This window comes from Maniola hyperantus, chromosome 21 (genome assembly GCF_902806685.2).
Source record: "Maniola hyperantus chromosome 21, iAphHyp1.2, whole genome shotgun sequence".
Lineage (NCBI taxonomy): Eukaryota > Metazoa > Arthropoda > Insecta > Lepidoptera > Nymphalidae > Maniola > Maniola hyperantus.
In genome coordinates, this window is record NC_048556.1 from 11,181,236 (window position 1) to 11,469,593 (window position 288,358).

General features: G+C 38.5%; 4 protein-coding genes across 5 annotated transcripts; 2 read left to right on the forward strand and 2 right to left on the reverse strand.

Annotated features, from left to right (window-relative positions):
* Nucleotides 1-10,212: 10,212 nt before the first annotated feature.
* LOC117992349 (B-cell receptor CD22-like) lies at nt 10,213-150,474 on the forward strand. Of its 2 annotated transcripts, none has more exons than XM_034980028.2 (18): nt 10,213-10,424; nt 25,801-25,980; nt 75,837-75,984; nt 99,244-99,452; nt 105,141-105,251; nt 125,421-125,627; nt 126,160-126,305; nt 127,004-127,151; nt 128,665-128,795; nt 129,378-129,537; nt 132,696-132,857; nt 133,429-133,566; nt 138,723-138,896; nt 139,441-139,590; nt 144,975-145,080; nt 146,020-146,162; nt 146,657-146,772; nt 149,495-150,474. In XM_034980028.2, exons 2-18 carry the CDS (start codon nt 25,884-25,886, stop codon nt 149,507-149,509), a joined length of 2,361 nt encoding a protein of 786 aa, XP_034835919.2. In that variant the 5' UTR covers nt 10,213-10,424; nt 25,801-25,883; the 3' UTR covers nt 149,510-150,474. The 2 variants fall into 2 exon arrangements, with proteins under 2 accessions (XP_034835919.2, XP_069361905.1); XM_069505804.1 differs by lacking the exon at nt 10,213-10,424 and adding an exon at nt 25,417-25,538.
* A 34,152-nt stretch (nt 150,475-184,626) lies between these two features.
* Nucleotides 184,627-223,883, reverse strand: LOC117992181 (DNA ligase 1-like). The gene is made up of 3 exons (XM_069505821.1): nt 223,683-223,883; nt 220,011-221,641; nt 184,627-185,098 (listed from the first exon to the last, which is right to left on the reverse strand). The coding sequence occupies exons 1-3, from the start codon at nt 223,780-223,782 to the stop codon at nt 185,066-185,068; spliced, it is 1,764 nt and encodes a 587-aa protein (XP_069361922.1). The 5' UTR covers nt 223,783-223,883; the 3' UTR covers nt 184,627-185,065.
* Nucleotides 212,810-215,532, reverse strand: LOC117992179 (uncharacterized). The gene is made up of 2 exons (XM_034979838.2): nt 215,374-215,532; nt 212,810-214,521 (listed from the first exon to the last, which is right to left on the reverse strand). The coding sequence occupies exons 1-2, from the start codon at nt 215,471-215,473 to the stop codon at nt 214,238-214,240; spliced, it is 384 nt and encodes a 127-aa protein (XP_034835729.1). The 5' UTR covers nt 215,474-215,532; the 3' UTR covers nt 212,810-214,237.
* Nucleotides 223,884-278,308: 54,425 nt separating the features above from the next.
* On the forward strand, nt 278,309-282,079 carry LOC138403841 (uncharacterized). Its single transcript, XM_069505857.1, has 4 exons — nt 278,309-278,404; nt 279,764-279,922; nt 280,752-280,934; nt 281,882-282,079. The coding sequence occupies exons 1-4, from the start codon at nt 278,315-278,317 to the stop codon at nt 282,044-282,046; spliced, it is 597 nt and encodes a 198-aa protein (XP_069361958.1). The 5' UTR covers nt 278,309-278,314; the 3' UTR covers nt 282,047-282,079.
* Nucleotides 282,080-288,358: the final 6,279 nt, after the last annotated feature.

The window sequence follows — 288,358 nt, forward strand, 5'->3', positions numbered from 1 at the left end:
TAATGATCAACCCATTGACGGCCCACTACTAAACACGTGTCTCTAGAATGAGAAGGGTCTAGATCATAGTCAGCCACGCTGGCCCAGCGTGAATTCGCCGACTTCACACACTTTTAAGATCATTATATTGAGAACTCTCAGACATGCTTCCTCTTCAACGTTAAAGCAAGTGGTATTAAATTGCTTGAATCGCACATAACTCCGAAAAATTTGAGGTGCGTCCCCGGCATCGAACCCCCGACCTCCCCAATAGAAGGCCTTTGTCTTAACCACAAAATTATCCATCACTAGCTTATGGTCGCGACTTCGTCCGCGTGGACTAAACAAATTTTAAACCCCTATTTCACCCCCTTAGAGGTTGAATTTTCAAAAATCCTTTCTTAGCAGATGCCTTCGTCATAATAGCTATCTGCATGCCAAATTTCAGCCCGATCGTTTGCCCATGCGTTTATAGATCAGTAAGTCAATCAGTCAGTCAGTCAGTCACCTTTTCCTTTTATATATTTAAACTACTCTCAAGTAGCGCATAAAATGCTAAGTATATCTACCATTGACTCATATATTACTTCGTATGGACAGGGTTATTAACCAAACAAAATGGCACCGACTCATTGGTGCTTTAGCACCAATGAGTCGGTGCCTCGGTGTCGGTGCAACCTCAGTGACGTCTGGATTTCAAACGGGTCGTTCATTAGTATCTATGAGGTGGCGCTGATTTATTTGGCTCCTAAACCGTGAAAATTTTGTGAGCTTGACCATATCTTGTCATTTATATCGACGATACATACCTACTTACTTCTAAACTTCAGCGATATTTTTTGCCCATTTGCCATTTCGAATTTTGATTGCGAACCACCGAAGCGCAAGCTTTGTTAAATTAATAATTCAATATTAATTATAATGAATGTTACACGTTATTACAATTATTGTATTCAATAACACGCGACGGCAAAAGGGATCGAAATATAATTAAAATAATCGGTTTCATATTATTATCATATACGTCAATATACAGCGTGCTTCAGACAAACACAGAATGTTTTTCCATTATTTTACTGTGCAATTCATAAGCGATGAGCGGGCAGACTTTTGTGAGTTTGACAGAGTCAATTAGAGTTAAGTGCCCCGTAAACGGTCAAATATGTTTGTCAAACACGCTGTCCATCAAATTTGCAAACACGTAGTTTGTTTAACGAACGCAGCCGTGCACCTGCAAGCATGTTTGACAAACATGCCGTCAATCCAATTTTCCAAACACGTAGTTTGTTGGCAAACGCATCAAACACGACCGCAGACGACTGAATAATTTGACAAACACGTAATATTTGACAAACATGTTTGACCGTTTACGGGGCACTTTAGGGAATATCGGTTTGATCTTGAATCGACGATCTGTCAAATATTGGGTAGGCTAAGGGTTTAGAATACATACAGCGTGACAAGGTTCTCATGGTGCATTGTGCTCGGTGTGGCACTACTGAAGGCCATAAAGCAAATTAAGAAGAAGAAGGTTCTCTTGGCACTTGAATGACATTGACAGGGGGGCGCTGCCGATTTTTGCCACGCGCCAAATTAGCCTTGTCGCACTGTGATAGTACAGGCACAGAAGGTTCGGTTCGCAAAATCATTTAAATAAATAGCAACTCTTGCCACGACACAATAAAGTGCAACTCAGGTCGCACAGCGCTTTATAACCTACCGCTATATTTACCTAAAACATTTATTATAATTTACAGAACATAAACTTTTGTTTTTATATTTTAAATACGAAATCATTTTTGAATCAACCTTTCTTTACATAAGAATAATAGCTACAGTTAGTCCTTGGTACAGTATAAGTCCGCGACAAGTTGAAATGGCTATCAGGGTATGAGGCGGGGGACGCCCCGATTACCATTAACGTTATGGTGGTAAAATAGGGGTTAGGGGTGAAACGGGGGTAAATTAGTGTAGTCCAAGCGGACGAAGTCGCGGGCATAAACTAGTTTTTATACAGAAACAAAACACAATGTAACAAATCCGCTTCCGCGTATGCGCCGGGCCACGGCCCGTGCAACTGGAGCGTGTAATCACGATCGCTCGTCGATCATTTAGCGTCCCTCGCGAGTACACGCCTGTTTGGGAAATCACTACTAATTGACACATTTAACATTTTATTTCCACTGCATCCCTATCCTATCATAATGTTTTTATTGCCAATTTTAGGGATCCGCATGTCACATATCCCAACGACCTAGTTCAAATCATTTGTGCAGCAAACTAACCTCGAAGGTGGACTCGATGAGTCCAGAAATTACCGCGTTGCCATACGTGACTCCAACTAACTAGGACTTATCTAGGTACATTTAAATATTAGCTGCTAGTTAAGGTACTTATTTAAACTAAGGGAGAGATGTGAAGATTCTATCGTCACACCTCGACGCAGTCTCTTAGTTAGGTTAGATTAGATTTAGGTAGTCATAATGTGAAACTCCACATCTGACATAGATGCGGACGTTAGGTTAGGTTAAAATGTAAGGATTTTAGAATAAATTTAGTAAAAGTCTATCTTCGTTTCCTTCAAAAATCCTTCTGGTTGCCGCGTAGGTACGTAACTCGTAGTAATCAAGGAACTCTTGTAGTTTGACCATATTGTCCATCTGTCCTTCCGTCTGTTGCTTAGCTCAGAGATTATAATGGTACCTACTAGAAAGATGTATTCGGTATGGGTATACATAGTCAATAGTCATACAGACAAAGTGGTTAAATAAAATTTAAAAAAAATTTAGGGTACCTCCCCTACTGAAAATCACCGCTTTTTACTGACTGAAAATCAGCGCTGTATGTTCTTGTGTCTAGGCATACAGCATAATGCTGAGCTGGGACCCTTTTTCGGGTTGTGCCACACATGACAGTTTGTTCCGACGCTTCTTTTGCTTGAAGCGCGTTGGGCTTATGCTCAAGTGGAAGTATCGCCGGAATAACCAGCTCTTAGTTATAAGATGTGATGTGTGGCACAGTTTGGAAAATAAACGTCTTTTCTTTTTTCCCTACACGTAAAATAGAGACGATTTTTTTCCGTATATCTCATGTTGTGGGTTGACGTTGGACGGTTGGAGAGGTCTTTCAAAAATATTGCGGATGTTTTAAAAACCTTTTTTCATTCGCGGATCTGTTTGCGAAATATCTGTTTGTTCGAGTCAAATTGAATGGTCGCTGCTAGCTGTAATGATTGTTTTTGTATAAAGTAGTACATACATATTATTACGAAGTTAAAAAAGATTGTTACAGCTAAGTAGGCTTTACAATAATAACAGCTAACAGTCGACCAACTTCAAACGATCTTGGAGTCCTATTTGAAAATTACTTAATTATCTATGAAGTTTTTAATTGTGTAAAACAGCTAGTATAATACTGTGACGGTCAACTACGGAACCATACACGGCGCGTGGCCCGACACGCACCTGGCCGATTTTTATTTTATTATTAAGCGAGTATCGACTGTCGATAAAAATGATTAGCTTCGATGAAATTGATGTCGCTTGGGATCACGGAGGAGAAATGCTTGGGATAGTGGTCTCGATGGCAAAATGTGGTTAAATTGTACACAATCTTTAAACTAAACCTTAACTTAAGTTCTTACTTAAGTAGGGGTTGCCTGGAAGAGATCACTTTAGTGATAAGGTCGCCCTTTTATTTTTTTAAAGTATCCTCTATTCTTACTCTCTGTAATAATGTTTAAATAAATAAACCATACTTAAAGACAGGTTTAAAATTTATTCATCATCATCCTCATCATCCTTATCATCAATCGATAGACGTCTATCGGTTGATGATGATAGGTCCCTTGTAGAGACATCTACAATTCCACGCACCACGGTCTTGCGACGCCGGCATCCAGCGGCTGTGTGCGATTAGTTTGATGTCGTCTGTCCACCTAATGGGGGGTCCTCTAACGCTTCGCTTTCCGGTGCAAGGTCGCCATTCAAGCGCCTTGGGATCCCAACGTCTATCGGTTTTTCAAACTATGTGCCCTGCCAATTATTGCCACTTCAGCTTCGCAACCTGTTGAGCTATGTCGATCACTCTGGTTCTCTTAATAATACGGCCATACCCCTTCCTAGTTATATATAGCTATGTTATATATAAATAGCTTAGCTAGTAGGTACAACAGAATCAGCAAAAATATCTGTTAAAGTTAAAATTAAACTTAAATACTTATTTTTTTTTATTTTTAAAAACACGTATTTTATTTCTTTTTATCAAAGAAGTAATTAAACTATTAATAAACTTAAATCTAAAAAAAAACAACATTAAATTAAAACTAAAAAAAATAAATTAAATCTAAAACCTCGTCGAATACTTATTTAAATTAAAAACCCTAAAGCATTTTTTTTTGCGTTTTTATGTTAAAACCTAAATTTATTACCAGCGCAGCGGTCTGTATATTTTAACAATTTTATTTTATATATTTTAACCGACGTTAAAACGGGAGCATAAATTAAGGCGGGTATCAATGTGTGTTTGCGAAATGAGAGCATGTTCGCATAAATCTCACGAACATCGGGGTATTAGTTGAGGTTTTTCGCATGAAAATTATAAATTTCCGCCATTTAAAAAGGTTATTTTGTAAACGAGCTTAAAACATAATACTAGTTTTTTCCCGCCATTTGTACACGTGGATTTAGGTTGTAAAAATCTCGTAGGAACCCTTTGTTTTCCAGGATTAAATTCCTCCTTATGGTTTCCAGGTTTTTCTATTCAAGTAGAATCTGATCTCAGTAAAATTTGCTTTCTGAACAGGAGTCTTGTCTTATACCCACGACTTCACCTTCCAACCCCTGATTTACCCCTTAGGGATTGAATTTTCAAAAACCCTCAGCGGATTCTTCTTCTTGAAATGCCGTCTCCTATCGGAGGTTGGCAATCATTAGGGCTATCTGCACCTTGGACACTGCTGCGCGGAAAAGAGATCGGGTACTCTTCCCGTACCATTGGCGTCAATTCTTCAGCCACGATGTTCTTCTACGGCCGGGTGGTCTTCTGCCGGCTATTTTCCCCTATATAATGAGCTGAAGGAGGTCGTGTTTGCTATAGAAATAGCAAATACGGCCTCCTTCAGCTCATCCATACTAATATTATAAATGAAAAACTGTGTCTGTCTGTCTGTCTGTCCGTCTATCTGTCTGTCTGTACGCTAGCTTTTCACAGCCCATCCGTTTTACCGATTTTGATGAAATTTGGTATAGTGATAGCTTGCATTCCTGGAAAGGACATAGGCTACTTTTGATCCCGGAAAATTAAAGAGTTCCCACGGGATTCTTGAGAACCTAAATCTACGCGGACGAAATAGCGAGCATCGTCTAGTTATTCATATTATTATGAGAACATAATGTGGCCGAAGTACTCCAACTTCCGCACTTTTATGGTTTTCAGGATGTCAAGTTCTTTGCTTAGCCTTTGTAGTACAGTTGCATTTTTGACACGCTGTGCCCAAGAGATTCGCAACATTATTCTGTATGCCCACTTTTCAAAAGCTTCTAAATTTTTACACAAGTTGTCCATAAGTGTCCAGGTTTCTACACCATACAAAAGAACGGAGAAACGGAGGAACGGAGAGCTGTGTGTTGATAGATTAGTCAGTCAGTCAATCAGGCAGCCCGCTGATAGACAGACGGAACCCTAAAAATTAACGTGGTAATCGTTTCTAATATTAAAAGTGATTCTGATTGATAAATGCCTTGCATGTTTACCCCCCAGGTGGTAAAAATAAATAAACGATTGATTTGAACCACCGTTTACTTATATCGGTTCAATTCCCGGTTAGGGCAGCGGTTGGGTTATAAGAAAAATAAACTTACTTGCGTTGTTAGCAATGTGTTTCAGATATTTTCGACTTTATGACTTTCGTATGTAGTCAGATCTAATTTCTTTCAACCGATTTAAAAACATGTTTATTTCACGAATAGTTTTGTTTGTGGCTTTGCTCGCTTAAAATTCGGGAGCTATAGCGCCAATTCTGTTGGCGTCAGATACCTACTCCAAAAGTTTAAATAATAAATTTAATTTGGAGTAGGTATCTGCACCTTTTTTTTTAAATGTTGCTAGAACGGGACGGAACATGAATTTCACATATATAAAGACTTTTAGTGTACTGTGTCTCACTTACTCATATGTGCAACAATATGCACTGCCCAGCCAATAAAATGCGTTTTATCACCGAGTTTGATCGTTTCACTTTTTGCAAGTTAGTCTGGAATCTTCGCTTTAAAAATAAATTTGAAAAGGGGAATTCCCTTCTCTTCTCGATGCACGTTCACGCAAAGGGCAATATAATTAGCAATGCCTAGTATCGTTAATGCTCTCTCTATACGGAATAAGCGTCAACTAAATTCAAATTGAATTTTTTTACCCATATTAATCTATATATATAAAAGGAGAAGATGACTGACTGACTGACTGACTGACTGACTGACTGATCTATCAACGCAAAGCTCAAACTATTGGACGGATCGGGCTGAAATTTGGCAGGCAGATAGCTATTGTGACGTAGGCATCCGCTAAGAAAGGATTTTTGAAAATTCAACTCCTAAGGGGGTTAAATAGGGGTTTGAAATTTTGTAGTCCACGCGGACGAAGTCGCGAGCATAAGCTAGTCATGTCAAAATATAAAATACTTTTCCAAGTTTAATTATCTAGACTTTAGTACCTTCTTTCCAGCACTGGTACTGCAACAGAATTCCTGTAAGGACAGTGTGCAATTGTGCATATTGATACAGAAATAGACATGTCTATCGCAGCAATGCCGGCCGGAGATAGGACAATCGTAGCTTTAGTTTTAAGTTTGCGTAATAATCAGAGGCATCTCCAGAGGCAAGCCCTTGTGGCGCCCGTGTGCAACCAGTACCCTGGCGCCCTCTAGTCTAGTAGGAGCAGGGTCAAAATGGAATATTTTCAAACGGAAAATGGTGCAATTTTTAATGATGATTTTAAATGATGACGGCGGCGTCGGCCATAACACGAGCGCAGGGTCTTTGAGAGCGCCGGCGTCGACGCATCTTTGGAGGTGTCGCATTAGAGGGCGCTCGGCGCCCCCTTAGACCCGGCGCCCGTGTGCGCCGCACACCCTGCACCATAGGTAAAGACGCCTCTGGTAATAATTATCACCACTATATCTTACAAATCCAACATCTGACTATCAAAAAGAGTAATTTATTACCTATTTTGAATAAATCATTTGACTTCGACTTTGACTTCGAGTCTGGCAGCAATCATCTTCAGAATGCTGTTGGAGCTGCCCAGTAGGTAGGTACTCTGCACACTAAAGACTACGACTAACTTAGTACGTATTACGTACTACGACTAACTAGGTAAACGTAGGCACGGGATTTTATTTTTGTAAATAGAGAAAAGGTTTTTACCGTGTCATGTGGTTGGTGAAAAATAGAGCTTTTAACTTGTTCAAAAACCTCGAAAAAATGGCATTTAGCGGCTATTTTAAGGGGGATCCACACATGCCGGAGGCACGCACGGTAGCATGTGTGTATGCACCATAAGTCTCACCTCAGAAAGTTTTACATCAAAAAGTAAATTTGAAAAGGGGAAAGCCCTTCTCTCCTCGACGCACGTTCACGCAAAGGGCAATATAATTAGCGATGCCTAAATAGCATTGCTAATGCTCTTTCTTTCAGGGAAAAGCGTGAGCGTGCACGCTTTAAAGTGCGAAAGTTACCGTAATGTACACTCAGCGTTAAATAAATCGGAATTTTTTAGCTAAACCAAAAAAGCCACAGGTACCAGATTGAAGTGAAAACTTCTTCAGATGCGTTTGTCGATGGATGAGTAAAAACTTCAAGGTCATGCTAATATTAGTAGGAAAATCCATCCATACTAATATTATAAATGCGAAAGTGTGTCTGTCTGTCTGTCTATCTGTCCGTCTGTCTGTCTGCTAGCCTTTCACGGCCCATCCGTTCAACCGATTTTGACGAAGTTTGGTACAGAGATAGCTTGTATCCCGGGGAAGGACATAGGCTACTTTTTGTCCCGGAATATCAAAGAGTTCCCACGGGATTTTTAAAAACCGTAATTCACGCGGACGAAGTCGCGGGCATCATCTAGTATTTTATAAATCTAAATATATAAAAGGGAAAGGTGACTGACTGACTGATCTATCAACGCACAGCTCAATCTACAGAATAGAATATAATAGAATGTTTTTTATTCATGTAAACTTTTTACAAGTCCTTATGAATAGTCAGGTAGTTTTAATTTACCACTGGTTCGGAATGCCGTATACAGGATAAATAGTAGTAATATACAGGACGGATCGGTTTGAAATATGGCATGCAGATAGCTATTATGACGTAGGCATCCACTAAGAAAGGATTTTTGAAAATTCAATCCCTAAGGGGGAGAAATAGGGGTTTACAAATTTGTGTAGTCTTATTAGAACGTGACAAAATGATTATTATCTGGCCTTATCACTGTGCCCACTTTTTTTTGTTTGTCAAGGTGTAATTGTACGTGAGATCTTGACAAACAACATGAAGTGAGGTTATGTTGACTCAAGTATTTTAAAGAAATAATTGATTTGTTTTATTGTTTTTGATGTTATTGTGCAATGGTGGGTTGCAGTATACTAGGCTACAATAGCCGAAGCGAATGTAAAATAGAAGGAATTTGACAAGGATACCTCTGCTTGAGCGAGAGGGTCTGAGGGGGGCACGCTAGTTGCACATAAATATAGTTTAAAGTTATATAGTTTTAAGTAGTAAGAGGGGCGCTGCATAGCCCGGATGTTTTAGGGCAAGTCAGGTTTCTAGTCCCGGATGGATACGTGTGTCGGAGACGCAGGCCGCCGCTGCTGTGGGTGTGCTGGGGCGCACCAGCCTGCTCAGCAAGGCGCCGCGTACGCGCGCGCTTCAACGTCATAACGGGGAAAACTGACCTGTTTTGTTGTGCTCTGAGTGAATTCACAAGAGTTGCATTTTGGACTATCTGCTACGATAGTGGGAGTTTAATATATATTTTTTTTAATTTTTAATTTAATATATTAATTAGATTTAGATAATATTTAAGGCTTAATCTAGTGCATTAGAACTATTTCCTGTAATGCTAGATTTAAGGAGTTGAATAAATATATAAATATCTGTACATATCTGTGTCCCACATGAAACAAATAAATTTGGATCTTGAAACCGCACTATTTGTTGCCGACTGTACGTACACATAGAATATCCTGAAAAGCGCGGCTGAGCAAGATTTTTTCTAGACTTTCCGGCTCATTACTCCTTTGAAAGCGTACCTTGTACGTATAAGTGATTGTAGATCTTTATAGGCGTTAGAAAAAATATAAAGCCGGTTTACATAACGTACTAACGAGCGTTCATAGCAACTCTACATAGAACTGTCTGTCTGTATGTATGAACGCGTAGATCTTCTTAACTACGCAACGGATTTTAATGCGGTTTTCACCAATAGATAGAGTGATTCAAGAGGAAGGTTTATAGGTATAGTTTAATTGTCAAAAAGTTAGAGATCCTTAAGGAAATTGAAATAATGTTAATTAGGTCGGAAAAAATCCTCTCATTTGAGAGTTTCCGAGGCGTGCGCTGCCTAAACGGTCAAAGTTATACGAAAATAATTGTATGGTAAAATTGTTTCTCTTAAAAAGTTTTACAAGAAAGTCCGAGATGGCATACGTGTATCTTTTAAGGTTGGCTCACAGTAATCTATTTTATGGTTTTCAAATGTGATCTGAAACAAAGCCTTACTTTTTTAAAAGTAGGTACATTGCACCCATGCGAAGCCGGGGCGGATCGCTAGTCTATATATATAAAAGGAAAAGGTGACTGACTGACTGACTGACTGACTGACTGACTGACTGACTGACTGACTGACTGATCTATCAACGCACAGCTCAAACTACTGGACGGATCGGGCTGAAATACGGCATGCTGATAGCTATTATGACGTAGGCATCCGCTAAGAAAGGATTTTTGAAAATTCAACTCCTAAGGGGGTGAAATAGGGGCTTGAAATTTTGTAGTCCACGCGGACGAAGTTGCGAGCATAAGCTAGTACTATACATAATACTAACCGCCCGGTTTGAAAGAATCCTTGAAGTTCCTTTTCAGGAAGCCACAGCCTAAAATTTAAACCGGTCGGGTAATACTACGGTATGAAGGTGTAAACTGAAAGGTTTATTTTATTTCAGTGCGCAGCGGACCGCCGTGGGGGTTGGATGTTTCGTTTCGTGAATTTTCCGCGTATTTTTCCCCGATCGCGACGAAACTTTTTTCGCGCTGTGTTTTTGGATTTTGACTGTGTGGTTACTCCTTTTATGTTTTGATTGTTGAACTCAATGAACATAAGTGGGTATTGAATGGTTTTTTGAGTGAATTTGGACGTTTTTGGAGGAGAAATATTGTTTTTTTTACGAGGTAAGCTGTAATGTTTTATTGTTGCGGTTATTTGCGAGGAAAGCGAACTTTTACGACCACCTGGAAGCTTGAATGTTGCCAATTTATCGGAATGTCGCTCATAATGTGGTTTTATAGTTATGATGCTTAATTCAACCTACTTGAACTCTATTAAGTATTGTAATTTTATTCATCACTAGATGATGCCCGCGACTTCATCCGCGTGGATTTAGAATTTTTTGAATCCCAAGAGAACTCTTCGATTTTCCGGTATAATCCTTCCCCGGCCTATATCCTTCCCCGGGATGCAAGCTATCTATATACCAAATTTTGTCAAAATCGGTTGAACGGATGAGCCGTGAAAGGCTAGCAGACAGACAGACACACATTAGCATTTATAATATTAGTATGGGAGTATGGATTATCATCATGATCAACCCATCAACGGCTCACTACAGAGCACGGGTCTCCTCTCAGAGTGATTAGGGTTTTGGCCATAGTCCACCACGCTGGCCAAGACCACATCTTTGAGAACATAATGAAGAACTCTCAGGCATGTAGATCTCCTCACGATGTTTTCCTTCACCGTTAAAGCAAGTGATATTTTACTGCTGAAAACGCACATAACTCCGAAAAGATAGATGTGGTAGAGATTTTTTTTTTATTTTTTTTATTCAGATACAAAGTTAGCCCTTGACTGCAATCTCACCTGGTGGTAAGTGATGATGCAGTCTAAGATGATAGCGGGCTAACCTGGAAGGGGTAGATACACGAAATGATGGTGATTATTTCATAACTAGCTTATGCCCGCGACTTGGTCCGCGTGGACTACACAAATTTCAACTCCCTATATTAATTATCCCCTTCCCTATAGGAAAGGGGGTAAAAAATTTCAAGAATAATTATTATAGTGGATATAGCCTTTAGGTCATCATCATCATCATCATCAACCGATAGACGTCCACTGCTGGACATAGGTCTCTTGTAGGGACTTCCACACGCCACGGTCTTGCACCGCCTGAATCCAGCGGCTCCCTGCGACTCGTCTGATCTCATCCGTCCACCTATTGGGGGGTCTTGCATCACTGCGTCTTCCGGTACGAGGTCGCCATTCAAGCACCTTGAGACCCCAACGTCTATCGGTTTTACGAACTATGTGCCCTGGCCATTGCCACTTCAGCTTCGCAACCCGTTGAGCTATGTTACTCTAGTTCTCCTACGGATCTCCTCATTTCTGATTTGATCACGTAGAGAAACTCCGTGCATAGCTCTCTCCATCGCCCGCTGAGTGACTCTGAGCTTTCTTATGAGGCCCATAGTTAGCGGCCATGTCTCGGATCCATATGTCATCACTGGCAACACGCACTGTTCGAACACTTTGGTCTTCAAGCACTGAGGAATTTTGGACAAGAAGACATCTCGAAGCTTTAGGTACTCGCAATTTCTCTTCCTGTCCCAAACAATAGTAGCATAATTGAGATTTAAAATGAATTTTCTTGCTTTACTTAGGTAGGTACCTACTCGCACAAAAGAATTTTATTCGTTCTTCAAAAGTTGGATTGTAAAGAAAGTGGAATTAATTTTTAAAATGAAGATTTATTACCACTTTTAGAAGAGTTGTAAAATGTTTTATTAAATTCAGGTACTTACTTAGGTAATCTAACTACCAGTGGTTTAGACTTTAAAATATTGACTGAAAGTTAAGAACCGTCAAGATGTTCAAAGATAATAAAGTCCACCATTCCTACTCATTATTATAATTTTAAAGTGTGTTTGTTTGTTGGTTTGTCCTTTAATCACGTCGCAACGGAGCAACAGATTTACGTGATTTTTTGCATGAGTACCTATAGTTGGAGTCCTGGAAAGTGACATAGACTTTTTATCTCGGAAAATTAAAGAGGTCCTAAGGGATTTTTACAAACATAATTCCACGCGAATGAAACCTTTGTACCAAATTTCGTCAAAATCGGTTAAACAGATGGGACGTGAAAGGCTAGCAGACAGACAAACAGACACACTTTCGCATTTATAATATTAGTATGGATTAGAAGTGGGAATAAGTAGAATAATAAATAATAGGTACTATTTGAGTTTAATTTTAAGCTTTTGTTGAGAGTGCAACGAAGGCACAAGCTGTTAGCGAAAATATCAAACTCAAAGTCATACAGTAGGTACCGAAACATCAAAATCAAAATGAACAGGCAATAACCAACAACGTTTTTTCAAAATTGCGATTTTAAGCTTTCTCTACATGGCAGCGTTTTCATAAATCGCCAAAATTAAAAACGAATGAGTACATTTTTTCAAAACCAAAGCAAACCCACTTTTATTGATGAACTAGCGACCCGCCTCGGCTTCGCATGGGTGCAATGTAGATACTAATGGGGTGTCAATGAGATCATGTTAAATGACTAATATTCCCCTTTCGTCTCCAACTAATCGTCAAGCTTGTGCTAGGAGTAGGTACGATAATAGTGCAACGGGCGGGGTTTGAACCGTCGACCTTTCAGTTTTCAGTCCACTCCTTTACCGGTTGAGCTATTGAGGCTCTCAATTAGACAGTAATTAGAACTGCGAAGCAGAGATATAGATGAAAGGTACAATGAAACAGCTTGCAATCGTTTAGAAGTTATATAATATATAGTACATAAAGTGGAATAACTAACTAGAGGTATAACAAACAGAACAGAGTGAATATTTTTAAAGTCCCGCTTTGTTTAGCCTAGCTGAACTAAAACATATACAGCAGTCTTAGCACAAGTTTACACATCTCGATTACGGTGATAGATTTCGAGCATCCTAACACATGTCGAAGGGGTTTTTTTTCTTCAATTTTAGACTAGCGCTTGGCTGCAATCAGACCTGGTGGCAAGTGATGATGCAGCCTAAGATGGAGCGCGCTTGCCTAGAAGATGCCTATTCACTCTTGACTTGAAGGTACCCATATATTAAACACCAAAGTACGGCTGAAATCCATAGACCATACTTTGACTTTGCTCAGACTTAAGATTGAGTTAAAACGAGACAGATTTATGTTAGAGATATAGCTCTGTCTCGTTTTAACTTTATCTTAAGTCTAAGCTAAGGCAGAGTGCGCTCTATAGATCTCACCCTAAGTAGGTAGTAAATGCCTTTCACTCTTGTTTTGTTCTAACTTGAGCGTTAAAACAAGTCGTTAAAGTCCATTTTATTTTGACGTTATCTATTTCGATACTCGAAAACTATCAACGTTGTCGAGATGTACAAAGACGTACTAGCCCTACAGATTTGAGACTCCCAGTGAAATATTGCACGGGCACGGAAATACCTATTTGTTAGCTTCTGTGTGACAAAGTTGGACGTATTGTTTAAATGTTCTCTATTGTACTCTATTGTGTTATACGTGTTGTTCTAGAGCAAAATATACCTGACAGAATAATCTATAGGTAGGTACTAATATTGTACGAGGTATTTAAGATTTAAGTAATAAACATTTATTTTAATCTTAAATGCTGCTATTCAAGAAAACAAATTCAGAACTTTATCGGGTGCGTCCTCACGTAGCACCACACTAACATTACTATCTTTAGTCTGTGGTCATACTAATTACTAAGTATGGCGGCTACGCTAAGCTACGGCTACGGCGTAGCCATGGCCGTAGCATTAGCCGTCATAGTCTAAAGCAGCGTTTCCCAATTGCCGGGTCGCGACCCGGTACCGGGCCATCAAAATAAAATTCCGGGTCGCAACATTCCAGTCTTGTTTTAAAATTATTACCCAAGTAAGTACTATCGATCGACGCATCGTAAATAAGTATTCGTATCACAACACTGCGATGCGACGTCGTAAAAAAATGTTAGCTACATTTTCAACACTAGTTTACTTTAAAAATAAATATAGAAAACCTTACCTATAGAAACCTTAGGATAAAACTGCCATTTTCCGCGAATTTGAATTCTTTAGTAAAAAATAAGAAGCAGCTCCAGAACTTCGCACTAACATTTTGTGACTAAATAGGCAATACCTAAGTATGTAGTACTAATAAAACCTTTTTACTATTAACTACCTAATAAATGTGTATTATTTTACTTAATGGAGCCAGCATGGGTTTAAATGTTAAGTGGGTCACAAAGAGGCAGGAGTGTAAAAATTACCGAGCCATGGCAGAACAAGGTTTGGGAAACACTGGTCTAAATGAATAGCTTAGCTTAGCCGTAGCCGAGGATGCGGATGCGAATACCCGTACCGTAACACCCCTGAACCAAAGCATATAGCCGTAGCCGAGGATGCGGATGCGAATACCCGTACCGTAACACCCCTGAACCAAAGCATATAGCCGTAGCCGAGGATGCGGATGCGAATACCCGTACCGTAACACCCCTGAACCAAAGCATATAGCCGTAGCCGAGGATGCGGATGCGAATACCCGTACCGTAACACCCCTGAACCAAAGCATATAGCCGTAGCCGAGGATGCGGATGCGAATACCCGTACCGTAACACCCCTGAACCAAAGCATATAGCCGTAGCCGAGGATGCGGATGCGAATACCCGTACCGTAACACCCCTGAACCAAAGCACATAGCCGTAGCCGAGGATGCGGATGCGAATACCCGTACCGTAACACCCCTGAACCAAAGCATATAGCCGTAGCCGAGGATGCGGATGCGAATACCCGTACCGTAACACCCCTGAACCAAAGCACATAGCCGTAGCCGAGGATGCGGATGCGAATACCCGTACCGTAACACCCCTGAACCAAAGCATATAGCCGTAGCCGAGGATGCGGATGCGAATACCCGTACCGTAACACCCCTGAACCAAAGCACATAGCCGTAGCCGAGGATGCGGATGCGAATACCCGTACCGTAACACCCCTGAACCAAAGCATATAGCCGTAGCCGAGGATGCGGATGCGAATACCCGTACCGTAACACCCCTGAACCAAAGCACATAGCCGTAGCCGAGGATGCGGATGCGAATACCCGTACCGTAACACCCCTGAACCAAAGCATATAGCCGTAGCCGAGGATGCGGATGCGAATACCCGTACCGTAACACCCCTGAACCAAAGCATAATACTACACTGAGAAATAAAAGAAGTTAACTTGTATAAATCAACGGGAATTTAATTTCTACATTCACAAGATTAATGATTACATTACGTGTATTTTTGAGTAAATCACTCAAAAATACACGTAATGCGTCCTGGCAACCGATTTTACGCGACACCAACACTCCTGCCCTCTTCTCTCCTCGTCTCGCCTCACCTCGCCTCGCCTCCCCACTACTCACTCTCTCCCTCACTCTCCCGCTCCTCGTTCGTTACACACTACTTCCGCCGAATTTTCCAAATTGTAATAAACCGCTGTCACTACGACCGCGGCCTCTCATTCTGGTATTCAATACAATGCAAATAGAGCGCCCCTGTCGAGCAGTGATAGGGCGCATTAACATACATCGCGCGGCTCGCAGTAATGCGCCCCGTGTGGGGACAGCGCCGCCGATGTGTCGGGGACCGCTGTAATAAAAACCGGGGACATTCCACTGAATAAACAGCGGATAACTGTTATAGTAAAGGATTAAATCCTGCTCTACTTTTGATGATCGATCTCCTATCTCACAGAGTAAAAATAACAGAACACCACGCTTCTTTATTATAAGTCGATAGTTTTATACTCAAATTCTTTTACTAGCTTATGCCAGCGACTACGTCCGCGTGGACTACACAAAATTCAAACCCCTGTTTTACCTCTTTAGAGATTGAATTTTCAAAAATCCTTTCTTAGCGAATGTCTATGTCGTAATAGCTATCTGAATGCCAAATTTCAGCCCGATCCGTCCATTAGTTTGAGCTGTGCGTTAATAGATCAGTCAATCAGTCAGGCACTCAGTCTGCAGCTTTTCGTTTTATATATTTTAGATTACTTTAACAGCGACTTTTAATACAATGCAAATAGAGCGCCCCTGTCAAGCAGTGATAGGGCGCATTAACATACATCGTGCGGCTCGCAGTAATCCGCCCCGTGTGGGGACAACGCCGCCGATGTGTCGGGGACGGCTGTAATAAAAACCGGGGACATTGCACTGAATAAACAGCGGATAACTGTTATAGTAAAGGATTAAATCCTGCTCTACTTTTGATGATCGATCTCCTATCTCACAGAGTAAAAAGAACAGAACACCACGCTTCTTTATTATAAGTCAACAGATTTATACTCAAATTCTTTTACTAGCTTATGCCAGCGACTACGTCCGCGTGGACTACACAAAATTCAAACGCCTGTTTTACCTCTTTAGAGATTGAATTTTCAAAAATCCTTTCTTAGAGGATCTCTACGTCGTAATAGCTATCTGCAAGCCAAATTTCAGCCCAATCCGTCGAGTAGTTTGAGCTGTGCGTTGAAAGATCAGTCAATCAGTCAGTCACTCAGTCTGCAGCTTTTCTTTTTATATATTTTAGATTTTAATACAATGCAAATAGAGCGCCCCTGTCGAGCAGTGATAGGGCGCATTAACATACATCGCGCGGCCCGTAGTAATCCGCCCCGTGTGGGGACAGCGCCGCCGCGCCGATGTTGCGGGGCCCGCTGTAATAAAAACTGGGGACATTCCACTGAATAAATAGCGGATAACTGTTATAGTAAAGGATTAAATCCTGCTCTACTTTTGATGATCGGTCCCCTATATCACAGAGTAAAAAGAACACAACTCAGGTTCACCATGCTTCTTTATTATAAGTCGACAGTTTCATAATTATTTCATTTACTAACTTATTATTATTATTATTATTTATTTATTATTTAATTAGAACGGCCATAAAGCCAATTACACTAATTAAACTACGAGTACAAACTAACATAAACATACTTACAAAAATTGTTAAAATTATAAATTTTAAAAAGCAAAATTATAAATTTTCACAAAAGTGCAAGATCTGACCCATGAGGTCAGCCCATTTGTCAGCAAATATGTCACAGCGAGGGGACTCCTTCAGCAGTGCGTTGAGCGCAGCCAAAGTGCGCGGTATGGGTGACCTGGAACGCGCTACCGTGCGACTAAACGGACTTACGAAAAATTTGGAGCGGTGGCGGAGATAGCTGTAATTAGACTTATGCCCGCGACTTCGTCTGCGTGGACTAAACAAAATTCAAACCCTTGTTTTACCCCTTGACCTGTCGCGAACTATACCTGCATCCGTCTGAAAAGAAGTTTTACATTAAGAAAACAATTTTGAAGGCAAATTCTAACAAAAACTATTATTTTAAGGGTCACATGATACACAAAACTTACAGTACCTAACATCAGTGAAATATGATCGTAAAAAGTGCCACGTATCATAGCCCGCCGCCCAAGGGCCGGTTTATGTGACGATAAAACATTAATGTGGCCAAGCGGGAATTATCTGCTTAACCATTTATCTTGTGGCATTGAAATTTTTTTTTTTTTTTTTACTTCAAAAATAATGCCTTTTTATTTTAATTCAATATTACTAAAAAAATTATATTTACAAAAAATATACGCCGTCCAAATGGTCATTTATGGGCATTGTGCCCAAAACACTGGCGCTATTACCTCGCTGAACGGCAAGGCTCAACCGTTGAGCGAAATAAGCACCAGCTCTTGGGTCACCAGACGCGTGGATCAGCTTTTGGGAAACGACGTTAATAAAAGCTTTCGTGTCCGATGACCATGGGCCCAGAGTCTCAAACGCAAGCGCCGCAAATACATAGTCCTTACTAATGACTGAGTATTTACGGCGCTTAAGCTCTTGAGCTGACTCGGCTGCTGCAGCCGCTTTTTGGCACGTGCCCGATAAATGGGACGCTGCCAACGTGTCGACGCAGGTCGCATCCCACACCAGCGCACGCCCCATCGACCATGGTACTATAGTCATCCCATCTGGCCTTTTGCCGTCATCCCTGAACAAGCCGGAAGGTTCTAGCTGAGCTGGGACTGAGGCAGTGGCCAGAGCGCGACGGACTATATCATTAATAGCACCATGTCGATATAAGCGGCCTGCACTCCGAATACAACTGAGTCCATGGTGACCAAACCGATCCACGGCATTGAAATTACATTTATAGCTGACAAATTCACCATTTAGTTTATTTTTAAATGTGCCTACCTATGTTGTGCTGGCAATCCTCCGACATGTTTCAAATTTCTAGGCCATGACAGACCAGATAGAGTTTTACGATCAGCGGGAAAACTCATTCTAGCGCCACCTACACATCGGACAAAATACTTTAAGAATTCCTTCACGGTCACTGCTATCTGTTTATGGAACGAGCTTCCCTCGCAAATCCATCGTGCTGAATCCCTTAACAAATTTAAAATTGACGTCAAAGATCATTACCTATCTCTTTGCTATCATCAGTAACGGCATAGTTTATTATTTAAATCTATATGTGTATATATATCTATGTAGTCTTATGTATGTCTATTATACTTTATTTGTATGTATTAGTGTATTAACAATATGTATTTTATATTCTTATTATATGGTTTAGTTTATTTAGCTATTGGTATTTAGGTTTATTTTACACCACCTCCCATTGTCCATTTGTTCGTTTTTTCCCTAGCGTTAAGGTTGTCTGGAAGAGATCGCTATTTAGCGATAAGACCGCCTTTTTGTACCTGCTTATTAAGATTTCTTTTTGTAACCTGTCATTTGTGTTTCTGTGGTGCAATAAAGTATATACATACATACATACATACATGGTTATCGGAGACTTTGAAGCTATTATAGATATTATTTCAGTACCCCGCTACCACTTCTACCTCGCCCTTTCGCATGCCATATCTCAGACAGTTCGCGCTGCACCGCGGATGCTGGGTGCTTAACAAAAAACGATTAAAACGACCAATTTATTTTATCCACTCGCCAGTTGAAATAAATATTTAAAATCAACACTACCTATATGAAATTATTATTATAATATTGACGTGTGTAACTATTAATTAGCCCAAACTTGACTGTTTTGCTATCATCATCATCATCATCATCATCATCAGCCTGTGGATGTCCACTGGACATAAGGCTTCCCTAAAGAGCGCCACCACACCCGGTTCTGCTATATGCCATCAGAAGTTCCAATGTTCACCTCTAGGTATCGTCAGAGTCGCTTATTGGTTACTAGCTTATGCCCGCGACTTCGTCCGCGTGGACTGCACAAATTTCAAACCTCTATTTTACCCACTTTACCCCTTTAGAGGTTGATTTTTAAAATCTTTAGCGGATGAAAGGATTCTTAGCGGATGTCTACATCATAATAGCTACCTGCATGCCCTTCAGCCCGATCTGCCCAGTAGTTTGAGCTGTGCGTTGATAGATCAGTCAGTCACCTTTTCTTTTTATAAATTTACATTGGACAAACGCACATACAAACATGCATAGACTGCTAAACCCAACCCTTTCACAGTCGGATAAAGAGTTGTTCCCAGTCCGTATTTACTGCGTACAGTAAACGTTTAATTTAATTTTCAGCGTAAAAGACCTCCACACCGTTCGTTTATTTCTTTTTTAGGGTTCCGTACATCAAAAGGAAAAAGGAACCCTTATAGGATTACTACGTTGTCTGTCTTGTCGAGACCTTTTTTATTAGCAGCCCGTGAAGGGTCCAAATTGAAATGAATATCAAAAACTTAGGTTTACGGTCGGTCCATAATAAAATCTAACATCTATCATTAAATCAAGGCAACAATAAAAACTGCCATTTAGGTTGCATGTTTTGACACTTTCAAATGTATTTAAAACCTACAGGGTACCTATTTAAAGGACTCACAGTAAAGAAAAAAAACCCGAAAATTGTTAATTTGTAGTTACTTCACAAAAAAAGTTACATTTACCGTTGGAGATAATTTAAACAACAAAATAATTCAATCAATCAATCAATCAATCAGGCTGTTTGCGTCTGCTGAACATAGGCCTTCCCAAAGGTGCGCCACCACATACGATCCTCCGCCTTCCTCATCCACCCACTTCCTGGACTGACCGTCAGTCCAGCAACAAATACGGAACTATCGGTGCGCTAGTCCGACTCGCACTTGGTTCTTTTTTTACTTTTTAAAAACATCCGGAAGCTATTGCAATTACCGTAATAATTCTCTACTGTGATGTTTATTTAGTGTTAAAATGTGCTGGCGAATTTGTTTATATTCTTTCGTTTCTTAATTTATATAGCTGACCCGCCCTGGTTTTGCTCTTTTTTTAATAAAAATAGCGAGCAAACGAGCAGGCGGACCACCTGATGTTAAGTGATTACCGCCACCCATGAACATTTGCAGCACCAGAGGAACCACCAATGCGTTGCCGGCCTTTCAGGAATTTGTTGGTCCGCCCCTTGAATAACCCCATGTTGTAATCAAGTGGCTGCACCGCCGAAGGGAGTTGGTTCTAACCTTCAAGGGTGTCTGGCAGGGGGTAGCCATGAAACTAAGTGTCTGGCAAATGGCAATGCATGACGTAATTTTCTAATACTATTCCGAAGAAAATCCCATAGCCACCATGATTCAAACAAACATTTAAACTAACTTTCCTCCCAGTGTTGGGGACAACTTTCAGCTTTTATAAAATATCGAAGGTCTGGCACGCGCTGCGTCTCTCTCTAATTAATAGGGCTCCGTTTTATCCTTTAGGTACGGAACCCTAAAAATTGTCTAGATACATTATCATCACAAACATTACGTTCAGAGAAACAAGAAAATAACGTAAATATGGGGTGTAAATACTGTAAATAGGTTGTAATAAGGTGTAAATTGAATAAAACCTTTTCTGCCATCACGATGTAAATTAAAGGTGCGGCGTGCATTAGCCACCTGCGGCGCGGAGAAAATGCCTTGAAATGAGATGAGAAGAGAATAATTTTTTACCCATTTACGAACAAGCAAAATATTGCATCTCGTATTTTTGAATCCCGCCCTATGCTTAAGGCGATATGCGTACCAAAAGCGGTGTTGAGATACATTTCTGATGTCCAAAGAATCAGTTTCGGTCTCAAAAACTACTTTGTTTACCTATTTATTTTTACAATATCTCTAGGTATATATAAAAACTAGCTTCTGCTCGCGGCTTCGCCCGCGTGGCCTACAGGAATTTCTCATAGTCGTTTCTTAGCTGACACCTAACCTCAAGAAAAAACCTATTTTCCAAATTTCAAGTTAATAATATTAATAATTACAACTTTCCCATACAATCTTTCATCCCCTATTTTACCACCCTTATGGGCAAATTTTCCAAAAATACTGAAACACGTATTTCTTCATTTGTGACTGGAAACCCAAATACCAATTTTCATGCAAATAACTTGAAAAATGACCGACTTTCATACAAACTTCCATCCCCCATTTAACCCACTTAGGGGTGGAATTTCGCAAAATCCTTTCTTAATGGATAACTACTCTTTACAAAGAATATACCCTCCAAATTTCATGTCTTTAGGACCAGCGGTTTAGGCTGGGCGTTGATATATATGTCAGACAGTCAGTCAGTCAGGACTTTGAATTTTATATATATAGATAGAAGAAGATAGATGAATCGCTGAATGTGTTGCTGATCGCAAATCTCGAGAACAGCTGAACCGATTTCGCTAATTCTTTTTTTATTTGAAGTACGAGGATGGTTCTTACGGAAAGAAAAATTTAAAAAATTTGAATCGACTGTTAGGCGGAACGAAGTTCGCCGGGGAAGCTAGTAATATTATAAATATGATAGTGTGGATGTTTGGATGTTTGTTACTCAATCACGCAAAAACGGATGAACGGATTTGGATGAAATTTGGAATGGAGATCCGTGGGTGTTCGAACTAAGTATGTGCCCTGCCAATTGCTACTTCACCCGTTGAGTTATGTCGATTTTTTCTGGTGCTTACAGTATTAAAAAGCAGTATTAAAGCTTACGTATAGTATGTATATATTCGTGAGAATAAAATCGTTTCTAGTATTTTTTTACTATCAAATGATAAATGTTGCAGCAGATAATTTTCCGATGGGCACATTAATGTTTTATCGCCAAATAAACCCTTGGGTAGACCACGATCATCGGAGGCAAGTTTTATTGCCATGTTTTAATGTACGTTCGCTATTTTATCGATTTTCATGATTAATGTATCCTACGATAACATTCTTGTCCCAAAAAATCTTAGGCTCGTCAATAGACATACCTACAAATAATGATGTAAGTAATGGTGATAATTACCTAGGATAGTTCCAAACGCGCCCTAGTCTGAGAAGAAGCCCACAACAAACTCTCATCATGATCAACCCATCACTGGCTCACTACAGAGCACGGGTCTTCCTCTCTGAGAGGGATTTTATAGTCTACCACGCTGGCCATGTGCGGATTGGTAGATTTCACACACCTTTGAGAACATTATGGAGTACTCTCAGGCATGCAGGTTTCCTCACGATGTTTTCCTTCACCTTGAATTTGACTCGCTCCAGCAATACACGGGACTGCAATGGCTTGTATAGTACGGTATAATAACATTGTAAATTGAAAAATTAAAAAGAGCAACCGCCGAGTTTTTTGCTGGTTCTTCTCGGTAGGAACGGCATTCCGAACCAGTGGTAAATTAAAACTACCTGACTATTCATAAGCACTTTTAAAAAGTTTACATGAATAAAAAAACATTCTATTCTATTCTATTCTATTTTAAATCAAGTGATATTTAATTAATTAAAACGCACATAACGGCGAAAAGTTAGAGGTGCGTGCCCGGGATCGAACCCCCGACTTCCAATTAGAAGGCAGACGTCCTAACCACTAGGCTATCACAGCTTGATTCCTGCTTGCTATATCTAGAAGATACTATTAGGTTTTGTGAGTGTTAAAGTAACCGTGTCGGTGGGGCGAGTGGCTTGCATATTGACGTGTCACTCGCAGGTACGTGTCATTGCGTTACAGAGATGTGGAATATTTATCTATCTACTAGAGGATGCCCGCGACTTCGTCCGCGTGGATTTAGGTTTTTAAAAATCCCGTGGGAACTCTATGATTTCCCGGGATAAAAAGTATGCCTATGTCCTTCCCCGGGATGCAAGCTATCGCTGTACCAAGTTTCGTCAAAATCGGTTGAACGGATGGGCTGTGAAAGGCTAGCAGACAGACAGACAGACAAACAGACACACTTTCGCATTTATAATATTAGTATGGATTTATCTGTGATATGTAAACATTATATAAGCGAACGGGCAATATAATGAGTACGTTTAGTTCTATACTGGCATTTAATTTTGAGAGCGATCAGTGATGCGAAAATTTTAACTAAAAGTAAATACCGGAGAGTTCTCCATAACGTTCTCAAAGGTGTATAAAGTCTGCCAATCCGCACTTGGCCAGCTTGGTGGACTATGGCCAAGCCCAACTTCATTCTGAGAGAGCCATGCTCAGGTAGTGAATCGGTGATGGGTTGATCATCAACCCATGGTGAATATTTTTAAAGCATTTAAAAAACATATTTATCAACATTTTGCATCTTCTCCACTTTAAGTATATTTTTCATAGTTAATTTTCTTGTATTTCTTTTTTCTGTGTTTTTATAAATTGTATCTTATCAGTTAGTTAGTGCATATATTTATTTAAGCATTATTGTGTACACATATTAAGGGTTACCGCTTAGATCTTAATCTATTGTTTTTTACTTTTTATTTGGTCCATTTATAAGTATTAAGTACTAACATAGTGATTAAGTATTTTGTTACTAACTCCTTAGTGTTTAAGTATTAACATAGTTATTAAGTATTTATTGTTACTAACACATAATGGATCAATTTTTGTCCGATTTAATAAATAAATTGAAATTGAAATTATAGCTGAAACCTGTTTTGTGTGCCTTTATAATAAAATAAAATAAAATAAAGAGGGCAAAGAATTTGGTTGTATACCGTGATACTGTTACCTACAAGTGTTAAAGTAACCGTGTCGGTGGGGCGAGTGGCTTGCATATTGACATGTCACTCGCAGGTACGTGTCATTGCGTTACAGAGATGTGGAATACTATTTATCTGTGATATGTAAACATGATAAGCGAACGGGCGATATGTACATGAGTACCCATATTATAAATGTGAAAGTGTGTTTGTTTGTTGGTTTGTCCTTCAATCACGTCGCAACAGAGCAACGGATCACCTACGGGGCACCTTACTGCCCAAGGGTTGCAAGACTATCTATCTTTATAGTTTTGTTCTCGGAACTTTTCCACTATTTAATGATAATGGGGCTCGAATAACAGACGTCTATAGTTTACTAACTACGAGAGATGACCGTTAAGATAAAAGATAGGACTGGCTAGCTCTTACCTACTTACCACTTTGTACCTACCTTTTTTTTCAGTGACTCTTGATAGTTTTAAGTAGAATATATTGATAATATTATTATGATAAAAAATATTATGATGTAAAGCTAGTTTCGTTCATCTTTCGCCCATGTGTCGCTAAATGTGGAAATTTTGAAGAACTGATGTTTCTTAAACACTGAAGAAAAACTGACTTCAATAACCACAACCACTAAAAAATAAAAATTATTTAAATCTGTTCTAGTCCTAGTTCTAGTTCTAGTTCTATAATGCCAATGAGGTGCTAATGTAGAGTCACAAAACAATATGAATAGTAGACGGTTCGTGCGGCTAATTGGTACCGGCTCCAAAAGATATTAATATAGAACTACATTAATTCACACATTATATACCTACATTATTGCAAAGGCCGGGAAATAGGCAATTGCCATTCCCCGCCAAAGCATATATAGTGCTTTTCTCAAAATAATGCAGGGAAATAAAACACACTTTTTATATTATACATTAAATTTAATTTACCTTTGTCGCTAAATACTTAATATGTGTCATCTGGGGCTTTAATTAAAAATAGATTTATGTTTTCACCAGTAAAAATCGCCGCTCATGTCTGATTTGATCACGTACTCTCCATCGCCCGCTGAGTGACTCTGAGCTTTCTTATGAGGCCCATAGTTAGTGACCATGGATCTTTTTTTTTTTTTTTTTTTAAATTTATTATCAAATCAAAATACATACAAATAAAAGCTTAAACTAAAAAAACCACAGAGGTTTGTCCTCGGTGCCTAGCTGCAACGAAGATACCTATTAACTAATTACTTAAAAGAAATAATCTACAGTAGGTATATAACGCGAAGAATCACGTAAGTATGTAACATATTATAATCGTGAGTAGGTTTATTAAATTTAAGGTTTATTAGGTGAATAGGATTAGCACTAATATAAATAATTATATAATCTACATAGACACAAAAGACTCAGCCATCTAACTTTGCTAAAAAATATTCTTTTAATTTATACTTAATGTTTTTAATATCTATTTTTTTAATCTGTACGTTGTGGTTACACCCTGTATTTTGTAAGCAAGTACCTGGCCAATAATAATATTTCTTTTTATTGTTACAGATAAACATAAAGGATGAGTGTGTAAAGTAGAAACAGTATAATGTCGGAGCGTTTCACGGAATGGCGTCGTTAGTGTGAACAAGATGGCGGATGGTTTTGGCGGGAAAGGCGCGGTTGTGCTCCTGCTGCTGCTTGTGGAGAACGTTCTATGTCAACTGGCGAGGGAGAGCGAGGATCTAGGTTCGATTCTTTTCAGTTATTTTATAGTAGGTATAAGTCAACGAACTTTATAGACTTGTAGCCGGACGCCATGTTTTGAAGCATAGTCGTAGGTGTTGTTTTCGTTTACCCAAAATACCCATAACGACCCCCGTTATGACCACATCCCGATATGACCACTTTGCGATATGTCCACTTTTCGATACGACCACTTTCCGATACGGCCACTTCACGATACGGCCACTTATCGGTGTAATCAATATTGCCTCGTTGGTCTAGTGGTTAATATTTCGACTGCGGATGATGAGGTCCTGGGTTCGATTCCAGAGTCGGGCCAGTCAGGTGGCGGGTTTTTCTGTTAAGAAATTCGCAGTACTAGCCCGGAGTTAGGAAAATGGCGACGTGCCACTTCCGTGCCTAGGAGAGCACGTAAAACCATCGGTCCTGCGCATGATCTCTCTCCGTTACAAAGATGCGTAAACACCGCGCCAGTACCTATGTACAGTACGCGGCCGAAAGTAATGTGTATCGGCCTTTAGAATGTCATTTCAGCTTTGTAGAGCGTTGTCTCTGTCACTCATAACTATATGACGTATTGTCGGTCTCAACGACAGAGACAATGCTCTACAAATCTGCTAACTCCTTCTCAAGGTCGATGCACATAATGTTCTGCCGCGTACTGTTGTTTTCGTTTGAGTCCGTTATGACCACTTCCTGATAAGACCACTCGGATATGATCACTTCCCGATACGACATCTTCGAGTTATGACCACTTCCCGATACGATCACTTCCCGTTATGACCACTTCCCGATATGTCCACTAAATATATGGATTTTGGTATTGCTGGTTCTTCTCGGTAGGAAAGGCATTATTCTCGAAAATTAAACTGAGTAGATATAACAAGCAAATAAGCTCGTATAAAACTTTTGTATACGCAAGTAGAGTAGCAAATCAGAAACGAGGGCGATCTAACAATGCGTTCTTATTTTCTTAAAAATATTGTCAGACGCTAATAATGCCAGGAAAGATAACTTTACGAATGCTAACAGGCTATAAATTTTGTTTGTATTTCTTTGAATAAAAACACACCTACTTTGTATTTTCTCGCTTTTTAGGGTTCCTTACCCAAAGGGTAAAACAAAGTCCTATAAATATAAAAATTAAAATATTTTTTATTCAATTAAACTTTTACTAGTAGGTACTTTTGAATGGTCATATGCATCTTCCACTGGTTCGGAAAGCCTTTCCTACCAAGAAGAACCAGCAAGAAACTCGGCGGTTGCTCTTTTAAAGGTTTGATTCCTATTAATGTTATCCTACTGTACCTAATGAAATACCTATTGCATACATACAAAAATGCCTTTCATTAATTCTAAACTTACGTGCCTGCACAAAACAAAGCTTAAAATAATTATAAACTACGTACATTCAGTGATACAGTATTATTTATTAATTTTACTTTACTTATGCAATATGCATACAGTTAATGATTTTAAGGTTATTTCGTGGTTTAACGACATATTTTAATGTATAAGACGGGTACATACCACGATTAATTTTTGTTTTTATTTGTCGATATTTCAACCCAATTGCACGGGTCGTGGTCACGACGGGACTTGGGCAATTGGGTTGATATATCGACAAATGAAAACAAAAATTAATCGTAGTATGTACCCGTTTTATACATTAAAATATGCATACAGTTATTTTTGTATTTTAATTTTTAATCTTTTATTCTACCCCTTATTAAATCTAGAGATTTAAAAAGGGATATCAACGATTATCTACGGAACCGTAAAAGAGCGAGAGCCCACTCGCATTTGGCCAGTTTTATAACTTTAGTGCCACTCAGAAAGTAGGCCGATCGCGATGTAAGAATGTGTTCCTTTATCCTATTATGTCCACATTATGTGTATATCTAGACTCTAATAATGCCTGGAAAAATAACTTTTCAATGCTAAAAGACTAGGAGTTTGTCTGTTATTCTTTGAATGAAAACTCGTTTTATTTCCTCACTTTTTGCAACAAGATTTTTACATCAACAACAAATAACAAGACTTGGACAAGATTTATACTGAAGACGACGACATCATCCGCGTGGACTAAACAAATTTCAAACCCTTATTTTACCCCCTTAGGGGTTGAATTTTCAAAAATCATAATAGCTATGTATATGTATGCCAAATTTCAGCCCGATCCGTCCAGTAGTTTGAGCTGTGCGTTGATAGATCAGTCAGTCAGTCACCTTTTCCTTTTATGTATTTAGATATTAATTCTTACAGCCAAGTATAAGGCATCCATTTTGAGAAAGGAGTCGCCATTTTTGCTCTGTGTCAAGTGTCAAGACAAAAGTACGCTTTACCCCTAGAGTATGGCGAATTTCAATCACGGGATTTTTAAAAACCTAATTCCAAGCGAACAATTTTTTTTGTGTGATGTAACCACAAATTCACGGTTTTCAGCTTTTCCCCTTATGTCTGCTATAAGATCTACTTACCTGCCAAATTTCATGATTCTAGGTCAACGGGAAGTACCCTGTAGGTTTCTTGACAGACAGACAGACAACAAAGTGACCCTTTAAGGGAACCGTTTTTCCTTTTGAGGTACGGAACCCTAAAAACAACAAAGGAAAGTTTAATATGAAAGTACAAAGACAAATATTTTTATATCAAAACCATGCGCTTGATGTAAATAAATTATGACAATATACAATACTAATAGTTATTTAATTTACTTTTAATCTGTTTTCATTAATAAACAATTACAAAATGGCCGACAACGGGCAATTGTCGAATTAAAAACAAATCAGTATTTTGTTATGCCGCGTACAGACTACCTACTTACAATAAGCACAGTATAAGGAGACTAGGGTTGTTGCGGATGCGGATGCGGATATCTGAATTAATGCGAATGCTCCGCATTTGCGGATGCGGATGCGAATATCCACGGTACCATTGTAAACTTTTTGATGAGTCAGTTAGCGAACGAAGATAATATTAACTAGCAACCACACGCGAGGCACGCGCCCCTCTGGCCCAGCCCATGTCTTGATGCGAATGCGACTAAAAAATTAAATTTATTATATTCTTATTTTTTTAATAAAGATAGCGAGCGAACGAGTAATAACAACATGTTGTAATCTAGTGGAAACACCGCTGATAAGGGAGTTTTTCCACAGTTTCACAACACATTCGATCGCGATTCAAGGCGGTCGAAGTGCACCAGACACCTAGGTGGTGAGGGTGAAATTGCTTACGGTGGCGTGCAGTGCGGTTGTAGAAAAAGGAAATTAAATAAAGTGGCACCTAACGTTAAGAAATTATGACGGAAATTGCAATTTGCAACGTCTATAATATGAAGAGATAACAATAAAACCGCCATTAGAACCACACGGATGGACATGTTCCATTAAAATTTTACCGTAGGTACATAAATTCCCGGAAAATATATGGCACCAAAGTTCCATTTGCATTTCAAATACGCTCCAAATGTCGCTAAAATAATAATGGGCTGTATAAGTTATATTACATGTTATAAAGGCTCCAGCGGCGGCGGTGCTATTTCAGATTACTTGCGGATTCCTCTGAATCAAATATTAATCTTGTAAAAAGACTAGCTTATATCCGCGATTTTGTCCGCGTGGACTACACCGCTAAAATAATAATGGGCTGTAGGTAAGTTATATTACATGTTATATAATATAACATATTTAGTAATATAACTGTCAAAATGAATCAAGGTCATATTTAATACTCTACACGGACGATGTTGTGGGTGAAAACTATAATGTACCTACGCGAGATAATAATATTTTTAGTACGTGCTAAGAAAAATCAAAGTTATGTTTACTGCGAGCTAGGAATTTTCGCTGGCAAGGAAATATTTATTTTATTATGAAATTAACATCTAAGCTTTCTTGTACGGCGATAGAATTTATAATTTATGATTTTTAAAGTTGCTCTGGTAGTTTTAACGCCTTGAAATTGTATTTCTTGTTGTTGCGTACCTACATAATATCGCTTAGTACGATAATATTATCTTACTTTATTATAACTGCTTATATTATTTTATCTTATTTATGTATCAAAGAGTGAGTGCGTGACACATGGATCCGACACATGGTCGCTAACTTGGGCCTTGTAAGAAGCTCAGAGACACTCAGCGGGCGATGGAGAGAGCAATATGCTTGGAGTTTCTCTACATAAATAGTCCACGCGGACGAAGTCGCGAGCATAAGCTAGTTTTTTTATAAAACTAGATAATTTACGCAACGTCGTCCGCGTAGGTTTCGGTTTTTTAAAAATCCCGTGGGATCTCTATGACTATTTTTTCGGGACAAAAAGTAGCCTGTACCTATCCATCTCCGGAGTACAAACTATCTCTGTACCTTTCGTCAAAATCGGTTAAACGGATGAGTCATGAAAAGCCAGCAGACAGACACGCTTTCGCATTAATATAAAATTGGAATTTTCGCCTTGGAAATTAAAAAACCGGCTAAGTGCGAGTCAGACTCGCGCACCGAGGGTTTCGTGCTACAGTCGTATTTTTTGATATTTTGCATGATAAATCAAAATCTATTATACTTAAGTAAAATAAATAAAAATTGGTTTTAGAATATACAGGTAAAGCTAACTTTTTACCTATATGATACTCCATTTGGTATCGTTATCTTACTTTCAAAATTGAAAATACTAATAATTTGTTCATGAACACATTTTAATTTTTTTTGTGATGTAACTACAAACTTACGGTTCTCAGGTTTATTCCTTTACTTGTGCTATAAGACCTACCTACCTGCCCAATTTCATGATTCTAGGTCAACGGGAAGTACCCTGTATGTTTCTTGACAGACCGACAGACAGACAGACGACAGACAGGCAGACAGACAACAAAGTGATCCTATAAAATAAATAAATAAACTTTTATTGCAGGCATAAGTACACCCATAATTGTGTGTTAGTACAGAAACAATTCCTTAACCTATGTTAGTACTTACTTATTACTAGCTTAAACTTAACTTAACAACTAATTCTACTAAAATTAAAACTAATCCTATTTATAATTCCCGCGGGGGTCTCTTTGCACCTATGTGCGCACCACTCCAGCACCTCCAGAGAGGGCTATCCAATTTCGTGGACAATGCGCTGAGAAGAGTGTTGGTACTCCTCAACAGCCTGCTCATCATGGACGCGGCACGCTTGCGCATGATCGCGTAGAAATCATCCACGCGAGCATCCGCAAACATTGCCGACGCACTGCAGTGGCGAGGCTTTCTCAACACCGCCCTCAGCACATTGTTGTATTGGACGCGCAGGGCACTGTAGGTCCGCTGCTTGTAGTTCGTCCACAGACTGCACGTATAGAATGACTGGCAGTAAGCCCTAAATAAGGTCAGCTTTACCTGTCCAGTACATCGCGCAAATCTGCGGGCCAACATATTGCCTCGGACCGACAGAGCCCGGCGCTCACGTTCCATGTCACTGTCGTCCCTCAGGCTGTCGGTTACTACATGTCCGAGATACTTGAACTCAGTCACTTGCTTCAGGGAATTACCACATAGTTGTATTTTTGGTTTAAAAGTAGTTATTTTGTTTTTTCCCCTGAAAACAAGGAACACACTTTTATTAGAGTTGTAACTGAGTCCATTCATCCCGGCATACTCCTCACAGAGTTGCAGCAACTTTCTAAGACCCCCGACCGAGGGGCTCAGCAGAACCATGTCGTCCGCGTAGCTAAGATTGTTCATGCTTACGCCATCAATCGAACACCCGACACCAGCTCCGCTGAGCCTCTCAATCAGCTGGTTCACATATAGATAAGGGTTCCGTTTTTCCTTTTGAGGTACAGAACCCTAAAAAAAAAGGTTTTACTTTAATAGTCTGCACACCTGAATCCTTCCTTATTTTAACTATTTTTAAGTTTAATCCTTAGCAGCAGCAGTAAACCCGACATTAATCTTGTAGATAATAAAATTCAGTTTTAGTTTTCTTTTCTAGTGCGCTTGCCGTTCCCTTGAACAGCGGAGTTGGGACACTTTAGTTTATCTACACTTTAATACCGGCGGGGAATAGAGGCTTATCTCATGGGGAAATTCGATAAACCAAAATGGCTGGAGCGTTGAGGGAATTTCGGCTTAGAAGTAAAGCTCATAGACAGGTCGACGACTCAATAACTTATTCGGATGATAGTTTGATATAGAACGTAAGTCTATTGTGGCGGTTGTAACTGTAACTCAAGTCAGTATCTAGATAGGTGAACAAACTAGTTGTTAATAAGGTCGTGTTCTCTTCTCTTTAATTTGACCGCTCAGTGTGCTCTACATAAAACAATTAATAGATGTTTAAATTTAATTATTTTACATTTTAGCGTATCTGTTTTTGAACAGCGACTTGGGACACTAGCTTATCTACACTTTAATAAACTTACCAGCGGGGAATACAGACTTATAATTATATATTTCTAATATATATATTTCTAATAATTAATTATATAATTGGTAAATTTTTTTTTTTTTTTTTTTTTTTTTTTTCCATATTTTTTTTTTTTTTTTTAATACAATAAAACTTAAAGCTAGCCTTATCTAATTACTATATAAATCATGACCGCGTGGAATGGTGCCAAGAATACTGGCTGCATTTCCGCGCTGGACAGCCAGGCTGATCCGCTGCGCAAAAAATGAGCCAGCCCTTCTGTCACCAGTTGAGGCTATTAATCGCGGTAAATTGGTAAATTAAAACTACCTGACTATTCATAAGCACTTGTAAAAAGTTTACATGAATAAAAAACATTCTATTCTACGGGGAATACAGACTTATCTCATGGGCCAATTCGATAAAGTGAAATACTTAGCTCGAGCGTGGAGCGAATTTCGGCATGGAAAATTTATTATTATTATACATTCGTGTTGGTGTAGCTCATGACAGCATTATATAAACGACGAACGAGAAAAAACAAAAATGTTTAGGTTTCTATTTTCGCTACAAAGTCTACAAACACTTGTATTTGAATAATAAACAAATAAGCAACACCTACCTGTTTTTGTTGCCCATTACGTAGCTTGGGATTCTGTAAGGGACTAGCGTGGGAACTTTTTGATTTTCCGGGATAAAAAGTAGCATTAATTGTTCTTGCCCTTGATGCGAGCTACCTGTGTATTTTCATCAAAATCGATTAAACGGATGGGTTGTGAAAAGGTGTCAGACAGATATACACTTTCGCATTTATCATTAACCAGCCAATGTAGAGAATCTATCGTTTAAGGAAAACTACATCTTGTTTTTGCCTGTCCCATTCGTCCTATAAACAAGTCGTAATTAAAAAACCCGGGCCAGTAAGAGTCGGACTCGAGTACCGAGGGTTCCGTACTACAGTCGTATTTTTTCGACATTTTGCACGATAATTCAAAAACTATGATGCATACAAATAAATAAAAATCTGTTTTAGAATGAAAAGCTAAATCCCTTTCATATGATACCCCACTTGATACAGTTATCTTACTTCGAAAATTTAAATACTAATTATTAGTTCATGAGCACAATTTAATTTTTTTGTGTGATGATGTAACCCTAAATTCATGGTTTTCAGATTTTCCCCTGATGTCTGCTATAAGACCTACCTACCTGCCGAATTTCATGATTCGAAGTCAACGGGAAGTACCCTGTAGGTTTCTTGACAGACCGACAGACAGACAGACAAAAAAGTGATTATACAAGGGTTCCGTTTTTCCTTTTGAGGTATGGAACCCTAAAAAAAGATTAAATAAAAACTAAATGAACTTAATACTCATCGTGTAAAATGAAATTAGCAGACGTTTTCTCGCTAATTGTGAATTTCAAAAAGCAACAAGAAGCAATTTAATTAGTCCACAGTCCACAGCAGCGAGCGATGCTAGTCAACATGGCCTCTGGGCTTGTGCTCTGCTTGCGCGATAAATTAATATTTGCCTTCTACAAGATAAATTTCAAAAAATCTACTTAGTTAGGTACTGTGTTAAATTAAAATTACCACCGAGTAAAAATAGTTCTTATTTTCTTATTTCCGTAACAAAATCTAGTGTATCTTCCACATCCGTAGTATCCATACTACTATTATAAAACTAGCCAAGTGCTAGTTAGACTTGCGTACCGAGGGTTCCGTACTTGGGTATTTTTTTCGACATGTAGTCCGATAATTAAAAAACTATTATGCATAAAAACGGTTTTCGGATTACTCCTTTACTTGTGCTATAAGAAGATGTGCTACCTGCCAAATTTCATGATTCTACGGTCAACGGTAAGTACCCTACAGAGTTTCTTGACAGACACGACAGACGGACAGACAGACAGACAGACAACGAAGTGATCCTATAAGGATTCCTTTTTTTCTTTTGAGGTACGGAACCCTTGTTATAAATTCATAAATGCAAAATAGTGTCTGTGCGTGTGTCTATCTGTTTGTCTGTTACTCTTTTACGACCCATCTTTACCAATTTTGGCGACAGGATCAGAGATAGCTTGCGACACAGAGACGGACATATGCTACTTTTTAGCGTACACGAAGGATGCCAACAGGACCATATTACTAAGCTTCCGCTGTCCGTCCGTCTATCCATCCATCTGTCTGTCCGTCCGTCTGTCTGCCTGTCAGAGGGCTGTATCTCATGATCTCTAATAGGTAGAGTAAAATTTTTCAGTATTTATTTCTATTGCCGATTAAAAAAATATTCAAAGTAGGTATAGAGCGTGACAGGTCGAGATGGCAATCGGGGAGGGAACCAGCACAGCCCCCGTGCTAACCCGGTGCGGGGGAGTGGGTGTGCCTTATATCTTGTACGACGGTACGGAGCCCTTCCTTTTCGAGTCCGACTCTCACTTTACCGGTTTTATTAAATTACACAGGCTACTCACAGTGTGAACAGACCTTTACAGCGGCTGAAACTTGGCAGATGCAACTTTAGATGTTTGATTAATTCTGCTGATTTAAGATTTGCGAGGAAGTCTAGGTAGTTAGGTACCGTCCTTATACTGATATTTGCATTTGCGCTGTAATTTAGGAATATGAATTTTGGATTAAATTTTACTACAATTTTATGGTCATGTCTGGATTTCTTCGCCGTTCTGTAACCAAAAGCGTATCCATATTACTTGAAATCCGTCCAGTAGTGCTGTGCTGTGCGTTGATAGATCAGTCACTCAGTCAGTCAGTCCCGTTTTCCTTTTATATATTTAGATTACTTATACAGAAGATTGTTCCTTTCTTTCTTTTATTAGTAGAAAAAAAAACCCGGGCAAGTACGAGCTGGACTCGCACCAAAGGGCTTACAAGATATAACTCTAAGATGTACTTTTTAGGGTTCCGTACCTTAAAAGAAAAAAACGGAACCCTTATAGGATCACTTTGATGTCTGTCTGTCTGTCTGTCTGTGTGTCTGTCTGTCTAGAAACCTACAGGGTACTTCCCGTTGACCTAGAATCATGAAATTTGGCAGGTAGGTACATGTTATAGCTGACATTTGGGGAAAAATCTGAAAACCGTGAATTTAGGGTTAGATCACACAAAAAAAAAATTGTGGTCATGAACTAATAATTAGTATTTTCAACTTTCGAAGTGAGATAACTATATCAAGTGGGGTATCATATGAAAGGGCTTCACCTGTGCATTCTAAAACAATTTTTTATTTAGTTTTATCCATCATAGTTTTTTAATTATCGTGCAAAATGTCGAAAAAATACGACTGTAGTACGAAACCCTCATTGCACGAGCCTGACTCGCAATTGGCCGGTTTTTAATTTGCATAGCGACCATTTTGAAAAGCGAAGCAAAGCTGTTGTTATAGTGACAATAGAAATACACACTTTGTGAAAATTTCAACTCTACGTATTACGGTTCATGAGATACAGCTGACAGACAGACCGTTTCGCGTCCCGGGTACGGAACCCTAGAACACGCAAAAAAGTTGAACCTCAAAAATTTATGTCAAAAGTAATTCTCCATTCAAAGATTACGATTCAAGGGAAAAGTTAAAATTAAAAGGAAGCATTGTGGGGCGAACAAATAAATTACGAAAAAAATTAATAAAGAAAAGACATAAAAATTGTTTCCTTGTAACCGTTTTTCATTTCAACCCGCCGTTCGCGGGGTTAGAGAATAAATACTCTTTGAGAACACCTTTTTTGCTTGCAATACAATTATTTCTTCACTTCCTCAAACTTATATAAAACTACGAAATTGCAAAACTAGGGGCTTTATAGACAAGAATTCAATTAAGACCAATGTAGAGCAGCACCCTATGTAGTGTGTAGTGAATTTTCAAAATCCTTTCTTAGCGAACGCCTACGTTATAAAAGCTCCAGCATCCATCCAGTAGTTTGAGCTGTGCGTTGATAGATTAGTCAGTCAGTCATTCAGTCAGTCACCTTTTTCTTTTATATATTTAGATAATAATTTTATTTAGTCTTCTCTTTTGTTGTTTCACAGGGTCTCTCCTTCGTTATGTATGTCAAAATCAACTTAGATGTTTCTGTCACCCTCTCGCAACCCGCGTCTCAGTCAAGCGGTATACCATAAAGCGGGCCAAAGGTGCCTCCACCATAGAACTGTACTAAGACATGACGTATGTCACAAGAGAGATCTACATGTCACTCATCAACCCCTTTAAGCGGGGCACGCTCATAATCCCTTTGATTTTCGCCCCAATTCTTATTCCACGTCGGCTTGAGAACGCCTTTTGCGAATTTTTGAGAGCCCTCGGGAATTATCGACAGCTAACCCAATTTGTAAGATTTAGTCGGATTATGAGGTTTATTTCTTGAATCCGGTATTAGATTTTGGAAAACACTATCGCGCTTTGATTTATTTGAAAATTTTAGTTTTTTGTGTGTATTATCTATATATATCGTCAGTGATTTGTAGAAATGAAAAATTGACTGACTGACTGAGGGGTTACTCCCTTTGGAAATAAATTTTCAAAAATGTTTTTTATCTTTTTTAATAGGGGTTTAATAGGGGTTGTGGTCCACGCGGACAAATCCGCGGACACAGGCTAGTTGTAAGATAAACAAAAGTAACAAATTAAATGAGGTTTACCCAATGATATTAGAAGAAAAATAGGTAGATAGGTTACTTATATCAAATTCGATGTTTAGTAATGGCACGCTGCGTCAGCGCCGAAAGACTCAACACACATAAACGCATAGATAGTATTTTAACCTCACACAACAGAGAGTAAAGGACGGTGAACTAATAACCTCAGCTTCAGTTGCGCACGAAAAAGAGACGGTTATATTTTGCACTACCTCGTCCTGCACAGAAGAGTGGAAGAAGGACGGATATATGCCTAATAATGCGAGCGTAAAAGAGACGGGACGAGACGGTAAACTAGAAACTCCAAAGAAAAAAAAAACAGTAAAGTCTATTCGGCTAATGCCGATTTATGCCTACACTGTAGTTGTATAGTAAAATAAAAACCTTATACTGTGGTATTTAATATATTACGAACTAGCTTTTTCCCGCGGTTCCGCTCGTTTTTAGGGTTCCGTGCCCAAGGGGTGCCAACGGGACCCTATTACTAAGCCTCCGCTGTCTGTACGTCCATCTGTCAGCGGGCTGTATCTCGTAAGCCGTAATAGGTAGACAGTTGAAATTTTCACAGAATGTATTTCTATTGCCGCTATAATAAAAATAATAAAAATTAAATTAAATTAAATCAAGGGGGCTCCCATACATGGAAAAGAAGTCGAAATAAAATTACTAAATTTTACGCGGACGAAGCCGCGGGAAGGTAGGTAAAGGAATAAAATGTGAAATGAAAATATTTTTTATTTTTGAAAATATTTACTATTACACAATCTACATACTCATAGCCAAAATTCCCTCATTGTATGAAGAGACCCAGCAGTGGACCGTAAAAAGATGTTAGACCATAGTTAATTTATCCTTCCCTAAAACAGGAAATATGCACACTATTTGAATTGTCAATACTCAGAAGAGACCTATCTGTTTATTTTATATTCTTTGATCGGAAACTTTAAAATACGTACAACGATAACTTGATACGTACTTATGGCATGTGACATAAGGTACAAATTGCAATGAGTTGCATTTTACACGAACGTGCACGAGTTTGTTATTGTTAAATAAGTGAAAAATACGAATTATATAAAAGAAATAGTTTTACTTACGAATGAAATGTGATTCCTTGACTTTTGGAAACCTTGCTTGTGTAGTTTGTGCAGAATCTCATCACACACGACGGCATTTTCGGTTGTTTTGGGAGACGAAAACAAAATACACATTACTATCAACGACGTCATCGATAGCGCGACGACAGCGGGCGACTGAGCTCAGGTTTGCTAATTAGCTTAGTTTTAACGTGCCACTTGCGGTCCGCGTATAACGTATCTACCTATTTTCTTCTAATATCATTGGGTTTACCACACAACATAGCAGTTTCCTTTCGCGATGCATTATTAAATTTCTACTGCGCTTTTAGTCTTAAATTAGCGAGCGAAATGGTCGAGATTTTTCATTTCTAAGTGAAATATACTAACATCGTCTGATTACCTCAGACATTAAATTGAATCAAATTAAAAATCCCGGGAACCGCGATTGTGCTTACCCTGAAGTAAGGCTGCGTTCACAATGAAATTTTTCTTAATAAACGTCTTTTCTTTCTTTTCTTCAATGTATAAAGTATCCACATCCATATTTGCACAGATTAATTCCATCTTCTTTGACATCATGATCTCAGTCTTGTCACGATCTGCCCACTACTGAGCACGGGTCTCCTCTCAGAATGAGAGGGGTTTATGCCACAGTCCACCACGCTGACCTAGTGCACATTGGCAGACACACTCCTTTGCGAACATTATGGAGAACTCTCCGTCAGTAGACATGCAGGTTTCCTTACGATGTTTTCTGTCACTGTTTAAGCAAGTGTCTAATTGCCTAAAACGCACATAAGTCAAATTCAAAATCAAATTATTTATTAAGAATAGGTAACATCTTACGCTTACTGATGGTCAAAATTATAATTTGTAAGATGATATAGTGGTGATAATTAATTACGTACTTAAACCAAAAGCTACGAGGGTTCCAAACGCGCCGAAGTCTGAGAAGAGCCCACAACAAAATCAGCGAAAAACATAATACCGAAAAGTTAGAGGTGCGTTCCCGGATGATCCCGGGCACCTCTCTATCTCTGTCACTTCACTTCAGAGCTTTTTACTGCATTTAGCATTCCCTGGGATACAAGTACAACATTTCGTTAAAATCCGCTTTTTTTAGGAGCATACTTTTAACACATTTTTTAAACTTGCCTTTACACAAGTTTAAAAAATGTGTTAAAAGTATGCTCCTAAAAAAAGCATATTATACAGTCGCAGACTATGTAAACGATAAAAAAGCTTGGATTTGACTCGCTCCAGCAATGCACGGGGCTGCAATGGCTTGTATAGTACGGTATAATAACATTGTAAATTGAAAAATTAAAAAGAGCAACCGCCGAGTTTCTTGCTGGTTCTTCTCGGTAGGAACGGCATTTCGAACCAGTGGTAAATTAAAACTACCTGACTATTCATAAGCACTTTAAAAAAATTTACATGAATAAAAAAACATTCTATTCTATTCTATTCTATTTACGTATGAGTCGTAAAAAGCTAGCAGACAGACAGACACACTTTTGCATTTATAATATTAAGTATGGATATATAGATTTGGTGGGTTTTACTAATTTTGCCATTGTGTATGAACCCTTAGCAGTTATTTAGCAGATTCAACTCTCGCGTTAGATTAGTTCTGCTGAATTCGGATTTTCGTAGAAAGCCACTTTACAGTCAAGCGGAGCTTAACTTCTGTTTATTATGAAATTAGAGCAAAATGTTTATTCTGATAAAATTCTAGCACAAAACTTGTCGATGAGATAAAAAACCGGCCAAGTGCGAGTCAGGCTCGCGCACCGAGGGTTCCGTACTACAGTCGTATTTTTTCGACATTTTGCACGATAAATAAAAAACTATGATGCATAAAAATAAATGAAAATCTGTTTTAGAATGCACAAGTAAAGCCCTATGATACCCCACTTGATATAGTTTTCTTAATTTGAAAATTGAAAATACTAACTATGTATTAGTTCATGACAACAATTTAGTATTTTTTTGGTGTGAATGATGTAACCACAAATTCACGGTTTTCAGATTTTTCCCCTAATGTCTGCTATAAGACCTACCTACCTGCCAAATTTCATCGTTCTAGATCACCGAGAAGTACCCTGTAGGTTTCTTGACAGACAGACAGACAGACAACAAAGTGATCCTATAAGGGTTCCTTTTGTTCTTTTGAGGTACGGAACCCTAAAAACTGGATAGGTGTAAGTACGTATACCTATTAATTCACTACCCATATTATAAATGCGAAAGTGTGTTTGAAGTGGCAAAAACCGTGACGTATGATGTCCCAAAAAGAAACTTATGTCCAGCTGTGGACGTCTATCGGTTGTTGATGATGTTTTTTTGAAAGAATATTAGCCAAGTTAATTGCTGACTCTGCCTATTCTCCTTTCCCCTTCAATTAAGCGTAAAGCTAGGACTAGGTACGACAACAGTGCAAATGGTGGGATTTGAACCGGCGACCTTTCTTTTTTCAGTCCGTTCATTTAACCATTGAGCTATCGAGGCTATCGATGATGATGAGTAATAGTTTCACTGCGGAACCCTAAAAATTGTATTGAATTTCCTGCCGCTCAAATCTGGAATGTATTCCACGATTCGCATTAAATTTACACGACTCAACAGAAATACAACTTATAACACCCTTGTCCCTTCGCAGCCAGAGAGTTGGCATGATACTAGAGGCACTAATCATAATTATTAGAGTACCTACCCGGCAGAAAATAATGTATATCGACCTTTAGATGTAAATAGCAGATTTGTAGAGCATTGTCTCTGTTGTTGAGACCGACGAAACGTATATAGGTATGAGTGATGGAGACAACGCTCTACAAAGCCGAAATGTCATTCTAAAGGCTGATGTAGGTACATTACTTTCTGCCACTGTATAAAGTTTTCTCCTCCTGTTATATTTAACTCAACGCCCCTATCCCTTTGAAGCCAACAGAAAAAATCCACTTACTTTGTTATCAGCGAAATTGATTTGGACAAAAAAGGTTCACCTGGGGACCTGCAGGGGACCCGGCAGCCGGCAGGACAGGCAATACCCACAACTCGTGTAAACCTCGTATAAGATATGTATAAGGTTAGCCAATAGCCAGTGCCGGATTAAGCTAGCGCGGGGCCTGTAGCAAATTTTTATCAAATTTATAGTATTAAAATATATTATGTGTAGAACTAAACTGTTACAAACAAACTTTTCTGGATTTAGTTTGGGCAAATCTTCTAAATATATAAAAGGAAAAGGTGACTGACTGACTGACTGACTGACTGACTGATCTATCAACGTACAGCTCAAACTACTTTTTTTTATTTATTTTTTTATTCAGATACAAGTTAGCCCTTGACTGCAATCTCACCTGATGGTAAGTGATGATGCAGTCTAAGATGATAGCGGGCTAACCTGGAAGGGGTATGGCAGTTTTTATTAAACCCATACCCCTTTGGTTTCTACACGGCATCGTACCGGAACGCTAAATCGCTTGGCGGCACGGCTTTGCCGGTAGGGTGGTAACTAGCCACGGCCGAAGCCTCCCACCAGAAGAAGCTCAAAATACTGGACGGATCGGGCTGAAATTTGGCATGCAGATAGCTATTATGACGTAGGCATCTGCTAAGAATGGATTTATGAAAATTTAAACCCTAAGGGGGTGAAATAGGGGTCTGAAATTTGTGTAGTCCACGCGGATGAAGTCGCGAACATAAGCTAGTTTATAAATAATACTGTTCATATCGACTTCTCTAAGTACATCGTGTTCAATATTAGTCATTAAAATGAGGTGATTGAAACGTTTTTGGCTCATCGTGTTCCTCAACTTCAACAAGTTTTAATGTTATGAAAGACGTACATTGATTTGAAAAATACTTATTATGTTCACGGTTCGATCTAAATACATACTTTTTACGGTCAGAAAACGTTGACGCGCGGGGCCCCCAAATGTGAGGGGCCCGTAGCATTTGCTACTTTTGCTACGTGGCTAATCCGCCACTGCCAATAGCTAATTCTCGGGGGCTCTGCAAAATTTATATCAGGCTCTTCGAGTCCAGGGTTGAATAGAAATATTGTGACATGGCCTTTATAACCATATAAAAATGTATTTATTGTTATAGGATTTTGGTATGTTGCTTGTTTTAGGGTTTCGTACCTCGAAAGGAAACAAGAACCCTTATAGCATCGCTTTTGTCTGTCCGTCGTGTCTGTCAAGAAAACCTATAGGGTACTTCCCGTTGACCTAGAATCCTGAAATTTTGGAAAGGTAGGTAGGTCTTATAGCACAATTAGTAAAGGAACACATTCAAAAACCGTGAATTTGTGGTTACATCACAGAAAAAAAATATGTGAACTATTATTGAATTGGAAATGTGAATTAGTATTTTCAATTTTCAAAGTTAGATATCAAGTGGGATATCATATATTTAGGTACAGAAGTAAAATTCAATTAAAAAAAACACAATTTATTAACACAAAACCAAATACTTTTACAATTATCAAACTTTTAATGATTGGAACAAAATTTAACACGAAAGACACAAAAAGTAAAAGTCAGTAATAAAGAAAAACATAATTCAAACCAGACCACGATGAATACAGCACAAAAATCAGTAGCGAAATGAGCCCAGTGCTCGCGCGCGCTCAGCTTTTATAGCTAAGCTCATTAAGAGAGGTGGCGTGACCTAAGATCACAGTGTTACGGAGACGATAAATATTACACTCGCGTGTAGTTACTACCGAGGTTAAACTATTTTCGACAAGTCTCGACACGTTTTACTATCGCGGAGTATTGAGTGTAACGTTTGGATAAAAACACGACTAAGTGCGTGATCTCGCGACCTATATCTAGGCCCTGCTGTTTCACATCAACGTGGTCTGCTTCGAAAACTTCGAGTTTGATCACGGCACATCACGGCTACGATCGCGGTTACGATACCCGCGATCCGACATTGTACAAGAAAAACAACAAAAATTTAAAGGTTAGAATTTTGTTCCAATTTAAGCAAACTGATTGTCAGTGACTAGATTTTAACTATAGTGGGCTATTGAATAGGAATCCCACTTCTGAATTTAGGTACAGAAGTAAAATTCAATTAAAAAAAACACAATTTATTAACACAAAACCAAATACTTTTACAATTATCAAACTTTTAATGATTGGAACAAAATTTAACACGAAAGACACAAAAAGTAAAAGTCAGTAATAAAGAAAAACATAATTCAAACCAGACCACGATGAATACAGCACAAAAATCAGTAGCGAAATGAGCCCAGTGCTCGCGCGCGCTCAGCTTTTATAGCTAAGCTCATTAAGAGAGGTGGCGTGACCTAAGAATATTATGAAAGCGCTTTCTTTACTTATATTTATGCTTTTATGCATAATAGTTTTTGATTTATCATGCAAAATGTCGAAAAAATACGATTGTAGTTACGGAACTCTCGGTGCGCGAGTCTGACTCGCACGTGGCCGGTTTTTAATTTATAGATTATTGCTTGGCTGCAACTAGGTAATGATGCGCACTTATCTAGAAGATGTTTATTAACTCTTGACTTGAAGGAACATATTATATTAAAAGTGGAGGGATAAACTGATGCTGGAAGGACGTTTCATATCTTAGCGGTTCAATAAGACACGAGTAGCTAAATCGCTTTATACGTGTCTGTGGAATTTCAACTATATACGGCGGGGTGATTACGTAAAACGTTGCAGTAGCGACAGCAACGCGACAGCAGTAGCAATGCGACAGTTCATTTGCTGTCATTCTTCTTCTTTTTCTTATTTTGCTTTGTGGCTATTGCTGTCTCTCTCTAGCCGGACGTTTTTTTTTTTTTTTTAATATTCAGATACAAGTTAGCCCTTGACTGCAATCTCACCTGGTGGTAAGTGATGATGCAGTCTAAGATGATAGCGGGCTAACCTGGAAGGGGTATGGCAGTTTTTATTAAACCCATACCCCTTTGGTTTCTACACGGCATCGTACCGGAACGCTAAATCGCTTGGCGGCACGGCTTTGGCGGTAGGGTGGTAACTAGCCACGGCCGAAGCCTCCCACCAGACCAGACCAGAAATTTAGAAATTATAAAATTCCAAACCCCTGCCTGGAATCGAACCCGGGACCTCCCAATATTAAGACCATAGCGCTCACCACTGCGCCAGGGAGGTTTGACAGCAATGATCGCGAGATTTGCGCCTGTCGCGAGATACGTTATCACCCCGTGGGTGCAGACTGCAGACCTTGAAAATGCCTTGCGGTGCGATAGTTCATAGTACTGTACACGGCCGAAAGTAATGTACATCGGCCTTTACAATGACATTTCAGCTTTGTAGAGCGTCGTCTCTGTCACTCATACCTATATGACGTTTTGTCGGTCTCAACGACAGAGACTGCTCTACTGCTACAGAGGTTTGCTAAAGATCGATGTACATTACTTGCGGCCGAGAGATAAAAATGATCCAATTTATGTTTAAACGGGTTACGAAGCTGAAGTGGCAATGGGCAGGGCACATAGTTCGTACAACCGATAGACGTTGGGGGTCCCAAGGTGCTATGGAAGGGCGACCTCGCACCGGAAGACGCAGCGTTGGAAGACCCCCCCACTAGGTGGACGGACTACATCAGACGAGTCGCAGGGAGCCGCTGGATTCAGGCGGCGTGGAAGATGGTGGCGTGTGGAAGTCCCTACAAGTGACCTAAGTCCAGCCGTGGACGTAGGTAAGTAGGTAGGACGTGGAAAGTTTCTTCCAACAATAGGTACAAAAAAATATACATAACCAAATGTTAAAAATTACAAAATTAAAACTAGGTAGACTTAAAACTACGACCTAGAAAGTACTAAAAACAAAAATGATGTCTTGTTTGAGCTGAAGGGGCAACTGCCTCTGCATGATGCTGCAGTATTTGACCACTGCAGCGCTGATTTTCAGGCTGAAAAGATCAGCGCTTTGCCTGGCTGTCGGTATTCTACAGGACATACTTCGGAGAGTGTGCTAAGGAACTATTTGATCTAGTTTCACTCTCGCCATTTTATTATCAGACCCCGAAGCATAGTAAAGGTCTTTATCCCTATAATAGTCCGCGACAGGTCGAGAGGGCAATCGGGGTATGAAGCGGGGGGACGCCCCGCACACCTACACGAACAGCAGACGCTTAGACTTTTTAGGCTTCGGGTACGGAACCCTAAAAAGTGACCTTTTATAATTAGTCTTCTCTAGTTCTTTACACTTCAAGGACCAATTTTACAATGTTTTCAATAGTGTTTCACTTAAATATTTAAAGTCCAGACAACTTTCGTAATAGAAAACTGATCCGAAAATTCCAAATTTTCGGCAGAATGGAAACATAAAAGAGGCCTCGTTCAGCCTCCAACCTCTTTATACTTATTTTAGGTCCACTCTTGGACCTAGTTTATGCTCGTAAACATTCTAGTTAAAGCCTGGTTCACACCAATAAGTTTTTTAATGCATCGTCATCCGCGAAAATTAATTATCTACCTACATGAAACCACAAACTTAGTCTAATAACAGAAAAAGGTGAGTGACTGACTGACTGATCTATCAACGCACAGCTCAAACTACTGGACGAATTCGGCATGCAAAGACGTAGACATCCGCTAAGAATTAATGATTATTGAAGTCGTTTCAATCCCCGGCACGCACCTCTAACTTTTCGGAGTTATGTGCGTTTTAAGTAATTAAATATCACTTGCTTTAACGGTGTTTATTGGCATGGACCAGGGTTGTTGCGGATGCCAATATATTGAAATCCACGGATGCGGATTATTAGAAGTTCACATCCGTGGATGCGGATGTCTGAATTAATGCGAATGTTCGGTATTTGCTGATGCAGATGCGAATATCCGTAACACCTTTGTTGGGTACCATTGTACACTTTTTGATGTGTCAGCTAGCGAACGAAGATCTATTAACTAGCAAACACGTGCGAGGCACGCACCACTCTGGCCCCGCTTGCTTTCTTTGCAGGTCATCACTTGTTGCAAATATGAATCCGCATCCGTAAAAGCTCCGCATTGATTGACGCGGATACGGATGTCTGCATTAATACGAGTGTTTCGCATTTGCGGATGCGGATGCGAATATCCGTGATACCCGTAGTATGGACGCAGCTTAAGGTATAAAGTTTACAAAGTTAATGTAAAAGGTCTGGAACTTTCTATAAAGCAATGTTAGCTAAGGCTGTCGTAAAGAAAACGAGGAGGTCAAGACTCGTGATTGCCTTTGAGAAAATGTTTGTATTAATGGCATTTAGGTATGGAAAATAATTTTGTGTTGACTTTTACTTGAAAGATTTTTCAATAACCTTGTACACATTGGTCTAATGCACTCGGCGAATGTTTAAAGATGCATGCGCTGGCCGGCATCTTTTCTGTATTCGCCATTAAATTTTTATGGTAATCAAAGTGTTATCGTGCATAAAAGCAGAAACTGTCTAACTGTTATTTGACATAGTTAATAAGGTTTACTGTTACATTAACACTTTATTTCCAATTATCTTCTTTCAATAAGATTGTTTTCCAATTATTTTCTTTCAATAAGAACTTTCGCTTAAAACAATAATTTTTTAAATATTTGTGGTGCACTTGTCGTGCAAGTAGGTATTTTTTTTTAAATTTTTACCTACTTGCACGACTTAAATTAATTATTTGTTTTTTCAGTTTCTTTTAATTTTTTTAAAAGTTTCTTATGGAATTTCTATATGTGAAAGCTAATAGTAATTAGCTATACTTTTCTTTTGTAAGTACTTAATTCCACGCGGACGAAGTCGCGGGCATCAGCTAGTGAAAAATATATTCGCTAAGTGCATTGGCCGAGTGCAAAAGGCCAATGTGTGCGGGGCTTTGTACCCGGCTTTTGACTTCAGGGAATAAGACGTAATAATCATAGCAGTTTAGTGAATGAAATTATAGACGTCGCTACATAAAGTGGTTGATCTGTGATTCTGTATGTGGCTGGGTATTTCCCCCGGGCTTGTATGTCTCAATATAGTAATTACATATTATTGAGTTACCTCAGTTCGAGTCAGCAGATATAAGCACTCAGGTAATGAAACGCAGAGTTATAGATAACTAGCTTATGCTCGCGACTTCGTCCGCGTGGACTACACAAATTTCAAACCCCTATTTCACCCCCTTAGGGGTTGTATTTTCAAAAATCCTTTCTTAGCGGATGTCTACGTCATAGTAGCTATCTGCATGCCAAATTTCAGCCCGATCCGTCCAGTAGTTTGAGCTGTGCGTTGATAGATCAGTCAGTCAGTCAGTCAGTCACCTTTTCCTTTTATATATTTAGATTTCCAGATTTTACTTGTTTATGTGGTAGCCTAGTGGTTAGGACGTCCGCCTTCCAATCCGAGGTCGGGGGTTCGATCCCGGGCCCTCTAACTTTTCGGAGCTATGTGCGTTTTAATTAATTAAATATCACTTGATTTAACGGTGAAGGAAAACATCGTGAGGAAACCTGCGTGCCTGAGAGTTTTCCATGATGTTCTCAAAGGTGTGTGAAGTCTACCAATCCGTAAATGGCCAGCGTGGACTATGGCCAAACTCTTCTCACTCTGAGAGCAGACCCGTGCTCTACAGTGAGCCGGCGAAGGGTTGATCATGATGATGATGGCACATGTCGTCTGAATGGTCCCCTAAAGAAGCCCCTACCTTAACTATGAATTTCAGTGCTAGATACCTATTTTGGATTCTCTAGTAAGAGAGATAGCGCAGTGGCAGACGCTGTGGTCTTATAAGTGGAACACCTTGGGTTCGATTCCCGGCAGGGGTAATTTGGATATTTTTACTTTCTATGGAGACTTTGGCCCTTCTTTTTTTATTCCGGTACAAGTTAGCCCTTGACTTCAATCTTACCTGGTGGTAAGTGATGATATTTAACCTTTATGCAATGTATTAAGGATTCGTATGACACATGTCGTCTGAATGGTCCTCTAAAAAAGCTCATTATCTTGACTATGTATTTCAGTGTTTTTATTTTATTTATTTTGTTTATTTGAAAGTAATCAGCAGCGTAAATACATAATTATTATTTAAATTTAAATCTAGTTATAACAGAAGGCCAAAAGAGATTACTTAAAATTATAATTAAAACTATTTTTAACAGAATAGATTTAGAATAAATGTAGGTATATACAATATAAATGTTAGATACCTATTTCAGATTCTCCAGTTAGTGAGATACCTATTCAACTCAAGTAACGTTGTACCAACATCCGATTTGCATAATAATGGCTGACCGAAGCTTGCGATGATAACTTTCGTCCCTGATTGTAGCCTCTTTGGATATCCCGCCCAAAATGCTTTTACGGAGATTCCCAATTTACCTTTCGTGACTATTTACAGGTAATCGTGTTTGGAGAGTGGTAGGCGGTTATTGAACTTCAGGATGGTTTGCTCAGAATATAGGCTTTCTTGTCAAAATGTTTGCTTGTTACTGAATATTACTAAAATAAATAAATTTTAATCTATACTACCTAACCAGTGGCGTGCAGGTCATAGAGGCATAAATGCACTGCTTACCCCAGTTGTAATAGCTCAATGCATATTTTTCATTATGACCTGCCAGTAAACAGGTTCCTACCTAACTAATGCCTACCCTAGCTTCAAACCCTGTGCAAGCCACTGCTCCCCCAAATCTCTCCAAAGCTAATGCATACTCTGGCTTCAAACCCTGTGCACGCCACTGTACCTAACCCACCTTTAATCTATCTTCTATTACCTATTTGTTTTAAGGATTCCGTACTTCCAAAGAAAAAACGGAGCCCTTATAAGGATTGGCTGTCTGTCTGTCTATTTGTTAAGAAACCTGTAGGGTACTTCCCGTTGACCTAGAATCATGAAATTTGGTTAGTAGGTAGGTCGTATAGGACACGTAAAGGGAAAAATCCGAAAACTGTGATTTTGTGGTTACATCAAAAAAAATATTAAAAGGTCCTATCAGTTATCATAATATTATTGACTAGCTGATCCCCGCGGCTTCGCCCGCGTAGATTTAGGTTTTTAAAGATCCCGTATAGCCTATGTCACTCAGAAATAATGTAGCTTTCTACTGGTGAAAGAATTTTTAAAATCGGTTCAGTAGTTCTAAAGATTACCTCCTACAAACAAACTTAACGACATTACCTCTTTATATAATATTCGCCCGCGTAGATTTAGGTTTTTAAAGATCCCGTATAGCCTATGTCACTCAGGAATAATGTAGCTTTCTACTGGTGAAAGAATTTTTAAAATCGGTTCAGTAGTTCTAAAGATTACCCCCTACAAACAAACTTAACGACATTACCTCTTTATATAATAATACAACGGGCCGTGCAGCAGAAATCGTAATATTTTAATTTCGCCATAACTTCAAAACCAAACGTCCAATTTTAATCATTCAAAGACCAAATATTATCTCCATAAACTGTTCTTAGTGATGAAATCATTTATTTTGATAAGGATTAATAGCATGAGTAAAATAAACGCGTTTAAATGTAGTCCAAAAAAAATTCAAGATTTTTAAATAAAAAAATGGTTGCTGTGCCTCACTCGACATAGATGGGTATAGTGTGTCGCGGACTTTTTTGTAGATATTTATAAGATCTACAATTAATTAGAACATTTTATGGTTCTATCTTTTATAGTTTAGGCAGCGTACGCAAAATAAGTAACTTTTCTGGTTGATTTTTTACACCTTGTGTCCGAAAAACCCAAATATCTTACGGAACCCTATTTTTTTCCAAAATAAAATATAGCCTATGTTACTCGTGGATAATGTAGCTTTCGAATGGTGAAAGAATTTTTAAAATCGGTCCAGTAGTTTTTGAGCCTATTCAGTACAAACAAACAAACAAACAAACAAACAAACAAACAAACAAACAAACAAACAAAGTTTTCCTCTTTATAATATTAGTGTAGATAATAAATCCGCGTGGAATTAAGTTTTTTAAAAATCCCGTGGGAACTCTTTGATTTTCCGGTATAAAAAGTAGCCTATGTCACTCTCCAGGTGGTTATCTATATCCATACAAAAAATCACGTCAATCCATTGCACCGTTGCGACGTGATTAAAGGACAAACCAACAAACGAACAAACCAATAAACCCACAAACAAACACACTTTCGCATTTATAATGGGTACTGATAGTAATTTAACCATACAAACAATATCTCTTATCGTTACTATGTCAGTTAATGAGACATCTATCTCGACTCCAGTATCAAATTCCCATTCTATTCGCCCTATTGATTCGTATACAAGGATTAAGTTCACTGACATGTATTATTGTAAGCCTCTGGCATATTGTAATTGATATTAATGCGGTTCCTATCACATTCCGGTTGCGTTAATCTATTTTAGAGCATATACCTATTACCTACCAGTATACCGGCCAAGTGTGAGTCAGGCTTGCACACCGAAGGTTCCGTACTATAGTCGTATTTTTTTATTTTTTGCACGACAAATCTAAAACTATGATGCATAAAAATAAATAAAAAAGTGTTTTAGAATGTACAGGTAAAGCCCTTTCAAATAATACCCCACTTGATATAGTTATCTTATTTCGAAAATTGAAAATACTAATTTTTGGGTCATGACCACAATTAATTTTTTTTTATGATGAAACCACAAATTCACGGTTTTCAGATTTTCCCCCTAATTTCTGCTATAAGACCTACCTACCTGCCAAATTTCGTGATTCTAGGTCAACGGGAAGTACCCTGTAGGTTTCTTGACAGACCGACAGACAGACAGACAACAAAGTGATCCTATAAGGATTCCGTTTTTTCTTTTGAGGTACCCTAAAAACCCTAAAACCAATCATAACGATACGCACATCTTAAATATACCTATAACTCGAAAAAATGTCAACTTTCATACCCTTTCATAGAGGTGGAATATACAAAAATACTTTAATTAGTTAAAATTACTTTGACGAACCGCGGTTAGCCAAAAAACTTTTGACTGTCTTTTGCAGTTAAAAAGTAGTTTTGATCGTATAAGAATTCTGACTGGAACAGATACAATTAAGGCTTTAAAACTAGTTCTTGTTCGAGTAAAAGTAGTCTATCCAATATTATACAGACCGAACTTGGAAAGAAGAGCAGAAGTCTTTAAAAATAGCTGATACCAATAAAACTTTAACTTGAAGTTGGAATATTCCTGCTCACTCAGCGAGAAAGTGCATCGATTCCCAATCGCGGATTGCACGAGTAATCCTACTAAGGACCTGGACAAATAGAAAGCGGGCATATTCAAAAGTGAGACCACCATCAGTACCAATATTATCAGTACCCATAAATGCGAAAGTGTGTTTGTTAATTGTTTGTTGGTTTGTCCTTCAACGTCGACTTCTGTCTGTCTGTCTGCCAAGAAACCTACAGGGTACTTCCCGTTGACCTAGAATCGTGAGATTTGGCAGGTAGGTAGATCTTATAGCTGACATTTGGGGAGAAACTGAAAACCGTGAATTTAGGGTTAGATCACACAAAAAAAATTAAATTGTAGTCATGAACTAATAATTAGTATTTTCAACTTTCGAAGTGAGAGAGTATATCAAGTGGGGTATCATATGAAAGGTCTTCACTTGTACATTCTTAAACAGATTTTTATTTATTTTTATGCATCATAGTTTTTGAATTATCATGCAAAATGTCGAAAAAATACGACTGTAGCACGGAACCCTCATTGCGCGAGCCTGACTTGCACTTGGCCGGTTTTTTTGCATGGGTATAGGTAAATACCTGGAGAGTGACATAGGCTACTTTTTATCGTGGAAAATCAAAGAGTTCCCACGGGATTTTTAAAAACCTAAATCCACGCGGACGAAGTCGCGGGCATCCTCTAGTCTTATATATAAGGGAAAAAGGTGACTGATTAACTACTGACCGATAAACTGACAACACAGCACAGATCAAACCCACTGGACGGATCGGGCTGGAGCACAATATTGCATATTTACATTTTATTATTTTGTGTAACTAATTTTTATTTTTAAAAGCGCAACTACTGAGTTTCTTGCCTGCTCTTCTTTGTAGAATCTGCTTTCCAAACCGGCGGTAGAGTCTTGACATATCATGAGGAGCAAAGCCTGTTCTACATGAAATCAATAAATCAATTTCATTTCGAAAGCGTGTGGCAAACAGTAAAATGAGCTAAAGGACGCGTCCGCTTCCCGCCCCGCTTATCGCCCCGCTTTCACTTTGACCACAGCCTCAAGCCTTTAATCTTGTATACCGGGTTAGCCTATAATTCTCAGGGGCTTTAAAAATTCATACAAAGCTTCCCGATTCGGGCATAGGATAAAAATTGTGGTAAAACTCAAAGAGATTATAAACTTACTCGCGTACGGCATGAAAGGCCGTTTTTTTGACCGACTTCAAAAAGGAGTTTCAGTTTTACACTCTTTTCGCAGTTATAGAGTGTTTTAAGTTATTAAGTCAAATTCAAAATACTTAGGTACTCACTTCAAAGTACTAAATTACACTTTTTGATGGTCGGTTGTTGCATTTGTAAGATCATGATAAAGTGGTGATAATTTTTACGCGAACTTAATACTAAAGCTACGAGGGTTCCGAACGCGCCCAGGTCTGAGAAGAGCCCACAACAAACTCTTATTAAATATCACTAGCTTTGACGGTGAAGGAAAACATTGTGAGGAAACCTTCATGCCTGAGAATTCTCCATGATGTTCTCAAAGGTGTTTATGCTGTGCATTATATGGTACGGTATTAATATCATGTTATCGCCGTAGGCACATTTGGTGTGAAGTTTGCTAATCTGTACTGCAAACGTGCGACTGTGGGCTAAACCCTTCTCAGTCTGAGAAGAGACCCGTGCTCAGTAGTGGGTCACAACAATTAAGATTGTAAGTAGTGATTGAAGCATCTTTTTCGCAATCGGCTGACATAATTTTTAGGAGACAGTTGACAGATAGCATTAGCAAACTGTAGTCGCAATGGGCAGGTCATGTCTGTCGCAGAACCGACGGCCTATGTAGCAGACGTGTTCTGGAGTGGAGGCTATGTACCGGTAAGCGCAGTGTAGATGACCTTCAGCCCGGTGGACCGATGACCTGAGGCGGGGAGAGGGTGGAAAAGAAACAGCGGACCATGTTTGGTGGCGCGCTCTTGAAAAGACCCTTAACCGTACCCGCACGCCATCGTAAACATTTCCACCCTCACCACCTGGGTGTCTGGTACACTTCTACCACCGGTTGTGCCAGATCCTTATTTCCACGCACATGCAAAATGTGGAATCAACTCTCTTCGGCGGTGTTCCCATTAGATTACAACATGGGGTTATTCAAGGGGCGGGCGGACCAATAAATTCCTGAAATTTCGGCAACGCATTGGTGTTTCCTCTGGTACTGCAAATGTTCATGGGCGGCGGTAATCACTTAACATCAGGTGACCCGCCTTCTCCTTTGCTCGACATATTTTATATAAATAAAAGACCTAAGTATGCACGGGTTGGATTGTATTGGATTCACAAATAGAGATCATTGCCTTTTTAATCTTATTTAGAACGCAATACTTAATCTCGAATAGCGGGTTAGCCTATAACTCTCCGGGGCTTTAAAAAATTCATACAAAGCTTCTTGTTCCGGGTTCGGGATAAAAATGGCGGCAAAAGTCAAAGAGATTAAACCTACTCGCGTACGGCATGAAAGGGTTGATATTTGATTCCATACGCGGATGTGGATCCCGCGGGGCATTGTCTCACTCAACTTTTCTAACATAAATCACATCTGTTTTACTGGATTTTTTTTACAAAATTATTAAAAGTAAAATGAACATTGAACATTGTTATGAAAGAAAGAAAGAAAACTTTTTGCACAAACTTATGCACAAGTGTATGCCTAAATCTATCTATATAATGTACAAAAGCGTTACCACTCACTCACTCACTGACTAATCACGAAATCTCAGGAACTATAAAGCGTTGTATAGAAGCAGGCGTTACAACCAAAAGCTTAATTTGCTATAATCCACTGAAACAGGTCGTATCTGAATGGTGCAACATGCAGCATGCGAAATGCACCGCCCGCCCTCCCACTGCTAAACATGCAGGAAGAAGCAGCCACCAGGCAAGCAATACGCGTGGTGGTGGTGCGTACTATAAAGCGTACAAACTTGACCTTTTGAAGATTTGAGGTTCTTTCTAGGACGGTGTTGGCTAAGAAACGGTTTTCGGAAAATCTCCCCTAAGATGGTGAAATGGGGGGGTGGAAGGCTATATAAAAGTTCTGTGATTTTGAAATTATAGAAGAGAAAAGACGAACTCGCGGCGATAAGCTAGTGAAAGGTATTTAGAGAGGTGATGGTTGGAGCTTTCACAAATTAAGCGTCGATCTGCGTATTAAGGCTCCAGTACAGTGTGCTTAGTGTGAGATTATGATTATTTATTTTTGGCTCACCCGGGAACAAACCTAGGACCTCGTCATCCACTGTCGAACATGCTAACCACTAGACCAACGAGATAATTAAAACAGTTTTACGTTTGGGGTACGGAACTATAAAAACCGTCGCGTTGGTGCTACGCCGTAGTAGCTACGTCGAAGACTACACCGTAGAGACTTATTTTTCGGCACGATTTGATAATAGACATGCAAATCTTTTGATTCTTTTACTGTAGATAAGAATTGTTTAGTTAGAATTCAGAAAGAACAAGTAAGTAATTTAAAAAGTTAAAAAAAATCTTATTGCGGTTTCCACTGCATCATGTTGGCTGAGTTTTTTTTCCAACTCCTTATTGCACACTGGGCTGGACACGTCTCACACTACTTAGATAAAAAGGTGGACAAATGAAAGAACTTGGAGGAGACCTTTACCCGAGAAGGGACCCATATCTCATAAACATACATTTTTAAAAAAAAATATTTTCTTATCACGACCCATATTATATATGCGAAAGTGTGTTTGTTTGTTGGTTTAATGATTTGTTGGTGTGTTGGTTTTCACGGCCCATCCGTTCAACCGATTTTGACAAAATTTGGTATAGATATATTTACATCCCATGGAAAGACATAGACTACTTTTTATCCCGGAAAATTAAAGAGTTCCGATGGGATTCTTCAAAAACCTAAATTCACGCAGACAAAGTCGCGGGCATCATCTAGTTGTAAATAAGTGCAAGATGATTGTAAGTAATTCAATGAAAGACTGTCAATGACGAATGAAATGAATGAATGAAACTTCGTGCAATCAATATTAGCTATTTGTTGCGATTCAAGCAAAATAATCCAATCTATTTTCCAATCCCGGCTCAGCTAGGCAATATATCAGTGCTAGCTGCTAGCAGCCGAGCTAAGACCTAGGTCTCAGCTAACGTCTTGCAATGCCACTGACAGATGAATCGAGGCCGCACGAGGTAAGACCTTCAACTACCTATACTACCATTTTATAAATGCGGATGTGTGTTTGTTTGTTGGTTTGTCCTTCAATCATGCCGCAACGGAGCTATGGGGTGAAGTGATTTTTTCCATGGTATGTCCATGCAAAAAATCACTTCATAAAAAAATAAAAAAGTAGCCTATGTCACTCTCCAGGTCTTTATCTATACCCATGCAAAATCACGTCAATCCGTTGCTCCGTTGCGACGTGATTGAAGGACAAACTAACAAACCAACAAATAAACACACTTTCGCATTTATAATAAGGGTACTAATTACGTAAGGCATTCCATAATAGTATTATCCTTTACAGTTCGTATTAGAAACAAGGAGGCAATATGAGAGTTTCGTACGGTCAAGGCAATTGGGTAGGTATTTAACTACATCAAAAATAAATTATTTCTCCGTGATTATTAAATAGAGGGTCTCCCAAAATACGTAAAATCGTCGTCCTTTGTTAGTTTTAAGTAACCATTTTAAATTATCGATTAAACTAAAAAAGTATGTTATTATAATGTAACGTCACATTCCAGTATTTTATAGAATATCGCATACTAAGTGCGCGTTTTGACGTTTGATAAAAAAAATTACTGTTTTGACTAGTTGTCAAATACCCTATATCGACTACTTATGGGCGCAGACTGCAGACCTTGGCGATACCTTGCGGTAGTAGAAAGGTGAAGGAGGACCCAGGTCTAATATTCTTATATCCTGTAGGATAGTCGCCGTGGGCACGTCCCTTAGTACCAATAAACCAAATAAGCACCAAATTAATAAACTATTCATCAGAAAGCCGAAAGGTTCCGACCCGAACGAAGCTATATCTTATTTACATTCAGACACGACCCTTTTGACTTCAAAGGATCTTTGCTCTTTTAATGTAGCGATAACGCGCTTCGCTGGGTTCTGTACTGAACAAAATAGGGTTGCCAACATCGATATAAATGATAAGATATGCCCAAACGAACACAATTTTTCACGGTTTAGGAACCAAATAAATCAGCGCCACCTCTTATGAACGACCCGTTTGAAATCCAGACGTCACTGAGGTTGCATTGGTGCTAAAGCACCACGAGTCGGTGCCATTTTGTTTGTTCAATAACCTTGTCCATACGAATTAATATATAAGTCAACTAGCTGATGCCCGCGACTTCGTCCGCGTGGAATTAAGTTTTTTAAAAATCCCGTGAGGACTCTTTGATTTTCCGGGATAAAAAATAGCCTATGTCACTCTCCAGGTCTTTATCTATACCCATGCAAAAAACCACGTCAATCCGTTGCACCTTTGCGCCGTGATCGAAGGACAAACCAACAGACAAACACACTTTCGCATTTATAATAAGGGTAGGTACTGATAATAAGGGTACTGACAAGTTAGCCCTTGACTGCAATCTCACCTGATGGTAAGTGACGATGCAGCCTAAGATGGAGCGCGCTTGCCTAGAAGATGTTAGATGCTTATTCACTCTTGACTTGAATACCTCTATCATCATCATCATGATCAACCCATCGCCGGCTCACTGCAGAGAACGGGTCTCCTCTCAGAGTGAGAAGGGTTTTGGCCATAGTCTACCACGCTGGCCATGTGCGGATTGGTAAACTTCACACACCTTTGAGAACATTATGCAGAACTCTCAGGCATGCAGGTTTCCTCACGATGTTTTCCTTCACCGGTAAAACAACCTCTATATTACTTACTAGCTTATGCCCGCGACTTCGTCCGCGTGGACTACAAAATTTCAAACCCCTATTTAACCCCCTTAGGAGTTGAATTTTCAAAAATCCTTTCTTAGCGGATGCCTACGTCATAATAGCTATCTGCATGCCAAATTTCAGCCCGATCCGTCCAGTAGTTTGAGCTGTGCGTTGATAGATCAGTCAGTCAGTCAGTCAGTCAGTCACTTTTTCCTTTTATATATATATATATATATAGATATAGACTAGTAAAACATAGATAGATAGCAACTATTTATGGATAGACCACAAATGGAAATAATGCTCAGGAATGGGTGCCCGATCCCAAAAATCGGTTTAATAACACAACGGTAGATCAATTCGATTTCGCAGTTGAAGAAACCCCATTCAAATAAATATCTAAAGGGCGGTTTTATTAGCAATTTTCGTGTATCAAAGGTAACCCCCAACCCCGGCCGACTGCGGTGGATATAGTTTCCCAATTTGTTAACGTTAGGGAATCCTTTATTGGAACGGTATGTACCTATACTATTTTAGTTTTGTTAGTTGAGAGTCTGCGACTTCGTCCGCGTGAATAAAAGTTTTTTCAGGAGGAAACCTGTGGGTCGATTTCGAAAACCTGCACCTTGATTGCGGGAAAACTGCATCAATCATCATTACAATCGCAATCGTTGTGATTGGCTGAATTTGTGCGATTCTTGTTGCAACAATGCATTGTAGCCAATAGTGAGCGAGCGTCAACCAATGAGGTGTTTGCTATCGTGACATTGTAGCTGTCATTCTACCGCAATCGAGGTGCAGCATCAATCATTATTACAGTCTCAATTGTTGTGATTGGCTGACTTTGTGCGATTCTTGTTGCAAAAATGCATTGTAGCCAATAGTGAACGAGCGTCAACCAATGAGGTGTTTGCTATCGTGACATTGTAGCTGTCATTCTACCGCAATCGCGCAGCAGTATTCATGAGAGTTCTCCAGAATGTTCTCAGAGCAGCGTGGTGGATGGCTTAAGCTCTTCGCTTTTTGAGAGGAGATCAGCTGTGCTCAATAGTTGACCGGCGATGGGTTGATGATCATGAAATTGACTAATCGGAGAATCGAACTCGAAAACACCCATTTCAAGACGACAGCGCTTACCACTGTGCCAGAAAGGTAATCAAAGCACCTTTATTAGAGAATTTTCTAGACTGAATTTCGAATATTAGTCGAAAGCTCCACAAACTTTTCGAATGGGGTCGAGTAATAAAAATTTTGGTAAACCACTCGAGTTCCCTCTTTCTGTAGAAATCGTTTAAGCGTTTTCAGTTAGAATACTTATACCCACTCCAAACTTGAGAGTCAAAAATATTCGTGTTTTCTTTGGCGAAACTGAAGCTTAGGTAATAAACGCTTACTGCAATGTTTGCACTATTTTGTTATTCGACTAGCTGATCCGCCCTGGCTTCGCTCGGAAACTTCTATAAGTCTGCTTTGTGCCTGTTGTAATTGTTGAGAACTTTGTCGGGTCGGGATTTGATGCTGAGCGTTCCAAGTCCGGAGTTCCAGAGTTTCGAAGCTTCATTAAAAAATAATAATGTGATTAAAATAATGCGTTTGATTTGAATATTTCTTGCGCTTTAATAAATGTTCAAGTCTGTGAAGCGTGAAATAAAATAAATCAATGAGAAAAATTAATAGAAAACTTTTTACGACCTGATAAAACTATTATAAAAAGATTTTTCTTCTACATTTTTTTGTTTTGGTTTCTGTAGATAAAATTGGATAAATTTCATCCTATTTCACAAGTACAATTTATGAAGAGTGATACTATATAACTGTGTATATATCAGTAACATACATAGTAACAATAGTAGGTATATATGATTCTATCAGAGATACTATTATGTAAACGGTGAAAAAGCTCGACTTCTTTCTAATACTTAATATGAAAATTTAAACTCCCGTTATGTTCAAGATAACTCCGGTTTCACAAACGAATCTGTAATCTTTCAAAGCTCCGGAGTTACACCAAAACCGGAGTTTCGGAGTTCAAGTCCTGCTCGTCATCCGCAGTCGAATATGCTTACCAACAACGGGGCAGTTAAGAGTCCATAACACAGTTTATTTAAAGTGTATTTCGCAAAAATATCGCTTTTGCTATTAATCAATGCTATCGCTTCAGGCGCTGCGATATATAATGTCCTGAACGTCAGCGCGCAAACATATATTTATATTGTAATGCCCTTGATATACTAAAACAAAGATATAAATTAAACTCATCTGATACTATCTTTCAGCATAAAAATCTGTGCTAACATCAAATACTGGGTTTACCTACCTATACGGATTCTGATTGCCACTGAATTTTATATTTTTGTTACCAATGTAATTAAAAAAAACCGGCCAAATGCGAGTTGGGCTCGCACACGAAGGGTTCCGACTATCGCACAAAATATTTTAACATTTTTATGTGCTCACACAACAGTGCGACGGACCAATATATGTGACTAGCTTTTGCTCGCGACTTCGTCCGCGTGGACTACACAAATTTCAAACCCCTATTTCACCCCCTTAGGGGTTGAATTTTCAAAAATCCTTTCTTAGCGGATGCCTACGTCATAATAGCTATCCGCATGCCAAATTTCAGCCCGATCCGTCCAGTAGTTTAAGCTGTGCGTTGATAGATCAGTCAGTCAGTCAGTCAGTCATTCAGTCAGTCAGTCAGTCAGTCACCTTTTCCTTTTATATATTTAGATTTAAATACGCTGTAATTACACATGCTAATTTTTACTTTGTGATGTAACCACAAATTCACAGTTATTGTAACCAAATTGTAATAATATTTGTTTTGTCAACTCACTGTAATACAGTATTCATTAGTTTGTCACGCGGCCTATTCACATGTTTTTAGTAACTAATAACTACTTATGTAACATTGTTAAGGGCATATATTGTTAAAATTTAAGATTCAAATGAATAAATTTTATTATTACCTACTATTAAATTACTATTGAATTTATTCCTTCACTTGTGCTACAAGAGCTACCTATCTACCAAATTTTTATGCGTAATAATTTTTGATTTATCGTGCAAAATGTCGAAAAATACGACTATAATACGGAATCTTCGGTGCGCGAGTTTTGCCGGCATTTGGCCGGCATTTGGCCGGTTTTCTTCTCCTTGTATGTTACATGCAAACTTACAATAAGTCCTCCGTATATCTAGGTATTTCATATCATGGTATAATACCTAGATATTGTAGTATTTGCATAAATACAGCGCTGCCGATGACCTAGTTCTACTTTCAGTTGATAAACGATTTATGTAATTTATCATGCTTGGATATACGATTTTATTCAAGGGATTTAGCGACAGTTTTCTTGTATGTTGTATAGAAGTAGGCGTTACTTTGCAAAATTCCATGATAATCTAAATATATAAAAGGAAAAGGTGACTGATTGACTGACTGACTGATCTATCAACGCACAGCTCAAACTACTGGACGGATCGGGCTGAAATTTGGCATGCAGATAGCTATTATGACATAGGCATCCGCTAAGAAAAGATTTTTGGAAATTCAACTCCTAAGGGGGTGAAATATGTGGTCCACGCGGACGAAGTCGCGAGCATAAGCTAGTTATATATAAGCTTAATTTGTAAGGTAAATTTAGGAACTTAATTTGAGGTAGTTATTTCGAAAATTCAGACAGACACTTCAATTTAATATAGAAGTATACTTAGACTAGCTTATGCTCGCGACTTTGTCCACGTGGACTATTCAAATTTCAAACCGCTATTTCACCCCCTCAGGTGTTGAATTTTCAAAAATCCTTTCTTAGCGGATGCCTACGTCATAATAGCTATCTGCATGCCAAATTTCAGCCTGAACCGTCCAGTAGTTTGAGCTGTACGTTGATAGGTCAGCCAGTCAGTCAGTCACCTTTTCCTTTTATATTTTTAGATTTTTTTCGCCGAAAAACTTTTTGTAAAAGGTAGAAAATAATGCAAAACGCGATCTAAAAAGTAACAGTCCTCATCACGAAGGCAGGTACAGTCACGCAAAAACACTCAATTCTTTTTATTCACCTCACAGATGTAACGAATGACGACGAGTGTACCGAAGTCTCTATTTTGCCCGAAATAATAAAATTTCCAAGCAAAAAATAACAGCGCAGGTCATGAGGAAGAGAGCATTAAGTATAAAATATATCCTCAAATTTAGCAGACGCCTTCTTTTTTTCGACCAGTCTAGATTGATGTGAGTTACAAGCGACAAGCGAAATTCGCAGATGGACGTTTTCCATACTCCACCGCTTCAGCTCATGAATAATATAAAGAATTTGCTAGAAAATAAGCAATCGTTTTAATTTTTTATTTTAATTGATTTATATTCAATTAATTTTAATTAATATTTTAGTATAAACCTCTTAATCTTAATTAAGAATGTATTATTTTTATAAATTATGTCTTTATTGTGTGTTGTTAATTTTTTTTTGTAGCCTAAGGAGATTAATTGGGCAACTGTAATGTCTCCTCAGGTATTTCTTTGTATCAATAAAGAAAATAGAATAATTAGAGTTTCTCTATGTGATCAAATCACAAAGGAGGAGAACCAACAGTTAAACCAACATAGCTCAGAGTGATGCAAAGCTGAAGTGGCAATGGGCAGAGCACAAAAGTTTGAAACTTGAACACCCTTTGAAACAAGTCTGAAAAGTGTAGAAAGGATGATGGGGTCCAAAGGTGCTAGAACGGCGACCTCGCACCGAAAAAAGCAGCGTTGAAATACCCTAAGTGGATACACGGCACAAGACCAGTGCTTTGTCTTGAACAGTGCTGTATATACACAGTTTTATTCCGACTGTAAATATGCCCAAACACTTGACCTCAAACGCTTGCTTCGATAAAATATCTTCCAAATTAAACCGCTTCAGCTTATGTCCTGGACGGTGGTCCCGGAATAAATAATTGCCACCGGGACGGGCACAGTTATCTTTATGTACGTGATACGTGTCTGTTCATCGTTATGTTGTTCAGCTCGCTTTAATCTCAGAAACCTCATCATAAACTGATTTAAGGCCACGTTTAGGTCACCTATCCTTTCAGTTATTGAATGATTGAAACTTCGTCAAAAAGAAGCAGCAAAATTAAAGTCCATACCTAATACAAAATCAACAGTGAAATTATCTAAATATATAAAAGGAAAAGGTGACTGACTGACTGACTGATTGACTGATCTATCAATGCACAGCTCAAACCAATGGACCGATCGGGCTGAAATTTGGCATGCAGAAAGCTATTATGAAGAAGCTAAGAAGCATCCGCTAAGAAAGGATTTTTGAAAATTCAACACCTAAGGGAGTAAAATAGGGCGTTGAAATTTGTGCAGTCCACGGGGTCCAAGTCGTGGAAATAAGCTAGTATTAAATATTTTAGGCAACACGAAACTAAAGCTACGAAGTTTCCGAACGTATACTAGTATGTAAAGAAGTCCATAACCTTAGTCTAAAACACCTGCTTCTATAAAATAACTTATTAAGCCGCTTCAGCCTATGTCTCTAACGCTACACGAGTATTAATCCGCTTCAGCGTGTGTCCTGGCCGGTGGTCCCGGAATAAATAATTGCCGTCGGGATCCCGGCCCACAGTTATCTTTATGTACGCGATACGTGTCTGTTCGTCATTATGTTGTTCAGTTCGCTTTAATCTCAGAAACCGTCGCGTGGTTCCTCATCATAAACTGTTTTGAGGTCATTTTTGGGTCACCTGAGCCTTGAGTGTTATAACTTGTCTCTTTATATACCACTAACTTTTGCCCGCGACTTCGTCCACGTGGACCACACTAATTTCAAACCCCTATTTTACCCCTTAGGGGTTGATAAAACTAAAATAAAATATATTAAATCTAAAACCTCATCGAGACCACCACAGCGAGGCATTGTACTCAAGATGCTGGCAGCATTACCCCTATGGATGGCCAAACTAATTCTTTGAGCCAGCTCCCAGGGGCCCCGATTGACTCGATAATCCTTTTCGAAATTTCCTCGTGTCCACGGCCCCATTTATACGTCTTGTTTGGAAAAATTCAGGACGATTTTTCCAAAGAAGTACTGTAAATTTATATTCAATTCAGTCTAATAAGAACCTACTACTTAAGTACTTAGAGCCCAATTTGCGTAAAAGCTCGTACGCCAAAAGTTCTTTAAGAAACTGACCTCTCACAACAATCAAAGGAAAACGCTCGCTAAGCAAAAAGGCTGGATTTTTCCTTCAACATCCTTCTTAGTAGAGATGGGTATTATAGCTACTTTCAAATAATTTTCATTCGGTGAAATTTCATGTTTTCACAGCAATTTCACAGGTGATTTTTCACGGAAAATGATTTGTCAATTTTCGCACTTTCATTCGTTTGAGGTTAATTGAATCAGGAAATAATAATCAGGCTCAACAACCGAAAGTCACACACAGTCACAAATGAAACTATGTAGGTATGTTTGCTAATAATTGAATCTCGAATGTTTTTTGAAACAATTTTCTAAAATCAAAAAATCAAAATCAAATAATGTATTCGAAATAGGTAATAAATTACACTTTTTTATTGTCATTCGTTGGATTTGTAAAATATAGTGGTGATCATTTTTACGCGAACAACGCGCCCAGGTCTGAGAGGAGCCCACAACAAACTCAGCCGGGTATTTTTTTTACTATCACCACTTTACAAAAACACTATACTTATTAGAATTACTATCATAAAGCTGTTAATCAACTCATTCCCAAGCCTTCAATTATCATTTAAATAATCTTTTACATTGTAATAGGATTTTTCAATAAGTTTAAAATTGAATTATTCGAATGTTTTTCAAACATGTTTGTGATTGCTTGGTGCCTCAAAATGGTTAACGCCCACTGAGATTTTTGTCTCTATCATTTGTATGGGTTTACGTGACAGAGAGAGCGCTATGCCGATTAACTTCTTTCCGCCAATAGAGCACAGGTATTGCTACTTTTCACATGCTACCTGTAGCCCATCTCTAGATCTTAAAAACGTTCATGCATGTAGATTGTTTTTCAATACTGTTCCAGGGCGGCCGAAATCATTTTCAGGCTGAAAGAACGGGTCGTTGTAGCAGACATTATATAAAAAGGTTTAGAAGGCGAAATTGTGAACCATTCAGCTTTAGTTCCATAGTTTCAGTCTTTTTTAGTCTTTTAAAATACTCAGGTTATTTAGTTACTAGCCTCGTGGTTAGGTCATCCGCCTTCTAATCGGAGGTCGGAGGTTCGATTCGAGTTATGTGCGTTTTAAGTAATTAAATATCACTTGCTTTAACGGTGAAGGAAAACATCGTGAGGAAACCTGCAGGCCTGAGAGTTCTCCATAATGTTCTCAAAGGTGTGTGAAGTCTACCAATCCGCACATGGCCAGTGTGGTAGACTATGGCCAAAACCCTTCTCACTCTGAGAGAAGACCGGTGCTCTGTAGTGAGCCGGCGATGGGTTGATCATGATGATTTAGTTACTGCGCGGTATAGTTGACGTCGTTACTTTATTATAAACTAGAATAAAAATAATGACGTAAACTGAAAAAACTAATTCGATCAAATAACAAAAAAGTTATAAGCATTTAAATATTTCTGATTAGACAGAGATAGCGATATAGCATTTTGACGTCATACCCTACTAATGCCATAGTAGCTTCGTGCGGTTTTATACAAATTTTCGTTTTGCAAGAAAGGGATAGAAGACCCTCCCACTCCAAAATAAAAATGCCTGTAACTTTGTAAATCTTTGTTGGATTTTAATATTTTTTTAGCGTACGTCATTAGTTTTATCTTAGTTAATAAAAAAGTAATAATATTTGTCAAATTCATAAGTAGGAAAATACCCAATTAAAGGAAGAAAGAAAGCCTCAATAGCTCAACGGGTAGAGGAGTGGACTGAAAACCGAAAGGTCGACGGTTCAAACCCCGCCCGTTGCACTATTGTCGTACCTATTCCTAGCACAAGCTTGACGCTTAGTTGGAGAGGAAAGGGGAATATTAGTCATTTGACATGGCTAATATTCTTTTTTTTAAAAAAAAAAAAAAAAAGGTAAAGGTAAAGGTAAAGACGTCGTAGAAAAGGCAAGGAAATGGCAAGAAATAATAGAGGAATAAACAAAAACGGCTCAGTCACCTTGCAGGTGTGATGTGTAATGTCGTAAAGAGCCGTGCGTGGCGCGGTGGGGTGGCGCCCTAATAAAGGTCATAACTCACATTTTTCTCATTTCTGATATAAAGGACAGGCATTCCGCACTTGACACGCCCATAACTCTCCGTTATGCCATATGTTATGGAGAGCCTTATGTACGTACTAGCTGATAGACGACTTTGTCCGCGTGGATTTACGTTTTTCAAAATCCCGCGGGAACTCTTCGATTTTCCGGGATAAAAAGTAGCCTACGTATTAATCCAAAGTGAAATCTATCTCCATTCCAAATTTCAGCCAAATCCGTCTAGTAGTTTTTGCGTGATTGAGTAACAAACATCCAAACATCCACACTTTCACATTTATAATATTACTAGCTGCCCTGGCTCTTTTTCAGGATTTAAAAAAAAAAATTCTCTCCGTAAGAACCATCCTCGGACTTCAAGGAATATTATGAAAAAAGAAATAGCGAAATCGGTTCAGCTGTTCTCGAGATTTGCGATCAGCAACACATTCAGCGATTCATTTTTATATATAGAAAATATTAGGATTAGGATTCATCATCACCATCAGCCTGTGGAAATCCACTGTTGGACATAGGCCTTCCCTAAAGAGCGCCACCACAGAGGATTAGGATTAGGATTTACTAAGTTTTTAGTTAAACACAGAGTACAGACGTCAGGTTTTTTGGCACTAATTATTATAAATACATACTAATATTATAAATATAGTGATAGTCCAGTAGTTAAGACGTTCGCCTCCTATTCGTGAGTTCGTTCCCAGGCACGCGCCTCTATCTTTTCGCAGTTGTGTGTATTTAAATTTTTAAGCAATTAAAATATGCTTTAACGGTGAAGAAAAACATTGTGAGGAAACCGCATGCCTGAGAGTTCTCCATAATGTTCTCAAAGGTGCGTGAAGTCTGTTGTAACTTAGACAACTTTCAAAGTTAGGTATGACTACCTGAAAAGTCGATAAGTTTTTTAAACTTATTTTTAGGTATTTGGCCAAACTTTTTGTGTAGGCTTGTAGACAGGTACTAAACTTTTTAGGGTTCCGTATCTCAAAAGGAAAAACGGAACCCTTATAGGATCACTTTGTTGTCTGTCTGTCTGTCTGTCGGTCTGTCAAGAAACCTACAGGGTACTACCCGTTGACAGGTAGGTAGATCTTATAGCTGACATTTGGGGAAAAATCTGAAAACCGTGAATTTGTGGTTACATCACACAAAAAAAAATTAAATTGTGGTCATGTACTAATAATTAGTATTTTCAATTTTCGAAGTAAGATAACTATATCAAGTGGGGTATCATATGAAAGGTCTTCACCTGTGGATTCTAAAACATATTTTTATTTATTTTTATGTATCATAGTTTTTGAATTATCCTGCAAAATGTTGAAAAAATACGACTGTAGTACGGAACCCTCATTGCGCGAGCCTGACTCGCACTTGGCCGGTTTTTCTATTAGGTATTATTTTGTCTTAAATAGGCACATAAATGGGTACCAATAACACATACCATGTATTACAAAATGATAATAAAATAGAAACCTAACGTAGGCCCCGTAAAGCATCAACCGAAACTTATCAAACACCCAATTACGCTGCAGCGTACAATCGCCCGTATTTCACAGCAATTTATGGCATAAAATTGCTTGCATAAAATTCTATGGTCGGCAGTTGTACAGGCGGTTATCGCCCTTATCGCGTACGGAACACGGGCGGAAGTCGTTCACATCCTCGCGTAAATGCAGTCGATTGGTATATGTTCCCGTTTCGATGCACAGGTCCCCGCGCTACATGGGTATAGAGGCGCCTACTGGAAGCGATTTCCGATTTCAGGTCATATTTTCAGTGCATACTTTAACATTAAAAAGTCGGCACATCCGTACCTACTTGGCACGGATGGTGGACTATGGCCAAGCCCTCAGTAGGACTATGCCGGCAATGAGTTGGTGTTGTTGATGATGACTCGGACATTAAAAAGAAATTTCTAAGTAACCGATTGATCTATGTTACCGCTGGACACTGGTCTTTTGAATGATTTTTACAGCAGGATTTTTTGCCTACCACAGCAGACCTGGTGTTAATTTTGTAGTAGGTACTTAGGTACACAATCTCAAAACTTCTACAAACATTCTAAAAACAGATCCAATTGTTTTGGTTTTCTTTTCACAGTACTCCCTCTGAAAAGGAGTTATTTTCAATATTCATTTATGAATTATGATTGTTTTGTAGAGGACTTTATTTTAAAACGAGCTTCTTATGGACAACACAAATTTCTAACCCCTTTTTAGTTTGAGTTTATTTAATAGTGGCACCGATTCTAAGCACAACCTAATTTTAGAGTATTCGCACCCCCTTCCCACCATTGTAATATGAAAATGACAGAAGCAGTTTGACATTTCTAAATTTATATTTTAAATGGTAAAACCCGTGATTTTAGCACGCACTCGCGAACCTACTGTTTAAATTTGTATTGTGCACTAAAATTTAGAGTCTTTAAATGTGAAAGTCATGTTCCGTTCCTTTTTTAGCATTAGTAAAAAGAAAAGGATGCAGTCACTCCAAATTTAGTTTAGAGAGAGACTAGAGAATCGGGGCCAGTAGGTACCTTCCAAGTACTGAAGGATCACGCCACCAGCAAGACGTTTAAATAAGTGACGACGCAATAAAAAAAAGTAAAAAAATTGCAGTTCTGCTCGCACAGGGCTGCGGTTTAAAATTTAATAAATTTCTCTTTTTCTATCGCATATAATTATATTTTTATATCTCTCTATATTAATTATCTCTCTCATAAGAGTTAGAGTTCGCAAGAATCGTCGAAGGTATATTTCTCGGGTCACGTGACCAAGTGAGCTAGGTCTGTTGACACATCTAGTGAGCTGACATCGTACAAAGGAAACACATCGTGGAACGCCTAAACGCCAACGTTTCCGGCGATAGCACGGCGCTTAATGCCTCCCCGGGGAAACTCACAGCGTGTTAATATTTGTTACTTCGCTATATTAGCTGGCATAAACTGACTGTTACTTATTTCCAATATTCATTTATGAATTAAAATTGTATTGTAGAGGACTTTATTTTAAAACTAGCTTATTCCCGCGACTTCGTTCGCGTGGACTACACAAATTTCTAACCCCTATTTAACCCTCTTAGGGGTTGAATTTTCAAAAACACTTTCTTAGCGGATGCCTACGTCATAATAAATACCTGCATGCCGAATTTCAGCCCGATCCATCCCGAAGTTTAAGCTATGCGTTGATAGATCAGTCAGTCAGTCAATCAGTAAAGTAAAAAGGAGTAGGTATACTCTATTTATTTTTCACCCTTTCGAAAAACATATAACACATAAAAAATTATGCCACAGTAATGCATTCGCGAGGTATATGCCTCTGCAGTAATAATTACTCATTACTGTATGAAATTTCAAGAACTAACGACATCGTAAACCCAGTCAAGAATACTATAATCCCCATCGCATAACGACTATGCGCTACGTTTTATACGATAGACTTTAAAACACTGATGGGCGATTGTGAATGACATTATTCGAATAATTCGATTGTAGAAGTCATTCAAATTATTCGAATAACCTATCAAACCATTCAATTTTGAAGAAAAAAGAAAAATATATAAGGGTACCAGAAGTTAAAAAGTTAGACAGAAAAGCAGGGCATTATAAGCTATTTTTGGATTGGTTATTGGACTGTCTTCTCCTTTAAACTTGCGCGCAGACATTGGTCACACGCGCAGAGCTTACTGAAAGGTTTAATCTTTAAACTAACCTAACTACAACATTAACCTGATCAGGGCACAAAATTACTACTACAACTAATTAAAATGACCTAAACGCAAAGCATTTAATAGTCGAATGAGTCTGCGAGCGAGACGCAGACTAGCTTTAAAACTATCAACCACCCGTATTTATACTTTCTACACAAAATGTTTACGCAACGGATCACGTGACTTCTGTCAGAGATAATCCATACTAATATTATAAATGCGAAAGTGTGTCTGTCTGTCTGTCTGTCTGCTAGCTTTTCACGGCCCAACCGTTCAACCGATTTTGATGAAATTTGGTACAGAGTTAGCTTATATTCCGGGGAAGGACATAGGCTACTTTTTATCCCGGAAAATTAAAGAGTTCCCACAGGATTTTAAAAAACCTAAATCCACGCGGACGAAGTCGCGGGCATTAGCTAGTAAATTATAAGTGCGATAAAAAATATATTAGAACTAGCTTATGCCCGCGACTTCGTCCGCGTGGACTACACAAATTTCAAACCCCTATTTCACCCCCTTAGGGGTTGAATTTTCAAAAATCCTTTCTTAGCGGATGCCTACGTCATAATAGCTATCTGCATGCCAAATTTCAGCCCGATCCGTCCAGTAGTTTGAGCTGTGCGTTGATAGATCAGTCAGTCAGTCAGTCAGTCAGTCAGTCAGTCAGTCAGTCACCCTTTCCTTTTATATATTTATTTATAAGATAAGATAAGATAAGATAAGATAAGATAAGATAAGATAAGATGTATTGCGCCGTCTCATTCCCTCCAATTCTAATTTAAGCTGCTAGTTTACAAATTCGAATATACATATCTCATCTAATCTAAAAGTAAACTCTATGTTCTGAGAAAAAATAGCCCAATTTTGTATGAAAAATCAAATGAATGAACGACTATCAATTAAAAGCCGCATTTATTGTACGAGAAAACAGCCCCACACCGAGCCCCGCGTTCACCATCTGCATTAGTGTGAGTGCTACATCCGTACACAGTACATTGCTATCTGCCAAATTTCATGATTCTAGGTCAACGAGAAGTACCCTATAGGTTTCTTGACAGACCGACAGACAGACAGACGGACAGACAACGAAGTGATCCTATAAGAGTTCCATTTTTCTTTTGAAGTGCGGAACCCTGGAAATCAACTAGAAAGTACATCTTTCATGTATAGCTAGATTTAAACAATAAACAATTGCGGATTTTCCTTCAGCACCACATTCGCGAGGTTTTCAGCAATAATTACTCATTATTGCATGAAATTCCAAGAAGTTACGACGTCGTAAACCCAGTCGCAATACTGTACCCGTAGTATAAGATTTTACGTCACACCAAACGTTGCTAGAATTCGAGAGTCGAAACACTTCTGCGTTATAGTAAACTGGATCTTAAGTGCCTTGTTTTAAAGCTCAAGTTTGTCTAAACATCTACAGCCAGCGCAGCGCTCCAAGCGGAAACCTTGCGAAATTAAAATCAGTGGCATTGAATTTTTGACTTCAATTCAAGGCTCTTTAGGTCCTTAGGTTGATGTTATTGTGTTTCGATTCTCGAATTCTAGCAACGTTTGGTGAGACGTAAAATTTTATACTACGGGTACTGTAATACGTACGGCCTAAACGCTGTGGGCGTACCGCTTTATACGCAGTAAAACGACCAAATGAATTACCGCATTCGGTTGAAAGGCCCTTAATATCATCCCATTTTGTACGTAGGTAGCCTTAGAGCCAGGGCCCACTTGATATCCATACTAACCAAAACGCTAGAAAAAACTTAACCCGCAATGTATAGTGTGCAAAACTTGGGACAATGCCCCTACTAACGTAACGTTCGTTGACCTCTGGCGTCAGTCAGATGTTTTAGGGCAGGGCACATAGTTCGTACAACCGATAGACGTTGGGGTTCCAAGGTGCTAGAATGGCGACCTCGCACCGGAAGACGCAGTGTTGGAAGACCCTCCACTAGGTGGACGGACGACATCAGACGAGTCGCAGGGAGCCGCTGGATCCAGGCGGCGCAAGACCGTGGCGTACAAGAGACCTATGTCCAGCAGTAGACGTCTATTCGTTGATAATGATGATGATGATGATGATATCGTGAACTTTTACAAAATTAAAGGATTTTTTTTCTTTTTCGAGTTTTTTTATGGTAATAATACCATAATAAAACGCGAAAAATAAATATAAATATTTAAAGCATCAGTATTATCACATGTCTTCGTTTTTGCCAGCGTTCTGGTTACAGTCTGTATTATAAATGCGAAAGTGTTTGTCTGCTAGCTTTTCACGACCCAATGACGAATTTTAGGACAGAGAATTTATTATTGTGACAAAATTTTATAAATATTTATACATTTTTTTTTTTTTGTAAAATAAGCAAATTTAAAATAATAATTAAAAATTACGTAAAATAATTTTAACATTATATTGCATGCCTTAGTATATAAGGTATTTGGCTGTACTTACCACAATGTATGACTAAGAACCATTGTAAACCCAAATAAGCAATAAATAATTTGATTTGATTTGATTTGAGATAGCTTGTATGCCGGGGAAGGACATAGGCTACTTTTAATCCCGGAAAATCAAAGACATTCTAAGGGATTTTTAATAAGCTAATTCCACGCTGTCAAGTTAGTGGATATCATCTATGAGTAAAAAGCTGTGATAGCCTAGTTGGTTAGGACGTCCGCCTTCTAATCGGAGGTTGGGAGTTTGATCCTCTTAATTTTCGGAGTTATGTGCGTTTTAATTAATTAAATATCACTTGCTTTAAGGGTGAAGGAAAACGTCGTGAGGAAACCTGCATGCCCGAGAGTTCTCCATAATGTTCTCAAAGGTGTGTGAAGTCTACCAATCCGCACATGGCCAGCATGATAGACTATGGCCAAAACCCGTCTCACTCTGAGAGGAGACCCGTGCTCTGTAGTGAGCCGGTGATGGGTTGATGATGATGATGATACAAATCATTCCTGTGTGGAATGGTGCCAAGAATACTGCATTTCCGCGCTGGACAGCCAAGCTGATCCGCTGCGCAAAAAATGAGCTAGCTCTTCTGTCACCAGATGAGGCTATTAATCGCGGTGAAAATGTTTCATAATTTTTTTTTACTATGAGTAAATTTATAAAATTAAAAACTAAACTACAATATCACAAAAATGAAACGTGTTCAATGCAGTGTTGTAAAAATATCCTACATTTTAAACTCTATTAATATTTTTTAACTAAATTAATTATTGCAATCTAAATTTTTGGAGCATGCATATTTTATTAAAAAGTTTTGTGAAGTAATTTTGTAGTATTCTAGTTAAATACATTTTGCAATTACAAACCTGTGTTGGATTTTTTCCTAGAAATACTTAGTTTATTTTTCTAAGATAATTATTAAAGTGCTCTAAATTTAGTTTTTAGGGTTCCGTACCTCAAAAGGAAAAAAGGAACTCTTATAGGATCACTTTGTTGTCTGTGTCTCTGTCTGTCCGTCTGTCCGTCGTGTCTGTCAAGAAAACCTATAGGGTACTTTCCGTTGACAATGAATAATGAAATTTGGTAGGTAGCTAGGTCTAAACAAGTAAAGGAATAATTTCGAAAACCGTGAATTTGTGGTTACATCACACAAAAAAAATTGTGGTCATGAACTATTTTCAATTTTGAAAGTAAGATAACTATACCAAGTGGGGTATCATGTGAAAGGGCTTTTCTTGTACTTTCTAAAACAGATTTTTCCTTATTTTTATGCATAATACTTATTTATTTCATTAAGTGGTATTGTCCCATACGACACTGGGTTAGTATAATAAATATTAACTGTACCCATTAATGAACTAACAGTACTAACTTACTAATTAAGGAAAAATTGTAACTAACATACTAGCAATCTATGGATGGAAACCTCTGAAATAAACGTTTATTTGTTTGTTATTTATTATTGTTTATCGATGTTTTAATTAGAAAACAACGTCAAGCTGATAGCCGGTTAAACATAAATTAGCTTATTATGATAACAGCCTAGATCGATTAATTAGGTTCCACAAATATGTTAATAAATGAAATAACTATAATACACTATGTGTTTACACGTTTTATTTATTATATCATCATCAACAGATAGACGTCCACTGCTGGACATAGGTCTCCTGTAGGGATTTCGACACGCCACGATCTTAGTTGTGCCGCCTGAATCCAGCGGCTTCCTGCGACTCGTCTGATGTCGTCCGTCCACCTATTGGGGGGTCTTCCAACACTGCGTCTTCCGGTGCGAGGTCGCCATTGACCGGTTTTTTGTCAAGCATACTTATTTTACAAAGAATACTATGACATTTTACAACTCAGCTCATCTTAGGTTTGGTAGAAATGGATTCTATAGATATCGTTTTCATTGCAGGTCAAAAAGTACGAAAAAGTTTTCCTTTTAAAGTAATGATAGATATTTTCAGGTTAACAAAGCCACCTATATATTTTGTAAAACATACTCTGCGATATCGGAAATCCAGTGCTTGCAACAAAAATATACTTCGTACAACGATATGTACCTGTTCTGTTGTATTATTCTTGCAAACACAAACTTAGTTGAATTTGTTCAGGTTAACTGAAAAGTGCAGATAGGAGTAGATATGTCTGAATACACGGTAATACTCTGATAAGAAATAGAAATAGAACGATTTTTCATTCAAATAAACCTTTCCCCTCCATTTTTATGGTTCCGTTTATAGGATCACTTTGTTGTCTGTCTGTTTGTCTGTCAAGAAATCTACAGGGTACTTCCCGTTGACCTAGAATCATGAAATTTGGCAGGTAGGTAGGTCTTATAGCAAACATTCGGGGAAAAATCTGAAAACCGTGAATTTGTGGTTACATCACACAAAATAAATTAGATTGTGGTCATGAACTAATAATTAGTATTTTCAATTTAAGTAAGATAACTATATCAAATGGGACGTATCAAATGAAAGTCCTTTTTTTGTACTTTCTAAAACAGATTTTTACTTATTTTTATGCATAATAGTTTTTGATTTATCGTGCGAAATGTCGAAAAAATACGGCTATAACACGGAACCCTCGGTGCGCGAGCCTGACTCGCACTTGGCCGGTTTTTTATCCCGGAAAATTTATGAGTTCATGGGGTGGGATGGAAGAACTGAAGTTATTATGATATACAAATAAAATTTGAGCTTCCATTTTCGTATTCGTGGTGATTTCAATAAAATATCTGTCGAAGTTGCAAATAATAATTTACTTATGTATGGATAACGATTGATTTCCGAAATGAAGTCGGAATTCAACATAACGATTGACATGTTTGTCCGCTGAATTCGTCATAATATTCAATTTGTCGACTCGTTTGCATTTATTAAATGCTTTATACTATTAGCAAGCTGAAGTGGCAGTGGGCAGGTCGTGCCTGTCATAGAGGCGATGGCCGTTGGAGCCGGAAAGTCCTTGAGTGGAGACCGCGTTTAAGCAAGCGTAGTGTGGGACGCCCTCCAGCACGATGGACCGACGATATAAAGAGGCTGGCGGGAAGTGGCTGGATGAGGAAGGTTGAGGACCGGGTGTGGTGGTGCTCTTTAGGGCTTATGTCCAACAGTGGATGTCCACAGGCTGATGATAAAATGCTTTTTTACATGACTGCCAAAAAAAAGTAGTGTAATGTTTCAAGAGTTCATGTTTGTATGTACATAATAGGTTGTACAACTATATGGGTTTCTTATAACGTTCAAATGCAGAATAAAATGTATGAGGCATCGTAAGATAACATCATTATCCTGAGTGAGACTGGCAATAAATTAAAAAAAAATCATATGGCTGCCGCCATACAGGCGTCATTTTATTAAGAGTTGAGAACCATTTCCATTTTTGAAAGTGGCTAAAAAAATAAAAATGATCACAACCATAGTTCCCACGCACAACAGACGGAAACGTTTAAGTGCGGAAACCAGCCCAGAGCGAAGAAAGAAAAGAACCATAGTTCCATATCCAAACTAGTCCCGGAAAATTTGTTATTTACGGCTGCAGTAATGTGAAAAAGTGCGGCGAAAATGCCGATCCGTAAAATATGAGTCTGTCCGGGGAACGATTCATTGGCGCTCGCCACATAAGTTATTATCTCCGGACATTTGCTAACGCCAGCATGTACTAAATTATTGATAGTAAGTAATTAATAATTACATACTATATATAATTCAGTACAATCATTATCATCATCATCATTGTCAACCGATAGTCCATTGCTGGACATAGTTTGTAGAACTTCGACACGGCACCGGTCTTGCGCCGCCGCCAATTGCCATCCAGCGGTTTTCTGCGACTCGTTTAAGTCCATCTATCGAGTCAGGCTAGTCAGATTTTCCAACACTGCGCTTGCCGGTGCTAGGTCGCCATTCTACTTTAGAAAGGGATAATCGGCAGTTTTCCTTTCATAGAGTGCTGTGTGACAGAGTGCCGCTCTACAAAGCCCAAGCGGCCAATTATCTCTTTCTCGACTATTTTCCACTAGCGATGTTATAAATCGTGATTGCGGCTTTTGGAGCTCATCTCGTAGTTCGCGGACTGTTTAAACGAATACAAAAACATGGCACACACCAATTCTTCTTTCATGACATAACGTCCACGCGATGTAATTGACTAGTGCTGCCATCTATGATCACACGAAACTAAGTTGTTACAAAGCATCTGATACGTAGTGAAGTGGTCATATCAACTCAGATGTAGTGGACTTTGTTCCAGTGTCGACGATGGACGTCGAGGCCGTGGTGGGGAGGACCGCCTCCTTACCCTGCGACATCGAGCCAGATTCCCATGAGGACCGGGTCTACATGGTGCTTTGGTTCCGACATGCTGGTGGAAAACCGCTGTACAGGTGAGTCTAAAAGAATTTAAAAGCTTCTTTACGTTATTACGTACGAAGCGATTCGCTTTCTCGTTTCTAATACGGACTGCTAGAATATGGAAAGCCCTTAAGGTTTCCGTTTCCAGCTACAATATTGAGACCTTCAGAAAAAGAGAGAATAGGCATCGTATAGGCAGGTGCGCAGGCGGCATCAGCAATTACTATTAGGTGTGATTGCAGTCAAGCGCATGCCTATATAGTTAAAAAAAAGTAAGAGGTCTATGTCATTCTTTCTTAAATTGTACAACGTCCGCGTGATGTAATCAACTAGCGCTGCCATCTGTGATCACAGAATGAAACTAAAATTGTTATATAGAGTGTATGTAATATTGCCGGCTAATCTCTGTAAAATCTGCTTTCCGAATCGATTCACAAAATTTTATGTTATGAGAAAAATATGGTGAGGAAAAAAAATATAAAATTTGGGGAAAAACAATCTTTTTTGTAATTTTCTTTATGTTTCTTATTTTGTTTTATTCCGTTACTAGCTGATGCCTGCGACTTCGTCCGCGTAGATTTAAATTTTTCAAAATCCCGCGGGAACTCTTTGATTTTCCGGGATTAAAATAGCTATGTTTTAATCCAGAGTATAATCTATCTCCATTCCAAATTTCATCCAAATCCGTTCAGCCGTTTTTGCGTGAGTTGAGTGGATTGAGTCACACTTTCACATTTAGGTATAATATTAGTAGGATAAGTGAGCCCGTGACTGCGATCTTACCTGATGGTAAGTGATGTTGCACTCTAAGAAGGAAGCGGGCTAACTTGGTATCTCTTATCGGTTTCTATGCGACATCGTACCGGAACGCTAAATCGCTCGGCGGCAAATTTTACCGATATGATGGATTTGCTGAAATCCCTGATACAGTGTTGAGTCTTGACTGCTATATGATATAGCAAATCTGAACCCTAAGTTTTAGCCCTAAGACTGGCAATAGTAGATGGGTGTTACGACTTAAGCCCACTGGCACTGACTTCTCAAAGTTACTCTCGTACTTTGCGATAAAAGTCAAAGTTAATTAGGGATAGGGACAGTAGGTAATGTGATTACAAGTGATTACAGCTAATAACGGGGATTATAATTAGCCAGACGATGTTCTATTAAAAGGTTTTACTAGATAATGAACTTCATATTATTTTTCCGTATGAAATTCATCCTGTAATAGAATATTTGAAAAGAATTCGCGGTAAGGTTTTTGTTTTCACTTCTCACTAGAAAAACCTACAAGAATCTAAATATATAAAAGGAAAAGGTGACTGACTGACTGACTGACCGACTGACTGACTGACTGACTGACTGATCTATCAACGCACAGCTCAAACTACTGGACCGATCGGGCTGAAATTTGGTATGCAGATAGCTATTATGACGTAGGCATCCGCTAAGAAAGGATTTTTGAAAATTCAACTCCTAAAGGGGTGAAGTAGGGGTTTGAAATTTCTGAAGTCCACGCGGACGAAGTCGCGAGCATAAGCTAGTTTGTAAATAAAATAAGAAAATCAAAACCACACCAGTACACCACAGATGTTACGATTTATATAGCTGATCCCCGCGACTTCGCCCGCGTGTATATAATATAGCCTATGCCACTCAGGAATAATGTAACTTTCTACTGGTGAAAGAATTTTTAAAATCGGTTCAGTAGTTCCAGAGATTACCCCCTACAAACAAACTTAACGACATTACCTCTTTATAAAATTAGTATAGATATACATAATAATATTATGCTTGCGACTTCGTCCGCGTAAGGTCCGCCTGGATTTAGGTTTTTAATTAATTTTATCTATGTACAGAATTTCAATTATCAGTTAAACGGAATGGAATTCTAAAAATCCTATGGGAACTTTTTTACTGACCAAAAGTAGTCTATGCCGATGCCGATGGGATGCTAAGATATCTCTGTAGCAAATTTCGACAAAATCAGTTAAATGGATAAGCCGTGTAATGCTGGCAGACCGACAGGCATTGCTCGTGGGTGGCTTCAGCCGTGGCTAGTTACCACCCTACCGGCAAAGCCGTGCCGCCAAGCGATTTAGCGTTCCGGTACGATGGCGTGTTGAAACCAAAGGGGCATGGGTTTAATAAAAACTGCCATACCCCTTCCAGGCTAGCCCGCTTCCATCTTAGACTGCATTATCACTTACCACCAGGTGAGATTGCAGTCAAGGGCTAACTTGTATGTGAATTTTAAAAAATCCACATTTATAATATTAGTATGCGAAGTCGAGAGCATAAGCTAGTGATCCATATGGATCACTAGCTTATGCTCTCGACTTCGTCCGCGTGGACTACACAAATTTCAACCCCTATTTCACCTCCTTAGGGGTTGAATTTTCAAAAATCCTTTCTTAGCGTTTGCCTACGTCATAATAGCTATCTGCATGCCAAATTTCAGCCCGATCCGTCCAGTAGTTTGAGCTGTGCGTTGATAGATCAGTCAGTCAGTCAGTCACCTTTTATAGACGTATTTAGATTGATTACAAAATTCGATAACAAAAACGATTCTTCGCCATCTCATTACAGAACAGCAAAGATTTATTACCCAACTCGACACATAATTCGCCTATTCGTATCTATCAGAAAAAATATGATAGAACAAGAAAAAAGTTGAATAAAACGGTTACCTCGTACAAATGAAATATGAATTCATTCGCAAAACGATTCGTCTGTCCGTATAAATTATTATCTCTCACGCGATATTGCCGATACATATGTTATTGGGGGTTATATAACATATCGACCGTGCTTTAGGCTGCTTTTCCACCAGAGATGTGCTATATACAATGAACCAAAAGCTTAATCTATATATATAAAAGGAAAAGGTGACTGACTGATCTATCAACGCACAGCTCCTAAAAGGCCGGCAACGCAAAGGCGGTTCCTCTGGTGCTGCAAATGTTTATGGGCGGCGGTAATCACTTAACATCAGGTGCCTGCCCGTTTGCTCGCTATCTCTATTAAAAAAAAAAGCTCAAACTACTGGTCGGATCGGGCTAAAATTTGGCATGCAGATAGCGAGCAAAAGGCAGTTTGCTATAATCTGCTGAAACAAATCGAATCTGTATGGTGCAATATGCAGCATGCGACATGCACCGCCCGCCCTCCCACTGCTAAACATGTAGGACAAACACAAGTCACCAGGCAAGCAGTACGCACCACACACATCCCAAAACACACTCGACGCACGTTTCGCTCCGACAATCCACAATTGCACTTTGCAATTATGGATTGTAAGGTCTACATCTGAGGATCATCATCATCATCATCATCATCAGCCTGTGGATGTCCTCTGTTGGACATAGGCCTTCCCTAAAGAGCGCCACCACACCCGGTCCTCAGCCTTCCTCATCCAGCCACTTCCCGCCAGCCTCTTTATATCGTCGGTCCATCGTGCTGGAGGGCGTCCCACACTCGCTTGCTTAAACGCGGTCTCCACTCAAGGACTTTTCGGCTCCAATGGCCATCGCCTCTACGACAGACATGATCTGCCCACTGCCACTTCAGCTTGCTAATAGTTTGGGCTATGTCAGTGACCTTGGTTCTCCTGCGGATCTCCTCATTTCGAATCTTATCCCTCAGGAAAACTGCTAACATAGCCCTCTCCATAGCTCGCTGAGAGACTTTGAATTTGTGAACAAGGCCGTTTGTCAGAATCCACGTTTCAGCACCATAGGTGAGGACGGGAAGAACACACTGGTAAAAGACTTTCTCCTGAGGATGCTCCTTTGTAATTTTATAGTTATTTGAAAGAAAGAAAGAAAGAAATGGCGTTTATTTACAAAACTGTGCCACACATGACATCTTATAGCTAAGAGCTGGTTATTCCGCCGCTGCTTCCACCTGAGCACAAGCCCAACCCGCTTCAAGCAAAAGAAGCTAATATTTCGGTGAAAGTATTTCGGGGTTATTTAAATAAATAAATAAATAAAAAACCTTTTATTCAGCCAAATTTACAAATAGGTACAAACAGGTAGGGTGCCGTAGTCCTTGTATTTCAATAAAGATTATCATGATTTGATTACATTTGAATACCAGTGACAACACCTAAATAAGTCGAACAAATGTAAGCATTGTCCATTAAATTCGATACCTACTAACTTATTACAACAAAACCAATTGATAAATTGTTTTTTTACTCACTATAACAATTAAACTCGGAAATGACTTGTCAATACCAAATAATGGAAGCTAAAGGCTAAAGCTTCTAGGTGTACCCCGGTAACTGGTTCCGATTTATTTAAATAGTGATGTACAATTGAATTGAAAAGTTTAACAGTTTTGTCAAATTTGTCCCATGGTATGGTACCCACACTGGTAGTCCTGTGTCGTGGCCTTTGGTACCTGTACCAACTTACTTTTATGCAAGGCAATAATGTAAATCGATTCTTTGAAGAGTTCGAGTTTCTTGCTGGTTCGTCTCCGTGGGAAAGGCATTCCGAACCAGTGGTAGATTTGTAAATTCAAAAGCAAGTACCTACTTGTGAACGTTTATTTGAATAAAAATATTTCTATTTTATTTCATAAAACCGACTCTTTTTTATGTAATTGTACTTACTCTATTTTCATGGATACTTATATCTTGAAAAATAATGGACTTTCATATTATACGCTTTCCTCCCCCTTGGGGGTAGAAGTTACAGAAATCGTGAAACACATTTTTTATATATTTTTGACATAACTTGAAATATTATGGATTTTCATAATTGACTATTACTTCGTATGTACAGGGCTATTGAACAAACAAAATGGCACCGATTCAGTGGTGCTTTAGCACCAATGCAACCTCAGTGACGTCTGGATTTCAAACGGGTACCATAAACATTAGTATCTAAGACGTGGCGCTGATTTATTTGGTTCCAAAACCGTGAAAAATTTTGTTCGCTTGGGCATATCTTGTCATTTATATCGATGGTGAAACCTGAAAATTCCCGCTTGTAAGGGCTCTCTTTGGGTAATTTACTAGAAAGGTCGTCTTTTTAATTTCAATTCTTTTCACACTTTGAAGTCAAGTGGCGAATCACTAAGCTGTGACCTCGACCTAAGGCTTGAAAGAGTCTTTCTATTCGACTTTAATCGATTCTCAAGTGATTCAGCACATCACTAGTTCGTAGTATTCAATAGGCTTCACTTCCATCTTCCGTATTATAGTCAAAGAGATGATAAAAGCTTCATTACACTTTTTTATGGTTCCGTGGCTGCGTCGTAGCTTCTAATAAGCAAGTAGTTTTTACTGAGAAAAACCGGCAAGAAACTTTTATAAAAACGCAGGCTTTCTCACGATATTATCCTTTCAAAACAAGTGATATTATGTTGCGCGTTTTTCTCGGTATAAATTCGAATCATCTCAAGTTTCAAAATTCCAATAGCTCCTAATCTATAACAGTGGGTATTGAATAGGCTCTAACGGCGATCGATTCAATGTGATCGCTTATAATTAATGCGCGCCGTGCGAATGGGTTTGATTAATTGTTATTGTGCACATTTGCCGAGCAGATTATGGGCCGATGCGTTCTATGGCTAATATACACCATAGCTTTGCTTTACTGTTCATTGTACAGCTTCTCTAGCTGCGCTGTAGCTTCTACTAAGCAAGTAGTTTCTACTGAGATGAGCTGGCAAGAAACTTTTACAAAAGCGCCGGTTTTCTCACGATATCTTCCTTTAAAAACAAATGATACTTAAGTTGCGCGTTTTTCTCGGTATAAATTCGAATCCTCTCAAGTTTCAACAGCTCCTAATCTATAACAGTGGGTATTCAGCAGTACTCAGAGTCGCTTAATCGTTACTTAAGTTTGGTTAAAACGAGACAGAGCTATATCTCTCACATAAATCTGTCTCGTTTTAACTCAAATTTAAGTAACGATTTTAAGTACGGGTGATTGGATAGGTTCTAAAGGCGATCGATTCAATGTGATCGTGTTAATTAATGCGTGCCGTGGGAATGGGTTTGATTAATTGTTATTGTGTGCACTCACTGAGGAGGTTATGGGCCAATGAGTTCTATGGCTAATTTACATTGCTTTGGGCAGCTTAGATTTACTATTCATAATGTATGCTTCGAGAATGTTTGAGTATATAAAACAACAGATGACAAACGCGACTTCGTCCGCGTAGATTTAGATTCTTCTAAAAATCCATTGGGAATTTATAGACATAAAGTAACCTTTGTCTATCTTCGGGATTCCGGATACCTAATCATTTATTCGCGAAAAAAGATATTATTTTTCTTTTTTTAGGTATAAATTAGCAATTAAGGATGTAATATCAAATTCTGCCTAGTTATAGTTTATACTTTAGTCGATTTTAGTTTGTTCCGTCACCTACCTAGTTAGTGATTATATTATACCTACTCTTTGCCTAGTTTTCATACGCGTGCTATGCCCGTGTGTTGTGGACATAATTTTTATTATAAGTATTAATTTCTCATTGGAGACTGCTTAGGTTTAAGTGTTTTTTATACTAACTATTTATCTAATTGTAACTGTTTGTCTTTACAAAATAAATGAATAAAATTAAATTAAATACCTACCTAATTTTGTCAAGTGAAAAAGTAACGGATGGACAGACACATTCTCGCAATTATAATCTCAACCTCCTCCGATTCGGAAAGTAGCTTCTACTAAAAAGAGCCAGCTAGAAACTCTTACATAAGCGATAGCAAAACTTATGGTATAGCTCTAGATTTGCTCGTAATCACATGAAACACGAAATCCAGCGAAATTGCTTCCGATAACTAGATGCGGGCTCATCAAGATGTTGCCGGAACATTACACGCGACCGCACGCGAAATGTGCCGAGCGAATATCTGCCACATAGGCCAGGAGCCGGTGGCAATAGTAAAGTGTGGACTGAAGGGGTTGTTTCAGAAGTGTATGGAGCCTTGGCTTGATATTGTACACCCATTAAAAATGTTCAGGATCCCGACTAAAGTTATTTTTGAAATTATTTTTCTTCTGAAAATGTTCTATACTCGATGTAGAAAAATAATTTTGAAAAATACAAAGGCAATACTACAATGGCGTACCACCTTTATTACAATGACATAATATTGACATATTAGAGTTGACATTGACATATTAGAAAAAAAGCCGAGACTCGAGAGGTGCGTTTTGAATGACATTGACATTTTTTCATAGAGTAAAGAGTCTCAGCATTTTATTGCGTTTTGAAACACTGTATTTTTGTGTTTTCACTTCATTCAGTAATAATATACAGTATACTACTAATAAATCAAACGTACAAAGTATTCTTTCTTGTCTTCCTTTAATAAACGCTTGTCTCTTTATCGCGTAGGCTATTATCTCCTATGTCTTTCTCTCGTAAGAGTTAAGAGCTCGAGCGGAGTCCTTCGAAAAACATCATCACTACCCATATTGTTACTATTCATATTATAAATGCGAAAGTGTATTAATTGTTTGTTGGTTTATTGGTGTGTCCTTCAATCACGGCGCAACGGAGCAACGGATTGACCTGTTTTTTAATAATTATGGGTATTATGGGTATATTTGAAGACCTGGAGTGTGATAAAGGCTATTCTTTATCCCAAAAAATCGATGAGTTCCCACCGAATTTTTGAAAATCTAAATCCAGACTAGGTCGCAGGCATCAGCTAGTAGCAAATAAATTTTAAAACTCTCTCCACACGCTGCCACCAGCTCTTGGTCTACATTTGTTAGTGTATTACGGCAAAACGCGTCATATTTCCGAAGTGTAGTAAGCGGGCTCGCTCGTCATTTGCGGCGAGTGCTAGCGAATATCGCTACCATTATATACCTACTGCGTCACACGAAATTGAGACACATTTTGTGGCCTAGAGTGGATAAGGGCTCGTACACATCGCGCGCTTAACGGTGCATATCGTCGCCTAATCTCCTAGTCGTTGTTCTAATACAACGCATTACGCAATTGGGTATTTGCCAAAAATAAATTATTACTCAGTGATTATTAAATAGAGGATCTTTCAAAATATCTAAAATCCACGTCTTTTGTTAGTTTTAAATTATCGATTAAACTAAAAAAAGTACGTCATTATGATGTGAAGTCACATTCCAGTATTTCATATAATCTCGCATACTAAGCGCTCGTACGACTACACACGCCACGGTCTTGCGCCGCCTGAATCTAGCGGCTCCCTGCGACTCGTCTGATGTCGTCCGTCCACCTATTTAGGGGGTCTTCCAACACTGCGTCTTCCGGTGCGAGGTTGTCATTGCAGCATCTTAGGACCGCAACGTCAATCGGTTGTACGAACTATGTGCCCTGCCCATTGCCACTTCAGCTTCGCAACCCGTTGAGCTATGTCGGTTTCTCCTACGGATTTCCTCATTTCTGATTTGATCACGTAGAGTATTGGATGTAAGCGTTAAAACTCCCAGTGAGCACGCACCCTTAGGAACATCCGTTAATGCATCGAGTGTCAATCATTTGCGGGAGATAATCCACTTTGTGACACGCTTCGTTACACCCAGGGTTGCCACTTGCCTACTACGTAGCATTTTAATATTCTAGCGTTTAAACTATCGTGAGTGATTTCCATTATATGTATATTGGTATATGTATAATATCTGTCCCGGCTTTACTCACGTTTTTACGGCTTTATTCAATTTTACTTTTTTGTGACGCTCACTAATCATCGTTCAACAATTATACGTCAACAATTAAGGATGTAATATCAAATTCTGCCTAGTTATAGTTTATACTTTAGTCGATTTTAGTTTGTTCCGTCACCTACCTAGTTAGTGATTATATTATACTCTTTGCCTAGTTTTCATACGCGTGCTATGCCCGTGTGTTGTGGACATAATTTTTATTATAAGTATTAATTTCTCATTGGAGACTGCTTAGGTTTAAGTGTTTTTTATACTAACTATTTATCTAATTGTAACTGTTTGTCTTTACAAAATAAATGAATAAAATTAAATTAAATACCTACCTAATTTTGTCAAGTGAAAAAGTAACGGATGCACAGACACATTCTCGCAATTATAATCTCAACCTCCTCCGATTCGGAAAGTAGCTTCTACTAAAAAGAGCCAGCTAGAAACTCTTACATAAGCGATAGCAAAACTTATGGTATAGCTCTAGATTTGCTCGTAATCACATGAAACACGAAATCCAGCGAAATTGCGTCAACAAGCTGATGCCCGCGACTTTGTACCCGTGGATTTATATTTTTCCGTGGGAACTCTTTGATTTTCCGGGATAAAAAGTAGCCTATGTCCCTTTCCAGGTCTTAAACTATACCCATCTTGTCGATCCGTTGGTCCGTTGCGACGTGATTGAAGGACAAACCAATAAACAAACACACTTTCACATTTATAATATTGGTAGTGATTCAAAAAACTTACAAAGATTTAAAATAAAACACGAATGCCCTGCTATATTGAATTTTGTGTGGCAAAATGTCTACCGCTTGTTTCGCGCTAAGTGTAGCTTGGACTTTATCGACAGACGTAACTTGCACTTGCTAGTTTGCGCCCTAGTCAAATAAATAATGCAGTCAGGTTATTTAAAAGATTAAAACTCTTGATAAGCCTCTACGCGTTGTGATTTATATCACAATGCTTATGCTTTTAGTTGTTTAAAGAAGATTGGGTTCAGCCTTGATGGTCAACTAAGCAGTGACAGCCCTACAAAATAGCTAACGAGGTGTAGACACGGCGCATCGCGTCGGTTCAGCGCGCCCGCCTCTCAAATTCGTATGTTTTATCCCTTTCATCATCATCATCAACCAATAGACGTCCACTGCTGGACATAGGTCTCTTGTAGGGACTTCCACACTCCACGGTCTTGCGCCGCCTGGATCCAGCGGCTTCCTGTGACTCGTCTGATGTCGTCCGTCCGTTTTATCCCTTCAGAGGTAGAATTTTCAAAAATGCTTTCTTCCTGTAGTTTGAGCTGTGCGTTGATAGGTCAGTCAGTCCGTCAGTCAATCAGTCACGTTTTCCTTTTATATATTTAGAAGAAGATTGTGTTCAGCCTTGATGGTTAACTAAGCAGTGACAGCCCTACAAAATAGCTAACGAGGTGTAGACATGGCGCGTCGGTTCAGCGCGCCCGCCTCGCAAATTCGTATGTTCGCCACATCAAAGAGCTTTTCCTTTTTTTTTCTTTTTCAACTGGCAGCTTGTTCATCGATTCCACACCTCCAAAGTTTGTCTGTGACATGTTCCTGTATTTTTCTACAGGATAGGTATTTTAGGCATGTTTTTAAGGTGCAAGATTCAAGCTACGAGATTCATTCTTGACTTGAAGGTATCTAATATTGAAAATGAAAAACGTAAACCCATTACACTTCTCCTGTCTCAAGATTGTGTAAAACTCTTACCACCACAGCTCTGTCATTGACATTAATTCTGACTCTTTGTATAGGTTTCGGGAAAAGATCTTTGTATAATTGAAGTCTTGAGTCTTATCTGTAATCTTATTGATGTAATGTATTTTTATTTTGTCACATATTTTCGTAAATGTTGTGTTAACTTGTAAATGGCGACTACATTTAGTAAGTTATATTTTCAGAATATGTATTTTTTTAAATGTATTAGTGTAAGTAGCCGAAAGTTAACCTAGTAAAAAAATAAGAAACTTAATAAATATCTTGACAATGCCTTACGATACGATTTACGATTTATTAAAAAACGTTAAGTACAACTAAGTACAAGTACTTACAATCAAAGCATTTGATCCCTAATTAAGCTTTCTTTTCTTCGTTGTAGACTTACCTACTTTCGAAAAAATGTAAACACAATTCTTTATATCTTCCTTATTTACCAAAACAAACATTATCATAAAAGGTATGACGATTACCAAGCAAATAAGATTGAAGTAACTGAGTTGACAAAGTAAAAATAAAAACACAACTGTACCCTTAGTATGAGATTTTATATTATGTCACCAACGTTGATAGTATTCGAGTGTCGCAAAACCTTTCGCATTATAGTAAACTGGATCTTAAGAGCCTTGTTTTAAAGCTCAAGTTTGTCTACATATCTACAGCCAGCGCTCCAAGCGGAAACGTTGCGAAATTAAAATCAGTGGCATTTAATTTTTGACTTCAATTCAAGGCTCTTTAGGTTTTTTTTAAAAATAGATATAGCGAGCAAACGAGCAGGCGGGTCACCTGATGTTAAGTAATTACCGCCGCCCATGAACATTTGCAGCTTCAGAGGAACCGCCGATGCGTTGCCGGCCTTTTAGAAAGTAGGTCCGCCCCTTGAATAACCCCATGTTATAATCTAGTGGGAACACCGCCGATGGGAGTTGGTTCCACAGTTTGCACGTGCGTGGAAAGAAGGATCTGGCGCAGCGGACGGTCGAAGTGCACCAGACACCCAGGTCCATTTTACTTTAACGGTATTGTGTTTCGACTCTCGAATTCTAGCAACGTTTGGTGAGCATCGATATAAATGACAAGATATGGTCAAGCGCACAAAATTTTTCACGGTTTTGGAACCAAATAAATCAGCGCCAACCTCTTAGATACTAATGAACGACCCGTTTGAAATCCAGACGTCACTGAGGTTGCATTGTTGCTAAAGCACCACTGAGTCGGTGCCATTTTGTTTGTTCGATAGCCATACGAAGTAATATATAAGTCAATGTTGGTGAGACGTAAAATCTTATACTAAGCGTACTGATAAAATAAACAGAGATAAGAGGTGGAATTCCGAGGAAAGTTGTGACAAAAGAAATGTTCCCCATAGCCCCGAGGGGTAGATTATAGAAATGTTGTTTTTCTCAGGGCTCCTTTGGGGCAAATCGGGAATATTCTTAGCAGTATGATGTTATCTTCCGCTTTCATTCTTCTATAGAGAGACGAGTGCCCTAGTTGTGACAACGCATATCAATTGATTGCGATTGTTAAGCAACGTTGACTCAAGTCGGTAAATAGATGAGAACCGACTATGGAGGGCCAAAAGGCCTTTTTTTGTCAGAATAGAAGTTAGCTCTTGACTGCCAACTCACCTGGTGGTAAGTGATGATGCAGTCTAAGATGGAAGCGGGCTAACCTGGAAGGGGTTTTTACCAATTTTTATTAAACCCATGCCCTTTGGTTTCTACACGGCAAAGTACCGGAACGCTAAATCACTTGGCGGCACGGGCGGCACGGCTTTGCTGGTAGGTTTGTAACTAGCCACGACCGAAGCCTCCCACCAGACCAGACCAGAAATTTAGAAATTATAAAATTCAAATTCCCTGCCAGGAATCGAACTCGGGACCTCCCACTAATAAGACCACAGCGCTTACCACTGCGCTAGGGAGGCCTTTTCAATAATAACTGTAAAAACCTCGAAATCCTCGCTCTGTTAGTCGAGTTGTGGGTATACGAAAGGATCTGGGAACCTACCGCTTTAGTATTCCAAGAGAACTCCTACCCTTATGTCATCCTTTTCCATTAATGTGTATTACCAGTATTAATGGAAAATGGTCGCAACCCTCAGCAATGAGGCATACGATACACAAAAAGTAAGTAATTGTGTCTTCAGTCACAATGATGCAAAAGTGTAGGAAAATTTGCTTTCTGAAAATCAATCCGTACTTGGTCCGCGTGAGCTATGGCCTAAACCCTTCACATTCTGAGAGGATAATACCAGTGCTCGGTAGTGAGCCGGCGATTGGTAGAAGATACCTTCAATCACAGCGCAAAGTATTTTTGAAAATTAAATTAAAATGCCATCTCGAGCTGTCGTGTACTATAACTACTTCACAGAGCAAAGCAAAGGTTACGCCAAAGACAATGTGTATCGACGCGTATTGTTCCCATATTGAAATGTCGTGAAGCAGAACGACAAGTGACTCGTCTTATCGCTTCGTTACCTTGACGCGTGGCGCAAGTTTTACGCTTCTCTACAAAGTATAAAACAAAATCGTTTCTCGCCGTCTGTCCCTATGTACGCTAAGAGCTTTTATACTACACAACCGATTTTAATGCGGTTTCCATCAATTGATAGGTAGAGTAAATCAAGAGGAACGGTTATACGTATTATGCTTAGTTTAATATTATTTTGTGTTAATTTTTTGAATTATTGCGATAATTTATTGTTCAACATGTCGGAAGAAATCAAGCAAACTGAGTTTTTTTTAATCGAAAATGCTGTCTTATTCTTGTGTGTGATATCATTAATCGCGCGTACGCAGCGGATGGGTTCTCAACGAGTTACACCCAATCGTGTAACAGTGTGACTCATTGGGAATCCATCGGAAAAAATCCGTTCGAGTCACACCCAAGCTACAGTGTGACTCGTTAGGAATTACAATGAATAAAAAAGTTGCAAATAGTAACAGTGTGACTCGAAACAATGAGTTCGCACTTCCCAACGAGTCACAGTGTGACACGATTGGGTGATGACGATAGACAAATTATAAATCAATAACTTCATTAATTCTTCACCTGCTTTCTAATGTAAAGATAAGAGATTGTATGAAAATAAGTATAGAGTTGGAAAAAATAACAATATTTGACGTATCTACTTTTTCACACTTTTGCGTTGTAGAGACGTAAGTTCGAAGAAATATATAAAAACCGCCTCCATCCAATAGATTCATGTGGCCATAAAAACATGAGCCTATACGCTGAAAATAGAAAAATACAAAGTAACAAGGTTTTTATAATTATCTCCATTCTTATTTTTTGGATTTATTCCGTTCTTCCAATTGGTGGGTCTATTATTCATGCTTGATGGCCTGATCATCCTTGTACATGTATCACTTGTAACCTTTAGGTATTTAAAGACTTACTAATTTTCCCTATTTTTATTTTGTTTTAATAAATAATTAATTATTTAAAAAATAAAAAATAAATAGTTTTTTTAAATTATACAATTTAATAATGAATTCTAGCCTCATAAACTACCACTAAACAAAAAATCACGTCAATTTATTACTACAGTCCAAGAGCCTATTGGGATGATGCCTTTGTCAAAATAAAATATAATTTCTTAGGAAATATTAAATATAGGAATTCTATGAATATGAATTCTTATAAAATAGTAAATCTGCCAAAATTCGTAAAATCCACGTCCATTGTTAGTTTTATTTTAAGTTTGCTAATAGAATAGAATAGAATATAATGTTTTTTGCGCAGCGGATCAGCCTGGCTGTCCAGCGCGGAAATGCAGCCAGTATTCTTGGCACCATTCCACGCGGTCATGATTTATATAGTAATTAGATAAGGCTAGCTTTAAGTTTTATTGTATTTAAAAAGATGTTTTTTTATTCATGTAAACTTTTTAAAAGTGCTTATGAATAGTCAGGTTTAATTTACCACTGGTTCGGAATGCCGTTCCTACCGAGAAGAACCAGCAAGAAACTCGGCGGTTGCTCTTTTTAATTTTTCAATTTACAATGTTATTATACCGTACTATACAAGCCATTGCAGCCCCGTGCATTGCTGGAGCGAGTCAAATCCAAGCTTTTTTATCGTTTACATAGTCTGCGACTGTATAATATGCTTTTTTTAGGAGCATACTTTTAACACATTTTTTAAACTTGTGTAAAGGCAAGTCTAAAATTGCTTGTGGAATTTTATTATAAAATATTACACTCATTCCCACAAATGACTTTCGCACCTTCCAGAGGCGGAGCGCAGGAGTAGCTAGCTTATTTCTGTTTCTAGTTTGCCTATCATGGAGATCACTGATTTTTTTGTAACTGTGAATGTTTTGTCGTACAAAAACTTGGACGATTTAACCTATGGACTTGTAACGCGCCTAATATTACGAATAAAAATTTCTGTCACTTTTGGTGCGGGACGAGGAAACACTACATAGACAACTTGACACACTCACTCAACAAAGTTTTGTGTCATTATTAACACACACATATCTAAATCTTCAACACTACTACATTTTACGCACACTAATAAGTTATATACATCAACATACAAAGACATTACGACTGTAAGACAGTCAAATTGATTTGCGATGCTACCGTATCGATATTTTAAAATATATCGATAGTTTTTCAGAAACAAAAGTAGAAGTAAGAATTTATTACTCGTATTTAATTACTTAAAACCAGTGTTTGGTCAGCGTAGCGTATTCATCGTAGTATTCGATCGCACAATTGTGCCCACTTCATTTTAAAGTGGGCGTCTTTAGGAAATCTGTAAAAAATAAAACGATTATGATAAATTATTACCTGATCCTCATCCTTGAGAAAGGTACACCTTTTAGCTACATATTACCCAGTTCAGAGGCACCCTACCCCGTTTCGCGCCTATCACTAAAATTGCGTTGCTTTAATTTTTTTTTTAAATGTATTAAGTACGTGAAATCACAGAAATCGACCAGTTTTATTACAAGTACAGGTAGCGAAAAAATTGTGGTAATTAATAATAACTATTCTTTACTTGACTTGAAGACGGTAATTTAGTCGTTAATAATAAAGAAAATGTTTTCATCGATATCGATAATCGAACCGCAATCACTATCGTACTACTACGTAATTTCATGCTGTTCACGCGTATTCAAATTTTAACCTAATTTGTATATATCGAGGGTTGCAATTGTTTAGAAAAAACAAAATATAGTCGTGAGGAGTGTGACTCGTTTCTACCGAATTGTTACGTACTCAATTACTGAATCGGTAAAGTTCTCGATTGTTATTTTATTATAATAATTTATGTAATTTAATTTATAGAAAGCGTTTATTACACCAAAAATACTTACTTATGAAATGAAATTCCATCTTTTTGTAAATTTGATGTGTTTGATTTGTTCTTGCACTCACTAACGGCACAATCAGGCATTTTTCACCCAGCGTGTAAGACGTCGTCACACATCGAAAACGATTCTGACAATGACAAAATCGATTCCGCAAACAGTGTTTATAAACGCAGTGGATTAAAAATCCATTACTATTGACAGAGGGGAATAATCATGCGAGGCGCGTCCTTAGGTTAAATCGTCCAAGTACAAAAATTATATTATTGTAAATATATTGGGTAGCTACTGTAAGAATACCTATTTCCTTAAATATCTCTCGTAGGGAATCGCGCGGTTTTAAATTTTAACCTAACCATTTTAAATTATCGATTTAACTAAAAAAGTACGTCAAACGTTTATGACGTCACATCAGCTATGTATTTCATACAAGCTTCCTTCCAGCAAGCCTTTGACGTTTGATAAACACTCGCTGATTTGACTAGAAGTCATCATTCCTATTGCAAAGTTAGATTTTGACAGATCTATCCCAAGCTGCACCTTGTACCATACTTTGAGTACGACTCGCACTTGACTGGTTTTAGTTGTATTATATTATTAGGTTAGGTTTAAAGACTTTATTTTCTCAAAAAAGAACAAAAATTCACTTACATGAGAACAATTTTAAGCATAAAAATATAGAAGAAGATACGGTGAATTTATACAATAATAAAACTTATATATATTTTAAAACTATAGTGTTTAACAATATTTTTTTAATTTTTCTTTAATTATTAAATTATTCTATTTTTATGTCATTCATATAGAAGTAAAACACTTAGCGTGTTTAAGCGTCTTTGCTTATCGACATGTGAAGTCAATTAACGCTCAAAGGCGCCGACAAGGCCAATCACGTCAATTCACGTCTGTTACCGCGTGCCAACTCCGCGCTCAAGGTATATATCGACATTTTGGTGCAAAACTTCCCTGTCGCAGCGCTTCGTTACCTATATACCTTATGGTGCAAGATATAAACTTTTAAATATTTTAGGTTTTGTTGATGCATAATTATAATAAACTTTGTCCGCGTGGACTACACGTAACGACTGTACGATAGATAGTGAATTGAAAGTCAGTAACTCTGTCAGTCACCTTTTATTATTATGTTTAGATGTTTGTTATTATGTAATTAAAAAATAAAAATAAAATAAAATTAGACAGCATTTATCTCCGGAGTTCTACAGATACAGGCTCGTGATGGTTTTATTCGTTACTAGCTACTAGCTGATCGATTGATCATGATGATGATGATTCGTTATACTTCATCATCATTATCATCATGATCAACCCATCGCCGTCTCACTACCGAACACGGGTCTCCTCTCAGAGTGAGAACGGTTTTGGCCATAGTCTACCACGCTGGCCATGTGCGGATTGGTAGACTTCACACACCTTTGAGAACATTAATGGAGAACTCTCAGGCATGCAGTTTTCCTCACGATGTTTTCCGTCACCGTTAAAGCAAGTGATATTTAATTAATTAAAACGCACATAACTTCGAAAGTTAGAGGTGCGTGCCCGGGATCGAACCCCCGACCTCCGATTAGAAGGCGGACGTCCTAACCACTAGGCTATCACAGCTTTGCGTTCAGTTTCCTCACCGATCATTATAAAAATACATATTGAAGTATTTATTTTCACAATTTAAATAAGGGGACTTGTAATATTCAGGAGATTGATTCGTGATATCATTTCGAATATTGTCCTCATTATAATTTTACTTCCTTTTAATATTATTTCATCTTACCTGAATGTCTAAAATAAATAATTATTCTAATGAGACAATTTTTACGGCTCTTATGATCAGGGATATGGTTTTTTTTTACTGTGTTTTGTACTGTGAACTGTGCGCTGTGGTCCCAAATAAATGCGTATCATTATTATTATCTAATACAGGAACTCTAATACATGGTCGCTACATATTGCATGCTAATCGGCAGAACATCTCCACTGTTTACCCAGATTCGCAATAAAGAAATTTGTCACTCAGCGGGCGATGTAGAGAGCTATGCTTGGAGTTTCTCTACGTAATCAAATCAGAAATGAGGAGATCCGTAGGAGAACTATAGCAACCGACATAGCTCAACGGGTTGCGAAGCTGAAGTGGCAATGGGCAGGGCACAAAGTTCGGAAAATCGATAGACGTTGGGGTCTTAAGTTGCTGGAATGGCGACCTCTCACCGGAATACGTAGCGTTGAAAGACCCGTGTGGAAGTCCCTACTCCCTACAAAATTTGTTTGCGTAGAAAAGCGCAAACGCCGTGCCGTCTAAAATCGAAAGAACACCAGTGAAATACGGAACTTATTGCTTGACGTTAAGACTTTAAACACAAGAACAACAGAGACTCATTCTATCTCGCTCAAAATTCGCGCGTACAAAACATGGCGCGTAGGCCACAACCAATAGCGAGCGGACGCACGCTGTGATTGGCTGAGCTTTTTTAGCGCCATTCAAAAGTTCGATTTCTGCGTAGGTATATCGCCGTAACCTATAAAAGTGCGGTAGTACTGCAGTATCTAACGGCTCTATGCGATCTCCTTTAGCAATGTCACCCGTGCCAAAGATAAATGTAGTCCTAGTGTGTTGGTACACGTTCGTGACATAAAGCAACGCGAAATGACGTTGTACTAGCGTTTCGTAGACGAGTGTCTTAACGCTTCGTTTGATGCGTGTGGTGCAAGGAGAAAGATGTGGCAGATTAAAATAAAAATTTGTTTGTCAAATTCAGTTGTAAGTACACAATGCATGTGTCGCAGGCAGTTTGGGACGACCTCCAACTAGGCTTGTCGAAAAAATATCGACAAATCAATATATCGATATTATTTGTTCGATATATCGATATATTTGAGCGATGTTTAATGTTCCGATATCTACGTACCCGCGATTCGGCCCATATAACCGAGAGGTTGGTGGGGCCATGGGAGGTGGGGGGTTGAATATAATATCTACGTACCGATATAAAATTCCAACTATCGAAAAGGTGGATTTTTTTTATTTTTTCGGACCAACAAACAAATTACCTACTTAGGTTTTTACTTTCACAATATTTTTTCATTCAATATATCGATGCTTGGTTGGATTAGGCTCAAAAAGGCTAGATAATCAATTGTAAGCTTAAAACTAAAGCTGCTACGAGGTTCTTTTACTAAAAAAGTACATGTCCACCATCTTGGATTTGAAAATAAATATCATCAGTCAACACTTGTTACACACGCAATATGTAGGTGTGACTCAACGGGAAAACAGTGTCAAAAAATTTCCATTGAGTCATAGAGTTACTCAACGGGACAACAATTCCAAAAAACCTCCCTGGCGCAGCGGTTAGCACTGTGGTCTTATTAGTGGGAGGTCCCGGGTTCAATTCCTGGCAGGGGTTCGGAATTTTATAAGTTCTTAATTTCTGGTCTGATCTGGTGGGAGGCTTCGGCCGTGGCTAGTTACCACCCTACCGGCAAAGACGTGCCGCCAAGCAATTTAGCGTTCCGGTACGATGCCGTGTAGAAACCAAAGGGATACCGGTTTAATAAAAACTGCCATACCCCTTCCATGTTAGCCCGCTCCATCTTAGACTGCATCATCACTTACCAGGTGAGATTGCAGTCAAGGGCTTACTTGTATCTGAATTTTAAAAAAAACCCCGTTGAGTCACAGTGATATTCACGGGGGTGTGACTCAACGGGAATAACCCAGGGTTTCACTACGGAACCTCAAAATGGTGCCAACTCACCGTGTATAGTATCAGGTCACGTTTCACGTTGCTACTAGTTTAATCCACAGTCTTATTTTCAGTGTGAGGTAATACGTCTGATATTTCACGATAATATCCCCGGGGGGTTCCGTTTACTCGGGTTCCGTGATAAAAGACGTGCTTAGTGGCGCGGGAAAATATAAAAACCTTTAATACTTGCAGCTATATGCTAGTTTTTAAAATATCTCGTATGGAAAATGCTGCTTGATATTTTTCCAATCGGTTTATTTATGAGGAGATTGAAATAATTTTTAAACGTTGCAGTAGCGATAGCAACGCGACAGCAATAGCAATGCGATAGTTCATTTGGTGTCTCTCTTCTTCTTCTAATTTTGCTTTGTGGCTATTGCTGTCTCTCTCTCTAGCCGAACGTTTGACAGAAATGATCGCGAGTTATACGCCTGTCGCAAGGCTGTCACGAGATACGTAATCACCCCGCGGAATCATTACTCATCACTCCCCATATTATAAATGCGAAAGTGTGTTTGTTTGTTGGCTTGTCCGTTTATTGGTTTGTTGGTTTGTCCTTCAATCATGTCGCAACAGAGCAATGGATCAGCGTCAGTAGAGTTTAAGACCTGGAGAGTGACATAGGCTACTTTTATCCAGGAAAATCAAAGAGTACCCATGGCATTTTTAAAAACCTAATTCCACGCGGAGGAAGTCGCGGGCATCAGGTAATGCCCTTATAATATTATGTTAAATAAAAAGTTCAAAGCGTATATTTACCGTCATTTATGAAGACAAACAGGAAAAAAATTACTGCTCAAAAAAATCAACGAGAAAAACCCCCAAAGTGGATAAACGAATATTATTCAAGGCTTATTTACTTAATTTTCAAAACTCGACGGCACACAACCTGATTGGGCAAACAAAATGTCACAAACAAGATCAAATAAAATTCATTTTTGACTCACTTGCGTAACAAATTATTGACATCAAATACAAACTCGGCTATTTCCTGAAAAAGTCTCGCGCAGATCATGTACCCGTAGTATAATATTTTACGTCTCACCAAACGTTGCTAGAATTCGAGAATCGAAACACAATAACATGAAAGTAAAATGGACCTAAAGAACCTTGAATTGAAGTCAAAAATTCAATGCCACTGATTTTAATTTCGCAACGTTTCCGCTTGGAGCGCTGGCTGTAGACGTGTAGACAAATTTGAGCTTTAAAACAAGGCATTTAAGATCCAGTTTACTATAATGCGGAAGTGTTTCGACTCTCGAATTCTAGCAACGTTTGGTGAGACGTAAAATCTTAAATTGTAAAATAGGTTGGTAAAAAAGGAGTGTAATTATGTGTTCATGTACTTTTCATTATTCCACCATAAATTCTAAATGCCTAAATAAACTTGGATGTATATATGTATAAACGTTAGAATCCTTACATCTTCCCAAGTGACACTAACTATATTTTTTTTTGAAAAAAATAACAATATCGCCCTATTGTTACTGTATTCATTTCAAAACATGTGAATATTTTTACTTTTTAGTTCGTTTTAGGTCTGGCAGACGACTGCCAAAAGAGTCAACATCATAGAGTTATGATATTAAAAAATCCGTATTTTTTTTCTTTTTCTCTTTTAAATTTTCAGAGATAACAAGTAGCTCATTATCCAGGTTTTCAACTATATTCATATAAAAAAAATCACACCTATTCGTCTATAATTTTAGAGATATGGCAGTATTCAATTTTTTTTACAGAATTTGAGTAAGTAGCCCAAAACAATTCAATTCTCTCAAGAGTCTTACCCTTATTATAAATGTGAAAGTTGTAATTCTCGATATTTAAGTGAAGTATTGTGTTCTTTATCAGTACCCTTATTATCAGTATTCAGTACCCTTATTATACATGCCAAAGTGTGTTTGTTTGTTGGTTTGTCCTTCAATCAAGTCGCAACGACTTGACGTGATTTTTTGCATGGGTATAGATAAAAACCTGGAGAGTGACATAGGCTACTTTTTATCCCGGAAAATCAAAGAGTTCCCGTGGGATTTAAAAAAAACCGAATTCCACGCAGACGAAGTTGCGGGCATCAGCTAGTAATATTATATTTCTACAACTCAGAACTACTAACTTCTAATATTCAGCTCCAAATATTATAATGTAGTCCATTAAATGAGACGGTTTTTTTCTTTATTTCCTTTAGCAATTTCTTTTACCTCACCTCCCTAATTACTCTATTAACAATAAACCCTGAAATTTGTTTGCCGCAACAAATTAGGCAGCCATTTTTGGCTTCCGTTGTTAATTATTGTAATAATAATAAATATTCATCTAAATATATAAAAGGAAAAGGTGACTCATTGACTGAAATAACAACGCACAGCTCAAACTACTGGACGGATTGGGCTGAAATTCGACATCCAGATAGTTATTGTGGCGTAGGCAACCGCTAAGAAAGGATTTTTGAAATTTCAACCCCTAAGGGGGTAAAACAGGGGTTAAAAATTTGTGTAGTCCACGCGAACGAAGTCGCGGGCAAAAGCTAGTAATAAATAATACACGCGCCTGCATTAATCTCGACACGCCTTAATACTTATCGAGCCAAGTACCGCGCATGCTACTCTATTTGCTCTTGCTTCATTACGCTACGAAGCCATTAACTGTACCGAAGCACAATTATACAGAAATGTATTATACAATATACAATGTAGCGTATAATACCGAACCGGGGATTTAGGCGCTTCATATTAATTAAATCGCTTAGAGATATTTTGGCCCCGCGCTTCCGTTCCTATTTTCTTAAGCGGTTTAATTGCTTTATTATAAACCGCGGGTAAGCAATCCGAGAGCTTAAGGTACAAGTCGGGGTGATTACGTAAAACGTTGCAGTAGCGACAGCAACGCGACACCAGTAGCAATGCGACAGTTCATTTGCTGTCTCTTTTCTTCTTCTTCTTATTTTGCTTTGTGGCTATTGCGAGATTTAACGCATGTTGCGAGATACGTAATCACGGAACAAACCAAGTGAAATTCTACGAGAAAAATGCTCGCGGAATTTTTCTTTGCCGTTTTTTCCGCGCGGATATGCTGCTCGAAAAACATTTTGATATCACATTGGAGCGCAATTCCACACGCCTTTTTCTGTTTGCGGAAAATAGCAATAACCGTTTGCCTCATTTTGTAGTTTTAGCGATTTAGTATTTTTCAAATCCGCAATGTATAGCGCGCAAAACTCGGGTCAATGGCCCACCCACGACGCGGCATTAACTCCGAGTGGCCGAGGGGGTAAAATAGGGGTTTGAAATTTGAGTAGTCCACGCGGACGAAGTCGTGGGCATAAGCTAATCATACATAATCATTGTGTGACGATAAATAAAACCTAAAACTTTCCAGGAACACAAAGTAAATCTCTCAGTTCGTCCACAGCTTCGACGTCCGCGGTCGCAGTTTCAACAAGGCCCTCCACTGGTCAGACCCCCTCGCCTTCGGGAGACGGGCGTACTTCGTCACCATATCCAGGCCCTCATCCCTCACCGTCAACTCCCATCGGCGGTGTTCCCATTAGATTACAGCATGGGGTTTTTATTGGGGTTTTTTGGGGTTTAGATTACAACAAGGGGTGTACCAACAAATTCCTGAAAGGCCGGCAATACATCGGCGGTTCCTCTGGTGCTGCAAATGTTCATGGGCGGCGGTAATCACTTAACATCAGGTGACTCGCCTGCTCGTTTGCTCGCATAAATCATAATTCATAAAAAAAAAACAGTGTGAACCTAAAACTTTCCAGGAACTTCGCAAAATAAATCTGTTATTAATTCTTCCACAGCTTCGACGTCCGCGGGCGCAGTTTCAACAAGGCTCTCCACTGGTCAGACCCCCTCGCCTTCGGGAGACGGGCGTACTTCGTCACCATGTCCAGGCCCTCGTCCCTCACCGTGGACGCGGTGCAGCTGGACGATGAGGGCGTCTACAGATGCAGGGTGGACTTCAAGAATTCTCCTACCAGGAACTTTCAGATACGGCTCAATGTTGTTGGTGAGTAACTTCCATCAAATCAAATCAAATAATTACATGCAAATACAGGGGTCTAGGCTCCGAATATGAATTTGTCCCATTCGGTGTCGAGACCCTTGGTCCGTGGGGTCCTAGCGCTATTAGACTTTTTAAGGAAATAGCAAAAAGGTTAGTCGACATCACAGGAGACCGAAGAGCTGGCAGCTACCTCGGACAAAGAATTAGCCTAGCTATCCAAAGGGGGAACGCTGCCAGTATCTTCGGAACCTTGCCTAAAGGGACTCCTTTTAATAATATATTTTAGTTATAATGTTATATTTTTTAAGGTTTTAGTTTTAGTTTAAATTATTAATTAGTTTGTAATGTACATTATGTTTTTATAGTTTAATTTATTATGGAGGTATATTATATACTACATAATATAATTGATTAATCAAATAATTTATTCAAATCTAGCTGATGCCTGCGACTTTGTCCGCGTGGAATTAGGTTTCTTTTAAATCCCGTGGGAACTCTTTGATTCCCGGGATAAAAGGTAGCCTATGCCACTCTCCAGGTCTTATCCTTACTTCTATCTCCTCCTTATTATCTATACCTATCCATGCAAAAAATCACGTTGATCCGTTGCACCGTTGCGACGTGATTGAAGGACAAACCAACAAACAACGCACTTTCGCATTTATAATAAGGGTACTGATAGGTAATAGATTACACTTCTTGATTGCCGGTTGTTTTATTTGTAAGAGATATAGTGGTGATAATTTTTACGCGAACTTAAAACTGAAGCTACGAGGGTTCCAAATGCGTCCAAGTCTGAGAAGAGCCCACTACAAACTCAGCTGGCCGGCTTGGCACCTGTACGCTCCGAGCTGCTTCGCCTCTTATGCCAATGATGGAAATGATCCATGACATAAATCTAGTTAAGTGTAAAAGGTAGTTGTTCACCAGCTTTATCATGGTGCTCTATTATTCTAAGCCCCATACACCGAAAATATCTGATCTGTACCCGTAGTACAAGATTTTACGTCTCACCAAACCAAACCAAATTCGAGAGTCGAAATACTTCCGCGTTACAGTAAACTGGATCTTAAATGCCTTGTTTTAAAGCTCAAGTTTGTCTACACTTCTACAGCCAGCGCTCCAAGCGGAAACATTGCGAAATTAAAATCAGTGGCATTGAATATTTGACTTCAATTCAAGGCTGTTTAGGTCCATTTTACTGTAACGCGGAAGTATTTCGACTCTCGAATTTGGTTTGGTTTGGTGCGACGTAAAATCTTGTACTACGGGTACAGTCTGGTACTTTTGGAAATAGGCCTATGAAAGTGCTTCTTAAATACCTCATCCACCCACGTCTTTCCATCCCTTTTGCACTTTCTGGTATGTGGTCTCCACTCCAGAACTTCTGCCTCAGCGACTATCAGTTCTGCTGTAGACAAGATCTGCCTATTGCGAATCTTTTGGACTTATGCCGGTTACTTTGGTAGTAGGCATCGATATAAATGACAAGATATGGCCAAGCGAACAAAATTTTTCACGGTTTAAGAACCAAATAAATCAGCGCCACCTCTTAGATACTAATGAACGACCCGTTTGAAATCCAGACGTCACTCAGATTGCATTAGTGACATTTTATTTGTTAAATAACCCTGTCCACAGTGCCGTGCAGATCATAGAGGCTGCTTACCCCAGTTGTAATAGCTCAATGCATATTTTTCATTATGACCTGCATGTAAACAGGTTCCTACCTAACTAATATGCCTACCCTGGCTTCGAACACTGTGCACGCCACTGCCTGTCCATACGAAGTAATATTATATAAGTCAATGGTAGTAGGTAAGTGAAGTCGATGCAATATTACGTGAAGAAGATTCTCTTACCTCAGAGTAACGTCAATGTTCTTGGAAATGGGTTTTTGATTAGGATTTGAACTCGCGACCCTTGGTAATTACTCACATGACTTAACTGCAAGGACTTCAAAGTCTGGCATGGTACATTAGGTTTCCATACGCTACTCAACTTGTCGGTCGATCAGTCGTCAAACCGGTCGCTAAACAAGTGAATTTCAAATCAAATGTTTGATGTTTTGGTAGCCTTGAACTTGTAGAAGTATTAATTTAACACTTCAATACATTTCAAGGCAACGCTTTGTGCTGCTAAAGGAAAGTAATTAACATAATAAGTATTTGTAAGCCTGTAAATTCACGCTTGAGTTATAATTCGGTTTTATATTTATTCATGTAGACCATTGAAGTAAATTACCTAGTAACTATAAAAGACTACATGTACTAAAGGCTATATCTACCTGTATCTTCTCTATATTATATAAAAACCGGCCAAGTGCGAGTCAGGCTCGCGCGACGAGGGTTCCGTAATACAGTCGTATTTTTTAGACATTTTGCACGATAATTCAAAAACTATGATGCTTAAAAATAAATAAAAATCTGTTTTAGAATGTACAGGTGAAGACCTTTCATATGATACCCCACTTCATATAGTCACTCACTTCGAAAGTTGAAAATACTAATTATTAGTTCATGACCACAATTTAAATTTTTTTTGTGTGATCTAACCCTAAATTCACGGTTTTCAGATTTTTCCCCAAATGTCAGCTATAAGATGTACCTACCTGCCAAATTTCATGATTCTAGGTCCACGGGAAGTACCCTGTAGGTTTCTTGACAGACAGATGGACAGACAGACAGACAGACAGACAGACAGACCGACAACAAAGTGATCCTATAACGGTTCCGTTTTTCCTTTTGAGGTACGGAACCCTAAAAATGAATCGCTGAATGTGTTGCTGATCGCAAATCTCGAGAACAGCTGAACCTATTTCGCTAATTCTTTTTTATAATATTCCTTGAAGTATGCGGATGGGTTCTTACGGAGCGGAAAATTTAAAAAAATTCCTGAAAAAGAATCGACTGTTAGGCGGTACGAAGTTCGCCGGGGCAGCTAGTTTCAAATAAAAATTGTCAGTTGAAAATCTATCTACCATCCATCCAGATTTTTAATCCATTTTCCTTTTGAGGTACGGGACCCCTAAAAATTGCGAGGGAGCTACACTAGGTTTCCGTAAGGAACGTAGGAGTTCTCTATAATTTTAACAAAGTCTGCAAACCTAATTTGGCTACCGTGGTGAACTATGGCCTAAAACTTTTTTATTCTTAGAGGAGAATGAAGACCCGTACCGTATTGAGCCACGATGAATTAAAATGATGAGACTTGTTACTTTGTAGAGCTTTTTAAGGAAATAATTTTAATTAATCGAAAGAAAACCTTCAGACACAAAGTAATTATCCACCTTTGCCATGTTTTCCTTCGAAAAATCTTTGAAAATTATACAAAAATATAAATATATCTAAATATATAAGCTATATTCTTCAAATTTTCGGGCTACGGTTTATTTTTTTATGCAGTTACAAGAGTGTATAAAATTTTGCCGGTTGTTTTGGGATCAAAATTGCCCTAGATATAACCAGACCTAGATATATAACCAAACCCAGAAATCTTAAATATATAAAAGGAAAAGATGACTGACTGACTGATCTATCAACGCACAGCTCAAACTACTGGACGGGTCAGGCTGAAATTTGGCATGCAGATAGCTATTATGACGTAGGCATCCGCTCAAGAAAGGATTTTTGAAAATTCAACCCCTAAGAGGGTGAAATAGGGATTTGAAATTTCTGTAGTCCACGCGGACGTAGTCGCGAGCATAAGCTAGTCTATATATAAAAGGAAAAGCTGACTGACTGAGAGTCAATACTCGAATTTTATCAGTGTTAGTGAGATGTGAAATCTGATACAGTACAGATACACCGACCTTTAGAAGGAGATAGCAAATTTGTAGAGCACTGTCTCTGTCGTTGAGACCGACAAAACGTCATATAGGTATGAGTGACAGAGAAAACGCTCTACAAAGCCGAAATGTCATTTTAAAGGTCGATGTACATTACTTTCGGCCGCGTACTGTACTTAGCAGACTGCACTTATAGTTTAGCTGTGGTAGCCTAGTGGTTAGGACGTCCGCCTTCCAATCGGAGGTCGGGGGTTCGATCCCGGGCACGCACCTCTAACTTTTCGGAGTTATGTGCGTTTTTAAGTAATTAAAATATCACTTGCTTTAACGGTGAAGGAAAACATCGTGAGGAAACCTGCATGCCTGAGAGTTCTCCATAATGTTCTTAAAGGTGTGTGAAGTCTGCCAATCCGCACTTGGCCAGCTTGGTAGACTATGGCCAAAACCTTCTCACTCCGAGAGGACACCCGTGCTCTGTAGTGAACCGGCGATGGGTTGATCATGATGATGACTTATAGCGTGCATTAAGTATTTTGTGATGCCGCGTTTTGCCTAAACCCGTAGCCCTGGGGTACAATTTTCCCGAGCTCGTTTTCGTTATATATTTTAACCGGTAATTTAGGGTAATTTGACCCCCACCGCGAAACCCAGAATATTCATGTGGCGGTAATAGCGTATAGATTACAGCGCCGCCGCAGAACCGCGATAAAATCGAAACAATATAGCTGATAATATCGCGAGATTTGCATACGGCGGCGGTGGCAATACAAGGGGTTTTACACCTTGCAGATACAAAGTGAGACCACAGCCTAAACATAAATAGTAGGTAGGTAGGTAGGAGATTACGCACTGCACTTCTGTCATCCGTGTTCTATCCGTCATCCGTTATTATTTGTTTTTTATTTTAGTTTATTTTGTTTGTTACCTCAGATTGAGGATTGATCTCTAAAGCGTTCAATTCGCTGCAGCGATCAATCCTTAATCTGAGTATAAGTTTATAAGTTAGAATATAAGTTTACATACATAAGTACAATTTAATACGTAGATTCTAGTTATTTTTAAGGAGCGCCAGCTCGCCAACAAACTGGCTCACCAGTTTGGCGAGAAAATAATAATGTAAATATTTGGTGTACCTACGCTTGTTATAAAAAATAAAAAATAAAAAAAAGAATACCAGCGATTATCTACGACATATTATTATGTCATAAGCTCCCATACAAAACAAAAAGCAACGTATTTTCACGGACTCGGATCGGATGAGTGCGTTACCACTGTGAGACGACACAAGTCATCAGGCGTGATCTTCTTCTTTTAAATATACAAAAAGAATAGCTGACTGACTGACTGATCTATCAAAGCACAGCTCAAAGTACTGAACGGATCGGGCTGAAATTTAGCATGCAGATTATTATTATGACGTAGGCATCCGCTAAGAAAGGATTTTTGAAAATTCCGCCCTTTGCAACAGGAGTTTGAAATTTTTGTAGTCCACGCGGACGAAGTCGCGAGCATAAGGTAGTCTATAAAATAAAGTAAAAGGTAAGACAATAGTGCAACGGGTGGTGGGGTGCAATTTGAACCGCACACCTTTAGGATTTTAGTCCGCTCCTTTAATCGTTGAGATATTGAGGCAAAATAGGCTCTAACCACTAGACTATGGCGGTATTAAGAATGTTCGTAAAGTATCATAGTTCTTGCATTTCACGAAGGCCACTGACTCATGCTTGTGTTTAAGTCGTATCGGTATACGTAAGGTACACTAAATGTGTGCGTTTGACAGCGCTTGCTCGCGACTGATTGGTCCGACATGCACGCACACTTACGCAATGACCATGTAAACGACGTTAAAACAAGTAAAGTTCAGTAGCCTTCGTGAATTGCAAGAACTGTATCTTGTTTCGCAGTACCTCCCCACCAACTCCTGCTGTACGACGAGGCAGGTCGCGACGTCGCTGGAGTGGTCGGACCTCTGGAAGAAGGAGGGAATTTCACACTGCTCTGCGAGCTAAGAGGAGGTAAAGTTTTTTCTTTCCTTTTTAAATCTTAATTTTTAGCCGGAGCTTTATTTTTTAATGTTTTTTTTCTTATTTTTTTAAATCTTAATTTTTAGCCGGAGCTTTATTTTTTAATGTTTTTTTTCTTATTTTTTTAAATCTTAATTTTTAGCTGGAGCTTTATTTATTAAATTTTTGTTCTTATTACTGATTGCTAATGAGTTACTCAGTTGAAGTACGATCTAAGTTGTCTAATTTTTAATTACTTATTAATTTAACCTAAGCTTATAAATTATCTTATACAGGATGTAACGAGAACGCTGGCTAAAACGAAGACAGATGATAGTACTGATGATTACTGATATGATACCGTAAAAAAAACCGCGAAAAAATAAATAAAAAAGTCCTACTATTTTGTAAAAATTTACGATATATTGCAAAAAGCTTATATATTACGTATACACACCGCAACTTATTTTGTTAAGGTAAATTAGGCCTTTTTTATACAAAGCGGCCACGCCATGTGTACAGAGCCTAAATAAACATCTTATTTCCCGGAATAAAGTATTCTACAACAAGTTTGGTAGTTTTTGATGGAAAAGATACATTTGTGCGAACGAGGCATCCATCACGCGTACAACCGCACAAAGGTGCAAGTAGGGTTGACACTGACTTAGTTACCTTTGATTTAGGGACAAGTAACTTAGGTAAATGAGGAAGCCAATACTCAACGGTAAAACAAAGATCAGCAAAAAAAAATGTTACTAACAAACTAACTTAGGGTAAATTCTCTTTATAAGGAAACTATAGACAACTAGATAATGCCCGTAGCGTCATCCGCGTTGAAATGTGTTTGAAAAATCCCGCAGGAACCATGGATTTATATGGGATGAAAAGTAGCCTATGTGTTAAATCCAAGGTATTTCTATCTCCATTCCAAATTTCAGCCATATCCGTCGATTAGTTTTTGCGTTAAAAAGTAACAAAGATACACAGACACAAATAAACTTTCGTCTTTATAATATTATTGTGGCTAGTCTGAAATTAGAGATTATTTATTTATTTCAACAAGTTTGGTAGTTTTTGACGGAAAAGATACATTTGTGTAAACGAGGCATCCATCACGCGGACAGCCACACAAAAGGTGCCAGTAGGGTTGACACTGACATAGTTACCTTTGATTTAGGGACAAGTAACATAGGTAAATGAGGAAGAAAATACTCAAGGATCAAACAAAGATCAGCAAGGAAAAATTGTTACTGCCAAACCGGCATGCTAATTCCATTGACTTATATGGACGGGGTTATTGAACAAATAAAATGGCACCGACTCATTTTATTTATTTTTTATTTATTTACTGAAACGTAGTACATTGACTACGACGATATATTATTATTGGATATTATTATATACATATTAAATTACATAAAAGGAAAAAGATACTTATAATACAGATAAAAAACAAGTAATAATTAAGGTCTAGTAGACGTATGAATGGGTAACCCCTGCACTAGTAAACACTGTATTACAGTGGGTTGCCTTCTCCATTTCTAAAAACTTGAATAAATGTTATTACAATTTGGTGCGCTAAGGTCGAACATGTTATACCGGTGTCTATTTCAAGTGATAGTGGTGTGCATGTATGCGAGTGTGTGGGTGCGTGTGTTAAGGTGTGTATGTGTGTGTGTTTGTGTGGGTGCGTGTGTGTGTATGTGTATTATTTGTTGTTTATATTAGCTAGTTTGTTTCAATCATATTATTTTAATCAGAAGATCCTCTGTTTCGTAATAATTGATAATAATATATAATTCATTGGCGCTTATGCACCAATACAACCTCAGTGACGTCTGGATTTCAAACGGGTTCATTAGTATCTAAGAGGTGGCGCTGATTTATTTGGTTTCTATACCGTGAAAAATTTTGTTCGCTTGACCATATCTAGTCATTTATATCGATGGCTAATTCTCAAGTTTTTAAACCCAGCGGTTTAAGCTGCATGTAGATGTGGCAACCCTAAGCACGCGTATAGTAAAAACAGGTGGGATCGAAACTATACGAACTATTAACGTTACAAATAACGTTTCGCGTTCAAGTGGCGGGGTATAACTCATTTTGATGTAACTACCGCTAACGGGGTTTTGTAGGGATAAACGCTTTATGTTGGCTTTTATTTAAATTATATAAAAGGAAAAGGTGACTGACTGACTGACTGACTGACTGACTGACTGACTGATCTATCAACGCACAGCAGTTTTACTGGACGGATCGGGCTGTTGGCATGCAGATATATATGACGTTTTTATCTAAATTATATAAAAGGAAAAGGTGACTGACTGACTGACTGATCTATCAACGCACAGCAGTTTTACTGGACGGATCGGGCTGTTGGCATGCAGATATATATGACGTAGGATTTTTGAAAATTCAATCCCTAAGGGGGTGAAGTATGGGTTTGAAATTTGTGTAGTCCACGCGACCTTTTTTAAAATTATAGACTAGCGCTTGGCTGCAATCAGACCTGGTGGCAAGTGATGATGCAGGCTAAGATGGAGCGCGCTTGCCTAGAAGATTAAATAGACCTATTCACCCTTGACTTCAAGGTACCCATAATAAAATGGAGGGCCTTGAGATGAAGGCAACGACACTTCATTAATCAAAACATTAGAGCCTAGTCAAGTAATCAATTTACATTAATCATTTAAGCGCTTCAAGCGACGCTGGGGCAAAGACCAAGAAACTTGACGTCCGCTTCGTGATTAAGTAAAGAGCAAGAGAATGAATTTTGAATAAAATTGAAATCTCTCGGTGCCGCCATTTTGGAATTATGACGACATCTGCAGTTCGTTAGGTAATAATGGTACAGTAGCCGGAAAGAAATATTGTACATTGTCTTTTAGATTGAGATTTTGGCTTTGTAGAGCGTTGTCTCTGTCACTCATACCTATGTGATGTTTTGTTGGTTTCAACGGCAGAGACAACGCTCTACGAAACCGCTATCTCTTTCTAAAGGACGATGTGCAATATTTTCTGCCGCGTAAACACTAACACATTTTGTCTCGCCTCACTTTTTATATAAAACTAGCTTATGCCGGTGTCTTACGTCCGCTTAGACTACGCAAATTTCAAACCCCTGTTTTTCTCCTTTAGGGGTTGAATTTCCAAAAATCCTGTATTGGAGGATGTCTATGTCATAATAGCTATCTGCATGCCTAAACTTCAGCCCGATCCGTCTAGTAGTTTGAATTGTGCGTTGATAGATCAGTCAGTCAGTTAGTCAGTCACCTCTTCCTATTATGTATTTAGACTAGCTTAGGTAGGTATGCCCGCGCCTTCGTCCGCTTAAACTACGCAAATTTCAAACTCCTATTTTACCCCCTCAATTCCTGTTTGAATTTTCAAAAATCCTTTCTTAGCGGATGTCTACATCGTAATAGTTATCTGCATGCCAAGCTTTAGCCTGATCCGTCTAGTAGTTAGAGCTGTGCGTCGATAGATCAGTCAGTAAGTCACCTCTTTTTACATATTTGGAGTGGTGAATAGTTTTTTTAAGAAAGAGCACAGATTAGAGAAGTCTCTAATCTGTGCTCTTAACTCTGAGTGCACTCAGAGTTAAAAGACTTTTTGTGATACAAACAACTGTAATAAATAACCATTGACTTATATATTACTTCGTATGGACAAGGCTATTGAACAAACAAAATGGCACCGACGCAGTGGTGCTTATGTATTAATGCAACCTCAGTGTCTGGGTTTCAAACGGGTCGTTCATTAGTATCTAAGAGGTGGCGCTGATTTATTTGGTTCCAAAACCGTGAAAAATTTTGTTCGCTCGGGCATATCTTGTCATTTATATCGATGAATATAACTAAAAATTTTGTACACTCTGAAATAGAGGCTATTTTTATATTTTATATTTTATACTATTTAGATACGATGGCTCCCAGATCCTTTCGTATAAAATTAACCAGCATCACCGAAAATAGGATTAAAATGATTAAATGAAACTGTTCCGAATCGTCAAAACGTCTCTAGAGCTCAAACTAAGAACTGAGTGACATCGTGAATAAATAAAGAGGAATGAATACCGAATTGAAATCTCCGTGGCGGCCATTTTGGAATTGGTCTGCCATCTGCAGCTCATTTGGAATTTATGAAGTTAATCTTCGCGGAATAAGTTTTTATTGTCTCTACATTTTGTGCGATTTGCAATTTTTAAAGTGAAAACTTCTTTTTTTAAAACAAAAATGACGTGCAAACATGCCGCCCATGAACATTTGCAGTACCAGAGGAACCGTACCAATGCGTTGCCGGCCTTTCAGGAACTTGTTGGTCCGCCCCTTAAATAACCCCATGTTGTAATCTAATGGGAACACCGACAAAGGGAGTTCCACAGTTTTCATATGCGTGAATTTTTTTCCATCTGACACAACTGAATCTGAAATTTGGAAGAAAGTTAGGTCTTAAAGCAGACATGAGGGGGAAAATCTGAAAACCGTGAATTTGTGGATACATCACAAATGTGTTCATGAACAAATATTGCTATTTTCAACTTTCAAAGTAAGATTACTATATACCAAGTGGGGTATCATATGAAAGGGCTTTATTTGTACATTCTAAAACAGATTTTTATTTATTTTTAGGCATAATAGTTTTTGATTTATCGTGCAAAATGTCGATAAAATACGATTGTAGTACCTACGGAACTCTCAGAAGCGAACGTATAATAGGAGGAATTTCACAAGTAACTACCTCTGCTTCAGCGGGAGGGACTGAGGGGGCCACGCTAGTTGCATATCTGTAGGTAGGTATATATATCTGTGAAAACCTCACCTATATCTGTGAAAAACATAGTGATCGGGTCAATGTCTCCGCAAGAAAGGGGTCAAATGAAAATAAATGGAATGTATGAAATGAAGTAGGTAACATTTTCAGCTATTAGGGCCCGTACACATTATCGCCCTAATCTGGACAAATGACTTAGCGAGAGGAAAAGATACAGAAGTGACAACTAGCGGTGGGATATACCGCCGGTTACTTATGACATAGAATACAAGCGGGCATATATCCATTTAGGTATTCTACGTATTCTGTACCCGTAGTACAAGATTTTACGTCTCACCAAACCAAACCAAATTCGAGAGTCGAAATACTTCCGCGTTACAGTAAACTGGATCTTAAATACCTTGTTTTAAAGCTCAAGTTTGTCTACACTTCTACAGCCAGCGCTCCAAGCGGAAACATTGCGAAATTAAAATCAGTGGCATTGAATATTTGACTTCAATTCAAGGCTGTTTAAGGCCATTTTACTGTAACGCGGACGTATTTCGACTCTCGAATTTGGTTTCGTTTGGTGAGACGTAAAATCTTGTACTACGGGTACTGAGATGCCGTGTCCCTATCACAGGATTTTTTATATACAGGATACAGGCTTTGAAAATCCCGTGGGAACTCTTTGATTTCCCGGGATAAAAATATACCATGATAAGAACAGAAAATAATACCTGCGATCTGTGGCATCTGAAATTAGTTTTTTTAACAATTTCAGTTAGTTGTAATGTAAGTTATTTCCATGTTTTATGTGTACGCTTTATAATGTAACTTTTATTTTATTGTAATTCTGTAGTGTATTATGGGTTTTTATGCCTGTCAATAAAACTATTATTATCTTCTAAAATAAAAGGAAAAGGTGACTGACTGACTGATCTATCAACGCACAGCTCAAACTGCTGGACGGATCAAGCTGAAAGTCAGGCAAATAGCTATTATGACGTAGGCATCCGCTAAGAAAGGATTTTTAAAAATGCAACCCCCTAAGAGGGTGATATAGTGGTTTGAAATTTGTGAAGTCGCGAGCATAAGCTAGTTATTATTACAAACGCACATAACTTCGAAAAGTTACTATAGTTCTATAGTCCTATAGTCAGTTTTCAGATAAAATTTTTGTTATGATGTATTGATAGAACACGCCTGGAAGAGGTATGGTAGAGCCTCAATAGCTCAACTGGTAAAGGAGTGGACTGAAAACCGAAAGGTCGACGGTTCAAACCCCGCCCGTTGCACTATTGTCGTACCTACTCCTAGCACAAGCTTCACGCTTAGTTGGAGAGGAAAGGGGAATTTGATTTTAGTCATTTAATATTAGTTTTATAAATCCACTAGCTTATGCTCGCGACTTCGTCCGCGTGGACTACACAAATTTCAAACCCCTATTTCACCCCCTTAGGGGTTGTATTTTCAAAAATCCTTTCTTAGCGGATGTCTACGTCATAGTAGCTATCTGCATACCAAATTTCAGCCCGATCCGTCTAGTAGTTTGAGCTGTGCGTTGATAGATCAGTCAGTCAGTCAGTCAGTCAGTCACCTTTTCCTTTTATATATATAGATATCCCTAATCTGTTTGTACGCGGCGGCGCGCGGCGTGCGGGAATGATAAATCGCTTAGCGGAACGGCTTTGCCTGTAAGTAGGCTAAGTAAAATGCAGGAGTTTTACAAAAAAATCCTTCACAGGAAAGCTTAAACGCTAAATTGTTGTAGGTATGATTTTAGCTTACGTTCAGGCAAAGAATCATCACCATCATCGACCAATCCTTGAGTTGAAGCCTCAATAGCTCAACCGGTAAAGGAGTGGACTGAAAACCGAAAGGTCGACGGTTCAAACTCCGCCCGTTGCACTATTGTCGTACCTACCTTCTCCTAGCACAAGCCTGACGCTTAGTTGGAGAGGAAAGGGGAATATTAGTCATTTAACATGGCTAATATTCTTTAAAAAAAAATCCCCGGCTCGCTACTGAGCACAGGTCTCCACTCAAAATGAGAAGAGTTTGGGCTGTCCCCGAGACTACCTAGGTGTTTAATTCAACTAGAGATTAGGACCTGTCCACGCTGGCCAAGTGCAGATTGCCAGACTTCACACAACTTTGAGAACATTATGGAGAACTCTCAGGCATGGGATTCCTTGCGATGTTTTTCTATTTAAACGCTTAAAAACGTACATAACTGGACCGTGTAAAGATAGCAGACAGACAGACTGATAGACAGACACATATTCGCATTTATCTAAATATATAATAGGAAAATGTGACTGACTGACTGATTGATCTATCAAAACCCAGCTCAAACTACTGGACAGATCCGGCTGAAATTTGGCATGCAGATAGCTATTATGACGTAGGCATCCGCTAAGAAAGGATTTTTGAAAATTCAACCCCTACGGGGATGAAATAGGGGTTTGAAATTTGTGTAGCCCACGCGGACGAAGTCGCGAGCATAAGCTAGTGTAATATATGGGTAGTGACATGGATAGTGATGGAAGTAGGTAGGTATATAGATTGTATTGACGACTTTTCAAAGTGTAAGAAAAACAAAGCGGCGATGTAATCAGCGGCGAAGCTTCAAATCTCACCTATTCCCGGATTAGCCGGATATTTACGAGCGCTCGTTACAATTTATATCCGGCTATAGGTGCTTCGTGGTATCACATAAAACAAAATAGCTGTTCACACCTACAGCAAGCATTTACAATAAGTAAAAACCGACCAAACAACGAGGGTTCCGTACTCGGAAATTATTTCGACATTTTGCACTATAAATCAAAAACCTCCTAGGTAATTTATTGTATCAACTTCCATTAAATATCAATATTAATTATTATATGATAGTAATAATTTTTTTAGAACATTACAAACTAATTAATAATTTAAACTAAAACTAAAACCTTAAAAAATATAATATTATAACTAAAATATATTATTAAAAGGAGTCCCTTTAGGCAAGGTTCCGAAGATACTGGCAGCGTTCCCCCTTTGGATAGCTAGGCTAATTCTTTGTCCGAGGTAGCTGCCAGCTCTTCGGTCACCTGTGATGTTATGTTAATCAAAAACTGTTATGTATAAAAATAAATAAAAGGCTGTTTTAGAATGTACAGGTAAAGCCCTTTCATATCATACCCCATTTGGTACAGTTAACGGACTTTGAAAATTGAAAATACTAATTATCTAAACACATTTTAATTTTCTTTTGTGATGTAACCACAAATTCACGGTTTACTGATTTATTCCTTTACTTGTGCTATAAGACCTACCTACCTACCAAAATTCATGATTCTAGGTCAACGGGAAGTACCCTATGGTTTTTCTTGACATACACGACGGACAGATGGGCAGACAGACAGACAACAAAGGGATCCTATAAGGATTCCTTTTTTCTTTTAAGGTACGGAACTCTACAAATACCAGATAGGCACTCCTTCCTAGCTAGCTTAGCCACCCCGACTTTGCTCGAGTATCGGGTATATAATTGCTGAATATCCTATCTTTTAATTTTTTAAGGGGTCTTTTTTTGTTTTGTATTGTTAGGAAATGAGTTTACGCATTCCCTCTCCGGAAGCCAGCCAGTCAGGCAGCCCAGCTGTGGAGGGAGGGTATGTGGGACCATAGAGCAGACACAAAGAGGAGATGTTGTATTAAGATTTCCCTATGAAATATCGAGTGACATTTTGCGGGGTGAGGGGTTGTGGAACGCCGCCCACTTCTCAATTTTCCATCTGCGGGTTAGTAGCAAAACTACTCGCTTAGCGACCTAACATCGATATATTGATGTCACTACATAGTTCAGCTATCTCACACTAGATGTCAATAAGTGTAGAAATTACGTATAAAATTACTTACAAATGAAATGTGATACCATTCATAGCATCAGAACGTCTGTCTGAATAACTTTGACACGATAAAACACAACACTTCATCCTTTTGTTCTTAAAAACGCGAAAACACACCGATAATACGAGTCTCAATATATGTGAACCTGACGAACGCAGACAGCATACTAACTAAGGCCCCGCCCACAGTGATGACGTCAGGACCTAGTTGAAAATCACAGTGCACAGTTGCTTAGGCCAACTCCTCTTTGTTTCTGCTCTATGTGTGGGACTCGCCGGTCGAGAGGCGAGCGGAATACCCATGAAAACCCAGCGGCGCTCCTGCGCCTCGCCTGGCGACTGGGTCACGGGAACGCATATAACAATGCCCATAGACGGATAGAGATGTTATCATATTGGAGTAAACCTCGAATTTCGCAATTCCAGGATTAGCCGTATATTTACGACAGCTCGTTAAAATTTATACGCGAGCCGGAGTTTTGTAGTTACGGTACAGAGGAGGGCCGAGTGCACACAAAACTTTCTCCAGTTTGGAAAATTCCGATTAGTTTCCAAACTATTGATAAAATATATTGACACGAAAAAACTTGTGCAAAACGTTCTGTCTACAGAATACATTGTGTATGTACTTGTAGTCTATCGGTTTTATAGTTTTAAATACATATTAAGGTAGGTAAATGCAGGTATGACCGACCCATTTAAGGAATTTTTTGAAGCGATTTAAATAATTAAGAGTATTGAATGCTTTCACATTTACTTTTTAGGGTTCCGTACCTCAAAAGGAAAAACGGAACCCTTATAGGATCACTTTGTTGTCTGTTTGTCTGTCTGTCAATTGTGGTCATGAACTAATAATTAGTATTTTCAATTTTCTAAGTAAGATAACTATATCAAGTGGGGCATATGAAAGGTCTTCACGTGTGCATTCTAAAACAGATTTTTATTTCTTTTTATGGATCATAGTTTTTGAATTATCCTGCAAAGTGTCGAAAAAATACGACTGTAGTACGGAACCCTCATTGCGCGAGCCTGACTCGCACTTGGCCGGTTTTTATTTATATACTAGCTTATGCTCGTGTTCTGACTGCGTGCGCTGACTGACTTTCTCGATTCCTTCGTCAGCGAAACGTGCTCTACAAGAAAACTGCATATATGCGCGTCTTCATTGCCTGTGCGAACAGACGTATCTTTAATTTTAATATACCTATACCATTTTAATGTCAAATCAGTACAATTAAACCAATTTTACAACCCAAAAAGGACTTGTACTTTTAACACCAGCTCTAGGCAGCCGCCCTAATGTAACTCTCGCGACTTCGTCCTCATGAACTACACAAATTTCAAACCCCTATTTTACCCCTTAGGGTTTGAATTTTCAAAAATACTTTCTTAGCGAATGTCTACGTCATAATAGCTATCTATGCAAATAGCCTGATAAATTTCAGCCCGACCCATCCAGTAGTTTGAGCTATGCCAATGCACAGCTCAAACTACTGGATAGATCAGTCAATCAGTCAACTTTTCCTTTTAAATATACATATTATAGATGATAAAAGAGCGTGGATTTGACTGACCAAAGCGTGGGACTGCAATTATTCAGGACATAGGTAGGTACTTAATTATTATTGTAAATCGAATCTTTGAAAAGAGCAACCACCGAGTTTTATGCCGGTTTTTCTCGGTCGAAAAGGCATTTCGAACGAATATCAAGATGTTCTTAAATTTTAAGTTAGGTAGGTATACCGAAACACAGTTTCAGAACGATTTAAAATTTCAATATGGCGGATACCAATACGTGTCTTCAGTGGGAGAAAGAACTAAGAAACTCAGTTGGAAAAAGTAGGGAAACTTTGGGAAAAGTAACTTTTATAGGAATGTAACTTCTACAAAGTGTGATATTTTCCGCATTCTGCACTTATTTCCATAGGAAATAGTTACACAAGTTTTTGAAATATCTCGATGGTTTTCTACAATTCGTAGAAGGTTTCAAATTCAGCGACTGGTTGAGATGGCAATCGGGGTATGAGGCGCCCCGCCCACCCGCACGTCACCCGCGCTATACCGCAGCGGATTAGCACGGGGGCCTGCAGGTGTGCAGGGCCTTCTCTGCCATTGCCATCTCGACGTGTCGCGTGCTATAGGTTTTTTTTTTTTAAATAGAGATAGCGAGCAAACGAGCAGGCAGGTCACCTGATGTTAAGTGATTACCGCCGCCCATGAACATTTGCAGCACCAGAGGAACCGCCCATGCGTTGCCAGCCTTTTAGGAATTTGTTGGTCCCTTGAATAACCCCATGTTGTAATCTAGTGGGAACACCGCCGATGGGAGTTGGTTCCACAGTTTGCACGTGCGTGGAAAGAAGGATCTGGCGCAGCGGACGGTCGAAGTGCACCAGACACCCAGGTGGTGAGATATTTCATTAAATTCTATAAAATAACCCTGTTTCTATCAATCACAAGAATCAAAAACAAGGAGTTCAGGGGTTTTTTTATTTTTATTTTATTTATTCAGATACAAGTTAGCCCTTGACTGCAATCTCACCTGGTGGTAAGTGATGATGCAGTCTAAGATGATAGCGGGCTAACCTGGAAGGGGTATGGCAGTTTTTATTAAACCCATACCCCTTTGGTTTCTACACGGCATCGTACCGGAACGCTAAATCGCTTGGCGGCACCGCTTTGCCGGTAGGGTGGTAACAAGCCACGGCCAAAGCCTCCCACCAGACCAGACCAGAAATTTAGAAATTATAAAATTCCAAACCCCTGCCAGGAATCGAACTCGGGACCTCCCACTATTAAGACCACAGCGCTCACCACTGCGCCAGGGAGGTCGTCCAGATATCATTGATATCATTTTCACTCGCTCCTGTCATTAGTCAGGATTAGAGCGACACTAAGCGCCGCTCGGTAATGGTTTAAATGTAACTCTCATCTTGGCTATTTATTTCCATTATTTTCATTTGAGCTCCATTATCTGCGGCTATATCAAACGCTAGCTATTGCCTGCGAATTCGTCCGCGTGGATTTAAATTTTTCAAAATCCCGTGGAAACTCTTTGATTTTCCCGAATAAAAAGTAGCAAAGGTTACTTTCCGCCCTTTCAACTATCTCTATGCCAAAAATCAAGACGATTGGTTAGTTATTTTTATTTTATTTTTATTTTTCATGTCCCGAAATTGTAGTTATGTAACTACAATTTCGGGACATGAAAAATAAAAATAAAGTACCCTTATCAGTACCCTTATTATAAATGTGAAAGTGTGGTTGTTTGTTGGTTTGTTGAAGGTTTGCTGGTTTGTCCTTCAATCACGTCGCAATGGTGCAACGGATTAACGTGATTTTTTGCATGGGTATAGATAAAGACCTGGAAACATTCTTGCAAATAAATGATTATTTTATTTTATTTTAAAGTGACATAGGCTACTTTTTATCCCAGAAAATCAAAGAGTTCCAACGGGATTTTTAAAAACCTAATTCCACGCGGACAAAGTCGCGGGCATCAGCTAGTAAGTAGTAGTAATAAATTAAGTTACATTGGAAATTCTTATCTCTTAGGGCGTGAAGGAAGGACAAACAAGGTAATAGGTTTTTTACATCCCGTCGAAGCTTTTAGATTTTCTGGGATAAAATGTAGCTTATGTCCGCTCCAGGGATGCAAGCTATCTTTCGTCAAAATCGGCTAAACAAATGACCTGTGAAAATACTTATAACAAATGGACAGACAGACACATTCGCATTTATATAATACTAGCTGATGTCCGCGACTTCGTCTGCGTGGATTTAGGTTTTAAAAATCCCGCGGGAACTCTTTGATTTTCCAGGATAAAAAGTAGTAGGTATATGTCACTCTCGAGGTCTTTAAATATACCCATACAAAAATCACGTTGGTCCGTTGCTCCATTGCGACGTGATTGAAGGACAAACCAATAAACCAACAAACAAACAAACACACTTTCGCATTTATAATATAGCATGGATATCCTTGTTAAATGCTGGATAAGCTGTGAAATAATAGCGCCCAATTATTTTATTCTCTCCAGTTTTTAGGCGAGCGCCATTGTTTTTGGAAACGAGGGCGAAAAATGTTACGTTACGGGCAATAAAGTGGCTACCTACATTGTTTCAAAGTGCTAGTTTTGAAATGAAATTCAGTGAAGTGTTGGAAGTAACGAAATAGAAGTAGGTTAGCTGTTCAAATTAGTTAATGAAAATCGTCTAACCTCTCTTAGACTAGAGATAAATCTACTTTTCTCTATTGTACTCTATAATTTTACCCCCTTAGGTGGTTGAATTTTCAAAAATCCTTTCTTAGCGTATGTCTGCTTCATAACAGCTATCTGCATGCTAAATTTCTTAAAATCCTTTCTTAGTAAGTGTCCACCTTTATAAAAGAAAACCTTTCAAGTTTCTAAACTCAGCGGCTTGGGCTGTGCGTTGATAAATCAGTCAGTCAGTCAGGACTAGTCTTTTTACGTTTAAACCTAGCTTTAATAAGTAGATCTATGCGCATAAAATCGTCAAAACGTTTGCTTAGTAAGGGAGCTTCTGCTTATATGAAATATAGATGTGACGTCATAAACGTTTGACGTACCTACTTTTTTAGTTAAATCTATAACTTAAAATGGTTAGCAAACTTAAAAGTAATATCAGACATGGATTTTACGAATTATCGGACACCTTTTTTTAATCATCATCATCATCATGATCAACCCATCACCGGCTCACTACAAAGCACGGGTCTCCTCTCAGAGTGAGAAGAGTTTTGGCTATAGTCTACCACGCTGGCCATATGCGGATTGGTAGACTTCACACACCTTTGAGAACATGAAGAACTCTCAGGTATGCAGGTTTCCTCACAATGTTTTCCTTCACCGTTAAAGCAAGTGATATTTAATTAGTTAAAACGCACATTACTCCGAAAAGTTAGAGGTGCGTGCCCGGGATCAAACCCCCGACCTCCGATTAGAAGGCGGACGTCCTAACCACTTGGCTATCACAGCTTTTTTAATAGTTCCTAAGAAATAATTTATTTTTGACATACATGCATATTACAATCAAAAGAGTGTTTGAATAAATTATTCGTTTTTATACGATGTCCAAAATCACCGGCCGCCGTTTCAACCGGATATTAATCGACTTCGATATTGGCTGGTGACCGGATATGGATAGCCACTGTTAAAAATTTATGCTCATCCGGTACCAATTGGAAATGAGAATGGATGGCGTGGAATGGAAAATTTCACATTTCCCAGTTTTTAACATAGATTTATATTTATGTTCTATTGCAGCTCTATATGGCTTTATATTCAGCTGGCTGCGATATTGATGTTGTTTCATTAAAATTTTAGTTATTATTTTCTGGTGGGAGGCTTCGGCCGTGGCTGGCCACCCTACTGGCAAAGCCGTGCTGCCAAGCGATTTAGCGTTCCGGTACGATGCTGTACGGGAGCGGTGTGCAGGCTCGACCGTACTAAAGGGGAGATCTCCCACCGAGCGGTTGGTTGTGCTCGGTAGCGCCAGCTGGGCCGACGGTCGTATCTTGAAACTTCTATATATAGTCCAGATTGCAGAACACTCTGTTAGTGCGAGTACTGTCGGCGGTACATTTGTTCGGGACTATGTCATCGATTGAACAGCGCCATCTAGTTTCTATTGTGGCAACCGCCACAATGCCGTGAAGAAACCAAAGAAACAAAGAAAAACCGTGACTGCAATCTCACCTGGTGGTAAGTGATGACGCAGTCTAAGATGGATGCGGGCTAACTTGGAAGGCAGTTTTTATTGAACCAATACCCCTTTAGTTTCTACACGGCATCGTACTGGAACGCTAAATCGCTTGGCGGCACGGCTTTGCCGGTAGGGTGGTGACTAGCCACAGCCAAAGCCTCCTACCTGCCAAATTTCGTGATTCTAGGTTAACGGGAAGTACCCTGTAGGTTTCTTGACAAACAGATAGACAGACAAAAAAGTGATCCTATAAGGGTTCCGGGTTCCGGGTTCCTAAAAAGATCTAAATCAAGTAGTGTAACAAGACCTATAAGCACTTACTTTTTTAATCAGTTCTAGTGAACTGCAAATGCTGCATCATTCGGAAAATGGCCGCCTCAGAGAAGTTTAAATTCCAACTTCATTTCCCTCCCCTTTATTTATTCATGACGTCACTCCGTTTTTTGAGTTTCAGAGACAGAGGATTTTGCGATGTAGGGTTTAATTTCGGTTTGCAGTTTATAAATTACTAGCTTATGCTCGCGACTTCGTCCGCGTGGACAACATAAATTTTAAACCCCTATTTATATAAGGAGGTGCCTTAGGGGTTGAGTTTTCAAAAATTCTTTCTTCACGGATGCCTACGAGTGCATGTGCTTAGTGAGTCAAAAATGAATTTTATTTGATCTTGTTTGTGACATTTTGTTTGCCCAATCAGGTTGTGTGCCGTCGAGTTTTGAAAATTAAGTAAATAAGCCTTGAATAATATTCGTTTATCCACTTTGGGGGTTTTTCTCGTTGATTTTTTTGCGCAGTAATTTTTTTCCTGTTTGTCTTCATAAATGACGGTAAATATACGCTTTGAACTTTTTTATTTAACACTAGCTTATTCTCGCGACTTCGTCCGCGTGGACAACATAAATTTCAAACCCCTATTTATATAAGGAGGTGCCTTAGGGGTTGAGTTTTTAAAAATTCTTTCTTAGCGGAGGCCTACGTCATAATAGCTATCTGCATGCCAAATTTCAGCCCGATCCGTCCTGTAGTTAGAGCTGTGCGTTGATAGATCAGTCAGTCAGTCAATCCTTTTATATATTTAGAAGAGACTAGCTGATGCCCGCGACTTCGTATGCGTGGATTTAGGTTTCTAAAAATCCCGTGGGAACTCTTTGATTTTCCGGGATAAAATAGCCTATGGCACTCTCCAGGTCTTTAAATATACCCATGCAAAAAATCACGTCGATCCGTTGCTCTGTTGCGGCGTGATTGAAGGACAAACCAACAAATTAATAAACCAACAAATCAACAAACAAACACACTTTCACATTTATAATATGGGTACTGATATAAGACCTACCTGTACCTACCTGCCAAAGTTCATGATTCTAGGTCAACGGCAAGGTTTCTTGACAAACACGACAGACAGACAGACAGACAGACAGACAACGAAGTGACCCTGGATGTGTTTCTTTTTTCTTTTGAGGTACAGAACCCTTATGATAGAGGAATAAATTGTTCATCTATTCATTTTGAATTGAATTGAGTGCATACATTTTTAATACTAGATGCCCAATAGGCAATATCGCCGACGATTAATATTCGGCTCGGTTCGGGGCTGTGGCGGTTTAATATTTCATCGTATCGTTCTTTTTAGGGTTCCGTACCTCAAAAGGAATAACGGAACCCTTATAGGATCACTTTGTTGTCTGTCTGTCTGTCAAGAAACCTACAGGGTACTTCCCGTTGACCTAGAATCATGAAATTTGGCAGATAGGTAGATCTTATAGCTGACATTGGGGGAAAAATCTGAAAACCGTGAATTTAGGGTTAGATCACACAAAAAAAAAAATTGTGGTCATGAACTAATAATTAGTATTTTCAATTTTCTAAGTAAGATAACTATACCAAGTCGGGTATCATAATATGAAAGGTCTTCACCTGTGCATTCTAAAACAGATTTTTATTTATTTTTATGTATCATGCTTTTTGAATTATCCTGCAAAATGTCGAAAAAATACAACTGTAGTACGGAACCCTCATTGCGCGAGCCTGACACGCGCTTGGCCGTTTTTTTAGGGTTCCGTACCCTAGTACGCGACTTCGTCCACGTGGAAGCAGGTTTTTTAAAAATCCTGTGGGAACTCTTTGATTTTCCGGGATAAAAAGTAGCCTATGTCAGTCTACAGGTCTATATCTATCCCATGACCCATGCAAAAAATCACGTCAATTCGTTGCACCGTTGCGACGTGGTTGAAGGACAAATCAACAGTCCAACAAACCAATAAACCAACAAACAAACACTTTCGCATTATTACTGATATACCTACCTATCGTAAACTTTTACAAAATTATAGGATTTTTTATATTTTTTTCGCGCTTTTTTTGTGGTATCATATCAGTAATCATCAGTACTATCATCACCTGTCTTCGTTTTTGCTAGCGTTCATGTTACACCCTGTATAGTGACAAAAATTTCCATCATTCCGAAGTTAAAATTCCGAAGTTATTCCCTTCCACTTGATTTATTCATATTCTTTTATTGTTCCCGCGAGAAATTCCCACTCTTTGACATTATTTGAACAGTTTCATCCGACTGTTTTGGTTTCTCCTGCGGTTTCTCAAAAGTTTTGAACGCTTATGAGATAACTTGACTGAGATTACGACTACCAGTGAGACTGGCAGCCAGCGATGGTTTCGTATAAACAATGCTTTAGTATTCTATAATTTAATACTGGTACTGATTCTGAGCAGACCTAAATTTTAGAGTAGGTATTCGCATCATCTTCCTACTAATGCATTATGAAAAGGACAGACACAGTTTGACAGTTTCAAATTTAATTTAGAGCTGTCAAACCCGTGACTTTAGCTACGTTAGTACTATTATATATTCTGTGCTTTAGCTGCCAGTCGCGAGCCTATTAGCGTGCACTAAAGTTTAGAGTCTTTAAATATAAAATTCATGTTCCATCCTTTTTAGCAATATTAAAAAGGAAAAGATACAGATACTCTAAATTTAGAAAGACAAGAGAATCGGCGCCATTGGCACCGATTCCGTTGTTTTTTCTAAACTAAATTTAAAGTAGGTATCTGCATCCTTTTCTTTTTAACAATGCTAAAAAGGGACAGAACACGAACTTTACTTTTAAAGACTCTAAATTTTAGTGCACGCTACAAATTTAAACAGTAGGCTCGCGACTGTGCGCTAAAATCACGGGTTTTACCATCTAAAAATTAAATTTAAAACTGTCAAACTGCGTCTGTCCTTTTCATATTACATTAGTAAGAAGAGGATGCGAATACTCTAAAATTAGGTTGTGCTCAGAATCAGTACCAACGTCCACGCTACCACGTACATACATAATACCTATATATCTTTTTGTATATACATATTATATTATTAACTATGGATCCTTGTATTCATTTTATAACTCTTTTAGTACCGTAAGACCTATTTCACTTCTTAATGCGCTTTAATCACAACCTTGAATGGGAAGCTGGAAGAAATCTCTGTTTCGAGATAAGCATTTCCAATGTAACTTAAAATTTATTACTACTATGTAACTACAATTTTGGTACTTGAAAAATAAAAAATAATATTAAATAGTCTTCCCACGGTGCATCGGTGCGGGCTGCTCCGCATCCATCGACTGAAGGGTTATATAGAAATAAAAGGAAATTTGCTGATCGACAGGGATTTAATTTATAAGGAACACTTTATAACAACAGTAGGGCGATTGTCTAAAACCTGCATCAATCATTATTACAATCTCAATTGTTTTGATTGGCTGAATTTGTGCGATTCTTGTTGCAACAATGCATTGTAACCAATAGTGAGCGAGCATTAACCAATCAGAAATGATTGCGATCGTGACATTGTAGCTGTCAAACAACCGCGGTAGGGCCACAGTACAACGGAGAGCGGCTAGTCTTAAGGTGAGAGATTGAGAGAAGAGAACGCAAGAGAGAGAGGGCAACACAGATTGCCAAATCACATTTTTAAACACCGTTTTGCGGCTCTGGCTACAAGCCCTTTTCTTACGTGCTTACAGATAAAACATATTAGGCTTAGTTTATACTAGTAACATTTATAACCAACATCGACAATATCACGCACCGTGGGAAGCCGATATAATAAGTTATCGTTCTTTAAAAACTCTTTCATTTCAAATCTCAGGAAATACTTATAAAAAACTCCTAAAATAAAAACACCTCACTTTGTAAAATATTGTGTCACACCGGATTTCCGCAAACCGGTATTCTCTCTGGAACTTTCCACACTTTTTAGGGTTCCGTACCTCAAAAGGAAAAAAGGAACTCTTTTTAGGATCACTTTGTTGTCTGTCTATCTGTCGTATTTCTATTTGTCTGTCTGTCAAGCCCTTTAAATTTAATAAACAGAAAAAAAATGTATTTGTCCGTCTGTCACGAAAACCTATAGGGTACTTCTCGTTGACCTAGAATCATGAAATTAGGTATGTAGATTGTAGGTAGATCTTAAAGCAGAAAAAAAGAATAAAATCCAAAAACCATGAATTTGTGGTTACATCACTAAAAATAAATAAAATAAAACAGGGTCTTCTCCGTTTGGCCGGAACGGCCAAGCGGGGGTATAGGCCTGGAGGCTTAAATAAATAAAATTTGTTCACGAAAAAATAATTTACTAAATCACATATAGATGGCGCTGTTGTCATAAACTTGCAGTGTTCTACATAAATTAACTGTTAGATACAATAGTCGGCAAGAAAAATCAGGCATCGACCTTTCAGAATTAGATTTCGGCTTTGTAGAGCGCTGTCTCTGTCACTCATACCTATGTGACGTTTTGTCGGTCTCAACGACAGAGACAACGCTCTACGAAACCGCTATCAATTTCTAAAGGTTGAAGTACAATATTTTCTACCGCTACTGTACTTTGTACAATGGTACGAAACCCTTCGTAAGCGAATCCAACTCACACTTGGCCGGTTTTTCTAACTAAATATCTCGAGCATTTTACGTCTTGCCATCCGCCATATTGGATACAACGATACCGTTTCGGAAACGATTTGAGACTTTACTTTCCTTTTTATATTTCCTTGACGTTCTTTAGTGCTTTGTCACTTTATTTTATTTTTATTTTAGCGAAGCCCTACCCAAGTTCCTCATTATTGTAAATGGGAAAACATTGCCAAAGTTCCTGAATAAATATTGTGTTGTTCAGTGATACGTTCATATCACATGGTGTGAAAATATGAGTAGGTACCTACTTAGTTCCCAACTTGGGTATTTGACTACATCATGATCAACCCATCACCGGCTCACTACAGATCACAGGTGCCCGGGATCGAACCCCCGACCTCCGATTGGAAGGCGGACGTCCTAAATTTTGACTACATCAAACAAAAATTATTTCTCAGTGATTATCAAATAGAGGGTCTTCTAAAATACGTAAAACCCACGTCCTTTGTTAGTTTTAAGTGTAATAACCTTTTACGACGATGTGTGAAGGCACATTCCAATATTTCATAGAATATTGCATACTAAGTGCGCGTTTTGACGTTTGATAAAAAGATACTGATTTGACTAGTTGTCAAATACCGTATTCTCCTGCGGGTGTACAGAGGTGCCCCCGCGACATCTAGTCGCCGTGTGGGGTGTACAGTGTACAACCCACGCGGTGACTTTCACGGGGGCACGTTTGACAAGATGCGGCACGTGCCATGGCGGTGCGACACAGAGGGCGCCCGTATCTAAGCGAACAGACTTTTTCTTGACTCACTTAAGTTTTATTAAGATCTTTTCTCGGACGGAAGTAGGTACTTAAGGAGAAATTAAATTTTTTCACCAGGTCGACCGCAACCAACCCTATCCTGGCTCATAAACAACAAGCCGGTAGAAGATCACACAGTCCTCAAGAACGACGGCAAGATCATCATCAGCAGAATCAGCGTCCACGGAGCCGAACGGAGCTGGCTGAACAGCAGTGTCAAATGTCAAGCCACCAACACGCCTCTACTGAGTCCTCATGAACGAACAGCTAGAGTTGAAATGAACTGTAAGTACTCACCTGTTGTACAAGTATATGTTAAACAATAGGAAGGTAATGCACAACAGAATCAGCATTAACGGAGAAGAAGAGCGCCGCCCCCCCCTCGTGGACAGACGACATCAAACGAGTTGCGGGGAGCCGCTGGAGTCAGGCCGTGGAAGCCTCTTCAAGAGACCTATGAATGATGATGATGATGTATTCATGGCTTCAAGCAGATATCCAAGGAGTCTTATATTCACCCCAATAACCTGACTCTCTCCAATCAGACACGCACCTCAAACGTGAGGAAAGACACTTGAGAGTTCTTCATAATGTTCTCAACGTTCTGTGAAGTCTGCTAATCCGCACTTGGATAGCGTGGTGGACTATTATGGCCAAACCCCTTCTTATTTTGAGAGGAGATCCGTGCTCTGTAGTGAACTGGCGATGAGGTGATCATGATGATGATAACAACAACAATTAACAAAACAACAACAACATAGATCATTAGCAAAATCGATTATAACAAAATCGATTCTATCTTCTTTCGTTGTTGCAGTAAGGCCTACTTCAGTGTCAATATTGGACAAACCTGGACAACTGTCAGCTGACTCTGAGGTTACATTGGTCTGTGTCACCCATGGGAGCAGACCTGCTGCTTTGGTGACTTGGTATAGAGAGAATAGGAAATATACGAGAGGAAAGGTAAGACAAACTTCTATCTCACTTCTAACCTCTGAGGCATGATTGGAATCCATTTTGGATTTATCGAGAAATTATGATGATTTTCCAATCGACCAATTGATACTGAAAAGTTATTTGTGACTTATAAGGTCGTCTCTAGAGTAAGGTCTACTTATGCTGCGCTTTCCAGAACGAGGTCTCGATCCAAGGTATATCGCTGGATACAGGCGACGCGTCAAGAGTGCGGCGTGTGGAAGTCCCCACAAGAGGCCTATGTCCAGCAAAGACTATCTATCATATAGCGATGATGAAGGGTTCTTTGATGAAGTTGTGGAGCATAAGGGATGCTAATCGACCCTGGTCGCCTAAAATCTGGCAAGGTATGGAACCACTGAAATTGTGGACAATTCCACAATAACCGCTTTTCGAATATCGACCATTTTTGAGGACCACAAATTGATCGATGTACAATATTTCCTGCCGACTAGTGTAAGCAACATCATTCAACTGGCATAGCTCGAAAAACCGGTGCTAGAATGGCGACCTCGGATCGGAAAGCGCAGCGTTGCAAGATCCACTAGGTGGACAGACAATAAGAGATCTATGTCCAGCTGTGGACATCTATCGGTTGATAATAATAATGATGATCATTTTTGATACATTTCCTCCTTGCAATAATTTTTTTAAATTTCTGTGTCATAAGTCCTTCTTTCCTGCAGCACAGCGAGTTCACAAACGAGACATCTACTGTCAGCCGACTGAGCATGCTGCCACAACCTGAAGATGATGGCTCCATGATCAGATGCCGAGCTGACAACCCGGTCCTCAGGGTGGCCCTGGAGGATTCCTTCAAAATGAGAGTTGTTTGTAAGTATTCCACCTTTTTTAAATTGCTTGTTCATTGTTTGACCTCCCTGACGCAGTTGTTAGCGAGTGGTCCTATTAATGGGAGGGCTCGGGTTCGATTCCCGGCAGGGGAAATTAGGAATTTTACAATTTCTAAATTTTCTCTAGTCTTGTCAGTATGTTGCTGAAGAGATGATATATTAAATCTGTAAACTTGGTGTGAGGAGCACAAATCGCAAGTGAATGGAGCACATCCACACATTTTGTCCGGTGGGAGACTTCGGTCGTGGCTAGTTACCACCCTAGCAGCAAAGCCGTGCCGCCAAGCGATTTAGAGTTTCGGTATATGCCGTGTACCGGAGGGGTATGGGTTTAATGAAACTCAACCCCTTTCAGGTAAGCCAACATAATCACGTACCACCAAGTGAAATTGCAGTCAAGCGGAGTAGCACAAGTAAGGAATAAATCCGGAAACCGTGAATTTGTGGTTATATCACAAAAAAATTCGTTAACACATTTTAATAACACCGCCATCTATATGTGATTTGATAAATTAAAATTAATTTATCAAATCACATATAGATGGCGCTGTTGTCATTATCTTGCAGTGTTGCACATAAAAATGTTAAAATATCTTGTAAGATAGTAAGGAACTCTTCGTCTGTGAGTCCAACTCGTGCTTGGCCGGTTTTTATTTATGGACGTTAGTGGGACCAATTTGAATTTCGCTCATAACCGAATTCCTTTTGTAACATAGGTACCAAGTTAAACGATACTTCCTCATATTTTAATCTTAATTCTGACTTGGCATCTTCGTCCTAACTCTATTAAAGGTCTGAAAAGGGTAAAGGGGTCTGTGTTGTTATCAGGGAATGGTCACAATTTGCTACAAACTACAGTGAGTACGTGAGATGGGCGCGATAGGCCGGACTCTATCGTGGACAATAATCTTTGCGAATATTCAAACCTTGTGACAAAAATCCTAATCTTGTCATATTTCTATTTTGAGTTCCGTACCTCAAAAGGAAAAACGGAACCCTTATAGGATCACTTTGTTGTCTGTGTATCTCTCTGTCTGTCCATCGTGTCTGTCAAGAAAACCTAAAAGGTACTTCCCGTTGACCTAGAATCATGAAATTTGGTAGGTAGGTAGATCTTTTGGCACAAGTAAAGGAATAAATCTGAAAACCATTAATTTGTGTTTACATCATAAAAAAATACCTACCGTGCAAAAGGTAAAAAAAATATTAGTATTCTAAATTTTTAAATTAAGAAAACTATACCAAGTGGGGTATCATAATATGAAAGGGCTATACTTGTACATTTTAAAACGGATTTTTATTTATTTTATGTAGTTTTTGATTGATAAATCAAAGTGCAAACGTCGAAAAAATTGCCCAAGTACGGAACCAATTACCCAAGTTCCGCACTTAGCCGGTTTTTTATGCGCATATTCCCAACCAACTGTACTTAACTGCGATAGAAAAGTGTACCTTAGTGTACTGTGTAGTTGTAATAAGGTTTGTTTCCGCAGACAGGCCAGTGCTGACCATGTCCCTGGGCAGTACACTAAACCCCAACGACATAAAGGAGGGAGATGACGTGTACTTCGAGTGCAACATCAGAGCCAACCCGAAGGAGCACCGCATCTCATGGTACCATAACGTGAGTGAGTTAAGTTTATTTTCCGACTACCTACCTTTTTTAACTATTAATCAATTTTTTTATAATATTTAGTGCAAAATTTCAAACCAAAAACCCCGGTCAAGTGTGAGTGGGACTCGCACATGAAGTGTTCCGTGCCATTTAGAAATCCAGAAAAAGCTAGCCATATTATTATCACTATCCATATTGTCATAAATACGAAAGTGTGTTTGTGTGTTGGTTTATTGGTTTGTCTTTTTACTTCTTCGCAATCGCGAAGCAGCGCATCGACGTCATTTTTTTGCATAGATATAGTTAAAGACTTGGACAGGCTACTTTTTATCCCGAAAAATCAATGGGTTCCCACGGGATTTTCAAAACCTAAATCCACGCGGAAGAAGTCGCGGGACCTTTAGCATAACCCTGACTAAAAAACTACTAGGTGGACGGACGACATCAGGCGAGTCGCAGAGAGCCGCTGGATTCAGGCGGCACAAGACCGTGGCATGTGGAAGTCCCTACAAGAGACCTATGACCAGCTGTGGACGTCTATCGATTGTTGTTGATGATGATGATGACTCAAATAGTGTGCTTTTGTTGCAGGACCACCTAGTGACGCAGAACATGTCCTCAGGAGTGTTCATCAGCACCAAGTCGCTGGTGCTGCAGAAAGTGACGAAGAGAGACGGCGGGCTGTACTCCTGCAGGGCAGCCAACCAAATTGGGGAGTCGACTAGCCAAGCTGTATATTTAAGGGTGCAATGTAAGGCTGTTTTTAGGGTTCCGTACCTCAAAAGGAAAAAAGGAACCCTTATAGGATCACTTCGTTTTCTGTCTGTCTGTCGTGTCTGTCAAGAAATGGGAGTTAAAACCAATAGGATGGTTCCCAATGACTTAGAATCATGAAATTACTTCTGCTGCCAGCTCTTAGCTTTAAGTTGTGATGTGTGGCACAATCTATATATATAAAAGGAAAAGGTGACTGACTGACTGACTGACTGACTGACTGACTGACTGACTGACTGACTGACTGACTGATCTATCAACACACAGCTCAAACTACTGGACGGATCGGGCTGAAATTCGGCATGCAGATAGCTATTATGACGTAGGCATCCGCTAAGAAAGGATTTTTGAAAATTCAACTCCTAAGGGGGTGAAATAGGGGTTTGAAATTTTGTAGTCCACGCGGACGAAGTCGCGAGCATAAGCTAGTTATATAAATAAACGTCTTTCTTTCTTTCTAAAAGAGCAGGATACCTGCCAAATTTTTTGATTCTAGGTCAACGGGAAGTATCCTATAGGTTTCTTGAGACGACAGACAGACAACAAAGTAATCCTATAAGGGTTTCTTTTTTCCTATTTGAGGTACGGATCCTTCAAAATCTTTTTAATTTAACCATTCTAGGATGATCATCGCTTTTCCGTCATCATCATGATCAACCCATCGCCGGCTTACTACAGAGCACGGGTCTCCTCTCAGATTGAGAAGGGTTTTTGGCCATAGTTTCACGCTGGCCATGTGCGGATTATTAGACTTCACACACCTTTGAAATTATTATGGAGAAATCTCAGGCATGCAGGTTTCCTCACGATGTTTTACTTCACCGTTAAAGCAAGTGATATTTAATTACTTAAAACGCACATAACTCGGAAAAGTTAGAGGGCGTGCCCGAGATCGAACCCCCGACCTCCGATTAGAAGGCGGACGTCCCAACCACTAGGCTATCAGCTTATTGCACGGCTAGCAAATTACATAGAACAATTTCAGGGCGGCTTGAATCACGCAAAGTTAGCAAATCAACCCGAGCCCCGATTTACGACGCGCGCCGGTTTTAAAAACGTCCGTCGTAAAAAGTTTTTATTCAATTTCAGCGCCGAATCAGTCAAGTGTGAACTGCGTAGATTGAGTAAAAAAGCTAGATTAAAGTACTGTGTAACCGCGTATGAGATAGCGATAGCACGACGTAACGATGAATAACACGACAATTATCACCATTGTTTAGTAGTCAATATTTGCATTAACCGATCAACAATATTTGTATTAAACGTTTTTATGTGAAAACTAGCTGATCCCCGCGGCTTCGCCCGCGTAGATTTAGGTTTTTAAAGATCCCGTATAGCCTATGTCACTCAGGAATAATGTAGCTTTCTACTGGTGAAAGAATTTTTAAAATCGGTTCAGTAGTTCTAAAGATTACCCCCTACAAACAAACTTAACGACATTACCTCTTTATATAATACAACGGGCCGTGCAGCAGAAATCGTAATATTTTAATTTCGCCATAACTTCAAAACCAAACGTCCAATTTTAATCATTCAAAGACCAAATATTATCTCCATAAACTGTTCTTAGTGATGAAATCATTTATTTTGATAAGGATTAATAGCATGAGTAAAATAAACGCGTTTAAATGTAGTCCAAAAAAAAATTCAAGATTTTTAAATAAAAAATGGTTGCTGTGCCTCACTCGACATAGATGGGTATAGTGTGTCGCGGACTTTTTTGTAGATATTTATAAGATCTACAATTAATTAGAACATTTTATGGTTCTATCTTTTATAGTTTAGGCAGCGTACGCAAAATAAGTAACTTTTCTGGTTGATTTTTTACACCTTGTGTCCGAAAAAACCCAAATATCTTACGGAACCCTATTTTTTCCAAAATAAAATATAGCCTATGTTACTCGTGGATAATGTAGCTTTCGAATGGTGAAAGAATTTTTAAAATCGGTCCAGTAGTTTTTGAGCCTATTCAGTACAAACAAACAAACAAACAAACAAACAAACAAACAAACAAAGTTTTCCTCTTTATAATATTAGTGTAGACAAGTAAATAACTAATGAGAAATACAATGACGCCACGAATTCTCAAAGTTTGTTTTGCAACTAAAGTTGTATTCCTTGTATGTATTCTTGAAAAAAATCGGTTACACGATAAGGGACCAAAAATAGGTTAGCTGCATCTCTGTTTATCACATTAGTAACTTTATCTGTGCTCTCTTTTTAGTGTGAATGAGTAAGCAAACGTTCCTTTATCTAGCTTTATTACTCTATCTACGGTGAGCTGTGTCTACATTTTCGATACTATTTGCTCAACAACACGCTGTGTTTCATTATTTTGGATTTTGTCACACATTTTCCGTTGTGAGGTCGTTAAATTTTCTGCACCTTGGGCCCCAACCAAGGTCTATCGGTTTTTAATCTAAATGAACTTCAGCTTCGTAAGCGATATTGGTTATTCTGGTTCTCAGAAAGAAACTCCGAGTTTTTTTACTACCTTTACAAGGTGAGATTAAAACGCTAGCAAAAATTTAGCGCTATTATTATACTACCTAAACGCAATCCATTAACCATTTGCCTGATACTTATAGTTTTAGTGATATACTACTTTTCAAACCCGCAATGTATAGCGTGCAATAATCGGGTTCAATGCCATATGGTAGGCACTTTGACCCCGATTTTTAATACCTACGATGTGGGATCGACCCCGCGGCACTTATCTACGCAACGTTCATTGACCTCTAGAATCAGTCCTATGTTTTCATTGCGGACTTTAAAAAAATATGCCAGCGTTCTAATTACACACTGTATAGATCGATGTATGAAACTTTATCTAAATTTATAAAATGAAAAGGAGACTGACTGACTGATCTATTAACGCACAGCTCAAACTACTGGACGGATCGGGCTGAAATTTGGCATGCAGATAGATTATGACTTAGACATCCGCTAAGAAAGCATTTTTGAAATTTTAAATTCCTAAGGGGGTGAAGTAGGGGTTTGAAATTTGTGTAATTTATTCTATTAATCTAAGCCGCGGGCCTGCAAGAGACCTATGTCCAGCAGTGGACGTCTATTGGTTGATGATGATGATGATGAAGCCGCGGGCATAAGCTAGTGACTGATATTTGTCAACAGTCGCACCATTGTGTGCGCAACTGACGCCGCTGGTTATCGGCGCCCGCTTGGACGAGCCCTTGAGAGTACGCTGCACGGTCAGCGCTGACCCAGCCGATGTGGTCTTCTACTGGCAGTTCAACAACAGCGGGGAGAGCTTCCAAGTGTCCCCCGCGAGATATGGTGAGTATCTTTAAAAAAAAACCGGTCAAGTGCGCGTCAGGCTCACATGGGGCTATTCAAGGGGCGGACCAACAAATTCCTAAAAGGCCGGCAACGCATCGGCGGCTCCTCTGGTGCTGCAAATGTTCATGGGCGACGGTAATCACTTAACATCAGGTGACCCGCCTGCTCGTTTGCTCACTATATCTATGAAAAAAAAGGCTCGCGCAACGTAGGTTCCGTACTACAGTCGTATTTTTTCGACATTTTGCACGATAAATCAAAAACTATGATGCATAAAAATTCAATAAAAATCTGTTTTAGAATACACAAGTGAAGCCGTTTCATAATGATACCACACTTGATTAGTTATCTTACTTCTAAAATTGAAAATACTAATTATTAATTCATGATCACAATTTAATTTTTTTTGTGTGCTGTAACCATAAATTCACATCTTTCAGATTTTTCCCCGAATGTCTGCTATAAGATCTACCTACCTGCCAAATTTCTTGATTCTAGGTCAACGGGAAGTACCCTGTAGGTTTCTTGCCTGACTTGTTCGATATACATATTAAGGTGAACCTTGCAGCAGTGTCAACGGGCGGCACGTCAAGCGAGCTGCGGTACCGTGCTGCAAGCGAGCGGGACTACGGCGCGCTGCTGTGTCGCGCCACCAACGCTGTCGGACGACAGAAGAAGCCTTGCGTCTTCCAGATCGTACCAGCTGGTATGTTATACTTTTGGGAATAGGCTATGGTGGTGATCACTAGGGAATGCCTATGCTGATTCAAACTTGACTGATTCGGCGCTAAAATTGAATAAAACTTTTTACGACGGATGTTTTTATTCAGTTATGGTACAGTTGAAATAACCATTTATGAGCTTAATTTGAGGTAGTTATTTTGAAATTACAGATAGACACTTCAATTTTATATATTAGTATCTAGATGAATTTGTATGGAGCAAGGCGTCGTTGCCACGTCGCGCAGCGCAGCGCAGCGCAAATGCGTTTGGACCTTTAAGCACACCTAAAAAAGTCGTGTAAAACCAGCAATAAACAAAGCCGTAAAAAAGTTTTTCTCACGGCATTTTTACGCGTTTTCCGATTAGAGAAATTTTTCTTCCACTTTAATGGCCGACTATAAAAATCGATTTTCTAACTTAGAAGCTTTTAAAGCTTTACTTGAAACTTGAATTTAAATTAGTTCAAAATAAAAATCATTGAAACAGAGTGTTAGAAAATTTACTGTTCCTTTCACTAACTTCCGTACCTACTACAGTCATATTTTTTCGACATTTTGCACGATAATTCAAAAACTATGATGACGATGGAAATAAATATCTGTTTTAGAATGCACAGGCGAAGACCTTTCATATGATACCCCACTTGATATACAATAGTTATCTTACTTCGAAAATTGAAAATTCTAATTATTAGTTCATGACCACAATTTAATTTTTTTTGTGTGATATAACCACAAATTCACGGTTTTCAGATTTTTCCCCTAATGTCAGCTACAAGACCTACCTACATGCCAAATTTCATGATTCTAGGTCAACGGGAACTACCCTGTAGGTTTCTTGACAGACAGACAACAAAGTGATCCTATAAGGGTTCCGTTTTTCCTTTTGAGGTACGGAACCCTAAAAAAGACGTAAGTGGCCACCTGCCAAGCAGCAAAAAAATTCACGAGTTGTCAACCTCCCTAAAAATTGTAAAACTTTATTCAATTTTTCGCAAAAAGCGTTGTACCCATGATTTAATTTAGCCCAATCCGGTCAAACGATTGAAAATTTTATTTGAAATTCGAATCCGGAACCGTTTTAAAATATTGGCCGGAGCGGACGGACGGACGGCGCCGTTAAAAAATAAAACTAATAAAAAGTCCGCGTAACGCGCGCGGGAATTTTAAAATGGCGGCTTAAAAGCACGTTTTACATTTTTATATACCTTTGTGCGTAGTTTTAATACCTTTTGTAGCTTGGCTGCGATATTTTCGCGGCTTCTAATGGAAAAAAATCTAATTTTTTCCGCACTCTAAGTGTTAGTAGGAAGTGCCCGTACGAACCACAACTTTTTTATCTAGGTGTTTACTTGTTTACATTTTATTGCCTGTAGGGAAAAATCACTGCCGCTATTATGAATGCGAAAGTGGTTTTGTTTTTTGGTTTGTTGGTTTGTCTTTCAATCACGTCGCAACGGAGCAACGGATCGACATGATTTTTTTCATGGGTATAGTTTAAGACTTGGAAAGTGATATATGCTACTTTTTATACCGGAAAATCAAAGAGTTCCCACTGGGTTTTTAAAAACCCGAATCCACGCGTACAAAGTTGCGGGCATCAGCTACAAAAACATGTTGGGTAACTCCAAGTGCTCCAAGCATAGCTCTCTCCATCGCTGTCCGAGTGACTCTGAGCTTACGAGGACCATAGTTAGCGACCTAATTTCTATATTATACTCAAGACTCAAATATTATTAAGTAAAGATATCGGAATATATTTTAATGAAGTTATAAATTAGCAACGAATACGACTGCGAGCCGCCTCGCTTCCTTGAGATATCTTTTGATTACTGCTAGTTAGTAAGAACTTCGTCGCCTGCTAATTATTTATGTAAATAAAATACAAATATTGACTTCAGGTTGTAAATGTCAAGGTTCTTGATTAGTTTCACAGGTTTTGTAGACTCATCGGTGAATTTGATTAACTACTAAGTTTTCTGGAGCCCATCCAGGAATTAATTTTTGAAGTAAAATCCATTACTTGAGAAATTGTTTGAGAGTAAATCTTTCGTAAGTAATTCTTTTTGAGTAATTAAAATATATCACTCGCTTTAACGGCGAAGGAAAAGATCGTGAGGAAACTTGCATACCTGAGAGTTCTCCATAATGTTCTCAAAGGTGAGTGAAGTCTGCTAATCCGCACTTGTCCGGCGTGGTAGACCATGGCCAAAAACCCTTCTCACTCTGAGAGGAGACCCGTACTCTGTAGTGAGCCAGCTATGGGTGGCTCATGATGGTGATGATGACATCTTTCTTCGGATGGAAGTAACGTTCATACGCTACTTCCGCCGAAAATGGCAAATATGAATCCGTATCCATAAAAGCTCCGCAATACTTGATGCGGATGCGGATGTCTGAATTAATGCGAATGTTCCGCATTTGCGGACGCGGATGCGAATATTCGTAACACCCTTGATCTCGACCCACACTTGTGTGCGTTTTAAACAATTGAATATCAATTGCGTTAACGGTGAAGAAAAACATGGCGAGGAAACCTGAATGCCTGAAGGTTTTCCAGCTCAAATTCGGTATTTGACAACTATAGTCAAATCAGTAACTTTTTATCAAACGAATACCGGTGTGTGACGTCACAATCATTTGACGTGCCTTTTTTAGTATAATCGATAATTTAAAATGGTTATTATACACTTGAAACCAACAAAGGACGTCGATTTTACGTATTTTGGAAGACCCTCTATTTAATAATCACTGAGAAATAATTTATTTTCTCGGTAGGAAAGGCATTCCGAACCAGTGGTAGATGCATCCGACTATTCGTAAGTGCTTGTAAAAGTTTATACGAATAAAAAAGATTTTTATTTATTTATTTATTTTATTTATTTATTTTTGATGTAGTCAAATACCCAATTCATTTAATTTCATTTCATTCGTCTTCAACTATTTCGTAATACGAAGAGCGTCGCCTTAAGGTCTAGTTCGTGAAATATTTACTCCAAAGTAAGATTGAGACAAAATTAATGGTTGCACAGTCTATCCGTGAGAGCCCGTCCTTATTCACGCCACGTTTTAAAATACGACTCGAGTTCGAATCTCACAGTATGGGGTAACGAGAAAACTTGCGCCAACTTGACTTTTACTGCCTTAAATTTCGATTTTCGATATGTACCTACCTACCTACTTTCAGTTTAACTTTTTAATTAACTGAGATCGGCTCAATATTCATGCAATCCATACAATAATCTGTAGGAGTAAGAGAACATAGCTCAACGGGTTATGCACCTGAAGTGGCAATGGACAGTTCAAAAATCGTATAAGTGTACTGGTCTTTAACACACCACACACTACACTACTAGGTGTGATTGAAGGACAAACCAACAAAGACTTTCGCGTTTATAATATTAGATACTAGCTGATGCCCACGACTTCATCCGCGTGGATTTAGGTTTTTAAAATCCTGATGGAAATCTTTGATTTTCCGGGATAAAAAGTAGCCTATGTCACTCTCCATACCCATGCAAAAAAACACGTCAACCCGTTGCGCCGTTGCGATGTGATTGAAAGACGAACAAAAAAAACAAACACACTTTCGCATTTATAATATGGGGAGATTTATAAGTATTTACGTAGGTAATTCAACTGCGCTTGTTTATAGCGTCCAAAGCAATACAAAATCTGTAATTAATAAATATCTACCTAGAAATCAGGGACTTTTCTAAAAATCAACCGTGTGCACTGTGCAGCTGCGAAGTGGTAAAAAGATAAAACATAGAACCTAATTTCGTAGATTTGTAGTACGCTGCTCAAAATTTAGTGACAGAGCTCACAAATTGTCCTCGAGTATGATCACACCGACGACATTATTGTCGCATAACTCTAGGGACCTATAGGGGATTTCATAAAACCTGCAGCAATCATCCTTACAATCTCAATTGTTGAGATTGGCTGAATTTATGTTCTAAATTTGTATTCTTGTTGCATCAATACATTGTGGCCAATAGTAACCGAGCGTCAACCAATCACAGGTGATTGCGATCCTGACATTGTAGCTGCAATTTTACCGCAAACGCGCAGCTGGTGCCAATATTGACACTAAATTTTTAAGTTGGTAATTTAAAATTCATTTTCTGTCCTTTATTAGCAATATTAACAAGAACATTATGCAGATACTCTTAATTTAGTTTAGAGAAAGATGTGATTGTAGGACACACCAACAAACAAACACACTTTCACATTTAAAATATGGGTAGAGGCTTACGCAAACACCAATGTCGCTTTAACTTATTTCTTACACCTCAGATAAAGTCACAACATTTTGTCTAGTTACAAATCGCCAGCATGCGAATCACGTAAAGAAAGAACACACAAAGTTATAAATTGTAAAACGTGCGATTTAGTCCGCCATTTTGAAAATTCCGGCGCATTGCTCGGGCTACTTTATTAGTTTTATTTTATCACGGTTAGCGCCCGGCCCGTATTGTGACCGGCCCGGATGCCGATTCCGAATGAAACTTTTAAATCGTTTGACTGGTTACTGTAGCCAAATTAAATCGTTGAACTTCACAAAGCTTACTTGAAAGTAGATCACCCACCTGGCTTCGCTCGGTTGTGTTTTCTGATATCGATTCTATATTACAGAAACGAGTAATTTAAAAAGTTTTTAAAAACCTGGCTACGATTTTCATTGCATCACGTTTGTTGTTTATTATGTGAAAACGTAATTAAAGATTTTTCTTATATTTGAAATACAGCCGCCCTATTGATTTAATTTACTTGACTTGTCACTAGGGATAATTTAAAAATTCTAACGATACTTCATCCACCCAAAGTTTGTTCAGGCATTTAGAAATTATGGGGGAATAGTAAAATTTTCATAAAACCCTGGAATCATTAGGTACACTCCTTTTTTAGGCAAACGTGTAAAACTTTCGTAGTCTATGTAAATGCAAGATAGCTAGTTTCTAGACCGAATGTTTTTACCTCTGCTTTGATATTATGTCTGTCAGTGAGTTTTCCAGTTTATCTGTTACTTACAAGTTTTTTGTTGCAACTCTAGGTACATAAAAGTTGCAGACGCATGAAAATCACTATATTCCTATTTTTTTTTTCAATCAAAAATATTTATGATTCTTGTCTATAGCTCGTCCATCCCCACCAAGAAACTGCACAGCCAAAAAAACCATGAAGAACAACGAAGCCTTTCTCACAGTGCGTTGCATAGCTGGCTATGACGGAGGGTTGAACCAGCATTTCACCCTCGAGGCTGTGGGGGAGACCGGGAGGATCCTTGAAAACAGCACTGCTAGTAAAACTGGTAAGTATGACTAGCACCAACAGCTTCTTTCTTTCCTGAGCCTGTCTTCATGCTCAGCTGTTTGGCAATCCGTTGTCTATGATACGACGTCTTGCTAGTCCACTTCGTCTATGTAATCTCCAGAATTGGCTTACCAAATCTGTTTATAAATGATAACGGTGCACAGTTTACAGTTTGTTAACCATAAAACTGTTGAGATGTCTCCCTATTAGTCTCGTCCTAGCTTTTCAATTTCACTTCAAAAGCCTAGCAAATTTCTTGTCTATCAATCAAGGACTAGATATTATAAGGAGAGGAGTGATGCTACTTATACTTACATTAAAAGGCCTCGATAAAAAATGACAACATCATAACAGCTGCTCTGTTTGCCGACAATTTTGTATAGAGATTAAAGTAACGCGAACGCTTTCAAGTCGCACCTCCATGTCAGTGCGCCTGACGAAGTTTTACTAAGAACAGAACCTACTAAAAGAACGCAACTCGATTCTTTTGTACGTCTCCAAATTTTTATCACAATTTCCTTGCAACAAACTCTTATTTCCAGATTTCGTGGTATGGCTGAACGTGAGCTGGTCGGAGCTGGAATCCATGCCAGATGACGAGGTCCTCACCGTGACAGCGCGGAACAGCAAGGGGGTATCAGATCCTGTGCTCATAAGAGATCTCGTGTATAGGGATGCTGCGAAACACATAGGTATGTTTTACTCTTAATAAAAACTACGGGATATCCAAACTAATCGATTAGTACTATTATTATAAATACGAAAGTTTATCTGTCTGTCTGTCTTTCTGCCTGTCTTCTGTTACCTTTTCACAGCCCATTGACTTTGACGAAAGCTAGTACAAAGATAGCTTATAGCTGCTCTGAGACGTAGACCTAGGCTAATTTTTATTCCGGAAATCAAAGAGTACACACTGGGTTTATAAAAATATACGCATACGCTTGACTGCAATCACGGCAAATTATGGATGACTAGCTTATACGCACGACTTCGTCCAACTACAGAAAGGAGATGGATAAAATTGTACGGACGCGTGCCCCAGAATGTACAGAGATAATTATATGTGCCATTTAAAAGTAAAAATCTTCTATTTTAAGAAAACAAAAGTATAATGTTGTTTTGCAGTCGTGGCATTAAGTTTGTGATAGGCATAAAAAGACTTCCATCCAAGGCCGTGAAGTAAAAAAGGGAAAATCTTGGACAAAATCGATTTAATTGAAATTATTTTCAGCGACTGCTTTTAAATGTAAATAGTTATTCAAAATTCATCGTATATTTTATCTGAATTTATTATAATACCTTTATATTTGTTCAGCCTGAGGCAAATTATGTCCGTCTCGTTTCAAACTCCTATTTTATCCTATATTATGTGTATTTATTATTATTGCTTCGAGTTTCATTTAATGTTACTCTGATAATAAATTCATATCTGCAAAAGGTACCTAAGTATGTTAGCCTGTAATATTATTGAAATTACCCAAGCGCGACTTACAATTTCGGTCTCCTAATAACATAACCGTAAGTAATAAGATTGTTATAACCAGCTTTACCGCTAATCCGAACATGTTTAATTCCCCAAACATCTTCAATTCAAGTCGCGTGTAACAATTATATTCAGTAAAGTTGTAGCGCCAGAACCAGGAAGAGTGGAGCCACCTGGGACTAAGGGCTTTGGCTTCTTCCCATTACAAGGTTTTGCCCATGATAACCGCGCTGGGCAAGCGTGTTGGTCATCGCACTAGTGTCGCTGCTACCCAACATTGATCCAGTCTAGCAAATTTGACACGGTTATAGGTACCACCATTTTGTCGGTCACCAGTGTAGGCCGGATGTTTGTAGTTTTGTATCTATACTAATTAATCTACTAATATTACAAATGTGAAACTGTGTCTGTCTGTCTGTCGGTTGGTCTACTAGTTTTTCACGTCTCATCTTAAATTTGGTACATCATCGTCATCATCATCATCGTCAACCAATGGAAGTCCACTGCTGGACATAGGTCCCTTGTAGGGACTTCCACATGCCACGGTCTTGCGCCGCCTGGATCCAGCGGCTCCCTGCGACTCGTCTGATGTCGTCCGTCCTAGGTGGACGGTGGGGGGTCTTCCAACGCTGCGTCTTCCGGTGCGAAGTCGCCATTCTAGCACCTTGGGACCCCAACGTCTATCGGTTGTACGAACTATGTGCACTGCCCATTGCAACTTCAGCTTCGCAACCCGTTGAGCTATGTCGGTTACTCTAGTTCTCCTACGGATCTCCTCATTTCTGATTTGATCACGTAGAGAAACTCCGCACATAGCTCTCTCCATCGCCCGCTGAGTGACTCTGAGCTTTCTTATGAGGCCCATAGTTAGCGACCATGTCTCGGATCCATTGGTACAGTATATAATAATTATGAATTCAAGCCCCATAAACTACCGCATCACATGATTTTATTACAACAGTCCAAGACCCTATTTCATACATCTCTTTCCGTAAGCGAATAATCTATTCCTAAAATTATTCGAATTACAAAAATTACCCAAAAATTACAATTTCTCCTAAAATTACTAACTCTCCTAATAACATAACCGTAACAAGATTGTAATAACAGGCTTACCTCTAATACAAGCATGTTTAATTCCGCAAACATCTTCAATTCAAGTCGCGTGTAACAATAAATTCTACAAAGTTGAAGCGCGCTGAAAATTAAAGCAATAACAGTTACAATTGCCTGAAACTCGGTTTGCATTACAAATTGCTAGATCCGATCTAATATAACATGTATTATTATAGCATATAAGTATACGCACACACTGAAGACTTTTTGTTCTGTTGTTGACTCCGACTTTTTGTTGTGTCGATACGAGTTATAACGTCACAGTTTTGTAACTATTTTCTATTCAGATACATCTATTAGGTATTTTTAAAATCCCGGGGGAAATCTTTGATTTTAGGAGAAAAAAAGTAGCCTAAGTCACTCTCACTATCTATACCCATGCCAAAAATCACGTCAATTCGTTGCACCATTAAAAAAAAAAATCTATATTTAACAAAAACACGTTATTTTGGCGTCGGTTACTAGTGGTCAGGTTAAACCTGTGACGTAGAGACCATATATGATTTCCTAGTGGGTTTTACTGAGGACATTGCGATGTGATTGAAGGACAAACCAACAAACCAATAAACCAAAAAACAACAAATAAACACATTTTCTCATTTATAATAAGGGTACTGATAGCATATAAGTATAACACAATAGAGCCTTTTTGTTCCGTTGTTGACCTTGACTTTTGTCATGTTGTCATATCCCAGAACAATCGTCATCATTGTCAACGTCATCATTATCTCAACCCATCGCCTCACCAAAGATCACGGGTCTTCTCAGACTTCACAGAATGGACAGGGTTTAGACCATTGTCCACCTGCTAGCCAAGTGCAGAATAACAGAATTAACACACCTTTGAGAACATTATGCAGAACTCTCAGGCAGGATTCCTCATGATGGTTTCGTGCACAGTTGAAGCAAGTGATATTAATTGTCGTCTTAAAACGTACATAGCTCCAAAATTAGAAATCTAAACCCTGGAAACAAAGCACGGACCCCTGAATAGAAGGTCAAGCCAAGCAATTTTAACCGGCTCAATCGATTGTCCTAGCTTACACACACACACACACATGCACTCACGCTCACACATACTCATAAGCACACACTCACACACGCATACACACACACATACAATCATACACACACTGTTGTAATTTTATTTTATTATTGTATATACCTACATTTATTCTAACTCTATTCTGTTAAAATAGTTTAATTATAATTTTAAGTAATCTCTTTTGGCCTTCTGTTATACCTAGATTTAAATTTAAATAATAATTATGTATTTACGCTGTTGATTACTTTCAAATAAACAAAAATAAAAAAATAAATAAAATAAAATATTAACGGGTCGGATAATTATAACCGATGCTTCTAATGTTTTAAGTGAAATGAAATGTGAAATGGTGATAGTAAAAAGAATAAGTTTTTTTGTGGACTCAGGGCACGTTCGGAATAGACAGTCGTGTCTGTCAAAAAATGTGAAGCTACCTAGAGTTTTCTATTTCATGTTTCCACGCACAGAATGGAGTAAAGCAATATTTTGTCGCACGAAAGTCGCTAGTTTGCTCTCGAGGCTGAAGTTAACTAGGTCTCGGTCTGCATCACAAATTGCTAGATCCGATCTACAATATAACATATAACAGCGCGTTACTGTAATTCTGTTTGTGGAATCATCGGGGGATACCCACTACTGTAATATACGGTCGACTGGGGTGACCGTGCGATTAGTATTGTATGGAATTTTCAGAACTTCGCTGAAAAATGTTTGAAAAAGCCTTATTAACAAAAAATGATACAATCAATACGATTATTAAAAAAAAGAAACATATCGGAAAAGGGGCTGTTGAAGAGCCTTTTTGGGATGTTGGTGGGACAACGGAGGAAAAAAACACTGTACGCACCGAGAGTTGAGTGTAAAAGTTGTGCTATAGGCAATGGAAAAAATAATTTAAGTGTCATATTGAATTAATACAGTGTATCTAATTAGTATTTGGCGTTTTATTTAGGTGTTCATTGCAAACTAGCTTATGCTCGCGACTTCGTCCGCGTGGACTACACAAATTTCAAAACCCTATTTAACCCCCTTAGGGGTTGAATTTTCAAAAATCCTTTCTTAGCGGATGCCTACGTCATAATAGCTATCTGCATGCCAAATTTCAGCCTGATCCGTTCAGTAGTTTAAGCTGTGCGTTGATAGATCAGTTAGTCAGTCAGTCAGTCACCTTTTCCTTTTATATATTTAAAGATGGCTGTCATGAAAATTAAAAAAAAAAAAGTGTAATTTGTTGTATTATGATATAAAACCTTCCGTGTGTAAGTCCGACTCGTACTTGACCAATTTTTGTTTCATCCATTAAGCTAGGCATATAAAATTACGGTCCACATGTTTTTTTTTATCTTTTTCGAATTTTTCTGAAACCTGGTCACCCTAATGTCGAGTGGCTTATTACTGTTGCCTGAATCATACTCCAGCGGGAGCAGAGAATATTACAGATACTTTATGGATGAGGATCTGCTACCTTTGCGGTTCCGGATATAATAAAACTACTTACGTAAAGTAACTGCGGGTAGTTCGCTACAGTACCCGTAGTACAAGATTTTACGTCTCACCAAACGAAACCAAATTCGAGAGTCGAAATACTTCCGCGTTACAGTATAATGGACCTAAAGAGCCTTGAATTGAAGTCAAATATTCAATGCCACTGATTTTAATTTCGCAATGTTTCCGCTTGGCGCGCTGGCTGTAGAAGTGTAGACAAACTTGAGCTTTAAAACAATGCACTTAAGATCCAGTTTACTGTAACGCGGAAGTATTTCGACTCTCGAATTTGGTTTGGTTTGGTGAGACGTAAAATCTTGTACTACGGGTACAAATTCAATGCGGTCACTTTTAGGACGTAATTTTTTGAATATTTCTCAAAGGTGTGTAAAGTCTGCCAATTCGCACTTGGCCAGTGTGGCTGACTGTGCCCCAACCCTTCTCATTCTAAGAGGAGATCCGTGCTCATAGTGAGCTGGCCACATTTCAGTCCTATAAATTTGACGTGTAATAGAGTTAGGTACTTTTGGATTTTCCCGTCTTTTTTCGAATTTTTCTGAAACCTGGTCACCCTAATGTCGAGTGGCTTATTACTGCCTTGAATCGTACTCCAGCGGGAGAGACGACTAGCTGATGTGCGCGACTTCGTTCGTGTGGATTTAGGTTATTAAAATTCCCCTGGGAACTCTTTGATTTTCCGGGATAAAAAGTAGTCTATGTGTCACCCTCCAGGCCTTTGGCTACGATGCCCATGCAAAAAATCACGTCGATCCGTTGCTCCGTTGCGACGTGATTGAAGGAAAAACCAATAAACCAACAAACCTACAAACTGACAAACAAACACACTTTCGCATTTATAATATGGGTACTGGTTCGCGCAGCTAATAAGCTAATAAGCTGTGCCACATTCGGGTGAGAATGGGACCTAAACTCAATTTTTTCAACAGAAGAGACAACGAGAACAATTTCCAAGTTTCCAGCAGCGGCAGCCATTGCAGGTCTTGCAGCTATCTTCACGGCAGCTGCTGCAATCGTCGTGCTTGTGCTGCGAAAGTGAGTGTCTTTTTATATTATTCAGATAAAAGTTAGCCCTTGACTGCAATCTCACCTGGCAGGGCATTGAAGCGGGCTAACCTGGAGGGGGTATGGCAGTTTTATTAAACCCATACCTCTTTGGTTTCTACACGGCATCGTACCGGAACGCTAAATCGCTGGGCAGTACGGCTTTGCCGGTAGGATGGTAACTAACTACGGCCCAAGTCTTCCATCAGACCAGACCAGAGGAAATTTAAAAATTATAAAATTCCAAATTTCCCCTGCCGGGATTCGAACTCGGGATCTCCCACTGATAAGACCACAGACCACTGATAAGACTGAACAATTTTCAAAGCCCTATTTTACCCTCTTAGGGGTTGAATTTTTAAAAATCCTTTCTTAGCGGATGTTTATTGTCTACGACCTACGTCATAATAGCTATCATGCCGAATTTCAGCCCGATCCGTCCAGTAGTTTGATCTGTGCGTTGATAGATCAGTCAGTCAGTCATGCTTTTATATACAGCGTGTAACCAGAACGCTGGAAAAAACGAAGACAGGTGATAGTACTGATGATTACTGATATGATAACGTAAAAAAACCGCGAAAAAATAAATAAAAAATCCTATTTTTTTTGTAAAGGTTTACGATAATATATTGCGAATAAAACATCTGACGGACTCCACAGGTCAACGAACGCGTCGTAAGTGTTGGCATTGACCTGAGTTTTGCACGCTATAATTGCGGGTTTGAAAAATACTAAATCACTAAAACTATAAAATGAGGCAAATGGTTAGTTACTGGTATTGGATTGTGTTTAGGTAGTATAACAATAACGCTAAGTTTTTGCTAGCGTTCTGGTTACTGTATTTAGATGAAGGCCAACCTCCAATAGTGGAGAGGTATAAGAAAAAGAAGGTTACATTAGCATTTTTTGACACCGTTGTTTTACCAACAGGCGTAATGAAACAACATCCAGCAGTAAGCGACCATCCCAGAGTGTTGTCCAGGTGGATGCGAATGGACGACGGTATCTCATCGCTTATCCAGCACCTGCGGACAAGCTGGAGACCAAGCCTGACATCCTGAACCCTAAAGCTGGTGAGTAAGGCAGGAAAGAAAGACATAATTACATAATTTTTTTTTCTTCGGGGGAGGAAAAATCCCTACGGAGTTCTGCCTGCTGACAGGGTGTGTCCGGCTCATCATCATCATCATCATCATCATCATCATCATCATCATCATCATCATCATCATCATCATCAACCGATAGACGTTCAGTGCTGGACATAGGTCTCTTGTAGGGACTACCACACGCCACGTGGGGGGCCTTCCAATGCTGTCGTCCGGTGCGAGGTCGCCATTCCATCACCTTGAGACCCCAACGTCTATCGGTTGTACGAACTATGTGCCCTGGCCATTGCCACTTCAGCTTCGCAACCCGTTGAGCTGGATCCCCTCATGTCTAATTTGATCACGTAGAGAAACTCCGCACATAGCTCTCTCCATCGCCCGCTGAGTGACTCTGAGCTTTCTTATGAGGCCCATAGTTAGAGACCATGTCTCCATTAACCATCTCATATGTTTGTAAACAGAAAGTGAGCCTCCACGCGTGGTGCTGGAGTCAAGCGACAGCAAAACCTACAGCATCAAAGAGGCCAGCCAGCCCAGCAAGTCCTCCTACCAGTCACCGCGCATTGAAGTTGATATGGTAAACACTCTTTATTATCTTTAGCATTTCGTTTGAATCGAATCGAAAGCCCTGAATAGGTCTGGGTATTTTTTTTTATAGACTTGTGCTCGCGACTTCGTCCGAATGGACTCCACAAATTTCCAACCCCTATTTCACCCCCTTAGGGGTTAAATTTTGAAAAATCCTTTCTTAGCGAATACCTACGTCAGAATAGCTATCTGCATGCCAAATTGCAGCTCAATCCATCAGTCAGTCAGTCGGATAGTCAGTCAGGCAGTCAGTTAGTCAGTCACCTTTTCCTTTTAAATATGTAGACGAAAAATTAACATTTTACACAACATAGGCACCGATTCTAAGCACAACCTAATTTTAGAGTATTCGCACCCCCTTCCCACCATTGTAATATGAAAAGGACAGAAGCAGTTTGACATTTCTAAATTTATATTTTAGATGGTAAAACCCGTGATTTTAGCACGCACTCGCGAACCTACTGTTTAAATTTGTATTGTGCACTAAAATTTAGAGTCTTTAAATGTGAAAGTCATGTTCCGTTCTTTTTTTAGCATTAGTAAAAAGAAAAGGATGCAGACACTCCAAATTTAGTTTAGAGAGAGACTAGAGAATCGGGGCCACTGTTAGACCAAAGCACTAGATAAAAACTAAGACTGGTGTTTGCAAATTGCAATAATCGCAATTACTTAGCGATCAGAGCGTCAGGCGCGATCCCAGGAAACGCAGGTTCGAATTCTGCCGGTTCCGCAATTTTTTATATGTAGGTACATATTTTTTTTTCACATATCACTCACGATATTATAAGGCTGAAATTTTACAAAATTACTGAAATTTCAACGTTCCCGATTCTCTAGTCTCTCTCTAAACTAAATTTAGGGTATCTGCATCCTTTTCTTTTTACTTATGCTAAAAAAGGAACGGAACATGACTTTCACATTTAAAGACTAAATTTTAGTGCGCAATACAAATTTAAACAGTAGGTTCGCGACTGCGCGCTAAAATCACGGGTTTTACCATCTAAAAATTAAATTTAGAACTGTCAAGCTGTGTCTGTCCATTTCATATTACATTAGTAAGAAGAGCATGCGAATACTCTAAAATTAGGTTGTGCTCAGAATCAGTGTAGGTGTCTACCAGTAGTATATACACTGATATAATATATTATACACCCTTTCTCATAATTACATACACACTCATAACTCAATCGAGTGCGAACGGGAATTGCCCTCTGTGGTATAATTAACGATGCAATATAATATAATTGATTTTGCCATAAACTTTATGATCAGCAACAAAATATTACTGTTGGAATAACTATTTTATAGAAGTAAGTTATTATTCACTAGCGTATGCTCGAGACTTCGTCCGCGTGCATATCTGAAAGCTGTTCTCCTTTATGTATGAGAAGGTGTGTGAAATTTGCCAATTCGCACAGTCAGTGTGGTGAACTATGGCCTCAATTTTACCCACTGAAGCCAGAATGGCTGAAGAAAGTGCCATCTTCCAAACAATGAACACAGAGGTCTGTTTCAATAATCAATTTATTACAAATCGGTCCCCGCGGTACATTTAGGCGCGCGTATGTAATTACAGGCGATGTTATTGCGTAGGGGTGGGGGAAAGAGGGGCTACACTGCGGGAAGGGGGAGAGATGACCGGCTGGAGGGCTGTTTGTGGAATTGACGTGGAACCTCATTACTAATACAGCCTCCAATGCTACATCTACATGACCACCAAATTAATTTGAGAATAAAATATCACTTGGTTTAACGTGAAGGAAAATATCGCACGGAAACCTGCATGCCTAAAAGCTGTACTCCTTTATGTTTGAGAAGGTGTGTGAAGTTTCGCACAGTCAGTGTGGTGAACTATGGCCTCAATTTTACCCACTGAAGCCAGAATGGCTGAAGAAAGTGCTATTTTCCAAACAATGAACACAGAGGTCTGTTTCAATAATCAATTTATTACAAATCGGTCCCCGCGGTACATTTAGGCGCGCGTATATAATTACAGGCGATGTTATTGCGTAGGGGTGGGGGAAAGAGGGGCTACACTGCGGGAAGGGGGAGAGATGACCGGCTGGAGGGCTGTTTGTGGAATTGACGTGGAACCTTATTACTAATACAGCCTCCAATGCTACATCTACATGACCACCAAATTAATATGAGAATAAAATACCCCAATAAAAACATACCATGTAAAGTCGGCTACCAAGACTCATCATCATCATCATCATCAACCAATAGACGTCCACTGCTGGACACAGGTCTCTTGTAGGGACTTCCACACGCCACGGTCTTGCACCGCCTGAATCCAGCGGCTCCCTGCGTCTCGTCTGATGTCGTCCGTCCGACTAGTGGGGGGGGTCTTCCAACCCTGCGTCTTCCGTTGCCAGGTCGCCATACCAGCACCTTGGGACCCCAACGTCTATCGGCTGTACGAACTATTTGCCCTGCCCATTGCCATTTCAGCTTCGCAACCCGTTGAGCTATGTCGGTTACTCTAGTTCTCTTACGGATCTCCTCATTTCCTCATTGATCACGTAGAGAAACTCCGCACATAGCTCTCTCCATCGCCCGCTGAGTGACTCTGAGCTTTCTTATGAGGCCCATAGTTAGCGACCATGTGTCGGATCCATATGTCATCACTGGCAACACGCACTGTTCGAACATGATGATAACATAGATAACACATAATATACTTACTAATGATGTCTTTACACTTTCAGATGCCTCAGAGATAACATACGGAGCCGGAGCTACGCGTCGTGTAAATATACCATTAAATTGTACATTTTCTTGATTGCCAATGAACTTAACTCTAAGGGAAATATAGACGAATTCTTCCATATCACTTTAAATTATAAAGATTATAAGAAGAAGAGATCTGAATATTTGGGTAGAGTCAAACTCATGGTTATTTCCCTTTGAATATAAAACATAAAATGACTACACAACGAAACATTTAAAGTGATAATAATTATCACCATGAAAATCATTTTACTTTTTATTTTCAAATAACTAGTTAACATTATTATTACACTAGATGATGCCCGCGACTTCGTCCGGTTTTTGAAAATCCCGTGGGAACTCTTTGATTTTCCGGGATAAAAAGTACTTAGCCTATGTCCTTCCCCGGAATGCAAGCTATCACTGTACCAAATTTCGTCAAAATCGGTTGAACGGATGGGCTGTGAAAGGCTAGCAGACAGACAGACAGACAGGCGGACCGATAGACACTTTCGCATTTATAATATTAGTATGGATTAGTGAAGACCGCGTTAAGCCAGCGTAGTGTTGGATGCCTTCCACGACGATATAAAGAGGCTGGCGGGAAGTGGCTGGATGAGGAAGGCTGAGGACCGGGTGTGGTGGCGCTCTTTAGGGAAGGCCTATGTCCAACAGTGGACATCCACAGGCTGATGATGATGATGATGATGATTATTATTATTATTACAAGTTACAATACATCAATCAAAGTAATTTAACTCAAAAATTAAAACTTTTGAAACGACGACGTAAAAAAAATAAAACTTTTTGGAGTTACAATATTAATTTGATTTGTTTAAGATAAAAAATTTATTGAAATCATTTAAAATGAATTACATTTCCTGTAAATAAATCTCTTCTTCTTATGCAAAATAAATTATAATAATATGATATTTAATGTAAATTCTATGATATCTTTAAATAAATGTTGATACTTAAACAAAATACTTAGCTGTCTTTTATTTAATTCTCTACAAACCCTTATCTCCTCATTTATAATATAAGGTTACTAGATGATGCCCGCAACTTCGTCCGCGTGGATTTAGGTTTTTGAAAATCCTGTGGGAACTCTTCAATTATTCGGGATAAAAAGTAGCCTATGTCCTTCCCCGGGATGCAAGCTACCCCTGTACCAAATTTTGTCAAAATCGGATAAACGGTTGAGCCGTGAAAAGCTAGCAGACAGACAGACAGACAGACACACTTTCGCATTTATAATATTAATTATGGATTTAAGGGGTGGGTCAACAAATTCCTGAAAGGCCGGTAACGCCTTGCCGGTTCCTCTGGTGCTGCAAATGTTCATGGGTGGCGCAAATCACTTACATTAGGGGACCCGCCTGCTCGTCTGCTCGCTATTTTTAGGGTTCCGTAGCTCAAAAGGAAAAACGGAACCCTTATAGCATCACTTTGTTGTGTGTCTGTCTGTCAAGAAACCTACAGAGTACTTCCCGTTGACCTAGAATCATTAAATTTGGCAGGTAGGTAGGTCTTATAGCAGACATTAGGGGAAAAATCTGAAAACCGTGAATTTGTGGTTGAATCACACAAAAAAAATTAAATTGTGGTCATGGACTAATAACTAGTATTTTCAATAATCAAAGAAAGATAACTATATCAAGTAGCGTATCGTGTGAAAGGGCTTCACCGGTGGATACTAAAACAGATTTTTATTTATTTTTATGAATTATAGTTTTTGATTTATCGTGCAAAATGTCGAAAAGTACGACTGTAGTACGGAACCCTCAATGCGCGATAACAAGAAGATTTGAAGGAAATCCTAAACGAAAAACAAAAAGGTTTGACGAGAAGTATCTCTGGCGAGCAAAAATGCGGAATGAATTATAATGTTGTCGTCGTCGTCGTTGTCGTCGTCGTCGTCGTCGTCGTCGTCGTCGTCGTCGTCGTCGTCGTCGTCGTCGTCGTCGTCGTCGTCGTCGTCGTCGTCGTCGTCGTCGTCGTCATCGTCGTTGTCATCATCGTCGTCGTCGTCGACGTTTTATATAGTGAAAGATAAAATCCCTGCAAACTAATGAGGCGATATAAGTAAATAGTAAGCTATCTGTCCCGACAGATAGTATTTATAATGGAAATCACTCACGGTAGTTTAAACGCTAAAATAAATAGTAAGCTCCTTAGCATTTATTACGATAATATCGTGGATATCGGTTGTGCATTACCTATCGCATATCGCTCTATCCTCGAGACGCGCTGCAAATGAATACAGATGTTCCGACGATAAGCCGAGCATTGAGATACATCTCTCCGCTAACGAGCGTGCGAGCGAGTACCCACATTACTATTAATACCTTATAACTTACCCTGTACCTGATACGTGCCGGGATCGAACCCCGGACATCCCATCTAGAAGGCTAAAGCCTGAATCACTAGACTTATCACCCTTCTATTTGAAGATAATATAGGTAATTAGGTACTTAAGAAACAAAATCCATGGAATCGAATGCTAGATAGGAATGCTAGGCTCTATACAGGGTGTAACCAGAACGCTAGCAAAAACGAGAGGTGATAGTTGATGATCAGTGATATGATACCACAAAAAAACGCGAAAAAAATTCCTACATTTTGTAAAATTTCACGATAAAACATCTGACTGACGCTATAGGTCAACGAACATTTCGTAAGTAGGCCACTTGGAGTCAGTACCCGTAGTACAAGATTTTACGTCTCACCAAACCAAACCAAATTCGAGAGTCGAAATACTTCCGCGTTACAGTAAACTGGATCTTAAGTGCCTTGTTTTAAAGCTCAAGTTTGTCTACACTTCTACAGCCAGCGCTCCAAGCGGAAACATTGCGAAATTAAAATCAGTGGCATTGAATATTTGACTTCAATTCAAGGCTGTTTAGGTCCATTTTACTGTAACGCGGAAGTATTTCGACTCTCGAATTTGGTTTCGTTTGGTGAGACGTAAAATCTTGTACTACGGGTACTGTACCGCGTCTTAGGTGCGGCATTGACCCGAGTTATGCACGCTATACATTGCGGGTTTGAAAAATACTAAATCACCAAAACTACAAAATGAGGCAAATGGTTATTGGTATTGGATTGTGTTTAGGTAGTATAGCAATTGTTAGAAATCGTGAAATCAATCATCCAATATAAAAATTTGTAATGAGTTAAATACTATGGCCATAATTAATAGAACGCATTAAATATGATATGAAGGAAACATTTGATTGAATGAAGAATATTGCAACCTAAACCTTATGTGATTCATTCAATCAAATGTTGTTGACAATACACATCCCTAAATTGCATATCTATTTAAAGTAACTTACTTATTAAGCTTGCTAATCGTTAAAATTACTAAAATTATTTATCAAAGTAGTATTACATATATTTGGTTGTTAACATAATAATGACTTTAATTAAGATACTTTGAAAACGATTCTTAAGGAATGAATGAAGGTAACTTCACGTCATTTCGATTAATATCATAGTTCATTCATGATAAACGATATAAAAAGCCGTGTGGCCTAATAGGCAAGTAGTTCTGTAATGAAAACCGACAAATAAACTTGTGAAATCGTCTTCGAGTTATTTTTCCTTCGTGGTCTCCTTACACAATAACGCTTAGTTTTTGCTAGCGTTCTGGTTACACCCTGTATATCCCGATAATCCTCGTGGATATCGGTTGTGCATTACCTATCGCATATCGCTCTATCCTCGAGACGCGCTGCAAATGAATACAGATGTTCCGACGATCATTGAGATACATCTCTCCGCTAACGAGCGTGCGAGCGAGTACCTACATTACTATAACTAACCCTGTAACTGAAAAGTTAAAGATACGTGCCCGGGATCAAACCCTGGACATCCCATCTAGAAGGCCAAAGCCTGAATCACTAGACTTATCACCCTTCTATTTGAAGATAGTACAGGTACCTAAGAGACAAAAATCCATGGAATTTACTGCTAGGTATAAGCTCTCGATATCAGCATATCCCGATAATCCTCGTGGATATCGGTTGTGCATTGCCTATCGCATATCGCTCTATCGTCGAGACGCGCTGCAAATGAATACGGATGTTCGTCGTTATCAGCCGAGCATTGAGAATTGAGATTAGAGCAAGCGAGAGCAGCGCTAATACCCTCACCCGCCATTAAATACTGTTTACTTTGATAGTTTACTGACATCGGAATTATTTGATTTTTTTAATAGATAGTTTTACAATAAAACTTTAAGCTAGCCTTATCTAGCTTGCGATTCAATTAACTTTTGAATCGTATTTTTTTGGCAGATCACATTCTTTCATCGAGAAATTATCTAATTACTATGTATCATGCCCCCGTGGAGAGTGCCAAGAATACTGCCTGCATTTCCGCGCTGGACAGACACGCTGGTCCGTTGCGTTGTCCCTTCTGTCACCAGATGAGGCTTATTAATCGTGGTGAAATTTCTCGTAAATTTTTTTAGCAGACGTGCTGCCCAGACTTGGCCCCAGGGTCTCCACGGTAATCGCAACAAAACTATAACTCTCGATAAAAGAGGCATACTTGCGCCGCTTGCCGTTTTCAGCTATTTCCGCCGCGGCTATTTGAATGCATCTAGAACATAAAAAGAAAAAGGAGATAATCTTATTACCGACTGTATTAATTATCTTACAAATCCCAATCGACAATCAAAAAGTTTACATTATAGTCCATACAAAATGAGTTCCAACGCGCCATTTCAACTATATGGCATTTTTCGTTGGCAGGACACATTTTTGACACTTTGTTAGTTTAGCTATGTTTTTTTGTAAATGTTTATTTTTAACGTGATATATATAATAAATATATTCTATTCAAAGAACTTCCATGTCTTTTCCATAGACTAATTCTATTCTATTCTATGTGTCAACTGTCGTCTGTCATGTTAAAAGTACGGTTCACCCACAGATACTCGTATATACAGATATGAAACTAGCCGCTAGCTATGCAACACCCACAGATATATCTAAACAGATATGCAGCTAGCTAGGGACTAAGGGGGCCACCTCTTAGTCCCTCTTGCTCAAGCAGTCTTTTACCACTTGATAATATAGTTATCTTACTTTGAAAATTGAAGATACTAATTATTAGATTATGACCACAATTTAATTTTTTTTGAGTTATGTAACCACAGGTTTGCAGTTTTCAGATTTTTCGCCTTATGTCTGCTATAAGACCTACCTACCTGCCAAATTTCCTGATTCTGTCAACGGGAAGAACCCTCTTCTACTACGAGGGTACTTCTGTCTAGACAGACAACAAAGGGATCCGATAAGGGTTTTTGGCTCGACGCAGGACTCGAGCCCAAGGTCTCATGATCCACAGCTGATTAAGCTTTCCACTAAGCCAAGTGGTTAAATATATCAACTGGAAAGCAGATGGGTCGATTCAAGCAGACAGTCGGGCGATTTATAGCTTGCACGTAATAATTGATGAGCAACCAGACACCCTTTGAATAAAATAAATCTTTCCGCGATAACACTCAATAACGAGTACAGTACGAGGCAGAATATAATGTGCATCGACCTAGAAGGAGATAGCGGATTTGTAGAGCATTGTCTCTGTTATAGAGACCGACAAAACTTCATATAAGTATGAGTGACAGAGACAACGCTCTACAAAGCTGAAATGTCATTCTAAAGGCCGATGTACATTACTTTCCGCCGCGTCCTACACACATTGTAATATATCTAAGTCCCGCAAATTACTAATGCGCGTGGCCGCCATTTTAGTGACGTCAGCACTAGACTGAAGTTTCGAGCTGATGGTATATTTTTATTTCAGCTAACGTCAAAATGACGTCAATTCGATGTTAATGAGACATGGTTCCAGCGCAATAGCAATTTGCGGGACTTATAAGTACAAATCTTACCCTTGAAAATACAATACCCCTTGGTGTCATAATAGGTCAGAATTCAATAAACACACACATAATTCATGATAACGATCCCCTAGAGGAAACCCATAGTCATACTAAAAGTACACTGAGCAACATAACATAACCTTTCATATGAATATAGACCCAATTACATCTGACTTAAATATCAAAATCGTTTGATAGATTTGCTTAATGACTTATAGGCTGGGTACTACAGTGTATGGACTATGGACGACCCACAAAAGTGAACACTAGAGAATAAATTAATTAGCAAGTCGCTAAAAGCCTTCGGAGTTCGATTTAAGTAGTTTTGAAAATTTTGTCATAATAAATGGGCTCATTGTTGGCTACTTAACAATTATATTATTTTAATTAAATATACGCATCACGAGGGTTCCGTACTACAGTCGTATTTTTTCGACATTTTGTGCGATAATTAAAAAACTATGATGCATAAAAAAAAAAAAAATCTTTTTTAGAATGTACAGGTGAAAACCTTTCATATGATACCCCACTTGATATAGTCACTCACTTCGAAAGTTGAAAATACTAATTATTAGTTCATGACCACATTTTTTTTTGTGTGATCTAACCCTAAATTCACGGTTTTCAGATTTTTTCTCCCTAATGTCTGCTATAAGACCTACCTACCTGCCAAATTTCATGATTCTCGGTCAACGGGATGTACCCTGTAGGTTTCTTGACAGACCGACACACAGACAGACAGACAACAAAGTGATCCTATAAGGGTTCCGCTTTTCCTTTTGAGGTACGGAACCCTAATTATCATGATGATGGAGACGAATCAAAAGTAACTAAAACCGACTTTGATACTAGAACCTCGATACTAATTGGGTTAGTCGTGCAAAGCTGGGAAGGGTGACTAGTTATCACTTATCAGTAAAATGAACTGTTTAACTTTAAATCTTTTATCTTAATTTACTTGCTTATGTTTCTCTGACAGAAAAATAATAAGTAACTATTCGCTATTATGTTTTGCTGCACGATAACACGAACTTTTCTTGGCTAGTTTTCAGCTCAATGGCTTTGAAAGAAAATAAAAAACTAGTCTGACTACTTGCCATTCCGTTAGAGTTGACAATTTGTTTCTTTATTTATTTAGGACTATACATTTTTGTATATTTTAGCGCTATTTTAATGCGCCAAAACAAATACAATGATCATCATCATGATCAACCCATCGCCGGCTCACTACAGAGCACGGGTCTCCTCTCACAGTAAGAAGGGTTTAACCATAGTCTACCACGCTGAACATGTGCCGATTGGTAGACTTCACACACCTTTGGGAACATTATGGAGAACACTCAGGCATGCAGGTTTCCTCACGATGTTTTCCTTCACCGTTAAAGCAAGTGATATTTTAATTAATTAAAAACGCACACAACTCCGAAAAGTTAGAGGTTAGTTATGATTCTTGTTAATCAGATCAGAACCAATTTAGAAATAAGAAATTTTCGAATTGCTCCAGCAGGAAAACGAACCTGGGATCTGTCATTTATACGACACTCAGAGCCTCAGGCGCCGTCCTAATGTCATCGGTCGCGCGATGATGCGATACGATTTCATCGTGCGATGAAATACGATATGAACGCATCGCATGATCGCGCGATTTTCAATAGGACATTCAGAAAGAACATAGATTGTTTGAACGCACGGGACGCGCGATCATTTTCGTCGGACGCACGCATCCTCGCACGAGCCTTGACAATAGGACAGCGCCTCAGAGTTGAAGAGGTTGAAGTACTCAAAACTGCATTATTATAATGCAAACATTTCGTTGTCACGTTGTATTTTAATGCAAATCTTGTTTGAAACAACACTCACAACTTTCCCCTCAACTTTTAACAACTAAGTGAATCTTTGAAACTTTAATTTTAAAGTAAAATTTGTAACACAGCTAGGTATTTTGTGGTCTCGCTTAATTAAGGTCTAACGAAACATGTATTCTAAATATATAAAAGGAAAAGGTGACTTACTGACTGACTGACTGACTGACTGACTGATCTATCAACGTACAGCTCAAACTACTGAACGGATCGGGCTGAAATTTGGCATGCAGATAGCTATTATCACGTAGGCATCCGCTAAGAAAGGATTTTTGAAAATTCAACCCCTAAGGGGGTGAAATAGGTGTTTGAAATTTCTGTAGTCCACGCGGACGAAGTCGCGGGCATAAGCTAGTTTTTTTAATAAGATGCTATAATTTTCTCATTAGGGCTTTTAGGGTTCTGCATATTAAAATAGCCCGGCCCTTGGCATTCACGTTACGATCCAAAAAAAAATACTCTAAAGTTGGAATATATAACAATAAAACTTAAAGCTAGCCTTATCTAATTAGGTACTATATAAATCATGCTCGCGTGGAATGGTGCCAAGAATACTGGCCGCATTTCCGCGCTGAACAGCCAGGCTGATCCGTTGCGCAAAAAATGAGTCAGCCCTTCTATCACCAGATGAACCTATTAATCGCGGTGAAATGTCTCGTAAAAATTTTTTAGCACTAAGACTCCATGCCCCAGGGTCTCCACGGCAAACGGCACAAAAATGTAACTCTCTATAAGAGAGGCATACTTGCGCCGCTTGCCGTTTTCAGCTGTTTCTGCTGCGGCTCACAGTCTTGATGCTGTCTCCCTGATGTGACACGGGGCCAATGTGACAACGCACGTTGCGTCCCACATTAGCGCCCGTCCCCGTTCCCAGGGAACCAGCGTCAATCCATCAGTTCTCTTGCCATCACCCCGACTAAGCTTCCAGAAGACATATTGGAGATGTCTCTCAACAAGTTCAAAGTTTTCATAAAACGTAAACTAATTGAAAAATCCTATTACAATGTAAAGGATTATTAATTAAATGATAAGCAAGCTTGGGAATGAGTTGCTTAACGACTTTGTGATAGTTCTAATAAGTTTCAATAATTTTGTAAAGTGGTGATAATAAAAAGAATACCCGGCTGAGTTTGTTGTGGGCTCTTCTCAGACCTGAGGTGCGATTGTGTAAAAAATTACCATGGAAATGGTATTCATTTCATGGCGTAAACAGACGATTTCAGTTGTCAAACGACAATTTCGAATTGTGTAAGGTGTTCATGATTGTTTAGTCATTACATGGTTATGAGATTGGTTTTTAGACCATTGAGTGAATGATTTGATAAGATTTGACAGCTAATTTCGATTGTGTAACTTTTTTGAGGCCATTGCTTATGTCAAATAATAACTGTGACTCGAGACCTATGACAATGGTCTTAATATAGGTTTTAAATATAATTATCTAACTTTTTTAAGCCAATTCCTACTTCACCGCGGTAAATTTTGTACCTTTTTACTCGACTACGGCAAAGCCGAAGGCTCAACAGTGCACAAATTAACACAGCTCTTTATCAAAAAGTGTTTTAAAACAAAAATTTACGTTATTATTGCAATAAAAGGTACTTAATAATTCATTACATACCTAAGTACCTAGCTAAACTACAACTAGTGATAATAATTTAGTGATGCTAGATGCTAGAAAACCACTAGGTATCGACGCCTCTCAATCCGGCTGGTCACCCTGAGAGGTTAGACCAATAACCTTCAGTGTAAATACAGTTCATAGGTGTTTTGATTGACTAGGTAGGTACCGTATGTTAAATGGACACAGAAAACACCTGAAGGAGGCCTCACACCCTAGGGCCTAGGGTGTACTGCACAGCTAAACGGTATCTACCTAGGTATCTACTGGAAACAAATTAGCATTTAAGTAATTTGTTCACTGATTACCTTAGAAAAGAACTCGACTGATTACAGACAGATTGTTTTAAGTTTAAATTGGCTTAGGTATAATTATGTTGTAGGTACTTATGTATGTACCTACCTACTCAAATCTAATAGGTACCTGAGTTTTGTAGGTAATTAAATTTTTGTTTGTTTATTTAATGTAGTATTTTATGTTATGTAAAATAGCTTACTTTATTATACACATTAAATGGTTTAATGGTATAAAATTTAACTCCTTACGCGCCATTTTAACTTTATGTGTCAAATTTCATGTCAAAGGTACCACACTTTGAGGTGAAAGTTGACTCATAGAGTTAAAATGGTGCGTGAGGAGGCATTTTGTATAGACTATACCTAACTACCTACTTAAAACATCATCATGATCAACTCATAGCCGGCTCACCACGGAGCACAGGTTTCCTCTCAGTATGAGAAGAGTCTGGCCATAGTCCACTACGCTGGCCAACTGCGGATTGGCAGACACAACCTTACATACCTACATTTTTATTATTAAAAGAACCTACTTCCTTGGATACAATATCAATAATATAAGTTAGTAATTAGTTATTTGCATTCTACACTACACTAGACAAGTACCTACATAAGAATGAATATTATTTACAACTTTTAATTTGATCATTTATTCAACAATTTAATTTACCTTGGTTTCCATATTCCAGTCAAAAAGAATGAAAATAGCTACTTACATCTTTTATTATTTAATAGAATGTTATAAGGACCTACCCAACTATCTACTATCATTTAAGAAAAAACATTGTCAAAGACTAAAATTCTAGAATGTTATACTTAAAGGAAAGTAGCTACCTAATAGGTACTTATATTTTTTATATAGAAATACTGAAGATAAAATAAACGAGAAAAAGAAGTATGCATTATTACTACATATAATAGCAAAAATATACTTACTAATAAGTAAAAGTAGGTAGGTACATTTATGTTAAAATTTTTAGGAAATAGTAATGTAACAGGTTTCAAGGGCAATGTTATTAAGTACCTACCAATAATAATGATAAAGCATTTTTTATTTATGTTATTAATGAATGTACTGTACTAGTTATACCTATCTACTACCTAGGTAGGTAGGAACGATACCTAGGTACTTATTAAAACTCTATTAAGTATTTTTAAGTTCAGTAAATAAAGGGCTTTAATATTATTATTATTACGGCAAAGCAAAAAGGTAAGGATATGATTTTAGCAGTCTTTGTACCTAGATGTTTGTATTTAAGTACTTATGTTCCTAAACTACTGAGCCGATTTTGATAAATGTGGTCTCAATCGATTCGTTAGTACAATATTAAGTAGGTACCTATGCAATTAATTCTGTTTATTTGGCCATGCCAGTTTAATCAGTTAGGTAGGAACCTAGTTACAGTTTTATTTAATTAATTGCTATGTTTTAGTAAGTAAGTTTTCTGTTTCATCATAGGTTTAAACCGTGTAAATATTTGGTGAGTGTTTTTTGCAATTAAATCTATTCATTTCATACATTGGAGAGAGTTTTACTTAGTTGATTAGACCCCAGGGTAGCTATATTTAGGTACCTAGCTGTTTAACTTTTTACTTTATCTTGTTAAGTACCTACCTAATTGTAATTGTGAAAATAGCTCACCCATACATGCTGAGAATGGGAATGAGGAGTTCCCAGCTGCCGAAAGCCCCTGCCACATCCCAGAAGGGGAATTTGTGGACAATTACAGGCTATCTTTGCCACTGTTCCAGCAACTTGTCGACGAACTCACACCCATACTTGCAGCCAAGGCAGAGATCTACACGTATCTCTACAGAGTTCAAAGTATTGGTCTTATTATAAATACTATCTGTCCCGGCTGTACTAACTAAACGCTAAAAATATATTGGTCTTATATTATAGTAGGTAGGTACGTATTGATGAAAATAAGAAAAATTAGGATAGAATAGTCATGTCTGCCAAGAAAACCTAAGTATAGGGTACTTCCCGTTGACCTAAAATCATGAAATTTGCCAGGTAGGTAGGTCTTATACTACAAGTAAAGGAAAAAATCCAGAAACCATGAAATTTGTGGTTATGATTCTAGGTCAACGGGAAGTACCCTGTAGGTTTTGATTCCCTTTTCTTGATAGACACAACAGACATACAATGAAGTGATCCTGTAAGGGTTCCTTTTTAAGGTTCTGTACCTCAAAAGGAAAAACAGAATCCTTATAGGATTACTTTGTTGTCTGTCTGTCAAGAAACTTACAGGGTACTTCCCGTTGACCTAGAATCATAAAATTTGGCAGGTAGATAGGTCTTATAGCAAACATAAGGGGAACAATCTGAAAACCGTGAATTTGTGGTTACATCACACAAAAAAAATTGTGGTCATGAACAAATAGGTAATTAGTGTTAACAATTTTCAAAGTAAGATAACTATATCAAGTGGGGTATCATATGAAAGGGCTTCACTGGTGCATTCTAAAACAGATTTTTATGCATCAGTTTTTCATTTATCGTGCAAAATGTCGAAAAAATACTAGTACAAAACCCTCGGTGCGCGAGCCTGACTCGAACTTGGCCGGTTTTTTTCTTTTGGAACCCTAAATAGTAGGTCTCTGAAAATTTTTTTGCTATGGTAATGAGTAGGTAAGTAGGATATCAAATGAAAGAGGAGAAAATTCTGTTCATAAAATAAAAAGTATGTAAATTACGATATTAAACATCTTTATTGTCTACAACTATTACAAATAATAAAAATATAGGATAAGCGACAGATGATTAGGAACCTACTAGCTACTCAGCCCCACCCGTTTGGTATTATTAGGTATTTCTTTGGGTTTTAGTTGGGTTTATCTGTTTACTTATGATAAACATAGGAAAATTTACCTACTTATAATATGCTAAAATGTTGAATGTGAATCACAGTCAATTTTAACACGGCACACAACTCATCATCATCAACTCATCACTGGTTTATCACATTGGAGGCAGACATCTTAACCACTACACTATCACCGCTCTTGATCAAAGATTACTAATTATGAACACATAGTAAATAATAAATTATTTGCCTACTTATATGCTATAAATAACTCAAAAAGTCTTAATGTGAGAAAACTTAACATTTGATTTTTGATTTATTTTTATAAAGAATGTTAGCAAGTTTATTATGGTGACTAATAATCCCCTTTTCTTTCCAACTAAGCGTAAAGCTTGTGCTAGGAGTAGGTACGACAATAGTGCAATGGGTGGGGTTTGAACCGGCGACCTTTCGGATTTCAGTCCGCTCCTCGAACCGTTGAGCTATTGAGGCTCCGATAACACTCTGGGCTGTTCATAGTAAACCAAGTAGGGTTCTAGGGTTAAGGATAATGCCTTTACAACTTCTTCAGTGCCTGTTCTGCAATCTCCATTTGATATCCAAGCAATTTCAAGGCGTTGCTTCTCATAACTTTGTGCCCCCACGTTCCCCTCGTTGGCTTCTAGTAGGCCAGAGTGCTTATAGGCATTTCTCTGCCGGAGACTTCTTAATTTTATTAACGTATGGAAATTATGGAATAGATATCGAACTGAGAATTTTGTCTAATTTGTTATTGTAATTTGTTCTCGTAAAATTCGTAATTTGTCATTACTGACATTGACACCACTGTCACTTGTCACTTAATTGACACTTGAAACGTAGACTTACAGGAAAAAGCATAATCTAAGAGGAAAAACATAGGAAAAAATAAGTCCACTAACGCCACCTATTGTCGAATAGCAGTAAACTCGACTATTCATTCGTTCAAAGCGTTTAGTTATTGCAAATGCATTATATAATAATAACGTTAGAATTCAATGTTTTAAGTATGAAAGGTAATTTTTATGATGAAATTAATAAGTTAACTTTTAAGTTGCATTGTTTTTGTGTCCGACATAATTCTTAAAAACAAAAAATATTGACTTTCACTAATGCTATTTGTATAATAAAACGCGATTCTAATGAAAAATTTTTAAGTCACCGGTCACCAGTAGGTCTTCATATGATGATACAATTTACGCAATTCGAATTCGGTTTTACCATTTATGACCAATCGCTTAGATTTGCCATGATGGTTAAAACTTACGCAATCGCACTTCTGTTTGGAACCCTCGTAGCTTTAGTTTTAAGTTTGCGTTATAATTATCACCACTATATCTTACAAATCTAACACCATACCAGACTATCAATAAGAGTAATTTATTACCTATTTTGAATAAATCATTTGACTTTGACTTTGACTTTGAATAATATAACTCTAAAGTTTGTATTTTCTAAGTTTGGATACACTCAGGAGGAAACTTCCGAAACTACTCATCCGAGTTTAAAGAGATTTTGAACAGCGATAGCTTACAGCCCAGGATATAGGCTACTTTTTATCCCGAAAAATCAAAGAGTTCTCACGGTATTTTCAAAAACCTAAGTCTCGGGCATCAGCTAGTTATGCATAAAAATAAAAATAAAACCGAACGAAGTCGTGGGCTTCAGCTAGTTATGCATAAAAATAAAAATAAAACCGAACGAAGTCGTGGGCTTCAGCTAGTTATGCATAAAAATAAAAATAAAAATAAAAATAAAACCGAACGAAGTCGTGGGCTTCAGCTAGTTATGCATAAAAATAAAAATAAAACCGAAAGAAGTCGTGGGCTTCAGCTAGTTATGCATAAAAATAAAAATAAAACCGAACGAAGTCGTGGGCTTCAGCTAGTTATGCATAAAAATAAAAATAAACCGAACGAAGTCGTGGGCTTCAGCTAGTTATGCATAAAAATAAAAATAAAACCGAACGAAGTCGTGGGCTTCAGCTAGTTATGCATAAAAATAAAAATAAAACCGAACGAAGTCGTGGGCTTCAGCTAGTTATGCATAAAAATAAAAATAAAACCGAACGAAGTCGTGGGCTTCAGCTAGTTATGCATAAAAATAAAAATAAAACCGAAAGAAGTCGTGGGCTTCAGCTAGTTATGCATAAAAATAAAAATAAAACCGAACGAAGTCGTGGGCTTCAGCTAGTTATGTATAAAAATAAAAATAAAACCGAACGAAGTCGTGGGCTTCAGCTAGTTATGCATAAAAATAAAAATAAAACCGAACGAAGTCGTGGGCATCAGCTAGTGTTTCACAATAACACTGCAACAATAATGTCCAGGGATCGCAAAGTAATCCCGGTAATTATCACAAAGCGTGCCAATAGTTGATAATCACGCACTCTGTTAGCGCGTACCGTTCATCTTCATTAGTAATGATATATTGTTGAAAACTTGTTACTGAATAAATGTTATTTTGCGCTTTGTATGTTAAGTGGTGATAGCCTAGTGGTTAGGTCGGGGGTTCGATCCCGGGCACGCACCTCTAACTTTTCGGAGTTAATGTCACTTGCTTGAACGGTGAAGGAAAACATCGTGAGGAAACCTGCATACCTGAGAGTTCTCCATAATGTTCTCAAAGGTGTGTGAAGTCTACCAATCCGCACATGGCCAGCGTGGTAGACTATGGCCAAAACCCTTCTCTCTGAGAGGAGACCCGTGCTCTGTAGTGAGCCGGCGATAGGTTGATCATGATGATGATGAATTATATAAAAGAGCACTTGTAGGTCCTGTAACTTTCAACAATATCTATAAATAGTTTAGAAAATGTTTGAATAGCAATGAAAACTTATTTGTTGAAAAAATCAGCCAGCGAAGCTGTGGCAAAGCTGTGGCGAAGCTGTGGCGAAGCCTTGCAAACATTTCCTTATAATAAAATTATTGTTAAGAAATTATTTTCATTCAAATACGTAACTCTTTAAATTCGTTGAATGTTTTCCGGGTTTTTAGGATTCGGTAGTAAAATGATTATAATATTATTATTATTTATTTACTAGGTTATCCCGGCGGCTTCGTCCACGTGGGGTACACAAGTTTCAAACCCCTATATGACTCCCTCGGGGTTAAATTTTCAACAATCCTTTCTTAGCAGATGTCTACATCATAATAGCTACTCTGCAGGTACTTAAAAATAACTAAGGCAGTTTTTGAAAAAAAATCTATCGTTTATGTAAAATATCTCCCAAAGTTTTTGCAATTAGCATGGCTACGGAACCCAACTTTTACGTTCTTACATGAACTTGGCAAGTTTTTTTTACATTAACACAATAATATTATGTTTTCTAACTTCTAGCGGGTTATTGTTTGATTGAATCCTTTGATTTTCGTTTTTGTACGTTCTTGTTTTTGTTTTTTAGCTTTATTGTTAAAGTTAATATTATATTTTTTCTTACGAATTCAAATGAAAGGCTTCGGTCGTGGCTCAACCAACAACTATATTTAGAATAATATAATTTTGCCTTTACACAAGTTAAAAAAATGTGTTAAAAGTATGCTCCTAAAAAAAGCATATTAGACAGTCGAAGACTATATAAACGATAAAAAAGCTTGGATTTGACTCGCTCCAGCAATGCACGGGGCTGCAATGGCTTGTATAGTATGGTATAACATTGTAAATTGTAAAATTAAAATTAAAAAGAGCAACCGCCGAGTTTCTTGCTGGTTCTTCTCGGTAGGAACGGCATTCCGAACCAGTGGTGAATTAAGGTTCGTACGCACCTGAGCGGCGCGGCGCGGCGCTTCAGTCCGACTGCAGAACGCGTCACCTCAGGCCGCTCGACGGTGCCTACCGCACTACAACTTCAGTACGCGGCACCTCGCGTCACTTGCGCGTCACTTTTACACCCGTTCGCGTACGAGCAACAACGTCGCAAGATGAGCGACAGTGAAGAGGATTTGATTATTATTTCTTTGTTGTGCAGAAGAAGAACGAATTATCGAAGAGAAAAAACCGGCCAAGTGCGAGTCAGGCTCGCGCAATGAGGGTTCCGTACTACAGTCGTATTTTTTCGAAATTTTGCACGATAATTCAAAAAATATGATGCATAAAAATAAATAAAAATCTGTTTTAGAATGTACAGGTGAAGACCTTTCATATGATACCCCACTTGGTATAGTCACTCACTTGGAAAGTTGAAAATACTAATTATTAGTTCATGACCACAATTTAACTTTTTTTTGTGTGATCTAACCCTAAATTCACGGTTTTCAGATTTTTCCCCAAATGTCAGCTATAAGATCTACCTACCTGCCAAATTTCATGATTCTAGGTCAACGGGAAGTACCCTGTAGGTTTCTTGACAGACAGACGGACAGACAGACAGACAGACAGACAGACAGACAGACAGACAGACAGACAGACAGACAGACAGACAACAAAGTGATCCTATAAGAGTTCCGTTTTTCCTTTTGAGGTACGGAACCCTAAAATAGGGGTTCGAGATTTGTGTAGTCCACGCGGACGACGTCGCGGGCATAAGCTAGTATAATATAAACACAAGTACAACAATAGGTAGGCATATTTCCGAAACTATTAATTGTACGTAGATGAAGTAGGTAGGTATAATATGTACATAATATATTATAGTTATTTAATCAGGATTATTTTTACCATTGATGTTTTCTCATAACGCTCGGAGAGACATTTATATATTTAGACACTGGGAAGGGGGGAAGCCGACATCCTAGGGGTTGGGACCTTTGAGGATATACTTCTAAGAGCATGAGGAACACGTCATGTGCCAAAAATTAAACCTACGTTATTTATTTTGAGGTCTATCGTGCCGATTCTTGCCTGTACTTTAAATACCTAACAAGATGCGCGTGTATCTTATTCGAGCGACGTACGCATACTGAAGCGCCGCGCCGCGCCGCTGGGTATGTCGCACTAGCGTCACTGCACTGCGCGTCGCTTCGCTGCGCTTCAAAATATTCTCTCCAGCCGTGCCGCGCGGCAACGCGCGGTGAAGCGCTGTGCAGCGCCGCTCTAGTGCGATATGCGCCATACAAAATGATAGAAATGATATTTTGAAGCTCTGTGCCGCGACGTGCAGCTCGCTGAAGCGCCGCGCCGCGCCGCTCAGGTGCGTACAAACCTTTAAAACTACCCGACTATTCGAAAGCGCTACTTGAATAAAAACATATTCTATTCTATTCTATTCTAGGTAATACTATTGGCTAATGCCACTCAAAATGGCAGTTATTTTTTGCTGATTTGACCCACGGAGCGTACCGGGTACGGTAGGTACTTTGTGGTAAAATGTCCTCGAATTAATAGATGTCCCATCGGAACTTCATACACCTTTGAGAACTTTATAGCGAACTTTTTCAAGCATGCAGATACTTAGCAGGTTTTACATAGGTTTAAATATGAAATTGCAAACATAGTAAATGCTTTTAAAAGTTCCGTTCGCAACCGCAGTTTTATTTGTATGCAAATCCTGTTTTAAGCCACACTCACAAGTTCTGTTGGTTCCCGGATACTTCTATTTCCACTCCACTTTTTAAGTAAAGTTTGTAAACTACTTAATCTAACTTCCGTAGTTGTAACATCGTGGTTAATTTATTATTCGGTCCTCTGCAGAGAAATGCCCTCTTCAGGATACCTAATTGAGCTTTCGTTTCAGACCAGCTTATATCTTTCTACTCGAGCGGTCTGTTTGTCATGTCAGATATTTAAAGATAGCACTTAAAAAAAAGTGACGGTCATAATGTAAATAAGTGCTAGACATAAAAATAAACTTCTAATGTAAAATTAAACGTTTTTATAATAAGCTTCCAGAAAACATATTGGAGATGTCTCTCAACAAGTTCAAAGTTTTCATAAAACGTAAACTTATTGAAATGAGAAACGTAGAAACAAAATGACAAATCATCTTTTATTGTTGAACTCTAAAAAGAGATTTGCTAAAATGGTACCTCTGCTCTGTTCAAAAGCTGGTAGGTTAGGTAGATAAAGTTTTGTTAGAAGTTTTGGATGCCTGCATATAATATTTACATAACAATACAAGCCGCAAATGACAGTGTTGCATCGTTTGACGTGGATATAGGATTCTGCTCACAGTTTAGCATAGATTGTGGGATCATTACTAGTGCCAGAGCAACCTAGCTGCTAGCATTGAAAAAGAGAACCAATATACTTAGAATTTTTAAGAAAAGGTGATTTGATAGACCCAGCCGCGAAAATTCAAATTTTAGATAGTTTTTCGAAAATAGTAGACTAATCATACATCGAAGGCTTATAGTAATGAGTTTTGCGCGCATAACATTTATGGAGCTACATATTTTTCCATAAAACTTTGGTCAAAAATACTCATTTACTTCATATTTGTTCTTGAAAGATAATTTTCTGAATTTTCCCAGATTTGCACAAATATGAAGTAAATGAGTATTTTTGACCAAAGTTTTATGGAAAAACATATAGATGCATAAATGTTATGCGCGCAAAACTCATTACCATAAGCCTTCGATGTATGATTAGTCTACTATTTTCGAAAAACTAACTGAAATTTGAATTTTCGCGGCTGGGTCTATAAGCTCAATTTTAATGTTTAAAGATCCTGTAGAAATTTAATAGCAGTATTGAAATGAAGTAAACGATTTCATTTATATCACGTAGGAGTTAGGCTTAGGACAAACAATTACACTATTGGGAGGGGAACGCCCCGCACACTCACACAGCCCCCGCGCTAACGCGGTGCGGGCGAGCGCGGGTGACGTGCGGGTGTGCGGGGCGTCCTCATACCCCGATTGCCATCTCGACCTGTCGCGGACGAGTTAGTACAAATTATTACGCACATGGCCAGCGTCAAGCGTGATAGACTATGGCCAAAACCCTTCTCAATCTGAGAGGAGACCCGTGCTCTGTAGTGAGCCGGGGATGGGTTGATCATGATGAGATATTCGTTTCATACCTAAATTGTAGTAGTTTAGGTATTAAACTAAGAATAAGGGAAAGGGGGGAATTTGTTCAAATAAAACTAATGGCTCGTGCGATTAAATCGTCAGTGGTAAGAACTACCCGCAGCATCGAATTACAGGCTACGGGAATCGATGGCGGCGATCGTAAAGATCTCCGACCCCTACCATAGTTTCATGAGCTGTTTTCCTTTGAGTTATTTAAATAGACTTAAGGTATGATTTCTAGCTAGGCAGCAACGTTCCGCTACATTGCTGCCGCGACACTGCTGCCTAGCTCGGAATGTAATGTCATATAAGCTTATAGAGATTGTATGGGGACCCAGTAGTGCTGCGACAGGACTGTGACAGCTGGTGACAGCACTGTTGCGTGCAGCGTGGTTCGGAATCATACCTTTATGATTTAGCTAACTAGGCTAAGTAAAGTCAGCAATTATTCATTTGTTCGTAATTCTATACGTTTTTATAATAAGCTTCCAGAAGACATATTGGAGATGTCTATCAATAAGTTCAAAGTATACATAAAACGTAAACTTATTGAAAAATCCTATTAGGTCCAATGTAAAAGGTTATTTGAATGATAAGAAAGCTTGGGAATGAGTTGCTTAACAGCTTTGTGTTAGTTCTAATAAGTTTAAGTGATTTTGTAAAGTGTTGATAATAAAAAGAATACCCGGCTGAGTTTGTTGTGGGCGAAACTTTGGCAGTCATTATTTCAACGATACTTTTTCACACAACTGTCTAAGAAACCTCATAATAATCACCATCATCATCATGATCAACCATCTCCAGCTCGGACCACGGGTTTCCTTTCAGTAAGAGAAGTATGTAGGCCATAGTTTTCCACGCTGGCCATGTGCAGATTGGCCGACTTCACATACCTTTGAGAACATTATGGAGAACTCTCAAGCATGCTGGTATCCTCACGATGTTTTGTTTCACCGTCAAAGCAATATTTAATTGATTAACGTGATAATGTCGTATATAGAAGCAGGCGCTACTTTGCGAAAGTCCATGATATACAATGAACCAAAAGCTTAATTTGCTGTAATCCGCTGAAACAGGTCGAATCTGTATGATGCAACATGCAGCGGATTACAGCAAATTAAGCTTTTGGTTCATTGTATAACCTGATAATGGTTTGAACCTCAAATTGAACTCTCAAAGCGGGTCAGCTTGTTTGCTATAAAATATACGATTTTAAACTCGTTTAGTTATCGAGAGCAAATGGTTGGGTCCTCGAAGCAGCAATGCGTTGTGGCTTGAAGTTTGCTCTGAGACACTTCGGGGGTCGGGAGGCGCTAGATTGTCTTGTGGCAAGAGTGAACCAGAGTGAGGGAACCGAGAGTTTAAATCTGAATCGACGATATAATGTAAAATATAAGCTATTGGCAATTGGGTATTTTACTACTTTTGAATTTGATAAATATTATTACTTTATTAATAATATTATAAACTAGGATGAAAATAATGACGTAGGTACACTGAAAAAAATATTTAAATCCAACAAAGATTTACAAAGTAAAAAAATCAACAAAGGAAAAGGTGACTGACTGACTGATTTATCAACGCACAGCTCAAACTACTGGACGGATCGGGCTGAAATTTGGCATGCAAATAGCTATTATGACGTAGGCATCCGCTAAGAAAGGATTTTTGAAAATTCAACCCTTTAAGGGGTGAAAAAAAGGTTTGGAATTTGTGTAGTCCACGCGAACGAAGTCGAGAGCATAAGCTATTTAGAAATAAAAGCTTTTTATTTATTTAATTTATTTATTTTATTATTTATCAAATGTTAGGCTTCTTTTTTAGGACACTTGTCCAAAGGTACACATGTGTTAGTAGTAACATCCCGCACAGTGGGGGGTTTGCAGTAGCACTCAGAGACGTCACAGGTTTCAAAGTCTTCTTCTACAGGATTTGGGTTGTCGCAGGTTGCTTCTGGCGTCACCCGGTTGCAACCAGTGGTATAGGATACAGTGCCTTCTGGACATTCGCCAATGCCTGAAATACCAATCAATTTCTAACCGCTTTCAAAAAAAAACCGGTGAAGTGCGAGTCAGACTCGCGCAACGAGGGTTCCGTACAACACTCGTATTTTTTCGACATTTTGCACGATAATTCAAAAACTATGATACATAAAAATGAATAAAAATCTGTTTTAGAATGTACAGGTGAAGACCTTTCATATGATACCCCACTTGATATAGTTATCTTACTTCGAAAATCGAAAATACTAATTATTAGTTCATGACCACAATTTAATTTTTTTTGTGTGATGTAACCACAAATTCACGGTTTTCAGATTTTTCCCCTAATGCCAGCTATAAGACCCACCTTACTGCCTCATGATTCTAGGTCAACGGGAAGTACCCTGTAGGTTTCTTGACAGACCGACAGACAGACACAGACAGACAACAAAGTGATCCTATAAGGGTTCCGCTTTTCCTTTTGAGGTACGGTACCCTAAAAATATAAATAGATAGATTATATTTATTAGATAGATTGCCGCTACACATAAATATAGTACGGGACAGGTCGAGATGGCAATCGGGGTATGACACGGGTGTGCACCCCGATTGCCTTGTACTACATGAACTGTCGCGTACTATATATAGATCAAAATTACTTACACAATCCTCTACTATCATAAATACATTCTTTGTTTTCATTATTTACCGACGCGCATCCGGCCAATGCAATAAAACATAAAATCAATAGCAACTTCATTATAACTGAGGTATTTTCAATTTGTGCGTGTTATTTAATGGTTTTTGTAATAATAAATACTTAATTACTTTTATCTTTAAGTTATTCCTCGCACTACACAGTATAATATGTGGAAAATGAACTGTTGAGCAATTGGCCTGAGGTATAAATCTTAAGTTATCTTGTTGTTATGAACATATTATATTGTACCAATCAAATCAACAACTAAATATGCTACAACGCACTGTTTTTTTCGCGTGCGGTTGACAATGGCGGTAGGCTTGGCAGGGCGCGTTTCAAATGCGACTAAGGTGACATCTCCACGGGCGACGGAATCGCAACGATATCACCGATACCGTTGGCGATATCACCCTGTAAAGATTGGTCTATAAAAGTTGTATCGAATTTGGTGGCACAGCGCGACTATCGCCGCAATTCAGCCAGCCGCCATTGTTAAAATGGCACTGGCGACGCCGCCATCGTGCGACAGCATCGTACGATGAGCATCACGCGATCTATTAAGACATCCCTGGCGGACCATCGCACGACGAAACCGCATCATACCATCGTACGTTCGTTGGCAATTAGGACGACGGGTAGCAGCCAAAAGTAGCCATGCGGATACTCGATAACGAAACGCACGATTAATCGCAGCAAAAAGTGATCGTGGGCAACCTCCCTTGATTATCAGTACTTAGATGGTACTGTTAAATTCCTTAGTGCTTGAAGACCAAAATCTTCGAAAGGTGCGTGTTGCCAGTGATGACATATGGATCCGAGACATGGTCGCTAACTATGGGCCTCATAAGAAAGCTCAGAGTCACTCAGCGGGCGATGGAGAGAGCTATGTGCGGAGTTTCTCTACGTGATCAATGAGGAAATGAGGAGATCCGTAGGGAACTAGAGTAACCGACATAGCTCAACGGGTTGCGACGCTGAAGTGGCAATGGGCAGGGCACATAGTTCAAAAAACCGATAGACGTTGGGGTTCCAAGGTGCTGGAATGGCGACCTCGCACCGAAAGACGCAGCGTTGGAAGACCCCCCACTAGGTGGATGGACGACATCAGACGAGTCGCAGGGAGCCGCTGCATCCAGGGGGCGCAAGACCGTGGCGCGTGGAAGTCCCTACAAGAAAAATTTGGACCTATTCTGCAGCACTGGTACCACTATTCGGAAAGCTCTGGCCAATGAATTCTTTAACGCTCATACTTCAGTTAAATAATTCGTTGGCCAGATCTCGTTTCTCGTTTTTTTATTTTTTTTATTTTATTACTTTTCCCTGAATTTTCTCTCCCCCAGTCGAGTTTTTTTGTTATTCTTATGTGTATTCTATCTGTGAAAACTTGTCATTAGCTTTAATCTTCTTCTGTTTTTACCTATTCATTTTTTCATATTAGCTGTAAGTTTTCCTGTTAAATAAAATAAAATAAAATAAGAGACCTATGACCAGCAATGGACGTCTATTGGTTAATGATGATGATGATGATGATGAGATACTGTAAGCGGTTTAGTTGTTAGAGCAACCGCACGCGAAAAAAAACGTAGTGCGTTGTAGCATAACTATTTAGGATAATTTGATAGGTACAATAATTATATTTTCATAACAACAAGATAATTTAAGATTTATATAGCTCCGGCCAATAGCTCAACAGTTCATTTTGTGTCCTCATACTGTACAGGGTACACACAAATACGAATAACTTAAAGATAAAAGTAATAATTAAGTATTTGTTAATTACAAAAATAATTAAATAACACGCACAAATTGAAAATACCTCAGTTATAATGAAGTTGCTATTAATTTTATGTGTTGTTGCATTTGTCGGATCTGAGTCGGTGAATAATGAAAACAAAGAATGTATTTGTGATAGAGGAGTGTGTAAGTAATGTTGGTTTATATCTATAGTACGCGACAGGTCAAGATGGCAATCGGGGTGGGGACCCGCACACCCCTCTCATACCCCGATTGCCATCTCGACCTGTCGCGTACTATATGTATGTGTATAATCTATATACCGCCCTAACTTTAAACTTTAATAAATAACAAACCTGACATTGGCTAATCTGTGTAAAGCCAGAAGAACAAAAAAAAATCTATATACCTAATAAGTAATCTATCTATTTATATTTTTTTATAGCCTGGGGAGATGAATAGGGCAACTGTAATGTCTTCCCAGGTATAAGACTTATTACACCTACCTTTTTTTTTTTATATTCAGATACAAGCCCTTGACTGCAATCTCACCTGGTGGTAAGTGATGATGCAGTCTAAGATGATAGCGGGCTAACCTGGAAGGGGTATGAATACCTGAATAATTAGGACGTCCTAGGTAGGATGTAGGAAAGTCTAATTGCATTTAGCAAGTTAGTACCTATCCTAGAAAGTATGTTGACTAGGAAGAAAATAATGTTGCAAATGTATAGGCATATGTAAACATAGGGTCATATACTATGTTTTATCAATGAAGAATAAAAAGAATAAAAGAATAAGTATCGTATGCGTTTTATGCATTAAAATATCCCTTGCTTTAACGGTGAAGGATTTTTTTAAATAGAGATAGCGTGCAAACGAGCAGGCGGGTCACCTGATGTTAAGTGATTACCGCCGCCCATGAACATTTGCAGAACCAGCTGACAGACAGACGGACACACGGACATGCGGGGGCTTAGTAATGGGATTCAATTGGCACCCTAAAAATTTTTTTTTAAAGAATATTAGCCAAGTTCATTGCTGACTAATATTCCCCATTCCCCCCAATTAAGCGTAAAGCTTGTGCTAGGAGTAGGTACGACAATAGTGCAACGGGTGGGATTTGAACCAGCGACCTTGCGGTTTTCACTCTGCTCCTTTATCAATTATACAGTTGAATTGAGAAAATCCTTTATTAGAATTCGGTTAAAAATCAATTGCTACGATATCATGCGAACAACTCCTTTCCTATGTCACCGGAACACAAAAAAAGGCGAAAGACACACATTGCTTTGCCTAGAACCAAAACCACATTTGCCAGACGACAGTTTAGCTATCTAGGGCCATATTGTTTAGATGTATCAACAAAAAAATTAAAATCAAGGGCCGGTTGTTTCAACAAACTTTGACGGACACGTAACCTTCAAATATGGCGCTAACGAACGTAAGTAAAGAAAAAGCGTTGATTCAGCATCTACCTATTAGCGCTAACGTTCGTCAAAAAGTTACGTTTACGTTAACCAGTGCTGGCGCCAGTGGTGATCGTCAAATCAGTTCGTAACTTCATACTTCTTACAAACGGAATATTTTATTTACAAATTATAATGGAATCAATTTAATTCAAAGCTTTTAATGGTAGTTTTTATGAAGATGAAAGAGAATTTGTAAGAAAGAAAAAGTGTTTAAAATGCGAAGTAGCAATATTAATAACTATGTATATAATTTAATATACTTAAAATGAAATAAAAAAAGGATACGGAGAAGTAAGTTAAGTTTTAGGGTTAGTTTTGCAACCAAAATAACAATGACGAACAGTTTTTTGTACAATGAAGCAACGCACTTAAATTAACAGATGTTAAAGTTCGTCTACGTCTGTTAAATTTTAACGAACGTATCTTACGAAGACCAATGGTTTGAAACAACCGGCCCTTAAGGATGCATGGTCTTAAAAATGACTAAAAACCATATGTCTAAATATAATTACGAGGAAACAGAAAAACTGTTGTGACAAAATATCATTTAATCTTAAAACAGACACAGGCACTCGCGTACCTACACGCTCACTAGCACACACACAGCAACTTACACACACACCACACACACACAATATTTGTATTTGTTATTAATTAATTTTAAGTTCAACCACTATGTATGGGAAGGCACTGGCTCCTAAGATCTCCTAGTTTAGGAGCCAGGACTCCATTTGAGTCAAATGTACAAAATTTAGTAATAAATAAATATTCATTCATTCATTCATTTCAGGCATTGGCGAATGTCCAGAAGACACTATATCCTTTACCACTGGTTGCCACCGGGAGTCACGGACGCCAGAAGCAACCAGCGACAACCCAAATCCTTTACCAGAAGAGTATGAAATCTGCATGTCTCTGGGTGCCACTGCAAAGCCCCCACTCTACGGGATACTTCTTCTAATATCTGTGTACCTTTGGACAAGTGTCTTAAGAAAGTCTTTTTAAATTTATTGTCTTATTAAAATACGAAAAAATTAAATGACGAACAGCTTATTTAAAAAAAAATGTTAATTTGATTCATTAAAATACTCTTATACTATTGAGCGTTTTTAATGTCTTTGTTAGTTATTCAAAGTCAAAGTAAAATGATTTATTCAAAATCCATACTAATATTATAAATGCGAAAGTGTGTCTGTCTGTCTGTCTGTCTGCTAGCTTTTCACGGCCCAACCGTTCAACCGATTTTGATGAAATTTGGTACAGAGTTAGCTTATATCCCGGGGCCTTATAGGCTACTTTTCATCCCGGAAATTTGATGAGTTCCCACGGGATTTTAAAAACCTAAATCCACGCGTACGAAGTCGCGGGCATCAGCTAGTAGGTAATAAATTACTCTTTTTGATAGTCAGTTATTGGATTTGTAAGATATTGTGGTGATAATTATTACGTAAAACTAAAGCTACGAGGGTTCCAAACGCGCCCAGGTCTGAGAAGAGCCTACAACAAACTGAACCGGGTATTAATTTTATTATCACCACTTTACAAATCATTTAAACTTATTAGAACTATCACAAAGCCGTTAAGCAACTCATTCCCAAGCTTGCTTACCATTTAAATAATCCTTTACATTTTAATAGGATTTACCAATTAGTTTAGGTACGTTTTATGAAAACTTTGAACTTGTTGAGAGACATCTCCAATATGTGTTCTGGAAGCTTATTATAAAAACGTATAGAATTACAAGCAAATGAATTGCTAACTTTACTTAGCCTAGAGGCGGGCATTACAAGTTTATTTTTATTTCTAGTATTTACATTATGACAGTCACTTTTTTTTAAATTTATAGTTTCCCTATCGGGTATCGAATTGGTGGTCTGGCTGGTGGGAAGCTACGGGCGCGACTAGTTTCCTAATGGTAAAGCCGTGCTGCCAAGCGATTTAGCTTTCCGATACTAAGTATTGTGTAAAAAGCTATAAGATGTATGGGTTTAGTAAAAACTGCCATACCCTTTCCAAGTTAGCCCGCTTCTATCCTAGACTGTATCATCACTTACCACCAGGTGTGCTCGCACAAGGGCTAACTTGCTAAAGCGGTGTCTCACTAGACATTCTTGTTTAAAGAGGTGTCTAATTTGACAGTTCTTGTATAGAGTTGTTAGTTGGAGGGGAAAAGGGAATATTGGTCATAATTGACATGGCTAATATTCTTCTTATAAAAAAGCGTTGTCTACCTAGGCAACGTAAACAGGTGTCTAACTTGATAGTTCTTTTACAAAACAGTGCCGAACTAGACAATTCTTGTGTAAAGAGGTGTCTAATTTGACAGTCTTTGTGTAAAGTAGTGTCCTATCTAACTAGACACTTGTATAAAGAGGTGTCTAACTTGACAGTTCTTGTGTAAAGTGATATCTAGCCAGACAATTCTTGTGAAAAAGTCTCTTACTTGACAGTTCTTGTATAAAACCGTGTCTGACTTGACAGCTCTTATGTAAAGTAGTGTCTAACTAGATAATTTTTGTGTGAAGAGGTGTCAAAATTGACATAAAAAATTAATCCTACTGCGCCTAGGCTATCATAAACTAGATACCATGAAGAAACCTGTCTTCCTTACCTAACTTGGTAAATTAAAACCACCCGACGACTCGAAAGCGCTTGTCTACTTGAATAAAAAAGTCTACTTGAATAAAAACATATTCTATTCTATTCTATTCTAACCTTACTTTACATTACCTCGCGCATTTATCTTAAGGAAAGGTATAATTGAAAGCAGGGGTGTTACAGATATCCGCAAATGCGGAACACTCGCATTAATTCAGACCTGGGGTGCTGCGACAATCTTGACACGAAATGAAAGGTATCAGCATCAAATAGTGCGGAGCTTTTACGGATGCGATTCATATTTGCAACAAGCCTCCTGCGTGTTTGCTAGTTGATATCAGCTTTGTTCGCTAATTGACCCATCAAAAAGTATACAATGTCACCCAACAGAGTTGTTACAGATATTGGTATCCGCATCCGGAAATGCGGAAAATTCACATTCAAGTCAAAGTCAAAGTCAAATGATTTATTCAAAATAGGTAATAAATTACTCTTATTGATTGTCTGGTATAGTGTTAGATTTGTAAGATATAGTGGTGATAATTATAACGCAAACTTAAAACTAAAGCTACGAGGGTTCCAAACGCGCCCACACACACATTAATTCAGACATCCGCATCCACATTCGCGGATGTGAACTTCTAATAATCCGCATCCGTGGATGTCAAAATATTAGCATCTCCAACAAACTATGATTGAAAATATTCATAACATGTATTATTATCATTTCTATTGATATTCTACAAATAATAATTTATAGTGCTTTCGGTACATTTTTGAATAACACAAACCATGATTTGCATTAAAATCATTTTTTTGCAAAAACACTTTTAATTCTCTGCGTCCGAGAAGGACGCTCTTTCTTAGGACATTCCTCCAAAGGCACGCATGTTCTAGTAGCAATATCCCACACTGTAGAGGGCTTGCAGTTGCAAGGATCGTAAACACAGATCATTTCTCGAGAATCGGGTTCTGGTATGGGGTTGTCGCAGGTTGCTTCCACTGTTACGTAACCACAATCAGTTGAGTAACCCGATGTGCCGTTCTCACATTCGCGGAAGCCTGGAATCAAAGATATTTATTTATTTTCTAGCAGATACCCCGCGTGTGCTACTACGCTAAAAAAACTTAAAAACAACTGAAAAAATTTCTTCGCATTATTGCCTTTTTAATTGAACTGGTTCGAAGCATATCGGATGGATTGTTACAAAGTCAAAGTCACGTACACATGTAGAAACATTTTTTGTGTGTCTTCTGCTAGCTTTTCAAGGCTATTTAACCAATTTTTTTGAAATTTGGTACAAAGTTAGCTTACATCTCGGTGAAGTACATAAACTACGTTTTATCCCGGAAAATTAAAGAGCTCCCACAATATCCATCCTCTAATATACTGTATAGATTTCATGTAGGCTATCATGCTTATTGATACGAGTATTATGTCAAGATTCCACCACTGGTTCGGAAAGCAGCATTTTATATTAACCACTACCCAATACCCATATTATAAATGCAAACGTGATCATGATGATTTGATCGCATTTGGACCCTCATAATGATAGTGTAAGAGGCCTTCCTCTTAAAAACCAAACCAAAAATTAAATGAAAAAAATACTCACATAATTCCTCAATATTATAATTACATACTTCTTCCCAATTGACAGAATAACAGCCAGACAAAGTAACAAAACCTAAAACCAATAGCACCTTCATTGTATCTGAGGCATTTTCAAACTGTGCGTATTATTTATATAAATTTTGTATGCATAAATTACTTTTGTCTTTTGGTTTTTCCTGAGTGGTTGGGTTTTTCCTAAACGGTGACACTAAATGGACTAGGTATTCAGTAACTCATCATCATGATCAACCTCATTCACCACAGAGCACGGGTTTCCTTTCAGAGTGTGAAGTGTTTTGGTCATAGACTACCACGCAGGCAAAGTGCAGATCGGCAGACTACGTACACACCTTTGAGAACTTTATGAAGAACTCTCATGCATGCAGGTTTCCTCACGATGTTTTCCTTCATCGTTTAAGCAAGTCATAATCAATTACTAATTAAAACGGAAATATTAGAGTTGAATGCCCGGTATCGAACCATTGACCTCCGATTAGGAGGTGGATGTCCTAACCACTAGGCTATCATACCTTTGTATTTATTCAGTAATAATTAGACTTATGGCCTGTTTCACAATCGCTAGATAGACTTTAACTTACGGATAAAGGAGAAATGCCACTCTCTTAACATCAAGACTATTAAAATCAAATAAAACATAACTGTATGAAACATATTGTCGTTTTATTCACCGGTTTATATATAATTAAGAACAGCATTCAATATTTTTTTAAAGCGAGATAGCTCAATGCTTTTAAGCTCATTATAAGCTGACAAAATGTTTATTTTTGTCCTTATCACCGTGGCCGTTTTTTGTGTTTGTCAAGATGTATTTGTACGTGAGATCTTGATAAACAACCTGAAGTGATGTTATGTTGACTCAAGTGCCTACTTTAAAGGAATAATTGATTTGTTTTGTTGTTTTTTGTTTTAGAAGTTATTTTGCAATAGTGGGTTGCAGTATACTAGGCTACAACAGCCGAAGCGATCGTAAAATAGAAGGAATAACATACCTACCCTACCACAAGTAAGTACCTTTGCCTGAGTGAGAGGGACTGATAGAGTCACGCTAGTTGCATATCTGTAGGGTGGCTACGTAATCGATCGATTTATGCCAATATCGATTTTTAGATGTAAGATCATCAGTGTTTAATTCAAAAGATCTCTTTTCTTTAACTATTAGCTGAAGGTAACATCAGATTCTGTTAGTGGCTTGTCTTAGTTATATTTAACATCAGTTTATACGGTTAATTATAGACGCGTTCAGATATAAAATATTTTTAATGCGTTCCGTTATGCAAATGTTATATTTTTGAAGATGATTATCATAATTCACCCAGCTTTAAAAAAACTGATAATATCTAATAATTATATTAACAATGTTAATACTACATTTTAGTAATAATCTCATCTCACTGTCACTCATATCTATGTGACGTTTTGTTGGTCTCAGCGACAAAGACAACGATCTACGAAACCGATAGCTCTTTCTAAAGGTCGATGTACAATATTTCTTGCCGGCTACTGTACCTAGGTTTATTATGACTATGGTCCTACCTGTCTAACTTGACCTTGGTGCTTGTGCAAAGCCATCTCCAAACTCGAATTTAATAAAGTAAAGAGGTGTATAAATTATTGACGTAGTTTATTGTGTAAATTGGTGTCTTTGACAGCTTTAATTTAATTAATTTAATTTAATTTATTTATTGGCATCCAAAACAGATTATAATAATAATTATAACCTAATTACATAATACAAAAATTTCGTGTAATCCTAAATGGTTGCACAGCATAACCAGAGTTTAAAAAAGCACGCAAATTATAAATAACAATAAAAATAAATAATAGCCTAATAATTAATTATGTAAGTTGAAATTTGTTACTGAATTAATTTAATTATTTTTCTAAAGAAGATTGGAAATCTGGGATTGAAAATGTTGTATAAAGAAGTGTCGAATTAAACAATAAGTATATAAAATAGGATTTTGTGCGTAGATTATCATAATATATACCCTTACCTTACGTATCTTGTCATAAGCAAAGGTGTTAGTAATTGTCAGATATTCCAGGGAAAAATAATTATCTACGGTAATATAGTTTTTATTGAAATTGGACAGTCAGAATTAATGCTTCCGGTAGGTACATATTTTTTTATTTTACAATTCGATTCAATTCAATTCAATTAAAATTTCTTTATTGCGAATATGGGTAAACCTTAGAGATGTTACAAAAACAGAAAAGGTACAGCCAAGTTCTGCTGCAATATGTTGTGATAATATACCTAACAACGTGTAGGTACATATTTGTTACACAAACCATGGTTTTCATTAAGATTAATTATTGTTGGCAAAATCGCTTTTTTTAGTTTTCCTCAACCTTTTCTTCCTTCTTAGGACTTTCCTTCTTAGGGCATTCCTCCAAAGGCACGCATTTCCTAGTAGCAGTTTCCCGCACAGTGGGGGGGTCGCAGTAGCAAGCTGAGTAGTCGCAGATCATTCCTCGAGTATCAGCAACCGGACTGGGGTTGTCGCAGGTTGCTTCAGGTGTCATATGACCACATCCGATCGCGTATGCATGGGTCCCTTCCTCACATTCACGGGAGCCTAGAATCAAAGGTATTTAGGTAAATATTATTTTTGAACTCTGCCGAAGGTTGCCGCAACCGATCGTGTGAACTTCTCAGTCTATTTTAACCGGAATTTTTAAAAAGGGGGAGGTTCTTAATTCAACTGATATGTTTTTTTTTGTATGTTTGTTACGCGATTACTCCGTCAATTATAAACCGATTTTGATGATTCTTTTTTCGTTTTGTAGGACATATTTTAGAGGTGGTCCCGTTTTAATTTGGTAGAGATCTGATGATCTTTGGAGATGGAGAACAGAACTCCTCAGTGGACAAGAGTAAATTGCTCGCGATCAGTGTGATAGCTGTAAACGGTAGGTTTTTAAACAGGCATATCATATTTTAGTACAATGGGGCCACTAAAAATTGTGATTTTTTTAAACCGACTTCAATAACCAGAAACACTACATAGCTATTATAAATAGGGTACATAACAAACATAAGCAACCAATTAAGATAATTTTAATGACCAGACTCTTATTTTTTAGGGTTCCGTGCCAAAAATATAAAAAAATAACTCGGCGTGACAAGTCCACTCGTCTGTCATACTTGCTTTTTTCAGTTACTTATAATTCTGTTGGCATTATATAGTTTGAAATACATAGATTCTTTTTTGAAATCTGATTTTTTAAGGGGCTTTTATATGTGACCTATATGCCAGTTCCATCGTTACAAACTAATCTAAAAACAAACTAAGTATAGCTAAATCTAAAACTATAACAATTTGAGACAATGGGGCCGATTCTCTAGTACACAATCTCTAAACTAAACTAAATTAACAGGTCTAAATTTAGTGCTTTCCTTTTCCGCAAGCAACACTATGAAAGGGATAGCAATAGATTTAGACGTGATATTTTAGTTTAGTTTAGAGATTGTGTACAAAGGAATTGGCCACAATCACTAACAAATTGAAATAGTTTCAATATTAAGGGATTCATGGCCAAATAAATCTCTAACTAGCACAGCTTTTGAAAAATCAGTAATAGCTGTTTTACAAACAATCTTAATTTAGCGTTCCAAATAAAAGGGATGTGTTTTTGATATGGTGTTTAATTTAACTAAAGCAACTATTTACATCATGTTTTTTTCCAAGATACGGAACCCTCGACGGATGAGCCTGTTTCGCACTTAACTGGCTTTTTATTAATATCGAGTATATTCTTATCTAGAACAATACTGGCCTCTTCAACTTGCATGTAAGATTTAATAATAGTTTGATTTTAATTCAGTTTGTAACGATGGCTCTGGCTTATAAGTATCTTTTGAAAGACCTTTAAAAATATTAGATGAAAAACCTTAAATGTTACAATGGCTGGTAAAATAGAATTTCTATGCGATAACATTATTTCGGTAGCCAGATTAACAGTAATAATGGCAATTAGTTTAATTATATACTTTTTACATTACAGTTTATTTTGTTTGAGGGACCTCACTATACAGAAAACAGATCAGACTAAAGACACTTTAGAAATAATTAAAATATTCCAAATTGATCCTGCCGGAAATCAAACCCGGATCCTTCTACTTATAATACTTACTCACTGCACCAGTGAGATCAGATATAAAAATATATTTAGCCATCGAAACATTAGGGAGCTTTAAGTCTTAATTTTTTTTTTTTTTTTTTTTTTTTTTTTTTTTTTTTTTTTTTTTTTTTTATTTCTAGTTTATTATTTAGTATTTAGTCTTAATTGAAATACCTATCATAATCACAGAATGGACCTAGAATGCTCTTATATAGAAAAACATCTTAGAGAAAATATTTATATTATATTTAAGAAAAAATTACTAGAAAATACGTAAAGGAAGAAAAAAATAGGAAAAGAACTATAAACACACTGATAACACAGCATACAAAGACAGTCTTTTCACGGTAGCTATCAAAATTCATTTATCAAACAATTTATTAAAAATAGGTAATAAATTACTCTTTTCGATTTTCAGTTGTTGGATTTGTAAGATATACCAAGTGGATTTGGTCTCCACGTCACAGGTTTAACCTAGTGTGGAGACCACTAGTAACCGACGCCAAAATAACTTGTTTTTTTTTTATGTTTTTTTTATAATTATTACGCAAACTTAAAACTAAAGCTATGCTACTAGCTAAGCTACTATCATTTCCAGACAACCTTTAGGGAAAGGAGAAAATAAAATAAAATAAATCGAGTGCTCGGCAATAGACCTGCCTATAGACTGCCGATGGACTAATGAACCTATTTTAAAAACTAATTCACCGGCATAATAACTTAGGTATATACTTAGTACTAACTTAAAAGGTGTAAAAAGTGACTTACATCTGCCAAGAATATAAATACAGCCCCTTGAATATGTTTTTGTTTCGGCCGAGCATAACCCGACCAGAGTGACGAAAAATATAGCAATTAACAACTTCATAATGATATGAGTTTAAATATTTATCCGTGTAGTACAAGGGTGTCGTATGGTGTCCGAAGATGAACTGGTCAGGTTGGCCTTAAATAGATCGCCTGGGCACTTAATGATATGATGCCGTTCATATCAACAATGTACCTATTAATAATACATATTCTTATGTATTGTTATTTGTTAGACGGTATTTTTTTTTATTCATCATCATCATGATCAACCCATCATCATTTTCGTACGGACTATATACCTATATCCATACTATCCATACTATTTACTATATTTACTATTTTACTAATACTATTTTTACTATTTTTCTATTATACCTACTTATTATAAATGCGAAAGTATGTCTGCCTGTCTGCTAGCCTTTCACAGCCCAACCGTTCAACCGATTTTGACGAAATTTGGTACAGAGATAGCTTACACCCCGGTGAAGGACATAGGCTTTTTATGTCGAAAATCAAAGAGTTCCCACGGGACTTTTAAAAACCTAAATCCTCGCGGACGAAGTCGCGGGCATCAGCTAGTAAGGAATAAGGTGTAAATGAAAGATATTCATAAGAAAATTCGTATTTTCATTTTTATAGAAATTCTAAAATCAGTAAAAAAAATTGTTCAATCAACGAAGAAACATAATATGCTTACACATTCAAATTCCATTTTTAAGTCAAATGCTGACGTCTTCTTTTTGGTCAAGATTTTTAAAATCTATTTTTTATTTTTTGCGTCCTTCTCCTCTTTCGTAGGACATTCCTCCAAAAACACGCATTTCATAGTAGCTGTATCCCGCACAAAGGGCCTCCACTGTGCGGTATACTGCTTAAGCGAAGTTTAGATTAGCAACAAAACTTCCGCAAGTTTTGTACCTTGCTGGACTTGCCGCAAGTCAGTAATGTATGTACATGTACAATATTGCTCGTAGTGTAAACAGTTCTGCAAGTACTTGCGGAATAACTTGCAAGAAGTTCTTGCTAGTCTAAACCTCGTTTTAGAACTTAATTTTCTGACTTTTTAATTTTTCTTCTCCTCCTCTTTCTTTTCTACCTCTCTTTCCCTTCTACCTCTTTCCCTACTACATCTCTTTCCCTTCTACCTCTTTCCCTTCTACATCCATTTCCCTTTTACCTCTTTTGCTTCTACCTCTTTCCCTTCTTCCTCTTTATGATCTACTTCTTTCTCTTCTACCTCTTTCTGCTCAGTCTCTTTCTTAGGGCATTCCTCCAAAGGTACGCATTTATCACTAACAGTATCCCGCACAGTGGGGGGGTCGCAGTAGCACGCGGAGTAGTCGCAGACCTTTCCGCCAGTATTAGTCACCGGGTTGGGGTTGTCGCAGGTTGCTTCCGGTGTCACGTAACCACATGCGGTTGCGAACGCGTGGGTACCTTCCGGACATTCACGGGAACCTAGAATCAAAGATACCTAATTAATCGACTTCCAAAAAGGATGTGGTTCTCAATTCGTTCTGATTTTTTTGAGGGCTCTGGAGTCTGGAACGATTTGCAATTTTTTTGAATATTTACAATATTGAAACTATAAAAAAAATTATTAAAAAAACCGACTTCCAAAACCACTACAAAGTAAAAAATAACTTTTGTTTCTAGTTTCTAGATGTGTATGTATGTATGTTGAAGTCGGGCGAGCTACACGCTTTGATTTCTAGTTTTTTTTATGCATACGAGTACATACCTACACGTGTAGAAACTAGAAACAAAAGTTAGTTTTTACTTTGTAGTCGTTTTGGAAGTCGGTTATTTTTTATTTTTTTTATTTTAAGCTTTTTAGTTTTAGTAGTCATTGCTTGATAACTAAAATATCAATTCACCAGCAGAAATTCTCGAATCCCCACGGCTTAGGAGTTCAGTACCTTGCAACATCAGCGTTGAAGAGTTGGGATCCGAAGTTCAATAATGTAGTCTATGCTTGGCACCAAAAATAATATTCTTGGGACACCCTGTATAACGAAAAGGTGATAGACTTACTGACTGACTGATCTATCAACGCACAGCTCAAACTACTGGACGGATCGGGCTGAAATTAAGCAAGCAAGTTTCGAGCTGATGGTATATTTTTATTTCGGCTGACGTCAAAATGACGTCATTTCGATGTTAATGACTAATGAGACATGGTTCCAGCGCAATAGCAATTTACGGGATTTAAGGGTGGTAAGTATAAGAAAAAACAAATTCACCAGTTCAAAAGGAAGTAATAACTAATATATATTTATTACTAGCTGATGCCCGCGACTTCGTACGCGTGGATTTAGGTTTTTAAAATCCGGTGGGAACTTGTTGATTTCCCGGGATAAAAAGTAGCCTATGTCACTCTCCAGGTCTTTAACTATACCCATGAGAATAAAACCGGCCAAGTACGAGTTAGACTCGCGCACTGAGGGTTCCGTACTACAATCGTATTTTATCGACATTTTGCACGATAAATCAAAAATTATTATGCCCAAAAATAAATAAAAATCTGTTTTAGAATGTACAAGTAAAGCAAGTAGAAGGACAAACCAACAAACCAACACACTTTCGCATTTATAATAGGGGTACTGATTATTGACTTAAAAGCTTTAAAAATAACTTACATCTTCCAAGAATATAAATACAGCCTCTTGAATACGTTTTTGTTTCGGCCAAGGATAACCCGACCAGAGCGGCGAAACACAAAGCAATTAGCAACTTCATTATGACAGAGGTATATTTAATTTGTCCGTGTTGTACAACAGTGTTGTTTGTTGTCCCAAGATGGTCTGGTCATTTGGCCTTAAATATTTTGCCTTTATGATAAAATCAATGATGATGTCACCTGTCTATCCATACTTAATAAATAAAATTTCAGTGTCTGTCTGTAATTTCGAAATAACTACCTCATATTAAGCTCACATGGTTATATTTTGAACTGCCATCATTATGATCAACCCATCACCGGCTCACTACAGAGCACGGGTCTCCTCCCTTATTTTGTTACATATTTATATGACTGACCTGTTTGTACATATTAAACTAGATGATGCCCGCGACTTCATCCGCGTGGGTTTAAGTTTTTAAAAATCCAATGGGAACTCTTTGATTTTCCGGGATAAAAAGGAGCTTATGTCCTTCCCTGGTATGCAAGCTATCTCTGTACCAAATTTCGTCAAAATTAGTTGAACGGATGGGCCGTGAAAGGCTAGAAGATAGACAGACAGACAGACATACAGTCACATTTTTAATTTAATTTAATTTAAAACAACTTTATTGTTACTAAAATTACAGAGAGTAAGAATACAGGATACACTTAAAAAAACAAAGGGCGACCTTATCACTAAAGTGATCTCTTCCAGGCAACCCATACTTAAGAACTTATAGAACTGTAAGACGGGGAGTCGCAATGTAGTTATAAATATATATATATATATAAATAGATATATAGGCATACATAAACATACACTCTAATAGGTACATACTATACAATATAATGTTATATAGTATAATATAATATAATATAATGTAATATAATATAATATAATATATACATATATATATTGGAGGGTCGATATTGAAAGAGTTCTTACTGTATGTACACTCCGTGAAAAGAAACGTATGAGCTTTACTCTACGGAAGGTAGCCATCTTTATTTTAGTTGTCAGAGTTGGATTTTGACACGCACGCATTTTGTTGTTGTTCACAATTTTCTCTCGCATTAAATTAATTAAGTATCAGATTATAGCTTAGCTAATTATTATTCTTTGAGATAGGTAGGTAGTTTCTTAATCGTGATATTTAATTCGGTGATTGTGATATAGTTAGAACAGTAATTGTTCGATGCTAATGTACATTGTGTTAAATCGTAACATCTAGTGCCATCTGGGCGGCGGCTTAGCAGCGGGACCGGATGGTATACCGCCTTACCTGTTCAGAGATTGTCGATTCGTCCTGGCTGAGCCGTTATTATACATATACAATCAGTGTCTCGAGGCAGCGGTGTTTCCCGAAAGGTGGAAAGTGACTAGAGTCGTCCCGGTACCCAAAGGCGGGTCTGCAACTCAGGTAGAAGGGTACAGACCGGTGGCTGTGCTGTCAACTCCAGCAAAGGTGTTGGAATCAGCGTTGCATGAAAGTATTTACACCCAAGTAAGGTCGCAACTCTCTGACAATCAACACGGATTCAGACCAGCGAGAAGCACAACCAGCAACCTTCTCTGCTATATGTCTCAGATCGTTCCAGCAGTTGACAGTGGAAGGCAGGCAGATGCCGCATACTTTGATTTCCGGAAAGCCTTCGATTTGGTGGAAAATGACGTTCTGCTAAGAAAGTTGGCGGCGATTGGTTTCACTCCGCATTTACTTAAATTTTTTGCGAGTTACATGGGTGACAGGATGCAATATGTGGAATATGGGGGTTATAGATCAGAATCGTACTACACAAGGTCTGGGGTGAGTCAGGGCAGTAACCTAGGACCCCTGCAATTTATTTTGATGATTAACGACCTGCCACAAGTCGTCAAGGACGCTAAGTGTTTGTTGTTCGCGGACGATCTCAAGCTATCTCTGGATATACGCGACACGAGTGACTGTGTGAGGCTGCAACAGGATATAGACAGAGTAGTCAAATGGAGCAAGGACAACATTTTGGACTTTAATCACTCAAAATGTGCAGTGATCACCTTTTCTAAGGCGCACTCCCCTGTCCATTACGAGTATAAGGTTGACGGGGTGCCAATGCTTCGAGTATCCGAAGTTAGGGACTTAGGGGTTAATTTGAATAAGGAGCTTACGTTTCGTACGCATATTGTGAAATGCTGCAAGAAAGCTTATAGAAATTTAGGTTTCTTACTTCGTACCGTCGGTGGCTTTACCAACATGAACGCTGTGGTCGCACTGTATAATGCGTTAGTTAGGAGTCAGTTGGAAGGGAACGCAGTCATTTGGTCTCCGCATGAGACTAAATATAGACTCATGTTGGAGCGGGTGCAAAACAAATTTGCTAGGTTCCTCTACCTGAAGCTGTATGGGGTATACCCGTTCTACCCCTTAATGTATCCTACGTTATTTGTTTTAGGTATGGTCGGGTACAATGAGCTGAGAGTTAGGCGGGAACTAGCACTTGTTACATATATTTTTAAAGTAATAAGAGGGGCGCTGCATAGCCCGGATGTTTTAGGGCAAGTCAGGTTTCTAGTCCCGGATGGATACGTGGGTCGGAGACGCAGGCCGCCGCTGCTGTGGGTACCGGTGGGGCGCACCAGCCTGCTCAGCAAGGCGCCGCTGACGCGCGCGCTTCGCACCCTTAACGTCATAGCGGGGAAAACTGACCTGTTTTGTTGTGCTCTGAGTGAATTCACAAGAGTTGCATTGGGGACTATCTGCTACGATAGTGGGGGTTTAATATAAGTTTTTTTTAATTTTTAGTTTAATATATTAATTAGATTTAGATAATATTTAAGGCTTAATCTAGTGCATTAGGACCATTTCCTGTAATGCTAGATTTAAAGAGTTGAATAAATAAATAAAAATAAAATAAAAATAAATAAAATAAAATCTGGTGACTTTGTCTGCAAAGCACTATTAATAATGTTCGCGTAGTTGTTTGACGAATATGGAATACTAATTATTGGTGAATATTAGAGTAATTCGTGAGTTAACGTTTGGCTCAGTGGATAGATTATTATAAGGACATCCGTTAAGGTTATTTCTGCAGACGCTAGTGATTTAGAGTGTAATTGGAGATATACCGGCAGTTGAGATAATGATTAGTTTGAAGTGATAGTTTAGTGCGATAGTAACTTGAAGTTAACTTTGATAGTAGGTACCCGCTTAAGAATCGTATAACCCGGTTGGTAAAGAATCATTGATGACTCTCGTGTAATGTTGAAATGGATTAGACAATGAGTTGCCCATGAGATCGAATAGCTTACATTCTACCTGGTTTCTGTTGTGATCGCTTATTTGGGTGGATAGTAGTCGTGGCGCGTGTGGCGCACGATGCTATGGTGTTCTGTATGCAGATGTGCACAGAGTGGAGAAGGTAGAGCTATTGCGATATTCTGAATTAGTAATGAGAAGTCAATTATAAGATCTGGTTTAGATCGTAAGAGAGTCGATGCAATGATCCTTTTAAGAGCGTTCATGAAGTTGTGACTGATTACCTTGAGATGATTAGATAACGGAGTAGGTCGTGACTTGATTGAGAGGTTGCAATAGCAATTGCGCCCTAATCACACGGTGTAGTGTTTAGCTTAGGTTAGCTAGTTTAGAGTGAGGTGAGGGGTCGCTGTGAGGGGTGGTTGGAGGCGACCATAGGTAGGGTTAGGTTAGGGTGATCTGGTTGTGTTACGTTGATGGTTTCCATGTGTGATACGTTACTGAGAACTATTTGTAAAGAACATGGATTAAAGTACCTACTTATTAATTACTACCTTCTGATGTCGGCTAAAGATGAATAATAATTATCAGCCATCCTCCTGTTCTCCGACATCAGAAGTGGGATACACGATTTATGCCCACATTTTCGAAAATCATTGCAACACTAGCTTTGTTTAAAAAAAAAAAAAAAAAAGTTACAAGTTTTTTTTTTTTTTTTTTTTTTTTATTTGTGCAAGATATGTTTTCAATTTTAATACCCACACGTGGTCTTTCTTGAAAAGCTTGATTTACTTTTGTGTGTTTTGAATAAAAAGAGAAAGAAAAAAGGATTATTTTGTGTAGAGATGCGCTAAGGCGTGGTGAAAGTGGCCGTGATTTAATGGAGTTAAACTCAAACTCGAATCATTTATTCAAAATGGTTAAGTTTAGTTAATTTACAATTTTGACTGTCAGTTGTAGGAGTTATGTGGTATGGTGGTGATGGTGAATTGCGTAAGCTTGGAGCTAAGGCTACGAGGGTTCCAAACTACTTGGTTTCCTTACTAAATGGTTATAGCATTGGGAGTGTGATGTCCCAGCACGGTTGTCATCTAATTTAATAGCTAGTGGTCTGATGTTTTCAGCTGCTGAGATTGACTATCTAGCACTCTCAGATCATGATGCTACTTGGGCATTGGCAGTAAGGGTTGAAAAAAAAAAAAGTGCGATATAGGTCTGCATGGTCTTAATATGGGAGGGACTACAACGGGGATAATACGAAATAATTTTATTCATGAAATTTATCTTGTCCCTTACATTTTCGAATATTCGGAAAGCGTCGGCGAGGCATTTGATTCCTTTCATGATGTTGTATAACTTTTCTATGTGCTGTGTTTACCCTCTAACAAGGTGAAGATGGATAATTGTAATAATAAAACGGTATGGTTGACTGAAGGGATTTTTGGTATAATAGAGTCACGGAGTGACACTGAAGCTGGGCTAAGATGAGATGAGGACTGGCTCTGTAGAGGAGTGCGCTATTCGCCTATGCAGTGTATTTGCAGACATAGTGAATCAGTCGTTTGAATAAGGGGTTTTTCCTAGCAACTTAAAAATTTCTATAGTTACCATTCCTGTAGCCCGTGTTCAAAAAAAAAGGCGATTGATGTGGCACCGTCCTATAACATTGGTGCCAATATTAGCGGGAATGATTGGAAAGGTAATGGTGAAACGTCTCAAAAAAAAAATTCGATGCCAATGGTGTGCTCGTGGATGAACGATTTGGTTTTTGCAATGACAGCTCCACTGTCGAGGATTGTTTCTGTTTAAGTGGAATAGATAATGATAGCCTGAATGACAGGGTACCTATTGCTATTATTTTTCTGGATGTAACTAAGGCTTTTGACTTTGTGAATCATAAAATATTATTGGATAAATTAGATGGAGATGGTGTTGCAAGAAGAGCTTATGAATGGATAGAGTCGTATTTGAATGGACTGAAAATGTGCGCTGGGATTGCTAGAATGAAAAATAATACCAAAGGTTGTACGAATCTCCACTGGAATGTGATAAGCGGGGGGTACCTCAGAGTGTATGGTATGTGTGGTGTATTAGAATCCTTCCGTTTGAACTGACTTCAAAAACGGAGTAGGTTTTTAAATTCGCCGGAATATTTGTTTTCTTTTTGTAACTTGTATTGGTGACATTACGATAGCGACCATTGTTCGTTGTGTATTGTTTGCAGATGATAGAATAATGTTGAAGGAATGTAGGAATGGGAATTGAACGGCGCTTTGGAGGATAATTAATTGAATTAGTAATAATGACTTGGAAGTGCGCTTGAATAAAACTAAAATGATGCAGTTCATGGAGAGGGTTGATGAGTTAAAGTTTTTGGGAATAATTTGCGACAGGAACTCTAATTTGAGGGTGCACATTAGGTGTGTGTGCTGAATTGGACGAATTTGTGTATGCGTGGGGGGTCCTTCCACTGTGATGTATGAGCATAGAGGATATGGGCGTATTTATTAGGAGATTTCAAAAAATATTTCCAACGAGATTATGATGTAAAGATGAGTGGGTCGGTTGGATGCACGCACGAGCTATGCATTTCAGAATGTCACAGTGGTACATGCATGAAAAGCGTTTGCGCTATGGCTGTAAAAAATATGAACAATAAGCTGCCGATTGACCTCAAAAGGATGAGTTTGGATGTGTATAAGGAAGAGCTTAGTGAATTGCTTTTGGAAAAGTGCTATTGCGACGTTAAAGAATATTTGATTTATAAAAATGGGTTGTCTAAACGGCGAGGTGGCCATTTAGATGATAAACGGCGAGGTGGCTGTTTTGAAAAAAAAGGGGGTTGTCTAAAAGGCGAGGTGGCCATTTAGATGATAAACGGCGAGGTGGCTGTTTTGAAAAAAAAGGGGATTATCTAAAAGGCGAGGTGGCCATTTAGATGATAAACGGCGAGGTGGCTGTTTTGAAAAAAAGAGAGTTGTCTAAAAGGCGAGGTGGCCATTTAGATGATAAACGGCGAGGTGGCTGTTCCGATAATGGATGGACGGCGGCGTGGCCGTTTCAGCTGAGGGGAGTTAGCTTGGTGTATAGTGTGGTGGGTGTTTGGAACAGGTGATAGGATCAGTAGCGGGGTACTGCTGGAGTTCGGGTTTTATGAGACATAATTATGAGCGGTGAGTCTATTATGGCAAATGGTGCAGTGTGTTTTAGAAGTTGCTACTATGGATAAAGTTGGGCTATGCTTTAGTTGTGTCATGCTTGTTTTATTTGTAATGGTTGTGATATGCATGCTTTAGAATATGTGGTTTGTGTGCTTGTGCTGATTGTCAGGATGAACGAGCGGATGTTCTGACGTTTATAAAATGTTTGTGCTTGATACATACTAGCGCCCGAGGACGGTCGCATGTCAGAATGGCCGTATTGGAGGGTCGATATTGAAAGAGTTCTTACTGTATGTACACTCCGTGAAAAGAAACGTATGAGCTTTACTCTACGGAAGGTAGCCATCTTTATTTTAGTTGTCAGAGTTGGATTTTGACACGCACGCATTTTGTTGTTGTTCACAATTTTCTCTCGCATTAAATTAATTAAGTATCAGATTATAGCTTAGCTAATTATTATTCTTTGAGATAGGTAGGTAGTTTCTTAATCGTGATATTTAATTCGGTGATTGTGATATAGTTAGAACAGTAATTGTTCGATGCTAATGTACATTGTGTTAAATCGTAACATCTAGTGCCATCTGGTGACTTTGTCTGCAAAGCACTATTAATAATGTTCGCGTAGTTGTTTGACGAATATGGAATACTAATTATTGGTGAATATTAGAGTAATTCGTGAGTTAACGTTTGGCTCAGTGGATAGATTATTATAAGGACATCCGTTAAGGTTATTTCTGCAGACGCTAGTGATTTAGAGTGTAATTGGAGATATACCGGCAGTTGAGATAATGATTAGTTTGAAGTGATAGTTTAGTGCGATAGTAACTTGAAGTTAACTTTGATAGTAGGTACCCGCTTAAGAATCGTATAACCCGGTTGGTAAAGAATCATTGATGACTCTCGTGTAATGTTGAAATGGATTAGACAATGAGTTGCCCATGAGATCGAATAGCTTACATTCTACCTGGTTTCTGTTGTGATCGCTTATTTGGGTGGATAGTAGTCGTGGCGCGTGTGGCGCACGATGCTATGGTGTTCTGTATGCAGATGTGCACAGAGTGGAGAAGGTAGAGCTATTGCGATATTCTGAATTAGTAATGAGAAGTCAATTATAAGATCTGGTTTAGATCGTAAGAGAGTCGATGCAATGATCCTTTTAAGAGCGTTCATGAAGTTGTGACTGATTACCTTGAGATGATTAGATAACGGAGTAGGTCGTGACTTGATTGAGAGGTTGCAATAGCAATTGCGCCCTAATCACACGGTGTAGTGTTTAGCTTAGGTTAGCTAGTTTAGAGTGAGGTGAGGGGTCGCTGTGAGGGGTGGTTGGAGGCGACCATAGGTAGGGTTAGGTTAGGGTGATCTGGTTGTGTTACGTTGATGGTTTCCATGTGCGATACGTTACTGAGAACTATTTGTAAAGAACATGGATTAAAGTACCTACTTATTAATTACTACCTTCTGATGTCGGCTAAAGATGAATAATAATTATCAGCCATCCTCCTGTTCTCCGACATATATAAATAATATATAAAATCAATGTAATGTAATTACACAATAATACATAGCTAACTGTACATATTCTTATCGCAGAAAATCTACAGTGACAGATAGTGTTTCTTAACACGGTTTTTAAAGATCGCCAGCGATTTGGAGCGTCTTATTTCGACCGGAAGTGCATTCCACAGCGAAGCTGCTTTCACAGTGAATGATTCCGCGTAGCCATGCGATGCGTATTACATTTGGTCGCTTAAGCTTAAAGTCGTAACAGGAACGTAGGCCGCGATTACGTTCGAAGGAGCTAAAGAATTTAAACTGATCTTTAAGGTAGGGTGGTGACCAGGGATGGAAAAGTGTGGCAAATAGGATGGAAAGAACTGTTTGTATTTATAATATTAAGTACCTATGGATTTGTGCTTCTATAGATGCGCAACATAAACGAAGCGAAAATTAAGTGAAACGAAGGTCGAGTAGATGAAGCTGAAAGAAGGGGCGCGGGCGCAGCGAGTCTACTGGCGTAACCCATTTGGGATTGCTATATGAATAGCACATAATACAAAAGTTAAAACTGCGTGGAGCCGGAAGCCAAGATTTAAAACCGATATTATTCAGCCAATAACACTATATATACTTCATCATCATGACCAACCCATCACCGGCTCACTACAGAGAACGGGTCTCCTCTCAGAGTGAGAAGGGTTTTGGCCATAGTCTACCACGCTGGCCATGTGCGGATTGGTAGACCTCACACACCTTTGAAAACACTATGGAGAACTCTCAGGCATGCAGGTTTCCTCACGATGTTTTCCTTCACCGTTAAAGCGAGTGATATTTAATTAATTAAAACGCACATAACTCCGAAAAGTTAGAGGTGCGTGCCCGGGATCGAACCCCCGACCTACGATGATTAGAAGGCGGACGTCCTAACCACTAGGCTACCACTACTCATACTCATATTTTGACGAGACTTTCTCAGACGGGTAGAAGATTAACCATAATATGCTACTTTCAAAAATGGAAGAGTTGTGTTTTTCTACCTTATACTCCAAAATTTCCGAGATTTCTGAACCGATCTGCGTAATTTTTTTTTCATCGATAGAGAGACTTTGTGACATTGTTCCATAAAAAATTTGGATTCCAGTTCCTCAATTCTGATGCTGTACGGGACCTGACCACCAAAACTGATAGGATTTGAAACTGCCGGTTATAAATAGATATTGGAGAAATCTACCAAGTAACGATTTTTTGAACTCGAGGGCCCAATTTCCCAGTCCTGGCCCCTGATGCAGAAAGGAATTGCATTCCTAAATCGTGGTGATCCCACGGGATTTTTAAAGAATCATACGTTCAAAATATGTTCTTACGAAATTATTGGTACTGGGGTAGGTTGCATCCCGGGAACGGGCTACTACGGATACTTTTGTCTTGGAAAATCAAAAGTTCCCACGGGATTTTTAGGGTTCCGTACCTCAAAAGGAAAAACGGAACCCTTATAGGATCACTTTGTTGTTCGTCTGTCTGTCTGTCCGTCTGTCTGTCAAGAAACCTACAGGGTACTTCCCGTTGACCTAGAATTATGAAAGGCAGGAAGGTGTCTTATAGCTGGCATTAAGGGAAAAATCTGAAAACCGTGAATTTGTGGTTACATCACACAAAAAACAAATTTGTGGTCATAAACTAATAATTAGTATTTTCAATTTTCGAAGTAAGATTACTATATACAAGTGGGGTATCATATAAAAGAGCTTCACCTGTGCATTCTAAAACTGATTTTTATTTACTTTTACGCATCATAGTTTTTTAATTATCATGCAAAATGTCGAAAAAATACGACTGAAATACGGAACCCTCGTTGCGCGAGCCTGACTCGCACTTAGCCGGTTTTTTTTTTATATTACATTAGTAAGAAGAGGATGCGAATAATCTAAAATTTAGGTGTGCTCCTTAGAATAACAATGTGCTCAGAATCAGTATCATGACAGTTAACTAAAATAACATATCTAAATATATTGTTATCCCTCTCATAATGCTCTATACCGAACAGGATAACAATAGATGTAGGCCTGTCAATTTATCCTAGAGATTGTGTCAATCTACGTAACATTCTATAATTTTACCTGTCAATTTAGCTTAGAGATTGTGTCAATCTACGTAACATTCTATAATTTTACCTGTCAATTTAGCTTAGAGATTGTGTCAATCTACGTAACATTCTATAATTAGACCTGTCAATTTAGCTTAGAGATTGTGTCAATCTACGTAACATTCTATAATTAGACCTGTCAATTTTGCTCAGAGATTGTGTCAATCTAGGTAACATTCTATAATTAGACCTGTCAATTTAGCTCAGAGATTGTGTCAATATACGTAACATTCTATAATTAGACCTGTCAATTTAGCCTAGAGATTGTGTCAATCTACGTAACATTAGAATCGTGGATTACAAAAAACACACCCCTATAATTTTATTTATTTAGGAATATTCTTCATTAAGCTGTCACGCAAAGGCGGCGCGCGCCGTGACGGGTTGACGTTTGACATGTCCCGAAATAATAATATCATCAAAGGGTTATTTCTTTATTCTTTTATTTGGCACATTACTAGAGTGAACGATCTTTTTTTATAATTTCCAAACTGGTCTGGTCTGGTGGGAGGCTTCGCCTGTGGCTAGTTACCACCCTAACGGTAAAGCTATGCCACCAAGCGATTTAGCGATCCAGTATGATGCCTTGCAGAAACCAAACGGGCATTGGTTTAATAAAAACTGCCATACCCTTTCCAGGTTAGCCCGCTTCCATCTTAGATTGCATCATCAGTCATCACTTACCACCAGGTGAGATTGCAGTCAATGGCTAACTTGTATCTGAATAAAAAAAATAAAAAAATACTCCATACTGATATTATTGCGAAAGTGTGCCTGTCTGTCTGCTAGCGTTTCACGGCCCAACCTGTGGCCCAACATTCGATTTTGATGGTGGTACAGAGCTAGCTTACTTTCCGGGGAAGGACATAGGCTACTTTTTATCCCGGAAAATCAAAGGGTTCCCACGGGATTTTAAAAAAACCTAAATCTCCGCGGACATCATATTGTTATAAAGAAAGGCATAAATAAGTAATTAATAGAGAGAAAAATCCAATTCATTTTTAATTAGATTCACAAACTCAAAAATTCCTAGAATTATTTAAACTTTTCACATTATACAAAAAAAACCTTGGTTTTCATTTAAACCAAGGTTTTTTCATTTTAAGTTTTTAATTTTTTTTAATTTTTCCTCTCCTCCTCTTTCTTAGGGCAATCCTCCAAACGCACGCATTTTGTTAGTAGTAGTATCCCGCTCATTGTCACAGTAGCATGCTGTGAAGTCACAGCAGCATGCTGTGAAGTCACAGATATGGCCTCTTCGGGTAACGGGTACCGGGTTGGGGTTGTAGCTTACTTACCGGGGAAGGACATATGCTACTTTTAATCCCGGAGAATCAAAGAGTTTTTAAAAAACCGAAATCACCGCGGACATCGTCTGCTATTGTTAAAGGTTATAAGGAAAGGTGTAAATAAGTAATTACTTAATCGAAAGAAAAATCAATTCGTTTTACTTAAATTTAGTACTTAAACTTTTAATTTACAAAAAACCATGGTTTTCATTTATATCATTTTTTTTAAATAACACACTTATTAATTTTTTGTCTCCTCCTCTTTCTTAGGGCAATCCTCCAAACGCACGCATTTGTTAGTAGTAGTATCCCGCACATTGTCGCAGTAGCACGCGGTGAAGTCACAGATATTGCCTCTGGTGTCGGGTACCGGGTTGGGGTTGTAGCTTACTTACCGGGGAAGGACATAGGCTACTTTTAATCCCGGAGAATCAAAGAGTTATTAAAAAACCGAAATCACAGCGGACATCGTCTGCTATTGTTATAAAGAAAAGTGTAAATAAGTAATTTCTTAATCGAAAGAAAAATCAATTCGTTTTTAATCAAATTTAGTACTTAAACTTTTAATTTACAAAAACCTTGGTTTTCATTTAAATCATGTTTTTTATTATTAATTTTTTGTCTCCTCCTCTTTCTTAGGGCAATCCTCCAAACGCACGCATGTGTTAGTAGTAGTATCCCGCACATTGTCGCAGTAGCACGCGGTGAAGTCACAGATATTGCCTCGACTGGTGTCGGGTACCGGGTTGGGGTTGTCGCAGGTTGCTTCCGGTGTTATGGGACCACATCCGTTTGCGTAGGCATGGGTACCTTCCGCACATGGACGCTGGCCTGGAAGGAGAAATAATATATTTAAATAACATGGAAAAAACCGGCCAAGTCGTATTTTTTGTCATTTTGCACGATAATTCAAAAACTATGATGCATAAAAAAATCTGTTTTAGAATGCACAACATTTCATATGATACCCCCCTTGATATAGTTATCTAACTTCAAAAATTGAAAATACTAATTATTAGTTCATGACCACAATTAATATTTTTTTGTGTAGGTACATGATGTACCCACAAATTCACGGTTTTCAGATTTTTCCCCGAATGTCAGCTATAAGATCTACCTACCTGTCAAATTTCATGATTTTAGGTCAACGGGAAGTACCCTGTTGGTTTCTTGACAGGCAGACAGACAGACAGACAGACGGACCGACGGTCGGACGGACGGAAGGACAGACAGACAGACAACAAAGTGATCCTGTAAGGGTTCCGTTTTCCTTTCGAGGTATGGAACCCTACAAAGATAGAAAGAAAACACGTTTCCAGAAACAGAACTCCGAGGTCAGAGGTGCGCGCCCGGAATCGAACCCTGGACCTCCCAGCTGAAGTCTTAATCACTAGGCTATCGTCGGGTCAACTAGTAGCTATGACAAAAACCGGCCAAGTGCGAGTCAGGCTCGCGCAATGAGGGTTCCGTACTACAGTCGTATTTTTCGACATTTTGCACGATAATTTTTTGTTATTATGATGATGATGATGACGATGATCCACGCGGACGAAGTCGCGGGCATCAGCTAGTAGGTAATAATTGAGCTCGAACCATATCCCATAACCTATAATTTATTATTCATAATTTATCACTATTCTCGTATTCTATTGTATTAGGCCTAAATTCAGGGAATATTGTATAGAATGTGAATTGTATGTGAATTACTTACTGCCTGGTGAATTTACTATTCTCGAATAATTATGACCGACAAAACAGAATTTTAGACGATTGTATATAGATAGACTAGTTTATGCCCGCGACTTCGTCTGCGTGGACTACACCAATTTCAAACCCTTTACAGGGAGTAAGTAGTTTATCATGACTAACATTCCCCTTTCCCCACCTTGCTTGTGCTAGGAGTAGGTACGACCAGTGGCGTGCAGCTCATAAACGCACTGCTTACCCTCATTATAATAAATCAATGCTTAATTTTCAATATAACCTGCCGTAAAATAAGTTCATACCTAAATGCATACCTTGGCTTAAACTCCTGTGCACGCCACTGGGTACGACAATAGTGCAACGGGCGGGGTTTGAACCGGCGACCTTTCGGTTTTCAGTCCGCTCCTTTACCGTTGAGCTATCAAGGCTCTGAATTACAGTTTTTGATTGTCGGTTGTTGGATTTGTTAGATACAGTGGTGATAATTTTAAGCCAACTTAAAACTAAAGCTACGAGGGTTCCAAACGCGTACAATATCTCAAATTATTGCAAACGCACCTAGGCAAGTGCGTCCCATCTTAGGCCACATCATCACTTCCCATTAGGTGTGATTGTGGTCAAGCGTGCACCTATAATTACTAACATTAATACTAATAATTATAAGTACTAATATTAATAATTACTAACAATTAGGTTTAAGTTTCGTGTAATTACTAACACCAATATGATCCTTGTTGGTCGAAATAAAAACATTTTATTTTATTTATTTATTTATTTATAATTAATTAAAAAAAAAAAAAGATTGCCAGTAGGTACCTAACATACTACACGAGGAAGATAACCAAGATAATATAATAAATATGTCATTTACACCAAAATATTTACGAAACTTTGATTTTTTAAATATTGAGTACAAACTTATCTTATAAGCAAGTGGCCTTTTCAACTTGTGCCTATCACTATGTGATAAAGTTATTTTTACATGTAAAAACATTGTAATATTCTAATTATTTCAAAGGAATATTTTTGTATAGATAACTAGCTGCCCTGGCGAACTTCGTTCCGCCTAACAGTCGATTCAAATTTTTTAAATTTTTCTCTCCGTAAGAACCATCCTCGTACTTCAAGGAATGTTATAAAAAAAGAATTAGCGAAATCGGTTCAGCGGTTCTCGAGATTTGCGATGAGCAACACATTTAGTGATTCATTTTTAGGGTTCCGTTGTAAACAAGGAACCCTTATGGTTTCGCCATGTCCGTTCTGTCTGTCCGTCCGTCCTCGGTTAATCTCAGAGACTATTAGTGCTAGAAATCTGTAATTTGGCATGGGTATAAATATTAATCACGCCGACAAAGTGGTGAAATAAAATTTGGATAAATATTTTTTTTAGGGTAGCTCCCCTACATGTAAAGTGGGAATGAACTTTTTTTTTCTCGTCTACCCCATAGTGTGGGGTATCGTTGAATAGGTCTTTTAAAAATACTGTGGGTCTGGGAACATCATTTTTTGATTACTTGATCCGTTTGTAAAATATGAGGTTTTAAAGTGTTAATTTTTATTAGAGTCAAGTGTCCTCCCCCCCTGTATCAGCCAATCTAACTATATAAAAGCGAAATACCACTCATTCACTGACTGACTGACTGACTAATCACGAAATCTCAGGAACTATAAAGCTTACAAACTTGAAATTTGGAAGGTAGGTTCTTTCTAGGACGTAGGTACGAAACGGAACGGGCTAAGAAACGGTTTTGAAAAATTCCTTCCCTAAGGGTGTGAAAGGGGTGTCTAAGGTTGTATGAAAGTCCTATGTTTTTGAAGTTAGAGACGTGACAATCGACATTTAGTTTATTAGCTGTAAATAATAAAAATCTGTATAAGTCAATTTGGGAAATTCCCCCTTAAGAGTGGTGAAATAGGAGGGAAAGTTTTTATAGAAAAGTTTTAACTATTGTTATTTTTACTTGAAATTGGAAACGTAGGTCCTTTCTAGGGGGTAGGTATCAGATAAGAAAGGATCTAACTAAATTATCCCCCTAAGGGGGTGAAATGGGGGTTGAAATGTTATATGAAAATCTTATGTTTTTGAAGTTAGAGATATGATATGAAAATTGGCATTTAGGTATGCTGGACCAGGTAAGTGAGGCCTTTTGCAGCGGGAAAATTTCAGATCTCATGAGAAACCAGAAAATTCACGCGGACGAAGTCGCGGGCAACTGCTAGTAGAAGATAGAATAATGTGATTACAATATTTTTTGTGGTTATCGTCACGTGGATTGAAATTGTATTGTATTTCACTAAGAAAACACCTTGGTGGATGATGATGATGATGATGATGATGATGATGATGATGATGATGAAGTGTAATTTTGGTATAAAAGTAGCAATAATGCCTATTTTATTTCTACTTCTAAGGAAATGTTTTGACAAAATTATAATCGCCTCAAATAAAACCGGCCAAAAGAAGCAGGCAAAACACACTCCGATTATTATTTACTCGTACCTACATTAATTAGCATATCGGTGACGCGACCTTAAAAATTTTAGTCATTCCAAAATCGCACAACGCGCCTTAAGAAATTTTCACTTCAAAATTAGAAAGAAGGAAAAAAAACATTTATTATTGAAAGTTTTTTTAAAGTTAAGGAAAATATAAAGTCAACTCTTTTCTTAATATTTACATAACAAACTTTCGAGCATTTCAGCAATGAAAGTGTATAGTTAGTGGATCTCTCAAATTGATATAGTTTTAGTTTTAATTATGTAGTTTGATTTTAATTTAGTTTGTAACGATGGGGCTGGCATATACATTATCTGTAAAAGCCCCTTACAAAATGTCAGATTAAAAAAAAAAGTACTTACATCTCCCATTGACATAGATACAGCCCCTTGGATAAGGTATTCTATCGGCCAAGGATAACCCGACCAAAGCGACGAAACACAAAGCAATCAGCAACTTCATTATGACAGAGGTATATATTTAATTTGTCCGCGTTATACAAAAGTGTTGTGTGATGTCCGAAGATGTAATGGTCATTTGGCCTTAAATATGCTCTTTAAGTTATGATGACGTCATTTTTAGGGTTCCGTACCTCAAAAGGAAAAACGGAACCCTTATAGGATCACTTTGTTGTCTGTCTGTCTGTCTGTCTGCCTGTCGGTCTGTCAAGAAACCTACAGGGTACTTCCCGTTGAACTAGAATCATGAAATTTGGCAGGTAGGTAGATCTTATAGCTGACATTAGGGGAAAAATCTGAAAACCGTGATTTTGTGGTTACATCACACAAAATCAATTAAATTGTGGGCATGAACTAATAATTAGTATTTACAATTTTCGAAGTAAGATAACTATATCAAGTGGTACTATGATAATATGAAAGGTCTTCATTTGTGGATTCTAAAAAATACGACTGTAGTACGGAAACCTCGTTGCGCGAGCCTGACTCGCACTTGGCCGGTTTTTTAATATCAGTACCTATTATATGTATTTAAAATTTAAGCTAGACACAAACCTAGCGGAATTGCGCCGAGGAAATCCACGCAAGAAATTCCGCAATGATTCCATGTTACTTACTGATAACGGCCGAAATCCATATCTCCTAATCCTAATTCCTAATGAGTACCTCAGTACCTACCCTTATTATTTTTTTTATTTTTTTTTTAGTTTTAGTTTCTTTGTTTTTTGTCATGTTATGTATTATTTTTTGTGTGCAATAAAGTATTTCTATCTATCTTTCTATCTTATTATAAATTCGAAAGTGTGTTAGTTTGTTGGTTTGTTGGTTTGTTGGTTTATTGGTTTGTTGGTTTGTTGGTTTGTCCTTCAATCACGTCGCAAGGGTGCAATGGATTGACGTGATTTTTCGCGGGCATGAGCTAGTAATATTATAAACTAGCTGATGCCCGCGACTTCGTCTGCGTGGAATTAGGCTTATAAAAATCCCGTGGGAACTCTTTGATTTTCCGGGATAAAAGGTAGCCTATGTCACTCTCCAGGTATTTATCTATACCCATGCAAAAAATCACGTCAATCCGTTGCACCCTTGCTACGTGATTGGAGGACAAACCAACAAAACAACAAACCAATAAACCAACAAACCAACAAACAAACACACTTTCGCATTTATAATAAGGGTACTGATGTTACGATGTGGATGTTTGGATGTTTGTTACTCAATCACGCAAAAACGGCTCAACGGATTTGGATGAAATTTGGAATGGAGATTGATTATACCCTGGAATAACACATAGGTTACTTTTTATTCCGAAAAATCAAAGAGTTCCCGAGGGATTTTGAAAAATGTAAATCCACGCGGACGAAGTCGCGGGCATCATCTAGTTTTATAATACATTATATCAAAATGTGTAATTTAAAGATATTCCTAAGAGTTTTTTTATTCAATTTATTGTTTTTTTTTCTTTTACACACAATAAAACAATTCTTTGGTACATTTTCAACTAACACAAACAAATGTTTTTCATTCAAATTAAAATTTTTCATAATTAATTTTGATAAGTAAACTTTTGTTTCTCTTCTCCTCTTTCTTAGGGCAATTTTCCAAGCGCACGCATTTGTTAGTAGCAGTATCACGCACAGTGGGGGGGTCGCAGTAGCAAGCTGAGCTATCGCAGGTCAGCTCAGTATCAGGTACCGGATTGGGGTTGTCACAGGTTGCTTCCGGTGTCAGGTGATAACACAGAATTTTGTACTCCTCGTGAGTACCCTCCTCACAATCACGGATGCCTGTAATCAAAGATATTATTATAATTATTCACTAGCTTTGTCAGTTGAAGTGGCATAGTTCGAACAAGTAATTTAAAAAAAAATCAAAAGCCCTGACTGTGGTTTTCACTGTATCTTTTTCAGATCGCACATTAGGACTATGCCGTTACATAAGGATATTTTAAGTTATTAACAATAATTAATTTGGACTTCTATTATGTTGACATTTTATTCATTACTAATATTTTGTTTTGATTGTATGATGTCTATGTATAACTTGTATTTTAATTCCTAGTTTTTTTATGTTTTTAATTTAAGGAAATAATATTCAAACACCAGTTACGGTAAAATGTATAAGGCTCATCAGACATTGTTTCAACCTATTGTACCTGCATTTTATTGAATAAATAATTCATTCATTCATTCATTCATAAAGCGTATAAAATCCGCCACTTTGATTTTTTAAGAATTTTATGTACATAAAGATACAAGATAACAGAACTTTTGTTGAAAACTTTCTTGGATGACTTTTTTAACTAAACAGACCTAATAACTAACTGTAGTAATTAATCTACAAACTATGATATTATACTTAATTTTTTTAAAATAAAAATAGCAAGCAAACGAGCAGGGGCGGGTTGTGACCCAACTGCTCGTTTGCTCGCTATTTTTATTCGGGCGGGTCACCTGATGTCAAGTGATTACCATGTTTACATAAATTGTAAAAACACCTACTTACATAGTCCCTCTTTCCAGATACAGCCTCTAGGATGGACGACCAAGGAGGCCAAGGATAACCCGACCAGAACGATTAAACACAAAGCAAACAGAAACTTCATTATGACAGAGGTAGGTATTTAATTTATCCGTGTTATACACGAGTGCTGTCTCGTGTGCCCAGTCGCACTGCTCAATAAATTTCCTTCATGCTCTTGTATTGATAATATGATGACCTCACGATTTTTATGGTTCATAATATTATAAATGCGAAAGTGTGTCTGTCTGTCTGTCTGCTAGCCTTTCACGGCCTAACCGTTCAATCGATTTTGACGAAATTTGGTACAGAGATAGATTGCGTCCCGGGGAAGGACATAGGCTACTTTTTATCCCGGAAAATTAAAGAGTTCCCACGGGATTTTTTAACATAAATCCACGCGTACGAAGTCGCGGGCATCAGCGAGTTTTGTATAATTTTTAAATTTCTGGTCTGGCCTGGTGGGATACTTCTGCCGTGGCTAGTTACCACCCTAGCGGCAAAGCCGTGCCGCCAAGCGCTTTAGCGTTCCGGTACTGTGCCGTCTAGAAACCAAAGGAACATGGGTTTAATAAAAGCTGCCATACCCCTTCCAGGCTAGCCCGCTTCAATCTTAGACTGCATCATCACTTACCACCAGATGAGATTGCCGTCAAGGGTTAACTTCTATCTGGATAAAAATAAATAAATAAATAAAGACGGTTGTACTGACGATGCCACTAGTACAACTTTGATAGCTTATCTCGGTAACTTTGGAAGATTTTGTCTTATACAATACTTGTTTTTATTGATGCCAGCTATTGATTAATATAGGTTTTATAAGTGGCTACTATTTTGGAAAAAAAGAAAAAATGGCTGACTAAATACCACTACTTACAGACGCACAACAGACGGAAACGTTAAGGTAGCTCAGTTCGGTGCTTTCTCCATACAAACGTAGGAGGGAAAGTACAACAATATTCGATATTGTACGCACAAAACTAGGAATTATATCGATTTATCTCGTCATTATCTAGGTTTATTGATATATAAAATATTGAAAAAAATATTGATTTAAAAGTTACGAGGCTCAAAAGAATCCTATTTTAACACTAAATTAATGACAACTTTGGGCGTAAATAAATAAGATTAGGGATATGAAAATTCTAAAACAATTTATCATTAGACGTAGTTTGTTTATTGTTTATTTATTCATTAGTTGAAATAACTTTACTTTGCAAACATAAATTCAGCAGTTTTTTCTCAAAAATCTTTTCGCGCGCTTGATTTCAGTGAAAATCATCGTGCCTCTCAACTTTCTCATACAATGTCAAGTGAAAAGCAAACATGTTACCCACGTGCGCTGCCAATTTCGGTCGAGCGTCCTGCGTCACCTTACCAGCCCAGAGCGAAGAAGAAGACCACTACTTTTGCGCGTTTACCTAAATACTATCGAAAGGTACTAACTCAAGGATAAGGAATATTAATTAGTTAATTTATTGAAATTCTGCAAAGATAAAAATCTTTCGAATACGTTTTTAAATTAAAACAATCCATGTTTTTTATTAATATTACATTTTATCTGAATTTTTTTGACATGAATACTTTTTCGTTTTGCTTATTTTAGTTTTTCTTTTCCTCTTCTTTCTTGTTGTGAATCAAACGAGCACTTGATGGGAACTGACACTTTATTATAAATAGTTTTGTAGCATACCCACATAGTTAACATAATATTACAACATCTTTCCCCTTATTTTTATAAAGCTAAGAGTACAATATAATAATTATAAATTGGGCTGATATTAGGTATACATTTTAATATACGTAATTCAATCTTAAATATTAATTATATTATATATTACTACTAAATTCTATTTATTCATGCATATTATATTTAGCTGTTTATATTTAAATCTAATCTATTATGATACTATACATTAATATACAATATCATCATTTCATATATTTTAAATTCATGCGAGCCTTGACAGCCGCCGGTCTGCGTGCTGTTATTATATTTTCATTATTTAATGCATTCTCATTATCATGGACCGGAAGGGTTTCCGCGGTAGTAGTAGCAGTAGAACCAATATCCTGATTTTCTGCGTCACTCCACTTATCTTCCTCCGTTGCGGAAGCTTCAACTGGTGGCATGAGAAGTAAGTGACGTCTATTTCGTCTGTATCGCCTCCCGGACACATTGTCCTTGACAAAGTACGAGCGCGGATGAGGCGCTGCACTTTGCACTACAGCACGCTTACGTTTACCTTCATCGACCATAACAACATTCTGTCCCGGTACTAGGTCAGCCAAAATTCGCGAATGCTGATCGTAATAAATTTTACTCTTAGCCTGCTTACGTAAGATGCTTTGGTGATCCGAGGTGTTATCACGGTAGGGTCTAAGGGATTGCTCGTGCGCCGGAAGCCTAGTATTTAATCTGCGCCCCATGAGCAGTTCAGCTGGAGAACTCAGCCCATCGCGTGGACATGCTCTAAAGTTCAGCAAACCCAAATAAAAATCTGAACCTGAATTAGTCGCTTTAATTAACATGTTTTTAATGGTTCTTACGCTTTTTTCACTTCGGCCATTAGCTTGAGGATAGTTGGGTGACGTAGTGATATGAGAAAACCCCCATTTTGTCCGGAAATCGGCAAATTCCTTTGAGCAATAAGCCGGTCCGTTATCAGTAACCAGTTGCGCTGGAATACCATGCCTAGCGAATTGATCCTTCATGGCTTGTATGACCGCTTTGCTTCCTATACTACTGAGCGAACTGACTTCTATAAAGTTTGAAAAATAATCTACGAGAATCAAAAAGTTTTTATTTCGATACTGAAAAATATCCGAGCCTACCTTCGACCACGGGATGTCCGGTATCTCGTGTGGTATCATGGGTTCTCGCGAAGGTCGGGGCGCGTGCTGCGCACACGTTGCACACCGGCGCACCGCGCATTCCACGTCGCGCGACATGCCCGGCCAAAACATTACCGCTCGAGCGCGCCGCTTGCACCGATCGATGCCCATGTGACCTTCATGAACACGGTTTATCATTTCTGCACGAAGACTTCGAGGTATATAAACCAAATTATCTTTTAAAATAATATTATCTATGTATTCAAAAGTTTCTCTGTAAGACCATAATTGGCGCACACTTTCATCGACATCATATTTATTTACTGGCCACCCATCTTTTATGTACTTGATAATAGTTTGGCATTCCTTATCCGACTCGACACCTTTTTTAACTAATTCAATTTTTTCATCAGTAAATCGGACGTTATTAATTACAAAACATGACTGCGCCTCGACTTCGACCGATACATTACTATTCATCAGCTCCGGCAGGGGAGCGCGCGACAGATTGTCCGCAACGAACATATATTTCCCTGGCTTATACACTACCTTAAAGTTATAACCTTGAATTCGTAGCATCATGCGCTGCAAACGCGCAGGCACCGCATCTAACGGTTTATTAAACAGGGCTTCTAAAGGCTTATGATCCGTTTCGACTGTGATGTCACCCCGGCCGAACAGATACTGATGAAATCGCTCTAAAGCAAATACAATGGCAAGCAACTCCTTTTCTATCTGCGCATACCTGGTTTGCGTGTCGGTAAGGGTGGAGGACGCAAATTCCACGGGGCGGCCCACCTGCAGCAGCACAGCGCCCAGTGCGTGCGAGCTGGCGTCCACGGACAGCAGCACTGGCTCGCGCGGCGAGTACAGCGCCAGCACGGGCGCTGCGCATATCTTCCGCTTCAACTCACGCACGGCGTTATCATGTGCTTCTTCCCAACACCACACTACGTCTTTTTTCAATAAGCTGCGCAGAGGTGATGCCATTTCAGAGTAATTCGTGATAAATTTAGACAAATAGTTAACCATGCCTAAGAACCGTTCTAAAGCGGACCTATTTTGAGGCGTAGGCATGTCTTCGATAGCCTTTATCTTGCTTCTGTCGATTGCCATGCCCTTCGAGCTGAACGTGTGCCCTAGATAACTCACTTCCTGTACGCTGAACTCACACTTTTCTTTATTAAATTTTATACCTACTTGCCTTGCCCTTTCTAATAAACATTTTAATCTTTCATCGTGCTGCGCCTTAGTCGTACCCCATACGATGATATCATCCACGAACGAATCTACACCCTCCAGATCTTCCAGGAGTTGCCGCACTCGAGCGTGAAACACCTCCGAGGCGCAATTAATTCCGTAAGGTAAGCGCAAAAACTGATATCGTCCAAAGGGTGTTCCAAACGTGCATAAATCTGCGCTCTCGTCATCAATCTGTATCATCCAGTACCCCGAACGAGCATCTAGCTTGCTGAAATATCGCGCGCCCTGCAGCTTGACGGCTATTTCCGTGAGTGTAGGTAGCGGGTAATGCGCGCGCCGCACCGCCCGGTTTAGCGGTCTCGGATCGAGACAAACACGTATACTACTACCGTTTTTCTTGGCTACCACTACTATCGCGTTCACCCAATCGGTAGGATGAGATACTTTCCTTATAACACCCATATCTTCCATACGCTTTAGTTCCACTTTTAACTTATCACGAACACCGATAGGTATTTTTCTGACAGGACAGACCGACGGTTGTACTCCTGAATCAATAATAATCTTGTACTCGCCCGGTAACTTACCTAATCCTTTAAACAAATCCGCATATTGATCTATATTTATAGAGAATACACGTTTAACAATACCTAACTCCTCACAAGCATATTTGCCTAACACGCTCTCACAGTCATATTTACAAATGCAAAAATTAAGGTTATATAGACTATTTTTATATATCCAAGTAATGTAACACGAACCCAGTATAGGTATTTTAGAACCACAAAAAGATTGAGCCCTAACGTTATTTTGATGTAAGGATGATAAATGAAAACCTAATTGTTTATATTTTTGCAAAGATATAACGTTAAGGTCCGATCCAGTATCGAGTTTAAATTTTTCCCTTTGAACACTATTAAGTAATTGTAAAGTTTCATACCATCTGTTGCTGTCCTTAAAAGTTAAATCACCTTCGACTGTCGAGATTACATAGCATTCTTCATCCGTATCACTGTTGTGTGTGTTGTGTATTTGATACACATTTTTTCGTGAATTTACACAAACTTTTTGAAAGTGCCCGATAGATCGACAAAGGAAACACAAAGCCCCGCGCGCCGGGCAATAATAACCACCATCGCACTGAAATCCGCCACATTTGTTACAAGACCGCGACGCCGCGTCCGTCGAGGATCCCCGAGGCGGAGCGCGAGCCACAGCGCCCCGAGCGCCGCCGCCACCGCGCGCCCAGCCGCGCCCGCGCCGAGTTCGCGGCGCCCAGCCGCCGGCTCGACCGCTTGTGCGCGCGCCTCGTATCATGTCCACTGACGTCGATGATGACGCACACGGCTCATCAGTCTTCGTCTTGGTGCCTTCGATGTTCTGTTTCTCTTCAATCGACATCTCATTAGCCCGGCATATCTTAAGGGCACCTTGCAGAGTTAACTCTTCTGATCTCAGTAACCTATCTCGTACTTTGCTATCCAATACGCCGCAAACTATTCGATCCCGAATAAGACCTTCCTCTAAGTGCTCGAATTCGCAATGTTGTGATAAAATTTTCAAGGCCGTTACGTAATCGTCAATCGATTCGCCAGATTCTTGATTTCGGGTAAAAAACTTGAAACGAACCATAGTTGTGTTTTGTTTTGTGCCAAAGTGTTCATTGAATTTTTTTACTAATATATCAATGTTTTCACGAGTTTCACCTTTTGTGTATTTGAACGTCGTATAAATATCATAACCTTCAGGTCCAATTAAGTTGACTAGTAGGCTGGCCTGAACATCCGTAGATTCCTTGTGGACGCCGGCTGCTTTTAAAAATACATAAAACTGCTGGCGCCATTTTCGCCATGCAGTTGCACGGCACGCCGGCCCACCTTCCAGGCATAATTCCGCTGGCGGCCTCGCGTGTTCCATCTTTATTCTTTACTTATCACTGCACACTGCATCCAAAATTTATTTTTACGAACATTACACAACTATACACGCGTAATTATTCTTTAATTACGTTCACCGCTGTCACCATGTTGTGAATCAAACGAGCACTTGATGGGAACTGACACTTTATTATAAATAGTTTTGTAGCATACCCACATAGTTAACATAATATTACAACATTTCTTTTCTACAATATCTTCCTTCTCCTCCTCTTTCTTTTCTGCGTCTTTCTTCTCTTCCTCTTTCTTAGGGCAGTCCTCCAAGCGCACGCATTTGTCAGTAGCAGTATCCCGCACGGTGGGAGAGTCGCAGTAGCACGCCGTGTAATCACAGACCTTACCGCTGGTATCAGTTACCGGGTTGGGGTTGTCACATGTAGCTTCCGGTGTCACGTAACCACACCCGGTTGTGTAGTCGTGGGTGCCTTCCTCACTGATAAGCGCCTAGAATTAAAGATTTTATTATTGGTACTAGGTACTAGCTGACCCACACCCGCTTTGGGTGGAATTTATGAAAATCAGCGACATAAAATATGTTCCATCGTGGAACATTTATTTTATCTAAATATATAAAAACAAAAGGTGACTGACTGACTGACTAACTGACTGACTGACTGATCTATAAACATACAGCTCAAAGTACTGGACGGATCGGGCTGAAATTTGGCATGCAGATAGCTTTTATGACGTAGACATCCGCTAAGAAAGGATTTTTAAAAATTCAACACCTACTCGTAGGTAAGGGGTTAAAATAGTGGTTTGAGATTTCCACGCGGACGAAGTCGCGGGCGTAAGCTAGTTAAAAACAAAATTTTAATAAAAAAATTATAATAATGGCTAGCGATCAAGACCATCATAATATAGGTACATAAAATTATTATGTGGTATCTTCGCATATTGTATTAAGTACCTAACTATACTTAACTAATCGTATTCAAATAAGTAATCGTTAAGTATCTGTTGAGGAGTTCCGTCCTCCATCTCTGTTAATATTCATCAAATCTATTTTTAATACTTCGTATTTTTAGGGTTCCGTACCTCAAAAGGAAAAAAGGAACCCTTATAGGATCACTTCGTTGTCTGTTTGTCGTGTCTGCCAAGAAACCTACAGGGTACTTCCCTTTGACCTAGAATCATGAAATTTGGCAGGTAGGTAGATCTTATAGCAGATACAAGGGCAAAAATCTGAAACCGTGAATTTGTGGTTCAATCACAAAAATAAATTAAAATGTGTTCATGAACAAATAATTAGTATTTCCAACTTTTAAAGTAAGATTACTGTACCAAATGGGGTATCATATGAAAAGGCTTTACCTGTGCATTCGAAAACAGATTTTATTTATTTTTATGCATAATAGTTTTTGATTTGTCGTGCAAAATGTCGAAAAATACAACTGTAGTACGGAACCCTCCATGCGGGAGTCTGACTCACACTTGACCGGTTTTTTAGCAAAATCAACCAATTTTAAAACTTCTTTTGACTTGCCTGAAAAGTGGTTTTAAATAGCTTTGACCATAATAATAATATTATGATGATAATAATTAATGTTGATTGCCTTGGTAAATTACTATTAATCTATGAAGTTTAAAGTTTACTATTACGGTTTACGATCACTTACATTGCCCATTAATCCAGATACAGCCTCTGGGATACAATATTTCTTCAGCCAAGGATAACCCGACCACAGCGACGAAACACAAAGCAATCAGCAACTTCATTATGGCAGAGGTATATTTAATTTTTCCGTGTTATACAAAAGTGTTGTGTGGTGTCCGAAGATGCACTGGTCATTTGACCTTAAATAGAATGCCTTGACGCTATTCAAGTTATGATAATTATTTCACTTGTGGATGTCAGTACCTACCCTTATTATAAATGCGAAAGTGCATGTTTGTTTGTTGGTTTGTCCTTCAATCACGTTGCAACGGTGCAACGGATTGACGTGATTTTTTGCATGGATATAGATACCTAACTAGTAGGGCGCGTGGGTGCGCGGACCACTAAAGTGGTCCGCGAGCATGCAGCGTTGCTTTTGCAAAACGCGGACCTTGTCTTTAATAAGATTTTTTTTTATAGTTTGGTCGTCCATATACCTATTTTGCATGGAAAAATAAATTCCGCCATCTTGAATTGTTTTTTTATTCATCGAGTAGACCTTCGGATCCTGATCATATTTTGCTAAGAAACCACTCTTCCATCTTTTATACTTTCCGAGATGGACACCGACGAAATTTGTATGGTGGCCATCTATTTTTCGCCACTTTGAATTTTTTTTCAGCTCACTGGCAATCGGATGACGTTTCGAGTGACATTTGCTCAAGCACCTATCTTCAATATCTTAAGCGTGCTCTTCACCCGTCTCCGAAATCCTCAATCATCAGCTCTCTCCTTATTTTTGCTCCGAATGAATTTTTCTCTTCTATACCGATATATCAGTAATAAAAATCCACGCCTACGATGTCGCAGGCATCAGCTAGTTTAAAATAAAGCCACGCCCAAATCTAGCGGAATTATGTTCAAGGAAATCCGCACATAAAATTCCCGCTACAATTCCGTGATTGCGGCTGGAATTGATAGTTAATTAATCTACTAATATGTCGATAAATAAGTTATTTAATAATAAAAGCATTACCACAAAGGCACGTCAGAGTGGGAGGTAAATGATTGTAATATTTTTTCCAGTTTGACATATAATTATAACTTTTGCACGTAAACCTATAGTGCGCGACAGGTCGAGATGGTAATCGGGGTATGAGGCAGGGGGACGCCACGCACACCCGCACGTCTCCCGCGCTATCCCGCACCGAGTTAGCGGGGAGGCTGTGTGGGTGTGCAGGGCGTCCCCACCCCGATCGTCATCTCGACCTGTCGCGTACTATAATTATAATTTGTAATTATTATCATAAGGAATAATTCACAGATACCTAATTATAATTTGTTGATATGGACTAATTCATTTTATTAAAATTTTATCAACAGTAAAAAAATATTTTGGAAACTAAGTCGAACCATGTTTATTAAAATTACATTAATTGGTCTGCCAATTTTTAGACAGCACCTGATATATTTTTGGTTAACTTCATTTCTTTTTAATTTTTCTTCTCCTCCTCTTTCTTTTCTACTTCTTTTTTCTCTGCCTCTTTCTTTTCAATCTCTTTTTTCGCCGCGTCTTTCTCAGGGCAATCCTCCAAACGCACGCATTTGTCAGTAGTAGTATCCCGCACGGTGGGGGGGTTGCAGTAGCACGCGCTGAAGTCACAGACAATGCTGCTGGTATCAACTACTGGAATGGGGATGTCGCAGGTGGGTTCTGGTGACACGGGACCACACCCAGTGGTGTAGTCGTGAGTGCCTTCCTCACATCCATAGGCGCCTATAATCAAATATATTATTATTCACTAGAATTATCATTTTAGTTTGAAAATTCAACCCCTAAGGGGGTAAAATAGGGGTTTGAAATTTGTGTAGTCCACGCGGACGAAGTCGCGAGCGTAAGCTAGTTAATAATTTAATCCTTTCACAAATTTCATACCAATCGAAAGTATGAAGCCCATAGAATACGCAAACGATAGGTTAATGAAATAATGTTTATTTTCATATAAATAAATAAATAAATAAGCCTACCTCTAATTTTTTTTTTTGTTTTTTTTTGTATATATATATACATTTTTTTTTAATTATCTTTTTTTTTTCTTAGTAGTACCTTTTTTCATTTTTTTTCATTTTTTTTGGTTAATATTGCTTATAAGGTATATCTAGCTCTAATAATTCAGAGGTCATCCCAAACGCGGGCAAAGGCCTCCCCCTTTTTCTTCCAGGTATCCCTGTTAGCGACCAGACGCGTCCAGAGCGCACCAAGGCCATCAAATTCCTCCAGATCTATTATCATATACTTAACTTTAATTAATTAACGTGGGACAAGTTACTAGTATCGATTTACCTGCTTACCCGGGGGAAAATAACGTTTGAATTCTATGGCGTTCATACTTTCAATTGGTATGGAATTTGTCAATTAAACAAACCGCTAAAATAATTAAAAAATTTTTTTTTTAAATTAATAATTAATCATAATTGAAATTTTTTAGACAAACCCATATGCAATATATTTATTGACATATTAAATTGAATATAAAATACGTTTCATCCATTAACCAGCTCGGTGAAGGTCGTCTTATATCGGGATCTTAGACCATTAGGTAAATAATTAATCTACACAAGTACTTACATCGCCCCTCAATCCAGATACAGCCATTGGGATACAATGACTGTTGAGCCAAGGATAACCCGACCAAAGCGACGAAACACAAAGCAATCAGCATCTTCATTATGACAGAGGTGTATTTAATTTGTTCGTGTTATAGTTTATACACACGAGTATTGTACGGTGTCCAAAGAAGTATTGGTCATTCGGCCTTAAATAGATTGCCTTTATACTCTTCCAGTTATGATATCACTTGTTGATATCAATAATATTATTATTTATTTAAATTAAAGCCAGTAAGCTTCGAGATGTCTTCTTGTCCATAACTCCTCAGTGCTTAAAGAGCAAAGTCTTCGAACAGTGCGTGTTGCCAGTGATGATGTTATGGATCCGAGACATGGTCGCTAACTATGGGCCTCATAAGAAAGCTCAGAGTCACTCAGCGGGCGATGGAGAGAGCTATGTGCGGAGTTTCTCTACGTGATCAAATCAGGAATGAGGAGATCCGTACGAGAAGTAGAGTAACCGACATAGCTCAACGGGTTGCTAAGCTGAAGTGGCAAATGGGCAGGGCACATAGTTCGTACAACCGATAGACGATGGAGTCCCAAGGTGCTGGAATGGCGACCTCGCATTGGAAGACGCAGCGTTGGAAGACCCCCTACTAGTAAACGGACGACATCAGACGAGTCGCAGGAAGCCGCTGGATCCAGGCGGCGCAAGACCGTGGCGTGTGGAAGTCCCTACAAGAGATCTATGTCCAGCAGTGGACGTCTATTGGTTGATGATGATGATGATGATGATGAAATTAAAGCCAAGCACAAATCTAGCAGAATTTTTAACAAACTCCCCGGCGCAGTGGTAAGCGCTGTGGTCTTACAAGTCGGAGATCCTGGGTTCGATTCCCAGTTTTTATATTTTCCTAAAAATTCATATTTTCTTATTTGTGTCTGGTCTGGTCAGGTGGGACTCTAAGAGTAATGCCATGAAGCGATTTATCGTTCCAGTACGATGCCGTTAACTGCCATACTTCCTTCCAAGTTAGTCCATTTCCATCTTAGACTGCATCATCACTTACCATCACGTGAGATAGCAAGGACTATCTTGTATCAGAATAAAAAATTCTGTTCACGGAAATCCGAGTATGAAATTCCTCTACCATTCTGTTATAAGCCTAATATTATTTAGGCCGAAATTAATAATATAAGCAATCTATCTATTAATGTGTCGATGTCAAAAAGTTCATACAATCTTTAACAAATAACAATGTTGCTAAGTAACTTATCTACATATTTTTTTTAAATAGAGATAGCGAGCAAACGAGCATGAACATTTGCAGCACCAGAGGAACCGCCGATGTGTTGCTGGCCTTTTAGGAATTTGTTGGTCCGCCCCTTGAATAACCCCACGTTGTAATCTAAAGGGAACACCGCCGAAGGGAGTTGATTCCACAGTTTGCATGTGCGTGGAAGAAAGGATCTGGCAAAACGGGTGGTCGAAGTGCTCTAGAAACCCAGGTAGTGAGGGTGGAATTGAGCGGTTGTAGAAAATGGAGGGTGGAATGAGATCAAACAACTCTTCGGAACACTCTCCATTATAGAGACGATAGAACACGCAAAGAGAGCTAACGTCTCTGCGGTGTTCCAGGCTTTCCAACGAGCCGGTTAGTTTGGGATCGTCCACAAGTCGAACAGCCCGCCTTCCGATCGAATGGAAGGAGTTGGTACTGGGGTGCTCCAGCCCAAAGGTAAGAGCAGTACTCCATGTGTGGGCGGACTTGCGCTTTATAGAGAAGGAGCCTGTGAAGAAGAAGAGGGCGCGAACTGCCGCTTTGCTTTGTTGAGCACCTCAAGCTTTTTGGATGCTAATTTTGCCTTACATTCCAAATTATCCCGTAATTGGACGAAGGAAGGGGGGATGGGGAAGGGGGCATGGTAAGAGGCATATTTATCTATCTATCAAATTTCTTTATAAATTTACAGGTCAATACAACAACAAAAAAACTATATATATATCTATCTGTAATCTAAATAAATAAAAGGAAAAGGTGACTGACTGACTGATCTATCAACGTACAGCTCAAACTACTGGACGGATCGGGCTGAAATTTGGCATGAATATAGCTATTATGACGATGATGAAAGATCGATTTTCATCACTTTTGGCCGCAAACTGCTACTCGTGTGCTGTAAACGTTGTCTACCACAACGGCAAGTCAGAGTGGGAGATCAATGATCATCTATATATTATTATATAAAAGGAAAAGGTGACTGACTGACTGACTGACTGACTGATCTATCAATAACGCACAGCTCAAACGACTGGACGGATCGGGCTGAAATTGGACATGCAGGTAGCTATTATGACGTAGACATCCGCTAAGAAAGGATTTTTGAAAATTCTACTCCTAAGGGGGTGAAATAGGGGGTTGAAATTTGTGTAGTCCACGCGGACGAAGTCGCGAGCATAAGCTAGTTTGACTTAAAATTGTAACTTTGGACGTATGCAACATTCAATAACAAAAATCTGTATTTATGTTTTGGAAAATATAAATACAGATTTTTACCACCCCTTAGGGGTAAAATAGAGGATGAAAGTTTATATGGGAATGTTTTAATGCGGTATTTGACAACCAGTCAAATCAGTAACTTTTTATCAAACGTCAAAACGCGCGCTTATAGTATGCGATATTCTATGGAATACCGGTGTGTGACGTCACAATCATTTGACGTGCTTTTTTTAGTTTAATCGATAATTTAAAGTGGTTATTACACTTAAAACCAACAAAGGACGTGGATTTTACGTATTTTGGAAGACCCTCTATTTAATAATCACTGAGAAATAATTTATTTTTAATGTAGTCAAATACCCAATTATTGTTATTGTTAACTTGAAGTTTGGAAGGTAGTTTTCAAGCTTATTTCGTGGTTTAATTATTGTTATTGTTAACTTGAAGTTTGGAAGGTAGTTTTCAAGCTTATTTCGTGGTTTAATGACATATTTTAATGTAGATTTGCAACAATTGATTGTTTTAAATCAATTTTAATGTAGACAACGGGTATGTACTAGAGGTGACCAATTTATTTATTAACCTGTTAATTTAACACATATTAAAGTTTGTTGATTAACTGCGATACTAAAACTTAACAATTTTAAATAAAAAAATATTATTAAATCAAAAAATACAAATTATTATAGTTAGGACCTATACCTACGTTCTAAGTAGCTGCAGTAGGTACTTAAGTAGGTAGCGCGAAGATTCCAGGAAATTAAATTTCGAAGGGGGCGCGCGGTGCAAAACGCGCGCGCGACGACAATATACCTACCGATTGCGACCGATTACGTCATGCGCTAAAAATACCGATGCATTGAATATGGTTAAAAATAGCAAGTCAACTAATGTTAAATATCACCACATCGATATGATGATAAATTTAGCATATCAAATGATTTTGTTGTTCCCATCGAATACCTACGAAGTGTTAATAAATAAGTTAAATAATTTTGTTATTTTTGTTGATGCTTTGATTTGATACATAAATAATACAATAGTCGAAATTTTTGTTATTTCTGTTTATTACCGATACTGTTCGATTAACGATAGTGCGCGTTCATAGACTTTTTGCTAGTTTATTTTTTCGGGTAATTTGATGGTGTAGTTTATTTTGCTCACTTCGTTGTCTGTCCGTCCGTCTGTCTGTCTGTGCGTCCGTCCGTCCGTCTGTCTGTGCGTCCGTCCGTCCGTCTGTCTGTGCGTCCATCCGTCCGTCTGTCTGTGCGTCCGTCCGTCCGTCTGTCTGTGCGTCCGTCTGTCTGTCTGTCTGTCAAGAAACCTACAGGGTACTTCCCATGGACCTTGAATCATGAAATTATCAGGTAGGTAGGTACCTAGGTTTTATAGCACACGCAAGGGGTAAAATTTGAAAACCGTAATTTCTGGTCACGTCATCATCATCATCATCATCATCAACCGATAGACGTCCACTGCTGGACATAAGTCTCTTGGAGTGACTTCCACTCCACACGTCACGGTCTTGCGGCGCCTGAATCCAGCGGCTCCCTGCGACTCGTTTGGTTACATCACCAAAAATAAATTGAAATGTGTTCATGAAAGTAGTGTTTTCAATTTTCAAAGTAAGATGAAATCAAGTGGGGTAGGTATCGTGTTTTTTTTTTTTTTTAGTCAGTGTTATATTTTTAACGTGTTTATTTATCAATAAATTTTAATAACAATTATTGATATTATATTATGTAAGTTTAACAGTATTTGACACCACTAGTATGTACCCGTTATCTACATTCAAATTTGGAAGTTAGGTTGTCTCTAGAGATAGGTGTCAGCTAAGATTTTTTTTACGAAAACCTGCCCCCTAGAGGGGTAAAATGGGGGTTGAATTTTTTATGAAATCTTTTTGAAGTTACAGGAATGAAAATCAGAAAAAAAATAAAAATTCTTGTGGTATATATTTGTAATTAACACAAACCATGTTTTTCATTAAAATTATATTTATAACAAAATTTTTGACATCACAATACTTTTTGGTAGAAATAGGTAAACTTTCTTTCTTTATTTTTAGTTCTTCTTCTCCTCCTCTTCCTTTTCTACTTCTTTTTCTCCTCGTCTTCCATTTCTACTTCTTTTTTTCGTCAACTTCCTTTACTACTTTTTTCACCTCCTCATCCTTTACTACTTCTGTTTTCTCCTCCTCTTTCTTACCTTCTTCTTTTTTATCCTCCTCTTCCTTCACTACTTCTTTTGTCACCTCTTCTTTCTTCTCTACTTCTTTTGTTTCCGCCCCTCTCTTTTCTACTTCTTTTTTCTCATTCTCTTTCGTTTCTACTTCTTTTTTCTCACCCACGTCCTGTACTACTTCTGTTTTCGCCTCCTCTTTCTTCTCTACTTCTTTTGTCTCCGTCTCTCTCTTTTCTACGTCTTTTTTATCCTTCTCTTCATTAACTACTTCTTTTTTATCCTCCTCGTCCTTCACTATTTCTTTTTTCGCCTCCTCTTTCTTCTCTACTTCTTCATTTACTACTTCTTTTTTCTCCTCTACTTCGTTTACTACTTCTTTTTTCTCGTCCTCTTTCTTTTCTACTTCTTTTTTCTCCACATTCTTTTCTACTTCTTCTTTTGTCGCCTCCATTTCCTTTACTACTTCTTTTATTGTCTCTATTCCCTTCACTATTTCTTTAATCACCTTCTCCTCCTTCTCTACTTCTTTTGTTTCCGCCCCTCTCTTTTCTACTTCTTTTTTCTCATCCTCTTTAGTATCTACTTCTTTTTTCTCATCCACGTCCTGTACTACTTCTTTTTTCGCTTCCTCTTTCTTCTCTACTTCTTTTGTCTCCGTCTCTCTCTTTTCTACGTCTTTTTTATCTTCCTCTTTATTTACTACTTCTTTTTTATCCTCCTCGTCCTTCACTATTTCCTTTTTCGCCTCCTCTTTCTTCTCAACATCTTTTACTACTTCTTTTTTATTCTCCTCGTCCTTCACTTTTTCTTTTTTAGCCTCCTCTTTATTCTCAACTTCTTTTGTCTCCACCTCTCTCTTTTGTACTTCTTTTTTCTCCTTTACTTCCTTTACTACTTCTTTTTTCACCTCCTCTTTCTTATCTTCTTCTTTTTTCTCTTCCTCTTTTATTTCTACTTTTTTCTTCTCCGCCTCTTTCGGTTCTACTTCTCTTTTCACCCCCTCTTCCTTTACTTCTGCTGTTTTCTCCTCCTCTTTCTTTAGTACTGCTTTTATCAGCTCATTTTCCTTCAATACTTCTTTTTTCTCCTGTACATACTTTTCTACTTCTTCTTTTATCGCATCCATTTCCTTCACTACTTCATTTATCGCCTCCATTTCCTTTACTACTTCTTTTATCGCCTCCATTTCTTTCACTACTTCTTTTTTATCCTCCTCTTCCTTCACTACTTCTTTTTTCTCATCCTCTTTCTTTTCTAATTCTTTATTCTCCTCCTCTTTCTTATCTTCTTCTTTTTTCTCCTCCTCTTTTATTTCTACTATTTTCTTCTCCGCCTCTTTCGGTTCTACTTCTTTTTTCACCACCTCTTCCTTAACTACTTCTTGTTTCTCCGCCTCTTTCTTAGGGCAATCCTCCAAACGCACGCATTTGTCAGCAATAGTATCCCGCACAGTGGGGGGATCACAGTAGCACGCGGTGTAGTCACAGATGCTGGTTCGGGTATCAACTTCTGGGAGGGGGACGTCGCAGGTTGGTTCCGGTGATAATGGACCACACGCGCTTGCGTAGCGGTGAGTACCTTCTTCACATTGTTCGGAGCCTAGAACCAAACGATATTATTAGAGACGTGTTGACTATGAGCTTTTACACAATACTTGCTGAGCTACCTTTTTCACGATAGATTTAAGTCATAGTTTTAATCAGTACCCTTATTACAAATGCGAAATGTTCATTTGCGATGCGATGTTTGTTTGTTGGTTTGTTGGTTTGTCCTTCAATCACGTTGCAACGGTACAACGGATTGACGTGTTTTTTTGCATGGGTATAGATAAAGACCTGGAGAGTGACATAGGCTACTTTTTATCCCGGATAATTAAAGAGTTCCCACGGGATTTTTTAAAACCTAATTCCGCGCGGACGAAGTAGCGGGCATCTGCTACTTCTAAATATATAAAAGGAAAGGGTGACTGACTCACTGATCTATCAATGCACAGTTCAAAGTACTGTACCATTGATGTTGGACGACTATTTGTTGCATTGATAATATATTCTGTGGTTACGACTCTAGCACTCAAATGTAACTCTCACTTCAACACCCGAACTCTGCCGAAAGCAATGATCGACATGACCGACTAGAGTCTACACGATTGGCTGACTAGATATGATAATTGCGCCCAACACGTATCATAACATATGGCAAGTGTCTGGCAATGCATGACGTGATTTCTAATGGTAGGTACTATTCCGAAGAAAATATAAAAAAATTAGATTTTATACTTTGACGTAAGATTTTTTACACCGTTATTACCTGTTATATCCCAAAGCCAGCATGATCCTTCATAGTCGCTGATCGTTCCTCCCTGAGTTGGGGACAATACGCAGATAAACTTTCAGCTTTTATAAAATCACGAAGGTCTGGCACGCGCTGGCTCTTAGTCCATTGGCAAAAAGCGCTGATTATTCAGCCTATTATTTTAGTCCTATTTCCTATTATTTATAAACTGTAGGATAATAGTAATTATAACTTCGTTGTTAATTTTTTTTATTTTAAAATCAGTCATACACAGTGTAGTAATATAGGAATAGGAACTTTTATACTACCTAATTTAAAATATCTAAAATTAGGAACTTATCAAATAAAGTAAATGTAATTTTTTTTCAAATATGTACACTCTGTCTGTCTGTCGGTCTGTCAAGAAACCTACTTCCCGTTGACATAGAATCATGAAATTTGGTATATGTAGGTAGGTCTTATAGCAGCCATTCGGGAAAAAATCTGAAAACCGCGAATTTGTGGTTACATCACAAAAAAATTAAATTGTGGTCTTGAACTAATAATTAGTGTTTTAAATTTCAAAGTAAGATAACTATGTCAAGTGGGGTATCATATGAAAGGTGCTTCACCTGTGCATTCTAAAACAGGTTTTTATTTATTTTTATGCATCATAATTTTCGAATTATCGCCCAAAACGTCGAAAAAATACGACTGCAGTACGGAACCCTAGTTGCGCGAGCCTGACTCGCACTTGGCCGGTTTTTTTTTAATTCTGAGTTACACTTTAGCAAGACGTGACAATGCGGTATATCTTCAACCGTTACGACTATTAATATTGGATTGATATACCTACCTAGGTATTTTCTGGTTACGCGACTCTAGCACTCAAATGGAACTCTCAACTTAACACCCTAACTCTGCCGAAAGCAATGATCGACATGACCGACTAGAGTCTACACGATTGGCTGACTAGATCATATTGATGCATAAAAATAAATAAAAATCTGTTTTAGAATGCACAACGCACACCCACACGTCACCCTCGCTCCCCCGCACCGGGTTAGCGCGGGGACTGTGTGGGTGTGGGAGGCGTTTACTCCCCGATTGCCATCTCGACCTGTCGCGTATTGTAATTACAAAGCTGATTGTTGATGAAGTGAACGAGTGAAGACTATACACTTGCTATATTAAAGAAGAGATTTTGCATAGAAACGAAGATATCTGAAGTGCAGGCTCACTAATCTATCTATACATGATCGCGCGCGCCCCTTCGTAATCTCGCGCCCCTAGGCATAATCCGCCTAGTTTGCCTTAGGGATAATCCGCCTCTGTCCATAAAGTTTACTATTACAAAATATGTACTTACATTTTCCATCAATCCAGATACAGGCTCTGGGATATAATGATTCTTCAGCCAAAGATAACCCGACCACAGCGACGAAACACAAAGCAATTAGCAACTTCATTGTGAGGTATATTTAAATTGTCCGTGTTATACAAGAGTGTTGTCTGGTATGCTAAGTTGCTCTAGTAATTGGGCCTTAAATACTTAGATTACCTTGTTGCTCTTGTCTTGATGTTATGATGACCTCTGTCTAAAAATTATATGATTAGGCAAGTAACAATTTCAGCGAAATTATAATTAAAAAAATTGAAAAACATCTATATGTGACAAAAACAACTTAAAAAATTGTTTTTTTTTTTTTCATTAAAAAAGTTGCCGTTTGCCCTTAAATATTTAGATTACCTTGGTATTGATAACTAGCTGATGCCCGCGGCTTCGTCCACGTGGATTTAGGCGCACGGTTAAGGAAGCCCTGATGTTTGATATATTATATCAAAATATATTTAGGTTAGTTACAAATTTAGTAAAATATCAAAATGATTCTGTAATCAATAATAATTAAAAAAAATTGAAAAACACTAATGAGACAAAAAAAAATTGTTATTAGGACAGGTAGGTCTGTATGTCCGTCTGTCGTGTCTGTCAAGAATACCTATAGGGTACTTCTCGTTGACCTAGAATCATGAAAATTAAGTATTTGACTACATCAAAAATAAATTATTTCTCAGTGTTTATTAAATAGAGGGTCTTCTAAAATTCGTAAAATCCACGTCCTTTGTTAGTTTTAAATGTAATAACCATTTTAAATTATCGGTTAATCTAAAAAAAGTACGTCATTATGATGTGACGTCACATTTCAGTATTTCATAAAATATCGCATAGGTACCTACTAAGTTCGCGTTTTGACGTATGATAAATAGTTACTGATTTGACTAAGTAGTTGTCAAATACCGTATTGGCAGGTAGGTCTTATAGCACAAGTTTTTTTTTTTATTTTTTATTTTAATTACTTTTTATTTAGATACAAGTTAGCCCTTGACTGCAATCTCACCTGGTGGTAAGTGACGATGCAGTCTAAGATGATAGCGGGCTAACCTGGAAGGGGTATGGCAGTTTTTATTAAACCCATACAAGTAAAGAAATAAATCCGAAAACCGTGGAATTGTGGTTATGTCCACACAAAAAAATTAAAATAACCCTAGTATTTTAAATTTTCAAAATAATTAAGATAACTGTACCAAGTGGGGTATCATATTATGAAAGGGATTTACCTGTGTAAGTATTCTAATACAGATTTTTGTTTACTTATGCGCATGCCCATATTCGCGTGGATTTTAGGTTTTTAAAAATCCCGTGGGAACTCGTTGATTTTCCGGGATAAAGAGTAGCCTACGTCACTCTCCAGGTCCTTGACTATACCCATGAAAAAAATCACGACTATATCACGTGATTGAAGGCGAAACCAACAAACATACACACTTTCGAATTTATAATAAGGGAACGTACTGATTACAGTTCCTCTGGTGCTGCAAATGTTCATGGGCGGCGGTAATCACTTAACATCAGGTGACCCGCCTGCTCGTTTGCTCGCTATATCTATTAAAAAAAACCAATAAATCAACAAACGAACACACTTTCGCATCCAAGTCTTTGACTATACCCATGCGAAAAATCACGTCTATATCACGTGATTGAAGGAGCAACCAACAAACAGACACACTTTCGCATTTATAATAAGGGTACTGATTACAGTTGCTATACCTACTTCTAAATACAGTGGAAATTTTTAATGAAGTACTCGGTAGTTATTTGTTGAATGGATTTTATCTTAAAAATGATGTCAACAGTATGCTGACCTAATTAGGTTTTTTTGTCTTTACTGTTTTTATTCTAAACGGTACATTAAAACTTATACCTATCTAATTATAAGTAGTGGTTCTGAGCACAACCAAATTTCAGAGTATTCGCATCCTCTTCTTACTAATGTAATACGAAAAGGACAGACGCAGTTTGACAGTTTTAAATTTAATTTTTAGATGGTAAAACCCGTGATTTTAGCGCACAGTCGCGAGCCTACTGTTTAAATTTGTAGCATGCACTAAAATTTAGAGTCTTTAAATGTAAAGTTCATGTTCTGTCCCTTTTTAGTATTGTTAAAAAGAAAAGGATGCAGATACTCTAAATTTAGTTGAGAGAAAGACAACGGAATCGGTGCCATCTAATTACTGTACAAATCAAGCCCGTGAAACGGTGGCAGGAATATTGACAAATCAAATCAAATGGTTTATTCAATCACTATAGGTACCCATATTGTGAATGTCTGTTTGTTTGTTGGTTTGTTGGTTTGTCCTTCAATCACGTCGCAACGGAGCAACCGATTGACGTGATTTTTGCATGGGTAGGTATATAGTTAGATACCCTGGAGAGTGATGCACTAATATTTTTTATAAAAAAGCTAGTTAATACTTGGACGATTTAACCTATGGACTTGTAACGCGCCTAATATTACGAATAAAAATTTCTGTCACTTTTGGTGCGGGACGAGGAAACACTACATAGACAACTTGACACACTCACTCAACAAAGGTTTGTGTCATTATTAACACACACATATCTAAATCTTCAACACTACTACATTTTACGCACACTAATAAGTTATATACATCAACATACAAAGACATTACGAGTGTAAGACAGTCAAATTGATTTGCGATGCTACCGTATCGATATTTTAAAATATATCGATAGTTTTTCAGAAACAAAAGTAGAAGTAAGAATTTATTACTCGTATTTAATTACTTAAAACCAGTGTTTGGTAAGCGTAGCGTATTCTTGCATACATTCACCTCACTTAATAGGTAATTATCCCAAAAACTAATAATGCAACGTAAAAATAAGAAAAATATTTATTTAAAAAATATGCACATACTTTTTTACTTATTTTATATCATTTTTAATCTTTTGTATTTTTTTATATAACGAAATTTTCATTTAAAATTTCGATAGTGAAAATGTGCTTATTAATGACTTATATTATTATATAACACACACACACACACACACTTATATTATTATCACAGAAATCGACCAGTTTTATTACAAGTATAGGTAGCGAAAAAATTGTGGTAATTAATAATAACTATTCTTTACTTGACTTGAAGACGGTAATTTAGTCGTTAATAATAAAGAAAATGTTTACATCGATATCGATAATCGAACCGCAATCACTATCGTACTACTACGTAATTTCATGCTGTTCACGCGTATTCAAATTTTAACCTAATTTGTATTTATCGAGGGTTGCAATTGTTTAGAAAAAACAAAATATAGTCTCGTGAGGAGTATGACTCGTTTCTACCGAATTATTACGTACTCAATTACTGAATCGGTAAAGTTCTCGATTGTTATTTTATTATAATAATTTATGTAATTTAATTTATAGAAAGCGTTTATTACACCAAAAATACTTACTTATGAAATGAAATTCCATCTTTTTGTAAATTTGATGTGTTTGATTTGTTCTTGCACTCACTAACGGCACAAACAGGCATTTTTCACCCAGCGTGTAAGACGTCGTCACACATCGAAAACGATTCTGACAATGACAAAATCGATTCCGCAAACAGTGTTTATAAACGCAGTGGATTAAAAATCCATTTCTATTGACAGAGGGGAATAATCATGCGAGGCGCGTCCTTAGGTTAAATCGTCCAAGAGTTAATATTATAAAATGCCTTACTTATTAACCAATTTCTTAATTTATTTTTAAACAGACGACCTCCCTGGCGCAGTGTTGAGCACTGTGGTCTTAATAGTGGGAGGTCCCGGGTTCGATTCCTGGCAGGGGTTTGGAATTTTATAATTTCTAAATTTCTGGTCTGGTCTGGTGGGAGGCTTCGGCGGTGACTAGTTACCACCCTTCCGGCAAAGCCGTGCCGCTAAGCGATTTAGCGTTCCGGTACGATGCCGTGTAGAAACCAAAGGGGTATGGGTTTAATAAAAACTGCCATACCCCTTCCAGGTTGGCCCGCTATCATCTTAGACTGCATCATCACTTACCACCAGGTGAGATTGCAGTCAAGGGCTAACTTGTATCTGAATAAATAAAAAATAAAAAAACATAATATTGTCTTCTGATTTTTTAATATTAAGTGGTAAATGATTAAAAATTCAACTGGTGCGGACGAAGAAAACTATGTCTCTCGATGGTGCGGGACTGTTATCTCAGGTGTTTGCAGCTCCACCAATCTCAGCAGTTCCTCCAATCTGACTACTTTAATTCTCATCTTTTAAAATACAATGTAATACTTACTTACTACAAAATAATACAGGAAAAACATTGGCTTCCTTATGTAGAGGTGCAACCTCTACCGTTACTTGGCTGGCAGCTATTAGGAAAACTTCGCAGCTGCCACACAATATTCAAATTTGGAACGCAGTGGGGAATCCTCCTGGTCACGCACGTTACAAGATTACACATTCCCTATCATCCGCTCGTCACGTCAACATCTTCTACCTTTGTATTATATAAAGCTCGCGAGCCCGTCTGTATTGTACATAACATATCAATTGTAAAGTGTAAAATAAACATCACTATATGTAGCTGGTTCTTCATTACATCAACCCTTCAGCTACACTTATTATTCGATTTGCAGTTTTTACCTTAACTTTGATTAGCATACGAAGTTTAAATCAAATGTTTATTGAGCAATCGTGTCTTGTTTTATAATTTATATAGTGTTATTTTTACCAACACTTCAAGGAAATTTCAAAATGCTTTAAAGTTTTTGATACCTATTATGTAAGTACTAGCTGATGCCCGCGACTTCGTATGCGTGGATTTAGGTTTTAAAAATCTCGCGGGAACTCTGATTTTCCGGGATAAAAAGTAGCGTATGTCACTATCCAGGTCTTAAACTATACCCATGCAAAAAATTACGTTGATCCGTTACTCCGTTGCGACGTGATTGAAGGACAAACCAACAAACCAACAAACAAACACACTTTCGCATTTATAAGTAGGTATTTTAAATTATTTAGAATCGTGTTTTGGATACTAGACGATATGTTGTTACCATCAATAAAGCAAAAGAATAAAATTTATATAATTATAATATTATAGGTATAGGTATAATGAAATGAAATTTTTTTTTTTTTTTTATTCGTATAAACTTTTACAAGTGCTTACGAATAGTCGGATGCATCTACCACTGGTTCGGAATGCCTTTCCTGCCGAGAAGAACCAGCAAGAAACTCGGCGGTTGCTCTTTTCAAATATTTGATATAGGTACAAGATTATGCCATGTATAAAATAGTAATAATAAGAGCTGTGATAGCCTAGTGGTTAGGACGTCCGCCTCCTATTCGGGAGGTCCAGAGGTTCAATCCCGGGCACGCACCTCTAACTTTTCGGAGTTATGTGCGTTTTAAGAAATTAAATATCACTCGCTTTCGGTGAAGGAAAACATCGTGAGGAAACCTGCACGCCTGAGAGTTCTCCATAATGTTCTCAAAGGTGTGCGAAGTCTGCCAATCCGCACATGTCCAGCGTGGTAGACCATGGGCAAAACCCTTCTCACTCTGAGAGGATTCCCGTGCTGTGTAGTGAGCCGGCGAAGGGTTGATCATGATGATGATGAACTACGTATAGGAGCCAGGTATAGTGATCATCATCATCGTCATTATCAACCAACTAGCTTATCCCCGCGACTTCGTCCGCGTGGACTACACAAATTTCAAACCCCTATTTCACCCCCATAGGGATTGAGTTTTCAAAAATCCTTTCTTAGCGGATGCCTACGTCATCGATCCGTCCAGTAGTTCGAGCTGGGCGTTGATAGATCAGTCAGTCAGTCAGTCACCTTTTCCTTTTATACTATAATGTATATTTAGATATAATATGTACTCGTAGGTCCACGGCAGGACATAGGTCTCTTGTAGGGTGCCAGTGCGAAGGTAGCCATTCTAGCGCCTTGGGACCCCAACGTCGATCGGTTTTTTAACTTCACAAAGGATCAGTTCGATCCGTCACGCACAAAAAATAAGTAGGTACGTAAATTACCCTATTCTACTCAATTTACAACCTCTCACACTGCCAAGGGTCACTGGTAGAGATCTCTTATAGAGATAAGTGCTTCCCTGTCCACTTTTACTCTCTTTTTCTCTTTGCTGTAAATGTTTTTGGTACAAATAAAAAATAAATAAATAAATTTTGCTGATAATGTAGCGGGCGATGGAGAGAGCTATGCTTGGAGTTTCTCTACGTGATCAAATCAGACATGAGGAGATCCGTAGGAGAACTAGAGTAACCGGCATAGCTCAACGGGTTGCGAAGCTGAAGTGGCAATGGGCAGGGCACATAGTTCGTACAACCGATAGACGTTGGGGTCCCAAGCTGGAATGGCGACCTCGCACCGGAAAACGCAGCATTGGAAGACCCCCACTAGGTGGACGGACGACATCAGACAGTCGCAGGGAGCCGCTGGATCCAGGCGGCGCAAGACCGTGGCGTGTGGAAGTCCCTACAAGAGACCTATGTGAATGTCCAGCTGTGGACGTCTATTGGTTGATGATGGTGATGATGATGATAGTGTATTTTCCTGTTAAATTCTACAAGATGTGCTTAGTTTGTATAAAAACCTGCCTTAAGTTGTTTCAATTTATTTGGGGTCAGATATACCAATAAATAATATGGCCTTATTGACTTACACACACCTATAGGGTTGCCAGGTCGCCAAACCTAATAGCCGGACAGACCAGCCAGTTTGGCCGGACATTTGGGTAGAAAGGCCAGACACCCTACATTATTGAGGATTTTGTATTAATAGGTACGACAAAAAATTGTATGTAAAATTAAGCTTTTTTTATTATTGTCATAAACCTTGTTGTCAGGCGGCACTGCCGCCTGTGGGAGCGACCAACAGTCGACTCGGCCACGCTCGTTTGCGAAATGTAAAAATAATAATAATAATGTTCTAATGTTTCAGGCAAAATGTACCCATATTATTACAAAAGTCAATAAAATCTATATATATAAAAGGAAAAGGTGACTGACTGACTGACTGAATGACTGACTGACTGACTGACTGATCTATCAACGCACAGCTCAAACTACTGGACGGATCGGGCTGAAATTTGGCATGCAGATAGCTATTATGATGTAGGCATCCGCTAAGAAAGGATTTTTGAAAATTCAACTCCTAAGGGGGTGAAATAGGGTTTTGAAATTTTGTAGTCCATGCGGACGAAGTCGCGGGCATAAGCTAGTTATAAATAAAATAAAAATAATTAAAATCTACAGTAAAAGTAATAACAATAAAAAGCTAACAAAAGCCGGACACCGTTCATTTTGGCCGGACACGCAATCAAAAAGCCTACCTATGTCCGGCTTTATCCGGACGCCTGGCAACCCTACACACACCGGTTCTAAAGTTCAAGTTTTCCTGGACGAGTACCTCTAATACTAGTTATCTACTGCATACATAATAACCGGTTCGCGCCTCTTGCAACGATCTTATATAAGTTTTAGGGTTCCGTACCTCAAAAGGACAAACGGAACCCTTATAGGATCACTTTGTTGTCTGTCTGTCTGTCAAGAAACCTACAGGGTACTTCCCGTTGACCTAGAATCATGAAATTTGGCAGGTAGGTAGGTCTTATAGGTGGCTTAGGGGAAAAATCTGAAAACCGTGAATTTAGGGGTTAGATCACACAAAAAAATTAAATTGTGGTTATGAACTAATAATTACTATTTTCAATATTCGAAGTAAGATAACTCTATATCAAGTTGGGTATTATATGAAAGGGCTTTATCTGTGCATTCTAAAACAGATTTTTATTTATTTTTATGCATCATAGTTTTTGAATTATCGTGCAAAATGTCGAAAAAATACGACTGTTGTACGGAACCCTCGTTGCGCGAGCCTGACTCGCACTTGACTGGTTTTTTAACATTACCTTATTCGCTATTAATATAAATTAGGATAAAAACAATGACGTAAACTGAAAAAGTAATTAAATCGATCAAATAATAAAAAAGTTGTAAGCATTTAAATATTTCTGATTAGACAGATAGCGATATAGAATTATGACGTCATTTTGACTAATGCCATAGTAGCCTCGTGCGGTGTCATACAAATTTTCGTTTAGCGAGAAAGGGATAGAAGACCCTCCCACTCCAAAATTAAAATGCCTGTAACTTTGTAAATCTTTGTTGGATTTTAATATTTTTTTCAGAATACGTCATTATTTTTATCCTAGTTTGTAATAAAGTAATAATATTTATATCAAATTCGAATGTACTTAAATACCCAATTTGTTGGTCCAACTTTGGCTACACTTTGTGGCCAAACGATTCAACGTTTCTCTTTGAGGCACGGTGCTGGAATGGCGACCTCGCACCGGAAGACCCAGCGTTGGAAGACCCCCCACTAGGTGGACGGACGACAACAGACGAGTCGCAGGGAGCCGCTGGATCCAGGCGGCGCGGCGCAAGACCGTGGCGTGTGGATTTCCCTACAAGAGACCTATGTCCAGCATTGGACGTCTATTGGTTGATGATGATGATGATAATGATGATGATAACGTAAAGTTCAGTCGCATGATCATACAAATCAACGATGGTATACGCTCGTTTCCTTTGAAGATGGGCAGGTCGCTTGTTTGAAATGAAATGAAATTAAATGAAAAATGAAATGAAATGAAAATCTTTTTATTCGTATAAACTTTTACCAAGTGCTTACGAATAGTCGGATGCATCTACCACTTTGTTTGGGATGCAACGTGTGGCAGAAACTTTAGATGCATCCCACATCCAGGCGACCTCCTCTATGGCGGTGTGCAGCAGCCATCAGCGCGAACAGGCGCAAGAGGCGCAAATATGAAAACCTCGATGGGAGCTCCATATTCTTTTTGAGGAAATTTCGAAAAGGGTTATTGATTCAACGAGGGATGCGAGAGCTGGCAGCTATACCTTGGACAAAGAATTAGTTTGGCCATCCAAAGGGGTAAAGCTGCCAGCATCTTGGGTACAATGCCTCGCTGCGGTGGTCTCGATAAGCTTTTAAATCTAATTTAATGGTTTTTTTAACTTTTAATTTAGATTTATGTTTATTTAATAGAATGTCTGTTCTTATTATACCTTCCATTTATAATAAAACTAGCGACCCGCCCCGGCTTCGCATGGGTGCAACGTAGATACTAATAACTAATGTGGTGTCATTGAGGTGTCATTGCCTCGGAAACTCTCAAATAAGAGGATTTTTTTCCGACCTAATTCACATTACTTTAATTTCTCTAGGGATCTCTAATTTTTTGAGAATTAAACTATAGCTATAAACCTTCCTCTTGAATCACTCTATCTATTGTTGAAAACCGCATCAAAATCCGTTGCGTAGTTTAAAAGATCTACGCGTTCATACAGACGCGGAAAGCGATTATTTTATGATTACCTATATATAGAGATATATAATCAACATTTCTATTCAAACAATACCTATCAATAAATTCTCAAATTCACAATCATCAGTTCCCGAATCCATAAAGCTTTAAAGTATCCTACAGCATCGGAATTGATGCCTTGGGTCTTGAAGTTCAATAATTTAGAGCCTCAATAGCTCAACCGGTAGAGGAGTGGACTGAAAACCGAAAGGTCGACGGTTCAAACCCCGCCCGTTGCACTATTGTCGTACCTACTCCTAGCACAAGCCTGACGCTTAGTTGGAGAGGAAAGGGGAATATTAGCCATTTAACATGGCTAATATTCTTTCAAAAAAAAAATGAAGATTGACGAAGCCCGCTTGATAAAAATGAGTTTTCTGAATCCTCGCCGCTTAGGTGAGCACCTTGATTGCAACACCAGGATAGAGAAGGACAGGACAGAACACAGAATTTTAGAGGACCATCTCTTGAAAAAAAAAACGCGCCAAATTGAGAACCTTCTCCTCTTTGCAGTTGTAAAACGATTTATTGAGCGCAGACCGTTGGTTAGTTTTTAACAAGAAGAACAAAGGAATTTTATGAAAACGTCAATCGATACAATAAATATATAGAAAATTGCGGGTGGTTATAAAAATATTATGTTGCATGAACTGACATTTGGAAAAGATAATAAATGTGTGATTTTAGATTATTAATGTTTGATTCCAAAATATTAAACATGACATAAACACACAAGACATAAACATAAAAGTGACTAATTTATATAATATATACAATAACAAAAATACTATAAAGAAACAATTAAATAATTAAGTGAACGATAAAATTATGAGTCGACGAATTGGTACGCATTTGCCGCGAAGATGTTGTAGGCGCTTCAACAGTAAGTCAGTTAAAGAGGTAAACTGTGACTAAGCAGTTTAGAAAGAAGGTAAACAGCAGCGTCAACCAAATGTCGTCTCCAGGTTAACGAATACTTAAGATTTCAATTTAGAGATAGCTGATTCCCGGCAGAGATAGTTAAGCGCAAACACGGCGGGGAAGCAAATTTGTCACGCGCCGAGTAATTGATCACGTCTTTTGGATAATAAATATGTAAGGCAATGTCTGTACCTATGCCTATTTTCCTTATACAGGTTGGAAATTATAAGAAGACTAGCGACCCGCCCCGGCTTCGCATGGGTGCAATGTAGATACTAATGTGGTGTCATTGAGGTGTCATTGCCTCGGAAACTCTCAAATGAGAGGATTTTTTTCCGACCTAATTCACATTCAGAGGCGTATCTAGCCCTTGTGGCGCCCGTGTGCAACCAGTACCCTGGCGCCCTCTAGTCTAGTAGGAGCAGGGTCAAAATGGAATACTTACAATTATATTTTCAAACGTAAAGTCGGATGCAAATGGTGCAATTTTAAATGATGACGGCGTCGGCCATAACACGAGCGCAGGGTCTTTGAGAGCGCCGGCGTCGACGCATCTTTGGAGGTGTCGCATTAGAGGGCGCTCGGCGCCCTCTTAGACCCGGCGCCCGTGTGCGCCGCACACCCTGCACCATAGGTAAAGACGCCTCTGTTCACATTATTTCAATTTCTCTAGGGATCTCTAATTTTTTGAGAATTAAACTATAGCTATAAACCTTCCTCTTGAGTCACTCTATCTATTGGTGAGAACCGCATTAAAATCTGTTGCGTACATAAATAAATAAATAATAAATTTATTCATAAGAATGCAGGTGACATAACATGGTTATAAAATTAGTTGGCGAGCCTTATGCATTCTACCTTAGACTATTGGTGTATGAATATTTAAATATTACATTACAGTTAAATTTTTAAAAACATGTAAGTACATATAAATTACAAAATCTTTAAAATTATATAATATTCAGAAAGTAAATTAATTAAGTCATACAAAAACAAGAGAAAAAAAAATATAAATAAAAACAGTCATTTAAATTTTACATGTCATACAGAGGGGATACCTAACTATTGCACTACAAGACCATAATTTATTTCAGTCATCTGATCTAAGTCATCAGATTTACATTATTTAGATATTATTTTAGACAAATTATTTGAGCTCATCAATCAAAAATTCCGAGATGTTGTAATAACATTTATTTATAAGCAGCTCATGAGTTTTCCTCTTGAAATTATTTATAGTAGTGTTTTTGTAGTTGTCAGGAAGTTTATTAAAGTAGTTTAAAAGATCTACGCGTTCATACATACATACATACAGACGCGGGAAGCGATTTTATTTTATACTATGCAGAGATACCTATAGTCCGCGATAGGTCGAGATGGCAATCAGGGTATGAGGCGGGGGGGACGCCCCGCTCACCTGAACGCCACCTGCGCTTGCTGGCACACAACGGGTGTTCCCTCCCCGATTGCCATCTCGACCTGTCGCGTACTATAATGGTGGGTACCTAGTACCATCTACCTATAAGTAAAAAGTCAGTGCAGACTAGCTATTAAATGCGTGCGTTTAATTGCAGTGCGTGCTAAGCCTTAAACATAAGTAGATGATGACATTCGTCCGCGTCGATTTCATCATCATCATCATCAACCGATAGACGTCCACTGCTAGACATAGGTCTCTTGTAGGGACTTCCACATGCCAAGGTCTTACGACGCCTCAATCTAGCGGCTCTCTGCGACTCGTCTGATGTCTTCCGATGTGAGGTCGCCATTCCAGCAATTATAAAAATTAAAAAAAAAATGTAATGGCGCATAATTTTACATCGTAAAGTATTTTTGGACACTTCAGGACTGATATTTGCTGAGATAAAGTATCAGCTGAGAAAATAAATTTAAATAAAACCATTTCAATTAATAGTTTTGTTTTATTTTGAGCTTAGATCTCTAATTCTGGGTGATTCATGAAAAAACGTTAATGTTTAAATTTCTCGAAGACTATCGATTTCCACCCATACATTTACAGGACAAAATTTGTTGCATTTTAGCTCCCCTATCATGTCCTGCAAGAAATACGTCGAGTTAGGTACCAGTAACTCTGTATATTTGTAAAGTGCGATGCCACAAGCGATTTGAGCCGTTGACATTGGTAGCAAAACGAAAGTAGTAGGTAGAGAAAAGAAGCTGAATGAAGGGACGATGAAGCGAGTCTTTGTAGTACTCGTAGCCCTTCAAAACTAGACACTCAAATCTGGCTGCTATTTAAATGGTATAATAATATAATCGCCTGTAAAAATTATAATACCAAATTCACACTAAAGAATGATTGCCTAAAGATATTTAATGTTTCTTGCTTTAACGGTGAAGGAAAACATCGTGAGAAACCTGCATGCCTGAGAGTCCTCCATAATGTTCTCAAAGGTGTGTGAAGTCAAAACCCTTTTCACTCTGAGAGGTGCTCTGTAGTGAGCCGGTGATGGGTTGATCATGATGATATTATAAAGCAGCTGCACACTCCCGTAGGCTGGATGTATTGCTTTAGAAGAGCAAATATTTTCATAACACGAATGCAAACAAAGATTGACAATCGCTGCTTCGTTATTCCCGTGTACCGGTATGGAAAACTTGTTGCATCTGTGTGGCCATGGGATGAGCGATTTAATTAGAGCCTCAGAGCCTCAATAGCTCAACTGGTAAAGGAGTGGACTGAAACCGAAAGGTCAACGGTTCAAAGCCCGCCCGTTGCACTATTGTCGTACTCCTAGCACAAGCTTGACGCTTAGTTGGAGAGAAAAGGGGAATATTAGTCATTTAACATGGCTAATATTCTCTAAAAAAAACTTTTTTTAGGGATCCATACCTCAAAAGGAAAAACGGAACCTTTTGACCGGAAAGAGGATCACTTTGTTATCTGTCTGTCTGGCAAGAAACCTGAAGGGTACTTCCCGTTGACCTAGAATCATGAAATTTGGCAGGTAGGTAGGTCTTATAGCAGACATAAGGGTAAAAATCTGTAAAACCGTGAAATTACACAAAAAACATTAAATCGTGGTCATGAATGAACTATCAATTAATTAGTATTTTCAATTTTCAAAGTTAGATAACTATATCAAGTGGGGTATCATATGAAAGGGCTCATCTGTGGATTCTAAAACAGATTTTTAGGCATCACAGTTTTTGATTTATCGTGATTTTTTTTTTGGAAAAATACGACTGTAGTACGGAACCCTCGGTGCGCAAGCCTAACTTACAATTGGCTGGTTTTATTTATTTATTTATTTATTAGACACATAATAACAGATTATGACAATAATAACTTACTCAGTAATACAAGCTATGGATTACAAAACTAGTCACTCTCTAAAAAAAGTGTATGCAGAAGCAGTTATAATATAAAGTAACAGACGAATTCAGATTAAACTAAATAAAAAACCTTTCAAATAATGCCTTCAAATAACACAATAAGATTTTCCTTAACAAAAAATTTTTGGTAGGTTATTATCATTTTAGGATCAAATTGAGACACTTTTCAAAAGAGGGTAAAATACCCTATTTAACAGCTCCCTGCGACTCGCCTCATGGCATCCGTCCTCCTAGAGGGCGGTCTTCCAACGCTGCGTTTGCCATTGCGAGGTTGCCATTCCAGCACCTTGGGACCCCAATGTCTATTGGTTTTTCGAATTGTGTCCTGCCAATTGCCATTTCAGGTTCGCCAATCGCTGACCTATGTCGGTCACTCTTGTGACTATATTTTAATTTTTTTCTTCACGGTTTTCAGATATTTCCCCTCATGTCTGCTATAAGACCTACCTTCCCGCCAAATTTCATGATTCTAGGTCTACGGAAAGTAGGTACCCTATAAGTTTCTTGACAGATAGACAGACAGGCAAACAGACAGACAGATAGACAACAAAGTGATCCTATAAGGGTTCTTTTCCTTTTGAGGTACGGACCCCTAAAAATATTATTTTACTTCGTATTTCGTGGCTCTACATTTCCATCGATATCTCGATTCAATATAGCGTGTAAACAAACCTTAATGCCACCGTTAAAACAAAAATATCTTACGTTACAGTTACTATTTACTTATGAAGTAGGTATATTAACCCAGCAGGTGCATTTATTAAAGTAAGTGGGTATGAACCAACTTACTTTCTTTTAGTCTGTTTGTTCTTCTCTTCTCCATTTACATTTTACTAGCTGACCCGCCCTGGCTTTACTCGTGGGCTATAAATCCTACCTACCATGACAGTAGCCAGGCATTAACCCTAAAATAACAGTGCGAGCGAAGCGAGCAAGAAATTATTCATATATTTACGAAAAAAATCTGTAGTACTAATATTATAAATGCGAAAGCGCGTCTCTCTATTTACCTATCTGTAACCTTTTCACGGCATATATTTTTTTAACTAGGTAATATATAAAGAAAGCTTGCATCCTGGAAACCGAGGTCCTTTATCCCGGCAAAATCAAAGAGTTTCCACGGGATTTTTAAAAACCTAAATCCACGCGGACGAAGTCGCGGGCATCATCTAGTAAAAAATAGTTATAAAATAAAACGAAAAAAAAAAAATTTACCAGTCTTTAATATAAATTACGTTCATACATCTACGTGAGACCTGCCTTATAACAAACTTATATTTACGATCACATTTACAACACGAACAGTCATCCATCCAGTATAGCTAATCAATTCAAGCCTGATTGTTACCGAGCCCCATGTTCATGGCATTCAACAAATCCCCGTTGTCAGCGTCGATTTCCCACGCGAACAGACCACCGAGCTTGTTGGCTCGTACGTATTTACCTTTCTCAATAACCGATCTTGCGTTGTCGTAAGTTACGAGATCACCAGTCGACGGTCTGAAGACGTAAGGAGCCTGAGCTACACTGTCATAGTGGAACTCCCATTGATTTGCTGCAATTTCGTTAGCTATCTCCCTATAATCTACTACTCCATCTTGCCATGTGCCTTTAACTGGTCCTGTAGCATTGCCTGTGAAGGGGTTACCATCTTCGTATCCATGGACACCAGTCCAGCCACGTCCGTACATAGCTACTCCAACTACAATCTTCTTCGGGTTCACTCCTTGAGCTAACAAGTATTTCACACCAAAGTCAGTTGTATAAGTCTCCTTGGGATTCCATGCTGGAGCATAAAGAGGAGTTTGGTGACCCAAAGTGTCGTTGGACCAAGCTCCCTTAAAGTCGTAACTCATCAAGAAAATATGGTCCATGTAGTTCTGGGCTTTGTTGTAGTCCACGACCTGGATTTTATCCCATCCGGAGCTGATAGCTGAAGTCAATTCGTATTTCTTTCCAGTCTCGACGGATAAATCGTCCAGCATTTGACGTAATTCCTGCATCAAGCTGACATAGACCGGACCATCCTCTGGGCTTCCGAGAACAGGGCTAGCTCCTTTACCACCAGGGAACTCCCAGTCAATATCGACACCATCAAAGAATTTCCATGTCCGAAGGAATTCTTTCACTGAGTCTACGAAGCGATTTCTCTTTACCTTATCAGTCATGAAGAAGAACGGATCAGCGAGAGTCCAACCACCGACTGAGGGAAGAATCTTCAAGTCAGGTTTCCTTTGCTTCAATGACATCAGCTGTCCAAAGTTGCCTTTATAGGGTTCGTTCCAAGAAGAAAGTCCCTTCTGTGGTTTCTGTAATGCTGCCCAAGGATCATGAATTGACACTTTGAAGTCTTCACGGCCACTACAGGAGCGTTGTAAAGCTTGGAAACTGCCTTCTATTTCTTTTAAACTGTCATTAATTCCGTCCCCACCACAAATTGGTATAAAACCATATAGCAAATGAGTCAAATTTGGCACAGGGATGCGATCGACGGGGAATTTTCTTGGGTAAACACCCCATTCAACGAAATATGCACCGACAACTTTTCCTGAAGTTTGCTTGAAAGGCTTATTCTTCTCTCCCATGGAAAAATCTAGAGGAGGTAGATGGCTTCCGTCAGTGTCTGCGACAACGATTTCGGTTGGTTCACAGGAGCTGCACCCATCTGAGTTACAAAGTTCTACAGTCATCATGTACCTTCCTCCTTTCTTGACGGGGAAGGTCGCGGACGCTGCGGATCCGGTTCCGGACCAGAATTCTTTTCCATCGAGGAGGACTTTAGAGCTGGTGGCTGGGTCTCCAGACCAAGTGTTCCAAGTGACGGTGACATCCGCTGCTTCCTTCCGTTTGACTAGTTGGTTGTACGCGGTGGCTGCCTGGTTGACCTCAACGATTGCGAAGGTCCGCTCGCCCCATCCTAAGTTCGGCTTGCCAGGGGGCGCACACTCGGCAAACGCGAAAAATGCTGCCAGTATCCACACTAGGTGCCCCATAACCGGTTCTAAAAACAGATACAAACAAGTGAAATTCCGAGCGCGATCTCTACATTAAAGAGCCACATGCGTACTGAACTTGCATCTCACTGGTATCTTTTATATACTGGGAGCATAGTAGGCCAACCGCTAACAGAGGAAGTGATCCAGCGATGATGATTTGGAGATGCGTAATAAAAATCGTTAGCTTACTTTCCTCTTACCCGGTCACGTTAGTGGGTCGGTCAAGGAGACATTATATTTTTAATTGTTTCGCCTAATGATATGTTTTTTAAATGTCGTTCTTGTTAATGAACGTAACCCGTTATGCGTACGCGCAGTCGGATATCGATAGATGAACCGGTGTTACGATCCTGTTCTTGGTGGCAGTTATAGCTAACGGTTGAACGCTACTTTGTCCCCGTGGGAAAGGATGCACATAGCTAAACACGGTTAAAAATAAAGTAGTAATTTAAATAGGGAAAAACTCCACACACAATCAGTACCCATATTATAAATGCGAAAGTGTGTTGGTTTGTCCTTCATTCACGTCGCAACCGAGCAACCGATTGACGTGATTTTTGCATGGGTATAAAGACCTGGAGAGTGACATAGGTTTTTAGCCCGGAAAATCAAAGAGTTCCCACGGGATTTTTTAAAACCTAAATCCACGCGCACGAAGTCGTGGGCATCAGCTAGTCCTTCTAATACCTATAGTAAACAAGATGATGCCTGCGACTTCGTCCGCGTGGATTTAGGTTTTCTTAAAATCTCTGGGATGCAAGATCTTTGTGCCTTTTGCCAAGAAACTTTTAGCAGACACAGCGCATTTAAAAAAAAATCATTATACTTATAATGAATTTTTTTTCAACACAATCAAATCAAAATCATGATTTTTTTTTAAAAATCATTATACTTATAATGAATTTTTTTTCAACACAATCAAATCAAAATCATGATTTTTTAAATTACTCTCTTTAATAATGAATTCTAGCCCCATAAACTGCCGCTATACAAAAAATCTCATTATTTTATTTCTTCAGTCCAATACCCTATTAGCCATAATAACACTGTGTAACTTTAAAATGTAAACAGTCAGCAAGTCTGTCAGTTTGTGATTATGTTTTTTGTATATATTGTATTGTATACCCACAAATAAACTGTACCAGCAGCTCTATATACATGCAAGACCCGTTGAAGTCTTTTACTCGGCGTTATGCAAATGACATGCAAAAGAGGAGCGGTTTTTCGGCGTAGGATGTAATAAAATCGTCAATTGCTTTCTATAGTACATATAAAATCCATATTATAATATAACTGTGTTTCCTTACCAATTACGATCCGGGTATCTATAACAGGCTTATCTTATTGTACTCCAGGTAGTAAGTGCTCTCTATCAAGTATTTCATTTGATTTAATTTGTAAAGTGGTGATAGTAAAATAAAAGAATACCCGGCTGCGTTTGTTGTGGGCTCTTTTCTCAGACCCCGGGCGCGTTTGGAACCCTCGTAGCTTTAGTTTTTAGTTTACGTACCTACTTACTTAATTATCACCACTAAATAATAGGGAATATGCATGTACCTACCTAATTTTTTTAATAATTTTACTTAATTCACTTTTTAATTGATAATTTATGCAATTAAAAATGAACTAAATAAAAAAAATGGTTGCGATTTAATGTGAGGACAATAAAGATTCGGGGAGGAAAAAATCAAGTAAATTTAAATCACACGCATATTCCTTATTGTATTGCAAATTAAACAATAGACCATCAAAAAGTGTACAATAGTACCCAATTTGAATAAATGATTTGACTTTTTTCGACTTTCATAACGAAATTTTGATTAAAAAAATTAATTAATACTTACCGAAATTCGCTTATCCCAAAAAATTTATCTATTTCTAATCTTTATGATTAGACGAAATTATTTCACATCGTCAAAACTAATAGACTTATATATAAAATTAAGACATTATTGTTCAAAATACTTATTAATAATGATTATAAGATAAAAGACTATCGCTTACATATGGAGTGATAAGAAATTATTATCAGCATAGGTAAATAGTGATTAGTGACACAACAATGTTATGAATCAATGTGAAATTTTCCTTCGATTTTCCTGTATTTACATGGAAATAGATACACGAGGTGTGATAGTGCGTCAAATACCACTTAAAAATTGTTATTAAGTATTTTTCTTTGACGTCAAGTTAAATTAAAAAAAAAAAAAAAACTAGTAGTCTAATAAGGCTTGTCGGCTCTTTTCAGTAGAAGGTGATTCGGTGGTGGAGTCTTGACATCTATACTAATCTAAATAAGTAGGTATATAAGAGGAAAGGGTGACTGACTGACTGTCTGATCTATCAACGCACAGCTCAAACTACTGGACGGATCGGGCTGAAAGGCATACAGATTGCAAATAACTATTATGACGTAGGCATCCGATAACAAAGGATTTTTGAAAATTCAATCCCTAAGGGGGTGAAATAGGGGTTTGAAATTTGTGTAGTCCACGCGGACGAAGTCACAGGAATAAGCTAGTCCATACTAATATTATAAATGCGAAAGTGTGTCTGTCTGTCTGCTAGTTTTTCACGGCCCAATTGTTTAACCAGTTTTGTTGAATACAGGTTAGCTTACATCCAAGAGAAGGACATAGGCTACTTTTTATCCCGGAAAATCAAAGAGTTCCCACGGGATTTTTAAAAACCTAAATCCACGCGTACGAAGTCGCGGGCATCAGCTAGTCTAAATATATAAAAGGGAAAAGTGACTGACTGACTGACTGACTGACTGACTGACTGATCTATCAACGCACAGCTCAAACTACTGGACGGATCGGGCTGAAGTTTGACATGCAGATAGCTATTGTGACGTAGGCATTCGCTAAGAAAGGATTTTTGAAAATTCAACCCCTAAGGGGGTGAAATAGAGGTTTGAAATTTGTCCACGCGGACGAAGTCGCGAGCACAAGCTCTTATCAATTTACTCGAAAACAAATTTATTCATAATATTATTTTTCCTAATTTCTTATAATTACCTAATCTTCCATGATGAATCATGAAGGGACGGACGGACTGACCTACAAACCCAAATAGTATAATATTATTGTTATCTTAAGAAAAATAATTGTTATTTGTGTTTGCAGAGACGGAAGTACTCATTATGGCTAAACGAATATCTGATTCATCGTAATTTAGGGATCCGTAGTAGGACAAGGAACCCTAATTAAGGCGGAAACAAAATCCATACTTCCATACTTCCATACTTAATATTATGAATTTGAAAGTGTGTCTGTCTGTCTGTCTGTCCATCTGTCTGTCTGTCTGTCTGCTAGCTTTTCACGGCCCAACCGTTTAACCGATTTTGACGAAATTTGGTAAAGAGATAGCTTGCATCCCGGGGAAACATAGGCTACTTTTTATCCCGGAAAATCAAAGAGTTCCCATAGGAATTTAAAAATCGAAACTCACGCGGATGTCGCGGGCATCTCCTAGTATTATATATAGGACGCAACTGACGGATGCGGGTATCTGGATAGTAAAATGTAGGTACACTGAAATATGTGAACTATCGGACATAAGTAGCGGACGTAACCTTGAATCGTCTTTGAGCGTTCGGGCGTCCGATAGAATTTTTTTTTTTACAAAGAATATTAGCCATGTTAAATGACTAATATTCCCCTTTCCTCTCCAACTAAGCGTAAAGCTTGTGCTAGGAGTAGGTACGACAGTAGTGCAACGGGCGGGGTTTGAACGTCGACATTTCAGTTTTCAGTCGACTCCCGTACAATAAATTCAGACCAACCCGATGTTTTTGTAATAAGCTGATAGCCTAGTGGTTAGGACGTCCGCCTCCTAATTGGAGAACGGGGGTACGTTTCTGGACACGCACCTCCAGCTTTTCCGAGCTATGTGCTTACTAAGCAATTAAATATCACTTGCTTTAACGGTGAAGGAAAACATCATGAGGAGATCTACATGCCTGCGAGTACTCTATAGGTACTATAATGTTCTCAAAGTTGAGTAAAATCTGCGAACAGACAGTTCTTAGAAATTACCGTTTCAAAAATAGATCGGAAAATTTGATAGATTAAAAAAATCGGAGGCATTGCTACGGAACCTTACCTGATGCGTGTCCTGACACGCGCTTGACCAGTTTTATATTATTTTATTCTATTATAGACTCGCTCTTGACCTTAATCACCTAATGACTCTGATAATTACTAACAATAATAATAATAATTTTCTCTTAAAATTTCGATCACGGCAGCCAATTTTAAGGAAAACTAAACAATTACATGAGATATCATAATCGACCCTCAACCTCCCATGGCCCCACCAACCTCTCGCTTATATGCGGGAGGGCGCCCGTTCGGTAATTGCCTCTAAAAATCCCCCTACAAATTATTTTATATCTCCTCCTTGTCCTTTATGCTCACTCTTCCCCCTTGAATAAAAAACGTCGAGGATAAAACCCATTTTATCCTCGACTTAACTCTTGGCGTTTTCCCGGGGCGCCTTCCTGATTCCCTACAAATTATTTTATGTCTCCTCCTTGTCCCTTATACTCACTCTCCCCCCTTGAATAAAAAACGTCGAGGATAAAACCCATTTATCCTCGTCTGCCTTCGCCTTCGGCTTGGGTAGATAAACGTCACGAATAAAATGGCTTATTATGACACAGTATATAAGAGCAACCGCGTTACTCAGAGTCGCTAATCGTTGCTTAAGCGTACTCTTGGCGTTTTCCCGGGGCGCCTTCTTGATTCCCTACAAATTATTTTATGTCTCCTCCTAGTCCCTTATACTCACTCTCCCCCCTTGAATAAAAAACATCGAGGATGAAACCCATTTTATCCTCGACTTCACTCTTGGCGTTTTCCCGGGGCGCCTTCTTGACTCCCTACAAATTATTTTATGTCTCCTCTTTGTCCCTTATGCTCACTGTCCCCCCTTGAATAAAAAACGTCGAGGATAAAACCTATTTTATCCTCGACTTAACTCTTGGCGTTTTCCCGGGGCGCCTTCTTGTATCCCTAAAAATTATTTTATGTCTCCTCCTTGTCCCTTATGCTCACTCTCCCCCCTTGAATAAAAAACGTCGAGGATAAAACCCATTTATCCTCGTCTGCCTTCGCCTTCGGCTTGGGTAGATAAACGTCACGAATAAAATGGCTTATTATGTCACAGTATATAAGAGTAACCGCGTTACTCAGAGTCGCTAATCGTTACTTAAGATTGATTTTCATGATTCTAGGTCATTCTAGGTCTGTCTTGACAGACAGACAGACAACAAAGTGATCCTATAAGGGTTCCGTTTTTCCTTTTGAGGTACGGAACGCTAAAAAATGGGCCATAATATTTAACGTTGAATATGATAACAGAAGCGTTCGGTCGAGCGCCCCCAATTAATTATACAATTGAACATTACACGCTCGTTTGGCTTGTGACATTTTGTGGCTTTATAATTGACAGCTCAGCTTTATCATGATGACGCGTCGATAATTCATTTTGTGACGATTTTATGATACTTACGGCCGTACTCAGAGTCGCTTAATCGTTACTTAAGTTTAGTTAAAACGAGATAGAGCTATATCTCACATTTAAATCTGTCTCGTTTTAACTCAATCTTAAATAACGATTAGCGACTCTGAGTACGGCTGTTAGTGGTTAATATTCGAGTGGGAACCAAACTAAGTACGTTTCTATAGAATGCGCTACGAATACACTCCTCTTTAAAAAGTTACCTACTCTCTCTATGATCATTTATTTATAACTAGCTTATCCCCGCGACTCCGTCCGCGAGGACTACACAGGGGCTGAATTTTCAATTTTGAATTTTCCTTTCTTAGCGGATGTCTACGTCATAATAGCTATCTGCATGCCAGATTTCAGCCCGATCCGTCCAGCAGTTTGAGCTGTGCGTTGATAGATCAGTCAGTCAGTCAGTCACCTTTTCCTTTTATATTATATTTATACTAGCTTATGCTCGCGACTTCGTCAGCGTGGACTACACAAATTTCAAACCTCTATTTCACCCCCTTAGGGGTTGAATTTTCAAAAATCCTTTCTTAGCGGATGCCTACGTCATAATAGCTATCTGCAAGCAAAATTTCAGCCCGATCCATCCTGTAGTTTGAGCTGTGCGTTGATAGATCAGTCAGTTTCCTTTTCACGACTTCGTCCGCGTGAACTACACAAATTTCAAACCTCTATTTTACCCACTTAGGGGTGGAATTTCGAAAAAATTATTTACAAAGAACACACTTTCCATGTCTCTAGGACCAGCAGTTTAGGTTATGCTTAGACGTATAAGTCAGTCAGGACTTTGAATCAGTACCCATATTATAAATGTGAAAGTGTATTTGTTTTTTGGTTTATTGGTTTGTTGGTTTGTTGGTTTCTCCTTCAATCACGTCGCAACAGAGCAACGAATCGATGTAATTTTTGCATGGGTATAGTTAAAGACCTGAAGACTGACATCGGCTACTTTTTATCCCGGGAAATCAAAGAAATCCCACGGGATTTTTAAAAATCTAAAACCACGCGTCGCGGACATCAGCTAGTTTTATAAATATAGATTTAGATTTGATGGACTAAATTGGCACTAGGGCACTAGGCAGCGTACAAACCAACAATAGTAAATTAACATACCGACATACAAACGACATTGTTCGAGTGATTTTATAAAGCTTATCGCCCATGTCGGATGGCACGGGGGACAATAAGAAATCTGGTCCGCATTTACATACAATGCGCTGTGGGCGTTATCGCCGGTCAATGACCTCGCGAAGTGCAAGGAGATATGTAAAGGCGACTTTAGCATGGTCTGTTTTGATTTTTTTACGAAGCCTGCGATTCTATCTGCATGCATTGACATATTACTTCGTATGGACAGGGCTACTAAACAAACAAAATGCCAGGTTAGCCCGTTTCCATCTTAGACTGCATCATCACTAACCATCAAGTGAGATTGCAGTCAATGGCTAAGTTGTATCTGAATAAAAAAATTTATGAATACCATAGATAAATGCATAGTTCCGCTACAATATGCCATCAATTAGCATTATACCATCAAACTGCGGATACGTCACAAGCTTGGTATTTCGCGTAAACCACGGTTTTAGTGCAAACCTCACCGGGTCGTGATCGCGACGATATTGACTAACAATTTATTGTAGGCCATTGATGTACAAATGTCACATGCCGAACTTATCGGGCCATGGCCTTGTTGTATGAGCGACAACTTATCTTCTTTTCTATATACAAAAATGAATCGCTGAATGTGTTGCTGATCGCAAATCTCGAGAACAGCTGAACCGATTTCGCTTAATTCTTTTTCTGTAATATTTCTTTAAGTACGAGGATGGTTCTTACGGAGAGAAAAATTTAAAAAATTTGAATCGACTGTTAGGCGGAACGAAGTTCGCCGGGGCAGCTAGTGGGCGTATAAAAACTTTATTTTGGGGATTTTTTTTGTTATATTCCTTGTATGAGGATGGTTCTTACGGCAAGAAAAATTTAATTCAACCTCCCCCTCAATTTTCTAAACTCCACCCGAGCGAAGCCAAGGCAGGTCAGCTAGTCAATAAATAAATAAACAAATTTGTAGTTTTTGACGTCAAAATTTGATATTTTGAACATCCGAAATGTGTCTCAACTCTCGTCTGTTCTGGGACGCATTTCGCCTTAAGCGTGCCACAGCATTGCAGTGACAACCACGACCGCTCTGTCAAGTTGTAACGACAAAGAAGAAAGAAGAAATTTTCCCTGGTATGGATAGTGGGAGATTTAAGCCGTGGCTAGACTCTACTGGCAAAGGCCAAGGGGTTGGTCTTGGTTTTACGAATCAGTCAAGGCGTAAATCAGGACTTTTCTTTTAGACGACTGCCCAAAAAAAGAGCAAAATATTTTTATGCTCCATGTACTCGTATGTTTCTTTATTCCACAATAGCTTCTAAATGCCTGAACAGATTTGGATGTATGGGGTATCGTTAGCATCCTAACATTATCCCGAGTGACACTGACTATAAATTTTTGAAAAAAAATCAACGTGACTGCTGTATGACGCCATTTTCAAATATGAAAACTTTACATTTTAGTTCATTTTTTAGGCAGGTTAGTCGTGTTTTTTTATTTTTTTATTTAGATTACTTGTTATAATATTTTGATTTTCACACCATGTCGCTTGTATTGCAAAGGTCATGGCCCGGTAGTATGGCCCGACCTTTTTGCATTGTTTGGCTATTTTATATGTTGTTCTATTTAGGAATTAATTAATGGGTTGGATCCGTTTGCGTGATTATTGTAATGTCGGTATTTAGTATGAGTAAATACTGATGGTTATTACATACATCATCAAAGAACTATAAAAATAACTCTGGGCGACATACCTATGACATAGTACGGTATGATTATCGCATATTTAAAAACTAGCCGATGCCCGCGACTTTATACGCATGGAATTTGGTTTTTAACAATCCGGTGGAAACTCTTTGATTTTCCGGGATAAGAAGTAGCCTATGTCACTCTCCTGGTCTTTATATTCTAATATCCATGCAAAAAACACGTCAGTCCGTTTCACCGTTGCGACGTGATTGAAGGACAAACCAATAAACCAACAAACAAACACACTTTCGCATTTATAATAAGGGTACTGATAATAAGGGTACCTACTGATGTTGGCAATAAGTTGCTCAAAACGATTGGTTAACTTTTGTGATTAAAAAAAATTTTTTTTGAGTGCGTTGTGGACGTAGCCTTACCTATCAGCAAATCCATACCCCGCGCTCCAGTTTACAACTACCGTTGTGATTATCCTAACTGTTAAAATATGCCTATATACTATGTAGTCTAAATATATAAAAGGAAAAGGACTGACTGACTGACTGATCTATCAACGCACAGCTCAAACTACTGGACGGACCGGGCTGAAATTTAGCATGCAGATAGCTATTATGACGTAGACATCCGCTAAGAAAGGATTTTTGAAAATTCAATCCCTAAGGGGGTGAAATAGGGGTTTGAAATTTGTGTAGTCCACGCGGATCAAGTCGCAATTAGTTTCTTGATAAAATGAATTCATTTTCCATATCAACAAAATATTATAATTCAAATCATAGTTATTTATCAATCATCATCATTATCAACCGATAGACGTCCACTGCTGGACATAGGTCTCTTGTAGGGACTACCACACGCCACGGTCTTGCGCCTCCTGAATCCAGCGGCTCCCTGCGACTCGTCTGATGTCGTCCGTCCACCTAGTGGGGGGTCTTCCAACGCTGCGTCGTCCAGTACGAGGTCGCCATTCCAGCACCTTGGGACCCCAACTTCTATCGGTTGTACGAACTATGTGCCCTGCCCATTGCCACTTCAGCTTCGCAACCCGTTGAGCTATGTCGGTTACTCTAGTTCTCCTACGGATCTCCTCATTTCTGATTTGATCACGTAGAGAAACTCCAAGCACAGCTCTCTCCATCGCCCATTATTTATTATTAAAGTGTTAATTAATAGCTACCATACTACATAATAGCTGTGATAGCCTAGTGGTTAGGACGTTCGCCTTCTAATCGGAGGTCGGTGGTTCGATCCCGGGCACGCACCTCTAACTTTTCGGAGTTATGTGAGTTTTAAGTAATTAAATATCAGTTGCTTTAACGGGGAAAGAAAACATCGTGAGGAAACCTGCATGCCTGAGAGTTCTCTATAATGTTCTCAAAGGTGTGTGAAGTCTACCAATTCGCACATGGCCCGCGTGGTAGACTATGGCCAAAACCCTACTCACTCTGAGAGTAGGTATTAGGAATACCGAAAGCATATTAATTGACTCCATTAAAAATTAAACCAAACTTACGCTATGGCAAAATTTTTTTAAATTTTACTATGACTTCACTAGTGGCAGAAAATATAATTTAATTAATTCAAATCGATTTCAAAAATACAACTGCATACTGAGATGCAAATTAAATTCTTGAGGTCAACATACTCGTATTTATCTAAGAGCGTTGCACTTCGACAAATCGCATTTACATTTATCTGAAGTATACTACCGCCGTATTTCTTATAGCATAAGGTGCAGAATTGAATGGCAAACAGTTTTGTAACTGTAAAAAATCATAATCTTCGATACTGGATCGAAGGGACACATAACGGGATATGTAACGGATAACCAACAAGCAACACGCTTAGGAGAAGACATCATTTATTAGTAGGTATAATTTTTACTAGGCTCAGCATCAGCGTCAGGTTTTTATTAGGGTGATTCGCTAACTCAGTGTCTAACACTGAATGATAGCTATTTGGTGTAATTGGTTGGTTATACATTGTGGCTTCACTGAGTGACAACAAAATATTTTTTTGTAGAAAACCTTCAATGGATTAAAAACAATGTCAAATGAGCTCGGTGGCTATCATTCAGTGTTAGACACCGAATTAGCGAACTACCCCAATCTTGTTTGATGGCAGGTTCTGTTGTGGCTGATTTCTATTCAAATTTAGACGTCTGAGCAGGATTCAAATCCGTTCTTGCCCAACACCGCTAAAAGGCATGTAATCACGGTTTTTATATAATTTATTAGTGCGCGTCGATTATCGGTTTATTAAAATTTAAAAACACCCAAGGAACTTTTTAATTTTCAGGTATAAAAAAGGAACCCATCATCCGTCTCCAGGTTGCAACCCATTCTCTATACCAAAAAGTCCACGATTTCAAGCGTATGGATTTAGGCTTATCAAAAAACCTTTAGAACATATATAATTTTTGTGTATAAAAAGGAGCCTAAGTATATCAGTCTCCGGGACGCAAGCTATCTCTATATATACCAAATTTCGTTAAAATAAGTGTTACCAAAAGGCACATTTTTGTATTTATTTTAGTATGGAATTATGGATTCTGTGCACAACACACAACACAGAAGAAATAATGACATCGACAATCCACCAACTCTGTGAAGACAACACCGCTTAACTGTATTTTTAAGACCTAGTGGTCAGGTACTTTGGCATTGAAAACGTTGAGTTAATCTCCTTGGCCGTGTTGCTTTGTCTATCAAACAAAATAAATTGAAGGTAGAGTGGTTTAATAATATAAATTCTTTCGATTAAATTGGGATTTTGATAAAAAGTCGCCGAATATAAATCGATTATGTTTATCTTGCCAGATTGGTTTGTTTTGCTACCTACACAGAGAATTTAACCTCAAGAGTACGCAATACAAGGTTTTGCATAAAAAAAATCGTGAAATGTTGGCGGGGACAGGGGAGAATGCTTTGTTGTGATTGGTGGACTCAAAAGTCTCTTCTTCCTAATTGAATTTCTTAATGGAGACTAGAATAGAACAGCAATATTTTTTATTCAAATAAACCTTTACAAATAGATAGATTATACCCTGGATTAACACATAGGCTACTTTTTATCCCGGAAAATCAAAGAGTCCCCACGGGATTTTCAAAGAACCTAATTCCTAGCGGACGAAGTCGCTGGCAACAGCTAGTTTGAAATAAATGTAATATTTATAACACGTGTTGTATATCTATATTTTATCTCTCTTCGTTAATGTTTTATTTTATTTTATTCAGATACAAGTTAGCCCTTGACTGCAATCTCACCTGGTGGTAAGTGATGATGCAGTCTAAGATGATAGCAGTTTTTATTAAACCCATACCCCTTTGGGTTCTACACGGCATCGTACCGGAACGCTAAATCGCTTGGCGGCACGGCTTTGTCGGTAGGGTGGTAACTAGCCACGGCCGAAGCCGATGTTAATGATGAAGCGATGTTAATTTTATGTTGCGTGTTTCAATTATTGTTTTATTATTTCATATTATTGAATTGTTTTTTTTAAAAAAAGGTTTCATCATCTTCATTAGCATTCAGCGACTCACTACTAAGCACGGGTCTTCTCCCAGAATGAGAATGGTTTGGCCATAGTCTACCACGCTGGTCAAGTGTGAATTGGCAAACTTCACACACGTTTGAGAACATTATGAAGAACTCTCAGGCATGCCTAATGATAATTGCTTAAAAACGCACGTAACTCCGAAAAGTTAGAGGTGCGTACCCGGAATCAAACCCCCGACTTCCCAAATAGGAAGCGGACGTCTTAATTTCTCACATTTTAATTTTTTTTGGTGATGTAACCACAAATTCACGTTTTTCGGATTTTTTCCCCTTACGTGTGCTATAAGACCTACCTACTACCAAATTTCATGATTCTAGGCCAACGGGAAGTGCCCTATGTTTCTTGAGAGACAGACAGACAACAAAGTGATCTTATAAGGTTTCCGTTTTTCATTTTGAGGTATGGAACCCTAAAAAGTATTTCTTGTACGATGCGATGGTGCAGAACCCTTCGTGTTTGAATCTAACTCGCACCTGACCGGTTTTTAATACTTACTTTTTGATCATATTAAACATCTAAATAATATATAAAAGGAAAAGGTGACTGACTGACCGACTGACTGATCTATCAACGCACAGCTCAAACTACTGGACGGATCGGGCTGAAATTTGGCATGCAGACAGATGTTATGCAGTAGGCATTCGCTAAGAAAGGATTTTTGAAAATTCAACCCCTAAGGGGTGAAATAGGGGTTTGAAATTTGTGTAGTCCACGCGGACGAAGTCGCGAGCATAAGCTAGTATAATATAAAACAAAAAGGTGACTGACTGACCGACTGACTGATCTATCAACGCACAGCTCAAACTACTGGACGGATCGGGCTGAAATTTGGCATGCAGATAGATGTTATGACGTAGGTTTCTGGTAAGAAAGGATTTTTGAAAATTCAACCCCTAAGGGGTGAAATAGGGGTTTGTACTTTGTGTAGTCAACCCGGACGAAGTCGCGAACATAAGCTAGTAGTTATATAAAAATAATTACCTGTGATTTGTTAGATGAAAATCCAAAACAGATTTTATAAAACACAATTTAACTACCTAGTGTGATGTTTTACTGTTACTATGAGAGGAGTGACATATTCGCCGGCCCTCGTAGCACTAAAGCCGCATCCACAATAGAGTGTCCAGGAAGACGCGAGCCAAGCCAAGGGCTCGCATTAGTATTGCGCGCACGACTAGCGATTCCCTCATACACCGATACAAAAATGGTGGCACTATTTTATCATTTTTACTCTTCATTGTTTGCAAATTGACAGAATGTAAAAATATATCAAATAACTTTTAGAGTTCCGTACCGCAATAGGAACCCTAACAGGATCACTTCGTTGTCTGTCTTTCTGTCCGTCTGTTGTGTATGTCAAGAGAACCTATAAGGTACCTACTTCTCGTTGACCTAGAATCATGAAAGTTAGGTATTTAGGTCTTATAGCACAAGTAGATAAGGGAATAAATCCGAAAACCGTGAATCTGTGGTTACATCACAAAAAAATTAAAATGCGTCCATAAACACTAAGAATTAGTATTTTCAATTTTCAAAGTAAGATAAAGTCTATACCAAGTGGGGTATCATATGAAAGGTCTTCACCTGTACATTCTAAAGCAAGTTCTTATTTATTTTTATGCATAAAAGTTTTTGATTTATCGTGCAAAATAACAAAAAAATACGACAGTAGTACGTAACCCTCAGTGCGCGAGTCTGACTCGCACTTGGCCAGTTTTTAAATAATCTCTAGGTAGGTACTGGCAAAAAACAATATGCAAAAATGTTTGGTACCAAAGCACCAGATTTAGGTTTTTAAAAATCCCGTGGGAAGTCTTTGATTTTTGGGGATAAAAAGTAGCCCTATGTCCTTCCCCGGGACGCAAGTTATATCTGTGCTAAATTTTGTCAAAATCGGTTGAAGGGATGGGCCGTGAAAGGCTAGCAGACAGACAGATAGACACACTTTCGCATTTATAATATTAGTATGGATGAAAATGTTATTACTTTCTAATGTTATTAAAATGTTATTTAATTACGACCAAGTAAAGTAATTTTCAGCATGATCGCCAATGATATTAGAAGAAAAAGAGGTAGATAGGTTACTTATATCAAATTCGATGTTTATTAATGGCACGCTGCGTCAGCGCCGAAAGACTCAACACACATAAACGCATAGATAGTATTTTAACCTCACACAACAGAGAGTAAAGGACGGTGAACTAATAACCTCAGCTTCAGTTGCGCACGAAAAAGAGACGGTTATATTTTGCACTACCTCGTCCTGCACAGAAGAGTGGAAGAAGGACGGATATATGCCTAATAATGCGTGCGTAAAAGAGACGGGACGAGACGGTAAACTAGAAACTCCAAAGAAAAAAAAACAGTAAAGTCTTCTCGGCTAATGCCGATTTATGCCTACACAGACTGTAGTTGTATAGTAAAATAAAAACCTTATACTGTGGTATTTAATATATTACGAACTAGCTTTTTCCCGCGGTTCCGCTCGTTTTTAGGGTTCCGTGCCCAAGGGGTGCCAACGGGACCCTATTACTAAGCCTCCGCTGTCTGTACGTCCATCTGTCAGCGGGCTGTATCTCGTAAGCCGTAATAGGTAGACAGTTGAAATTTTCACAGAATGTATTTCTATTGCCGCTATAATAAAAATAATAAAAATTAAATTAAATTAAATAAAGGGGGCTCCCATACATGGAAAAGAAGTCGAAATAAAATTACTAAATTTTACGCGGACGAAGCCGCGGGAAGGTAGGTAAAGGAATAAAATGTGAAATGAAAATATTTTTTATTTTTGAAAATATTTACTATCACACAATCTACATACCCATAGCCAAAATTCCCTGATTGTATGAAGAGACCCAGCAGTGGACCGTAAAAAGATGTTAGACCATAGTTAATTTATTCTTCCCTAAAACAGGAAATATGCACACTATTTGAATTGTCAATAATCAGAAGAGACCTATCTGTTTATTTTATATTCTTTGATCGGAAACTTTAAAATACGTACAACGATAACTTGATACGTACTTATGGCATGTGACATAAGGTCGAAATTGCAATGAGTTGCATTTTACACGAACGTGCACGAGTTTGTTATTGTTAAATAAGTGAAAAATACGAATTATTTAAAAGAAATAGTTTTACTTACGAATGAAATGTGATTCCTTGACTTTTGGAAACCTTGCTTGTGTAGTTTGTGCAGAATCTCATCACACACGACGGCATTTTCGGTTGTTTTGGGAGACGAAAACAAAATACACATTACTATCAACGACGTCATCGATAGCGCGACGACAGCGGGCGACTGAGCTCAGGTTTGCTAATTAGCTTAGTTTTAACGTGCCACTTGCGGTCCGCGTATAACGTATCTACCTATTTTCTTCTAATATCATTGATGATCGCACGTAAATTATAAAGACAATACGTGTGTCCTAAACGCGCTTGGGAACTTTGCGGGGTAAATAATTTATTATAAAACTTGCATTAATAATTATAAAATTTTCTTACACAAAACGGAAACAGAAGTTTTTTTGTAAATTCTGAGAGATTAAATTAAAAATTACACAAAATACGTAATAGGTATTATATAACATATAGCTAACGACGAAAATATAAAATAATAATAATGTCTTTATTCACTATCCCGTGGAAATTTCGAAAAATCCGGCCTTATTCTAAGTTCTAAGTCTAATAATATAAAAGGAAAAGGTGACGGAACGGGCTGAAATTTGGCATGCAGATAGCTATTATGACGTAGGCATCCGCTACGAAAGGATTTTTGAAAATTCAACCCCTAAAGGGGTGAAATTGGGGTTTAAAATTTGTGTAGTCCACGCGGACGAAGTTGCGAGCATAAGCTAGTTTTGACATAAAACAAACAGCGACTCGATTGCGGTAGAATGACATCTACAATGTCACGATCGCAATCATCTCTGATTATGGTTGATGCTCGCTTAATATTGGCCTCAATGTATTGTTGCAACAAGAATACCATAAATTCAGCCAATCACAACGATTACGATTGTAATAATGATTGATGCAGTTTTCTCGCAATCAAGCAGCAGAACAGACACCTGTCAATTGTACGCCACAATTTTTGAACCGTACCACATGCATGTTTCTTTGTTCTGCACTATAAAATTACGATGCGTATCACGTAGCTACACTTATGTATATCGATGCGCAGTTCGACTCGGTACATCGAACTGTAAAAAATTTAGAAAGTGCATGACCGGACTTTTGCTTTCTTTTGACACTTTGATGAAAAATAGTATTTTTTAACGAAAGCTGAAGGCCTCTAAGTTCCACGCATAGCCACCTAAGAAACGAGTTGCAGCCCCTTTGAAACTCCGCGGCGCGGGCGGGGTGATTACGTATCTCGTGACAGGCTTGCGACAGGCGTATAACTCGCGATCATTTCTGTCAAACGTCCGGCTAGAGAGAGACAGCAATAGCCACAAAGCAAAATAAGAAGAAGAAGAATACAGCAAATTAACTATCGTATTGCTACTGCTGTCGCGTTGTCGCTACTGCAATGTTTTACGTAACCACCCCCCGGGACTCAGCCCACAACCTCCCAGGCGACCCCCGAGGAGGATTCGGAGGAAACCCCCATGGAGGATCCGCAGAGGGGACAAATGGGCCCATAGCCTGAAGGGCGTAGGCCGTGAAAAGAAAAGATTTAAAAGGGATCAAACTAGATTTAATTAATCATTTGGGAGCACATATAAAAACACAGCGAGTCGGTGGCCAGTCGCAGGGAGAGCGAAGATAGACGTTTGACAGGAGCAAAGACAAATGGGACACCATAGACAAACCACCTACTCTATAATGCTTCGTTTACACTTCCAACACTTCATTAGGTAAAACTTAGCTGGTAGCGTATCCTGCCGTTATTAGACCAGCAGGGTAACTCCTTCAAGAGTGCCCGCTCGACCGCAGTAGGCATTAACGTACAATGCCCAACCTCAGGTGGGCATCGCCCCCTCTTCAAGCTTCAGCCTTCAGCAAGCGGATTAGCAGACTTTACACACCCTTTGCGAACATTATGGAGAACTCTCAGGTATGCAGGTTTTCTTTCGATTTTTGCTGTCACCGTTGATAGCGAGTGATATTTAATTTCTTTAAACGCACATGTCTAACTCCGAAAAGCTAGAAGAGCGTGCCCGGGATAGAACCCGGATCCCCGGAGGCCAACGTCCCGCCCGGGGGATCCGGGCACACATTAAATAATTTTATATCGCTTGCTTGCCGTGACGGATAACATCGTTTGTGAGGAAATCTTCATGCCTGAGAGTTCTCCATAATATTCTCGGCGGTGTGCAGTCTGTTAATTAGAGCCTCAATAGCTCAACGGGTAAAGGAGTGGACTGAAAACCGAAAGGTCGCCGGTTCAAACCCCGCCCGTTGCACTATTGTCGTACCTACTCCTAGCACAAGCCTGACGCTTAGTTGGAGAGGAGAGGAAAGGGGAATATTAGTCATTTAACATGGCTAATATTCTTTTAAAAAAACCACACTTTTACAGTGTGGTGGACTGCCGGTGTGTGCTGCACCTTAGCCAGGACAAGATATTTGAAATTCAATCTTCGTACCATGTCTTTAAACGGGGACATTTGGCACAAACGCCTCAACAATAGTAATGATGAATCAACAGAGTTGAACACCCTGTACATGATTAAGTTATGCGACATTCGTCTTGGTTCCGCATTACTTAAAAGATAAAACTTATAAGTCTAAATATATAAAAGGGAAAGGTAACTGACTGACTGACTGACTGATCTATCAACGCACAGCTCAAACTACAGGACGGATCGGGCTGAAATTTGACATGCAGATACCTATTATGACGTGGGCATCCGCTAAGAAAGGATTTTTGAAAATTCAACCCGTAAGGGGCTGAAATAGGAGTTGGAAATTTGTGTAGTCCACGCGGACGAAGTCGCGAGCATAAGCTAGTTATAATATAATCAACTAGCTTATGCTTGCGACTGTGCGTTGATAGATCAGTCAATCAGTCAGTCAGTCACCTTTTTCTTTTATATATTTAGATAATATAAATATACGGTACCTAAATAAAATTAAGCTTAACCACCTAACTACGAAATAGCTCCTACCTAACCCTAATTTTTTATTACTGTTTGTTAATATACATTTGATTGTAATTATTTTTGAGTTTATTTTAATTTAATAAGTTTCTCCTATTTTTTATTTATTTTTTGACGATAATTCTGTGTTTCGTTTCACGTTCATTCGTTTGTACACTTTATGAATGGGCACATAGTATATTATTTTATAAACAACAAGCTTCTGCTCACGGCTTCGCCCGCGTGGTCTACAGGAAACAAATGGCATTTTTTTTCAGAAACAAACATTTTAACATCAGGATGCGCACCCTGAACAGTACCGAATAACACATATAACTTTCCAACCCCCATCCCTCCCATCCCTTTTTCATCCCTTTTTCATCCCATTTTTCATCCCCTTTTCTTAGCTGACACCTGACCTCAAGAAAAGCCTACTTTCCAAATTTCAAGTTAATAATACCAATAATTAAAACATTCTCATACTATCTTTCATCCCCTATTTTACCACCCTTTTCGGCGAATTTTCCAAAAATCCTGAAACACGTATTTCTTCATTTGTGACCGAAATCCCAAATACAAATTTTCATGCAAATAACTTGAAAAAATACGGACTTTCATACAAACTTCCATCCCCCATTGAACCCACTTAGGGGTGGAATTTCGAAAAATCCTTTCTTAGTGGATACCTACTCTCTACAAAGAATAGACCCTCCAAATTTCATGTCTTTAGGACCAGCGGTTTAGGCTATGCGTTGATATCTATGTCAGTCAGTCAGTCAAGACTTTGAATTTTATAGATGTTGAATCACCCTGTATAAACGATTAAGTTATGCACAGCGTGTAGCATCGCGCGTCGCCTCGGTTCCGCATTAACATTGGCTTTGTAAATAATAACAAAGGTCTGATGATCTGCGAGTTGCGACGTAAACCTATTGTTTAATGTTAAAATCCATCGTCATAGTCACCAACATCATTTTTAGGGTTCCGTACCTCAAAAGGAAAAACGGAACCCTTATAGAATCACTTTGTTGTCTGTCTTTCTGTCTGTCAAGAAACCTACAGGGTACTTCCCGTTGACCTAGAATCATGAAATTTGGCAGATAGGTAGATCTTATAGCTGACATTTGGGGAAAAATCTGAAAACCGTGAATTTAGGGTTAGATCACACAAAAAAAATTAAATTGTGGTCATGAACTAATAATTAGTATTTTCAACTTTCGAAGTCAGTGACTATATCAAGTGGGGTATCATATGAACGGTCTTCATCTGTACATTCTAAAACATATTTTTATTTATTTTTATGCATCATAGTTTTTGAATTATCGCGCAAAATGTCCAAAAAATACGACTGTAGTACGGAACTCTCATTGCGCGAGTTTGACTCGCACTTGGCCGGTTTTGTATGTGTAAATGGCAGACTTGTAGGTATCCTAGGTTCCATACAAATATGTTCAAACCATTTTCATTGAGTTTGATTAGGATAGAAGTAATGATTAGAATAGTACTAATTGCATAAATATCTAAATGCCCACGGATGAAGTCGGGCGGTATCATCTGAATACATAAAAGGAAAAGGGGACTAACTGACTGACTGATTTATTTTTTTAATTTATAGACTAGCGCTTGGCTGCAATCAGACCTGGTGGCAAGTGATGATGCATCCTAAGACAGAGCGCGCTTGCATAGAAGATACCTATTCACTCTTGTCTTCAAGGTACCCATAATTGGAGGGGAAAACTGACTGACTGATCCATCAACGCACAGCTCAAACGACTGCACGGATCGGGCTGAAATTTGATATGCACATAGCTATTATGACGTAGACATCCGCTAAGAAAAGATTTTTGAAAATTCAACCCCTAAGGGGATCAAATAGGGGTTCGAAATTTGTGTAGTCTACGCGGACTAAGTCGCATAAGCTAGTCTAGTATAATTTATTCAGTTTCAGTACGTAATGAGTGAAAAGCAAATAATTTCTACTGTTTCAAAAAGTCTAGCTTCCAGACTTCATCTCTATATTATACTTATATATAAAACCGGCCAAGTGCGAGTCAGGCTCGCGCAATGAGGGTTCCGTACTGCAGTCGTATTTTTTCGACATTTTGCACGATAATTCAAAAACTATGATGCATAAAAATAAATAAAAACCTGTTTTAGAATGTGCAGGTGAAGACCTTTCATATGATACCCCATTTGATATATTCGCTCACTTCGAAAGTTGAAAATACTTTTTTTTTTTTTTTTTTTTTTTATGATTTATGATTTATTTATTCATTTGCTTTCATGGTTACATGAAGCCCCGTTAGGGCATTGCAAAGTTAGGTACATTAACAATACATACATGCTAAATATATAATTACTAATTATTAGTTCATGACCACAATTTTTTTTGTGTGATCTAACCCTAAATTCACTGTTTTCAGATTTTTCCCCAAATGTCAGCTATAAGATCTACCTACCTGCCAAATTTCATGATTCTAGGTCAACGGGAAGTACCCTGTAGGTTTCTTGACAGACAGACGGACAGACAGACAACAAAGTGATCCTATAAGGGATCCTATTCCGTTTTTCCTTTTGAGGTACGGAACCCTAAAAATGAATCTCTGAATGTGTTGCTGATCGCAAATCTCGAGTACAGCTGAACCGATTTCGCTAATTCTTCCTTGTAGTACGGGGATGGTTCTTACGGAGAGAAAAATTTAAAAAAAATCCTGAAAAAGAATCGACTGTTAGGCGGTACGGAGTTCGCCGGGGCAGCTAGTTAATGTAATAAAATTCAAACCCCAAACCTAATTCAAATATCCTATTCATTCTACTTGAAATAATATACGGTAAAAGTTAAATTCGTTGAGTAAATTCATTTATTTCACAAAATGTACTATTTCGTGCAGAAATTAATACAATTACTTAGTTTCAATTTTATACGGTTCTAGTGCATTGAGTTATTACACTATGGAGAAGCGAAACATATGTATAAAAAACGCCCGATCTAATTTTTTTTACGTATCATAGGATAAACTATGATACTTAAAAAACTTAAACTGAAATAATATCAACGTACAGCTAAACATTTTCTACGTGCTTCTCCACCATTATTGTATTATTAACTAGATGATGCCCGCGACTTCATCCATATGGATTTAGATTTTTTGAAATTCCGTGGGAACTGTTTAATTTTCCAAGATAATAAGCCTATGTCCTTCCCCGAGATGCAAGCTACAGGTATCTGTACTAAATTTCGTCAAAATCGTGTATTATCGTATGGATTAGGTTGGTCTGTCCTTTTCTTATTAAGTACATCGGTAAGAAAAACATGCGAATAAAGTTGTGATCAGAATCAGTACCATTATATTCTATGCCCTAAAACAATAAATAGCCTTTTTTATTCCCTATATTTTATAGACAATTATTTCATTTTTTAATTCCTTGCATTTTTTAAACAATCATTTCAGTTTTCAATGAGGAAGTTTCAGGGCAACGTTCGATAAAATTTTCATAGATGGCGCTAAATAACCCCACCACTTAAGATGAAAAATAATACCTGTATCTATATCACGGTACACGCATCGCTCTATGAGTATGTTCCGGCCGTAAACGTTTATTTTCGCATGCTCTCACTTTCGATTTGAAGCGATCATGGATAGCAATTTTAAACCTGCACTGGGTTTATAAACTTTAGGATCTCTTCATGGCGTGGACTCACACTAAGAAAAAAATTCAGAAATTTCATTCTATCAAATCCAGGGGTGTAACAATTAACACCGAAGTTAGGTTGAGGCAGTTTTGCGGAAGATTATCGATATTATTATTACCTCTAGAACTCATATGTGACACCTCTCTGGTTCCGTATGTCAGGGATTAACTAAATTGTGTGCGGGGTTCTGGAAAATGTTGTTAGAGGGGGTGAGGGTAATTGCGTAGAGCGATCGCAATCAACATGGCTGCTATAAAAAAATTACTATTGAAATTACAATTCAAAATCATTTTACAGTACGCGGCAGAAAATAATGCACATCGACCTTTGGAATGACATTTCGGCTTTGTAGAGCGTTGTCTCTATCACTCATACCTGTATGACGACAGAGACAATGTTCCACAAATCCGCTATCTCCTTCTAAAGGTCGATGTACATTATTTTCTGCTGTGTAGTGTAAATACCTCCCTGCCACAGTGGTAAGTTCTGTGGGCTTATAAGTGAGAAATGCCAGGTTTGGTTCTTGGCAGAGGTTTCAGAATTTTGTAAAATAAAAAAATAGACATTCGCTAAGAAAGGAGTTTTGAAAATTCAACCGCGGGGGGTTTTTTTTTAAATTCAGATACAAGTTAGCCCATGACTGCAATATCACCTGATGGTAAGTGATGATGCAGTCTAAGATGATAGCGGGCTAACCTGGAAGGGGTATGGCAGTTTTTATTAAACCCATACCCCTTTGTTATGGTAAAATACGGGTTTGAAATTTGTGTAGTCCACGCGAAGTCTCAAGCATAAGCTAGCTAGTAATAATATTGGATTTATATCGTAGACTGAGTAAAAAAGCTAGACTAAAGTGCTGTGTAACCGCGTACGACGTAAAAGTGGGTCTACGCTAGACGAACCGAGCACGAGCGAAGCACAAGCGGAGCCGTTCTCGGCGTCGTCGTTCGCGGCGTAAGGGTGGACGTACAACGAACCTACAACCATCACTGTCCTCGATCACTGCGAGAGCGAAGCAAATCCCTTTGTGTTCGTCAAAAAACCGACAACAGGCGGAACGCAGCCGAGCACGAACGAAATGCTCGCAGCCTCGTTCGAGGCTTGTAAGTCGGTCCACACTAGATGAATTGTGTTTGTGTTGAATTGTTTGTGGCTCGTGCTCGGTTCGCCTAGCGTAGACCCACCTTAACGATGAATAACACGACAATTACCATTGTTTAGTAGTCAATTATTTGTATTAACCGATCAACAATATTATTGTATTAAACGTTTTTATGTGAAAACAAGTAAATAACTTATGAGAAATACAATGACGCCACGAATTCTCAGCGGGCCGATTGTCTAAAACCTGCATCAATCATTATTACAATCTCAATTGTTCTGATTGGCTGAATTTGTGCGATTCTTGTTGCAACAATGAGCAACAATGCATTGTGGCCAATAGTGAGCGAGCATTAACCAATCAGAGATGATTGCGATCGTGACATTGTAGCTGTCAAACAACCGCGGTAGGGCCACAGTTTGTTTTGCAACTAAAGTTGTAGTCCTTTATTACGGTTATACGATAAGGAACAAAAATAGGTTAGCTGCGTCTCTGTTTATCACATTAGTAACTTTATCTGTGCTCTCTTTTTACTGTGTATGAGAAAGCTAACGTTCCATTGTCTAGATTTTTTACTCCGTCTACGATTTATATCTACCAAACGATGATCCATGAGAAGGTCACACATAGATACAGGAAGACATTGTCACGTACTAATGTAGACAGTAGACACCCCACCGGCCTCGGGCCTGCGCTCGTCTCCATTGTACATTGTTATGTGTTTATGTGTTATGGACACATACGCAGTACGTGCCTCAAAGGAATGGGGATAATGCGAAAACCGGCCAAGTGTGAGTCAGACTCGCGCACCGAGGGTTCCGTATTACTGTCGTATTTTCTGACATTTTGCACGATAAATCAAAAACTATTATACATAAAAATAAATAAAAATCTGTTTTAGAATCTAAAAGTAAAGCCCTTTCATATGATACCCCACCTGATATAGTTACCTTACTTCGAAAATTGAAAATACTAATTATAGTTTATGACCACATTTTAATTTTTTTCTGTGATGTAACCACAAATTCACGGTTTTCGGATTTATTACTTTACTTGTGCTATAAGACCTACCTACCTACCAAATTTTATGATTCTAGACAGACAGACAGACAGACAAAAACGTGATCCTATGAGGGTTCCTTTTTTCTTTTTGAGGTACGGAACCCTAATAAATTATTTCTAGAAACTATTAAATAGAGGGTCTTCCAAACTTCGTAAAATCCACGTCAGCTGTTGGTTTGCTAATCATTTTAAATTATCGATTTTACTAAAAAAAGTAGTACGTCAAACGTTTATGACGACACATCTGTGTATTTCATACAAGCTCCCTTACGTTTTGACGTTTGATAAAAAGTCACTGATTTGACTCATCCTTATTATGAAAAAGCTTTCTTGTAACTAAATATTTTTACACACGACGAAACGGAGAGACACTTTTTTGGTAGCGAGGAAATGGTGATAAATTGCCATTATTATTTTTCACCTAAAAACTAACGCTTTCTTTCTTGTGCGAGGTCGCCTTTCTAGTACCTTGGGACCCCAACGGCTATCGTTTCTGTAGGTACGTATTTGTATTTGACCTTATATAAAGCATTTTATTCTGAAATATAAATGATTTAGAAATCTCAAACATCTTGGTAAGTATTTATAAAACTTCAAAAAAATCTAAATTCTCAGTAAAATATTTCGTCGATGAAGTTAAAATTATTTGTTTACTTCATTAAATAACTAAATAAATTACGAGTCAAGCATTTTTCTGATAGATTTTGTTTAATATAGGGGAGAAAACCGATGCCGGTATCCCGGCCGATTTCCTGGTATTTCGTCTGCGTTAAAACTTAAAAGGCACTAAATTTCAGCCTTTTGCAGAATCTAGTTAATACCTACTAGCTGCCCTGGCGAACTTCGTTCCGCCTAACAGTCGATTCAAATTTTTTAAATTTTTCTCTCCGTAAGAACCATCCTCGTACTTCAACGAATATTATAAAAAAAGAATTAGCGAAATCGGTTCAGCGGTTCTCGAGATTTGCGATGAGCAACACATTTAGTGATTCATTTTTATATTATAGAAGATTATCGCATAGTAATAGGTGACAGTTCTGCCCCTCTACTCTATCTCTCTGTATATCTAAATATATAAAAAGAAAAGGTGACTGACTGACTGACCGACTGACAGATCTATCAATGCACAGCTCAAACTACTGGACGGATCGGGCTGAAATTTGGCATGCAGATAGCTATTATGACGCAGGCATCCGCTAAGAAAGGATTTTTGAAAATTCATCCCCTAAGGGGGTGAAATAAGGGTTTGAAATTTATGTAGTCCATGCGGACGAAGTCACGGGAATAAACTAGTATTATATACCTATATCTATTCTGCATTATATCTATTCCTGTAAGTACTAAAATTCATCGAGATCGGTTCAGCAATTTATCCGTGAAAAAGTGACGAACAAAAACACAATGATTTTAAAAATATTATGAAATAGCTGGCTAGACAGTTGCCGGCGTGTTGCCGGCATTGTCTCTATCCAAGTTGTCATACGCGCGACGCCGGCCGGCGTAATGAGAAAAGTTTTTTGATCAACCTCCTCAAGCTGTAATAAGTTTGTTCAAGAAATTATGGAGTTCATACCACTTATTATTATTGCAAATTGGTTACTTATCTTAATTTATCCGTCACAGTGAAGGTATGAATGATTACAAATGTGGCTACGGATTTAGGAATACGAATATTGTGAGTATCCCATATTATGGGATACTCACAATATTCGTATTCATCATCATCAACAACCGATAGACGTCCACAGCTGGACATAGGTCTCTTGTAGGGACTTCCACACGCCACGGTTTTGCGCCGCCTGAATTCGCCAGCGCCTCCCTGCGACTTGTCTGATGTCTGTCGTCCGTCCACCTAGTGGGGGGTCTTCCAAAGCTGCGTCTTCCAGTGCGAGGTCGCCATTCCAGCACCTTGAGACCCCAACGTCTATCGGTTTTACGAACTGTGCCCTGCCCATTGCCACTTCAGCGTCGCAACCCGTTGAGCTATGTCGGTTACTCTAGTTCTCCTACAGATCTCCTTATTTCTGATTTAGAGAAACTAACGTAGAGAAACTCCGCACATAGCTCTCTCCATCGCCCGCTGAGTGACTCGGAACTTTCTTATGAGGCCCATAGTTAGCGACCATGTCTCGGATCCATATGTCATCACTGGCAACACAGAACCTACTGTGTTCTGTGTTGAATTCACCAGCGCATCTTTGCGACTCGTCTGATGTCGTCCGTCCACCTAGTGGGGGGTCTTCTGGTGCGAGGTCGCCATTCCAGCACCTTGGGACCCCAACGCCTATCGGTTGTACGAACTATGAATAGAATATAATAGAATAGAATGTTTTTTTATTCATGTAAACTTTTTAAAAGTGCTTATGAATAGTCAGGTAGTTTTAATTTACCACTGTTTTGGAATGCCATTCCTACCGAGAAGAACCAGCAAGAAACTCGGCGGTTGCTCTTTTTAATTTAGAGAATAATTTATGTGCCCTCCCCATTGCCATTTCAGCTTCGCACCCGTTGAGCTATGTCGGTTACTCTAGTTCTCCTACGGATCTCCTCATTTGATCACGTAGAGAAACTCTCCATCGCCTGCTGAGTGACTCTGAGCTTATGAGCGTTGTTATATCATCATCATCATGATCAACCCATCACCGGCTCACTACAGAGCACGGGTCTCTTCTCTTAGTGAGAAGGGTTTTGGCCATAGTCTACCACGCTGGCCATGTGCGGATTGGTAGACTTCACACACCTTTGAGAACATTATGGAGAACTCTCAAGCATGCAGGTTTCCTCACGATGTTTTCCTTCACCAATAAAGCAAGTGATATTTGATTAATTAAAACGCATTTATCTTCGAAAAGTTAGAGGTGCGTGCTGGGATCGAGCCCCCGACCTCCGATTAGAAGGCGGACGTCCTAACCACTAGGCTATCACAGCTTTTTTATATAGATATATAGATATGTTTCTTAATTTTTTTTTTTTTTTTTTTTTTTTTTTTTTTTTTAATACAATAAAACTTAAAGCTAGCCTTATCTAATTACTATATAAATCATGACCGCGTGGAATGGTGCCAAGAATACTGGCTGCATTTCCGCGCTGGACAGCCAGGCTGATCCGCTACGCAAAAAATGAGCCAGCCCTTCTGTCACCAGTTGAGGCTATTAATCGCGGTGAAATGTCTCGTAAAAAATTTTTAGCACTAAGACTCCATGGCCCCATTTTGAATGATATGTTTTATCATTCAAAATATCCTGACAAGTGCAACGGGTAGGGTTTGAATATTGAACCGCCAACCTTTGGGATGTCAGTCCAGTCCACCCTGACCGTTGAGCTGTTAAGCCGTTGCGATGCTAGTTGTTAGAAATTACAGGCGAATAATTTAGCCTCTACACCGATCCAGCTAACCACAATTAACGGCAAACTGTGAAATAAACATCCAAAGCTCTATTTTAGACTACCCACTACCGCATACCAAATAATATAGCGGAAGAGCTGGTGGCACGAGATCCTACATTTAGGCATCGCCAAGGTTTTTTTTTTTTTTATTCAGATACAAGTTAGCCCTTGACTGCAATCTCACCTGGTGGTAAGTGATGATGCAGTCTAAGATGATAGCGGGCTAACCTGGAAGGGGTATGGCAGTTTTTATTAAACCCATCCCACCCGAACGTAGTCGAAACTCCACGGATACGTACCTTTTTGCCTCCTCATTTCTAATTCGAACCGCTAAGATTTGGAACACCCTTCCAGCATCAGTTTTCCCCTCCAATTAGGTATAACATGGGTACCTTCAAGTCAAGAGTGAATAGGCATCTTATAGGCAAGCGCGCTCCATCTTAGGCTGCATGATCACTTGCCATCAGGTCTGATTGCAGCTAAACCAACGGACTATCTACATAGGCAATCTAGGAAATTGCCATGGGCCAAACATCTGCCAGACACATTTTAGTGTCAGGCACCTCATACTCTAGAGTCTAGACCTTTAAATAAAATTGTGTCTGGCAGAGAGGAACAATTGAAATAGTTCCCTGTGTATCTCTAAATATATAAAGAATAGAATAGAATAAAATGTTTTTTTTATTCATGTAAACTTTTTATAAGTATTTATGAATAGTCAGGTAGTTTTAATTTTCAGTTTAAAAAGAAAAACCGACCAAGTACGAGTCAGGCTCGCACAACGAGGGTTCCGTACTACAGTCGTATTTTTTCGACATTTTGCACGATAATTCAAAAACTATGATGCATAAAAATAAATAAAAATCTGTTTTAGAATGCACAGGTGAAGACCTTTCATGTTATACCCCACTTGATATAGTTATCTCACTTCGAAAGTTGAAAATACTAATTATTAGTTCATGACCACAATTTAATTTTTTTTGTGTGATCTAACCCTAAATATTCACAGTTTTCAGATTTTTCCCGAAATGTCAGCTATAAGATCTACCTACCTGCCAAATTTCATGATTCTAGGTCAACGGGAAATACCCTGTATCCTCCCTGGTTTCTTGACAGACAGACAGACAATAAAGTGATCCTATAAGGGTTCCGTTTTTCCTTTTGAGGTACGGAACCCTAAAAAGTGACTGACTGATCTATCAACGCACAGCTCAAACTACTAGACTGGGGGTGCATTAGGGGTTTGAAATTTGTGTATTCCACACGGACGAAGTCGCGAGAATAAGCTAGTAATATTATTAGTATAGATAGATAAGTATAGGATATCCCCTCAAACTATCCCGCTAGCTCTCAATCTATAATATATCCGGTTTGCTTAAAGCGAACTAACGATACCTGTAATAAACATGGCTAGCTTTATTTACTATCATTTCCACCTAGATTCTAGAATTTACTTAGTGTTTAAGCGGAAACGAACACTGAATTAATTGATCCACTGCAAGTATACCGTTTCACTGAGATAGGGCGCTCCATCTAAGGGATGGTTTATGCTAACACGCCACGTACGAGGCGCGGACGAGGCGCGGACGAGGCGCGGATTCAAAACATCACGAATATTAATATTATATTTTTTTTTTTTTTTAAAGAATATTAGCCATTTTAAATGACTAATATTCCCCTTTCCTCTCCAATTAAGCGTCAGGCTTGTGCTAGGAGTAGGTACGACAATAGTGCAACAGGCGGGATTTGGTCGAACTTTTGGTTTTCAGTCCACTCCTATACCGGTTGAGCTATTGAGGCTCATGCGAAAGTGTGTCTGTCTGTCTGTCTGTCCGTCTGTCTGTCTGCTAGCCTTTCACGGCCCATCTGTTCAACCGATTTCCACGAAATTTGGTACAGCGATAGCTTGCATCCCGGGGAAGGACATAGGCTACTTTTTGTCCCGGAAAATTAAAGAGTTCCCACGGGATTTTTAAAAACCTAAATCCACCCGGACGAAATCGCGGGCTTCGTCTAGTTTTTATATTCACCGTGCCGTGTCATATAAACCTACCTACCTACCTACTTGTCATACTATAGGCATCACGGGTCTCATCTCAGAATGAGAGAAGCTTAGGCCACAGTCCACCACGCTGGTAAAGTGCAAAATAGCAGACTCCACACACCTTTGAGAACATAATGGAGAACTTGCAGGTAGGTATGCAGGTTTTCTCATGATGTTTTCCTTCACCGTTAAAGAAACTGATATTTAATTGTAACAAAAATGTACCTACTGGACCAGGCCGGAATAAAGAAAATCCGTTATTTCACCGAGCGAAGCCGCGGGCGGTCGCTAGTTAACCAATAAATTACCAAAGACAAGCAAACTAATTAATACAAGCAAGACGGATTAAGGCAATAATTATTTGATTGAACTTATGACTCCAGGCGGAGGGTGAGGGAAACTTTCCCCATTACATCCGACATTGCTCGTTGGACTAATTGGACGCGACATTGCGTACGACTAATCGGAAACCTATTTAGACAATCACCTAACGTATCTACGTAATAGCTAATTATACCTAATAACTTACTTTATATAATCATACCAATTAATAATTTAAACTAAAACTAAAACCTTAAAAAATATAATATTATAACTAAAATATATTATTAAAAGGAGTCCCTTTAGGCAAGGTTCCGAAGATACTGGCAGCGTTCCCCCTTTGGATAGCTAGGCTAATTCTTTGTCCGAGGTAGCTGCCAGATCTTCGGTCTCCTGTGATGTCGACTAACCTTTTTGCTATTTCCTTAAAAAGTGTAATAGCGCTAGGACCCCACGGACCAAGGGTCTCGACACCGAATGGGACAAATTCATATTCGGAGCCTAGACCCCTGTATTTGCATGTTTTGGCTTTTTCAGCCGCTTCACATGCCGCACCAGCTCTGTTGTTGGTTCCATGTAGATGGGAAGGGGCCAAAGTGTCTGAACAGGTTGCATCCCATACCAGCACCCGGCCCACCTTCCATGGAATCAAACTCATACCGTCCGGTCTCTTGCCATCGTCTCTTGCAATACCAGTCGGCTCAAGTAGACTTGGCACGTTGACGGTGGCAAGGGACCGGCGTATGATATCGTTAAGTGCGGCATGTCTCGAGAAGCGGCCTGCACTTTTTTGGCATGACAGTCCGTGATGTCCTAGCTTGTCGACATCACTGCCACAGGGACATTTATGAGGAGCGCAGACCGGAACCCCGAGCCGTAGACAGGTTGCGATTCGGAGCGTGTCAGGCTCAAGAAATGTTCCTGTATTTGACGAAGGGTACGCGTGAAGCCAGTAGCCGGCCTCACGCGTACCCACGGCCAAAAGCCTAGCACGCGCCGAACCCGTATTAAAGCTCAAAAGATTGTCATAGCTCCATTGGCATTGATAGAACTCATATTACTTACGACATGCTCGCGACTTCGTCCGCGTGAACTAAACCAAATCCCTATCTCACCCCCTTAAGGATTGAAATTTCAAAAATCCTTTCTTAGCGGGTGCCTACGTCATAATTAAAATGCAACTGCGCTCAACGCACTGCTGAAGGAGTCCCCTCGCTGTGACATATTTGCTGACAAATGGGCTGACCTCATGGGTCAGATCTTGCACTTTTGTGAAAATTTATAATTTTGCTTTTTAAAATTTATAATTTTAACAATTTTTGTAAGTATGTTTATGTTAGTTTGTACTCGTAGTTTAATTAGTGTAATTGGCTTTATGGCCGTTCTAATTAAATAATAAATAATAATAATAATATCTATCTGCATGCCAAATTTCAGCCCGATCCGTCCAGTAATTTGAGCTAGGCGGACGGAAGACATCAGACGTGTCGCAGGGAGCCGCTGGATTCAGGCGGCGCAAGACCGTGGCGTGAGGAAGTTTCTACAAGAGACCTACATATTATGTCCAGCAGTGGACGTCTATCGGTTGATGATGATGATGATAATGATGATATCATCGTACAAATTAACAATTTTGACCATCAGTAAGCGTAACATGTTACCTATTCTGAATAAATAATTTGACTTTGACTTTGACTTTGCCTGTTTCAGGAGTCGGGTTTCAAGAGAACTTTCGATAACACCCGTCCCAAAACCAACGGCAAAAGGCTACTAACGTGGACTATATAAAGTAGAAACACACTAGTCTGAAAAAATAAGGCCAAGTGGACCTCGCGCAACGAGGGTTCCGTACTACAGTCGTTTTGCGACATTTTGCACGATAAATCAATACCTTATTATACATAAAAATAAATAAAAAACCGGCCAAGTGCGAGTCAGGCTCGCGCAATGAGGGTTCCGTACTACAGTCGTATTTTTTCGACATTTTGCACGATAATTCAAAAACTATGATGCATAAAAATAAATAAAAACCTGTTTTAGAATGTACAGGTGAAGACCTTTCATATGATACCCCACTTGATATAGTCACTCACTTCGAAAGTTGAAAATACTAATTATTAGTTTATGACCACAATTTAATTTTTTTTTTGTGTGATCTAACCCTAAATTCACGGTTTTCAGATTTTTCCCCAAATTTCAGCTATAAGATCTACCTACCTGCCAAATTTCATGATTCTAGGTCAACGGGAAGTACCCTGTAGGTTTCTTGACAGACAGACGGAAAGACAGACAGACAGACAGACAACTAAGTGATCCTATAAGGGTTCCGTTTTTCCTTTTGAGGTACGGAATCCTAAAAATCTGTCTAGATTGTACAAGTAAAGCCTTTTCATATGATATTCCACTTGGTATAGTAATCTTACTGAAAATTGAAAATACTAATTATTTGTTCATGAACACATTTTAATTTTTTTGTGATATAACCACAAATTCACGGATTTCGGCTTAATTAATTTAATTGTGCTATAAGCTACCAAAGTTCATGATTCTAGGTCAACGGGAAGTACCCTATAGATTTCTTGACAGACAGACAGACAGACAGACAACTAAGTGATCCTATATATATTTTTTTATCAGTATACTAATTAATTATGTAGATTGATTTAATAAGTTTTCAGGTTTATTGTAGTGTTCATTGTAGTGTAGTGATCAATTAATAAAAGTTTTCTTTCTTTCTTTCTATAAAGGTTTATTTTTCCTTTGGGGGTACGGAACCCTAAAAACGGAACTTATCGGCTCCGTGGTGGGACCCGAACTGTCAAATGAGCAAGAGCGCCATAATGAGAAAACTTTTTTGATCAACTGCTACTAGCTGTGATCATAAGTTTTATCGAGCTGATTTTTAGGGTTCCGTACCTCAAAAGGAAAAACGGAACCCTTATAGGATCACTTTGTTGTCTGTCTGTCTGTCCGTCAAGAAACCTACAGGGTACTTCCCGTTGACCTAGAATCATGAAATTTGGCAGGTAGGTAGATCTTGTAGCTGACATTTGGGGAAAAATCTGAAAACCGTGAATTTAGGGTTAGATCACACAAAAATAATTAAATTGTGGTCATACACCAATAATTAGTATTTTCAACTTTCGAAGTGAGTGACTATATGAAGTGGGGTATCATATGAAAGGTCTTCACCTGTACATTCTAAAACAGATTTTTATTTATTTTTATGCATCATAGTTTTTAAATATTTTTTTTTTTTTTATTTTTTTTTTTTTTTTTTTTTTTAATACAATAAAACTTAAAGCTAGCCTTATCTAATTACTATATAAATCATGACCGCGTGGAATGGTGCCAAGAATACTGGCTGCATTTCCGCGCTGGACATTTTAAATTATCGTGCAAAATGTCGAAAAAATACGACTGTAGTACGGAACCCTCATTGCGTGAGCCTGACTCGCACTTGACCGGTTTTTTATATTTAGATACTAAATTATTATGTGAACTGAATCATTTTTTTATAAACGTTTTCCTTTTATATTATATAGCTGATCCCCGCGGCTTCGCCCGCGTAGATTTAGGTTTTTAAAGATCCCGTATAGCCTATGTCACTCAGGAATAATGTAGCTTTCTACTGGTGAAAGAATTTTTAAAATCGGTTCAGTAGTTCTAAAGATTACCCCCTACCAGTGTTTCCATGTACACGGTAATTACCGTAGATGCACCGTAATTCAGCCCTAATCTACCGTCAAGGTAATATGGCCATTACTTTGACCGTGTCACCGTAATACAAAATCACGTTAAAAATTCATAATATACTGCGTAATAGTAGTATTTCGTCCTTATTCAAGCAATTAGGAAGGAGTAAAATGTAAAACTAATGAGATTTAACAAAATATTAATATGAATAAATCCGTATATGAAAAAGATATTGCTATGCTAGGAGAGTCAGATTCAGAATAATATTAATAGCTGATTAAAAAGCTAATTCGTGACTTTTTTTCTTTTAAAAATGACACGGTAATTTACACGGTATTCTTTTAGCTAATCCACCGTAATTTAATCTAGAAACACCGTAATTTTAACCCTTGAACACGGTAATTCTCGATTTACATATGGAAACACTGCCCCCTACAAACAAACTTAACGACATTACCTCTTTATATAATAACAACGGGCCGTGCAGCAGAAATCGTAATATTTTAATTTCGCCATAACTTCAAAACCAAACGTCCAATTTTAATCATTCAAAGACCAAATATTATCTCCATAAACTGTTCTTAGTGATGAAATCATTTATTTTGATAAGGATTAATAGCATGAGTAAAATAAACGCGTTTAAATGTAGTCCAAAAAAAATTCAAGATTTTTAAATAAAAAAATGGTTGCTGTGCCTCACTCGACATAGATGGGTATAGTGTGTCGCGGACTTTTTTGTAGATATTTATAAGATCTACAATTAATTAGAACATTTTATGGTTCTATCTTTTATAGTTTAGGCAGCGTACGCAAAATAAGTAACTTTTCTTGTTGATTTTTTACACCTTGTGTCCGAAAAACCCAAATATCTTACGGAACCCTATTTTTTCCAAAATAAAATATAGCCTATGTTACTCGTGGATAATGTAGCTTTCGAATGGTGAAAGAATTTTTAAAATCGGTCCAGTAGTTTTTGAGCCTATTCAGTACAAACAAACAAACAAACAAACAAACAAACAAACAAACAAACAAACAAAGTTTTCCTCTTTATAATATTAGTGTAGATTCAGATATCTACATACTATTAAAATCATATCTCCAACTAAGTTAGTGCCAAAGTAGCTATGCCAAGTACGTACTTTAAGTTTGTATGTAATTAGTAATTTAGTTTGGCGGCCATAGCGGATAATATTCCTGTCCCAAAATACTCGTAACTGACGATAAGTAGTCGTGAACATACGTACCAATATTCTATTCAGAAAACGCCGATTCTCTTGTCTTTCTCTAAACTAAATTTAGAGTATCTACATTTTTTCTTTTTAATATTGCTAAAAAAGGACGGAACATGATTTTTTATTTATTATTATTCATGCATTCCAATAATCTAAATATATAGAAAGAAAAGGTGACTGACTGACTGACTGACTGATCTATCAACGCACAGCTCAAACTACTGGACGGATCGGTCTAAAATCTGGCATGCGAATAGCTATTATGACGTAGGCATCCGCTAAGAAAGGATTTTTGAAAATTCAACTCCTAAGGGGGTGAAATAGAGGTTTGAAATTTGTGTAGTCCACGCGGACGAAGTTGCGAGCATAAGCTTGTTGATTATAAATTACTAAACAATTATTTTTACAATTACAATATTGAAACCCCGTTAATTTTACATTAGACTAAATTTTAGTGCACGCTACGAATTTAAACAATAGGCTCGCGACTGGCAGCTAAAGTCACGAGGTTTGACAGCTCTAAATTGAATTTAAAACTGTCAAACTGTGTCTGTCCTTTTCATTTTACATTAGTAAGAAGAGGATGCGAATACTCTAAAATTTTTGTGTGCTTAGGATCAGCACCAATATCTGTATGGTACAACGTGCAACAAAAAAAAAAAAAAAAAAAAAAAAATGTGCAACATAATATTATTGTGATATGCACCGCCCGCCTTCCGCTAAGTATTAAACAAACAACCAAGAAACACCAAAGAAAAAAACCGGCCAAGTGCGAGTCAAGCTCGCGCACTGAGGGTTCCGTACTACAGCCGTATTTTTTAAACATTTTGTACGATAAATCAAAAACTATGATGCATAAAAATAAATACAAATCTGTTTTAGAATGCACAGGTGAAGCCCTTCATATGATAGGTATAGTTATCTAACTTTGAAAATTGAAAATACTAATTATTAGTTCATGACCACAATTTAATTTGTGTAATGTAACCACAAATTCACGGTTTTTTTATTTTTCCCATCTGCTTTAAGACCTGCCTACCTGCCAAATTTCATGATTCTAGATCAACGGGAAGTACCCTTTAGATTTCTTGACAGACAGACAGACAACAAAGTGATCCTATAAGGGTTCCGTTTTTCCCTTTGAGGTACGGAACCACCCTAAAATGAAGCTGGAACGACATTCCTTATCCTAACGGTACGAATTTTTAAAACCCTACGCGGATGAAGTGATGGGCATTAGCTAGTGAAAATACAAAACCATACCTACTCACAGTTTTTCAGCGGTACCGCCCACAGTGTACGCCCGTATGTTTCCTCCCGGAACGGTTGGAACAGTTCGCCGTAAACGTTAAGGAGACGCCTACAAGTACAACATAACGCCGGCATTCATGACAATTTGCGTTTGCTACTGTACTGAGTGGGGTGGCCATGGTGGTTGATAGGCCAGGACGTACTTTTTACGCGACTGCCCATAAAATTCCACCCTTTCCAAGTCCTCACTCTCCCCAACTCTTTAAGCATACTCATGCAAAAAAACACGAAGATCCATTGTTTCTTTGCGGCTTGATTGAAGGACAAACGAACAAACCAATTAATCAACAAACAAACAAACTTTCGCAATTTAACATAACAAGTCGTGAAAAGCTGACATACATAAATGTAAAAACCTGATGATAAAAGATTTAAAAAAAATGTCGTGAAAGCAGAAGTTTACTTACAGTTTTTCAGCGGTACCGCCCACAGTACACGCCCGTATGTTTCCTCTCGGAACGGTTGAAACACATAAACTAAGATTTGTACGATATCCCATACATCCAATTTTTCAGGCATTAAGAAGTTATGGTGGAATACATTATAGCAAATTTTTTTGGGGCGGTCGTGATAATTAGACAAAATAATATTTTTCAGGAAACTTCCTTCAAGATACATGGTCACCCTACCCCGAAGCAGTGTAACGGAGTGGCGTTACCGACACGACACTACTCTACTCGGTCATATCTAGTGCAGAACCGTTGCGTGCTAACCGACTCATGTATAGCCGTGTTATGTACTGATACCAACAATAATCTACATGAGGTATTATTTACTTCCTTGCTATTTGACATTACTTAGTCACAGAATATATAATAACTAGCCTATGCTCGCGACTTCGTCAGCGTGGACTACACTTTCAAATCCCTATTTCACCCCTTTAGGGGTTGAATTTTCAAAAATCCTTTCTTAGCGGATGCCTACGTCATAATAGCTATCTGTATATAAAAAAAAAACTCGGCCAGTTACATTTTCATGGAAAAATAAACAGTAGGTACCTACCTAGATTAAAACAATTATTTTAATAATAGTATTTCCGGAATATGCACAATAGACCTTTATATCACATAATAAATAATATGGCAATTATGTATTTGCCATTTTGGCTTATAATTTTGTATGATAACATTTATAAAAAAATAGGTTCAGTTCACATAATAATTTAGTATTACATAATTATAAAAGGCGCGCACTTACACGTGTTATAGCCATGGATAACCTTAAAACCTGAGCCGAAGGCAAGTACTTTTGTATCGTCAAATGCTATACGCCGAAGGAAGTTGGTTCCACGCACATGCAAACTGTGGAATCAACTCCCTTCGGCAGTGTTCCTATTAGGTTACAACATGGGGTTATTCAAGGGACGGACCAACAAATTCCTGAAAGGCCGGCAACGCATTGGTGGTTCCTCTGGTGCTGCAAATGTTCATGGGCGGCGGTAATCACTTAACATCAGGTGACCCGCCTGCTCGTTTGCTCGCTATCTCTATTTAAAAAAAACCCCCATAAACTATCGCTTTACAAACAATCACATTATATTATTATTACTACAGTCCAACACCCTATTATGAGTTTTTAGCGTTACTTATACACAACCCTACCTTATTCGTGTTCTAACAAGCACTTGATTAGTTAAATAAAAATGCCATAAATGAAATGGTCAATTTACTCGGTTTTCTACACGCGTTATAGCCATGGATAACCTGAAAACCTAAGCCGAAGGCAAGTACTTTTGTATCGTCAAATGCACTTTTGTGGAATTATGAGGTTTTTGAAGCTGACAACAGAACCCTACTTATTCGTGTTCTAACAAGCACTTGATTAGTTATAAATAAATATTAAATGACATAAATAAAATGGCCAATTTACTCGGTTTTCTACACGCGTAATAGCCATGGATAACCTGAAAACCTAAGCCGAAGGCAAGTACTTTTGTATCGTCAAATGCACTTTTGTGGAATTATGAGGTTTTTGAAGCTAACAACAGAACCCTACTTATTAGTGTTGTAACAAGCACTTGAGTAGTTACAAACAAATATTAAATGATATAAATGAATTGGCCAATTTACTCGCATGTATTTTCAGTTATTACGTGTTTATTCATTCAGTTCAAGCAAGAACAAGAATGGTTATGGAATCCAAGAAAAATTTTATATATTTAGCTGTGCTTGTGTGCTGTGTTACATTCGTGATTAAGAAATGTTACAGTGAAAGGGTAAGTAAAAGCGGTGATAGATTGAATTGTATTGAACAAAGAGATGTGATGGTACTGATGTTTTTTTTTCTTTTAAAAAGAATATTAGCCATATTAAATGACTAATATTCCCCTTTCCTCTCCAACTAAGCGTCAGGCTTGTGCTAGGAGTAGGTACGACAATAGTGCAACGGGCGGGGTTTGAACCGTCGACCTTTCGGTTTTCAGAACTACTGATATGATACCACAAAAAAAAGTGCGCAAAACAATAATATAAAAACAATCTTATAATTCTGTAAAAGTTTACGATATATTGCAAATAAAACATCTGACTGACGCTGGAGGTCAACGTACGTTGCGTAAGTAGGCCATTTGGAGTCAATGCCACGTCGTAAGCGGGGCATTGACCCGAGTTTTGCACGGTATAGGTACATTGCGGGTTTGAAAAATTCTAAATTACTATAAGTACAAAATGAGGCAAAATAATGGTTATTGGTATTGGATTGTGTTTAGGTAGTATAACAATAACGCTAAGTTTTAACTATCCAACGCGCCATGGTTCTTGCAGATATCGGAACTCCATGAGCACTTAAATATCAACACAGTAAAGGAAGAGATTAGAAGCTATAGTTGCAACTACATAAATTTTTTTTACAAAAAAAATAAAAACCGACTTCGATACACAAACACTAAAAATTGAAAAATAATTATTTTTTTCAATTTTTAGTGTTTGTGTATCGAAGTCGGTTTTTATTTTTTTTGTAAAAAAAATTTATTTCACAATTTTTAGTGGTCCCGTGGAATTATGCTATGACTGGTTAAAAATCTACTGTTTACTAAGCTATTACACTGATCGCGAGCAATTTACTATTATCCGTTGAGGAGTTCCAGTATCTATCTTCGAAGATGTTCATCAGATTTTCACCAAATTTAAATAGGACCAACTTTGAAGTATACCCTTTCAAACAAAAAAAGAATTTTGAAAATCGGTCCAGGCGTCTTCGAGTAATCGGGGAACATACATAAAAAATAAAAAAAAATAAAAATAAAAAAGATTCCGACGAATTGAGAACCTCCTCCTTTTTTTGAAGTCGGTTAAAAACAAGACTTACTAACCATCCAAATCGTCTGGCAGTGCAGTTGACAATGCCGCAGGCGATTCGTCGACTAAAGAGAAAGCATATACTGGATAATTAGCTGAAACCCATGGAGTTTTCCCGCTGCAGGTGGGGAAGTTGTCTCCAATTACGCCAACCTGTCCTCCAACCAATCTGCTCATAGTCCATCGACTGATCGCATGATAAGGAAAAAAAAAAAAGTTTTTGCTAGCGCTCTGGTTCCAGACTATACCTATTATAATATTGTACCTATTATTTTCAGGTGATTTATTTTAGCTTGGAGCGTCCACAAGTCACTTGGTTTGACAAAGACTACTATTACAATATTAGCTTCAAATCAAAACGTCTCAGTAGAAAAGATCCCGTACATTATGTTACGTTAAATTACACTTCAATGAAAGTTATGGACAACAATTTTACGGTAATGAGCTAACGCGGCAGAAAGTAATGTACCTACATCGGCCTTTACAGTGCGACAAGGCTCTCTTGGCACTTGAATGACATTGACAGGAGGGCGCTGTTGGAGAACACTAGATTATAACATGGGGTTATTCAAGGGGCGGACCAACAAATTCCTAAAAGGCCGGCAACGCATCGGCGGCTCCTCTGGTGCTGCAAATGTTCATGGGCGGCGGTAATCACTTAACATCAGGTGACCCGCCTGCTCGCTTGCTCGCTATATCTATTTAAAAAAAAAAAAAAAAAAAAAAAAAAAAAAAAAAAAAAAAAAAAAAAAAAAAAAAAGGCTTAGAATATTCAAACTAGAACAAGGGGACACCTGACGGCAACGTTAGCTCCGATTTTCGCCACGCGCCAAGAGCGCACGCGTTATTTTTAAGGAGCACCAGCTCGCTAACAAACTGGCTCACCAGTTTGGCGAGAAAAAAATAATGTAAATATTTGGTGTACCTACCTACACTTGTTATAAAAATAAAAAAAAATAAAAAAAAAACCTTGTCGCACTGTAGAATGACATTTCTGCTTTGCAGAGTGTTGCCGCTCATCTCATCATCCCAACGTCATCCTAAGCCGTGGTCCGAGCATCAAAGGAGGCGCCCTTAGGACGACGCGACGTTGCCCGCCGAAATTTTCTGCCTCTCAAATTATCTTTCTTTCTGTTCACCCCCAGGCGACGCTGTAGCGGCCAGTAGGGCCTACGCAGCATAGCCAATCAATCAGCCTGTTTGCGTCCACTGCTGGACATAGGCCTTGCACACACGATCAAAAAATGTACTGATGTCAATTTCCAGGTAAGCCTGTACGTCTACCAGTTGCTTTCAAATAAATACAAGAGGAGTTTCGTTGACATACACTTAAAATTATGCGATATGTTTGAGTTTGACGAAATTATTGGTGACGGGCTCAGGACGGGCTATTACAGAATACCAGTAAAGGAACGTGTTATGGCTGAACTGAAATGTCCCCTCCCACCAGTGAGTATCACACTATCACACTAATCAGACTATCACACTATCACACTAATCAGACTATCACACTATCACACTAATCAGACTATCACACTATCACACTAATCAGACTATCACACTAATTAGACTATCACACTATCACACTAATCAGACTATCACACTATCACACTAATCAGACTATCACACTATCACACTAATCAGACTATCACACTATCACACTAATCAGACTATCACACTATCACACTAATCAGACTATCACACTATCACACTAATCAGACTATCACACTATCACACTAATCCATACTTCTAAATATCTAAAAAAGAAATGCTGACTGACTGACTGATCTATCAACGCACAGCTCAAACTACCGGACGGATCGGGCTGTTCGGCAAATTTGGTATGCAGATAGCTACGAGTATTATGACGTAGGCATCCGCTAATAAAGGATTTTTGAAAATTCAACCCTAAGGGGGTAAAATAAGGAATTGAATGTAGTCCACGTGAAGTCGCGAGCATTATACAGCGAGCGAGTGTTATACAGTTTCTTCTGTATCTGTAATGTTTTCCTGTATACATATTATGTGTGTGCAATAAAGATTTCTAAAAAAAAACCTATTACGATGGTACGGAACCCTTCGTGTGCGAGTCCGACTCGCACTTGACTGGTTTTATTCAATTACAACTTTTAATAATAACTAGCTTATGCTCGCGACTGACCACGTGGAACACGCAAATTTCAACCCCCTATTTCACCCCCTTAGGGTTTGAATTTTCAAAAGTCCCTTCTTAGCGGATGTCTACGTCATAATAGCTATCTGCATGCCAAATTTCAGCCCGATCCGTCCAGTAGTTTGAGCTGTGCGTTGCGATATATCAGTCAGTCAGTCACCTTTTCCTTTTATATATTTAGATTATACTTATATTTTATTGAATCTAATATTGTCACTTTCAGGGGTTTTACAGTTATCTGAACATGAAATTTGGTGTCTCTGGCCTGGTGGCCACGTTCCCCTTCGAGCAAGGCCGAGTGTACGTCAACGTGACGGACAGAGGCCGAGTGAATGGCCATGGATCTATCGACTTCCACCTTAAAACCCTGCGAGACTCCAAGAAATAACACCACAACTTACACATAAAAGTTTTAATTTTGCTCCATTGTATTTTCTAAATTCCTCAGTGCTTAAAGACCAAAATCTTCGAACAGTGCGTGTTGCCAGTGATGACATATGGATCAGAGACATGTCGCTAACTATGGGCCTCATAAGAAAGCTCAGAGTCACTCAGCGGGCGATGGAGAGAGCTATGTGCGGAGTTTCTCTACGTGATCAATGAGGAAATGAGGAGATCCGTAGGAGAACTATAGTGTAAAAGGCACAGCTCAACAGGTTGCGAAGCTGAAGTGGCAATGGGCAGGGCACATAGTTTGGAAAACCCGATAGACGTTGGAGCCCCAAGGTGCTGGAGTGGTGACCTCGCACCAGAAGGCGCAGCGTTGGAAGACCCCCCACTAGATGTACGAATGACATCAGACGAGTCATAGGGAGCCGCTTGATTCAGGCGGCACAAGATCGTAGCGTGTGAAAGTCCCTACAAGAGACCCATATCCAGCATAGGACGTCTATCTGTTTATGATAATGATTTTCTGCATCGGTGAGGAAAGTTCGCCATAATGTCCACCTTTCTTCTATCGTACCGCAAATATCGCCCCTGGGTCTGCGCCAAAACCAGTCAATCTGTTGTTAGTGTTACCAAAAAGAGTCTATCTGTATGCGAGCCCTTTACACATTTTAACGCTCCTGAAAGCCCCATAGATGCCCATAGGTTGCACAAAGCGTTCGTCATGTGGTCTCAGCGCACAGTAAGATCCTATTACAGATTGCCGGTTTGTCGGATGCCGATCTTCGTGGGATAACATCCACGGCATGCGACGGCATTTCTAGATTTTGCCGTGATGATGTTTCACCGTATTTTGTTTCCCTTTGAAAATTTTCTATAATACCATAGAGCTACAGCAAAAACTAATCTATAACTAATTAGAAATAATAAGCTCTTTTTGAGGAAATTTCGAAAGGGGTTATCGAGTCAACCGGGAACCCGAGAGTTGGCAGCTATACCTTGGACAAAGAATTAGTTTGGCCATCCAATGGGGTAATGCTGCCAGCATCTTGGGTATAATACCTCGCTGCGCCAGCATCTTGGGTACAATACCTCGCTGCGCCAGCATCTTGGGTACAATACCTCGCTGCGCCAGCATCTTGGGTACAATACCTCGCTGTGCCAGCATCTTGGGTACAATACCTCGCTGCGCCAGCATCTTGGGTACAATACCTCGCTGCGATGGTCTTGATGAGGTATTAGATTTAATTTAATTTGTTTTAGTTTTAATTTCATGTTTTTTTTTACTTTTAATTTAGATTTAAGTTTATTTAATTGTCTGTTATTCCCAACTGTACCTTCCTAACTTAATCGCGTTAATTAGTAAAAATTAATCATCATCATTAATATATTGCCCGCGCCAGCTCACTACTGAGCACAGATTTCTCTTACAATGTAAAGGATTTAGGCTGTACTCCACCTCGCTGACAAAGTGTGGATTGGTAGTCTTCACACATCGCAGAAAACATTACGAAAAACTCTCAGGCGTGCAGATTTCCTCACGATGTTTTCCTTCACCAAAAGCAAGTAATATTTAACTGCGCACGCAGTGCGAAACCGGCCCAGTGCGAGTTAGACTCGCGCACCGAGGGTTCCGTAATGCAGTCGTTTTCGACACTTTGCATGATAAATTAAAAATCTGTTTTAGAATGTACAGGTAGAGCCCTTTCATATGATACCCCATTTGGTATAGTTAGTTATCTTACTTTGAAAAGGAAATACTAATTATTTGTTCATGAACACATTTTAATTTTTTTTGGTGGTGTAACCACAAATTCACGGTTTTCAGATTTTTTCCTTTACTATAATTATATTATACACTATAAGACCTACCTACCTATCTAGCAAATTTCATGATTCTAGGTCAACGGGAAGTACCCTGTAGGTTTTCTTAACAGACACGACGGACGGACGGACAGACATACAACAAAGTGATCCTATAAGGGTTCCTTTTTTCCTTTTGAGGTACGGAACCCTAAAAAAGACTTAACCACTAGGCTATCTCCGTTTATAGAGACTACGCATTACTGATACACCGCTTTATGAAGCTCTATCGATTGTTTAATGAGGCGAATCATCTTATGAGACCATTTATGGGATGCTGAATACCTTCGCTCATAATGGGGATCAAACCCGGGTATTATCCGGGCCGGATCGATCCCCGGTACCCGGGTATCTGTAATGAGATCTCACAGGTACCGCGTACACAATGACTACCTGCTACCATTGTCTATCTCTCTCGAGGTGTGAGAGAGATTAGATAATAGGTTTTTTTGTTTTTTTTTTTTATTGAAAATGAAAATGAAAATCTTTTTTTATTCGTATAAACTTTTACAAGTGCTTACGAATAGTCGGATGCATCTACCACTGGTTCGGAATGCCTTTCCTGCCGAGAAGAACCAGCAAGAAACTCGGCGGTTGCTCTCTTCAAATATTTGATATAGGTACAAAATTATGCCATGTATAAAATAGTATTTGCAGTCTTGTGCGTTGCTGGAACGAGCTGCAGGTCAAATCCACGCTCTTTTATCATTTAGATAATCTTCAATTGTGTAATATGCTTTTTTCAGGAGCATATTTTTAATAGATTTTTTATTCAGATACAAGTTAGCCCTTGACTGCAATCTCACCTGGTGGTAAGTGATGATGCAGTCTAAGATGATAGCGGGCTAACCTGGAAGGGGTATGGCAGTTTTTATTAAACCCATACCCCTTTGGTTTCTACACGGCATCACACACTCTTATTGACTCAAAAAATTATATCTTAACCTCTCACCGGCCTACCACTGGGCACGGATTTCCTCTTAAAATAAGAAGGGTTTAAGCCATATTCCACCACACTGGCTAACTCAGCTTGTGAGCTGTCCACCACGCTGGCTAAGTGCCAATTGGAAAACTCTTCATCACTATTCATCATGAGCAACTCATCGTCGGCTTTCCACTGAGTACGAATCTCCTCTCAGAATGAAAGAGTATGGTTTGGCCTCAGTTCACCACGCTGGCCAAATGCGGATTGGGAGACTTCACACATCTTAACATTCACATCATGATTCATGGAGAACTCACAGACGTGCAGGTTTCCTCACAATGTTTTCCTTCGCCGTTAATATAATATTTATAACTAGTTTATGCCCGCGACTTTGTCCGCGTGGACTACACAAATTTCAAACCCCTATTTCACCCCCTTAGGGGTTGAATTTTCAAAAATCCTTTCTTAGCGGATGCCTACGTCATAATAGCTATCTGCATGCCAAATTTCAGCCCGATCCGTCCAGTAGTTTGAGCTGTGCGTTAATAGATCAGTCAGTCAGTCAGTCACCTGTTCCTTTTATATATTTAGACTAGCTTATGCTCGCGACTTCGTCCGCGTGGACTACACAAATTTCAAACCCCTATTTCACCCCCTTAGGGGTTGAATTTTCAAAAATCCTTTCTTAGCGAATGCCTACGTCATAATAGCTATCTGCATGCCAAATTTCAGCCCGATCCGTCCAGTAGTTTGAGCTGTGCGTTGATAGATCAGTCAGTCAGTCAGTCACCTGTTCCTTTTATATATTTAGACTAGCTTATGCTCGCGACTTCGTCCGCGTGGACTACACAAATTTCAAACCCCTATTTCACCCCCTTAGGGGTTGAATTTTCAAAAATCCTTTCTTAGCGGATGCCTACGTCATAATAGCTATCTGCATGCCAAATTTCAGCCCGATCCGTCCAGTAGTTTGAGCTGTGCGTTGATAGATCAGTCAGTCAGTCAGTCACCTTTTCCTTTTATATATTTAGATATGGATACTGATGGGTTATGATTAAAAGTTGGACCGTATGTTTTTCTCTTTGCAGAAAACTGTATACAACATAAGCATAACATAATATATAATTACATGAAAGTATATTATTAATACATTGTGTAGACGCGAGCTTATGATGTTTGAGTTTATTACGAGACGAAATTGAAAAAGTTTGCAGCACTCGAGCGGTGTCACTTGCCAAGTTTGTGAGCTACGACGGACACATTTCATTTTATTTATTGCTAGCTGACGCCCGCGACTTCGTACGCGTGGATTTCAAACCCCCTTTTCACCCCTTTAGGAGTGGAATTTTCAAAAGTCCCTTCTTAGCGGATGCCTACGTCCTAATAGCTATCTGTATGCCAAATTTCAGTCCGATCCGTCCAGTAGTTTGCTGTACATTTTTCGCGTCAATTGAGAGCCTTAGCGGTCAGAGCGTCAGGCGTGATCCCAAAAGACGCTGGTTAGCATCCTGCCGTTTTCGCAATTTTTGAAATGTATTTAATTTTTTTTTTTTTTTTATGTAGAAATTTCAATGAAGTGTATGTAAAAACACTATCATAAAAAATTATAAATGTAGCCTATAGCATGTAGCCATCTAATACTGGCTTCCCACGGTGCGTGACAGGCCGACGACCACGGATACCACGCACCGCGCACAATGCTCTACCAACTGTGTGGATCTTGAGTTTCGAAATGAAAAGATGGCTATAGTAGTTATTGATAAAGAACGTACAGTACGCGGCCGAAAGTAATGTACATCGATGTATAGAATAGCAGATTTGCATATTTGATAGCATTGTCTCAGTCGTTGAGACCAACAAAACTTCATATAGGTATGAGTGACAGATACAACGCTCTACACGGCCGAAATGACATTCTAAATGCCGATGTACATAACTTTACAGCTGCGGTTCTTGAAGTATTTTTATTCGATTATTAATACTTCGGTTCCATGTATCATGTTCATGAATATTTTTTGTTCTTGTGTTCTGGGTTCTGTGTTGCAGAATTCCATAGCATAGGTTTATTTTTGTACAGACTAAAAATTCACTCGTTCTTCCACTCCATTATTCATAATAGCTGCCCAAGAATAATCCACTACGCGTGCACAGCTCTCAACAAAATGGACAGGTGTTCATTTACCTACCTACTTGTCTGTGTTTATGTGGTCGACCGCGCACCACCTCGAAGAAGTCACTGACTCGTTGCGGATTGGACGCATTGCTACGGACGTGTCTACGATACTCTTCCCGTAGTGCGTCGGTGTGTGTGACCGCAACATCACGCACCGTGGGAAGCCGGTATAACAGTGACACTAAGAGATTTTCCTAGCTAAGTTTAAGCTTGCGCTAAGAAAATAAAAACTGATCACAATAATTGAAAACCTCATTTTATTTTATTATTTTGTAGTATTATTAGTATTCCGCAGTGCTTTAATATGAAAGTCAATATATCCATTCGCCGTTGGTCTGCCTCTGTCCGTCACATTGACGTACACACGACCTTCCTGGAAGGGGAACGTGTCCACGAGCGCAGTGAGCCGAAACCTCATGTTGATAAAACTGTATAACCCCTGAAAATAAGTTGATCAAGCAAATGCACCAATGACAGAGTGAGCTAGAGTGAGTAAACTCTCCATTTTGATCCTGAATCTGATATGATCTAATCTGTCCTTTAGTTTGGCTCGTCTTGGCGGGGGCACTGCCGTGCATCCTGATTAGGCTAGGGGTGGCTTGAAATCAAAGAGATATAATCGTTTTGTTGCCTACCTTTTTAAATTTTTATGTGATGTAACCACAAATTCACGGTTTTCGTATTTATTCCTTTACTTGTACTAGGAGCTTTGGAGAGATTTGGGGGAGGCCTACGCCATTGAGGCGACTAATACGTGACTGAATATATTACTATATATAAGGGACTTAAATATAACATATAAACATAAATTTTGACATTAGAAACTAATTTTATTATGACGATGAATGAACTGATATATTTTTATGAATTGATATTGTTTCGAATACGATGAATTTATGATCAAAAATGATGTAAAAATAAATAAATTATTATAATAGGAGATATAATTGGAATTAACGTATTAGACAATAAAGGCTTTTTTATTTTATTTATTTATTTATTGTACTATGAGACCTATCTACCTGCCAAATTTCATGTTTCTAGGTCAACGGGAAGTACCCTGTAGGTTTTCTTGACAGACGAGACGGATAAACAGACAGACGACAAAGTGAGCCTATAATCGTTACTTTTTCCTTTTAAAAGCGCTCAGCAGGAAACCTCAAAGAATACTTAGTACTAAACAAAAAGTAGAAGTCGGCGGTGTTCCCACTAGATTACAACATGGGGTTATTCAAGGGGCGGACCAACAAATTCCTGAAAGGCCGACAACGCATCGGCAGTTCCTCTGGTGCTGCAAATGTTCTGGGCGGCGGTAATCACTTAACATCAGGTGACCCGCCTGCTCATTTGCT

Coding starts and splice junctions, on each gene's coding strand:
- LOC117992349 (XM_034980028.2), top strand. CDS start 25,884: ATGGCGGATGGTTTTGGCGGGAAAGGCGCGGTTGTGCTCCTGCTGCTG. Junction 125,628..126,159: donor AGCTAGAGTTGAAATGAACT/GTAAGTACTCAC, acceptor TCGTTGTTGCAG/TAAGGCCTACTTCAGTGTCA. Junction 132,858..133,428: donor AGTGTCCCCCGCGAGATATG/GTGAGTATCTTT, acceptor TGAACCTTGCAG/CAGTGTCAACGGGCGGCACG.
- LOC117992179 (XM_034979838.2), bottom strand. CDS start 215,473: ATGAAGATGCTGATTGCTTTGTGTTTCGTCGCTTTGGTCGGGTTATCC. Junction 214,522..215,373: donor TATCTGGATTGAGGGGCGAT/GTAAGTACTTGT, acceptor ATTTGATTATAG/GCGCCTATGGATGTGAGGAA.
- LOC117992181 (XM_069505821.1), bottom strand. CDS start 223,782: ATGAAGTTGCTAATTGCTTTGTGTTTCGTCGCTGTGGTCGGGTTATCT. Junction 221,642..223,682: donor TATCTGGATTGATGGAAAAT/GTAAGTACATAT, acceptor GTTTGGTTCTAG/GCTCCGAACAATGTGAAGAA. Junction 185,099..220,010: donor ATGAGGAGGTGAAAAAAGTA/GTAAAGGAAGTT, acceptor AGGGAAAGAGAG/GTAGAAAAGAAAGAGGAGGA.
- LOC138403841 (XM_069505857.1), top strand. CDS start 278,315: ATGGTTATGGAATCCAAGAAAAATTTTATATATTTAGCTGTGCTTGTG. Junction 278,405..279,763: donor AGAAATGTTACAGTGAAAGG/GTAAGTAAAAGC, acceptor TATTATTTTCAG/GTGATTTATTTTAGCTTGGA. Junction 279,923..280,751: donor TTATGGACAACAATTTTACG/GTAATGAGCTAA, acceptor GTCAATTTCCAG/GTAAGCCTGTACGTCTACCA.